This window comes from Anomaloglossus baeobatrachus, chromosome 2 (assembly GCF_048569485.1).
Source record: "Anomaloglossus baeobatrachus isolate aAnoBae1 chromosome 2, aAnoBae1.hap1, whole genome shotgun sequence".
NCBI classification, from domain to species: domain Eukaryota; kingdom Metazoa; phylum Chordata; class Amphibia; order Anura; family Aromobatidae; genus Anomaloglossus; species Anomaloglossus baeobatrachus.
This window is the reverse complement of record NC_134354.1, coordinates 350,322-578,223: the sequence shown is the minus strand read 5'-3', so window position 1 is coordinate 578,223 and position 227,902 is coordinate 350,322. Positions and strand designations below refer to the sequence as shown.

The 227,902-nt window shown below is 46.4% G+C and overlaps 2 protein-coding genes across 4 annotated transcripts in view; both read right to left on the bottom strand.

The window, feature by feature from the left end:
- Nucleotides 1-8,925: 8,925 nt before the first annotated feature.
- On the bottom strand, nt 8,926-156,705 carry SLC37A1 (solute carrier family 37 member 1). The gene is made up of 20 exons (XM_075334805.1): nt 156,674-156,705; nt 129,820-129,912; nt 107,647-107,728; nt 106,827-106,956; nt 106,673-106,751; nt 71,259-71,394; nt 61,826-61,902; nt 28,002-28,168; nt 27,873-27,907; nt 26,578-26,655; nt 26,228-26,362; nt 25,976-26,066; nt 22,582-22,644; nt 15,391-15,476; nt 15,255-15,303; nt 15,094-15,167; nt 14,922-15,000; nt 14,341-14,438; nt 14,099-14,163; nt 8,926-13,678 (listed from the first exon to the last, which is right to left on the bottom strand). The coding sequence occupies exons 2-20, from the start codon at nt 129,873-129,875 to the stop codon at nt 13,663-13,665; spliced, it is 1,596 nt and encodes a 531-aa protein (XP_075190920.1). The 5' UTR covers nt 129,876-129,912; nt 156,674-156,705; the 3' UTR covers nt 8,926-13,662.
- A 48,225-nt stretch (nt 156,706-204,930) lies between these two features.
- The window catches only part of VPS28 (VPS28 subunit of ESCRT-I), a 103,948-nt gene continuing 80,976 nt past the window's right edge, over nt 204,931-227,902 (bottom strand). For all 3 annotated transcript variants that reach the window (XM_075334801.1, XM_075334802.1, XM_075334803.1), the window contains 3 exons: nt 223,169-223,222; nt 205,909-206,000; nt 204,931-205,760 (listed from right to left, as the gene is read on the bottom strand). In XM_075334801.1, the coding sequence (XP_075190916.1) occupies nt 205,643-205,760; nt 205,909-206,000; nt 223,169-223,222 (264 nt within the window). In that variant the 3' untranslated portion in view covers nt 204,931-205,642. The remainder of the gene's footprint in view (nt 205,761-205,908; nt 206,001-223,168; nt 223,223-227,902) is intronic.

Sequence of the window (227,902 nt, the reverse complement as noted above, 5' to 3'; positions counted from 1 at the left end):
AATAAGTCATGTGCCAGTCCTTTATATTGACCACACATGTATTTATACATATAAATGAGATCTCCTCTGAGATGTTTTTTTTTCTAAGCTAAACATATCTAACTTTTTCAACCTGTCATCATACGGGCGGCCTCCATTCCTTGTAATATTCTAGTTGCCCACCTTTGAACTGACTCTAACTTCTGAATGTCCTTTTTAAAATGTGGAGCCCAAAACTGGATCCCGTATTCCAGATGTGGCCTTACAAGTGATTTATAGAGGGGTAACAATACGTTGGGATCACGGGATCTAATCTCTCTTTTTATACACCCTAAAATCTTGTTTGCTTTAGCAGCTGCTGCTTGACATTGAGTGCTGCTGCTCAGCTTATTTGTAATGAGAATACCCAAGTCCTTCTCCTGTTCTGTAGTACCGAGTTTACTTCCATTTAATGTATACGCAGCTATAGGATTACTCCGTCCTAGGTGCATTACTTTACATTTATCAACATTAAATCTCATTTGCCAAGTATCTGCCCATTCTGACATCTTATCCAGATCTTTTTGTAGTATTGTACTATCCAGGTCAGTTTTTAATATCCTACATAGTTTGGTGTCATCGGCAAAGACTGACACTGTACTATCAATCCCATCCACAAGGTCATTAATAAAGAGAGTAAAAAGAATCGGTCCTAGCACAGATCCCTGCGGTCCCCGCTGCTGACTATAGCCCATTTAGAGAATGTACCATTTATGACTACTCTTTGTTTCCTATCTTTTAGCCAATTCCTTACCCAGTTGCATATTGTGTCCCCTAGTCCTTGCTTCTGGAGCTTTAGTATAAGGCTATTATGTGGTACAGTATCAAATGCCTTTGCAAAGTCCAAATAAATCACATCAGCTGCATTACCAATATCCAGGTTTGAACTTACCCCCTCATAGAACCCCAACAGGTTGGTTAGACACGACTTATCTTTCATGAATCCATGCTGTTTGTCAGTTATCATATTATTTTCTGCAATATATTTTTGCATGTCATCCCTTAAAATGCCCTCAAAAACTTTGCATACTACTGATGTCAGGCTTACTGGACGGTAGTTGCCTGGATCTACCCTCTTACCTTTCTTAAATATCGGTACCACATCAGCAATCCTCCAATCCTGAGGCACCAACCCTGTTACAAGTGAGTCTAAAAAGATGAGATACAGCGGTCTGTCGATTACGGAGCTCAATTCCCTCAATTTTCGTGGATGAATGCCATCTGGCCCTGGGGATTTGTCAATGTTTAATTTACTCAGACGTAGGCGTACTTCATCTTGTGTTAAATTAATTATATCGGGTGGTGGACTTTGATTTTTCACTTGTTGAATGATCCCTGGTACAGTCAGTTCCTTGGTGAATACAGATGAGAAATGCCTATTTAATATCTCAGTCTTTTGTTTGTCCTCTATAACTAACTTGTTATTATATTTTAAGGGGCCGATACTATCCTTTGTTTTTTCCTTTTGGCATTAATGTATTTATAAAAGATTTTGGGATTTATTTTAATGTCATTGGCGATTTTTGTTTCAGTAGCTAATTTTGCTTGTTTGATTTCTTTTTTACATTTCCTATTGTTATCTTTATACTCCTGCAATGCTATTTCTGTATTCTCAGCCTTTAAGATTTTAAATGCCCTTTGTTTTTGTTTTATTATACTTTGTACAGTCTTATTTATCCATAGTGGTTTCTTTTTATTCCTGGACATTTTATTACCAGAGGGTATACGTTTTTTACAGGACTCTAGTAGTATATCCTTAAACTTACCCCATTTATGTTCGGTATCCCCAGTTACCATGACTTTGTCCCAATCTACACATTTAAGCTCTTCCCTTAATTTGTTGAAATCAGCTTTCCTAAAATTCCAGGTTTTAGCATTCCCCCTTTGAAATGTTCTATTGAATATTATGTTGAAGCTTACCATATTATGATCGCTGGTGCCCAAGTGCTCCCGGACCTGTAGATCTGAAATTGTATACGGTCTATTTGACAGGACCAGATCTAGCAAATTATCTCCCCTGGTCGGTTCACCTACCATCTGAGAGAGGAAATGGTCTTGAATGGTAGATAAGAACTTATAGCTTTTAGCAGAACCAGAAGATTCTATGTGCCACTGAATGTCTGGATAGTTGAAATCCCCCATAATAAGAACCCGATTATTATTATTATTAGCTGCCTTTTCAATTTGTTTCGCTATCTGCTTCTTCAAAAGGGGCGTCACAAGAGAGCCTAAGAAGATGAGATACAGTGGTCTGTTAATTACTGAGCTCACTTCTCTCAATATCCATGGATGAATGCCATCTGGCCCGGGGGATTTGTCAATGTTTCATTTACTCAGACACAGGTGTACTTCTTCTTGTGTTAGACTAGTTATATCAGTGGGGACTTTGATTTTTGACTTGTTGAATTATCCCTGGAAAAGTCAGTTCCTTAGTGAACACGAATGAGAAGTGCCTGTTTAATATCTCAGCCTTTTCTTTGTCTGCTATATTTATCCTATCTTTTATAGGCCCAATACCATCCTTTGTCTTCCTTTTGGCACTAATGTATTTAGAATTTAACTTTTAATAAATACTACTCAAATATTTTTACCGTCACGGAGGCACACTATTGGAGCGATCTCACCAAGTCCATAGTCAGGCATATAAGTATTTCCACCAGGCAGGGGTCCTCTAGTGTCCATTGAAAAAAAACTGACCCTATCAGGCCCTGTGGAAAATACAATCTTAACTAGCACTCCCGCCCTTACAAGGACAATCCACAGCTGATTCTGCTAAACTGAACCCCTACAATGACCCTTAATGCGTCCCAATGTGTTTCGTCCTGAAGAACTCTTTAGGGGACATATTGTCATCCGGGGAATAAGTTCCTCTGCCAAGGCTACCACACAATTCAATTGAAGAAACTGACTATCAGGCCTTAGCTATTTAACATCAGAGGACCCTTGCCTGGTGAAAATACTTATACGTCCTGACTATGGACTTGGCGAGTTTGCTCCAATTTAACACTAGAACTATTGAGGTAGTCATTTTGACTACTTTGCACTATGTATTTCTATATAGGTGTCACGAGTCCAGTAGTTCTAGTGTTAATGAATATATCACATTATTGACCACGGTCACTGTGAGGTTATTGATTGGAGTATAGTGTGTTTTTTCCTGTTTTCCTTTTTGGGATGACCACTGCCAATCCCCTAAAATAGACATACCACTATTTGTTTACCATTTTGACCGGTTTGTGTTTAGTATGTTTTTTTCATTGTAAGTTGTGTAACTAGTGGCGTCCTAGGTGGTTTCTGTCAAGATCTTTGACATTGCCCAAGGTTGGACGTCTCGGAAACAGTCACTATATGAGAACGTCCATCATCCTCGGAGCTTATGGAGTATGTGTGTACAGTGATGGTAAAAAGAATTCTAGTAGTGTTTAATAACAGTTACATTTCAGTCATTTGCTGATCCCTTTAATCCTGAATGACTATTTTGTTTCCATTATTGGGTTTTGCTTTATCATTAATGTATTTAGAAACATTTTGGGATTTACTTTAATGTCCTTGACGATTTTTGTTTCATTAGCTAATTTTGTAGCTTGATTTCTTTTTTACGTTTCCTGTTGAGACCTTTATACTTCTGAAATGCTATTTCTGTATTCTCAGCCTTCAGGATTTCTCAGCCCTTTGTTTTATTATACTTTGTACAGTCTTATTTATCCATAGTGGTTTCTTTTTATTCCTGGACATTTTATTACCAGAGGATATAAGCTTGTTACAGGACTCTAGGAGTATATCCTTAAACTTCCCCCATTTATGTTCAGTATCCCCAGTTACCATGACTTTGTCCCAATCTACACAATTAAGCTTTTTCCTTAATTTGGTGAAATCTGCTTTCATAGAATTCCAGGTTTTAGCATTGCCCCTGTGAAATGTTTTGTTGAATATTACATTGAAACTTCCAATATTATGCTCACTGCTGCTCAAGTGCTCCGGGACCTGCCGAGCGCTCCGGGACCTGCCGAGCGCTCCGGGACCTGCCGAGCGCTCCGGGACCTGCCGAGCGCTCCGGGACCTGCCGAGCGCTCCTGGACCTGCCGAGCGCTCCTGGACCTGCCGAGCGCTCCTGGACCTGCCGAGCGCTCCTGGACCTGCCGAGCGCTCCTGGACTTGCCGATCTGAGATTGTATCTGGTCTATGGGATAGGACCAGATCCTGCAGATTATCTCCCCTGGTTGGTTAATCTACCATCTGAGAGAGGAAATTGTCTTGAACTGTAGATAAGAACTTACAGCTTTTAGCACAACCAGAAGATTCTATGTCCCACTGAATGTCTGGAGAGTTGAAATCCCCCATAATAAGGATCAGATTATTATTATTAGCTGCCTTTTCCATGTGTTGCAGCATTTCACCCTCTATTTGTTCAGGTATGTTAGGAGGCTTATAGCAAACTCCAATTAGTATTTTCCTATTATTCCCCTCCCCATGTACATTTACCCATACTGACTCTACATTGTACAGTGCCCCCCAATGTCCTCATTGAGCACAGGTCTTAGGGCGGCTTTGCATGTTGCAACATCGCACGTGCGATGTCGGTGAGGTTAAATCGAAAGTGACGCACATCCGGCGTCACTTTCGACATCGTAGTGTGTAAATCCTAGATGATACGATTAACGACGCTTTTGCGCTCGGTAATCGTATCATCGGTGTATTTTCCGACACTTCCATAATGCCGGTGACGCGACAGGTACGTTGTTGTTCCTCGTTCCTGAGGCAGCACACACCGCTGTGTATGAAGCCGCAGGAGCGAGGAACATCTCCTTACCTGCCACCGGTGGCTATACGGAAGGAAGAAGGTGGGCGGGATGTTTACATCCTGCTCATCTCCGCCCCTCCACTTTGGCCGCCTGCCGTGTGACGTCGCTGTGACGTTGTACGACCCGCCCCCTTAGGAAGGAGGCGGGACGCCGGCCACAGCGACGACGCAGGCCAGGTCAGTGCATGTGAAGCTGGCGTAGCGATAATGTTCGCTAAGCCAGGAATCACAAGATATTGCTGCTGCGACGGGGGCGGGGACTATCGCATGCGACATCGCAGCATCGGCTTGCGATGTCGCAACGTGCAAAGCCCGCCTTAAGTTAGGTTTAATAAATCTACACACCCCACCACGTTTTTTGTCTTTCCTTCTGTCCTGAATGTAGTATAACCCTCTACGTTTGTCACCCAGTCATGGCTTTCATCCAGCCAGGTTTCCGTAATGCCCACCACATCATAATCCATGGTGACATAAGAGTCTCCAATACATTCATTTTTTTTGCAAGACTTCTTGCATTTGCCAGTAGACATTTAATATTATTAACGCATTCCTTACTCCTTGCCCCCCTACATTCCTTGCATGTCCCAGCCCCCCTAATCCTTTATTGACCCCTATCGTCTCAGTTTCACAGTTTCACAGTTTTCACAGTTTCACAGTTTTTAAGGTTGAAGGGAGACTCTAAGTCCATCTAGTTCAACCCGTAGCCTAACATGTTGATCCAGAGGAAGGCAAAAAAACCCCAATGTGTCAAATAAGCTCCAATGGGGAAAAAAATTCCTTCCTGACTCCACATACGGCAATCAGACTAGTTCCCTGGATCAACACCCTGTCATAAAATCCAATATACATAACTGGTAATATTATATTTTTCAATTAATGCGATCAGGCTCTGCTTAAATTTTACTTGTGAATCCCTCAATACAACATCATACGGCAGAGAGCTCCATAGTCTCACTGCTCGTACAGTAAAGAGTCCTCATCTGTGATTATGATTAAACATTCTTTCCTCAAGACGTAGCGGATGCCCCCGTGTTCCAGTCGCAGGCCTAGGTGTAAAGAGATCTTTGGAAAGGTCTCTGTACTGTCCCCTCATATATTTATACATTGTGATTAGATCCCCCTAAGCCTTTGTTTTTCCTAACTAACTAACCCCAAGTTTAATAACCTGTCTTGGTATTGCAGCCCACCCATTCCTCTAATAATCTTGGTCGCTCTTCTATCTACCTGTAAGATTATGCTATTTATAACCTTCTATACTTTTGCTAACAAGAAATGCATCCATTCCTCTCTTAAATTCATTCAGTGAGTTGGCCATCACCACTTCCTCAGGAAGAGAGTTCCAGAGCCTCACTGCTCTTACCGTGAAGAACCCTCTTCTATGCTGATGTAGGAATTTTCTTTCCTCCAATCGAAAAGAATGCCCCCTTGTTCTTGTCATAGTCCTTGGTACAAACAGATCATGGGAGAGATCTCTATATGGCCCTCTGATATATTTGTACATATTTATTAGGTCTCCCCTAAGTCTTCTCTTTTCTAGAGTAAATAGACCTAATTTTGATAACCTTTCCGTGTATTGTAATGCACCCATTCCATTTATTATTTTAGTAGCCCGCCTCTGAACCCTTTCAAGTTCAGTAATGTCTTTCTTCAGCACCGGCGCCCAAAATTGCACACAATACTCCAAGTGTGGTCTGACTAGTGATTTGTACAGAGGGAGAATGATGTTTTCATCTCGTGCCCCCAGACCTCTTCTAATGCATCCCATCACCCTATTTGCTTTGGTGGCTGCTGCCTGACACTGGGCACTCCAATTTAGATTCTTATTCACTAAGATGCCTAAGTCTTTTTCCATGTCTGATTTCCCCAGCAGTTTCCCATTTAGTAAGTAATCGTAGCATCTGTTTCTCCTTCCCATGTGCATAACCTTACACTTATCTGTGTTAAACCTCATTTGCCATTTTTCAGCCCAATTCTCCAATTTACTCAAGTCCATCTGTAGTTGCAAACTGTCCTCCTTTGTGTTAACTACCTTACATAGTTTTGTATCATCTGCAAATACTGATATTTTACTCTGTAAACCATCCACCAGATCATTAATAAATATATTAAATAGTAGGGGGCCCAATACAGACCCCTGTGGCACCCCACTAGTAACCCTGGCCCAATCTGAGTATGCACCATTAATAACCACTCTTTGTTTTCTACCACTAAGCCAGCTACCTACCCATCTACACACATTTTCCCCGAGCCCAAGCTTTCTCATTTTACTTAGCAGTCTTTTATGTGGGACAGTGTCAAATGCTTTACCGAAGTCGAGATAAATGACATCCAATGATTCTCCTCGGTCCATGTGAGAGCTTACATCCTCATAGAAGCTGATCAGGTTAGTTTGACAGGAGCGATCCTTCATAAATCCATGTTGATATGGAGTTAAACAGTTATTAACATTGAGACATTCCATAATAGTATCCCTTAAAAACCCTTCAAACATTTTACCCACAACAGATGTTAAGCTTACCGGCCTATAGTTTCCAGGTTCCCTTTTGCACCCTTTTTTGAATATTGGTACCACATTTGCTAGCCGCCAATCCAGTGGAACAGACCCAGTTTCTATAGAGTCTTTAAATAAAAGGAATAGAGGCCTGTCTATCACATTACTTAACTCCCTTAATACCCGAGGGTGAATGCCATCAGGGCCTGGTGATTTGTCAATTTTAATGTTACTAAGTCGGTTCTGCACTTCTTCCTTGGTTAGGCAGGTCATACTTAATGGGGCATTTACATGATCACTCTGCATTTCCCCTGGCATATGCTTTTCCTGTGTGAACACAGTTGAGAAAAAAGTATTTAAAACATTTGCTTTTCCCACATCGCTTTCTATGATTTTACCCTCATTATTCTTTAAAGGGCCAACACCATCAATTTTAATCTTTTTTCTGTTTATATAATTAAAGAATAGTTTGGGATTTGTTTTGCTTTCCTTAGCAATGAGTCTCTCAGTTTCTACTTTTGCTAAATATATTTGTTTTTTACACATTTTATTTTTTTCTCTATATATTTTTAATGCTTCCTCGCTGCCTTCTTGTTTTAGCTTTTTAAATGCCTTTTTCTTATTATTCATTGCCCCTTTTACATCCTTATTAAGCCACATTGGTTTTCTCCTGTTCCTAGCCCTTTTATTTCTGTATGGTATGGCTAGCTCGCAGTGGGTGTTTAATACCGATTTAAAAATTTCCCACTTATTTTCTGTGCTCCCATTTTTGAGGACATTGTCCCAATCAATTTGGCGAAGGTCTTCTCTAAGTTGATCAAACTTTGCTTTCCTGAAATTCACTGTCTCTATCTGCTCTATCTATGCCCTTATTTGCTCCACTACCCTCCCTCCCCCCAGATCCCAGTATAAAGGCTCCTCCATCCGTCTGACCATTTTCTCCCCCAGCACAGCTGCACCTTCCCCCAGTGCAGCCTGTCCCTACCGTAGAGCCTGTAGTGACAGAGAAGTCAGCCCATTTCTCCATTAACCCGAACCCTTCCTTCCTGCACCAATTTCTAAGGCTTGTATTTATCTCCCTAAGCTCCCGCTGTCTTTCTAGTGAGGCTCGTGGTAGTATTTCTGAAAACACCACCTTGGAGGTCCTGGACTTCAGCTTCTCTCCTAGTTCCCTGTTTTTAAGGACCTTCCACCTGCCTCTAACTTTGTCATTAGTACCAATGTGCACCATGACCACTGGGTTTTCCCCAGCCCCATCCAGCAATCTGTCTATCCAATCTGCAATATGCTGAACCTGAGCACACGGCAGACAACACAATGTTCCGCATTCACGGTCTTGGCAACAGATGACCCTGTCTGTCCGCCTAATTATAGAGTCCCCTACCACCACCATCTGTCTGGCCTTTACTGGTCTCCTATTCCCCTCCAGCAGTTGTTTTTCTGGTTGCCAAGAGCAACGTCCTGCTGTAGTGATCCTAATCCTGGAGGCTCTTACAGTACAGAATAAAGTGTGACCGCTCTTACAGAAGAGAATCCACAGTGTGACCACTTTTTGTTAGGTGTGACACCCATTATTTTTGTATTTTCAGTCCCCAGAAATCCAGAGATTTAGGCGAAGGGTCAGTCTGTCTTTATTGGGAACGACATTGGTATACATAGATCTCATGAGATCAACTTACAGGAGATACAATACTTCATATACAACATCCAGGAGTGAGGGCAGTGGTGACACGATCGCCGGCCACCACTGATTGTAACCTACAGAGCAGAATGGTTCTGCACGCACCGGACACAATCTCTGCGGAGGCCACAATTATAGTGCAAATTTTCTAGCCAGGTTTATTAGTGTTTAAACCCAACACAGCGCTCAGCGTTCATCCGGACCAAGGGCGCGGCTCAGTGGTAACGTGCAATTGTCCTGCGTCAGCATTTTAGTGCAAATTGAATAAAAATTAGGGTTAAGGTTACATTTCTGGATGCCGAGTTCCATGGTGTCCAACACTAGGAGGAGTCCGCTGTCTGGCACCAGTGTGACCCATTCTCCCCATACTGGGATGAGACCTGATTCCAGGGAATCCTGCGCTCTGCACACTGGATACAGACGTCCTTCACATCATATATGTCCTTCATGTCAGTAATCAACCACGAGTGTCAGCCATAGCCCCGATACAGTATGTGGTGGCGAATAATGTCCGGCCTGCTCCTGCCGAATACTGGACTTTACATCCACCAGATGCAGGGAGTTCAAAGATCCAGGGGACACAATGTAAATGACTGCAATGTTACAAGCCAGACACCCTCGTATCATCCCAGCCCACTCCACTAGAAGCCATATCTCCAGGACTGGGAGGACACAACAATCAGGTGTGATATTAGTGCCATATTACAGGGCGGGAACCCTCGTATCATCCCAGCCCGCTCCACTAGAAGCCATATCTCCAGGACTGGGAGGACACAACAATCAGGTGAGATATTAGTGCCATATTACAGGCCGGAAACCCTTGTACCATCCCAGCCCACTCCACCAGAAGCCATATGTCCAGGACTAGGAGGACACAACACTTGTTGTCGCGGGATGCACTCGTGTTGATGAGGTCAGAGAATATATATAGTATAATAGTAAAAGTGAGAACACCCCTTATATGTGTGTAAATATTTTATTATACCTTTTCATGGGAAAACACTGAAGTTCTGACACTTTGTTTTCAGAAAAGTGAGTACACCTCTAAATGGAAATGGCCATTTTGTGCCCAAAGTGTTACCTCTCTTGTGTATTTCGTTTGAGGAGGCCCCACAGTTGTTCCCTAGGGTTTAGGTCTGGAGACATTCGGCTGGTCCAGCACAGCCTCTTCAGCAAACTGAGGCTTTCTTGTGCATCATTTTTAGAAGATGCTTCCTTCTGGTACAACAGCCATGCAGATCATTGTGATGCAGTGTGCGGCGTATGGTCTGAGCACTGACAGGCAGACCCCCCATCCCTGTAACCTCTACAGTGTGCGGCGTATGGTCTGAGCACTGACAGGCGGACCCCCCACCCCTGTAACCTCTGCAGTGTGTGGTGTATGGTCTGAGCACTGACAGGCGGACCCCCCCACCCCTGTAACCTCTACAGTGTGCGGCGTATGGTCTGAGCACTGACAGGCGGACCCCCCCACCCCTGTAACCTCTGCAGTGTGTGGTGTATGGTCTGAGCACTGACAGGCGGACCCCCCACCCCTGTAACCTCTACAGTGTGCGGCGTATGGTCTGAGCACTGACAGGCAGACCCCCCATCCCTGTAACCTCTACAGTGTGCGGCGTATGGTCTGAGCACTGACAGGCGGACCCCCCACCCCTGTAACCTCTGCAGTGTGTGGTGTATGGTCTGAGCACTGACAGGCGGACCCCCCCACCCCTGTAACCTCTACAGTGTGCGGCGTATGGTCTGAGCACTGACAGGCGGACCCCCCCACCCCTGTAACCTCTGCAGTGTGTGGTGTATGGTCTGAGCACTGACAGGCGGACCCCCCACCCCTGTAACCTCTACAGTGTGCGGCGTATGGTCTGAGCACTGACAGGCAGACCCCCCACCCCTGTAACCTCTGCAGTGTGCGGCGTATGGTCTGAGCACTGACAGGCAGACCCCCGACCCCTGTAACCTCTGCACTGTGTGGTCTATGGTCTGAGCACTAACAGGCGGACCGCCCACCCCTGTAACCTCTGCAGTATGTGGTGTATTGTCTGAGCACTGACAGGCGGACCCCCGACCCCTGTAACCTCTGCAGTGTGTGGTGTAAGGTCTGAGCACTGACATGCGGACCCCCCCACCCCTGTAACCTCTGCACTGTGTGGTCTATGGTCTGAGCACTGACAGGCGGACCCCCCCACCCCTGTAACCTCTGCAGTGTGTGGCGTATGGTCTGAGCACTGACAGGCGGACTCCCCCACCCCTGTAACCTCTGCACTGTGTGGTCTATGGTCTGAGCACTGACAGGCGGACCCCGCACCCCTGTAACCTCTGCAGTGTGCGGTGTATGGTCGGAGCACTGACAGGCGGACCCCCACCCCTGTAACCTCTGCAGCGTGTGGTGTATGGTGTGAGCACTGACGGGCGGACTCCCCACCCCTGTAACCTCTGCAGTGTGTGGTGTATGGTCAGAGCACTGACAGGTGGACCCCCACCCCTGTAACCTCTGCAGCGTGTGGTGTATGGTGTGAGCACTGACAGGCAGACCCTCCATCCCTGTAACCTCTGCAGTGTGCGGTGTATGGTCTGAGCACTGACAGGCGGACCCCCCACCCCTGTAACCTCTGCAGCAATGCTGGCTGCGCTCACACGTCTATTCTGAATAGATGACCTCTGCATACGACGCTCGTGCACTCAGCTTCTGTGGTCGGCCATGGCGAGGCCTGTTCTCAGTGGATCCTGTCTGGTTATACCTCTGTATGGTCTTGGCCACCGTGCTGCGGCTCAGGTTCAGGGTGCTGGCATTTTCTTATAGCCTTGAACATCTTTAAGTAGAGAAACGATACATTTTTTTCAGATCCTTAGAGAATTCTTTGCCAGGAGGAGCCATGTTGAGCTTCCAGTGACCGGTATAAAGAAGTGTGTGTGAGCGATAACACCGAATGTAACATACCTGCTCCTTCAGTCACACTGGAGACCTTGTAATACTAATGAGTCACATGACATCAAGGAGGGAAAATGGCTAAATGGGCACAATGTGCCCATTTTCACTTAGGGGTGTACTCACTTTTGTTGCCAGCAGTTTAGACCTTAATGGTGGTGATGAGTAATTTACACTGTTATACAACCTGCGCACTGGCACTGCATGTTGTATACGACCTGCGCACTGGCGCACTGCACATTGTATACAAGCTGCGCACTGACACTGCACCTTGTATACTAGCTGTGCACTAACACTCCACAATGTATCACAGGGTCTGATCTGCAGCGCTGTCCCAGGAGAAGATAGAATAAAATATTTACAGAAGTTTTAAGGGTGTACTGACTTTTGTGATCTACTGTACATATCATATAGAAATATAATAAATACACAACATATACAGTCACGGGATACAACACATACACAGTGGGTGACATTGCATCTCCTGGACATACAAGACACATATGTGACGGCAGATACACGAGGGGAGTAGATGAGGAAGGAGGAATATTCCCTGAGGTAATACCATGAACGACACACGCCCACTATATACAGCATGTATGGAAAAGCTCTGCGCTCACGTTATGCGCACGCACACGCACGCACGCACACGATGGACATGAGCAGAAACCACCGCACATCTCCATACATACAGGACAGAGGTGTCCACCAGCGCACGTCTCCATATATACAGGACGGAGGCGCCCACCACCGCACGTCTCCATACATACAGGACGGAGGCGCCCACCACCGCACGTCTCCATACATACAGGACGGAGGCGCCCACCACCGCACGTCTCCATACATACAGGACGGAGGCGCCCACCACCGCACGTCTCCATACATACAGGACGGAGGCGCCCACCAGCGGCCACCACCGCATGTCTCCATACATACAGGACGGAGGCGCCCACCACCGCTCGTCTCCATACATACAGGACGGAGGCGCACGTCTCCATACATACAGGGCGGAGGCGCCCACCAGCGGCCACCACCGCATGTCTCCATACATACAGGACGGAGGCGCCCACCACCGCACGTCTCCATACATACAGGACGGAGGCGCCCACCACCGCAGGTCTCCATATATACAGGATGGAGGCGCCCACCAGCGGCCACCACCGCACGTCTCCATACATATAGGACGGAGGCGTCCATCAGCAGCCACCACCGCACGTCTCCATACATACAGGACAGAGGCGGCCACCAGCAGCCACCACCGCACATCTCCATACATACAGGACGGAGGCGTCCACCAGCGGCCACCACCGCACGTCTCCATACACACACAACATACAGGGGAATATTCCCTGAGGTAATGACATACCTCATCTACTATGTTACTGCTTCCCACAACCTCATAGATATGGTGCACCCTGCGCCCATGACGCCATACAGCTTTTCTCCTATATCTCTATAAGAAGCAGCATGACACAGTCTTCTTGTTATGTAGCTCCATAATGCAGAGCTGTAGTGGTGCAGGCACCAACCTATTGGTCACACCCTGGAACAGGGAACGTTCCACAGTTCTCGTTACGTAATTTCCATGACGGACATAGACAATATATAAGATGCGTATACAGGATCCATTATCAGGTCTGGGTCACCAGTGAGGAGAAGGTGTGGACGCTGGTGCTGGTAGTAACTGGTCCATAGTGCCAGATCTTCATTGAGCCGCATGGACTGTGGGATTCCTCGTCCTCTTCTCAATGTTCCTTCCACCTTCAAAATAAGAGGAAGCTATGAATACAACAAAAGACTGAGATGATCGATGAGGAAACAGACATGAAGAGGAAGGGATGATGGTGAGAAGTGCCTGGGGACAGTAAGGCTTTATTCACACATCAGTATTTCGATCAGTTTTTCAAGAATTTGTTGCTAAAACCATTGAGCATCTCCAAAACGCAAAGCAGGTCCGATCCTTCAGGGATAGTTTTCTCTGGAAGGTGCTCTGCTGGGTTTGATACAAAAACACTGATGTGTGAATAGGTCTTTAGTCACGCTGAGAGTCGCTGCTGGTGGACCCCGTTGAGGGACGCCACTGGTGGACCTCGCTGGTGGATCCCGCTGGTGGACACCGCTGAGGACACCGCTGAGGGACGCCACTGGTGGGGGCCTTTGGCTGGGGGCGATATCACTCACGCTGTCTGTTCCACTATTGGTTGCCGGACACATTTCAATTCTTTCTTGATGAGGCGCAATAAAAACTGAGAATGAAAAAAAAAAAAGACTGAATAAGACAGGAAGATCATAGACTGTATCGGGGCAGCCTGGTCAGACCAGCGATGGCCCAGTTGACCCATTGGCCTCACGCAGGAGACTCATCTGGACTGGCATAGTAACAACATGGAGTCTACGGTGGATCTAATGCCACAACTACTCACCAATAGGGCAAATGCATCACTCATCATGAGCATGAAAAACACATTGTGCCAGCCGTATGGAGACAGGAGGCCAGCCAGCAGAGGACCAAGGGCAGCACCTGCGGACAGACAGAGGGAGGCAGACAACACTAGTCAGGGGTGGATGTGAGGCAAGTCATGGGTAGGGCACAGTATGGAAGAGAAGATTAAGACCAAAGATGGTGGAATGTTTGGATGGCAAAAATGAAAAGAATCAGAGGTGGTGGAGCAGAGTGAGGGTGGTGCTGAGTAGTGCAGGATGATGATGGCGCCAATTAGTGCAGGGTGATGATGGCGCAGAGTAGTGCAGGGTGATGATGGCGCAGAGTAGTGCAGGGTGATGATGGCGCAGAGTAGTGTAGGGTGATGATGGCGCAGAGTAGTGCAGGGTGATGATGGCGCAGAGTATTGCAGGGTGATGATGGCGCAGAGTAGTACAGGGTGATGATGGCGCCGAGTAGTGCAGGGTGATGATGGCGCCGAGTAGTGCTGGGCATAGGTGGTGCAAGGTGAGAGGTAGATTATTATTAGACATGCATAATGCACAATTACTAGAGTCTTACCCACTGAGCCCGTCCCATCTATGATGGCAGTCACTGTGGATAGGGCATGGGCATTTCCTTTTAATGAGTTGTGAGTTCCCTGTGAAATAAGATAAACAATAGAAGAAATTCTGATATAGAAGCAGAAAAACAGCATCACGTTGTGGCTCTGCACCCATTAACCTTTACTCACCAGGTCAGCAGACACGGCGGTTGTGATGAGGGAATATGGGCCATTGACCAGAGCTCCACAGACAAGCAGCATCACTGAGGTAGAGGGGGCACAGTTAGTGGTGGGCAAGGAATAGAGAAGTCACCTCTGGAGCGGTCGGTACAGAGCACTTTCTTACTTACACACTGTAGAAGCTGGGCCGGTTTTACTGACAGCCGAGAAGAAGTAAAGCTGTAACACAACAGGTCTACAAGTGAGAACATCACATTGGAAGCATAGACCACCATAGAAAGTGCTCCAGACCATTCATATCCTCACCGTGGGGGCAGCACAAAGCAGCATCAGACCACAGGTTGTCGCCCGCTTGTGGGATTTATCAGAGACCACTCCTGCAAGAATCCCACCTGATGGAGAAACAATTTTAGCGTCTTCTATTTGGGGTTCATTAAATCTCTAGTGCCTAGGACTGGTATTAGAGGGAAGCAAACAAAGCTGGGGGCCCCGGCGCCATATTGTAAAATGATGTCAGTGGGATACGGCAGTAGTGGTAACATACAGGAGTCACCACAGAGGGTCTGTTCCCAGGAGTCACCACAGAGGGTCTGCTCCCAGGAGTCACCACAGAGGGTCTCTCTCACAGGAGTCACCACAGAGGGTCTCTCTCACAGGAGTCACCACAGAGGGTCTCTCTCACAGGAGTCACCACAGAGGGTCTCTCTCACAGGAGTCACCACAGAGGGTCTCTCTCACAGGAGTCACCACAGAGGGTCTGCTCCCAGGAGTCACCACAGAGGGTCTGCTCCCAGGAGTCACCACAGAGGGTCTGCTCCCAGGAGTCACCACAGAGGGTCTGCTCCCAGGAGTCACCACAGAGGGTCTGCTCCCAGGAGTCACCACAGAGTGTCTCTCTCACAGGAGTCACCACAGAGGGTCTGCTCCCAGGAGTCACCACAGAGGGTCTCTCTCACAGGAGTCACCACAGAGGGTCTGCTCACAGGAGTCACCACAGAGGGTCTGCTCCCAGGAGTCACCAGAGTGTCTCTCTCACAGGAGTCACCACAGAGGGTCTGCTCCCAGGAGTCACCACAGAGGGTCTGCTCCCAGGAGTCACCACAGAGGGTCTCTCTCACAGGAGTCACCACAGAGGGTCTCTCTCACAGGAGTCACCACAGAGGGTCTCTCTCACAGGAGTCACCACAGAGGGTCTCTCTCACAGGAGTCACCACAGAGGGTCTGCTCCCAGGAGTCACCACAGAGGGTCTGCTCCCAGGAGTCACCACAGAGGGTCTGCTCCCAGGAGTCACCACAGAGGGTCTGCTCCCAGGAGTCACCACAGAGTGTCTCTCTCACAGGAGTCACCACAGAGGGTCTGCTCCCAGGAGTCACCACAGAGGGTCTCTCTCACAGGAGTCACCACAGAGGGTCTCTCTCACAGGAGTCACCACAGAGGGTCTCTCTCACAGGAGTCACCACAGAGGGTCTCTCTCACAGGAGTCACCACAGAGGGTCTCTCTCACAGGAGTCACCACAGAGGGTCTCTCTCACAGGAGTCACCACAGAGGGTCTCTCTCACAGGAGTCACCACAGAGGGTCTCTCTCACAGGAGTCACCACAGAGGGTCTCTCTCACAGGAGTCACCACAGAAGGTCTCTCTCACAGGAGTCACCACAGAGGGTCTCTCTTACAGGAGTCACCACAGAGGGTCTCTCTTACAGGAGTCACCACAGAGGGTCTGCTCCCAGGAGTCACCACAGAGGGTCTGCTCCCAGGAGTCACCACAGAGGGTCTCTCTCACAGGAGTCACCACAGAGGGTCTCTCTCACAGGAGTCACCACAGAGGGTCTCTCTCACAGGAGTCACCACAGAGGGTCTGCTCACAGGAGTCACCACAGAGGGTCTCTCTCACAGGAGTCACCACAGAGGGTCTGCTCACAGGAGTCACCACAGAGGGTCTCTCTTACAGGAGTCACCACAGAGGGTCTCTCTTACAGGAGTCACCACAGAGGGTCTCTCTTACAGGAGTCACCACAGAGGGTCTCTCTCACAGGAGTCACCACAGAGGGTCTCTCTCACAGGAGTCACCACAGAGGGTCTCTCTCACAGGAGTCACCACAGAGGGTCTGCTCCCAGGAGTCACCACAGAGGGTCTCTCTCACAGGAGTCACCACAGAGGGTCTCTCTCACAGGAGTCACCACAGAGGGTCTCTCTCACAGGAGTCACCACAGAGGGTCTGCTCACAGGAGTCACCACAGAGGGTCTCTCTCACAGGAGTCACCACAGAGGGTCTGCTCACAGGAGTCACCACAGAGGGTCTCTCTTACAGGAGTCACCACAGAGGGTCTCTCTTACAGGAGTCACCACAGAGGGTCTCTCTTACAGGAGTCACCACAGAGGGTCTCTCTCACAGGAGTCACCACAGAGGGTCTCTCTCACAGGAGTCACCACAGAGGGTCTCTCTCACAGGAGTCACCACAGAGGGTCTGCTCCCAGGAGTCACCACAGAGGGTCTGCTCCCAGGAGTCACCACAGAGGGTCTGCTCCCAGGAGTCACCACAGAGGGTCTGCTCCCAGGAGTCACCACAGAGGGTCTGCTCACAGGAGTCACCACAGAGGGTCTCTCTTACAGGAGTCACCACAGAGGGTCTCTCTCACAGGAGTCACCACATAGGGTCTCTCTCACAGGAGTCACCACAGAGGGTCTGCTCACAGGAGTCACCACAGAGGGTCTGCTCACAGGAGTCACCACAGAGGGTCTGCTCACAGGAGTCACCACAGAGGGTCTGCTCACAGGAGTCACCACAGAGGGTCTGCTCCCAGGAGTCACCACAGAGGGTCTCTCTTACAGGAGTCACCACATAGGGAGTACAATCCACCTTTACAGGCAACACACAGTCCATATAGCATAATATACCACAACAGTGTACCAGCTGTAAAATATCAATAGTAGTGTCCCAAGACAGTGATGATGGTGGGAGGTACATACATATCAAATTAACTAGCCCACAGGGAGAGTTTAGCATAAACAATATATACGCCCCTAATAACGAACAAAAAGCCTTCTTTGACTTTATCACCAACAAATTGGGAGTGGATGTAGACCCAAATAAGATAGTGGGGGGAGATTTTAATGCAGTAGTTTCGAAAGAGGAGGATAGGAGGTATGGCAAGGAACAAGGTAGGCAGAGTAGGAATACAAAGGGTTTGATGGCCAAATTACTGGAAGACACAAATCTGCAGGACAGTTGGAGAACGCAACACCCATATGAACGTGAATTTACACACTACTCACACCCACACGAAGCATGGTCAAGGATTGACTTTATGTTAGTAGACCAAAGACTCTGGCACAGGGTCAAGGATGTAGACATAGAGAACATGGTTATATCCGACCACAGCCCGGTGACCTTAGACTTAAATGACAGAATACAGTGGGGCTCGGATTATATATGGAGATTTCCATCATTCTTACTCAAAGATAAAGATTTTATTAAAACCTTAAAGGAGTGGTGGGAAGAATATTGCGGCACTAACAGCGGGCATGAGGAAGAGGCAATGCTATTCTGGGAAACAGCAAAAGTAGTATTAAGGGGGAGACTGATGGGGCATGTAGCCAAAATCAGGAAACAGACGCAAAAACATTACCAGGAGGCAAGCACTAGTTTGAGAGAGAAATACACAAGGTACCTAGAAAACAAATCCCAAAAAGCAAAAGAAGAGTGGAAGGAAGCAAAACAAGAGTTTGACATGTGGGTAGGAAAACGAGAAGAACTAGTTCGGTCACAACAGGAGGTTGACTTGCACCGATTTGGCAATAAGGCAGGTAAACTGCTGGCTAACCTGGCAAAGGGAAGACGACCGTTGACGTTAATAGCTAGTATGACAAGACAGGATGGGACCAAATCGACGAATCCGCAGGAGATCAACCAGATCTTGGGGGAATACTATGCCAAACTATATAGTAAGGGGGATGAAAATGGAGAAGGAGGGAGGGAGTGGCTAAAGACATTAGGACTTACACAAATAACCGAGGACGAACTGACTCGACTGAACGCGGACATCACAATAGAGGAAGTGCAAACAACAATAGGAGAACTGAGTATACATAAAGCACCGGGGCCTGACGGGTTCAATAGGGAATTCTATAAAGTACTAAAGGAGGAAATTTCACCAACGCTGACACATATGTTTAATAAAATGTTAGGGGGTACAGGAATGTCTAGCCACCTTAACACTGCATATATAAAACTTTTACCCAAGGGAGACAAAAATTTGGACAATCCAACGAATTATAGACCAATCTCACTAATCAACCAAGACCTTAAACTAGTGGCCAAATTGATGGCCAATCGATTGGCAGAGGTATTACCAAGGCTAATTTCTCCCGCCCAATCGGGGTTTGCAAAGGGGAGAGCAGCCGTGACAAACGTAAGAAAGGCCATGATAGTAATGGACGCCATCAGACACAGGGATCTACAAGGAGGGGAGTTGCCAGCCATGATCACGTTGGATGCTGAAAAAGCGTTTGATAATGTGCAGTGGCCATGGCTGGAAACAGTCCTAGATAATATGGGCTTCAGGGGAGCATTCAGAACATTTATAGGTATACTATATGCAAACCCTCAGGCAAGAGTGGCGACACCCGGATTTTTGTCACGACCCTTCTCTTTGACCAAAGGGACGAGACAGGGGTGCCCGCTGTCTCCTCTCGTTCAATCTAGCCATTGAGCCATTATCAAAACTGATCAATGGAGGAGATTGCTTTGAGGGCATTAACATTGGAATGGAAAAAGTACATTCAGCTCTATTCGCGGACGATATCATATTATTCATGAATAGACCACAGAATGACCTTTTAAAAACAATACAACAGATAGAGAGATTTGGGTCTATGGCAGGTTTTAAATTGAACAAGACAAAATGTGAAATACTGTTTCTGAATGAGCGAACCATGTCATCCCTGAAAACCTATGGAATAGGGGATAACATATGTGGGTTACCGATAGCAAAAACCCACCTTAAATACCTGGGGATCCAGATGGGACGCCAGCCTGCCTCCATTTATGAATTAAACTTCAAACCGGTGATACAGAAAATAGAACGAGAGCTAAAGATGTGGGAGGGGCTGCCGCTATCCCTGCTAGGTATAAGATGTGGGAGGGGCTGCCGCTATCCCTGCTAGGTATAAGATGTGGGAGGGGCTGCCGCTATCCCTGCTAGGTATAAGATGTGGGAGGGGCGCCCGCTATCCCTGCTAGGTATAAGATGTGGGAGGGGCTGCCGCTATCTCTGCTAGGTATAAGATGTGGGAGGGGCTGCCGCTATCCCTGCTAGGTATAAGATGTGGGAGGGGCTGCCGCTATCCCTGCTAGGTATAAGATGTGGGAGGGGCTGCCGCTATCCCTGCTAGGTATAAGATGTGGGAGGGGCTGCCGCTATCCCTGCTAGGTATAAGATGTGGGAGGGGCTGCCGCTATCCCTGCTAGGTATAAGATGTGGGAGGGGCTGCCGCTATCCCTGCTAGGTATAAGATGTGGGAGGGGCTGCCGCTATCCCTGCTAGGTATAAGATGTGGGAGGGGCTGCCGCTATCCCTGCTAGGTATAGGATGTGGGAGGGGCTGCCGCTATCCCTGCTAGGTAGAAACCACCTCTTAAAAATGATGAGTTTCTCGAAGCTGCTATACCCAATGCAGACTATCCCTATATTATTAAAGCATGCGGATGTAAATAGACTGAATAAAGCATTTACAAGCTTCCTATGAAAGAGAAAAAGACCAAGAATTAGGGCGGAAAAACTAATGCTACCACTGGAAAAGGGAGGAATCAAGATGCCAAATGTGAGAGGCTACAACCTTGCATGCTTGATGAGGCACGTAATAGACTGGCTGAGGAAGACAAATAGCTATTCTAACATAAAATTGGAAAGTGAGTACTGTAGACCATGGGACTTGGGGGCAATATTACACACGTCATTGGCCAATATTCCGAGGAAAATTAAGCACTCCCTGGTATGTAGGGACACGATAATGGCGTGGAAAGCAGTGAGGAAAAAGTTTAACCTGTCCTGGCGAATCTCCAAATACCTAAATATCTGGAATTTTCCGGAATTCCCAGCAGGGAGGGAAAACAAACTATTTCTAGAATGGAGAAATAAGGGGATCAGTGGGGTGAAGGATCTGCTCCATGAAACGGAACATAGATGGTTGACCCTTGAGGAGATGGTGAACAGGTACGGGCTTTCCCCATTCCAAATCATACAATACAAACAGGTGGAAAAGGCAATAATGGGACTATTGAGGGATGTTAAAAAAGAACAGGTAATGAATGAAATGGACCAATTTATAATGAAGGATAAACAGGAGATTACTATCTCCTCCCTGTACAAAGATCTGAGAACAGCACTGGTACCACTGCACTCGGACCAGGTCTGGGGAGCGTGGGCACGACAACTAAAAGATACAGAGGCAGGGGAAAAGATACAGCAGGGATGGATGAGGATGAGGAAGGAGGTGATTAATGAGGGCTGGAGGGACACACAGTTTAGATTAATGCACAGAGCAATTTATGGTTTTAACATCCCTACCAAGCAGACCATGAATAAAATAGAACATTGCCCCAAATGTAAACAGCCGAAAACAGACTTATACCACGGGATTTGGCAGTGCCCACAAAGTCAGAAATTTTGGGGAAAAATGAAGACACTTATAGAAAAAGTATGGGAAGTGGAAATGGAACTAGACCCATTGTTATGGATTTTCCACCACAGGACTAAAGAAAAGGAAGGAGGAGGAGATACACAGGGGACCACGATTCCAAGACTCTTCCATAATATTGCTATGATAGGGAAAAAGACCCTACTACGCAGATGGCTCGAGGAATCTGTTCCATCAGAGGAGGAGGTGGTCAATCAGATTAAAAAGCTGCTCAATATTGAACAGTTGGAAGCCGAAAGAAATAAGGACGAACTAACGGGAAACTTTTTTAAAAAATGGAAGAGATTTATAGTACAACAGTATGGAGTTGCAGAAATACGGAAAGTGGTATCTCCTTTCACTAATACGGAATGGTATCTACTGGGAGACTTGCAAGGCACATTGGGAAAGCTGAAAATACACACGCAGTAGAGACACGACAGTAGGGCGAGACGAGGGTTTCAGAGAAATAGGGCTTCAAACGGGAATCAGAATATAGAGGAGCTGTGTGTTCTTTCGCGACTTATACCTGGTGTTCTGTGTATTAAAAATGTTGGGGGGGATAAAGTGGGAATAAAAGAGGGTGGGTTAAGACAAGGGTGGGTAAATTGGTAAGGTGAATTTGTTCTTGTTCAAATGTTAGACATATTGTAATGATTCTGAAAACTGCAATAAAATTTGTGTTTAAAAAAAAAAAAAAATCAATATATATCAGTAGACGTCAGGCAGTAGCCCACTTCTTATCACTGCCATATCTTGCCTATATTGTGTGAGCGCTGCTTTGCTGCGAAGCCCCCAATATTCTGTTTAAGACTCACCAATAATTCCACCAACATCAAACAACGTCGATAGATCTCCAGCGTGACGGGCGTCCATGTGACCTGCAAGGAGAGCAACAGTAACTGGAGCTACCTGAGGAGCAGAAAATAACTCCAAGGCACATGGAGAACACTGAGGGGGATGTGTGGATGGAGATGTGGGGAGAGAGGACGTGAAGGAATGGAGAACAAAGGTGTGTGCGGATGGTGATGTGGGGAGAGAGGACGTGAAGGAATGAAGAACATAGAGGACAAGTAGATGTGTGCAGATGGAGGAAATGTGTGGAGAGAGGATGTGAAGGAATGGAGAACAGAGGACAAGTAGATGTGTGCGGATGGAGGAAATGTGTGGAGAGAGTACGTGAAGGAATGGAGAACAGTGGACAAGTAGATGTGTGCGGATGGAGGAAATGTGTGGAGAGAGTACGTGAAGGAATGGAGAACAGTGGACAAGTAGATGTGTGCGGATGGAGGAAAGGTGTGGAGAGAGTACGTGAAGGAATGAAGAACAGTGGACAAGTAGATGTGTGCGGATGGAGGAAATGTGGGGACAGAGGAAGTGAAGGAATGGAGAACAAAGGACAAGTAGATGTGTGCAGATGGAGGAAATGTGGGGAGAGAGGATGTGATGGAATGGAGAACAAAGGACAATTAGATGTGTGTAGATGGAGGAAATGTGTGGAGAGAGGATGTGATGGAATGGAGAACATGAATTTGTATGGAAGGCGGATGTCGCCATAATACAGATATTGTATGGCTCATTGTAACGCTACAACCATGCCACACAAGTTTTCCTCCATACAGAATAAATTGGTGGGTGGTCCCTCCTCCAGGATTGTACAGGTCATGTGAAATGAGCATCAAGAGCAGTCTGGTAAGGGTGGAGGTTCAGCACTAGAAATAATAATTTAGGTAACCCTGATAGTGGACAGAGATGATGGTATCCGGAGCGATCTATGGTGCGTTGGTGGTAGTGAAGCCATATGGAGACACCGTTCTATGGTGCGTTGGTGGTAGTGAAGGGATATGGAGACACCGTTCTATGGTGCGTTGGTGGTAGTGAAGGGATGGAGACACCGTTCTGTGGTATCATAGTATCATAGTTTTTAAGGTTGAAGGGAGACTAAGTCCATCTAGTTGTGCGTTGGTGGTAGTGAAAGGATATGGAGACACCGTTCTGTGGTGCGTTGGTGGTAGTGAAGGGAAATGGAGACACCGTTCTATGGTGTGTTGGTGGTAGTGAAGGGATATGGAGACACCGTTCTGTGGTGCGTTGGTGGTAGTGAAGGGAAATGGAGACACCGTTCTATGGTGTGTTGGTGGTAGTGAAGGGATATGGAGACACCGTTCTATGGGGGATTTGTGGTAGTGAAGGGATATGGAGACACCGTTCTGTGATGCGTTGGTGGTAGTGAAAGGAAATGGAGACACCGTTCTATGGGGGATTGGTGGTAGCGAAGGGATATGCAGACACCGTTCTGTGGTGCGTTGGTGATAGTGAAGGGATATGGAGACACCGTTCTATGGGGGAATTTATGGTAGTGAAGGCATATGGAGACACCGTTCTGTGGTGCGTTGGTGATAGTGAAGGGATATGGAGACACCGTTCTATGGGGGAATTTATGGTAGTGAAGGCATATGGAGACACCGTTCTATGGGGGATTTGTGGTAGTGAAGGCATATAGAGACACCGTTCTGTGGTGTGTTGGTGGTAGTGAAGGGATATGGAGACACCGTTCTATGGTGCGTTGGTGGTAGTGAAGGGATATGGAGACACCGTTCTATGGGGAAATTTATGGTAGTGAAGGCATATGGAGACACCGTTCTATGGGGGATTTGTGGTAGTGAAGGCATATAGAGACACCGTTCTGTGGTGCGTTGGTGGTAGTGAAGGGATATGGAGACACCGTTCTATGGTGCGTTGGTGGTAGTGAAGGGATATGGAGACGCCGTTCTATGGGGGAATTTATGGTAGTGAAGGCATATGGAGACACCGTTCTATGGGGGATTTGTGGTAGTGAAGGCATATGGAGACACCATTCTATGGGGGATTTGTGGTAGTTAAGGCATATAGAGACACCATTCTATGGGGGAATTTATGGTAGTGAAGGCATATGGAGACACTGTTGTATGGGGAATTTATGGTAGTGAAGGCATATGGAGACACCGTTCTGTGGTGCGTTGGCGATAGTGAAGGGATATGGAGACACAATTCTATGGGGGAATTTATGGTAGTGAAGGCATATGGAGACACCGTTCTGTGGTGTGTTGGTGGTAGTGAAGGGATATGGAGACACCGTTCTATGGTGCGTTGGTGGTAGTGAAGGGATATGGAGACGCCGTTCTATGGGGGAATTTATGGTAGTGAAGGCATATGGAGACACCGTTCTGTGGTGCGTTGGCGATAGTGAAGGGATATGGAGACACAATTCTATGGGGGATTTGTGGTAGTGAAGGCATATAGAGACACCGTTCTGTGGTGTGTTGGTGGTAGTGAAGGGATATGGAGACACCGTTCTATGGTGCGTTGGTGGTAGTGAAGGGATATGGAGACACCGTTCTATGGGGGAATTTATGGTAGTGAAGGCATATGGAGACACCGTTCTATGGGGGATTTGTGGTAGTGAAGGCATATAGAGACACCGTTCTGTGGTGCGTTGGTGGTAGTGAAGGGATATGGAGACACCGTTCTATGGGGGAATTTATGGTAGTGAAGGCATATGGAGACACCGTTCTATGGGGGATTTGTGGTAGTGAAGGGATATGGAGACACCATTCTATGGGGGATTTGTGGTAGTGAAGGCATATAGAGACACCATTCTATGGGGGAATTTATGGTAGTGAAGGCATATGGAGACACTGTTGTATGGGGAATTTATGGTAGTGAAGGCATATGGAGACACTGTTGTATGGGGGATTTATGGTAGTGAAGGCATATGGAGACACTGTTGTATGGGGGATTTATGGTAGTGAAGGCATATGGAGACACTGTTGTATGGGGGATTTATGGTAGTGAAGGCATATGGAGACACTGTTGTATGGGGGATTTATGGTAGTGAAGGCATATGGAGACACTGTTGTATGGGGGATTTATGGTAGTGAAGGCATATGGAGACACCGTTCTATAGGAGATTTGTGGTAGTGAAGGCATATGGAGACACCGTTCTATGGGGGAATTTATGGTAGTGAAGGCATATGGAGACACAATTCTATGGGGGAATTTATGGTAGTGAAGCATATGGAGACACCGTTCTATGGGGGACTTGTGGTAGTGAAGGCATATGGAGACACCGTTCTATGGGTAATTTGTGCTAATCACAGGGGAGAGATGGATGGACCTTTCTATAAGATAGTTGGAGGACGCACATTACATAGAAAGGACAGTGACACTCACCGACATTGGCCATGTAGAGCGGCAACCAGAAGAGGAAGGTGTAACTGACCAGCTTGGCAAATAACAGACACATGGAGAACTCTACCACCCCCTGCAGGAAAGAATCACAGTCAGCACATAACCCGCACCGGCCGGAGCTCTGTCCTGCTCATCAGGTCTCATCTTTCTCTCAAGCCATATTCCTACCTCCGCCTTATAGAATTGGCTGACATTATGATCATGGTGGAGATGTGACGTCTCCTCTGCACTTACTGGTATTTGTAGTGCCCCAAAGAAGCTGATGGCAGAAGTCCCACTCTTCCCAGCACTGGGATCCTTCTGCAGAACGACCACATGATGGGTGGGGTACACGGGTGTCGGTCCCAGCATATTCTGGGTCTCCCAGCTCTAAAATAAAAAGATATCCATAATAAAACTCTGTAGTAAGCCTTAAAAATGTGGATATTCCAAAGAGGAAGAGCCCTGACAACCCTTACCCCAGCATTCACATGGGGGGGGGGGCACCTCACCAGAGGTCAACAACCCCAAACAAGTCATCCTGTAAGCCACAACATTCCCCATACAGTCCACATTCCACATATTATAAGCCTTCAGACCTTTACCTTTTCTGGATATGACTCTTCGGCTTTTAGGATCTGATTCTGGATCTTGAGTCCATTACATGACACGTTTAGAGGAGACTGTGGGGGAGAAGCCATTGATTACATTAAAGATGATGAGCAGGAGGTAAGCAAGAAGGCCGAGCGTGTGGCAAATAAGCAAGAAGGCCGAGCGAGCAGCAGGTAGGCAAGAAGGACGAGCGAGCAGCAGGTAAGCAAGAAGGACGAGCGAGCAGCAGGTAAGCAAGAAAACCGAGCGAGCAGCAGGTAAGCAAGAAGGCTAAGTGAGCAGCAGGTAAGCAAACAGGCCGAGCGAACAGCAGGTAAGCAAGAAAACCAAGCGAGCAGCAGGTAAGCAAGAATGCTAAATGAGCAGCAGGTAAGCCAGAAGGCCGAGTGAGCAGCAGGTAAGCAAGAAGGCCGAGTGAGCAGCCAGGAAGCAAGAAGGCCGAGCGAGCAGCTGGTAAGCAAGAAGGCTGAGCGAGCAGCTGGTAAGCAAGAAAGCAGAGTGAGCAGAAGGTAAGCAAGAAGGCTGAGCGAGCAGCAGGTAAGCAAGAAGGCCGAGCGAGCAGCAGGTAAGCAAAAAAATGAGCGGGCATCCGGTAAGCAAGAAAACCGAGCGAGCAGCAGGTAAGCAAGAAGGCTAAGTGAGCAGCAGGTAAGCAAAAAGGCTGAGCGAACAGCAGGTAAGCAAGAAAACCGAGCGAGCAGCAGGTAAGCAAGAAGGCTAAGTGAGCAGCAGGTAAGCCAGAAGGCCGAGTGAGCAGCAGGTAAGCAAGAAGGCCGAGTGAGCAGCCAGGAAGCAAGAAGGCCGAGCGAGCAGCTGGTAAGCAAGAAGGCAGAGCGAGCAGCTGGTAAGCAAGAAGGCTGAGCAAGCAGCATGTAAGCAAGAAAGCCGAGCGAGCAGCAGATAAGCAAGAAGGCTAAGTGAGTAGAAGGTAAGCAAGAAGGCTGAGCGAGCAGCAGGTAAGCAAGAAGGCTGAGCGAGCAGCAGGTAAGCAAGAAGGCCAAGTGAGCAGCAGGTAAGCAAGAAGGCTGAGCGAGCATCAAGTAAACAAGTCTTTAGGAAGGCAAAAAAGCAACAGGTTATTAAAAAGTCGGAGAACACAACAGGTAAGCAAGAAAACGGAAGTAGGCAGCAGGCAAGAAAGAAAGCCCAGCAACTGGCAGGTGAGCAAGAAGGGGTATGTAACAAGTGTGCAGGCATGCTATGGATTAAGAAGTTAGAGCAAGCAGCAGTCTAACATGCACACTCAGGTGGAGGAAAAGTCCTGAAAGGTAGCGGAGGATATAATTACCAGAGGAGCAAGGTCTGACTTAATATCGCGGGGATCTGAACACAACAAACATAATAGCATGTAATGAGAATCAGCGGAAAGAAGAGACGATATTATAATAAGTGCGCACCAAAAACGCATGTGACTTACGCTCTATGAGGAACAGGAAGCAGATGAGGCCCATGACTGTAATTATCACACCGGGGACCACAAATGACATCCCCCAACAGGAGGACACCCAGTATCCAGCAATCAGAGACCCCAAGATGTTACCCACCGATGTGTGTGAGTTCCACACTCCCATGATGAGACCTCTCCTAATACAGAGAAGAGACAGATGGAGAGACCGATCCGGTCACTACAGCAGGGGTGGCAACATTTTGTATTTCTGCGAAGACTCATTTGCAAATTTATACCATCAGTACTGTACAAAATTATCAACCTAAAAATTACCCGGCTACATTTGCTCAAATTTTGAATGACTTCCCCCTAATGTGATGGCTGGAGCTTCTTGGTGAGGCAGCAATGCTAGGTGGTATTAAAAAGGTTAATGCAAAGTTCCAAGAGGAAGAAGAGAGACCGCACTCAATCCGCTGTGCTGGGTATAACTTTATTCACGTGGGTGCAGGGTAAAAAGGCTGGAGACGCGCTGTGAGCCGGCTCCTTAGAACGGACGACGGCCGTTTCGCCTACAAATTAGGCTTCCACGGGTCCACGTGTGGGACTACAACACCACCCCTCTTTTTATAAAGAGAGCTCACAGATTGTGTCACCAACCACATAAAAGGGTAGGCAACGTTGTCCTCTTGACCCGGCAGCAGTATGTGCAGGAATGCTTAAGACAATTGGCGGATAGGAGTACATATATCCTTTACCATCTAACCCCATCCAAGATTTCAAAAAATCTCTGGTGCGACTTCTGGTCAGGTATGTGGGGTCGGGTCTCCTTTCTCGTGCACAGGTTGATAAATTGATCCCCCCATACCCAACGAAGCCCTACTGGTATTGTATACCTAAAATCCATAAGAGCAGGGATAATCCTCCAGGCCGTCCAATAGTAGCTAGGATGGGCTCTCTCACAGAGCCGTTGTCGCACTATTTGGACTGGCTGTTGAGACCGCTGTTACGGCATATCCCCTCTTATGTGAAGGATAGTGGCGATTTTCTGTCACTCCTAAAAGGTATAACATGGCAGGAGGGCTTCGCTTTGACTTCAATTGACGTCGAGAGTTTGTACACCCGCATCCCCCAGGGACTGGGGGTTCAGGCCGTTAGGGAAATGGTGGCGCTAAGTGGCAAGGATGCCGGTTTTTGCAATTTTGTGGAGGAAGCCCTTGAGTTTGTTCTATCCAAGAACGCATTTATGTTTTTGGACCGATGGTACTTACAGTGCGGGGGTACCGCCATGGGTACCCCTGTCTCACGTGCCATGGCCAATATATTTTTGGGCTCCTTCGAATGCAAATATGTGTTTTCAGACTCCAATCCCTTTTTTAGGTACATCCGCCACTACTTGAGGTATGTGGACGACATATTCATTGTGTGGGATGGCACAGAGACTTTGTTCTGCAGTTTTGTGTCACATCTTAACACCTATAACACAATGAATATGTCCTTCACTTCCTCATTTGGTGGCAACACCCTCAATTTTTTGGACGTTGAGATTTCCATCAGGGATGGCAGTTTTCACACTTGTTTATTTAGAAAACCCACGGCATCCAACTCACTTTTGCATTTTCAAAGCGCACACCCTTTCCATACTAAGTCAGCCTTACCCTATAGCCAGTTCCTGAGGGTACGAAGGGTGAATAACTCTGAGGAATCCTTCCTGCGGCAATCACAGGATTTGAAAAGCAGGTTACAACAAAGGGGGTACCCCAACAAACTGATTCATTCGGCCTTTGAGAGGGTTAATTCCGGCACCCCCGGGCCTGTCCAGAGGAAGAGCACTAAGGGAAGAGGGGAAAATTTGGATAGATTCATCTTTAGTTTCCGTTTTGGACCGATGGAACAGGTCATAAGGAGAACACTTTGTAAAAATTGGCATATCTTGGAGAAAGATTCAGATTTGGCTGAAATGACCAAGGCTAACCCCTTGGTCACGTTCAGACGCTGCAGCAACCTGCGGGATAAGTTGGTCAAAAACAAACTCACCAGCCCGTTGACGTGGCTGGATAGATGCTGCCCACCGGGCACTTACCGGTGTGGTAATTGTAGGTTTTGTAACTTGCATATTACTGGCCGTTCATTGCAGGTGGGCTCGCATATACATATGGTGCACCAGTTTATCTCTTGTAAAACCAAGTATGTTGTCTATGTGGTCCTGTGCCCTTGTGGCAGGTTCTACATAGGCAAAACAATCAGGTGTCTATACATCCGGTTTAGGGAACATTACAACTCCATTTTGTCGGGTAAAGGCTCCCCCAGATTGATTACTCATATTCGTGATCACCACGAGGGGAACCCGGACGTCTTGCGTTTTGCCGGTCTCAAGAGGGTCACCCTCCCACCTGGGGGTGGTAACTTACAACAATTTTTGTTACAGGTAGAGGCCAAACTGATAATTAATTATGGAGCACAGGGCGCCTTGGGTTTAAATGACCGTGTTGATTTGACAGTGTTTTTGTAAAAAAAAGTTTTTCCCTCAGACCACCTTTTTTATCCGTGTTTGTGAATATAGTATTTTACTATAATATATGTAAATTCATAGTCATTATTGTATGACATGTTACATGTTTTATGTATTGGCATTCTCCTTTGTATGTTTTATGTGGTTGGTGACGCAATCTGTGAACTCTCCTTATAAAAAATGAGGGGTGGTGTTGTAGTCCCACACGTGGACCCGTGGAAGCCTAATTTGTAGGCGAAACGGCCGTCGTCCCGTTCTAAGGAGCCGGCTCACAGCGCGTCTCCAGCCATTTTACCCTGCACCCACGTGAATAAAGTTATACCCAGCACAGCGTAACTTTGCATGGACTTCTTTGCTGGACGAGCACCCCGCTTGGGATACGGTATTTTGCAGCCCTCCACGTGGACACGTGCGGCACCGCAGATAACGTGCAGTGGTGTAGGACCGCTTTTGTTGTATTACGATTAAAAAAGTTAATGCAACGGTTTCTCCAGGTTTGCATCGGTCTGGAGCACCGTCAACTCTATGTGATGGAAAGGTTTGTAAAAGATTGATCTCAGAAGTAAATGGTTCAGAACACAGATGTATGTTACACGGCAGGTCACCTCACAGTGGGAAATCATCACTGCTTGATTGTATAAATGTTACATGAGCAATGTTAGGTCTGCTGTACACATCACATAGGACACACTGAAGCTGCTGTATATACATCACATAGGAGACACAAAGTGCTGTATACATCACATAGGAGACACCGAGACTGCTGTATATACATCCCATAGGACACAGAGACTGCTGCATATTTACATAAAATAGGAAACACTGAGCCCACTGAATAGAAGTGCATCTGAATAAATTAGAATATCATTGAAAAACTAATTTACTTTAGTAATTCAAAACAAAAAGTGAAACGCATATCTTATATAGAGTCATTACACACAGAAGGATATATTTCTACATAATATATAGGCAATATACACAAAGGAATCAATTTACACTGCACATCACTATAGTAAACTATCGCTCTCCTATCTATTTGACGTACACAGCATTATACCCATAGCTAAGCTCACCTACACTGCACATCCCTATAGTAAACTATCGCTCTATTATCTATGTGAAGTATGCAGCATTATACCCATAGCTAAGCTCACCTACACTGCACATCACTATAGTAAACTATCACTCTCCTATCTATGTGAAGTACACAGCATTATACCCATAGCTAAGCTCACCTACACTGCATATCACTATAGTAAACTATCGCTCTCCTATCTATGTGAAGTACACAGCATTATACCCATAGCTAAGCTCACCTACACTGTACATCCCTATAGTAAACTATCACTCTCCTATATATGTGAAGAACGCAGCATTATACAAATAGCTAAGCTCACCTACACTGCACATCACTATAGTGAACTATCGCTCTCCTATCTATGTGACGTACGCAGCATTATACCCATAGCTAAGCTCACCTACACTGCACATCACTATAGTAAACTAACGCTCTAATATCTATGTGAAGTACACAGCATTATACCCATAGCTAAGCTCACCTACACTGCACATCCCTATAGTAAACTATCGCTCTCCTATATATGTGAAGAACGCAGCATTATACCCATAGCTAAGCTCACCTACACTGCACATCACTATAGTGAACTATCGCTCTCCTATCTATGTGAAGAACGCAGCATTATACCCATAGCTAAGCTCACCTACACTGCACATCACTATAGTAAACTATCGCTCTCCTATCTATGTGAAGAACGCAGCATTATACCCATAGCTAAGCTCACCTACACTGTACATCCCTATAGTAAACTATCGCTCTCCTATATATGTGAAGAACGCAGCATTATACCCATAGCTAAGCTCACCTACACTGCACATCACTATAGTAAACTATCGCTCTCCTATCTATGTGAAGTACACAGCATTATACCCATAGCTAAGCTCACCTACACTGTACATCCCTATAGTAAACTATCGCTCTCCTATATATGTGAAGAACGCAGCATTATACCCATAGCTAAGCTCACCTACACTGTACATCCCTATAGTAAACTATCGCTCTCCTATCTATGTGAAGTACACAGCATTATACCCATAGCTAAGCTCACCTACACTGCACATCACTATAGTAAACTATCGCTCTCGTATCTATGTGAAGTACACAGCATTATACTCATAGCTAAGCTCACCTACACTGCACATCCCTATAGTAAACTATCACTCTCCTATCTATGTGAAGTACACAGCATTATACCCATAGCTAAGCTCACCTACACTGCACATCCTTATAGTAAACTATCACTCTCCTATCTATGTGAAGTACACAGCATTATACCCATAGCTAAGCTCACCTACACTGCACATCACTATAGTAAACTATCACTCTCCTATCTATGTGAAGTACACAGCATTATACCCATAGCTAAGCTCACCTACACTGCACATCACTATAGTAAACTATCGCTCTCCTATCTATGTGAAGTACACAGCATTATACCCATAGCTAAGCTCACCTACACTGCACATCACTATAGTAAACTATCGCTCTATTATCTATGTGAAGTACACAGCATTATACCCATAGCTAAGCTCACCTACACTGCACATCACTATAGTAAACTATCGCTCTCCTATCTATGTGAAGTACACAGCATTATACCCATAGCTAAGCTCACCTACACTGTACATCACTATAGTAAACTATCACTCTCCTATCTATGTGAAGTACGCAGCATTATACCCATAGCTAAGCTCACCTACACTGCACATCACTATAGTAAACTATCGCTCTATTATCTATGTGAGGTACACAGCATTATACCCATAGCTAAGCTCACCTACACTGTACATCACTATAGTAAACTATCGCTCTATTATCTATGTGAAGTACGCAGCATTATACCCATAGCTAAGCTCACCTACACTGCACATCCCTATAGTAAACTATCGCTCTATTATCTATGTGAAGTACACAGCATTATACCCATAGCTAAGCTCACCTACACTGCACATCCCTATAGTAAACTATCGCTCTCCTATCTATGTGAAGTACACAGCATTATACCCATAGCTAAGCTCACCTACACTGCACATCCCTATAGTAAACTATCGCTCTCCTATCTATGTGAAGTACACAGCATTATACCCATAGCTAAGCTCACCTACACTGCATATCACTATAGTAAACTATCGCTCTCCTATCTATGTGAAGTATGCAGCATTATACTCATAGCTAAGCTCACCTACACTGCACATCCCTATAGTAAACTATCGCTCTATTATCTATGTGAAGTACGCAGCATTATACCCATAGCTAAGCTCACCTACACTGCACATCCCTATAGTAAACTATCGCTCTCCTATCTATGTGAAGTACACAGCATTATACCCATAGCTAAGCTCACCTACACTGCATATCACTATAGTAAACTATCGCTCTCCTATCTATGTGAAGTACACAGCATTATACTCATAGCTAAGCTCACCTACACTGCACATCCCTATAGTAAACTATCGCTCTATTATCTATGTGAAGTACACAGCATTATACCCATAGCTAAGCTCACCTACACTGCACATCCCTATAGTAAACTATCGCTCTATTATCTATGTGAAGTACGCAGCATTATACCCATAGCTAAGCTCACCTACACTGCACATCCCTATAGTAAACTATCGCTCTCCTATCTATGTGAAGTACACAGCATTATACCCATAGCTAAGCTCACCTACACTGCACATCCCTATAGTAAACTATCGCTCTCCTATCTATGTGAAGTACACAGCATTATACCCATAGCTAAGCTCACCTACACTGCACATCCCTATAGTAAACTATCGCTCTCCTATCTATGTGAAGTACACAGCATTATACCCATAGCTAAGCTCACCTACACTGCACATCTCTATAGTAAACTATCGCTCTATTATCTATGTGAAGTACACAGCATTATACCCATAGCTAAGCTCACCTACACTGCACATCTCTATAGTAAACTATCGCTCTATTATCTATGTGAAGTACACAGCATTATACCCATAGATAAGCTCACCTACACTGCACATCCCTATAGTAAACTATCGCTCTATTATCCATGTCAAGAACACAGCATTATACCCGTAGCTAAGCTCACCTACACTGCACATCACTATAGTAAACTATCGCTCTCCTATCTATGTGAAGTACACAGCATTATACCCATAGCTAAGCTCACCTACACTGCATATCACTATAGTAAACTATCGCTCTCCTATCTATGTGAAGTACACAGCATTATACTCATAGCTAAGCTCACCTACACTGTACATCCCTATAGTAAACTATCGCTCTCCTATCTATGTGAAGTACACAGCATTATACCCATAGCTAAGCTCACCTACACTGCACATCCCTATAGTAAACTATCGCTCTATTATCTATGTGAAGTACGCAGCATTATACCCATAGCTAAGCTCACCTACACTGCACATCCCTATAGTAAACTATCGCTCTCCTATCTATGTGAAGTACACAGCATTATACCCATAGCTAAGCTCACCTACACTGCACATCCCTATAGTAAACTATCGCTCTCCTATCTATGTGAAGTACACAGCATTATACCCATAGCTAAGCTCACCTACACTGCACATCACTATAGTAAACTATCGCTCTATTATCTATGTGAAGTACACAGCATTATACCCATAGCTAAGCTCACCTACACTGCATATCACTATAGTAAACTATCGCTCTCCTATCTATGTGAAGTATGCAGCATTATACCCATAGCTAAGCTCACCTACACTGCACATCCCTATAGTAAACTATCGCTCTCCTATCTATGTGAAGTACACAGCATTATACCCATAGCTAAGCTCACCTACACTGCACATCCCTATAGTAAACTATCGCTCTATTATCTATGTGAAGTACACAGCATTATACCCATAGCTAAGCTCACCTACACTGCACATCTCTATAGTAAACTATCGCTCTATTATCTATGTGAAGTACGCAGCATTATACCCATAGCTAAGCTCCCCTACACTGCACATCACATAGATAGGAGAGCGATAGTTTACTAAAGGGATGTGCAGTGTAGGTGAGCTTAGCTTTGGGTATAATGCTGTGTACTTCACATAGATAATAGAGTGATAGTTTACTATAGTGATGTGCGGTGTAGGTGAGCTTAGCTATGGGTATAATGCTGCGTACTTCACATAGATAGGAGAGCGATAGTTTACTATAGTGATGTGCAGTGTAGGTGAGCTTAGCTATGGGTATAATGCTGTGTACTTCACATAGATAATACAGCGATAGTTTACTATAGTGATGTGCAGTGTAGGTGAGCTTAGCTATGGGTATAATGCTGCGTACGTCACATAGATAATAGAGCGATAGTTTACTATAGGGATGTGCAGTGTAGGTGAGCTTAGCTATGGGTATAATGCTGCGTACTTCACATAGATAGGCGAGCGATAGTTTACTATAGTGATGTGCAGTGTAGGTGAGCTTAGCTATGGGTATAATGCTGTGTACTTCATATAGATAGGAGAGCGATAGCTTACAATAGTGATGTGCAGAGTAGGTGAGCTTAGCTATGGGTATAATGCTGCATACTTCACATAGATAGGAGAGCGATAGTTTACTATAGGGATGTGCAGTGTAGGTGAGCTTAGCTTTGGGTATAATGCTGTGTACTTCACATAGATAGGAGAGCGATAGTTCACTATAGGGATGTGCAGTGTAGGTGAGCTTAGCTATGGGTATAATGCTGCGTACTTCACATAGATAATAGAGCGATAGTTTACTATAGGGATGTGCAGTGTAGGTGAGCTTAGCTATGGGTATAATGCTGCGTACTTCACATAGATAGGAGAGCGATAGTTTACTATAGTGATGTGCAGTGTAGGTGAGCTTAGCTACCTTGTTGTTAATTATCTATGTGAAGTATGCAGCATTATACCCATAGCTAAGCTCACCTACACTGCACATCACTATAGTAAACTATCGCTCTCGTATCTATGTGAAGTACACAGCATTATACCCATAGCTAAGCTCACCTACACTGCACATCCCTATAGTAAACTATCACTCTATTATCTATGTGAAGTACACAGCATTATACCCATAGCAAAGCTCACCTACACTGCACATCCCTATAGTAAACTATCACTCTCCCATCTATGTGAAGTACACAGCATTATACCCAAAGCTAAGCTCACCTACACTGCACATCACTATAGTAAACTATCACTCTATTATCTATGTGAAGTACACAGCATTATACCCATAGCTAAGCTCACATACACTGCACATCACTATAGTAAGCTATCGCTCTCGTATCTATGTGAAGTACACAGCATTATACCCATAGCTAAGCTCACCTACACTGCACATCACTATAGTAAACTATCGCTCTATTATCTATGTGAAGTACACAGCATTATACCCATAGCAAAGCTCACCTACACCGCACAGCCCTATAGTAAACTATCGCTCTCCTATCTATGTGAAGTACACAGCATTATACCCATAGCTAAGCTCACATACACTGCACATCACTATAGTAAACTATCGCTCTATTATCTATGTGAAGTACACAGCATTATACCCATAGCTAAGCTCACCTACACTGCACATCACTATAGTAAACTATCGCTCTCCTATCTATGTGAAGTACGCAGCATTATACCCATAGCTAAGCTCACCTACACCGCACATCACTATAGTAAACTATCACTCTATTATCTATGTGAAGTACACAGCATTATACCCATAGCTAAGCTCACCTACACCGCACATCCCTATAGTAAACTATCGCTCTCCTATCTATGTGAAGTACACAACATTATACCCATAGCTAAGCTCACCTACACTGCACATCCCTATAGTAAGCTATCGCTCTCCTATCTATGTGAAGTACACAGCATTATACCCATAGCTAAGCTCACCTACACTGCACATCTCTATAGTAAACTATCGCTGTATTATCTATGTGAAGTACGCAGCATTATACCCATAGCTAAGCTCACCTACACTGCACATCACTATAGTAAACTATCGCTCTATTATCTATGTGAAGTACACAGCATTATATCCATAGCTAAGCTCACTTACATTGTACATCACTATAGTAAACTATCGCTCTCCTATCTATGTGAAGTACACAGCATTATACCCATAGCTAAGCTCACCTACACTGCACATCCCTATAGTAAACTATCGCTCTCCTATCTATGTGAAGTACACAGCATTATACCCATAGCTAAGCTCACCTACACTGCACATCCCTATAGTAAACTATCGCTCTCCTATCTATGTGAGGTACACAGCATTATACCCATAGCTAAGCTCACCAACACTGCACATCTCTATAGTAAACTATCGCTCTCCTATCTATGTGAAGTACACAGCATTATACCTATAGCTAAGCTCACCTACACTGCACATCCCTATAGTAAACTATCGCTCTCCTATCTATGTGAAGTACGCAGCATTATACCCATAGCTAAGCTCACCTACACTGCACATCCCTATAGTAAACTATCGCTCTATTATCTATGTGAAGTACACAGCATTATACCCATAGCTAAGCTCACCTACACTGCACATCCCTATAGTAAACTATCGCTCTATTATCTATGTGAAGTACACAGCATTATACCCATAGCTAAGCTCACCTACACTGCACATCACTATAGTAAACTATCGCTCTATTATCTATGTGAAGTACACAGCATTATACCCATAGCTAAGCTCACCAACACTGCACATCTCTATAGTAAACTATCGCTCTATTATCTATGTGAAGTACACAGCATTATACCCATAGCTAAGCTCACCTACACTGCACATCCCTATAGTAAACTATCGCTCTATTATCTATGTGAAGTACACAGCATTAGACCCATAGCTAAGCTCACCTACACCGCACATCACTATAGTAAACTATCGCTCTCCTATCTATGTGAAGTACACAGCATTATACCCATAGCTAAGCTCACCTACACTGTACATCACTATAGTAAACTATCGCTCTCCTATCTATGTGAAGTACGCAGCATTATACCCATAGCTAAGCTCACCTACACTGCACATCACTATAGTAAACTATCGCTGTATTATCTATGTGAAGTACGCAGCATTATACCCATAGCTAAGCTCACCTACACTGCACATCCCTATAGTAAACTATCGCTGTATTATCTATGTGAAGTACGCAGCATTATACCCATAGCTAAGCTCACCTACACTGCACATCCCTATAGTAAACTATCGCTCTATTATCTATGTGAAGTACACAGCATTATACCCATAGCTAAGCTCACCTACACTGCACATCACTATAGTAAACTATCGCTCTCCTATCTATGTGAAGAACGCAGCATTATACCTATAGCTAAGCTCACCTACACTGTACATCACTATAGTAAACTATCACTCTCCCATCTATGTGAAGTACACAGCATTATACCCATAGCTAAGCTCACCTACACTGCACATCACTATAGTAAACTATCGCTCTCCTATCTATGTGAAGTACACAGCATTATACCCATAGCTAAGCTCACCTACACTGCACATCACTATAGTAAACTATCGCTCTATTATCTATGTGACGTACACAGCATTATACCCATAGCTAAGCTCACCTACACTGCACATCACTATAGTAAGCTATCGCTCTCCTATCTATGTGACGTACACAGCATTATACCCATAGCTAAGCTCACCTACACTGCACATCTCTATAGTAAACTATCGCTCTCCTATCTATGTGAAGTACACAGCATTATACCCATAGCTAAGCTCACCTACACTGCACATCCCTATAGTAAACTATCGCTCTATTATCTATGTGAAGTACACAGCATTATACCCATAGCTAAGCTCACCTACACTGTACATCACTATAGTAAACTATCGCTCTCCTATCTATGTGAAGTACACAGCATTATACCCATAGCTAAGCTCACCTACACTGCACATCACTATAGTAAACTATCGCTCTATTATCTATGTGAAGTACACAGCATTATACCCATAGCTAAGCTCACCTACACTGTACATCACTATAGTAAACTATCGCTCTCCTATCTATGTGAAGTACACAGCATTATACCCATAGCTAAGCTCACCTACACTGCACATCACTATAGTAAACTATCGCTCTCCTATCTATGTGAAGTACACAGCATTATACCCATAGCTAAGCTCACCTACACTGCACATCACTATAGTAAACTATCGCTCTATTATCTATGTGAAGTACACAGCATTATACCCATAGCTAAGCTCACCTACACTGTACATCACTATAGTAAACTATCGCTCTCCTATCTATGTGAAGTACACAGCATTATACTCATAGCTAAGCTCACCTACACTGCACATCCCTATAGTAAACTATCGCTCTATTATCTATGTGAAGTACACAGCATTATACCCATAGCTAAGCTCACCTACACTGTACATCACTATAGTAAACTATCGCTCTCCTATCTATGTGAAGTACACAGCATTATACCCATAGCTAAGCTCACCTACACTGCACATCACTATAGTAAACTATCGCTCTCCTATCTATGTGAAGTACGCAGCATTATACCCATAGCTAAGCTCACCTACACTGCACATCACTATAGTAAACTATCGCTCTCCTATCTATGTGAAGTACGCAGCATTATACCCATAGCTAAGCTCACCTACACTGCACATCACTATAGTAAACTATCGCTCTCCTATCTATGTGAAGTACACAGCATTATACCCATAGCTAAGCTCACCTACACTGCACATCCCTATAGTAAACTATCGCTCTATTATCTATGTGAAGTACACAGCATTATACCCATAGCTAAGCTCACCTACACTGTACATCACTATAGTAAACTATCGCTCTCCTATCTATGTGAAGTACACAGCATTATACCCATAGCTAAGCTCACCTACACTGCACATTACTATAGTAAACTATCGCTCTATTATCTATGTGAAGTACACAGCATTATACCCATAGCTAAGCTCACCTACACTGTACATCACTATAGTAAACTATCGCTCTCCTATCTATGTGAAGTGCACAGCATTATACCCATAGCTAAGCTCACCTACACTGCACATCCCTATAGTAAACTATCGCTCTCCTATCTATGTGAAGTACACAGCATTATACTCATCGCTAAGCTCACCTACACTGCACATCACTATAGTACACTATCGCTCTATTATCTATGTGAAGTACACAGCATTATACCCATAGCTAAGCTCACCTACACTGCACATCACTATAGTAAACTATCGCTCTCCTATCTATGTGAAGTACACAGCATTATACTCATCGCTAAGCTCACCTACACTGCACATCACTATAGTACACTATCGCTCTATTATCTATGTGAAGTACACAGCATTATACCCATAGCTAAGCTCACCTACACTGCACATCACTATAGTAAACTATCGCTCTATTATCTATGTGAAGTACGCAGCATTATACCCATAGATAAGCTCACCTACACTGCACATCCCTATAGTAAACTATCGCTCTCCTATCTATGTGAAGTACACAGCATTATACCCATAGCTAAGCTCACCTACACTGCACATCACTATAGTAAACTATCGCTCTCCTATCTATGTGAAGTACACAGCATTATACTCATAGCTAAGCTCACCTACACTGCACATCCCTATAGTAAACTATCGCTCTCCTATCTATGTGAAGTACACAGCATTATACTCATAGCTAAGCTCACCTACACTGCACATCCCTATAGTAAACTATCGCTCTATTATCTATGTGAAGTACACAGCATTATACCCATAGCTAAGCTCACGTACACTGCACATCACTATAGTAAGCTATCGCTCTCGTATCTATGTGAAGTACACAGCATTATACTCATAGCTAAGCTCACCTACACTGCACATCACTATAGTAAACTATCGCTCTCCTATCTATGTGAAGTACACAGCATTATACCCATAGCTAAGCTCACCTACACTGCACATCCCTATAGTAAACTATCGCTCTCCTATCTATGTGAAGTACACAGCATTATACCCATAGCTAAGCTCACCTACACTGCACATCCCTATAGTAAACTATCGCTCTCCTATCTATGTGAAGTACACAGCATTATACCCATAGCTAAGCTCACCTACACTGCACATCCCTATAGTAAACTATCGCTCTCCTATCTATGTGAAGTACACAGCATTATACCCATAGCTAAGCTCACCTACACTGCACATCACTATAGTAAACTATCGCTCTCCTATCTATGTGAAGTACACAGCATTATACCCATAGCTAAGCTCACCTACACTGCACATCACTATAGTAAGCTATCGCTCTCCTATCTATGTGATGTACGCAGCATTATACCCATAGCTAAGCTCACCTACACTGCACATTACTATAGTAAACTATCGCTCTATTATCTATGTGAAGTACACAGCATTATACTCATAGCTAAGCTCACCTACACTGCACATCCCTATAGTAAACTATCGCTCTCCTATCTATGTGAAGTACGTAGCATTATACCCATAGCTAAGCTCACCTACACCGCACATCACTATAGTAAACTATCACTCTATTATCTATGTGAAGTACACAGCATTATACCCATAGCTAAGCTCACCTACACTGCACATCACTATAGTAAACTATCACTCTCCCATCTATGTGAAGTACACAACATTATACCCATAGCTAAGCTCACCTACACTGCACATCACTATAGTAAACTATCGCTCTCCTATCTATGTGAAGTACACAGCATTATACCCAAAGCTAAGCTCACCTACACTGTACATCCCTTTAGTAAACTATCGCTCTATTATCTATGTGAAGTACACAGCATTATACCCATAGCTAAGCTCACCTACACTGCACATCCCTATAGTAAACTATCGCTCTATTATCTATGTGAAGTACACAGCATTATACCCATAACTAAGCTCACCTACACTGCACATCCCTATAGTAAACTATCGCTCTATTATCTATGTGAAGTACACAGCATTATACCCATAGCTAAGCTCACCTACACTGTACATCACTATAGTAAACTATCGCTGTATTATCTATGTGAAGTACACAGCATTATACCCATAGCTAAGCTCACCTACACCGCACAGCCCTATAGTAAACTATCGCTCTCCTATCTATGTGAAGTACACAGCATTATACCCATAGCTAAGCTCACCTACACTGCACATCACTATAGTAAACTATCGCTGTATTATCTATGTGAAGTACGCAGCATTATATCCATAGCTAAGCTCACCTACACTGCACATCCCTATAGTAAACTATCGCTGTATTATCTATGTGAAGTACGCAGCATTATACCCATAGCTAAGCTCACCTACACTGTACATCACTATAGTAAACTATCGCTGTATTATCTATGTGAAGTACGCAGCATTATACCCATAGCTAAGCTCACCTACACCGCACATCCCTATAGTAAACTATTGCTCTCCTATCTATGTGAAGTACACAGCATTATACCCATAGCTAAGCTCACCTACACTGCACATCCCTATAGTAAACTATCGCTCTATTATCTATGTGAAGTACGCAGCATTATACCCATAGCTAAGCTCACCTACACTGCACATCACTATAGTAAACTATCGCTCTCCTATCTATGTGAAGTACGTAGCATTATACCCATAGCTAAGCTCACCTACACCGCACATCACTATAGTAAACTATCACTCTATTATCTATGTGAAGTACACAGCATTATACCCATAGCTAAGCTCACCTACACTGCACATCACTATAGTAAACTATCGCTCTCCTATCTATGTGAAGTACACAGCATTATACCCAAAGCTAAGCTCACCTACACTGCACATCCCTATAGTAAACTATCGCTGTATTATCTATGTGAAGTACGCAGCATTATACCCATAGCTAAGCTCACCTACACTGTACATCACTATAGTAAACTATCGCTGTATTATCTATGTGAAGTACGCAGCATTATACCCATAGCTAAGCTCACCTACACCGCACATCCCTATAGTAAACTATTGCTCTCCTATCTATGTGAAGTACACAGCATTATACCCATAGCTAAGCTCACCTACACTGCACATCCCTATAGTAAACTATCGCTCTATTATCTATGTGAAGTACGCAGCATTATACCCATAGCTAAGCTCACCTACAATGCATATCACTATAGTAAACTATCACTCTCCCATCTATGTGAAGTACACAGCATTATACCCATAGCAAAGCTCACCTACACTGCACATCACTATAGTAAACTATCGCTCTCCTATCTATGTGAAGTACACAGCATTATACCCATAGCTAAGCTCACCTACACTGCACATCACTATAGTAAACTATCGCTCTCCTATCTATGTGAAGTACACAGCATTATACCTATAGCTAAGCTCACCTACACTGCACATCCCTATAGTAAACTATCGCTCTCGTATCTATGTGAAGTACACAGCATTATACCCATAGCTAAGCTCACCTACACTGCACATCACTATAGTAAACTATCGCTCTCCTATCTATGTGAAGTACACAGCATTATACCCATAGCTAAGCTCACCTACACTGCACATCACTATAGTAAACTATCGCTCTATTATATATGTGAAGTACAGAGCATTATACCCATAGCTAAGCTCACCTAAACTGCACATCACTATAGTAAACTATCGCTCTCGTATCTATGTGAAATACACAGCATTATACCCATAGCTAAGCTCACCTACACTGCACATCACTATAGTAAACTATCGCTCGCCTATCTATGTGAAGTACACAGCATTATACCCATAGCTAAGCTCACCTACACTGCACATCCCTATAGTAAACTATCGCTCTCCTATCTATGTGAAGTACACAGCATTATACCCATAGCTAAGCTCACCTACACCGCACATCCCTATAGTAAACTATCGCTCTCCTATCTATGTGAAGTACACAGCATTATACCCATAGCTAAGCTCACCTACACTGCACATCCCTATAGTAAACTATCGCTCTATTATCTATGTGAAGTACACAGCATTATACCCATAACTAAGCTCACCTACACTGCACATCCCTATAGTAAACTATCGCTCTATTATCTATGTGAAGTACACAGCATTATACCCATAGCTAAGCTCACCTACACTGTACATCACTATAGTAAACTATCGCTGTATTATCTATGTGAAGTACACAGCATTATACCCATAGCTAAGCTCACCTACACCGCACAGCCCTATAGTAAACTATCGCTCTCCTATCTATGTGAAGTACACAGCATTATACCCATAGCTAAGCTCACCTACACTGCACATCACTATAGTAAACTATCGCTGTATTATCTATGTGAAGTACGCAGCATTATACCCATAGCTAAGCTCACCTACACTGCACATCCCTATAGTAAACTATCGCTGTATTATCTATGTGAAGTACGCAGCATTATACCCATAGCTAAGCTCACCTACACTGTACATCACTATAGTAAACTATCGCTGTATTATCTATGTGAAGTACGCAGCATTATACCCATAGCTAAGCTCACCTACACTGCACATCCCTATAGTAAACTATCGCTCTATTATCTATGTGAAGTACGCAGCATTATACCCATAGCTAAGCTCACCTACAATGCATATCACTATAGTAAACTATCACTCTCCCATCTATGTGAAGTACACAGCATTATACCCATAGCAAAGCTCACCTACACTGCACATCACTATAGTAAACTATCGCTCTCCTATCTATGTGAAGTACACAGCATTATACCCATAGCTAAGCTCACCTACACTGCACATCCCTATAGTAAACTATCGCTCTCGTATCTATGTGAAGTACACAGCATTATACCCATAGCTAAGCTCACCTACACTGCACATCACTATAGTAAACTATCGCTCTCCTATCTATGTGAAGTACACAGCATTATACCTATAGCTAAGCTCACCTACACTGCACATCCCTATAGTAAACTATCGCTCTCGTATCTATGTGAAGTACACAGCATTATACCCATAGCTAAGCTCACCTACACTGCACATCACTATAGTAAACTATTGCTCTCCTATCTATGTGAAGTACACAGCATTATACCCGTAGCTAAGCTCACCTACACTGCACATCACTATAGTAAACTATCGCTCTCCTATCTATGTGAAGTACACAGCATTATACCCATAGCTAAGCTCACCTACACTGCACATCACTATAGTAAACTATCGCTCTATTATATATGTGAAGTACAGAGCATTATACCCATAGCTAAGCTCACCTAAACTGCACATCACTATAGTAAACTATCGCTCTCGTATCTATGTGAAATACACAGCATTATACCCATAGCTAAGCTCACCTACACTGCACATCACTATAGTAAACTATCGCTCGCCTATCTATGTGAAGTACACAGCATTATACCCATAGCTAAGCTCACCTACACTGCACATCCCTATAGTAAACTATCGCTCTCCTATCTATGTGAAGTACACAGCATTATACCCATAGCTAAGCTCACCTACACCGCACATCCCTATAGTAAACTATCGCTCTCGTATCTATGTGAAGTACACAGCATTATACCCATAGCTAAGCTCACCTACACTGCACATCCCTATAGTAAACTATCGCTCTATTATCTATGTGAAGTACACAGCATTATACCCATAACTAAGCTCACCTACACTGCACATCCCTATAGTAAACTATCGCTCTATTATCTATGTGAAGTACACAGCATTATACCCATAGCTAAGCTCACCTACACTGTACATCACTATAGTAAACTATCGCTGTATTATCTATGTGAAGTACACAGCATTATACCCATAGCTAAGCTCACCTACACCGCACAGCCCTATAGTAAACTATCGCTCTCCTATCTATGTGAAGTACACAGCATTATACCCATAGCTAAGCTCACCTACACTGCACATCACTATAGTAAACTATCGCTGTATTATCTATGTGAAGTACGCAGCATTATACCCATAGCTAAGCTCACCTACACTGCACATCCCTATAGTAAACTATCGCTGTATTATCTATGTGAAGTACGCAGCATTATACCCATAGCTAAGCTCACCTACACTGTACATCACTATAGTAAACTATCGCTGTATTATCTATGTGAAGTACGCAGCATTATACCCATAGCTAAGCTCACCTACACCGCACATCCCTATAGTAAACTATTGCTCTCCTATCTATGTGACGTACGCAGCATTATACCCATAGCTAAGCTCACCTACACTGCACATCACTATAGTAAACTATCGCTCTATTATCTATGTGAAGTACGCAGCATTATACCCATAGCTAAGCTCACCTACACTGCACATCCCTATAGTAAACTATCGCTCTATTATCTATGTGAAGTACACAGCATTATACCCATAGCTAAGCTCACCTACACTGCACATCCCTATAGTAAACTATCGCTCTCCTATCTATGTGAAGTACACAGCATTATACCCGTAGCTAAGCTCATCTACACTGCACATCACTATAGTAAACTATCGCTCTATTATCTATGTGAAGTACACAGCATTATACCCATAGCTAAGCTCACCTACACTGCACATCACTATAGTAAACTATCACTCTCCTATCTATGTGAAGTACAGAGCATTATACCCATAGCTAAGCTCACCTACACCGCACATCCCTATAGTAAACTATCGCTCTATTATCTATGTGAAGTACGCAGCATTATACCCATAGCTAAGCTCACCTACACTGCACATCACTATAGTAAACTATCGCTGTATTATCTATGTGAAGTACAGAGCATTATACCCATAGCTAAGCTCACCTACACTGCACATCCCTATAGTAAACTATCGCTCTATTATCTATGTGAAGTACACAGCATTATACCCATAGGTAAGCTCACCTACACTGCAGATCCCTATAGTAAACTATCGCTCTCCTATCTATGTGAAGTACACAGCATTATACCCATAGCTAAGCTCACCTACACTGTACATCACTATAGTAAGCTATCGCTCTCCTATCTATGTGAAGAACGCAGCATTATACCCATAGCTAAGCTCACCTACACTGCACATCCCTATAGTAAACTATCGCTCTCCTATCTATGTGAAGTACACAGCATTATACCCATAGCTAAGCTCACCTACACTGCACATCACTATAGTAAACTATCGCTCTCCTATCTATGTGAAGTACACAGCATTATACTCATAGCTAAGCTCACCTACACTGCACATCCCTATAGTAAACTATCGCTCTCCTATCTATGTGAAGTACACAGCATTATACTCATAGCTAAGCTCACCTACACTGCACATCCCTATAGTAAACTATCGCTCTATTATCTATGTGAAGTACACAGCATTATACCCATAGCTAAGCTCACGTACACTGCACATCACTATAGTAAGCTATCGCTCTCGTATCTATGTGAAGTACACAGCATTATACTCATAGCTAAGCTCACCTACACTGCACATCACTATAGTAAACTATCGCTCTCCCATCTATGTGAAGTACACAGCATTATACCCATAGCTAAGCTCACCTACACTGCACATCACTATAGTAAACTATCGCTCTCCTATCTATGTGAAGTACACAGCATTATACCCATAGCTAAGCTCACCTACACTGCACATCCCTATAGTAAACTATCGCTCTCCTATCTATGTGAAGTACACAGCATTATACCCATAGCTAAGCTCACCTACACTGCACATCCCTATAGTAAACTATCGCTCTCCTATCTATGTGAAGTACACAGCATTATACCCATAGCTAAGCTCACCTACACTGCACATCCCTATAGTAAACTATCGCTCTCCTATCTATGTGAAGTACACAGCATTATACCCATAGCTAAGCTCACCTACACTGCACATCACTATAGTAAACTATCGCTCTCCTATCTATGTGAAGTACACAGCATTATACCCATAGCTAAGCTCACCTACACTGCACATTACTATAGTAAACTATCGCTCTATTATCTATGTGAAGTACACAGCATTATACTCATAGCTAAGCTCACCTACACTGCACATCCCTATAGTAAACTATCGCTCTCCTATCTATGTGAAGTACGTAGCATTATACCCATAGCTAAGCTCACCTACACCGCACATCACTATAGTAAACTATCACTCTATTATCTATGTGAAGTACACAGCATTATACCCATAGCTAAGCTCACCTACACTGCACATCACTATAGTAAACTATCACTCTCCTATCTATGTGAAGTACACAGCATTATACCCAAAGCTAAGCTCACCTACACTGTACATCCCTTTAGTAAACTATCGCTCTATTATCTATGTGAAGTACACAGCATTATACCCATAGCTAAGCTCACCTACACTGCACATCCCTATAGTAAACTATCGCTCTATTATCTATGTGAAGTACACAGCATTATACCCATAACTAAGCTCACCTACACTGCACATCCCTATAGTAAACTATCGCTCTATTATCTATGTGAAGTACACAGCATTATACCCATAACTAAGCTCACCTACACTGCACATCCCTATAGTAAACTATCGCTCTATTATCTATGTGAAGTACACAGCATTATACCCATAGCTAAGCTCACCTACACTGTACATCACTATAGTAAACTATCGCTGTATTATCTATGTGAAGTACACAGCATTATACCCATAGCTAAGCTCACCTACACCGCACAGCCCTATAGTAAACTATCGCTCTCCTATCTATGTGAAGTACACAGCATTATACCCATAGCTAAGCTCACCTACACTGCACATCACTATAGTAAACTATCGCTGTATTATCTATGTGAAGTACGCAGCATTATACCCATAGCTAAGCTCACCTACACTGCACATCCCTATAGTAAACTATCGCTGTATTATCTATGTGAAGTACGCAGCATTATACCCATAGCTAAGCTCACCTACACTGTACATCACTATAGTAAACTATCGCTGTATTATCTATGTGAAGTACGCAGCATTATACCCATAGCTAAGCTCACCTACACCGCACATCCCTATAGTAAACTATTGCTCTCCTATCTATGTGAAGTACACAGCATTATACCCATAGCTAAGCTCACCTACACTGCACATCCCTATAGTAAACTATCGCTCTATTATCTATGTGAAGTACGCAGCATTATACCCATAGCTAAGCTCACCTACACTGCACATCACTATAGTAAACTATCGCTCTCCTATCTATGTGAAGCACGTAGCATTATACCCATAGCTAAGCTCACCTACACCGCACATCACTATAGTAAACTATCACTCTATTATCTATGTGAAGTACACAGCATTATACCCATAGCTAAGCTCACCTACACTGCACATCACTATAGTAAACTATCGCTCTCCTATCTATGTGAAGTACACAGCATTATACCCAAAGCTAAGCTCACCTACACTGCACATCCCTATAGTAAACTATCGCTGTATTATCTATGTGAAGTACGCAGCATTATACCCATAGCTAAGCTCACCTACACTGTACATCACTATAGTAAACTATCGCTGTATTATCTATGTGAAGTACGCAGCATTATACCCATAGCTAAGCTCACCTACACCGCACATCCCTATAGTAAACTATTGCTCTCCTATCTATGTGAAGTACACAGCATTATACCCATAGCTAAGCTCACCTACACTGCACATCCCTATAGTAAACTATCGCTCTATTATCTATGTGAAGTATGCAGCATTATACCCATAGCTAAGCTCACCTACAATGCATATCACTATAGTAAACTATCACTCTCCCATCTATGTGAAGTACACAGCATTATACCCATAGCAAAGCTCACCTACACTGCACATCACTATAGTAAACTATCGCTCTCCTATCTATGTGAAGTACACAGCATTATACCTATAGCTAAGCTCACCTACACTGCACATCCCTATAGTAAACTATCGCTCTCGTATCTATGTGAAGTACACAGCATTATACCCATAGCTAAGCTCACCTACACTGCACATCACTATAGTAAACTATTGCTCTCCTATCTATGTGAAGTACACAGCATTATACCCGTAGCTAAGCTCACCTACACTGCACATCACTATAGTAAACTATCGCTCTATTATATATGTGAAGTACAGAGCATTATACCCATAGCTAAGCTCACCTACACTGCACATCACTATAGTAAACTATCGCTCTCCTATCTATGTGAAGTACACAGCATTATACCCATAGCTAAGCTCACCTACACTGCACATCACTATAGTAAACTATCGCTCTATTATATATGTGAAGTACAGAGCATTATACCCATAGCTAAGCTCACCTACACTGCACATCACTATAGTAAACTATCGCTCTCGTATCTATGTGAAATACACAGCATTATACCCATAGCTAAGCTCACCTACACTGCACATCCCTATAGTAAACTATCGCTCTCCTATCTATGTGAAATACACAGCATTATACCCATAGCTAAGCTCACCTACACTGCACATCACTATAGTAAACTATCGCTCTATTATATATGTGAAGTACAGAGCATTATACCCATAGCTAAGCTCACCTAAACTGCACATCACTATAGTAAACTATCGCTCTCGTATCTATGTGAAATACACAGCATTATACCCATAGCTAAGCTCACCTACACTGCACATCACTATAGTAAACTATCGCTCGCCTATCTATGTGAAGTACACAGCATTATACCCATAGCTAAGCTCACCTACACTGCACATCCCTATAGTAAACTATCGCTCTCCTATCTATGTGAAGTACACAGCATTATACCCATAGCTAAGCTCACCTACACCGCACATCCCTATAGTAAACTATCGCTCTCGTATCTATGTGAAGTACACAGCATTATACCCATAGCTAAGCTCACCTACACTGCACATCCCTATAGTAAACTATCGCTCTATTATCTATGTGAAGTACACAGCATTATACCCATAACTAAGCTCACCTACACTGCACATCCCTATAGTAAACTATCGCTCTATTATCTATGTGAAGTACACAGCATTATACCCATAGCTAAGCTCACCTACACTGTACATCACTATAGTAAACTATCGCTGTATTATCTATGTGAAGTACACAGCATTATACCCATAGCTAAGCTCACCTACACCGCACATCACTATAGTAAACTATCGCTGTATTATCTATGTGAAGTACGCAGCATTATACCCATAGCTAAGCTCACCTACACTGCACATCCCTATAGTAAACTATCGCTCTCCTATCTATGTGAAGTACACAGCATTATACCCATAGCTAAGCTCACCTACACTGCACATCACTATAGTAAACTATCGCTGTATTATCTATGTGAAGTACGCAGCATTATACCCATAGCTAAGCTCACCTACACTGCACATCCCTATAGTAAACTATCGCTGTATTATCTATGTGAAGTACGCAGCATTATACCCATAGCTAAGCTCACCTACACTGTACATCACTATAGTAAACTATCGCTGTATTATCTATGTGAAGTACGCAGCATTATACCCATAGCTAAGCTCACCTACACCGCACATCCCTATAGTAAACTATTGCTCTCCTATCTATGTGAAGTACACAGCATTATACCCATAGCTAAGCTCACCTACACTGCACATCACTATAGTAAACTATCGCTCTCCTATCTATGTGAAGTACACAGCATTATACCCGTAGCTAAGCTCATCTACACTGCACATCACTATAGTAAACTATCGCTCTATTATCTATGTGAAGTACACAGCATTATACTCATAGCTAAGCTCACCTACACTGCACATCACTATAGTAAACTATCACTCTCCTATCTATGTGAAGTACAGAGCATTATACCCATAGCTAAGCTCACCTACACCGCACATCCCTATAGTAAACTATCGCTCTATTATCTATGTGAAGTACGCAGCATTATACCCATAGCTAAGCTCACCTACACTGCACATCACTATAGTAAACTATCGCTGTATTATCTATGTGAAGTACAGAGCATTATACCCATAGCTAAGCTCACCTACACTGCACATCCCTATAGTAAACTATCGCTCTATTATCTATGTGAAGTACACAGCATTATACCCATAGCTAAGCTCACCTACACTGTACATCACTATAGTAAGCTATCGCTCTCCTATCTATGTGAAGAACGCAGCATTATACCCATAGCTAAGCTCACCTACACTGCACATCACTATAGTAAACTATCGCTCTCCTATCTATGTGAAGTACACAGCATTATACCCGTAGCTAAGCTCACCTACACTGCACATCACTATAGTAAGCTATCGCTCTCCTATCTATGGTAAGTACACAGCATTATACCCATAGCTAAGCTCACCTACACTGCACATCACTATAGTAAACTATCGCTCTATTATCTATGTGAAGTATGCAGCATTATACCCATAGCTAAGCTCACCTACACTGCACATCCCTATAGTAAACTATCGCTCTCCTATCTATGTGAAGTACACAGCATTATACCCATAGCTAAGCTCACCTACACTGCACATCACTATAGTAAACTATCGCTCTCCTATCTATGTGAAGTACACAGCATTATACCCATAGCTAAGCTCACCTACACTGCACATCACTATAGTAAACTATCGCTCTCCTATCTATGTGAAGTACACAGCATTATACCCATAGCTAAGCTCACCTACACTGCACATCACTATAGTAAACTATCGCTCTCGTATCTATGTGAAGTACACAGCATTATACCCATAGCCAAGCTCACCTACACTGCACATCACTATAGTAAACTATCGCTCTCCTATCTATGTGAAGTACACAGCATTATACTCATAGCTAAGCTCACCTACACTGCACATCACTATAGTAAACTATCGCTCTCCTATCTATGTGAAGTACACAGCATTATACCCATAGCTAAGCTCACCTACACTGCATATCACTATAGTAAACTATCGCTCTATTATCTATGTGAAGTACACAGCATTATACCCATAGCTAAGCTCACCTACACTGCACATCACTATAGTAAACTATCGCTCTCGTATCTATGTGAAGTACACAGCATTATACCCATAGCCAAGCTCACCTACACTGCATATCACTATAGTAAACTATCGCTCTATTATCTATGTGAAGTACACAGCATTATACTCATAGCTAAGCTCACCTACACTGCACATCACTATAGTAAACTATCGCTCTCCTATCTATGTGAAGTACACAGCATTATACCCATAGCTAAGCTCACCTACACTGCACATCCCTATAGTAAACTATCGCTCTATTATCTATGTGAAGTACACAGCATTATACCCATAGCTAAGCTCACCTACACTGCACATCACTATAGTAAACTATCGCTCTCCTATCTATGTGAAGTACACAGCATTATACCCATAGCTAAGCTCACCTACACTGCATATCACTATAGTAAGCTATCGCTCTCCTATCTATGTGAAGTACACAGCATTATACCCATAGCTAAGCTCACCTACACTGCACATCCCTATAGTAAACTATCGCTCTCCTATCTATGTGAAGTACACAGCATTATACCCATAGCTAAGCTCACCTACACTGCACATCCCTATAGTAAACTATCGCTCTCCTATCTATGTGAAGTACACAGCATTATACCCATAGCTAAGCTCACTTACATTGCACATCACTATAGTAAACTATCGCTCTCCTATCTATGTGAAGTACACAGCATTATACCCATAGCTAAGCTCACCTACACTGCACATCACTATAGTAAACTATCGCTCTCCTATCTATGTGAGGTACACAGCATTATACCCATAGCTAAGCTCACCTACACTGCACATCACTATAGTAAACTATCGCTCTATTATCTATGTGAAGTACACAGCATTATACCCATAGCTAAGCTCACCTACACTGCACATCCCTATAGTAAACTATCGCTCTCCTATCTATGTGAGGTACACAGCATTATACCCATAGCTAAGCTCACCTACACTGTACATCACTATAGTAAACTATCGCTCTCCTATCTATGTGAAGTACACAGCATTATACCCATAGCTAAGCTCACCTACACTGCACATCACTATAGTAAACTATCACTCTCCTATCTATGTGAAGTACACAGCATTATACCCATAGCTAAGCTCACCTACACTGCACATCCCTATAGTAAACTATCGCTCTCCTATCTATGTGAAGTACACAGCATTATACCCATAGCTAAGCTCACCTACACTGTACATCACTATAGTAAACTATCGCTCTCCTATCTATGTGAAGTACGCAGCATTATACCCCACAGGGTTCACGCTACCATCAGGCGGACAGAAGTGGAGAAACCACAGACCGGGGACCCCCAGTGTTCTATACCGCGGGGACCCACTTACCAGAGACAGGTGCAGGGGAAGAAGGTACCAGTGAAACCAGACTGGCACTGGGAAAAAGGTTACCTGGAGGCGAAACCAGCATGCCTCGGGTCCGCAGTTATTATCTCAAGAAAGTGTGTAAACCAGTTGAACTGAATACCTGTGTGGACTCCCTTCTTCCGACGCCCACCGCACCATACACCCGTATTGCAGGCGGGGGCCGCTGCCACTTCTAAGGCTGCTCGGATTCGGGTTCGCTGCTGCGGCTCGAGTGGTGACCGGACTCGGGCTCGCACAGCCGTCCATCCTCACAACCGTTGTAAGAGGGGACATTTTACAGGGGATTTGTTGTGCCGGTGACGCCACCCGTGGGTTGCGGTGAGGGATGGTAGCACCGCCGCTGCCTGTTGATGGGCGCCTGGGGCTGATGGAGCGGGGGCAGCAAGATGGGATCCCCTCCACGGGTAGGGGAGGTGTAGTCCCTGGGCCCGTGGACGGTAATGGGAGTAATGGCTGCTGGAGGTGGCGTGCCGGGTTGGACCGAGGATCAATGGTGTACTCACAGTTCAGTAATCTCACACAAGTCCAGTGGTAAACCAAGTTGCCAGTGACCAGTCGCCGTTGGGGGGTGTATTCGGGTCCCACACCCGGGTGTAGTAAATAGGTGTCCCTTTCTCCTGCAGTCTGTGTTTGTCTCTTCTGTGGGACAACTCCGCATGGAACGGGGAAGTCCACTCCCGGTACTGTGTGTGTTTGGGAGTTTTTGCCCGCAAAATCTGACCCTTGAGATTTCTGTGGGTTCTGACGGACACCCTATCCCCCGCGTTGGGCTTCCGTTTCGCTCTGGACCTCTGGAGAACAAGGCCTAAAACTTTGTCCTCTGCTGGTTGATTAACAAGGGGTATGCAACCTTCCTTGTTCTAGGGTCCAGGCACCCCGACTGTGCACGGCCTCCGGACCGGATTCCGGCTGTCGGCACCGGCGGGCTACAACCCTGCCCCGGTCCACTTAAGGTCTCCCGCGACCGGATCTCTGTCGCCTGTGGCCCTGTTCACTGTCTGACACCTAGCCGGGTAGTCCAGGGGCCCCTACCCCTGACTACACTGCTGTCAACGGTCTGCACTTGACTACTGTCAAAACGTGTCTCTTCCATTGTCAGAACTCAACTTGAACTGTCTGGTTCCCACCCCTGACACCTCAGAACCCTTAAGCGGGCGTTCTCATCCGCCTGATCCTGCCCACTGGTGTGTGCTTATTATCATGAGGGGGTGACTAGGCATTTATGGCTGTGTGTTGTACCTGGGTGTGGATTTTTGGTGGTAACAAGGAGGGTTGACACTTTTGTGACTACCTGGTTTTGCCAGGGCGTCACACCCGCTGGAGCAATACCCTACTTGCGGAGGGACTACCATACTAGCTGCTAATACCATCAGACCCAGTAGAGACATTCTGCAGCGGTGGCTCCCTACACTTAGCCGCAACACCGCAAGTGGCGTCATGTATAAACTTTATTCACCAATCCCCTGTAAATATCCCCATTACAAAAAGGGCCCAGGGCACGGAACCAGGTAACGGCCAACACCGTGACATTCCCAATAGAGACACTGCCCAGAATCGAGTACCCCATATCCATGGGTGCTACACTTAGCAGATCTCATGTATCGTAGCCATGAGCGCTCTCTTACTACATCTGCAGCTCAATATGCTATACACAGGATCTATCACTCCTAATATTGCACCTGTGGAACGTGCTCTTTTTGTGGTTATGTGACTAATTCAAGAGAGTTTATCAACCCATTGGACAATTGCACATACACTATTAAAGATAAGATCAACCGTAAAACAAAAAGGAGTGATAAATGTGGCAATGTGTCCTTGTAAAAAATTACATGTAGGGAAAAAAAAATACAGGAATATTGGAGGAGAATATCCAAACATATAAGTACAATTAAGGCTATGCTCACATTTCCGATTTTTTTACATCAGTCGCCTGCGCTGCTTGACACATGGGACTGAAGGGTTGTACAACGGGTGACAAGAAATGGAATGGATTCACGTTGGTGAAATTATTTCAGTATAAAAACAGTGGGAGAGAGAAAGAGAGAGAGAGAGAGAGAGATGAGAGAGAAAGAGGTGAGAGAAAGAGGTGAGAGAAAGAGAGAGGTGAGGGAGGAGAGAGACAGAGAGAGAGAGAAAGGTGAGAGGAGAGAGAGAAAGAGAGAGAGAGGGAGAGAGGTGAGAGTAAGCGAGAGGTGAGGGATGAGAGAGAGAGAGAAAGGTGAGAAAGGTGAGGGAGAGGAAAGAGTAGAGAGAGAGAGAAAGTGAGAAAGGTGAGGGAGAGGAAAGAGGAGAGAGAAAGAGAGAGAAAGAGAGAGGTGAGAGGAGAGAGACAGAGAGAGAGAGAAAGGTGAGAGGAGAGAGAGAGGGAGCATGAGAGGTGAGAAGAGGAGGAGAGAGAGAAAGGTGAGAGAGAGGAGAGAGAGTGAGAGTGAGAGAGAGGTCTGAGAGAGGAGAGAGAGAGAGAGAGAGAGAGAGAGAATTTCAGACGATTTCCATCCTATGCCTGTCATGCTGGGCATGCTCAGTAGAATGGGACGGAATCCAGCACCATGGACATACATTATGCCTCCTGACGGAGGACGACGGAAACATGACGGGTGCGTTTTTTTGCCGCTACAAAAAAACGTTGCATTCTGCGTCCCTTCCGTCCGACGGTTAGTCACTAGACGACTGATGCGCCGCACGGTGGGTGCAACGAAAGGTCATCAGTCACAATCCGCCGCTCATATAAGTCTATGGGAAATAACAGAATCCGCAAACGGATTGCGTTGTTTCTCTGAGCGGCGGATTGTGATTGATACAAAATAACGGAAGTGTGAACATAGCCTAATACAGAGACCGATGCACCACTCTCGAGACACATGAGATACCAACACAGGGAAAACACTTTGAAACTCAAATATTGGGGAATCAGACAGATAGCCTTGGGTGCAAGAAAAGGAAACTTGGATGCGATGCTTTTTGAGGAAGCAAGGAGAATCTTCAAATTACATTCCATGAGTCCTAATGGCCTTAATGAGGGCTTTACATATATACATACATTTATACATACATTAATGAGGTCTTTACATATATATCAAAAACGAAGAAACTTCAGCTCTCCCCTCTTCACTCCCAAATCTTACCTCCGGTGCACGGAAACACCCTGACCTGGGTGGGAACACATGAAGAAAGGAAGAAATTCCAGCAACTTCAGGAGAAAGTAGAATTTTCTTAAAAAACAGTTTCTTTATTGGTAATAAAAATATTAATTACCAATAAAGAAACTGTGGAATGATTCCATGATTAAGACCTATTCAGGTTGAAACGCGTAGGAAACAGCGCCTCTGTCTTGCCTCTCCATTTTTTGTCTTGCTTGGATGGAATATTAATATTTTTATTACCAATAAAGAAACTGTTTTTTAAGAAAATTCTACTTTCTCCTGAAGTTGCTGGAATCTCTTCCTTTCTTTACATATATACATACATTTATACAATCTAATCAATGAACTTATGGATGACATTTTACTGCCATGTCCAATATTGGAAATAGAGAAAAATATACATAAAAGTGGTATAAAAAGATCATATCGTATCATAGACACTAGAATCCGGATCTAAAGTATATTAGCATTGATATGAACAATCCTTCAACACACAAGCAGTTTTTTATTTCCCATGAAAGTCTCAGTATTTTCTAAAGTTGTACAGATATTATGGAGGATCCCACGTTAGGTGAGCGCTCACAATTCATGAATCTATAGTATACCATCATACAATATGCTATGCTTCTTATATATTAATCGGATAGGAAATGTAGGGACTAGAAGATACTGGTATAGTTAATGAAGATTAAGTCATTGGTAGAGATTTTATGTCATAATGACGGTGTACTGATTATAAGAGCTAGAAATATACCGTAAAATCATAGAAGAGATAGAGATTATATTATGAGGTTTCATGAAAATCGACTTATTTTAAGTCCTGTAGAGAATTGCGGTCTGCTGGCTACACTTAATATGGGTTATAGGTTATTTCAAAGTAAAGCGCTTGGTATATGGGTAGGACGAAAAGACCTAAATCCTTAAGTATACCTAGTGATAAACGAGAACTTGTAGAGCTGTAGGGGGAAAAAGCGCAATAGGGTCTTACCCGGTATGAGGGTAGAGAGACAGAAAGAGGTACACTCACCTGGTAGGGTTGTGCAAGTCACAACTCCTTATGATCGCATGTGAGTGCCTTTTTGTGGTTTAGCAGCGGCCCCGGAATGCAGTATATAAAATATAGGTCAGGTAAAGAGAAAACCGGTTTAAATGCCGCGCTAAAAACCACTGATGTTGTAGATGAAAAAGATTTCCTTTATTTCATAATTCTACGCGTTTCAGAGACATCTCCGTCTCCTTCCTCAGGAAAAATAAATGAATTGTATTGATGAATATATGCATAGTTAGTCTGTTTGTTAGAGGATATGGAGCACTGGTATAGTGAGACCGATAGAAACAATGACAAAGTCTGGACGCACGCGTGATAATGAACAAGAGAGCAAAAAATGACGAAGTCCCTGCACGTGCACAGTGTACGAGAACACAGTAAGAGAAGCGAAGATTTAACGCATGCGTAACGGGGACTTCATCTGTCTAAACACAGGCGGAGGCGCAGTGATAGCGATCTAGTATACGCATGCGCTATGACGTCATTGGAAGCAACCCGGAAGAGTATGAGAACGCAATGTTAGGGAAGCTCTAACTGGATGAAATATACGGAGATAGATTGGATCACGGAGGACGATAGGGGGACGTATGGGTGGTGAGTCTCCCAATCATTGTGGTTATCGGTGTGAGACCGTCTATGGGACGAATAGGAGCTACATCACCATTAAAGTGATTGGTACCTATCTCCCTGCAGTCTCCTCCGTGAGAATGATATGAAGGATTGGATTGGCCTTTAGACATATGAGGTCAGAACAAAGGCTTTTAAAGGTCCGTTCAGACATTGTAATTCAGTATTAGCCTCTGCCCCCTGATGAAGCCAGTGCGGTGAAACATGTTGGGGAGGCTACTGATAGTATTTTAATAAGCAAATGCGCTGATCGCCAATAATAGCAGTGATAGATATATAGCTTATTGAGCTGCGGATGTAATAATAGAGTCCAGATGGGAGCTCAACAATGATCAGCTGCTAACATGGCTATAACACATGAGATCTGCTAAGGGTCACCACATTTAGTGGTTTTAAAAGTTTGCTGTGTGTCTGATATATAAAAATCTAAAAATATTTTTAGTGATTGAAAATAAAAGTTATATTTTAATTAGTCCTTAATTTAGGTTTCGAGTTGCCTTCTGGCAAATTGTAAATTAATGCTTATTAACTCTATGCTGACTAATAGAACAAGTTCTTCTAAGTCAATTCTGTACTGATGGGGGCTCTAATGAGGCATTTCTGTACTGCTGGTGGTTATGGTGACGTGTATCTGTATGATAAGGGTAGTGATGCTATGTCTTTGTACTGATGGGGGCTCTACTGAGGTATTTCTGTACTGCTGGTGTTTCTGGTGATGTGTTTCTGTACTGATGAGGGTAGTGATGCTGTGTCTCTGTACTGATGGGGGCTCTACTGAGGTATTCCTGTACTGCTGGCGGTTATGGTGAGGTGTTTCTGTACTGACGAGGGTAGTGATGCTATGTCTCTGTACTGATGGGGGCTCTACTGAGGTATTCCTGTACGTCTGGTGTTTCTGTAATGTGTTTCTGTACTGATGAGGGTAGTGATGCTGTGTCTCTGTACTGATGGGGGCTCTACTGAGATATCTCTGTACTGCTGGTGTGTCTGATGATGTATTCTTATGCTCTTATATTTCTGCTCCTGTTCATATATCACAATTCTTAACTTTTAAGATTACGTTATACATAGCTATGTTGTTAAAGTGTTGAACCATCTGACATGTTAAGGGTTACTATGTTTTTATGTTAGGAGCATTTAAGGGGTTGTCCAACGCTGATGAAAATGTACAATAATTATGTGACTGCAGACTTCACTGTAAAGATTCTCTGGTCCTGCCAGTGAGAACGGGATGTCACAGACCCACACCGATGTCATTTACATCCATGCGGTCACATGCTGACTAGACATGCAAGTGAATTGAGTGACGCCAGACACATCTAGGTGGAATGTGTCTGGAAGCATGAAAATTACATGATCACATGATTGTCCACTCTTGCCACTGGTCCAGGAAAATCCAAAAAGTGTGCAGTGCACGCGATGTGAGAATTAGGAAGTCTACAGTCACACAGAATGATTGCAGACTTTTCACAAACCTGGACAAGCCCTTTAAAACATTAGACCTGTAGCCCATTACTAGCAGCGTCTAATATACTCACTGTCAGGATTCAGCTCTGCATTATGGTTTCAGCAGTCGTATGTGGTTTTTATGCTTACGGTCACGTGACATCCAGCTTCTCTTCCTGCTTCTCTCAATGAAGCTGGGGCTGTAGGTCTTCACTGAACATTGAGAAAATTAGGAAGAGCAGCTCATTGGCAAGTGACTAAGTGCAAATCACATGATGACTACTCACACTGCATGAGGGGGGCCCAAATCTGAATTCTTGCCCCGGGTGCTGGAAAAAGCCAGCTCCACCTCTGACATAGGACACACAGAGGAAGGTGTAAATACATGACATAAAATACACTACGGCATTGATTGTAGGAGCGGGACACGAGCGTAGCGTGCGACCTCCACCCACAAACGTGCTGACCTGGCACGGGACACAATCCAGCGCTGCAGCAATCAGTAGTGGCTGCTGCCTGCACGTGTTCACAGTCTATGGAAGAGTTAAGGAGGCATCAAAACTGGGAATCTGCACAGGGACTGGAGGAACCGAAATCTGTTTACATTCCCGGCTCGCGAGTTGTCCACCCATACTACACAGAGAGAAGAGACCGGCTCTGACATTGTTTATTTCTTACCTGCCTTTCCCAAACCAGTTCCCGATGCAGGTGACGACACTGGGCCAACCGGTGGTCTGAACCAAACCGTTCAACACCTGAGAGTAAAAGGACATGGAGGTAAAAAAAAAAAAGAGACCGGCAGAATCTTGCTCAGGAACCCAATCCCCCAGACACTTCATGGTGACACTGCAAGATTGACAGCCCCCTGTTTTCAGACTTCTTATATGCTATGCATATACAGCACCAACACTTTGTGCAGCACTTTACAGACGTGATCATCACGGTCCCCAGTGGGGCTCACAATCTACATTCCCCATCAGTATGTAATGGAGTGTGGGAGGAAACCGGAGACCTCGGAAGAAGCCCACCAACACAGGGAGCACATACAAACTCCCTGCAGATTCTGTCCATGGCGGAATCTAAACCCAAGACGCCAGCACTGCAGACCAAGACTGTTAACCACTGAGTCACCAGCCGTCGCCAAATAATGGCCGCCAGCTGTGACAAAATAACATCCATCAGCCAATAACGGCCACCAACCATTGTCAGATAACGTCCACCAGCTGTCGCCAGATAGACTAAGGCTGATGATGAACACCTCTTCAATTAAGGATCTGTGACCATTTCGCACACCCAGACTAATGACCCCGGGTCCAGGCTCTGCTGCGAGCATGATCCCAGTGTTTGTACATCCCTCCGGGTTCACACTGGTGTACGGCATTGGGTGTAATCCCAGTCTCTGTACATCCCCCAAGGTCACACTGGTGCACGGCATCGGGTGTGATCCCAGTGTCTGTACATGCCCCTGGGGGGTTGTCACACTGGTGTACGGCATTGGGTGCCATCCCAATTTCTGTACATCCGCCCCCAGGGTCACACTGGCGTATGGCATCAGGTGACATCACAGTGTCTGTACATCCCCCTAGGGTCACACTGGTGTATGGCATCAGGTGAGATCACAGTGTCTGTACATCCCCCTAGGGTCACACTGGTGTACGGCATTGGGTGCCGTCCCAATTTCTGTACATCCGCCCCCAGGGTCACACTGGTGTATGGCATCAGGTGAGATCACAGTGTCTGTACATCCCCCTAGGGTCACACTGGTGTATGGCATCAGGTGAGATCACAGTGTCTGTACATCCGCCCCCAGGGTCACACTGGTGTACGGCATTGGGTGTGATCCCAGTGTCTGTACATCCCCCCGGGATCACACTGGTGCACGGCATCGCGTGTGATCCCAGTGTCTGTACATGCCCCTGGGGGGGGGGGTGTCACACTGGTGCACGGCATCGCGTGTGATCCCAGTGTCTGTACATCCCCCTGGGGTCACACTGGTGTATGGCAGCAGCTGAGATCCCAGTTTCTGTACATCCCCCACAAGGTGACACTGGTGCACGGCATCGGGTGTGATCCCAGTGTCTGTACATCCCCCACAAGGTCACACTGGTGCACGGCATCGGGTGAGATCCCAGTGTCTGTACATCCCCCTGGGGTCACACTGGTGAACGGCATCGGGTGTGATCCCAGTGTCTGTACATCCCCCACAAGGTCACACTGGTGCACGGCATCGGGTGTGATCCCAGTGTCTGTACATCCCCCACAAGGTGACACTGGTGCACGGCATCGGGTGTGATCCCAGTGTCTGTACATCCCCCTGGGGTCACACTGGTGCATGGCATCGGGTGTGATCCCAGTGTCTGTACATCCCCCACAAGGTCACACTGGTGCACGGCATCGGGTGTGATCCCAGTGTCTGTACATCCCCCACAAGGTCACACTGGTGCACGGCATCGGGGGAGATCCCAGTGTCTGTACATCCCCCACAAGGTCACACTGGTGCACGGCATCGGGTGAGATCCCAGTGTCTGTACATCCCCCACAAGGTCACACTGGTGCACGGCATCGGGTGAGATCCCAGTGTCTGTACATCCCCCTGGGGTCACACTGGTGAACGGCATTGGGTTGGTATGGACATGGTTATGGACTGTTATGAACAGCATTCAGTATTATATGAAGAAATCCAAAAACAGGACTCAAAATGGTGTTTGAACTGTACTCAGATGCAGGACTTTCTGGTCATAAGTGATTCATGCTGATTTAGCCTAATATAAAATGATGAAACATATACAGTGCTGGCCAAAAGTATTGGCACCCCTGCAATTCTGTCAGATAATACTCAGTTTCTTCCTGAAAATGATTGCAATCACAAATTCTTTGGTATTATTATCTTCATTTAATTTGTCTTCAATAAAAAAAAAAAAAAAAAATTGTCATAAAGCCAAATTAGATATAATTCCACACCAAACATAAAAAGGGAGTGGACAAAAGTATTGGCACGGTTTGAAAAATCCTGTGCTGCTTCTGTAATTTGTGTAATAACAGCCCCTGTAACTTACCTGTGGCACCTAACAGGTGCTGGCAATAACTAAATCACACTTGCAGCCAGTTGACATGGATTAAAGTTGACGCAACCTCTGTCCTGTGTCCTTGTGTGCACCACATTGAGCATGGAGAAAAGAAAGAAGACCAAAGAACTGTCTGAGGACTTGAGAATCCAAATTGTGAGGAAGCATGAGCAATCTCAAGGCAAGAAGTCCATCTCCAAAGACCTGAAAGTTCCTGTGTCTACGGTGCACAGTGTCATCAAGAAGTGTAAAGCCCATGGCACTGTGGTAACCTCCATAGATGTGGAAGGAAAAGAAAAATTGACGAGAGATTTCAACGCAAGATTGTGCGGATGGTGGATAAAGAACCTCGACTAACATCCAAACAAGTTCAGGCTGCCCTGCAGTCCGAGGGTACAACAGTGTCACCCCGTACTATCCGTCAGCGTCTGAATGAAAAGGGACTGTATGGTAGGATACCCAGGAAGACCCCACTTCTTACCCCGAGACATAAAAAAGCCAGGCTGGAGTTTGCCAAAACTTACCTGAGAAAGCCTAAAACGTTTTGGAAGAATGTTCTCTGGTCAGATGAGACAACAGTAGAGCTTTTTGGGAAAAGCCATCAACATAGAGTTTACAGGAAAAAAAAGAGGCATTCAAAGAAAAGAACACGGTCCCTACAGTCAAACGTGGCAGAGGTTCCCTGATGTTTTGGGGTTGCTTTGCTGCCTCTGGCACTGGACCGCTTGACCGTGTGCATGGCTTTATGAAGTCTGAAGACTACCAACAAATTTTGCAGCATAATGTAGGGCCCAGTGTGAGAATGCTGGGTCATCCTCAGAGGTCATGGGTCTTCCAGCAGGACAATGACCCAAAACACACTTCAAAAAGCACTAGAAAATGGTTTGAGAGAAAGCACTGGAGACTACTAAAGTGGCCAGCAATGAGTCCAGACCTGAACCCCATAGAACACCTGTGGAGAGATCTCACAATGGCAGTTTGGAGAAGGCCCCCTTCAAATCTCAGGGACCTGGAGCAGTTTGGAGAAGGCCCCCTTCAAATCTCAGGGACCTGGAGCAGTTTGCCAAAGAAGAATGGTCTAAAATTCCAGCAAAGCATTGTAAGAAACTCATTGATGGTTACCGGAAGCGGTTGTTCGCAGTTATTTTGGATAAAGGTTGTGCAACCAAGTATTAGGCTAAGGGTGCCAATACTTTTGTCTGGCCCATTTTTTGAGTTGTGTGTGAAATGATCAATGATTTGATTTTTGTTTCATTCTCTTTTGTGTTTTTTCATTGCAAGCAAAATAAATGAAGATAACAATACCAAAGAATTTGTGATTGCAATCATTTTCAAGAAGAAACTGAGTATTATCTGACAGAATTGCAGGGGTGCCAATACTTTTGGCCAGCACTGTATACATCTCAAAATAAGCTCTTTTTGCCGTTTACCCAATAGGAGAGGTGTTACGTATTCTTGGTTCCTATCCAACTGATTTCTTTAAATGTATCTGAACTTCCATAAATAAACCAGTCATATTTCCTACCAAGATTTGTGGTCATCTCTTATCTGTGTGGACGAATAGCATGCATGCAACTGACAAATGACTCATGATTTGGAATGCAGACGGGTTTAAGATGTGGATGCATAACTTGAATTGCATCACCCTAAATTATGTCCCCCTATTCAGATGGTGCCAAACGTCTCCTAGGACGAAACATCTGGACGAAAGACAGCCGTGCTGTCACCTTCACTTTCCAAACGGACCACACGAGGGGGGAGATTGCGCAACTCCACAAAAAGGTAAGAAAATTTCTTATCTTACCTTATAAACTCTCGTGTTTCCATTTCGAAGGGGGGGTGTCGGCTGCCCGAGTCCAGGCACCTGTTCACCGATCTCTGTGAGATAAAAGTCCTAGTGCGAATCTTGTCATAATATCTCTTATCTCTTAAAACGTCTGCCTAATGTAACGTTGTAATGTGTGTCTTTATCTATTCCGTGAAAAAGCGGAAATATTAAGCTCCGTTGGTTTTAGAGAAAAAGGGGAACTCTTGATATTAGCTGAATTCTGGTATGAAGCGAGTAATATGAAGAACTATTTTTAACTGTGTAATTGGCGAGTTCAGACACCTGCATTTTATGTCAGTTTGTGTTGGTTCGTCTTTTGTCTGGAAATGGCAGAGTTGCTCGTAGAAAGCGGAGGTGAGTTATGATTACTGCACCCAGCTGTCTTGTGTGAAATGAGGAACTAGAACTTTAGAGAAGTTAACGGTTTACGGCTACATCTACGTGTGACGGTCCAATCAATAATTGATGTAATTGATAAGGTCTGGGGATCCTGGTCTTCCATTGAGAGAAGATTTGAAAAGGGGGGTTTTCAGCAGTTTCCTGCTAAGTACTGGCTGATGGTAAGAGCCCTGGCTGTATTTATTGGATGATAATGTGTTCTTTCATGATGCTAGGAGAAGAATAGCATTAGGGTAAGATGTTGGCTGCCATCTTGCAGGCTTCAGTGAGAGCACATACCTCTTCTTCTTGTGCAGACGGGGATGCGGATAGCAACTGCTCTATCAGCACAGCGTCTTCTGCTACCACCACCATACTCATGGGGAACCGTCCTTCTTGATCTGCATATCTTGATTCATCAGCAAAGGGGTTAAGTTGGGGTCTTCCAAGGGTGTATCCATCACTATCGAATCCAGAGGTTTCCTGCCTCAGGAGAGCAAGGCAATCATGTAGAGCTATGCCAGAATTGACTACCTCTTCCACCAAGGTGTCAGAGGTGGGACACTCCCCCCTTGGAAGAAGGAGAAGTGTAGCAGGATTAAGGACCCCACTTCGGGAGATGGCGACATTGTCAGGGAGCAGTGACGTCATGCAGAGCATTGATCTTCAGCTGGTGATTTAGGTTGGTGTTTCTCAGATGACTAGATCCAATCTGGCTGAGTAGTATCCAAAGGGCCGCTGTCTTCCACCATGGCAACAGGCAGAATGACTTCAGGTAGTCAGGCAGGCCCAGGACTGGAGATAACGTGAGGATACTCTTCAGGTGACTGTGAATGCAGCACATTTGTATGTGGGGTGGTCTTGGAAGCTGCTAGATTCATCTCCACACCTCTTGCCCCTTGAAAGAGTGTCTTGGTCCTTCACTCTGTAATCAGGAGTTACCAGCTGAAGTTGTTTGCATATGGGCTCTCAGAGGCCTAATACAAAAGGTTGCCTTGTCACCGCCTAAGAAACTAGCTAGCCTCAATGAAGAAGAAATCCTAACTTGCCTCAGAGCAGCTCCAAGGAGATCGTTAAAGCCCCCAACATATAAGGACGATGATATAAGAAGTAAATAATACACAGTTGGTTAGGGATAGACTTAAGCAAAGAGAGGCCCTGCTAAGACACTAAAGGATAGAATAGATCACTGGGTGCTGCCAGCAAAAACCCTAATATATGCCAACTCCTGATGATCAACATTCCCTTATGACCACATGATCCTCCACCCTCTACATCAGGAAACTCTTGTGCAGGATACCGCGCAGGATAATGTACAAGAGAGATTATCTCAAAACTAGGCTAAGTACCAACTGCCATAGGCAGAAAAATATTCAATGTCCAATAGAACAAAATAGTGAGCAGTCCATTGAGGTGGTGTAATACATTATATACTAGGTACCGCAAAAACAAACATGCAAAAGTGAAGTAAAAAGGTTTTCACTGGATTATTAGCAATGTCCTCTGTTAAAGTTCATTAGTGGGAACACAATGGGGCACAAACGCATTTATGACCAAAAAAAACGCAGTGTGGATTTCAGGCCTTTATGTCCCTCCTCTGCAGCCTCTGCTGCACCAGCAATAAACAGAGCAGTGGCTTTGGGTCCTAAGATGGCGGCTGAAAAAAGGAAGTATGAGTGACTGAGTTAAAATGGCGAGCTAAAGAGGAACTAGGTGTTGTCTAGGATAAAATGGTGTTTGAAGAGACGGAGAGGGAGGGACATGGGGCATGCCATCTACATTCAGGACAGGAAAAAATGGGGTGAGCTTATGTGGACACAGTGCTTTACAGACAGTACACAAGTCCAACCTATGGGGACAGCTTATAGGGTGGAGGACGTTGCCTTCTAGTGGGCCTGAGAGAAGCCATTTTCACAGACAGGCAATATACATATAGTGTACTAGATTCAGAATTATATTTCTTCAATCCATCTCAATATTTTCACTTCCCTTCATGTTCTATCAATATCACATCCTTTACCTCAATCTCTCCTCATCTAGTCTCCCCCCTGGGGCAGCCATTCCTACCCCCAAGGAGAATTTTCCATTTTTTTCCAACATACTTCTTATCTTCTGTCACAAATTCCTTCATGCTAATTTGCTGGTTTCATTTAACCTCGTTTCACAGATCTTCAAATAGAAAAACTGACACTTCTCTTTTTTGCAATTTCAACACTTCTCAGGTGTTCCCCTATTCCTTATTTACCGGAAACTGCGAACATTCAAAGGATTATACAAAGGTCTAGATTCTATCTCAGTTGACAAAACACCAACACAACAAGATCGTCTACCGCTACTCCAGCGTGAATGTTTCCAGAAAGAATCAGGGTGCATGCCAAAACAAGTATCACGTACAGTAGGTGGCAAAACATTTCATCCACCGTCACTATACACCAGCCATACATTGATATTACAAGTACCAAAGTCTGTTTACACTACATACACCTCATAAGGACGGTCCATCCAAAACTCAGAAACTTGATCAAGACTGAGGTTAAGGATTTTCCCTAATGCTATTTTTCTCCTAGAATCACGAAAAAACACATTAATGTCCACTGAGATACAGCCAGGGCTCTTTACCATCACCTCAGTACTCTGCTGGTAATCACTAAAACCCCACCTTCTGTCTCCTCTATTCCTGGAAGACTAGGGCCCCCAGACTTATCAATTATTTCAATTATTGGACACATCACAGAAAGATGTAGCCGTAAACAGTTAACTTCTTGAAAGTAAAACTTCCTCTTTTTTTTTCTAAAAGCAACGGAGTTCACAACTTCTGCTTTTTCACGGAACAGATAAAGACACACATTACACATTACATTATGCAGACGTTTTAAAAGATATTACAACCGGATTCGCACTAGGACTTTTATCTCATAGAGAACGGGTGTCTGGACTGGGGCAGCCGACACCCCCCCCTTTCAAACGGAAACATATGAGAGGTCAGTCAGGTAAGATAAGAAATTTTCTTACCTTTTTTGCGAAGTTGCGAAATATCCCCTCTCATGCGTTCCGTCTGGAAACGGAGATGACAGCACGGCTGCCTTTCATCCAGACTTTTCCTCTTAGGTGACGTTGGGTGCCATCTGATAAGGGTGTCCCACCTCTGACACCTTGGAGGAAGAAGTAGTCAATTCTGGCATAGCTCTACATGATTGCCTTGCTCTCCTGAGGCAGGAAACCTCTGGATTCGATAAAGTGACAGATACACCCTTGGAAGACCCTGACTTAACCCCTTTGTGGATGGATCGAGATATGCAGATCAAGAAGGACGGTTCCACACGGGTGTGGTGGTGGTTGCAGAAGACGTGGTGCTGATAGAGCAGTTGCTACCTGCATCCCTGTCTGCACAAGAAGCGGAGGTATGTACTCTCACTGAAGCCTGCAAGATGGCAGCCAACATCTACTCTGTATGGAAGACAAGAGACTTGATCACCGCCAATGGAACTGTACGCCATAGAAGAAGCTTTGCTATTGCCTGACAGTTGCGGTGAGCAGGGTTCAGGCCTACATTGTAGGAATCAAGGGAAGCAGTAAGAAATGCCCTCGCGGACAGAACAGCCAAAGAATCAGCAATGCGACCACTTATCACAGAAATAGTCAGCCAATCTGTGCTCCTTAAGTGATCCTGATGTGAAGAAGAAAGGAAAGATGGAAAGTCTTGAGAAAACATTGTCCTGAGCCTACAAAAGCAAGTCTCAGAAGAAGAGGATGGAGATGGTGTGCTGCTGTGGGCTCCCGGAGACCATAGAAAGTAGCCAGAGACCTGCTTTTACTGCCAGCCAAAGAGATATGGCAGGCCTTGGGAACAGAACTGACCCTACACACCCCATACCATCCACAGAATAGTGGGAGGGTTGAGAGGTTGGGGCAGTTTAGGAAACAAGGGCATGAAAGTCTTCCCCTTGCGTTGTTTAGTGTCAGACACACCCCAGCAGGGACCACTAAGTCCAGACCCTATAAAATCCTGTTTAGAAGTACCCCCAGATACTTTAACTAAACTTGTTGTTTAATTAAACATTTGACTAACATACAGTACGTTCTTCAGTTTTCACCTGCACTCCATATTCAAACCAGATCCAGATCAGGAGATGGCTGTCTATAAGCCCATGAACCACTTCCTTTCCCCCCCGAATAACGTGCGCCAACGTGGAACAAAGCCATGAGGACAGTCAAGGGGATACGGACAGGATCTGACTTCCTATGCATAGTTTGTTGGGTGAGGAGGTTCATCCACAAGGGATGGGTTATCTCGTAGGCAAGTGAGGTAACCATCGGCATTAGTACAGATCGATAGACTTGATGCAAGTAGGAAAACATTTTTGACTATCTCCAAAGGGGGGAATGTTATGGATATGGTTATGGACTGTTATAATTCTGAATACTGACCATATGAAGATATCCAAAAACAGGACTCAAAATGGCATTTTAACTGTACTCAGATACAGGACTTTCTGGTCATAAGTGATTCATGCTGACTTATAAACTATAAAATGATGAAACACATTTGCATATATATATCTCAAAAAAAGCTCTTTTTGCAGTTTACCCAATAGGAGACGTGTTACGTATTCATGGCTCCTAGCCAACTGATTTCTATAAATGTATCTGAACTTCCGTAATTAAACCAGTCATATTTTCTATGCAGATCCCTGAATATCTCGCACATCGCTGACCTGTCTGGACGAACAGCGCGCAACTGACAAATGACTCAGGATTTGGAATGCAGACGGGCTTAAGACGTGGATCCATAACTTCAATTGCACCACCCTAAATTATGCCTCCCTTATCAAATACTCACCTGGATGATGATGTAGTAGGTCAGGTTGTGGATGTTGTAGAAATATCCCAATCCAAATAGGACAGTGAAGAAACCACTGGCCACCATGCCAGAAGAAAGGAAATAGCGCAGAGGTAAACGTTCTCCAATCATCCCACTGTATGAGGAAGCAACACTACAGTTACTACATGCTATAAACACTTCATACACCACTGTATGTAAACTACTGTATATACACACACCAGACACTACTGTATATACACACCTCATACACTACTGTATATACACACCTCATACACTACTATATATACACTAGACATACCTCACACTACTGTATATACACACCTCATACACTACTATATATACACTAGACATACCTCACACTACTGTATATACACACTACACCCACCTCACTACTGTATATACACACCTCATACACTACTGTATATACACACCTCATACACTACTGTATATACACACCTCATACACTACTGTACCATGCCAGAAGAAAGGAAATAGCGCAGAGGTAAACGTTGTCCAATCATCCCACTGTATGAGGAAGCAACACTACAGTTACTACATGCTATAAACACTTCATACACCACTGTATATAAACTACTGTATATACACACACCAGACACTACTGTATATACACTAGACATACCTCACACTACTGTATATACACACCTCATACACTACTGTACCATGCCAGAAGAAAGGAAATAGCGCAGAGGTAAACGTTCTCCAATCATCCCACTGTATGGAGAGGAAGCAACACTACAGTTACTACATTCTATAAACACTTCATACACCACTGTATATAAACTACTGTATATACACACACCAGACTACTGTATATACACTAGACATACCTCACACTACTGTATATACACACCTCATACACTACTGTACCATGCCAGAAGAAAGGAAATAGCGCAGAGGTAAACGTTCTCCAATCATCCCACTGTATGGAGAGGAAGCAACACTACAGTTACTACATGCTATAAACACTTCATACACCACTGTATATAAACTACTGTATATACACACCTCATACACTACTATATATACACTAGACATACCTCACACTACTGTATATACACACTACACCCACCTCACTACTGTATATACACACCTCATACACTACTGTATATGCACACCTCATACACTACTGTATATACACACACCTCATACACTACTGTATATACACACCTCATACACTACTGTACCATGCCAGAAGAAAGGAAATAGCGCAGAGGTAAACGTTCTCCAATCATCCCACTGTATGGAGAGGAAGCAACACTACAGTTACTACATGCTATAAACACTTCATACACCACTGTATATAAACTACTGTATATACACACACCAGACACTACTGTATATACACACCTCATACACTACTATATATACACACCTCATACACTACTGTATATACACACCTCATACACTACTGTATATACACACCTCATACACTACTGTATATACACACCTCATACACTACTATATATACACTAGACATACCTCACACTACTATATATACACTAGACATACCTCACACTACTGTATATACACTAGACATACCTCACACTACTGTATATACACACTACACCCACCTCACTACTGTACATACAATACATACACTACTGTATATACACACACCTTATACATTACTGTATATATACACACACCTAGTACACTACTGTGTATACACACTACACCCACCTCACTACTGTACATACAATATACACACACACTACTGTATATACATACCTCATACACCTGTATATACAGACACACACCTCATACACTACTGTATATATACACACCTAGTACACTACTGTAAATATACACACACACACACCACCTCACTATTGTACATACAATACATACACTACTGTATATACACACACCTCATACAATACTGTATATACAATATACACACACCTTGTACACTACTATATACATACCTCGTACATTAATGTATATACACACACTACACCCCCCTCATACACTACTGTATACACACACACCTCACACTACTGTATATATACACACACCTCACACTACTGTATATATACACACACACACACCTCATACACTACTGTATATACACACACACCTCATACAATACTGTATATACAATATACACACACCTTGTACACTATATACATACCTCGTACATTACTGTATATACACACACACTACACCCCCCTCATACACTACTGTATATACACACACACCTCACACTACTGTATATATACACACACTTCGTACATTACTGTATATACACACACCTCATACACTACTGTACATACACCTCATACACTATATACACTACACACAGCTCCAACTACTGTATATACAATATATACAACTCATACACTACTGTATACACACCTCGTACATTACTGTATATACACACACTACACCCCTCATACACTACACCCACCTCACACTATAGTGTATACACACCTCATGCACTGCTGTTTCTACAAATACACCTCCTATATTACTGTGTATATACTACACCCACCTCAAACAAGGTGGAAAGCCATACTAGAGGTCTGGAAAAAAATAAAGTCTCCCAAATATTGGTACTTCACAATGGAACCACACCCTAGTCAAAGAGCACCAAACCCCCAGAAAAGGAAAGTATACTTAGTCATCCTGGTGGTCTTATCCCCACGTGTTCGTCACATAGTGACTTCTTCAAGGGCAATAGAAGGAATGTTTTGTTTTTCCAGACCTCTGGTATGGTTTTCCATTAGGTGTGTGTTATTTTCTTGAGGGTGTTTATCTTCTTTAACAGTCCTCATGAGGGAACAATGTTTGCATTTGAACTATATTAGGACCATTACAAATTCCTATGCATAGTGATTTTAGGTATCTTTTATTGCATGCATAGCATTGTCATCGTTTATCCTCTGATCCCTATCAGGGAATATTGCAGTATCTGAGCTTATACAGTGTCTGTGAACACTCCTATGTGTAATAATCTTTGATGCACTTTACTCAGTCAATATAGTATTGTTGGTATTCATGTTTTGATTTCTATTGGAATCATATCATGTATCCATATTATTTAAAGCATTTTCCTGGTGGTCCAGTGTTATGTGTTTTAATTGTTTTTAAATGTCCTTGTCTTTTGTAAGTGGCTGTTTCCACATTTTTGTATGTATTTTTTCATATATTTAATGTGTTTTGTTTGTGTCATCATTTAATAAAGTTCTGTCACTATTTTTTCCTCCAAGAATTGTCCGGTTGATCCCTCATTTATTGGCAATCTTTTTCTCTTGTATCTTTATAGTTCAGAGCGAAGTTATCTTTTGTCTGTAACACTATATAAACTTGTCACATGTACTAATAAATGATAATTCTTTCACTACACCATACTAAGCATGTGTGCTGCATTGATTTCCCGAGCGCTCATAAAACAAATCTTATTAATTTGTAGTTCAAGGGGCATAGGAGTGTATTTTGCTCACAGAATTTGGTGCCGAAACCTGGGACAGACTGCATTATACGATTCAGATCTCGAGTGAGAATGATCCTTTAGAAGAAGTAATGCTAAAAGCTGCAGCATAAGGTAAGAAGCTTATTCTTACACTTGCCTTACTTTTCTTAATTGGTCTATCTCAAATCTTTTATTTTGAATTAGTCTGGTCCAAGAACTGTGAAAAGTGACCTATGCCTTTATGAACTGTGTGCATGGGATGAGATCAGTGTTTAAGTGTGAAACATAGTGGTGCTTGTACTTGGAGGATTGTTCGAGTTGTTGTGTCTTGCTTGGCTGTTGAGTCTGATCAACACAATGGAGGGGCATCTTGTAGTCTATTTACTGGGTTTTTGTTGGGTTTTAAGTGGCTTTGGTGACTTGGATATCATTTTTTTAAGAATATTATAGAATCTTGGCTGTGGTGCCTACCTACATAGGAAAATGAGTGCTTGCACTGATCTAGTCTTTGAGGGAGCTTGTGGGGCAAGTATGTAAGCTTGCTATAGTAAATAGATACAGAAGCTCAAAGGAAAGACAGCAAAGAGAAAAGTGTTTAGATAATTTGAAGAAATTGATTGCAAAAGAATGTTGAATGCTGAGATTCCCCTAGATGGGGGGTGTCTGGTCTGTTTGTGTTCAGGTAAAATGGCTACTGTTCATTATAACAAGAATGGTGAGAATAACCATGTGGTAGCTGGAGGAGCCAATATACCATCTCCTCACATCTGTAGATTTGTGAGGAGGAGAATATAAAAAAGTAAGATAAGAAGCATGTTCCAGTATCCAGACATATCCAATCTGCAGGTCAGATAACTGAAAACCCTGAGGAATTTACAAATATAAAGTGAAAAAGGTGACTGCATGTATTAATAAACTAATAGTTGGGACAGTCATAAAGAATATCTAATTAATAGATATGGGACTGAGTATTTGCAGATTTGAGACTCAGGGATGAATATTTTAAAGTCCTGCAGCATTGGATCTGACAGCCAAGAGGGAGCAATCTAAAAATCTTAAAAGACGGACCTCAGAGAAAAAAGCCATGATAAAAAAAATATATTTTTTACCATTTGTGGATGAATTGAATAGCTCTGAGACATGCCTGTTATGGCCTCTGCAAAAAAAAAAAAAAGCCTAATAGGGAGGGCCTTGTAGACTTGTGTCTTGAAGAGGGAAAACAAAAAAACAAACCTTTTTTACAATTGGCGACAGGAGGAGCAGGGTTTGATTCAAACTTATAGAAGAAAAGGAGTAAGGGGTACTTTGCACGCTGCGACATCGCTAGCCGATGCTAGCGATGCCGAGCGCAATAGTACCCGCCCCCGTCGCTCATGCGATATCTTGTGATAGCTGCTGTAGGGAACATTATCGCTACGGCAGCTTCACACGCATTCACCTGCCCTGCGACATCGCTCTGGCCGGCGACCCGCCTCCTTCCTAAGGGGGCGGGTTGTGCGGCGTCACAGCGACGTCACACGGCAGGCGGCCAATAGAAGCGAAGGGGCGGAGATGAGCGGGACGTAAACATCCCGCCCACCTCCTTCCTTCCGCATAGCTGCTGGATGCAGGTAAGGAGATGTTCCTCGCTCCTGCGGCTTCATACACAGCGATGTGTGCTGCCGCAGAAACGAGGAACAACATCGTACCTGTCGCTGCAGCGAAATTAAGGAAATGACCGACACTACACAGATCACCGATTTTCGACGCTTTTGCGATCGTTTATCGGTGCATCTAGGCTTTACACATTGCAACATCGTTACTGGCGCCGGATGTGTGTCACTTTCGATTTGACCCTGACGATATCGCAGTAGCGATGTCGCAACGTGCAAAGTATCCCTAAGTGTTACCTTACAGGGAGGGATAGCAAACCCCATAACTAACATGGCCGAAAGCACATGGTCCTTTTGTCTGTTACAACCTAAAGGACTGTAGGAAAAAATATATGTATTATATATGCTTTAATTAACAGTTTTCCCTATATTTAACAATTAATTTTAAATTATTTTTCCTCATTTTAGGATATTGGAAAAAGTAATTTGCTATAGTTTTTTTATTTTACTGATCCTACACCAATGAAGAAATTCACTTTGAACAAGTTTAGATTTCTTAATAGATACTGGAGCATGGAAGTCTATTATGTATGCAAATAATCGTTTTCGTTGGGAAATCAAAGCATTTTATTGTGATTTACTTTGAAAATTAATTTTTATTCCCTGCCTCTGCTCCTAGACTGCCAGTATTTGTTTTTTTTGTAGTTTTTTTTCTCCCTTCATGAACACAAAGAGGTTATAGTATACATGGACAGTGTTATCACAAGGTGCCCACAATTCACCGATAATGCTAATCAATTTTGCAACCATGGACTCATCCATATCTGAAGGTTGTGATGCTTTAGTATGAAGTATGTGAATAATTTACGGCTTTTTGTTTTTAATCACATCTTATGTTAGGAATTATCTACCATATTTTTCATTTTATAAGACGCACCGGATTATAAGAAGCACCCCAAATTTAGAGATAAAAAAAAGGTAAAAAAAAATAAAAATAGGGTCAGTCTTATTCTTCGGTGTTGTCTTACTGGAGGGAGGCAGCAGTGGTGGTGAAGCGGGCTCACAGGAGGCAGAGGTTGTGCTGGCAGTCGCAGTGGGTCAGTGGTGGCAGCGGCGGCGGGTTAGTGGCGGCAGCGGGTCAGTAGTGGCGGCAGCGGGTCAGTGGCGGCTGCGGGTCAGTGGTGACAGCAGTGGCGGCAGGTCAGTGGTGGAGCAGGCCGGTGTGGTGAGTGTCCCAGCCTGTCCATGGTCTCGGTTTAAATGATGGCACCTGGAGCGGCGCCTACGTAGATGGAGCTCTCATCCAAGAGCTCCATCTGCGCAGGCGCTGACTCCCGGCGCCATCACTTGAAACTGGGACGGCGGACACACTGGAACACCTGCTGCACAGCCACCGCAGTCCGCACAGCCACCCGCACAAAGTGGCAGCCAGCAGGCCGCCCGCTTGCCCAGAGAGGCAGCCGGCCTCCAGGACAGAGAGGCAGTCGGCAACGACAGGCACCCGGCTGCCCGCACGCAACCACAGGCACCCGGCCGCCCGAACGCAGCCACAGGCACCCGGCCGCCCGAACGCAGCCACAGGCACCCGGCCGCCCGAACGCAGCCACAGGCACCCGGCTGCCCACATGCAGCCACGGGCACCTGGCCGCCCGCACGCACCCGGTTGCCGCACAGACAACCCACCCCCTGGTAAGCTATATTCGGATTTTAAAACGCACCCCTCATTTTCCTCCCAAATTTTGGGGAGGAAAAGTGTGTTTTATAATCCAAAAAATACGGTATTTTCTTTTTGTATTTCCCAGCAGAGAACAAACTAAAGTTCTGTCAGCATAGCGTAGTCTCACAGAGGAAAGAAAGATTACAGTACAGAAGCCTAAATTGGCCCAAGAACATGACTTACAGCAGAGCCCTGTAGCTTATTATCTAGGTAGTCTGGACCTGTCACCGGGGCTGCAGTTCTTGTATCAGAGCCATTTCTGTGATTCAAGCCATGGTTGAAGAGGCCACAGACATCGTATCCGATTCCAAAGTTACAGAGAACATGATATTAATGGTGTTCTCTGTTAGGTACAATCTTGACATAATGTGACTTTCTAATGCCTCAAATGTAGAACTCAAGTGGCACACAGTTTAGTATCCAGCTATACTGGGACCTACTGTAAGGGATAAGCTCTGGTAGGCAATGGCAGGGACGCAGTAAAGAGGCATACACCCCCCCACCAGGGTTGAAAAAAGGAGGGGGTATGTGATGCAGTAAACTGTATTGTGGTAGATGGGAGTTCTATTCCTCCTAGCGTGTGCCTTTTGCACTGGTGAGTAGCAGGAAAAAGATCAATTCCTGGCCTGGATCTTCTCTGCTAGTTCAGGTTTTTGAGGCAACACCCAATGTGCACGGGTGCAGGATTAGCACAGCATAAATAGGCAGGAAGAACTTCTCAGTGTGTGGGTGATTGGGCTGGAACGCTGAAGAAGACTTTGTGGGGAAACCACATCTGAATGGACTGACATGTCTGGGACTTATGTTCTGCTGCTACCACGCTGGACTTTTCCTTTTGTTTGTGTCCAGTGTGAATAAAACACTGACCTTTTTGGACTGTAAACCTGTGTATGCCTCTTTATTGCGTCCCTGCCATTGCCTGCCAGAGCTGATCCCTTACAGTAGGTCCCAGTATATGACATATGCCTGGACGTGGCTACTGGGCACATGTAGGAATGGACATTTTTGTGCTAAATAACATTTTTCCTAGATTTCCTTATGCAGTAATACATATCTATATTCTTACATTCATGGGTTGTGCTTTAGCATTTCAGAGTGCAGCTGTCACATGTCATGTTCAGTTTTGCACCTGTTCAGCATGTTGGGACTACTGTCAGTTTTATCTACAGTATGGAGTCACACCTCAGACACCACTATATATACACTACACACAATAACACTTGTTTATACATGTCATGCATAAACATTTACCCTATACATTACATGGAGAAAAGTATTCACCTGCAAAAGACTAGCAGAGGGAAGAGAAGACCCCACCGCTCTGCTGACCCCATAACATTATAGAGCGGGGGGGCTGAGTACTGAGAAGCAGAGGGCAGAATAGACCCCACTGCTCTGCTGACCCCATAACATTATAGAGCGGGGGGCTGAGTACTGAGAAGCAGAGGGCAGAATAGACACCACCGCTCTGCTGACCCCATAACATTATAGAGCGGGGGGGCCGAGTACTGAGAAGCAGAGGGCAGAATAGACCCCACTGCTCTGCTGACCCCATAACATTATAGAGCGGGGGGCCGAGTACTGAGAAGCAGAGGGCAGAATATACACCACTGCTCTGCTGACCCCATAACATTATAGAGTGGGGGGGCCGAGTACTGAGAAGCAGAGGGCAGAATAGACACCACTGCTCTGCTGACCCCATAACATTATAGAGCGGGGGGCCGAGTACTGAGAAGCAGAGGGCAGAATAGACCCCACTGCTCTGCTGACCCCATAACATTATATAGCGGGGGGCCGAGTACTGAGAAGCAGAGGGCAGAATAGACCCCACTGCTCTGCTGACCCCATAACATTATAGAGCGGGGGGGCCGAGTACTGAGAAGCAGAGGGCAGAATAGACACCACTGCTCTGCTGACCCCATAACATTATAGAGCGGGGGGCTGAGTACTGAGAAGCAGAGGGCAGAATAGACCCCACTGCTCTGCTGACCCCATAACATTATAGAGCGGGGGGCCGAGTACTGAGAAGCAGAGGGCAGAATAGACACCACTGCTCTGCTGACCCCATAACATTATAGAGCGGGGGGCTGAGTACTGAGAAGCAGAGGGCAGAATAGACCCCACTGCTCTGCTGACCCCATAACATTATAGAGCGGGGGGCTGAGTACTGAGAAGCAGAGGGCAGAATAGACCCCACTGCTCTGCTGACCCCATAACATTATAGAGCGGGGGGCCGAGTACTGAGAAGCAGAGGGCAGAATAGACACCACTGCTCTGCTGACCCATAACATTATAGAGCGGGGGGCTGAGTACTGAGAAGCAGAGGGCAGAATAGACCCCACTGCTCTGCTGACCCCATAAAATTATAGAGCGGGGGGCCGAGTACTGAGAAGCAGAGGGCAGAATAGACACCACTGCTCTGCTGACCCCATAACATTATAGAGTGGGGGGCCGAGTACTGAGAAGCAGAGGGCAGAATATACACCACTGCTCTGCTGACCCCATAACATTATAGAGCGGGGGGCCGAGTACTGAGAAGCAGAGGGCAGAATATACACCACTGCTCTGCTGACCCCATAACATTATAGAGCGGGGGCCGAGTACTGAGAAGCAGAGGGCAGAATATACACCACTGCTCTGCTGACCCCATAACATTATAGAGCGGGGGGGCCGAGTACTGAGAAGCAGAGGGCAGAATAGACCCCACTGCTCTGCTGACCCCATAACATTATAGAGCGGGGGGCTGAGTACTGAGAAGCAGAGGGCAGAATATACACCACTGCTCTGCTGACCCCATAACATTATAGAGCGGGGGGCCGAGTACTGAGAAGCAGAGGGCAGAATAGACACCACTGCTCTGCTGACCCCATAACATTATAGAGTGGGGGGCCGAGTACTGAGAAGCAGAGGGCAGAATAGACACCACTGCTCTGCTGACCCCATAACATTATAGAGCGGGGGGCCGAGTACTGAGAAGCAGAGGGCAGAATAGACCCCACTGCTCTGCTGACCCCATAACATTATATAGCGGGGGGCCGAGTACTGAGAAGCAGAGGGCAGAATAGACCCCACTGCTCTGCTGACCCCATAACATTATAGAGCGGGGGGGCCGAGTACTGAGAAGCAGAGGGCAGAATAGACCCCACCGCTCTGCTGACCCCAGAGCATTACAGAGCGGCAGGCCGAGTGCTGAGGAGCAGAAAAGACCACACTGCTCTGCTGACCCCATAACATTACAGAGCGGGGGGGGGGCCCGAGTACTGAGAAGCAGAGGGCAGAATAGACCCACTACTCTGCTGACCCCATAACATTATATAGCGGGAGGCCAAGTGCTGAGGAGCAGCAAAGACCTCACCGCTTTGCTGACCCAATAACATTACAGAGCATCAAGTGATGAGGAGCAGAAAAACAGTGACTCCCCAGTGCCTGCACATTCTGCCTGCCATCTTTCCCTACATTGTAAAGCAGCACTGACTCCCCAGTGCCTGCACATTCTGCCTGCCATCTTTCCCTACATTGTAAAGCAGCACTGACTGCCCAGTGCCTGCACATTCTGCCTGCCATCTTTCCCTACATTGTAAAGCAGCACTGACTGCCCAGTGCCTGCACATTCTGCCTGCCGTCTCTCCCTGCATTGTGAGGCAGCAATGACTCCCGGCACCTGTGCATTCTGCCTTCTGTCCCTCCCCTGCATTGTGAGGCAGCAGTGACTATCCAATGCCTGCGCATTCTGTCTGCTGTTCCTCCCCTGCATTGTGAAGCAGCAGTGACTCCCCTGCACCTGCGCATTCTACCTGCCACCCCTCCCCTGCATTGTGAAGCAGCAGTGACTCCCCTGCACCTGCGCATTCTACCTGCCACCCCTCCCCTGCATTGTGAAGCAGCAATGACTCCCCTGCACCTGCACATTCTACCTGCCACCCCTCCCCTGCATTGTGAAGCAGCAATGACTCCCCTGCACCTGCGCATTCTACCTGCCACCCCTCCCCTGCATTGTGAAGCAGCAATGACTCCCCTGCACCTGCGCATTCTACCTGCCACCCCTGCCCTGCATTGTGAAGCAGCAGTGACTCCCCTGCACCTGCGCATTCTACCTGCCACCCCTCCCCTGCATTGTGAAGCAGCAATGACTCCCCTGCACCTGCGCATTCTACCTGCCACCCCTCCCCTGCATTGTGAAGCAGCAATGACTCCCCTGCACCTGCGCATTCTACCTGCCACCCCTCCCCTGCATTGTGAAGCAGCAATGACTCCCCTGCACCTGCACATTCTACCTGCCACCCCTGCCCTGCATTGTGAAGCAGCAGTGACTCCCCTGCACCTGCGCATTCTACCTGCCACCCCTCCCCTGCATTGTGAAGCAGCAATGACTCCCCTGCACCTGCACATTCTACCTGCCACCCCTCCCCTGCATTGTGAAGCAGCAGTGACTCCCCTGCACCTGCGCATTCTACCTGCCACCCCTCCCCTGCATTGTGAAGCAGCAGTGACTCCCCTGCACCTGCGCATTCTACCTGCCACCCCTCCCCTGCATTGTGAAGCAGCAATGACTCCCCTGCACCTGCACATTCTACCTGCCACCCCTCCCCTGCATTGTGAAGCAGCAATGACTCCCCTGCACCTGCGCATTCTACCTGCCACCTGTTACGTCACCACCGGAGTCCGCTCCAGCGACTTCTGCTCAGATCGCCAAGCGACGCCGTGTTCCTGCCGTGGATGGTGCTGGTGATGGGAGAGGAATCGATGCCAGCGGCAGTGGTGGGCGCAGGCGCCGATCATCCACTGGGCTGGGTTATCTTTGGATCTGCAGTACCACTGGATGACTGTGGGTGGCGTGTGTCTTCCAGCTGAAGTTGCCAGCATTCAGCTACAGCCAATGGGAAGACACCACACCCTTCTTAGTTCCCCTCCTGTCTGCTGACCACTGCCAGAGATAATTCTGATTTCCTGGCTCCTGAACCGCCCTATTCTGTTTGGTGATTCCTGTGTGCTGACTTCTGTGTGTTTTCTGACTACCCTCCTGCCTGCTGTTTTTGTACCTCACTGCCCAATCCGGATTTGACCTCTGCTATGTTTTCTGATTACGTCCTTGCCTGCCGATTCTGTCCCTGTTCTGCTATTCCTGGTTTGACCCTGCCTGACTACTACTCTCATCGGACTGCAGCCTTCCACAGGTAGTGATCTCCAGGGGCCTGTGTAATTCTAAATCCCTGTATAGGGGTTAAAGGGTTTCAGGGTTCTGGGGGTCCTGCTTGCTGAGTGGCTTCCCTCTAGCCTGTCCATTACAGCCCGTCTGAGTCTGTTGATCTAGGCAGGCGTTACACCACCCCTCCATTGTGAAGCAGAAGTGACTCCCCTGCACCTGCGCATTCTACCTGCCACCCCTCCCCTGCATTGTGAAGCAGCAGTGACTCCCCGACACCTGCGCATTCTGCCTGCAATCCCTCCCCTGCATTGTAAAGCAGCAGTGGCTCCCCAGCACCTGCGCATTATACCGGCCGTCTCTTCCCTGCATTGTGAAGCAACAGTGACTCCCTGGCGCCTGCACATTCTGCCTGCCGTCTCTCCCTGCATTGTGAAGCAGCAATGACTCCCGACACCTGTGCATTCTGCCTGCTGTCCCTCCCCTGCATTGTGAAGCAGCAGTGACTCTCTGATGCCTGCACAATCTGCCTGCCGTTCCTCCCCTGCACTGTGAAGCAGCAGTGACTCCCCTGCACTTGCGCATTATACCTGCCACCCCTCCCCTGCATTGTGAAGCAGCAGTGGCTCCCCTGCACCTGCGCATTGTACCTGCCACCCCTCCCCTGCATTGTGAAGCAGCAGTGGCTCCCCTGCACCTGCGCATTGTACCTGCCACCCCTCCCCTACATTGTGAAGCAGCAGTGACTTCCCTGCACCTGCGCATTGTACCTGCCACCCCTCCCCTGCATTGTGAAGCAGCAGTGACTCCCTGACACCTGTGAAAACTAAACAGGAGAGAAAAGGCGCAATAGGCTCTTACCTGATATACTGGGCAAAAAACATATAGAAGTGGTGCACTCACCTGATCGGGTTGTGCCAGTCACAACTCCTTCAACAGCATAAGTGAGTGCCTGAGCGGTCCAGCAGCAGCCCTGTTGCACAAGTAGATTATCAAAAGGAAACTGGAGGAAAAACAGGTTTTTCGCCGCGCTTGAAGACCACGAACATTAGTGTCAAACAGATGATTCTTTTTATTTCATTCCTACGCGTTTCGGAGACCCCAACTGTCTCCTTCTTCAGGGAAAAGAACTTTACAGAAGCCAAGGAAGGATCTTTTATAAAGCAGTATACAAAAAAAGGGGGAGGGAAGACAGGGGAAGGAAATCCCTGACTATGACGTCAGCTCACCATGTGCTATGGAGCAATGACTCATAGCCACGTGGAGTAGAGGCGCGTCATAGTCACATTTAACAATCGCATATGGTACATATTAGTCTAACTGATTCAAAAAGGGACATCCATCATGTATAACATCATAAGTAAAAGTCGTGAAAACAATCAGAAAATACCAAAGATAAATAAAAATAGGAAAAATATATATAAATAATATATATAGGAGGATACATAGAAACTGATTTATATGTTTAACACGAGCCCAAAAGTAAAGGTCCGTGCAGTTGACAGGCTGTCTCACAGCCATTACAGTATCAGAAAATCTATAGTAGTGTCTTAATGGTGACTCATGGTCAGCTGCAATAAAACCATTAGCACCCTAGTGCAAATGACATACGCTAGAAAATACACTGCGTATAGTGACAGAGCATATATTATATTTGCAAGCAAAATTATTATTATTATTATTATTATTATTTAATCGTTGGACCTTAATGGTCTAACAATTCAAAATGAATTCATATGTGAAAAGTGCATTTAAATGAAAAAAAGTGATGAGGGTATAGTATTATGGACACTATTAAAAACAAATCTTTGGGATCAAATGAAGAAAGACAAGAGGCAAGTACTGTGCGCATGCGTGAGGATAGAAACAGATTCTCTTACTGAGAGAGGTGAAGTGAGTTCAAGCCGTGGGAAAAAAATGCGAAGCGCAGGCGCGCTACACATGGAAGGTAGCAAGATCCTCACATAGCGAGGTCAAACAGGTTCAGAAGCGTGGGAACCAACTGTAGCGCGCGTGCGCAGTTCACAGCAACTGAGGGAAAAAAGGGGGGTTGCATGTAATCATGCCATGGAAAAAAAAGTATACATTATAACGGACATGAGCAGATTACTCAGAAACATCTGGGACGGGACCATGCCCGACCGTGCTTAGAAAGGAAAAGATGATACATTTAAATTCTAACAAAAACTGAAAGAGTCTTCCCTGAGGGCTGGAGTGCCGAAAAAGAGATGATCAGACAAAGAGCTCATCTTTATACTGCAAAGAGACGGAGAAAGGGAAGGAGGGAAAAAAAGGGGGGGGAAAAGGGGCAAAAATATATTATTTGAAACACGTAGTAGTATAGACAATAAAAACATAACCATAAAAACACAGTAATGGAATTTGATAAAAACAAAAATACATGTGTAGTATGCATGGAAATTAAATCAAAACATATTTCCGGTATATTTCCGGTATATAAAGAACTGTAAAATATCATTATAAAATATCATTAATGGGGCGTGGCCTGGCTATGGAGGAGTAGAGACGTGTGTCTGCTAAGCTCCCACCCTGGGCTGACAGAATCCCACAACATCAGACTACCACAGCACCCAAATTACCCCATGGGAGCGAAGAAAAGGAAGGGAGCACATACCAGAACGTCGGGACCAGCAGAAGCCCTCTCCCAGGATATCTCCCGCTTCATGTCGGGAGCGGGCCCTGCAGACCAGCGCAGGCCCGGACCCGTGATGGAGGCACAGGCAGATGGCGGGACGGAGGGACAGCAGCCGCCGACCGCTAAACCTGGAGCAGCAAGAGGCAGCAGAGCAGCGGCGGTACCAGACGGAGAGGGACTGGCAGTGATCCGGGCTCAGGTCAGAGGAGATGGGGGAAGTGCGGGACCCACGCCACGAGGTCAAGATGGCGCCACGGTGGGGGACAGAGACGCACCAGGTACCACAGCACGGGCAGAGGTGGAGGGAGGCCCCCCGACAGGGAACAGTGGGAGAGTTGGTGCTCAGGCTCTGTTGCAGTCAGAGCCTCCAGAGAGGGAGACGCCGCAAGGAGTCACTGCAGCACAAGGAGCAGGCAGGCCAGCACCACAGGAAGATGATGGCAGGGATAGGCAAGATCAGACGCCATCCCCCACAGCAGATCAGAGGGGGGACCCCCAGACTACTGGTCCAGGATACAAAGGAGCAACCCCAGCTCCAGAAACAACACAAACATCCCAGCAGCTAGGGAGGGGACTCCAGGAGCAGGGGAATGAACCCCACCATCACCATATGAACCCCCCCCCAGAGAGATGCTCACTCCCCACAGGGAATTCAAGATCAGATGATGCAACTGGGGGATGAAGGTCTCAGGTCGGTGAGAAAGGCGGCCCTGACAGACCTTCGGGACTTAAGCATTAGAATTAAAAACATGCCATCGCGAGAGGAAATGGAGCAATACATATCCCGACTAGAAAACGCATACAAAGCGGAACTGGTGGCTCTGAAAGATGATGTACAGCATATGAGGGAAAGAGTGAACACCGTGGAGACAACTGCAGCATCTATGTCACAAACACTAAACACCCACTCCTCTGACCTGTCAATCCACTCTTACCAACTGCATTACCTGGCTGATCAAATGAACGATGCAGAAAACAGAGGGCGGTGAAATAATATAAGAATACGGGGCCTCCCAGAGTCTATTGAGCCGGGGGAGCTGGATAAAACAACACGTCATATATTCAACTCACTCCTGCAGGTCCCCCTGGATACCAACCTCGAGCTAGATAGAGTCCATAGGGCCTTAGGACCCAAATCAATTGACCCAGAATACCCCAGAGATGTGATCTGCAGGGTCCATCGCTACCAGCTAAAAGACTATCATGGCACGGGCCCGCGAGGCCGGAATGGTCCGTCACCAAGACAAGCAACTCCAGATCCTCCCAGACATATCCAGATGGACTTTGCAAAAAAGAAAGGCACTGAGACCCCTACTGGATGTTCTCCGGCGGCACAATCTGCCGTACACATGGGGGTTCCTGTTCCGCCTACGGGTCCGACAAGAGAGAAGAGTTCACACCCTCATCCACCCCAGAGGAATCGACGCCTTTACTAATGCTCTCCGATTGCTGCCGGTGGAGATCCGGGACTGGCCCCAGCTTCCCTCGGGTCTTTTGGGGGAGAGACCCCCGTACCCTGCTCCCCCACTACCCCAGAGAGGACGGGACCCCAGGAGAAGGGGAGAGATTGACTGAGCCTGGAGAGATGAGATGAGAAGCCTCCAATACTCAAGAGAACAAAAATTTATGCCACAGAGACACTCCCCAGTTCCCCCCCGGAAATGGACTGTCGAACGACAAGACGGAGGAGGGACTCGACGTAAAGTGGCAAGCGGCGTGACCGAAGAAAAGAAGCCCCTGCAGGGACTATTAAGCTCACCATTGTGAAAACAGTCGATTGCCACTTATGAAAGCCTAAATGGGGGGGGTGGTGGAATAGGGGGGATGTCCATATCTTTATGCAAGGAGCTCGGTTATACAGTGGGGATAATCGCTATTGTTATACCTGAGAATATGATCCTAATGGTTGGGTGTTAATTGTTAACATATTTTACTTTGAGTTACAGATTGTGGTTCTGTCGGTCTGGGGGGAGATCTCCTCGGTAGAAAGCTCGCTGACCAAAGAAAGGGAGTACCATCTAGCGGTACGGTAGGAAAACTTCTTTCCATATTCCCTTTGATTCTAGGGGTACCCCTCGAATTGAGAGTGCCCCATCACTGTCTTTTCTAACACTTTTCTCACTCAGTATCCATAAATACTTCCTGTTTTCTCCCCTCTAATACTTCTTTAACAACCCTTCTTTACCTCTCCCCCTTTTTTGTCCCCCTTCATATCCCTCTCTCTCCCCTACTCCTCCTCCCCCTCCTCAAATTTTTTTTTTTTCTTCTTTCCTCTTCTCTCTCTCTCTTCTCCCCTTTTCCCCACCCGCCCCTCGCCCCCCCCCCCGTACCCCCTGGCCACCACAACACGGTAATAGACACACAGGCTCTACGCCATCCGGTGACAGTGGGATTTGTTGAACATGACATCTCTGAATTTCGGATCCATTAAAATCAGGGGATTTAATACCCCACAGAAGAGATCACAAGTTTTATATGGTATGCACAAGCAAAAGATTCAGGTACTGATACTAGAGGAGACACACTTTAAAACGGGCCACACCCCCAACATCAAGGATAGGTACTACACTGAATGGCACCACAGCTCTAACACGGAATCGCGTTCAAGGGGGGTTTCCATAGGGATCCATAAAAACTTGGGTCACTCTGTGATTGATTCAATCACAGACCCCAACGGTAGATTCATACTGATAAAAATCAGAATCAACTCAACGCTTTATACGATCGCGGGATGGTACTCGCCTAGTCAGAATCAAGCAAAAGCATGCATCTCTTTCCTGAAAACCTTGTTCGGATTCGCTGAGGGGGTGGTGGTGATAGGAGGGGACTTTAATCTGACACTGAACCCAGGGATGGACACCACATCGGGACGGAGTGCGGTCCCGGGAGGGTCACTGAGGGCTTTGAAAAAAGAAATAAATAGACTGCAACTGGTGGACATCTGGAGGATAATGAATCCCCAGGGGAAGGACTACACGTTTTTCTCGAACCCCCACAACTCCTATAGCAGAATTGACCTATTTTTAATAAGTCACCACGCCCTCAGGTGGAAACCTAACACCTCCATAGGCAACTTCTTGTGGTCAGACCAGGCACCGATCTTTTTGACACTGTTCCCCCCGGATAGACCTGAGCAAACTTGGAACTGGAGACTAAATTACACTTTGCTCCGGGACCCTGTGTGCGTGGCAGACATTGGAGACTCAATTGACTCCTTCCTCTCAGTTCACGCATCAGACGATACACCGTACCCCATTAAATGGGAGGCCCTGAAGTGTGTCCTGAGAGGCACTTTTATAAAACAGGGAGCACGTGTCAAAAGAGCAAAAGAAGCAAGGGTGATGGAGCTCTTGGCCCAAATTCAAATACTAGAAACTCAACATAAGAGTCTACCATCTCCAAAACAAACTGATAGAACTCACTAAATGTAGAGATGACCTAAAAGCCATCTTAAACTTAAGTTACCGGAGATTCAAAAATCAATTCAAAAAGACCTTATATCACCACTCGGATAAATGCGGTCGCTCAATGTCACGCCTCCTTCACCCCCATACACAGACTCAATATATCCCCCGGTTAAGGCACCCAAATGGGGCAGAGGAACACAACCCTGAAGAAATCCTAGACATTATGAAAACATTTTATTCCAATTTATACAATATCAAAGGGAAATTCTCGGATATGGATCCTCAGGAGTTTCAGAGACGGGTAGAAGAATACATGTTGGACACAGCCCTCCCGGTAATAGGGGACGAAGTAGCAACTCAGCTGGAAGAACGCTTCACTGAGGCGGAGGTGGAGGCAGCTATCAATAACACACCTAGCGGTAAGAGCCCCGGACCAGACGGGTTTTCCCCACTATTCTTTAAGACCTTCAGAGACCGGCTCACACCCTTCATGACAAAGGTGTTTAACTCAGTCACATATACCAATGGGTTTATCCCCCAATCATTAGAGGCTCACATAGTTGTAATACCCAAACCAGAGAAAGACCCCACAATGGTAACAAATTATCGCCCTTTCTCGTTGATAAATTTAGACATCAAAATCTTCACCAAACTATTAGCCAACAGACTGACACCGATACTCCCAGATATAATACACTCAGATCAGGTGGGATTCGTTCAGGGGCGAGAGGCGAGAGACAATGTATGTAAGACCATATCGCTGATTGCCAGGGCAGGGGCGAGCCCAGGGGGAGTGGGCTTGCTGTCAATTGACGCCGAGAAGGCTTTTGACCGCGTACACTGGGGTTTTATGGAGGCGGCCCTTAAACAGATCGGACTGAGGGGAGGGTTCCTAGCTAAAATAATGGCCCTTTATACAGGCCCTACAGCTCGGATAAAAGCAAATGGCTCGCTATCCACCCCTTTCCAGATCCACAACGGTACTAGACAGGGATGCCCGCTATCCCCACTAATCTATGCCATTGTGATGGAACACTTGGCAGTGGTTATCAGGAAGAACCCCAGTGTGCGAGGTCTGAGCTTGAACGGTAGACAATATAAAACGGCCCTAGACGACCTACTGCTATATTTTACAGAGTCCCATGTCTCCTTCCCCTCGCTCCTGAGGGAGTTTGAACGTTATGGGAACCTTAGTAACTTTCAAGTCAACTATAAGAAAACGGAGGCCCTAAACATTTCACTACCGACGTCAGAAGTACAGAGATCCCAGGAAAACTTCCCATTTAAGTCGCAGGCACACTCAATTAAGTACCTGGGAATCCAGATCCCAGCCGACCTAAATAAACTGTACGCACTAAATTATCAAACCCTACTAGACAAGACCATTAGGGACTTCATCACATATAATAAAAAACCCCTATCCTGGTTTGGGAGGATTAACACTTTTAAAATGGACATTCTCCCAAGATTCTTATACAGTTAGGACCAGAAATATTTGGACAGTGACACAAGTTTTGTTATTTTAGCTGTTTACAAAAACATGTTCAGAAATACAATTAGATATATAATATGGGCTGAAAGTGCACACTCCCAGCTGCAATATGAGAGTTTTCACATCCAAATCGGAGAAAGGGTTTAGGAATCATAGCTCTGTAATGCATAGCCTCCTCTTTTTCAAGGGACCAAAAGTAAATGGACAAGGGACTCTAAGGGCTGCAATTAACTCTGAAGGCGTCTCCCTCGTTAACCTGTAATCAATGAAGTAGTTAAAAGGTCTGGGGTTGATTACAGGTGTGTGGTTTTGCATTTGGAAGCTGTTGCTGTGACCAGACAACATGCGGTCTAAGGAACTCTCAATTGAGGTGAAGCAGAACATCCTGAGGCTGAAAAAAAAAGAAAAAATCCATCAGAGAGATAGCAGACATGCTTGGAGTAGCAAAATCAACAGTCGGGTACATTCTGAGAAAAAAGGAATTGACTGGTGAGCTTGGTAACTCAAAAAGGCCTGGGCGTCCACGGATGACAACAGTGGTGGATGATCGCCGCATACTTTCTTTGGTGAAGAAGAACCCGTTCACAACATCAACTGAAGTCCAGAACACTCTCAGTGAAGTAGGTGTATCTGTCTCTAAGTCAACAGTAAAGAGAAGACTCCATGAAAGTAAATACAAAGGGTTTACATCTAGATGCAAACCATTCATCAATTCCAAAAATAGACAGGCCAGAGTTAAATTTGCTGAAAAACACCTCATGAAGCCAGCTCAGTTCTGGAAAAGTATTCTATGGACAGATGAGACAAAGATCAACCTGTACCAGAATGATGGGAAGAAAAAGGTTTGGAGAAGAAAGGGAACGGCACATGATCCAAGGCACACCACATCCTCTGTAAAACATGGTGGAGGCAACGTGATGGCATGGGCATGCATGGCTTTCAATGGCACTGGGTCACTTGTGTTTATTGATGACATAACAGCAGACAAGAGTAGCCGGATGAATTCTGAAGTGTACCGGGATATACTTTCAGCCCAGATTCAGCCAAATGCCGCAAAGTTGATCGGACGGCGCTTCATAGTACAGATGGACAATGACCCCAAGCATACAGCCAAAGCTACCCAGGAGTTCATGAGTGCAAAAAAGTGGAACATTCTGCAATGGCCAAGTCAATCACCAGATCTTAACCCAATTGAACATGCATTTCACTTGCTCAAATCCAGACTTAAGACGGAAAGACCCACAAACAAGCAAGACCTGAAGGCTGCGTCTGTAAAGGCCTGGCAAAGCATTAAGAAGGAGGAAACCCAGTGTTTGGTGATGTCCATGGGTTCCAGACTTAAGGCAGTGATTGCCTCCAAAGGATTCGCAACAAAATATTGAAAATAAAAATATTTTGTTTGGGTTTGGTTTATTTGTCCAATTACTTTTGACCTCCTAAAATGTGGAGTGTTTGTAAAGAAATGTGTACAATTCCTACAATTTCTATCAGATATTTTTGTTCAAACCTTCAAATTAAACGTTACAATCTGCACTTGAATTCTGTTGTAGAGGTTTCATTTCAAATCCAATGTGGTGGCATGCAGAGCCCAACTCGCGAAAATTGTGTCACTGTCCAAATATTTCTGGACCTAACTGTACGTATTCCAAGGTGTTCCCATAAACCCTCCAACAAGTTTCTTCAAATCCATGAAGACCGCCCTTACAAAATTCATATGGAAACAAGCAAAACCCAGAATAAAGTTCTTGACACTCACCAGACACAAGCAAGAGGGGGGGCGGGATTACCAAATCTACAAATCTATCACCAAGCATCGGTACTGGTCAGGTTGTTTGACTGGCACTTCCATGCAGACACCAAACAATGGGTATAGCTGGAGCAAGGTTGCACCCAGACACCTTTAAAAAACCTTCCGTGGATAGGACAGAGGGACAAGATACATATTGACCCGGAAGGGGTATTGGTGAAGGCAACAATGACGGTGTGGGATAGACTGAGAGTAAACAGTGGACTGACTAAGACCCCTAGCTCATTAACTCCCATATTCAATAACCCAGAGTTCCCCCCAGCGATGGGAGTGGAGAAATTTCTACGATGGCACCAGAAATCGGATCTTCGGGTGGTTCACTTACTGCAGGACACGAGTATCCCTACCCGGGAACAGTTGGAGGCAAGAGATCCTCCCATGAAACTCTCTTGGTTGCAGTATGGACAGCTGCGGTTCTTTTTGGGGGGATGGCGAGCAGAGGAGCAACATCCTCACCCGGCGACGCCTACGCCGTTTGAGGGCCTGTTTCTGGGGAAATCACCACCCCCCATCTGATATCAGTGATATATAAACATCTTAACGGACGGTCCAATCACCCGAGCCCGGACTTTGTCCGCGCATGGGAGGAGGAACTGGGCATCACGATCTCGAAGGGGGATAAGCAAAAAGCCTTTCTCTTTACACACAAAATGTCGGTGGCAGGGTTTGCTCAGAAAAAAAATTACAAGATTCTGGCTAGGTGGTACCTATGCCCAACCAAAATTCATAAACTATTCTCTTCGGCCTCAGACAGGTGCTGGCGCTGTGGCACTGAAAAAGGGACAATGTCCCACATATGGTGGGAATGCGATAAAATCAAACCCTTCTGGAACGCAGTATTCGGTGCCTATACCAAGATCACAGGAACTCAGATTGGGCCTACCCCCCAGGTGGCGATCTTTTCCATTCTACCAGGCACCATAGGGGCACAAAAAAGAGATACTCAGGTTTTGCTTGATAGCAGCTAGATCAGTAATCCCCAGGTACTGGCGGAGGACGGAGACGTCACCTATTGGGGAGTGGTTTACGGAATTTTCACACATAGACCTAATGGAAGAACTATCCGCAATAGCAACTGACACTACGGATACTCACACCCGGACCTGGCAGTCCTGGATCATATTTAAGGAAACTCAGGATTTCTCGAGGATACTGGCTCAGTGAGGAGAGGCCTTGGGTAATGGTGTGTCATAAATACCCCTGGCCCTACCACTCCCCTCCTCTGTCCCCACACCTTTCCCATCCCTTAATTACACATCCATCTCATAATCCCCAAACCCCTCCCACCCTCTACCCCCCCCTTTTTTTTTTCTCTCCTCTTCTCTCTTCTTCCCCTCTTCCTTCTCTCCTTCCTATCGTCTCTTCTCTCCCCAGTACATTCTTCCCCCCCCCACGCACTATCTACCCAGTTTCTTTTCTGACATCTCTTTCCTCTTTACCTAACGTCTTCATACGATCTCTCTAAGTACACTAAAACATTTCCCTCCTCTCGCAACCCTCATATATTCCACCTACAAACAATAATTGGATGGAGTCCCAGTGAACCGTACTGAGGGGCATTGCTTAAACCCTACTCAGACGTATAACAATGGGTGGGGGGCATTTTGGCACTATCCGGAGGCAAGACATTCTGACATTAAGGGGGTTACATTGAAGATCCTCCCCCCCAGACCGAAAAATAGGAAAATAGCATAGTTCCAATTATACGTTCGATAGAAAATGGAGTTAATACGAAGCAAGATATAGAACTTGAAACACGTCCGTAAGTGTAAGGAAACGAGAGTGGAAATAGATAGTAACTAGCCAACTGAGAAGGAATGCTAATATAACGTAAAGGAACAGTTTATTTTTCGATTCTCAAATGGTATATGTTCCAGATTTATAGAAAGGTTGGACATGGAGAGGGACTGTTCTAACGAACTCGTTATCTAATCTTGCTTTGCTTTTGTTTTTTCTTTCTATACTTCATTCTTGTATATGTATGAAAATTAATAAAAACAGATTGATCATAAAATATCATTAATGTCTGCATCTGTAAAAAAATGTAGCAATAAAATTTAAAAATATATTTTAAAAATCTAATATATATATATGGTCCCATCCCAGATGTTTCTGAGTAATCTGCTCATGTCTGTTATAATGTATACTTTTTTTTCCATGGCATCATTACATGCAACCCCCCTTTTTTCCCTCAGTTGCTGTGAACTGCACACGCGCACGCGCGCTACAGTTGGTTCCCACGCTTCTGAGCCTGTTTGACCTCGCTATGTGAGGATCTTGCTACCTTCCATGTGTAGCGCGCCTGCGCTTCGCATTTTTTCCCCACGGCTTGAACTCACTTCACCTCTCTCAGTAAGAGAATCTGTTTCTATCCTCACGCATGCGCACAGTACTTTCCTCTTGTCTTTCTTCATTTGATCCCAAAGATTCGTTTTTAATAGTGGCCATAATACTATACCCTCATCACTTTTTTCATTTAAATGCACTTTTCACATATGAATTCATTTTGAATTGTTAGACCATTAAGGTCCAACGATTAAATAATAATAATAATTTTGCTTGCAAATATAATATATGCTCTGTCACTATACGCAGTGTGTTTTCTAGCGTATGTCATTTGCAGTAGGGTGCTAATGGTTTTATTGCAGCTGACCATGAGTCACCATTAAGACACTACTATAGATTTTCTGATACTGTAATGGCTGTGAGACAGCCTGTCAACTGCACGGACCTTTACTTTTGGGCTCGTGTTAAACATATAAATCAGTTTCTATGTATCCTCATATATATATATATATATATATATATATATATATATATATATATATATATATATATATATATATTTATTTTTTTTTTCCTTATTTTTATTTATCTTTGGTATTTCCTGATTGCTTTCACGACTTTTACTTATGATGTTATACATGATGGATGTCCCTTTTTGAATCAGTTAGACTAATATGTACCATATGCGATTGTTAAATGTGACTATGACGCGGCTCTACTCCACGTGGCTATGAGTCATTGCTCCGTAGCACATAGTGAGCTGACGTCATAGTCAGGGATTTCCTTCCCTGACACCTGCGCATTCTACCTGCTGTCCCTTCCCTGTATTGTGAAACAACAGTGACTCCCTAGCGCCTGCGCATGAATATAGCATCATAATGCATGCAATAATGATGCCATTTTTTGCCAGGTGGTGTAAATTGGTTGCAGGAATATTGAGTAAAACTTTCAGCACTAAATCTGCATTTCTTGGCAAAAAAGCAGTTTTCTGCCAGGAGATGAAGGTTTGAGTTCATTGAGGTATCCTGAGGTCAGGTTAATTGCGGTCATAGGTGGGGGGTCATGTTTTGTGGCTGCTAGGTGTAACGTCAGATGTAGCAGAGCTGGAATCGTCGTGGAACCTTGTGTGGATTATGTCGGATCTGCGTGGGTGTTTTGGGGGTTAATAAAGTGGTGAATTAGGGTGTTTTTTTGTATTTTATTTCACATAAAGGATTTTTTTGTTGTTTGTGTTTATTTACTTTCACTTACAGATTAGTCTCAAGCACCCTCCCCCATTACTAATCTAGGGCTTAGTAGCAGCTGTGAGCTGACATTAATGCACCGGGGTAATCGGGAAAAGCCGGGTAACGTGCCGAGCTTGTCGCATCTAATGGATGCGTCAATCCTGGGTGGCTGCAGGCTGTTATTTTGAGGCTGGGGGGCCCAATAATCATGGGTCTCTCCAGCCTGAGAATACCAGTTCTCAGCTGTCGGGCTTTATCATGGCTGGGTATCATGGCTTGGTATCTAATTTGTGTGGGACAGCACTTTTTAAAATGATTTCTTTAAATCATTTAAAAAAAAAAAAAAAAAAAAGCGCTGTATACGGTTCCTATTTTGATACACAACCTGCTGAGGAGAGCCATTGGATCAAATACTAAACTAACCTCAAGAAATAGGGCATTGTGGAAAAAATGTCCAATGAAATCGATTCTCCTTACATAAGTCAGTTCAGATATATCACCATGTGAAATACATTTGAGGTGACTGCTGCTTCCTGTTCTCTACACCCTGCCCTGGTATGCAAGGAATGTCCAGATGGGAGAAGAAGGCCAAACAACTGATGACCTCAATGACCAACCCACTGATGACCTCACAGACCAACCCACTGATGACCTCACGGAGCAACCCACTGATGACCTCATTGACTAATCCACTGAACACCAATGGACACATCCGAGCATGCCCACTGTAGAGCCGCCGACTCCCCTTTTCCTAGTTTATATTAATTCATGCGCTTAATAAACGCTCTTGGAGCTGCGCCATGCTCTGATCAAGGAGAGATTCCCATCTGACCCTTTGTCTGGCGTCAATTCTTTCACAAATGCACTTGATCCATATCCATTAGGCCAGGAAGCAGGCAACTAGTGAACATTTCAAAGTGTTCACCTTAACAAGCCAAGATAAGCGCACAGCTGGTGGCTAAAGCCTGTATCCATGGGCTTAATCTGTGCTGGTATCAATAGAGGAGTTACCCAACGCCAATTGTATTTATTTATTTTATACCACAAAAGAGACCTGCACACAGCATGTGTGATTCCAACCAATCACAGCCGCTGTCTGGGGACTTGGTCTGACAGCAGCCAATCAGAAATGCCAATGGCCAGAGAAAGCAGGATAATCATTGACCCCGGAAGTACAGCTGTGGGAGCAGTTACAGCCACAAATAGACTCGAGAAGTATGTCCTGCTTTTTTTTTTTTTACAGCCCCCCTAAGCCATTTCAAAACACAAGTTTGGCCTCCCATTGAATTCAATGGGCTCGGTATGTTTGACAAACAGGTTCGCTGATCACCAGGAGGCTCAGCAAAAATCGTCGAACCGAACTTTGAAAGGTTCGCTCATTTCTAGTGAGGAGTAATATATAAGGAGGAGATGTCTGTATGTGAGGAGTGATATGTGAGAAGGAGGAGATGTCTGTATGTGAGAAGAGGAAATGTCTGTATGTGAGGAGGAGGAAATGTCTGAATGTGAGGAGGAGATGTCTGAATGTGATGAGGAGGAGATGTCTGGATGTGAGGAGAAGGAGATGTCTGGATATGAGAAGGAGATGTCTGTATGTGAGGAGAAGGAGATGTCTGTATGTGACAAGGAGGAGATGTCTGTATGTGAGGAGTGATATGTGAGGAGGAGATGTCTGTATGTGAGGAGTGATATGTGAGAAGGAGGAGAAGTCTGTATGTGAGGAGGAGGAGGAGATGTCTGTATATGAGGAGGAGATGTCTGTATGTGAGGAGAAGGAGATGTCTGTATGTGACAAGGAGGAGATGTCTGTATGTGATGAGGAAATGTCTGTATGTGAGGAGTGATATGTGAGGATCAGGAGGAGATGTCTGTATGTGAGGAGGAGGAAGAGATGTCTGTATGTGAGGAGTGATATGTGAGAAGGAGGAGAAGTCTGTATGTGAGGAGGAGAAGTCTGTATGTGAGGTGGAGGAGGAGAAGTCTGTATGTGAGAAGGAGGAGAAGTCTGTATGTGAGGAGGAGGAGGAGAATGTGTAAGGCATGACTTTTTTTTAACATCAATTTTTTTTTTTTAGATTTAACCAAAGAATGTGCACATTTGTTATAATAAACAAGTGAAAAATGTTGAAAATAATTTACATAGTTACATAGTTACTTAGGTTGAAAAAAGACCTAGGTTCATCTAGTTCAACCTTCCTCCACCAGTTCTACATTTAGTCACTAAGTCATTTATAACCAACAATGTTGTGTGTACTGAGGAAATCATCCAGCCCTTTTTTAAGAGCTGTTATAGTATCTGCCATTACTACCTCTTGTGGTAGGACATTCCACAGTCTGACCGCTCTAACTGTAAAGAACCCTTTCCTATTTAGGTGTCGGAATCGCTTTTCTTCCACTCGCAGTGAGTGCCCCCTGGTCCTTAGTACTGTCTTTGGAAGAAATAAGTCATGTGCCAGTCCTTTATATTGACCACACATGTATTTATACATATAAATGAGATCTCCTCTGAGACGTCTTTTTCCTAAGCTAAACATATCTAACTTTTTCAACCTGTCATCATATGGGAGGCCTCCATTACTCATCATACGGGCGGCCTCCATTCCTTGTAATAGTCTAGTTGCCCGCCTTTGAACTGACTCTAACTTCTGAATGTCCTTTTTAAAATGTGGAGCCCAAAACTGGATCCCGTATTCCAGATGTGGCCTTACAAGTGATTTATAGAGGGGTAACAATACGTTGGGATCACGGGATCTAATCTCTCTTTTTATACACCCTAAAATCTTGTTTGCTTTAGCAGCTGCTGCCTGACATTGAGTGCTGCTGCTCAGCTTATTTGTAATGAGAATACCCAAGTCCTTCTCCTGTTCTGTAGTCCCGAGTTTACTTCCATTTAATGTATACGCAGCTATAGGATTACTCCGTCCTAGGTGCATTACTTTACATTTATCAACATTAAATCTCATTTGCCAAGTATCTGCCCATTCTGACATCTTATCCAGATATTTTTGTAATATTGTACTATCCAGGTCAGTTTTTAATATCCTACATAGTTTGGTGTCATCGGCAAAGACTGACACTGTACTATCAATCCCATCCACAAGGTCATTAATAAAGAGAGTAAAAAGAATCGGTCCAAGCACAGATCCCTGCGGCACCCCACTGCTGACTATAGCCCATTTAGAGAATGTACCATTTATGACTACTCTTTGTTTCCTATCTTTTAGCCAATTCCTTACCCAGTTGCATATTGTGTCCCCTAGTCCTTGCTTCTGGAGCTTTAGTATAAGGCTATTATGTGGTACAGTATCAAATGCCTTTGCAAAGTCCAAATAAATCACATCAGCTGCATTACCAATATCCAGGTTTGAACTTACCCCCTCATAGAACCCCAACAGGTTGGTTAGACACGACTTATCTTTCATGAATCCATGCTGTTTGTCAGTTATCATATTATTTTCTGCAATATATTTTTGCATGTCATCCCTTAAAATGCCCTCAAAAACTTTGCATACTACTGATGTCAGGCTTACTGGACGGTAGTTGCCTGGATCTACCCTCTTACCTTTCTTAAATATCGGTACCACATCAGCAATCCTCCAATCCTGAGGCACCAACCCTGTTACAAGTGAGTCTAAAAAGATGAGATACAGCGGTCTGTCGATTACGGAGCTCAATTCCCTCAATATTCGTGGATGAATGCCATCTGGCCCTGGGGATTTGTCAATGTTTAATTTACTCAGACGTAGGCGTACTTCATCTTGTGTTAAATTAACTATATCGGCTGGTGGACTTTGATTTTTCACTTGTTGAATGATCCCTGGTACAGTCAGTTCCTTGGTGAATACAGATGAGAAATGCCTATTTAATATCTCAGTCTTTTGTTTGTCCTCTATAACTAACTTGTTATTATATTTTAAGGGGCCGATACTATCCTTTGTTTTCCTTTTGGCATTAATGTATTTATAAAAGATTTTGGGATTTATTTTAATGTCATTGGCGATTTTTGTTTCAGTAGCTAATTTTGCTTGTTTAATTTCTTTTTTACATTTCCTACTGATATCTTTATACTCCTGCAATGCTATTTCTGTATTCTCAGCCTTTAAGATTTTAAATGCCCTTTGTTTTTGTTTTATTATACTTTGTACAGTCTTATTTATCCATAGTGGTTTCTTTTTATTCCTGGACATTTTATTACCAGAGGGTAGACGTTTTTTACAGGACTCTAGTAGTATATCCTTAAACTTACCCCATTTATGTTCGGTATCCCCAGTTACCATGACTTTGTCCCAATCTACACATTTAAGCTCTTCCCTTAATTTGTTGAAATCAGCTTTCCTAAAATTCCAGGTTTTAGCATTCCCCCTTTGAAATGTTCTATTGAATATTATGTTGAAGCTTACCATATTATGATCGCTGGTGCCCAAGTGCTCCCGGACCTGAAGATCTGAAATTGTATCCGGTCTATTTGACAGGACCAGATCTAGCAAATTATCTCCCCTGGTCGGTTCATCTACCATCTGAGAGAGGAAATGGTCTTGAATGGTAGATAAGAACTTATAGCTTTTAGCAGAACCAGAAGATTCTATGTCCCATTGAATGTCTGGATAGTTGAAATCCCCCATAATAAGAACCCGATTATTATTATTATTAGCTGCCTTTTCAATTTGTTCCAGCATTTCACCCTCTATTTGTTCAGGTATGTTAGGAGGCTTATAGCAAACTCCAATTAGCATTTTTCCATTATTCCCCTCCCCATGTACATTTACCCATACTGACTCTACATTGTTGCTGTTCCCCTCAATGTCATCATACAACACAGGTTTTAGGTTAGATTTAATAAATATACACACCCCACCACCTTTTTTGTTTTTCCTGTCCTTCCTAAATGTACTATAACCCTGTATGTTTGTCACCCAGTCATGGCTTTCATCCAGCCAGGTTTCCGTAATGCCCACCACATCATAATCCATGGTTGACATAAGTGTCTCCAATTCATTCATTTTGTTTGCAAGACTTCTTGCATTTGCCAGTAGACATTTAATCCTATTAACACCTTTATTACTCCTAGCCTCCCTACGTTCCTTGTATGTCCCATCCCCCCCTAATCCTTCATTGACCCCTACCGTCTCCCTGTCTCTATCTGCTCTATCTATCCCCTTATTTGCTCCACTACCCTCCCTCCCCCCCCGATCCTAGTTTAAAAGCTCCTCCATCCGTCTGACCATTTTCTCCCCCAGCACAGCTGCACCTTCCCCATTGAGGTGCAGCCCGTCCCTACCGTAGAGCCTGTAGCCGACTGAGAAGTCGGCCCAGTTCTCCATGAACCCGAACCCTTCCTTCCTGCACCAATTTCTAAGCCACATATTTATCTCCCTAAGCTCCCGCTGTCTTTCTAGTGACGCTCGTGGCACCGGTAGTATTTCTGAAAACACCACCTTGGAGGTCCTGGACTTCAGCTTCTCTCCTAGTTCCCTGTAATCATTTTTAAGGACCTTCCACCTGCCTCTAACTTTGTCATTAGTACCAATGTGCACCATGACCGCTGGGTTTTCCCCAGCCCCACCCAGCAATCTGTCTATCCGATCCACCCTAAGTGATCCAAAGGTGTGTAAAAAAAAATATATACGGTACCAATAAAAATGTCACTTTGTCCTGCAAAGAATGCAGGCCCCCCAAATTATTTTTTTCCTCGGTGCGGCCATACACCCAGCCGAGTTTGAGACCCCTGTTCTAGAGGGTATAGAACTAGGAGAGTTACTGGTAGAGAAGGACCTGGGTGTAATCATCTGCATGTGCCATACCTTCTAGAGGGTACAGAACTAGGAGAGTAGAGAAGGACCTGATTCTTCTTCTACAGTCATGACCAAACGTTTTGAGAATGACACCACAATGCTATTGTCACATGATCTGTTGCCCTCTGGTTTTTAATTGTGTTTGTCTGATGTTTACATCACATACAGAAATATAATTGCAATCATATTATGAGACCAGAAGGTTCTATTGACAGTTAGAATGGGTTAATGCAGCAAGTCAGTATTTGCAGTGTTGCCCGTTCTTCTTCAGGACCTCTGCAATTCTCCCTGGCATGCTCTCAATCATCTTCTGGAGCAAATCCTGACTGATAGCTGTCCATTCTTGCATAAGCAATGCTTGCATTTTGCCAGAATTTGTTGGTTTTTGTTTGTCCATCCGTCTCTTGATGATTGCCCGCGAGTTCTCAATTGGATTAAGATCTGGGGAGTTTCCAGGCCATGGACCCAAAATCTCTATGTTTTGTTCCATGAGCCATTTAGTGATCCCCTTTGCTTTATGGCAAGGTGCTCCATCATGCTGGACAAGGCATTGTTGGGCGCCAAACTGCTCTTGGACGGTTGGGAGAAGTTGCTCTTGGAGGACATTCTGGTACCATTCTTTATTCATGGCTGTGTTTTTAGGCAAGACTGTGAGTGGTGCGATTCCCTTGGCTGAGAAGCAACCCCACACATGAATGGTTTCAGGATGCTTAACAGTTGGCATGAGACAAGACTGGTGCTAGCCTTCACCTCTTCTTCTCCTAATAAGCTGTTTTCCAGATGTCCCAAACAATCGAAAAGGGGATTCATCTGAGAAAATGACTTTCCCCCAGTCCTCAGCAGTCCACTCCCTGTACCTTTTGCAGAATATCAGTCGGTCCCTGATGTTTTTTCTGGAGAGAAGTGGCTTCTTTGCTGCCCTCCTTGAAACCAGGCCTTGCTCAAGCAGTCTCCGCCTCACAGTGCATGCAGAAGCACTCACACCAGCCTGCTGCCATTGCTGAGCTAGCTCGCCACTGCTGGTAGTCCGATCCCGCAGCTGAAACAGTTTTAAGATACGGTCCTGGCGTTTGCTGGTCCTTCTTGGGCGCCCTGGAGCCTTTTTGGCAACAATGGAAGCTCTCTCCTTGAAGTTCTTGATGATGTGATAGATTGTTGACTGAGGTGCAATCTTTGTAGCTGCGATACTCTTCCCTGTTAGGCCATTTTTGTGCAGAGCAATGATGGCTGCACGTGTTTCTTTACTGATAACCATGGTTAACTGAAGAGAAACAATGATACCAAGCACCAGCCTCCTTTTAAAGTGTCCAGTGGTGACATTCTTACTTAATCATGACTGATTGATCGCCAGCCCTGTCCTCATCAACACCCACACCTGTGTTAATGGAACAATCACTAAAACAATGTTAGCTGCTCCGTTTAAGGCAGGAATGCAATGCTGTTGAAATGTGTTTTGGGGGTTAAAGTTCATTTTCTTAGCCAATATTGACTTTGCAAGTAATTGCTGTTAAGCTGATCACTCTTTATGACATTCTGGAGTATGTGCAAATTGCCATTAGAAAAACTGAAGCAGTAGACTTTGTAAAAATTAATATTTGTAGCATTCTCAAAACTTTTGGCCATGACTGTAGATCACGGTCTACACTACGTATCAGCACAATATCAATCAGTGGCTTCTCAGGCCATCAGGATATTGTCATGTTTTATTAAAAGCGTTAACTAGCGGGACATGTAGGCAATAAGCCCTTTACAAAACGTTAAGGGCGCGTTACACGCTAAGATATATATAACAATATGTCGTCGGGGTCATGTCGTAAGTGACGCATATCCGGCATCATTTGACATATCGTAGCGTGTGACAGCTACGAGCATCTGTGATCGAGCAAAAATACTCACCTTATCGTTGCTCGTTGACACGTCGCTCATTTTCTAAAAATCGAACGTCCTTCTGTGCACCAGTTGTTCATTGTTCCCGAGGCAGCATACATCGCTCTGTGTGACACCCCGGGAACGACGAACTGCAGCTTACCTGCGTCCGCCGGCAATGCGGAAGGAAGGAGGTGGGCGGGATGTTTACGCCCCATTCATCTCCGCCCCTCCGCTTCTATTGGGCGGCCGCTGTGTGACGTCGCTGTGACGCCGAACATCCCACCCCCTTCAGGAAGAGGATGTTCGCCGCCCACAGAGAGTTCGTTTGTAAGGCAAGTACGTGTGACGGGGGTTAACGACTTTGTGCGACACGGGCAACAAATTGCCCGTGCCGCACAAACGATGGGGGCGGGTAAATGCGCTCGCACGACATATCGACATGTGTAAAGCAGGCTTTAGCGCCATCTCATCTGGAATATGCAGTTCATGGAAATTATGTCCTGGACCAAGAAAAAAAAAACAAAACAGAGAAACGCCAGAAAACCGATGAGGGGGATGGAGGTTCGTATGGAGAAAGAGGAGACAAGACATCAAAGGGAAGACAAAAGTAACTTCTACAGGTACAGAAAAGGCCCCCACAAAAGACGAGGGGGCGCCTCCTCCACCGGGAGGATGGGAGTAACTTCTACAGGTACAGAAAAGGCCCCCACAAAAGAAGAGGGGGCTCCTCCTCCCCCGGCAGCATCATTCTGCAGACAAGACCAGGACACTTGTCTGTTTTTCCACTGTATAAATTCTGCAACCTTACACACCACACATAAATATAAGTATATGCACAAACACAAATATATACACACACACACCCACAAATATATATTGCACACACACAAATATACACAGACACCGCACATACATCCATATGGTGCACATACAAATTATATATATATATATATATATATATATATATATATATATATATATATACATACACACCCTGCACATACACACCCCCACAAATACATATACACACTGCACATATATATTCACACACACACAAATATACACACACATGCTGCACATATATACAAACAAACAGTACATATACACACACACACACAAATATACACACACACGTCACACATTTACACCATTTACACGCAAATATATACACACGCACTGCACATACAAATATATGCACACATATATATACACACACACAAACAAGCTGCACATACATAGATTATATATACATACAAACACTGCACACATACATGCACACACATATATATTATATATACACACACACACAGACGCACAAATATACACATAGAAATATAGACACACAAGATTATATGTTATAAATAGACACATACACTGTGTGCAGAATTATTAGGCAAGTTGTATTTTAGAGGATTTTTTTGTTCTCAATCAACCCAAAAGACTCATAAATATCAAAGCTTAATATTTTTGGCAGTTGGAGAGGGGTTTTTTAGATTTGGCTATCTTAGGAGGATATCTGTTTGTGCAGGTAACTATTACTGTGCAGAATTATTAGGCAACTTAATAAACAAATCTATTCCCATCTCACTTGTTTATTTTCACCAGGTAAACCAATATAACGGCACAAAATTTAGAAATAAACATTTCTGACATGTAAAAACAAAACCCAAAAACATTAGTGAGCAATATAGCCCCCTTTCTTTCTGATGACACTCAGCAGCCGACCATCCATAGATTCTGTCATTGCTTGATCTGTTTACGATCAACATTGCGTGCAGCAGCCACCACAGCCTCCAGACACTGTTCCAAGAGGTGGACTGTTTTCCCTCCCTGTAGATCTCACATTTTATGAGGGACCACAGGTTCTCTATGGGGTTCAGATCAGGTGAACAACGGGGCCATGCCATTATTTTTTCATCTTTTAGACCTTTACTGGCCAGCCACGCTGTGGAGTAGTTGGATGCATGTGATGGAGCATTGTCCTGCATGAATATCATGTTTTTCTTGAATGATACCGACTTCTTCCAGTACCACTGCTTGAAGAAGTTGTCTTCCAGAAACTGGCAGTAGGTCTGGGAGTTGAGCTTCACTCCATACTCAACCCGAAAAGGTCCCACAAGTTCATCTTTGATGATACCAGCCCATACCAGTACCCCACCTCCACCTTGCTGGCGTCTGAGTCGGAGTGGAGCTCTCTGCCCTTTACTGATCCAGCCTCTGGCCCATCCATCTGGCCCATCAAGAGTCACTCTCATTTCATCAGTCCATAAAACCTGAGAAAAATCAGTCTTAAGATATTTCTTGGCCCAGTCTTGACGTTTTATCTTCTGTTTCTTGTTCAAAGGTGGTGGTTTTTCAGCCTTCCTTACCTTGGCCATGTCCCTGAGTACAGCACACCTTGTGCTTTTTGATACTCCAGTAACGTTGCAGCTCTGAAATATAGACAAACTGGTGGCAAATGGCATCTTGGCAGCTTCACGCTTGATTTTCCTCAATTCATAGGCAGTTATTTTGCGCCTTTTTGGCCCAACACGCTTCTTGCGACCCTGTTGGCTATTTGCCATGAAACGCTTGATTGTACAGTGATCACGCTTCAAAAGTTTGGCAATTTCAAGACTGCTGCATCCCTCTGCAAGACATCTCACAATTTTGTACTGTTCAGAGCCCGTCAAATCTCTCTTCTGACCCATTTTGCCACAGGCAAGGAAGTTGCCTAATAATTAAGCACACCTTATATAGGGTGTTGATGTTATTACACCGCACCCTTCCTCATTACAGAGATGCACATCACCTGATTTACTTAATTGGTAGTTGGCTCTCAGCCCATACAGCTTGGAGTAGGACAACATGTATAAAAAGTATCATGGGAGCACAATACTAATTTGCCTAATAATTTTGCACACAGTGTATACACACACACTTGCTGGTATACACCTGCACATACACATCACACAGTAAAGTGTGCCGTATTCTGTACACAAGGTCAGTTACCTGAGGAACATCCCCACAGCGTATGCACATAGGAAGGAATAGTCCAAGGCCCCGAGCAGCTGCTTATAATTCTTCTTATCTGGGAAGTGATGATACTTCACTTTAGATGCGGCTGGAGAATTCATGACTTGGGCAAATAAGAACCATCACTTACCAAACGGGGCCCAGCCGCAGCGGGAGGCATTGTGTACCGTGGATGGCGGCAGCGGCTTCAAGATGACAAACTCCTTATAGCTATGAGGCTCCACTTCATTGGGCTCTGAGCAGTGCTTATGTAACTCTCCCTGTAGAGAGGAATCAACAGGATGTATATACCCATGAACTAACACGAGCTTGTCTCACATAATCAGCTGCTGACTGACCCCCCCTACCCACGCAACCGGCTGCCGACCGACTCCAGGCCCATGTCACCGGCTGCCGACCGACTCCAGGCCCATGTCACCGGCTGCCGACCGACTCCAGGCCCATGTCACCGGCTGCCGACCGACTCCAGGCCCATGTCACCGGCTGCCGACCGACTCCAGGCCCATGTCACCAGATGCCGACCGACCTCAGGCCCATGTCACCGGCATGCTGACCGACCATACCCACCCCAAAACAGACTGTCGACCAATCCCAGATCCACAAAACTACTGACCTCAGACCCTTCTATCCAGCTACAAAGCAATCTCCAACACATCACATTATAGTGAATATTCCTCACTTCTAACCAGGCAGGTTTCAGTACTAGAAACCTAGAACTAGTGTTCTTCATCTCCTGGCCAAACCAAATGTCATCTACCCGGACTTCTGTCCTATTCTAACCCACTACCTGCTGGTCCTTGAACTTTAGAATTGTCCCATATAACAGATGAAAACAGGCACTTTCAATGATCCTTCTTAGCAGCTGGATAGTCCCGATCCTTTATGACAGAGACCTAACATGTCCATCTTTCCCCCAATACCCCATCTCCATATGATCCCTCCCCACCTACCTTCACTATGGTAATTGGTTTCCTGGACAGATGGAAGCTGCAGTAGAGCAGATAGGTCAGAAACAAAACCAGAGCGCGAAACCTAAGAGAAAAACGTAATGTTAGAAAGTTCTAGATAAAATCATATGCCATGAATAACAGACGATCAAGTGAAAGAAAATAAATAACGAAAACATAATAATCCACCTGAAATACCTAGAGGCCCCGTGATGAAAGACAGCTGCCGGTGGCCATGTCCAGATGTCACTCTAGCCCCGCAGACGTGGTCGGGTAGAAGTGACAGACATGAATTAATATATTCCAAACCTGTGAGGTGATGGCTGCTAAACATCTGACGTGTGACATATCAGAGGTTCATAGCACCAGGCTGCACTACTACATATGAGCCTCAACCGCTGACCCACGCCCCCCCAAAGATGGCAGAACCCCCTCACCTGTGCCCCTCAGAGATGCAGAACCCCCTCACCTGTACCCCTCACACATGGTGGAAGCAGAAGCGGATTATAATGATGGCAATCTGGGCTACCGCCTGGGGCCCGAGGCTCCAGGAGACCCATGCTCTGAAAAGTAAATTGCCCCCATTAAAATTTGCATGAAACATTTAAAAGATGCTGGGTTGTCTACTCGCCCTGCAGCATGTCAGCAGGAGTCATACTAGCAACATACAACAGGGTGCGGCGCGGCTGGTGGAGTCCGGCCCACCTGTCTGCTGAAGAGGAGCGTCCTCTGTAAAGGCCCCGTCACACACAGAGATAAATCTTTGGCAGATCTGTGGTTACAGTGAAATCATGGACATATTGTTCTATTTGTACACAGCCACAAACCTGGCACTGATTGTCCACAATTTCACTGCAACCACAGATCTGCCGCAGATTTATCTCTGTGTGTGACAGGTCCTTAATCCTGCGTGACAACAATCAGTGTTTGCAGCATTTTGGATTTAGCGTGTTTTCACTGCGTCCAAAATGCTGCGTTGTACAGTACAAGCACAATGGATGGGCTTTCTAGAAATCCAGTGCCCACTATGCTCCTTTTTTGCGCAGCAAACACTAACCTGCAGTGCAGCTTTCCAGGCCGCTGCATGTCAATTGTTTGCTGTGGATTTGCATGCGTCCTCCGTAGGGAGAACACAAGCGAGAGACCGCAGCACACTGAACCCTGATCGTGGGTACGAGCAGCTGCGGTCTACTGCATTCTCCTGCGGAGGAGACTCGCGGCCCCACAGGTCAGGACCCGCTGCATCCAGGACACAGTGAGTCCTAATCGTGGGCACATACCCTAATGGTGACGGCAGACGGCTTTGTTGCAGACCACGCTGGAGTCCAGCAGCCTGAAGAGTGGAAACGGAACGGTGACCTTTTCTTGGGAGGTGCCTGCCGACCTGTTCACTAGCAGCAGGCAACGGCAGCACACTATGTGAAAAGGGGGGCAACGGCGTTACACTATGTGAAAGGAGGGGGGATTGTAATATTCTATAAAGGTGGGGATGAGGGTGTCTTCTATCAAAGTGTTCTGGGGCATCTGATCTATGTAGTTTGCATCCTCCATTCCCAATGTTGAGGAGAGCCATAAAATGAAATACTTAATTAACCTCTGGACATAGAGCATTGTGGGAAATATGTCGATTTGCCTTACATAATTTAGGGTTCAGATCATACACATGACACAGATATAAAGATGGCTGACATTTCCTGTTCACCACACCTTGCTTGGAATGCAAGGAATGTCCAGATGAAAGAAGATACCATATAAGGGAAGACCCCTGGTCAAGCTAGAAGACCAACCCAAAGATCAGATGACATTACAGACCAAACCATCCAGCATGGATCCACTAAATGACGTCCCTCCCATCATTATGGTTTCATCCACTGGAGTAAGACCCGCCCATCAACAGCAACACGGATCTCCCCATTGGCTAGCTCATGAACTGTCCCACTAAATGGGCATATCTGAACTTGTGTACGCCCCTAGCCTATATCAAGAGGACGCATGTTCCTTCTCTGTCTGTTTTGGTGCCATTTTCTACTGTGACCAAGAAGAGACTTCATATCCGACTGTGTCTGGTGTGAATTCTTTTATGCACGCACTTGGCCCATATCAATTCGGCCAGGCAGTAGGCAACTAGTGATCTCTGGTTAAGAGTTCACCTTAACATTATTGGTGCCCAACGTGGAGCCAATAGACGGAGACACCTGAAATCCTGATGAACCGGCAACTGGAATGGCATGACGTGCTGGACACCCCAGGAAATTGATCACTTCCGAACGAGAGTACGGTAGGTCTGCTGATTTTTCATAATCTGTAGTCTTCCCGTGGTCTCGGTGGGGTGTGTGGCACTGATTGCCTGACTGTGTCCGGTTTGTTGGGGTATCTGTTGACGGGCAGACGGGTCTCACGGCTATTGGCCATATTAATCTCGGAAGAACCGTCACGTATTCAGTTGGCTGCTGCCTGTTGTGTATTTGTGAAGAGAGCATGTGGGTTTGTGAGTGGGCTCTGTAAAACGTGTAAAGTATATGGTTTGTGGTTGCCTGTGATACGGTTTGTTGTTTTTGAAGTGCCAAGCTCAGATGAGTGCAGAGCCAGATGTAAGTGCCAAGCTCAGATGAGTGCAGAGCCAGATGTAAGTGCCAAGCTCAGATGAGTGCAGAGCCAGATGTAAGTGCCAAGATCAGCTAGACTTAAGTGCAGAGCCATATGTAAGGGCCCAGCTTTGGCTAGACTGAGTGCAGAGCCTTACGTTATACATAAATCTAACCTTTTTAAAGTATTTTCCTGGAGTGAATCGGCCGGTATAGACTCCTTGTAGTCAGGGGTGATACTAGGTGTTTTTTTTATTAGGCTAGTTATAAGTCCTCCAAGAGAGGCGAATCGGCCGGTATAGACACCTTGTAGTCAGGGGTGATACTAGGTATTTTTTTTTGTATATTACGGAACGCAGAAATCAGACAGGGACCACGTGGCAGTATAAGGAAGGATTTGGAAGTGTGTGCTGCAAACTGCAGGTTTTCTTTAGTGTTTCAATTATTTGTCATCTCCCCCGTCTTTTTGTTTGTCTGTTTTTTATCTGGTATGCATAGAGAAAGATTGCTTGTTTGGTGTTGTTTATCTTGAGAGAAAGATGGAAAAATTGATGAAGCGGTGTCTAGTTGTGCCGGAAAGATCCGGATGAAAGTGGACTTTGTTGGGATGTGGGGACTCTAGGCCGCAATCCTGTGATAAACCATGTGCTAGTCATGGAGGCAGACATTTTAGGTAAGATTTTAAAATGGTGGACGAAGCACATGGCTACAGCATGATTGAGACAAAGAAAACAAAGTGAGTCAGGGGTTTGTGTGAAGAAGACCATGTGATCTGTAAATGTTTGAGCAATGGATTGGATGGAGTACTATATACTTAGACAGAAACATGAGTGTTTTTAACTGTAGTTGGACCAGGACTGTAGATATCTGAATGTGTGTATATGATATATATATAAATGTATGTGTGGTGTGTATGAATAAAATCCAGACTATGGAATATAGGGGGAAATAGTTGAGAAAAAAAAAAGTTTACCTTCTCCTCCCCCCAGATGATGCTGCAACCCCAACAAAGAGAAGGAAGTCACGTGCTGTGGGGCCATTTTCTATAGGCCTCAGTGGAGCTGACAAAACTGCAGCCACTGACTAACATGAAGTGTTAGTAAATGTTTATAGCACTAAAAGATGGAATATTGAATGATTGGGTGGTTGTGGAAAACACTTAATATAGATCCAGTGTGCAGGTTGGATTGAGTCAGGACAGTCACAAGGAGCAATATCTTATTAATTAGTAAGCAATAAAAGAATAAGAGAAAAACCTTAAAATAAACGTACCTTAAAACAGATCTGATGAAAATAAATAAATATTCCAGTTATGGATCTGATAGATTGATCCTGAGAGTTGGATGTTTTAAAAATAAATAAATATATAAAAAGATTAAATATATCCATGCGAAGAGAGGTCGCAATGTTGACTTGTCTTGCAGAAGGAAAAAAAAAAAAAAAAGAAACCCTGTTTTTGGCTACAGGGGGAGGAGGAAAAATACAGGCTTTTCCACTAGAGTATCAGGTTACAGGGGGGGGTAGTTCTATCTATTTAAGTTTACACATTAAAGAGCAGCCCAAGGAAATAAATTAAAAAAAAAAAAGAGCTTTCTGCATTTAATTAATTGCAAATTATACTGGAAAAGGGTATAATTTATTTTACTAATTTTATCCTAAAGGAATAAAACTTAATTGTGTAAATGTTTTGATTTATTGGTAGATACAAGAGCATGGGAAGCTGTTTAATCAGATGGATTTCTATGGTAAATCAGCATTTTATAAAAAAAAGTAATAGTATTTATGGACAGATTCCTGATAATTTCCTCAATTTTGCAAATATGAACGCCTCTATAGCCAGAGGTTGTGTTACGTTATTAATATTATTGTTGTTAATAATAATGATAAAAAATAATAATTATTAATAATTTATTCATAATTACAATTTGGTTTAAAAGTATGTGGATGATTTATGGCATTCTGTGTTTTATATATAATGTATTGAATCATCTGTTTCCTTTTTATAGAAAGAAAGATTGTAATGCAGATTTCTGTGGTTCAAGCGAAGGTTCAAAAGCCATTGAAATAGTTTTCTATTATAAGGTTACACATAACATAATATTTGTTTTGTTCCCGATTAGGTACAATCTATACAATGTGACTTTCATGCCTAAATGTAGAGCTCCGGGGCCACACATTTTTTGAATCTAATTATGTTTTGGATAATAGATTCAAAAAGGGGGGAAAGATGATGTGGAAAATCACACGTATTATTTAAGGCTTTAATTTGTTCATCGATTGGGTTTTTCTATTAAGTGTTCTTTATATTTTTATCTGTAAGGAGGATACAGCAGTCACACATATATCTCATGATTGCTCTGATGTAACAAGAATTGTCAGGTTTTGAACATGTCTCAGATGAGGCCATTGCTAATGCAGATTTTGAGTTTTTCCGTAGATGGATCCAGATACCAAGATGCTGGTTGATTCTGCACTGGATATGCTGAGGTTACGCAACACGAGGTATTAAAAATCAAACCACTCCTCTCCTATCGGAATAGGAGAATGAGATGAAGATTTGCGATCACTGTGGTTCGTAGAGCGGAGGGGGGTATAACAGAAAAATGTGGATATAGGCAGCAGCCGGAGGAGATGCTCGCACAGGTGCACAACAAAGAAGAATGGGCCTAGAGTTGAGCGTCCTTATACAAAGCAGACCAGTACCTCGGTGGCTCCTGTCACATCGTCCGTGACATTGGTCACTCCTTGTGTTCTTAAATCCTTACAGGAACAAGCGATTCAGCAAGGAACGGAGTGTGAGACGCAGGGAGCCAGTGACTGAGGAAGGTCTGTGGATAAAGGGCGGTAAGCTTTCTCTGCCGTGAGCGCTCTACTCAATAATGGCCCAGGTAACCCATGTGACAAAGGTGTTGGGATGGACAAGATATGGGCGGCACCACTGCTCAGTACCCAGGTGGCCAGACACCTCCAGTCTTGTAAGACGTGTGTCTATTAAGGTAGAAAAACTGTAAAGACCTCGTAGAAACACCCCCCTCATCCGCTCTACTGCTCCGGTGATTGCAGATTAGTCATATACATCTACCATGAGTAGGTTTATATGAGTTTTGTGCGTGTTGAGTGAATTTCTTTTCAGGCCTGCTCTGAAACATATCCAGTGTGGAAAACGTTACTGCTGAAAAACTCATGGTGCTGGTGGTATGTAAAGATGGAGTTCCTAAAAAGCGGAAAAAAAGGGAATTTTGTTTACTTACCGTAAATTCCTTTTCTTCTAGCTCCTAGCGACAAAGAAAGAACATATTCTATAGCAGAGGTTATTATAGAGATCTTACAGTACCTGGCGATGCCCCTGATGAACCCATCTGCCATTGTGAAGAAGGGAGAAACGCGTTGGGCTTCTTTCAAGTTAAATGTCTGACAAATATGCGTTTATTTTATTAGCCTGAGTGTGAATTGGACAGTGGAGAGCCTGTGATTGGACGAGATCTCCTCATGACTTTACCTGGCCTTATTATTATTATATTTATGCAGTGGGTACATGTTATACATGTGAGATATTTAATTTATTTTAGGGTTTGGTCCTTCAATTTTGCTGTATCATATTGATTTAAGCTACCAAACAGCTATGTAAAATACAGAGTGTGAATATTTAATCTTTGGGAATGAATTGGATATACCGTATATGCCGGCGTATAAGACGACTGGGCGTATAAGACGACCCCCAACTTCTGCCCTAAAAATATAGAATTTGGGATATACTCACTGTATAAGACTACCCCGCTCCCAAATGAAAAAAAGTCTGCTTTGATTGCAACATGTTAATTTTAATTCCGCGAGAGCCGTACAATATGTTTTTAAAGGGCCATTGACAGATCAATCGCTCCAATGTTCACTTAGTACAGCAAGGAATGCTCCTCCCTGCTGTATAAAGCCACAACTGGACTGAAACAATGGTACTACACTCTGCTACAAACAGACACACACAACTCTGCTACAAACAGACAAACACACACAACTCTGCTACAAACAGACAAACACACACAACTCTGCTACAAACAGACAAACACACACAACTCTGCTACATGCAGACAAACACACACAACTCTGCTACATACAGACAAACACATACAACTCTGCTACATACAGACAAACACATACAACTCTGCTACATACAAACACATACAACTCTGCTACATACAGACAAACACATACAACTCTGCTACATACAGACAAACACGTACAACTCTGCTACATACAGACAAACACATACAACTCTGCTACATACAGACAAACACATACAACTCTGCTACATACAGACAAACACATACAACTCTGCTATATACAGACAAACACATACAACTCTGCTACATACAGACAAACACATACAACTCTGCTATATACATACAAACACATACAACTCTGCTACATACAGACAAACACATACAACTCTGCTACATACAGACAAACACATACAACTCTGCTACATACAGACAAACACATACAACTCTGCTACATACAGACAAACACATACAACTCTGCTACATACAGACAAACACGTACAACTCTGCTACATACAGACAAACACATACAACTCTGCTACATACAGACAAACACATACAACTCTGCTATATACAGACAAACACATACAACTCTGCTATATACAGACAAACACGTACAACTCTGCTACATACAGACAAACACATACAACTCTGCTACATACAGACAAACACATACAACTCTGCTACATACAGACAAACACGTACAACTCTGCTACATACAGACAAACACATACAACTCTGCTACATACAGACAAACACATACAACTCTGCTATATACAGACAAACACATACAACTCTGCTACATACAGACAAACACATACAACTCTGCTACATACAGACAAACATACAACTCTGCTACATACAGACAAACATACAACTCTGCTACATACAGACAAACACACACAACTCTGCTACATACAGACAAACACATACAACTCTGCTACATACAGACAAACACATACAACTCTGCTACATACAGACAAACACGTACAACTCTGCTACATACAGACAAACATACAACTCTGCTACATACAGACAAACACATACAACTCTGCTATATACAGACAAACACGTACAACTCTGCTACATACAGACAAACACATACAACTCTGCTACATACAGACAAACACATACAACTTTGCTACATACAGACAAACACATACAACTCTGCTATATACAGACAAACACGTACAACTCTGCTACATACAGACAAATACACACAACTCTGCTACATACAGACAAACACATACAACTCTGCTACATACAGACAAACACATACAACTCTGCTACATACAGACAAACACATACAACTCTGCTACATACAGACAAACACGTACAACTCTGCTACATACAGACAAACACATACAACTCTGCTATATACAGACAAACACGTACAACTCTGCTACATACAGACAAACACATACAACTCTGCTACATACAGACAAACACATACAACTCTGCTACATACAAACACATACAACTCTGCTACATACAGACAAATACACACAACTCTGCTACATACAGACAAACACATACAACTCTGCTACATACAGACAAACACATACAACTCTGCTACATACAGACAAACACATACAACTCTGCTACATACAGACAAACACATACAACTCTGCTACATACAAACACATACAACTCTGCTACATACAGACAAATACACACAACTCTGCTACATACAGACAAACACATACAACTCTGCTACATACAGACAAACACATACAACTCTGCTACATACAGACAAACACGTACAACTCTGCTACATACAGACAAACACATACAACTCTGCTATATACAGACAAACACGTACAACTCTGCTACATACAGACAAACACATACAACTCTGCTACATACAGACAAACACATACAACTCTGCTACATACAAACACATACAACTCTGCTACATACAGACAAATACACACAACTCTGCTACATACAGACAAACACATACAACTCTGCTACATACAGACAAACACATACAACTCTGCTACATACAGACAAACACATACAACTCTGCTACATACAGACAAATACACACAACTCTGCTGCTCTGTGGGGCCTGCACCCGCGGCTCGGCGGGTACAGCACCCGCGGCATCGGCGGGGGGGGGGGGATTGGCAGGGCATACATCTGGGGGGTTAGAAGCAGCTCACTGGGGCCCATAATGGGCACAAGTCCGCCTGTGTTAGATATCTCCCCCATAGTGCTGCCCATGGCCCCTATATAGATCGCACAAGTCCCCCTGTGTCAGATATCGCCCCCATAGTGCTGCCCATGGCCCCTATAGATCGCACAAGTCCCCCTGTGTCAGATATGGCCCCTAGGCTGCTGCCCAAAGTAAAATAAAACCCTCTTTCCTTATCTCCTGTCTGCTCCGTGCCTCTGTTCTTCCACTTCCTGGTTGTCAGTGCGGTCATGTGATCGGCACGGCAGAGTGAGATCTCTGCCTGATCACAGTGGAAGCAGGGACACTGGGAGAAACGCTGCAGGGGTAAGTAAAGCTTTTTTATTTTAGAATGAGCAGCAGCCTGGGGGCCAAATCTAACACATGGGGGACATGTGCGATCACAGTGGGACGCAGGCTCATAGAATATGCACCGCTGCTCCAGCCCCTCACTGCGTGCGATTTCAGCACCATTGGAGATGGACAGCGGCTGTGCATATTATATGAGCGGGTGCAGGAGATCAAAGGATGCAGGCCGCAGCGTTCCCCTGTGCTCCAGAGCTGCTTCCACCACCTCCCCTGGACGCTGCAGTGTACATACACCCCCCCCCCCGTATATCCGGCGTATAAGACGACCCCCCACTGTAGCCATTATTTTAAGGGGGTAAAAAGTCGTCTTATACGCCAGTATATACGGTATATACTTGCATATTAACGCCTCTTTATCCCCTGTATCTCACGGTTTCTATATTCCCTCACTGACATTAGCAGCACGTATTAGCTTAGCAGTGTAGGGATAGGGAGGGTGAGCCGTCGGTGAGCGGGGGCGCCAATTCACCTTATAGGGTGCCGACCTCCGCTGCGAGGTAGGGAGAGTTTAGGGCTATTGCCCCAATCCCTGCCCCCTCCTTTATTGGAATATTTAATTGTGTCTATACTCACATGGGTGTATGTTGTTTAAAATTTTAATGATTATAACATAAAAATGTAACGATCCCCAAGATAATGGTGGACGCTGTAAATCATGTAACAAATTTTCCTTTTTCTTAATAATTAGATCTTTATATAAGATATTTTTGGTTTAGCACCTAGAACATGATTATATTTCTTAGATACTTTAGATACAGTGTGATGTCCTGACCAGTGATGTATGAGCCGTATACAACTGCCTGTATAGTGTGTTAAATATGTGTATCCTCCAGTTACAGATCCTAAATTAGTGTCAGGAGCATGTGGTCTCCAGCCAGGAGACTGGGTGACCCTAAAAAGACAAGTCAGAATGATCCCTGAGTCAGAATCAGATGGGCCGATCCAGCTTTTCCCAACCACAGCGACTTCCATGAGGCTTGAGGGAAAACCCATCTGGAGACAGTAGCCGCTGTAAAGAGTCCATCGTACCAGCAGAATGGGGGTCACAACACACATAGTGCTGGATTATCTCACATAGAACCTTATGGAGAATTTCTAGATTGGGAATGATAGAAGGGAAATAACCATAAGGGAACAATGGGTACAGGAACATTACACAAATAAGGGCTCATGGTGGAAAAAACATTATCTGACCTGAACCAGTCAATTATTTTAACGGTTTAAGTGACTTTTTAAGGATAACATACACTTGTAGGTAACTGGTATTGTTATATTTGTTGGTATTTGAAGCCGTAAAAGTGCTACTCTGTGTTACTGAAGGTAATCGGATCCATGTGTAAGGGAAATCTTGTTAAAGGCCTCCTGGTGGTAGATTATAGACCCGAGACAAGAAGAGATCCATTCGTGTTGTGATACAATCAGGTGTATTCGGGTAGAAAAGTCTCGAAGACGTGGACAGCACTCGGATATTGACTGAGAATCAGTCTTTCAGAAACAGTAATGCTAAAAGCTGCAGCATAACAGTAAGAAGCTTATTCTTACAATTGCCTTACTCTTTCTAATCGATTAATCTCAAATTCTGAGTAAGCGCTTCGGCATTAAATAGTCTGTTCTAGTTACCTATACCTCTGTGAACTGTGTGTGCGGGATGTGATCAACTCTCTGATCAGCAGTCTGTACCAGCGGGGGCAAAAGCTTAGTATTGCTTGTATAGCAGATAGAAAAATGAAAAAAGGTTGCAGTTAAAGCATTAGAGCTGATGTGTTAGAGGACCACGGTAGGGTCAGAAGGTTAATAAAGTATTTAGGGGGGACTGTTGAGGAGAGCCATAAGATGAAATACTTAATTAACCTCTGGACATAGAGCATTGTGGGAAATATGTCGATTTGCCTTACATAATTCAGGGTTCAGATCATACACATGACACAGATATAAAGATGGCTGACATTTCCTGTTCACCACACCTTGCTTGGAATGCAAGGAATGTCCAGATGAAAGAAGATACCATATAAGGGAAGACCCCTGGTCAAGCTAGAAGACCAACCCAAAGATCAGATTACATTACAGACCAAACCATCCAGCATGGATCCACTAAATGACGTCCCTCCCATCATTATGGTTTCATCCACTGGAGTCAGACCCGCCCATCAACAGCAACACGGATCTCCCCATTGGCTAGCTCATGAACTGTTCCACTAAATGGGCATATCTGAACTTGTGTACGCCCCTAGCCTATATCAAGAGGACGCATGTTCCTTCTCTGTCTGTTTTGGTGCCATTTTCTACTGTGACCAAGAAGAGACTTCATATCCGACTGTGTCTGGTGTGAATTCTTTTATGCATGCACTTGGCCCATATCAATTCGGCCAGGCAGTAGGCAACTAGTGATCTCTGGTTAAGAGTTTACCTTAACACCAATCCATACACTGTTTGTATAGATGGGTGAATCGCTCCAGCACACTGTGCCCCACTGGCCCTCCCTCCATCTTGGATATTTCCAATGTCTGACTCCACACACTGTGTGTGCCCCTCCATCAGGATATCCTGCATGTATCGTGATGTATGTAGTGGATATAATAGAGGGGCACATATAGTGTGCAGGCCAGGGACATCTGCCCACACCAATCCCATACCCCATATATATTTTCACTACTACAATAAAGGGGGCTGTACACGCAACGATATCGCTAACGATATGTCGTCGGGGTCATGGAATTCGTGACGCACATCCGGTGTCGTTAGCGACGTCGTTGCGTGTGACACCTATGAGCGAGTGATAACGATCAGAGATACTCACCTAATTGTTGATCGCTGACACGTCGTTCATTTCCCAAAAATCGTTGCTGGACGCAGGTTGTTCGTCGTTCCTGAGGCAGCACACATCGCTACGTGTGACACCCTGGGAATGACGAACAACAACGTACCTGCGTCCTGCTGGCAACGAGGTGGGCGTGTCGTTAATGCAGCTGGTCTCCGCCCCTCCTCTTCTATTGGCGGGCTGCTGTGTAACGTCGCTGTGATGGCGCACGAACCTCCCCCTTAAAAAAAGAGGATGTTCGCCGCCCACAGCGACGTCGCTAGGAAGGTAAGTATGTGTGACGGGTCCTTGCGATATTGTGCGCCATGGGCAGCGGTTTGCCAGTGACGCACAAACGACAGGGGCGGGTGCTTTCGGTAGCGACATCGCTAGCGATGTCGCTGCATGTAAAGCGCCCTTAAGGCCTCGTGCACACATTCAGTATTTGAGGTTTTTTAACCTCAGTATTTTTTTACAAATACTGAGGTAAAAACTCACCAATACTGAACATGTGCACGAGGCCTTACAAATACTGAGGTAAAAACTCACCAAATACTCAATGTCTGCACATGCCCCAAGGCCTTGTGCACATGTTTAGTGTTAGAGTTTTTGTTATCTTAGTATTTGTTACGCTATGTTCACATAGGGCGGTTTTTTTTCATTGTTTTTTTTTTTTAAATTGGATTAATGCAAATACATGATAACAACAAGCTGCAGCTCTCTCCTGCACTCCGCAGCTCACAGCTGTTGTCCCGACTCTTCCCCTCAGTGCAGTGAATAAATTAAATTCTCATCTGCTCAGGGTTTCCAGCTGGGACTCAAACCCGTGACCTCTTTGTCAATAGGCAGCAGCTCTACCACTGAGCCACTGCCTCTAATGAAAGACATAGGAAGATTTGGTAATCTTGACCTCTGTATTGCAGTAAAAAAACAAGAAGATTATGCAGCTGGATGGATTGATGGATAATTGATATAGATAGATAATTGATATAGATAGATACATGGATGGATAGATAATGGATAGAAAGATACATAAGATTCATAGAGGGATATATATGTGACGCATGTCAGATGCAGGATTCTCTCCTCCTTGGCCCTCCAACACAACCACACACAGGTACAAACACCAGCCACAAAAGCCTAGTCACCCTCCCAGGAAAATAGGGACACACTAGTGGGCGGGGCTAGGTAGATAGTGACGCCCACCTAGGGATCCTGATGTCTCGAGGGGAGGGAACAAACAGAACAGACTCAGAGGAGAGAGTGGAAGTGAGAGGAGTGAAGTGGTGGTCGGGGGTTGTAGCTCCCGGACTACCGGACTACTTGAGCTGACTATGTGGCAGACGGCAAAGCAGGGCCACAGGCGACGGAGATCCGGTCACGGGAGACATTAAGTGGACCGGGGCAGGGTTGTAGCCCACCGGTGCCGATAGCGGGAATCCGCTCCGGAGGCCGTGCACAGTCGGGGTACCTGGACCCTAAGGCGAGGACAGCTGCAAGCACCTTTCCAATTAACCAGTAGGGGTTGTCCCACTAACAGCCCAGATAGAGCGAGATGGAAGCCCAACGAGGGGGATAGGGCGTCTGCAAGTGCCTACTAAAATCCCACTGGTCAGTTCTCGCGGAAAAGTCACCTAGAGCGGACTTACCCAGTTTCATGCAGACTAGTCAACACACAAGACACCAACCTGAAGTGCAGGAGGAAGGGCCCCTGTTCTGTCCACCGGTGTGTGGGACCCGAGCACACCCCTCTGGAGGCTACCGGTTACCGGCAGTTGGTTTACTATCTGGACTCTGTGTGACTTTATTTAAAATAGTGAGTACACCATTATCATCCGGTCAATCCCCGCAGACTGCGCCTCATCACTCTCTCTCACTGCCACCTGGGCCCTCGGGACAACACCTCCCCTACCTGTGGAGGGGATACCATCCTGCTGCCCGTTCCATCAGCCCCGGGCACCCCATACCAAGGTAGCGGCAGTGTCACCAACAATCACCACAACCCACAGGTGGCGTTACTGACACAAACTCCCCCATATAAACTTGCCCCTTTTTCACTTGTGGGCGATGGACGGCTGCACGAGCCCGGGTCCGGCTGCCAATCAAGCCACAAAAACCGCCCGGATCCGAGCGTCTCGAGCAGCCCCCCTGCCGTGGTCTGTCCCCTGCCCGCAACATATAGATAGATAGATAGATAGATAGGGAGATACATGGATGTATAGACATATAAATACATGATAGATAGATACATGATAGATAGATACAAGCGACACAGTGGCTTTGTGGTTAACACTGCAGCCTTGCAGCACTAACATCCTCGGTTCAAATTCCACCAAGGACAACATCTGCAAGGAGTTTGTATGATCTCCCCGTGTTTACGTGGGTTTCCTCCGGGTACTCCGGTTTCCTCCCACACTCCAAAGACATACAGTTAGGGACTCTAGCTTGTGAGCCCCAATGGGGACAGTGTTGCCAATGTATGTAGAGTGCTGTGGAATTAAACAGGATAGATAGATATATGATAGAGGATATATAGATACATAATAGATATATAATAGACAGAGGGGTAAATATATAGGGATTTCTTGTGCTCACTATGAAGTTCTAAACGCTGCATTGAATTTGCATATTTTTGGGCAAAAACTACAGTTAGGTCCAGAAATATTTGGACAGTGACACAATTTTCGCGAGTTGGGCTCTGCATGCCACGACATTGGATTTGAAATGAAACCTCTACAACAGAATTCAAGTGCAGATTGTAACGTTTAATTTGAAGGTTTGAACAAAAATATCTGACAGAAATTGTAGGAATTGTACACATTTCTTTACAAACACTCCACATTTTAGGAGGTCAAAAGTAATTGGACAAATAAACCAAACCCAAACAAAATATTTTTATTTTCAATATTTTGTTGCGAATCCTTTGGAGGCAATCACTGCCTTAAGTCTGGAACCCATGGACATCACCAAACGCTGGGTTTCCTCCTTCTTAATGCTTTGCCAGGCCTTTACAGCCGCAGCCTTCAGGTCTTGCTTGTTTGTGGGTCTTTCCATCTTAAGTCTGGATTTGAGCAAGTGAAATGCATGCTCAATTGGGTTAAGATCTGGTGATTGACTTGGCCATTGCAGAATGTTCCACTTTTTTGCACTCATGAACTCCTGGGTAGCTTTGGCTGTATGCTTGGGGTCATTGTCCATCTGTACTATGAAGCGCCGTCTGATCAACTTTGCGGCATTTGGCTGAATCTGGGCTGAAAGTATATCCCGGTACACTTCAAAATTCATCCGGCTACTCTTGTCTGCTGTTATGTCATCAATAAACACAAGTGACCCAGTGCCATTGAAAGCCATGCATGCCCATGCCATCACGTTGCCTCCACCATGTTTTACAGAGGATGTGGTGTGCCTTGGATCATGTGCCGTTCCCTTTCTTCTCCAAACTTCTCTCTTCCCATCATTCTGGTACAGGTTGATCTTTGTCTCATCTGTCCATAGAATACTTTTCCAGAACTGAGCTGGCTTCATGAGGTGTTTTTCAGCAAATTTAACTCTGGCCTGTCTATTTTTGGAATTGATGAATGGTTTGCATCTAGATGTGAACCCTTTGTATTTACTTTCATGGAGTCTACTCTTTACTGTTGACTTAGAGACAGATACACCTACTTCACTGAGAGTGTTCTGGACTTCAGTTGATGTTGTGAACGGGTTCTTCTTCACCAAAGAAAGTATGCGGCGATCATCCACCACTGTTGTCATCCGTGGACGCCCAGGCCTTTTTGAGTTCCCAAGCTCACCAGTCAATTCCTTTTTTCTCAGAATGTACCCGACTGTTGATTTTGCTACTCCAAGCATGTCTGCTATCTCTCTGATGGATTTTTTCTTTTTTCTCAGAATCAGGATGTTCTGCTTCACCTCAATTGAGAGTTCCTTAGACCGCATGTTGTCTGGTCACAGCAACAGCTTCCAAATGCAAAACCACACACCTGTAATCAACCCCAGACCTTTTAACTACTTCATTGATTACAGGTTAACGAGGGAGACGACTTCAGAGTTAATTGCAGCCCTTAGAGTCCCTTGTCCAATTACTTTTGGTCCCTTGAAAAAGAGGAGGCTATGCATTACAGAGCTATGATTCCTAAACCCTTTCTCCGATTTGGATGTGAAAACTCTCATATTGCAGCTGGGAGTGTGCACTTTCAGCCCATATTATATATATAATTGTATTTCTGAACATGTTTTTGTAAACAGCTAAAATAACAAAACTTCTGTCACTGTCCAAATATTTCTGGACCTAACTGTATGCGTTTACTGAAGCAACATGTCAATTGTTTTTGCCATTTGAGGTGCGTTTGGTTAACATTGAAGTCCATGAGAAGTTGCAAAAAGCAAGCAACATCAAAATTCCAGCGTTTTACATGCTTTTTAGCTGCTGAAAACATGCGTTTTGGAGTACATAAACGCATGCGTTTAGTTCATCAAAATAATGAAATTATATGTCCCTTTACACACACACAGTCCGACAATTAAATTAATGAAAAATATTAATTTATAGATAATTTAGCCATAAAAAGTATATTTCCGCTATAATTTTATTAAAAGTACAGACGTTCAGTATTGGTGAGTATTTACCTCAGTATTTGTAAGGCCTCGTGCACATTTTTAGTATTGGTGAGTTTTTACCTCAGTATCTGTAAGGCTATGTGCACACAGTGCGTTTTTCGCGGCGTTCTTGCGCGTTTTTTGGGTGCATTTTTGTCCTCAAACTGCATGACTTTGCTTCCCCAGCAAAGTCTGTGAGTTTTCATTTTTGCTGTTCACACACAACTTATGTTTTAAGCTGCGTTTGAGCTTAAAAAAAAATGAACATGTCAATTCTTTCCTGCGTTTTTCTGCGTTTTTCCCTCATGCAATGCATTGGAAAAACGCAGCAAAACGCAGCCAAAAACGCACCAAATTGCGGTAAAAACGCATGCGTTTTTTGCCGCGGATACGTTTTAGTGGCCAAAAACGCACAAAAACGCAGCGTCAAAAAAACGCAGTGTGTGCACATGTTCAGTATTGGTGAGTTTTTACCACAGTATTTGTAAGGCCTCGTGCACATGTTCAGTATTGGTGAGTTTTTACCTCAGTATTTGTAAGGCCTCGTGCACATGTTCAGTATTGGTGGGTTTTTACCTCAGTATGTGTAAGGCCTCGTGCACATGTTCAGTATTGGTATTTACCTCAGTATGTGTAAGGCCTTGTGCACATGTTCAGTATTGGTGGGTTTTTACCTCAGTATGTGTAAGGCCTCGTGCACACGCTCAGTATTGGTGAGTTTTTACCTCAGTATGTGTAAGGCCTCGTGCACACGCTCAGTATTGGTGAGTTTTTACCTCAGTATGTGTAAGGCCTCGTGCACGGGCTCAGTATTGGTGAGTATTTACCTCAGTATGTGTAAGGCCTCGTGCACACGCTCAGTATTGGTGAGTATTTACCTCAGTATGTGTAAGGTCTCGTGCACACGCTCAGTATTGGTGAGTTTTTACCTCAGTATGTGTAAGGCCTCGTGCACGGGCTCAGTATTGGTGAGTTTTTACCTCAGTATGTGTAAGGCCTCGTGCACATGGTCAGTATTGGTGAGTATTTACCTCAGTATGTGTAAGGCCTCGTGCACATGGTCAGTATTGGTGAGTATTTACCTCAGTATGTGTAAGGCCTCGTGCACATGGTCAGTATTGGTGAGTGTTTACCTCAGTATGTGTAAGGCCTCGTGCACATGGTCAGTATTGGTGAGTATTTACCTCAGTATGTGTAAGGCCTCGTGCACATGGTCAGTATTGGTGAGTATTTACCTCAGTATGTGTAAGGCCTCGTGCACATGGTCAGTATTGGTGAGTATTTACCTCAGTATGTGTAAGGCCTCGTGCACATGTTCAGTATTGGTGGGTTTTTACCTCAGTATGTGTAAGGTCTCGTGCACACGCTCAGTATTGGTGAGTTTTTACCTCAGTATGTGTAAGGCCTCGTGCACGGGCTCAGTATTGGTGAGTTTTTACCTCAGTATGTGTAAGGCCTCGTGCACATGTTCAGTATTGGTGAGTTATTACCTCAGTATGTGTAAGGCCTCGTGCACATGTTCAGTATTGGTGAGTATTTACCTCAGTATGTGTAATGCCTCGCGCACATGTTCAGTATTGGTGAGTTATTACCTCAGTATGTGTAAGGCCTCGCGCACATGTTCAGTATTGGGGAGTTATTACCTCAGTATGTGTAAGGCCTCGTGCACATGTTCAGTATTGGTGAGTATTTACCTCAGTATGTGTAAGGCCTCGTGCACATGTTCAGTATTGGTGAGTTATTACCTTAGTATGTGTAATGCCTCATGCACATGTTCAGTATTGGTGAGTATTTACCTCAGTATGTGTAATGCCTCATGCACATGTTCAGTATTGGTGAGTTATTACCTCAGTATGTGTAATGCCTCGTGCACATGTTCAGTATTGGTGAGTTATTACCTTAGTATGTGTAATGCCTCGTGCACATGTTCAGTATTGGTGAGTATTTACCTCAGTATGTGTAAGGCCTCGTGCACATGTTCAGTATTGGTGAGTATTTACCTCAGTATGTGTAATGCCTCATGCACATGTTCAGTATTGGTGAGTATTTACCTCAGTATGTGTAAGGCCTCGTGCACATGTTCAGTATTGGTGAGTATTTACCTCAGTATGTGTAAGGCCTCGTGCACATGGTCAGTATTGGTGAGTATTTACCTCAGTATGTGTAATGCCTCATGCACATGTTCAGTATTGGTGAGTATTTACCTCAGTATGTGTAAGGCCTCGTGCACATGTTCAGTATTGGTGAGTTATTACCTCAGTATGTGTAAGGCCTCGTGCACATGGTCAGTATTGGGGAGTATTTACCTCAGTATGTGTAAGGCCTCGTGCACATGGTCAGTATTGGTGAGTATTTACCTCAGTATGTGTAATGCCTCATGCACATGTTCAGTATTGGTGAGTATTTACCTCAGTATGTGTAAGGCCTCGTGCACATGTTCAGTATTGGGGAGTTATTACCTCAGTATGTGTAAGGCCTCGTGCACATGGTCAGTATTGGTGAGTATTTACCTCAGTATGTGTAAGGCCTCGTGCACATGTTCAGTATTGGTGAGTTATTACCTCAGTATGTGTAAGGCCTCGTGCACATGGTCAGTATTGGGGAGTATTTACCTCAGTATGTGTAAGGCCTCGTGCACATGGTCAGTATTGGTGAGTATTTACCTCAGTATGTGTAATGCCTCATGCACATGTTCAGTATTGGTGAGTATTTACCTCAGTATGTGTAATGCCTCGTGCACATGTTCAGTATTGGTGAGTATTTACCTCAGTATGTGTAAGGCCTCGTGCACATGGTCAGTATTGGTGAGTATTTACCTCAGTATGTGTAATGCCTCATGCACATGTTCAGTATTGGTGAGTATTTACCTCAGTATGTGTAAGGCCCCGTGCACATGTTCAGTATTGGGGAGTATTTACCTCAGTATGTGTAAGGCCTCGTGCACATGTTCAGTATTGGTGAGTATTTACCTCAGTATGTGTAAGGCCTCGTGCACATGATCAGTATTGGTGAGTTATTACCTCAGTATGTGTAAGGCCTCGTGCACATGGTCAGTATTGGTGAGTATTTACCTCAGTATGTGTAAGGCCTCGTGCACATGGTCAGTATTGGGGAGTATTTACCTCAGTATGTGTAAGGCCTCGTGCACATGGTCAGTATTGGTGAGTATTTACCTCAGTATGTGTAATGCCTCATGCACATGTTCAGGATTGGTGAGTATTTACCTCAGTATGTGTAAGGCCTCGTGCAAATGTTCAGTATTGGTGAGTTATTACCTCAGTATGTGTAAGGCCTCGTGCACATGTTCAGTATTGGTGAGTTATTACCTCAGTATGTGTAATGCCTCGTGCACATGTTCAGTATTGGTGAGTATTTACCTCAGTATGTGTAAGGCCTCGTGCACATGTTCAGTATTGGTGAGTTATTACCTCAGTATGTGTAAGGCCTCGTGCACATGTTCAGTATTGGTGAGTATTTACCTCAGTATGTGTAAGGCTATGTGCGCACTTTCAGTTTTCACCTGCGTTTCAGGTGCGTTTAGGATCAGTTTTGAACTGCAGCGTTTTTGTGCCCAAATGCATGCGTTTTGGTTTTCCATTAAAGACAATGAGAATTCATGATTTCTTGTCCGCACTTTGCGTTTCCAAACGCATCTCAAAATTTGCATAAGTTTGGTCAAAAAACATGCGTTCAGAAAAGGACCCTGTCAATTGTTTTTGCCATTTGTGGTGCGTTTTGTTAACATTGAAGTCAATGAGAAGTAGCAAAAAGCAAGAAATATCAAAATTCCTGCGTTTTACCTGCTTTTTCATTGCAGAAAACATGCGTTTTGGACTACCAAAACGCATGCTTTTTGAACTTCAAAATAATGATTTGATATGTCCCTTTACACACACACATAATCCGACAATTAAATTTAAGAATAATATGCATCTATTGTTATTTTACCGATAAAATGTATATTAACGCTATAATTTTATTAAATATATCTTTTTCCATTATTTTTCCCATTAATATAGATTTGTCCCTTTTTTTTCTATTTTTTTCATTCTGTTTGACTATTTAATCTTTATTTAGCAGTGTTTTGATGGTCAAAACGCATCTGTGGAAACGCATGGAAAAAGCGCTAAAAACGCATCTAAAACGCGGTAAATACGCATGCATTTTCTGCGCTAAATTTCTGAAAAAGGCAACTTTGGCTAAATCAATTAAGGCTAAAACGTGCGTTTACAACTGCATGTAGGACGACGGAAAGTGCGCACATAGCCTTAGGCCTCGTGCACATGTTCAGTATTTATAAGGCCTCGTGCACACGCTGAGAATTTGATGAGTATTGGACTTCAGGATTTGTTACACAATGTTCACACAGATTGTTTTTGCTCAGGTTTTTCTTTTGACAATAGTCTTGTTTACAGATTAAAGTCGGACTCTCCAGTACCATAATATTCTGCCTTAGGGGCCATAGTGGTTTTTAAACTGAGGGGTATATTTATTAGATTACTGCATGTTTGTTCGGTTATAGTTTCGGCAACTATTTTTCAGAAATTAACTGTTTTAGGTGTCTGATGATGGACCCGTCACATGAAACATCACATGACATGACCCATGTGTAGGGATGGGGGGCACACAGATCCTGAAGAGCCCGGAGCCCCAGTTACCCTTAACCTTTTCCTATTCAATACAATTTCTTGTTTCGCCCATTGAAAAGCTATTATAGGTCGTCATCCGTTTATTCCAGCGTTTGTTAGTGAAAACGGAATCTGCTCAAACACATTGGCAGAAGACGACATTTGTTGCCACCCATCGGCATGATGTCCCCTGCCAGGGGACAAAGGAGCTTAACAGATTATTTTGAATGCCCCCCTCCCGGGGGACTATGGGTAGGAAAAGGTTAATCCGCCCCTGGGTGGAAGCCCCTCACAGATGGCAGAACCACCCCTCACCTGCGCTGCTCACAGATTCTAGAATCCTTCACCTGCACCCCTCATAGATGGTGGAATTCCCTCACCATCACCCCTCACATGATGGATCCCATCACCTCCACCCCTCATAGATGGTGGAATCCCCTCACCTGCACCCCTCACATGATGGATCCCCTCACATGATAGATCCCCTCACCTGCACCCCTCACATGATGGATCCCCTCACCTGCAGCCCTCACATGATGGATCCCCTCTCCCCTCATAGATGGTGGAATCCCCTCACTGGCTTCTCTCACATGATGGATCCCTTCACCTGCACCCCTCATAGATGGTGGAATCCCTTCACCTGCACCCCTCAAACAAGGCAACACTGCTTATTCTGCAACCATCATAGTCATGGTGGAATCTCCTCACAGATGGCGTAAACCCCTCACATGATGGAATTCCCTCACCTGTAATCCTAACAGACAGCAGAAGCCCCTCACCTGGACCCCTCTTATATGGTGGAACCTCTTCACATGGGCCCCATGCAGATGGCAAAACCTCCCAATGCCCCTCACAAATATGAAGCCCGTTTGTTTTATGCGCAGGAGCGGTGCCCTTACTGCCGTACACTACACAACATGCAATGTCCATTAATAACAGCAGGAGAAAACAATTTAGGAAAACCCACCACTGGTCCTTAGAAAATGAGAGGAAGAAGCGAATTCCAGGAGGCAAAGACGCCATTTACACTGCGAGGAGTTGTGAAGGAGAAGAATTCCACCTGTAAGAGAGAAACAAGATCCATAGTATATCATTAATGCAAATCATCACCAGATACCCAATACTGGGAAATGGTACTGTGCATGTATACAGTATATACAGATACTGAGAACTACTGCCAGTGTACAGGACAAGTGGTACAGTGCCTTGCGAAAGTGTTCAGCCCCCTTGAATTTTTCAACCTTTTCCTCAATTTCAGGCTTCAAACATAAAGATAAAAATTTTAATGTTCTGGTGAAGAATCAACAACAAGTTGGACACAATTGTGAAGGTGAACGATATTTATTGCTTATTTTAAATTTAAAAAAAAAAAAAAAAAACTGAAAATTGGGGCGTGCAATATTATTCATCCTCTTTACTTTTAGTGCAGCAAACTCCCTCCAGAAGTTTATTGAGGATCTCTGAATGATCCAATGTTGTCCTAAATGACTGATGATAATAATATAACCCCCATGTGTAATTAAGTCTCCGTATAAATGCACCTGCTCTGTGAGGCTATGTGCCCACGTGTGCGTATTGCATGCAGTTACGCTGCGATCTGCACCGCAGCGTAACTGCATGCGTCCTGCGTCCCCTGCACAATCTATGGAGATTGTGCAGGGGTCGTTGCCCACGTGGCGTCTTAGAGTGCAGCGCTTCGGCTGCTGCCCGAAGCGCGCGTTCTAAGAAGCGACATAAGAAAAAGGTTTTGGTACCGTGTTAGCCAGTTGAAAAATGATTGATTGCTCTCAGTGAGAGAAACAAAAATAAAATTTTGTAGTTCTGATACCTTTTAATGTCTGTTTTTGAGTGGTCCAATGTAAAGTTTATAGTTGTCTGTTTTTGAGTGGTCCATTAAAAGGTATCAGAACTACAAAATTTTATTTTTGTTTCTCTCACTGAGAGCAATCAATCAAGAAGTGACATGTCACTTCTTCCGTGCGGTTTGCATGCTGTCTATAGGGAGAGGCAGCATGCAGAGCGCACGTTCTCTGCAGGCACCATGTGCTTCAGAACGCAGCTGTTCAGCTGCGCTCTGAAGCGCACCTTTTAGCTGCGGTGCAGAGCGCACACGTGGGCACATAGCCTGATAGTCTTAGTGTTCTGTGTAAAGCGCAGAGAGCATCATGAAGACCAAGGAACACAACAGTCAGGTCCGTGATACTGTTGTGGAGAAGTTTAAAGCCGGATTTGGTTACAAAAAGATTCCCAAAACTTTAAACATCCCAAGGAGCACTGTGCAAGCGATCATATGGAAATGGAAGGAGAATCATACCACTGCAAATCTACCAAGACCCGGCCGTCCATCCAAACTGTCATCTCAAACAAGAATAAGGCTATGTTCAGTTACTTGCCGTCGTAAATGCCTCCTCTGGCAGAATTTGTCAATGTCTATTTTGTTTTCAACCACAAAAACGCTAAAAATATGCATGCGTTTTTGCCGCATTTTTGCTGCGTTTAGACCGAGTTTTACATGCATTTTCAGCGCTTAAAGACAGCTGCGTTTTCAATACAAATACACTACTAAATAAAGTTTAAACATTCAAACACTATGAAAAAAAAGGGAAAAAAAAAGGATAAATATTATGCTTTAAATCATGCACAAACTAGCTAATTTTAATAAAAAGAGTAATGTGATCTAATATTTATGTATTAAATAACGTTAAAATAGTGAAAAACAATAAATTAATTGTCGGACTATATGTGTGTGAAAAGGGACACATCGTGACCTCACTATAATGTTAAAAACGCATGCCTTTATTTTGTCAAAAAAGCATGCGTTTTGCATCAATAAAGCATGTAAAACGCTAGAATTTTCATTTAGAATGCGTTTCGAACGTTCTGATTGACTTTAATGTTAGCAAAACGCTGCCAAAATGGCAATAAACAATTGACATGTTGCTTCTTCAAATGCAGAGATTTTGACATTTTCAGCAACTAAAACGCTGCGTTTTTAAAAGCATTGTGCGCACAAGAAAGCCGTATTTCCCATAGACTTTGCTTGGAAATCAAAACGCATGCATTTTGCATTAAAACGCTGCAGTTCAAAACGCTGCGGAAACGCAGGAAAAAACGCAACGTGCGCACACAGCCTAAGACTGATCAGAGATGCAGCCAAGAGGCCCATGATCCCTCTGGATGATCTGCAGAGATCTACAGCTGAGGTGGGAGAGTCTGTCCATAGCACAACAATCAGTCTACACTGCACAAATCTGGCCTTTATGGAAGAGTGGCAAGAAGAAAGCCGTTTCTCAAAGATATCCATAAAAAGTGTTGTTTAAAGATTGCCACAAGCCACCGGAGACCCCAAACATGTGGAAGAAGGTGCTCTGGTCAGATGAAACCAAAATCGAACTTTTTGGGCACAATGCCAAACAATATGTGTGGTGTAAAAGCAACACAGCTCATCACCCTGAACACACCATCCCCACTGTCAAACATGGTGGTGGCAGCATCATGGTTTGGGCCTGCTTTTCATCAGCAGGGACAAGAAAGATGGTTAAAATTGATAGGAAGATGGATGGAGCCAAATACAGGACCATTCTTGAAGAAAACCTGTTGGAGTCTGCAAAAGCCCTGAGACTGGGATAGAGATTTGTCTTCCAACAAGACAATGATCCCAAACATAAAGCAAAATCTACAATGGAATGGTTCACAAATAAACGTATCCAGGTGTTAGAATGGCCAAGTCACAGTCCAGACCTGAACCCAATCGAGAATCTGTGGAAAGAGCTGAAAACTGCTGTTCACAAACGCCTCCATCCAACCTCGCTCAGCTCCAGCTGTTTACACAGGAAGAATGGGCGAGAATTTCACCTCTCCATGTGCAAAACTGATAGACACATCCCTCAAGAGACTTGTGCTGTAATCGGAGCAAAAGGGGGCGCTACAAAGGATTCACTTACAGGGGATGAATAATATTGCACGCCACGATTTACAGTTATTTTTTATAAAAGTTTAAAATCAGCAATAAATTTCCTTCATCTTCACACTTGTGTCACTTGTTGTAGATTCTTCACCAGAACATTAACATTTTATCTTTATGTTTGACGCCTGAAATGTGTGAAAATGTTGAAAAATTCAAGGGGGCTGAATACTTTCACAAGGCACTGTATATACCGAATAATACAGATACTGAGAATTACACCCAGTATACAGGACAGGAGAAGTGGTACTGTGCAGTGTATATATACAGAATAATACAGACACTGAGGATTACACCCAGTATACAGGACAGGAGAAGTGGTACTGTGCAGTGTATATATACAGAATAATACAGACACTGAGGATTACACCCAGTATACAGGACAGGAGAAGTGGTACTGTGCAGTGTATATATACAGAATAATACAGATACTGAGGATTACACCCAGTATACAGGACAGGAGAAGTGGTACTGTGCAGTGTATATATACAGAATAATACAGACACTGAGGATTACACCCAGTATACAGGACAGGAGAAGTGGTACTGTGCAGTGTATATATACAGAATAATACAGACACTGAGGATTACACCCAGTATACAGGACAGGAGAAGTGGTACTGTGCAGTGTATATATACAGAATAATACAGACACTGAGGATTACACCCAGTATACAGGACAGGAGGAGTGGTACTGTGCAGTGTATATATATACAGAATAATACAGACACTGAGGATTACACCCAGTATACAGGACAGGAGAAGTGGTACTGTGCGGTGTATATATACAGAATAATACAGATACTGAGGATTACACCCAGTATACAGGACAGGAGAAGTGGTACTGTGCGGTGTATATATACAGAATAATACAGATACTGAGGATTACACCCAGTATACAGGACAGGAGAAGTGGTACTGTGTGGTGTATATATACAGAATAATACAGATACTGAGGATTACACCCAGTATACAGGACAGGAGAAGTGGTACTGTGCAGTGTGTATATACAGAATAATACAGATACTGAGGATTACACCCAGTATACAGGACAGGAGAAGTGGTACTGTGCGGTGTATATATACAGAATAATACAGATACTGAGGATTACACCCAGTATACAGGACAGGAGAAGTGGTACTGTGCAGTGTATATATACAGAATAATACAGATACTGAGGATTACACCCAGTATACAGGACAGGAGAAGTGGTACTGTGCAGTGTATATATACAGAATAATACAGATACTGAGGATTACACCCAGTATACAGGGCAGGAGAAGTGGTACTGTGCAGTGTATATATACAGAATAATACAGATACTGAGGATTACACCCAGTATACAGGACAGGAGAAGTGGTACTGTGCAGTGTATATATACAGAATAATACAGATACTGAGGATTACACCCAGTATACAGGACAGGAGAAGTGGTACTGTGCAGTGTATATGTACAGAATAATACAGATACTGAGGATTACACCCAGTATACAGGACAGGAGAAGTGGTACTGTGCAGTGTATATATACAGAATAATACAGATACTGAGGATTACACCCAGTATACAGGGCAGGAGAAGTGGTACTGTGCAGTGTATATATACAGAATAATACAGATACTGAGGATTACACCCAGTATACAGGGCAGGAGAAGTGGTACTGTGCAGTATATATATACACAATAATACAGATACTGAGGATTACACCCAGTATACAGGACAGGAGAAGTGGTACTGTGCAGTGTATATATACAGAATAATACAGATACTGAGGATTACACCCAGTATACAGGACAGGAGAAGTGGTACTGTGCAGTGTATATGTACAGAATAATACAGATACTGAGGATTACACCCAGTATACAGGACAGGAGAAGTGGTACTGTGCAGTGTATATATACAGAATAATACAGATACAGAGGATTACACCCAGTATACAGGGCAGGAAAAGTGGTACTGTGCAGTGTATATATACAGAATAATACAGATACTGAGGATTACACCCAGTATACAGGGCAGGAGAAGTGGTACTGTGCAGTGTATATATACAGAATAATACAGGTACTGAGGATTGCACCCAGTATACAGGACAGGAGAAGTGGTACTGTGCAGTGTATATATACAGAATAATACAGATACTGAGGATTGCACCCAGTATACAGGGCAGGAGAAGTGGTACTGTGCAGTGTATATATACAGAATAATACAGATACTGAGGATTACACCCAGTATACAGGACAGGAGAAGTGGTACTGTGCAGTGTATATATACAGAATAATACAGATACTGAGGATTACACCCAGTATACAGGACAGGAGGAGTGGTACTGTGCAGTGTATATATACAGAATAATACAGATACTGAGGATTACACCCAGTATACAGGACAGGAGGAGTGGTACTGTGCAGTGTATATATACAGAATAATACAGATACTGAGGATTGCACCCAGTATACAGGGCAGGAGAAGTGGTACTGTGCAGTGTATATATACAGAATAATACAGGTACTGAGGATTACACCCAGTATACAGGACAGGAGAAGTGGTACTGTGCAGTGTATATATACAGAATAATACAGGTACTGAGGATTACACCCAGTATACAGGACAGGAGAAGTGGCACTGTGCAGTGTATATATACAGAATAATACAGATACTGAGGATTACACCCAGTATACAGGACAGGAGGAGTGGTACTGTGCAGTGTATATATACAGAATAATACACATACTGAGGATTACACCCAGTATACAGGACAGGAGAAGTGGTACTGTGCAGTGTATATATACAGAATAATACAGATACTGAGGATTACACCCAGTATACAGGACAGGAGAAGTGGTACTGTGCAGTGTATATATACAGAATAATACAGATACTGAGGATTACACCCAGTATACAGGACAGGAGAAGTGGTACTGTGCAGTGTATATATACAGAATAATACAGGTACTGAGGATTACACCCAGTATACAGGACAGGAGAAGTGGTACTGTGCAGTGTATATATACAGAATAATACAGGTACTGAGGATTACACCCAGTATACAGGACAGGAGGAGTGGTACTGTGCAGTGAATATATACAGAATAATACAGATACTGAGGATTACACCCAGTATACAGGACAGGAGAAGTGGTACTGTGCAGTGTATATCTACAGAATAATACAGATACTGAGGATTACACCCAGTATACAGGACAGGAGAAGTGGTACTGTGCAGTGTATATATACAGAATAATACAGGTACTGAGGATTACACCCAGTATACAGGACAGGAGAAGTGGTACTGTGCAGTGTATATATACAGAATAATACAGGTACTGAGGATTACACCCAGTATACAGGACAGGAGGAGTGGTACTGTGCAGTGTATATATACAGAATAATACAGATACTGAGGATTACACCCAGTATACAGGACAGGAGAAGTGGTACTGTGCAGTGTATATCTACAGAATAATACAGATACTGAGGATTACACCCAGTATACAGGGCAGGAGAAGTGGTACTGTGCAGTGTATATATACAGAATAATACAGATACTGAGGATTGCACCCAGTATACAGGACAGGAGAAGTGGTACTGTGCAGTGTATATATACACAATAATACAGACACTGAGGATTACACCCAGTATACAGGACAGGAGAAGTGGTACTGTGCAGTGTATATATACAGAATAATACAGATACTGAGGATTACACACAGTATACAGGACAGGAGAAGTGGTACTGTGCAGTGTATATATACAGAATAATACAGATACTGAGGATTACACCCAGTATACAGGACAGGAGAAGTGGTACTGTGCAGTGTATATATACAGAATAATACAGATACTGAGGATTACACACAGTATACAGGGCAGGATAAGTGGTACTGTGCAGTGTATATATACAGAATAATACAGATACTGAGGATTACACCCAGTATACAGGACAGGAGAAGTGGTACTGTGCAGTGTATATCTACAGAATAATACAGATACTGAGGATTACACCCAGTATACAGGGCAGGAGAAGTGGTACTGTGCAGTGTATATATACAGAATAATACAGATACTGAGGATTACACCCAGTATACAGGACAGGAGAAGTGGTACTGTGCAGTGTATATATACAGAATAATACAGATACTGAGGATTACACCCAGTATACAGGACAGGAGAAGTGGTACTGTGCAGTGTATATATACAGAATAATACAGATACTGAGGATTACACCCAGTATACAGGACAGGAGAAGTGGTACTGTGCAGTGTATATATACTGTGCCTTTTCCGCTGGTGATGTGATGCAGTCGGTTGCATTTTGGTGTCAGGAGGCGGTAGGGTAACGTCAGCCGGACCCGTTCCAGGATGTGGTACAGGGCGTGGCTGCAGACAAGTGTCAGGGTGACACACTTTACTTGTGGTGACGGAGAGGATTAACCCTGTGTCTTCCACGTGTGGGGATCATTATAGGAAGTGGAGTTGTGTCCGGCTCTAGGCAGAAGTTTCCATTACTTTAATCACTGCCACCATTTTAATAAGAGTTTTATCTGTGTTCTGATGTTGGTGCAGCAGCATTCTGTCGGCCATAGCTTCCCACAGTAGTTAAGGTCATTCCATGGTAACTTACGTTACATTCACAAGCCAAAAACTGAGTTAATAATGGCTACAGACTGTTCTCTGAAGGCAGGCATAAAAATGAGTGAATGTATATTGTACATTGAACTATTCTCAATAGATTTCAACACAGTTTAATTTTTCAACAATACAAATTAAATGCAAAATACAATGTTATTACTTGGTAATTTACGCTACTTTTTGTGTAATGTAAGTTACCCCGTAATAACATTGTAATTTGCACTTAATTTGTATTGTTGAACAATCAAACTGTGTTGAAATCTATTGAGAATAGTTCAATGTACAATATACATTCACTCATTATTGTGCCTGCCTTCAGAGAGCAGTCTGTAGCCATTATTAACTCAGTTCTTGGCTTGTGAATGTAACATAAGTTACCATGGAAAGACCAGTTACACACACACACACACACACACACACACACACACACTTGTGCTCAAAAGTTTACACACCCCGGCAGATTTTTTGCTTTCTTGGTCTTTTTTCAGAGAATATGAATGATAACACACAATCTTATTTCCACTCAAGGTTAGTGGACGGGTGAAGCCATTTATTGTCATCTTCTGTGTTTTCTCTTTGTAAAGCATAATGATATCTAAAATCATCCACATGACCCTGATGAAAAGTTCTCACACCCTGGTGATTTTTGCCTGATAACATGCACAGAAGTTGACACAAATGGGTTTGAATGGCTAATAAAGGTGACATCCTCACCTGTGACCTGTCTGCTTGTAATCAGTGTGTGCATAAAAGCTGATTGAGTTTCTGAGATCCAGACACTCTTTCATCTTTCATCCAGCCACTGAGATTTCTGGATTGTGAGTCATGGGGAAAGCAAAAAAAATTGTCAACTATTCTGCGGGAAAAGATAGCTGAACTGTATAAAACAGGAAAGGGATACAAAAAAGATATCCAAGGAATGGATAATGCCAGTCAGCAGTGTTCAAACAATTAACAAATGGAAAATCAGGGGATCTGTAAAAACCAAACCACGATCAGGTAGACCAACAAAAACTTCGGCCACAACTACCTGGAAAATTGTTCAGGATACAAAGAAGAACCCAGAACTATAGGACTCACTAAACACTAGCGGTGTGGCTGTTTCAAGAAGGACAATAAAGAGGCACTGGAAGAAAAATTTGCTGCATGGTCGAGTCGCCAGAAGAAAGCCATTACTGTGCAAATGCCACAAAATATCTCACCTACAATATACCAAACAGCACAGAGACAAGCCACCAAACTTCTGGCACAAGGAAATTTGGAGTGATGAGACCAAAGTCGAACTTTTTGGCCACAACCATAAACGTTACATTTGGAGAGGTGTCAACAAGGCCTATAATGAAAGGAACACCATTCCTACTGTAAAGCATGGAGGTGGATCGTTGATGTGGGGATATGTGAGCTACAAAAGGCACAGGAAACTTGGTCAGAAGGAAAGATGAATGCAGCACGTTATGAGCAAATACTGGAGACAAATTTACACTCATCATCACGGAAGCTCCGCATGGGACGTATTTGGACGTTCCAACACGACAATGATCCGAAACACAAGGCCAAGTCGACCTGTCATTGGCTACAGCAGAACAAACTGAAGGTTCTGGAGTGGCCATCTCAGTCTCCTGACCTCAATATCATTGAGCCACTCGGGAGAAATCAAGCAAAGTGCAGTTCATGCAAGAAAGCCCAGGAATTTTCAGGAACTGGAGGTGCCAAGAAGAATGGGCAGCTTTACCATCTGGGAAAATAAAGAGCCTCATCCACAACTACCACAAAAGACTTCAAGCTGTCATTGATGTTAGAGGGGGCAATACACGGTATTGAGAACTGGGGGATGGGTCATTTGGATGTTATTGGTTGTCATTATGATATATAAAGAGAAAACACAGTAGATGACAATAAATGGCTTCACCCAACCATTGACCATGAGCGGGGAAAAAGATTGTGTTATCATTCATATTCTCTGAAAAAAGCCCAAGAAAGCAAAAAAAATCTGCCGGGGGAGGGAACTTTTTGAGCACAACTGTATATACGGGTCCTGGTGAGATAGTGATTAGCCACTTCTCTGTCTAGTAAAATACAGTTATTCAGGCAAGTCCTGAACGAAGAGGCGGAAATGGCCGCATAGCACAGGAACCGCAGCATTATAAAGATGGCGGAGACATAATACGGTTCTTCTCTGCACACACGGCAGTAATAACACACTCGCTTATTTCCTTTTTGTCCAAACACCAAAAAATACCACAGGAAAAATGAAAACTATTTCCTAAAAACTAGCCAAATTAGAAAAAGTCCCAAGAAATTAAATCTTCCCATACGATCCCTGACATATTCTACAACTCAGAAGAAACATCCATTCCTACAGGCGATTAATGTGATGAAAGGATCCGGGCAGTTATAATAAATCATTACACAAATAACATGAAGGGACCAAATTAATGGCCGATAGTGGTAAAAGGATACAAAAACCATAGACAATAAGAAGCTAATAACACCCCAAAAAAGCAGCAGCCCTCAGCTTCCATTACACCCAGCTTCATAATCTAAGGTACAAACACTCCACAGCCCAACCAAGAAAATCAACCACCAAACCTAAACAGCTCCTCTCTAGAAGAGGAGGTCCGCACCATCGTTAGGACACTAAACAAGGGAAGAGTCCAGGCCCTGAGGGGTCTTCTAACTAATACCTAAAAACATTTCAAGAACTTCGAATTTCTCCATGAATGGACATCCTAAATAAAGCAGCAATAAATGGATGTTTTAGCCAAGAGAAGCCCATTAATGGTGAGCTTGCATGCTCGGCAGGGCGCGATACTCAGGGCGACCGGCAGCACGCGGTACTCAGGGCGGCCGGCAGCGCGCGGTACTCAATCATAAGGGTGCTCGGCAGTGCTTGATGCTCCGGGTGCTTGGGACACTCTTTACTCAATCATCAGGGTGCTCGGCAGTGCTGAATACTGTACTCGATCATCAGGATGCTCAGCAGTGCTCGATGCCCAGGATGCGCGATACTCGATCATCAGGGTGCTCGGGACGCTTGATACTTTATCATCAGGGTGCTCCATGCTCAGGATGCTTGATACTCGATCATCAGTGTTTTGGCAGTGCACAATACTCAGGGTGCTCGATACTTGATAATCAGAGTGCTTGGCAGTGATGAATGCTCAGGACACTCAATACTCAATCATCAGGGTGCTCATCATTGCTTGATGCTCAGGACGCTCAATACTTGATCATCAGGGTGCTCGGAACACTCGATACTTGATACTCAGGGTGCTCAGCATTGCTCGATACTCATGATGCTTGGGATGCTCAGTTCTTGATCATCAAAGTGCTCGGCAGTGCTTGATCCCCAGGGTGCTTAGGACGCTCGATACGCGATCATCAAAGTGCTCAGCAGTGCTTGATGCTAGATTATCAGGGTGCTCGGCATTGCTGAATATTCGAAAATCAGAGTTCTTGGCAGTGCCCAGGGTGCTCTGAACACTCGATCATCAGAGTGCTCAGAAGAGCCAAATGCTCAGGACGCTCGATACTTGATCATCAGGGTGCTCGATACTCGATGCTCAGTGTCTCTCTCCTAAACAGATGTAAAAAGGTATACACTAACTTTTTAGCCCAAAGAACGGCAAAAGTTATCCCATGAGGTTCACTCTAACCAAGTTGGCTTTGTCAGTGAAAACTCAAGCCTCTGACAGCACAAGAAGAATTAACCTGGTCTCCCTTATAGAAGGACACAGACCACCTTCGGCTCCTACACTGGGGACATGTGATGTCAACTTTGGATTTAATAGACAAAATATTGAAAACCACCAATGCCTTGTACTCAGTCCCCTCAGCTAATGTACAAACTAACTACTTGTCATCAAACTTCCCTATCGACAATGGCACGAGGTAGGGGGCCCCCTCTCACCCCTTCTCTTTGGTCCAATAATGGAGCCATTTGCGGAATATATAAAAACAATCATAAAATCAAACGGTATATCTACTAGAGTAAGCCGGGCTGTGGAGTCAGTAAGCCGGGCTATAGTCGGTGAGCCCGGCTGTGGAGTCGGTGAGCCAAACCTCGACTCCGAAACTTCCTTGATTCCGACTCCCTCGTACATGACTCATGTTTGTGATAAATTTGCTGTGGTAAAATGGTGACATCAGGCTAATAATCACTATTATGATGGAATAATCGTGCTGTTTAGTTAAAACATAAAATATATTTATTGGAAACAAGTTTAGAACACAAAAATGACTTTAATAACTTGTAAATCTAAAATACAGGGTGCAGAAAGTGGGGGGAAAAAAAAAAGTTTTCAACAAAAATCTATGGAATAATATATGTGCAATTTATGAATTTGTTCTGAGAAATAGTATGGCCTCCATCAGATTCTCCTTCATGAACAGCCTCTCTTGGGTTGGTGGCAAAGCGGTGACCACATGGGCAACATCTCTAACAATCTTGGGGTATAAAGGAATTTCCTCCTGCAGTCAGTTTTGATGAGCGGTTGAACTCTTCTACTTCCTTGAGAGCAAATGAAAAATGTTGCATCTGTTTGCTATGGGAGTAGAATATTTTTCCCTGTGGCAACGCTTTGCTTCTTCATGTCGTCCAAGTACTTTTGAAAATTAAACTCCTCATCTGATGAGGCTGAAGACACAGCATCAGTAGGCCTGGATGATACAATTCATGTGAGGAGGATGAAGATAGGGCAGCAGTAGCACTAGCAGGATCCCAGTCCTCTTGCTCTTGGACGTCCTGTAGCCAATCATCCTAACTGCTACCTCAGTCAGAGCTTCTTTTCCTTTAGTAAGCTGGTGATCATCCAGCAAAATACGATGATTTGGCTCAGCGTACTCAGCTGCCAGAAGAATTGTATTTTCTAATAATAGTGTCTCTCCATTTCATTGAAGCAGAAATGCCATCTATAATTAAACCTGCTAAACAGCAAGTTTTTCCACTCCTTTATGAAAATGCCAGGCGTTAAATCCTCAGAATGTAATTTTTTAGTCACTGTAATTGGGTGATGAAGCAATTCATTGACCTTCATTTAGCGTTACCTGAGGGTTGGACATGTCTACAAGAAAGGGCTTCAGCTCAAGCAATCGCTCCATCATTAAAAACGTGCTGCCCCACCAAGTGGCCTGATCGACAATTGCCCCTTTTCCAGCACGTCTCATCAAGATGGAATAAATTTTAGGGATTCTGGCAGCAATAACCAATGTCCTCACTTTTCCAGAGTTCCAGCAGGTCCCTCCTGCAGACGATCTCTTAAGGCCCCGTCACACTAAGCAACATCGCTAGCAACATCGCTGCTAACGAACAACTTTTGTGACGTTGCTAGCGATGTTGCTGTGTGTGACATCCAGCAACAACCTGGCCCCTGCTGTGAGGTCGTTGGTTGTTGCTGAATGTCCTGGGCCATTTTTTAGTTGTTGCTGTCCCGCTGTGAAGCACAGATCGCTGTGTGTGACAGCGAGACAGCAACAACTAAATGTGCAGGCAGCAGGAGCCGGCTTCTGCGGAGGCTGGTAACCAATGTAAACATCGGGTAACCAAGAAGCCCTGTCCTTGGTTACCCGATATTTACCTTTGTTACCAGCCTCCACCGCTCTCACTGTCAGTGCCGGCTCCTGCTCTGTGCACATGTAGCTGCAGCACACATCGGGTTAATTAACCCGATGTGTACTGTAACTAGGAGAGCAAGGAGCCAGCGCTAAGCATTGTGCGCTGCTCCCTGCTCTGTGCACATTTAGCTGCAGCACACATCGGGTTAATTAACCCGATGTGTGCTGTAACTAGGAGAGCAAGGAGCCAGCGCTAAGCATTGTGCGCTGCTCCCTGCTCTGTGTACATTTAGCTGCAGCACACATCGGGTAATTAACCCGATGTGTGCTGTAACTAGGAGAGCAGGGAGCAGCGCTCAGTGTGCGCTGCTCCCTGCTCTCTGCACGTGTAGCTCCGTGCAGTGGTAACCAAGGTAAATATCGGGTTGGTTACCCGATATTTACCTTAGTTACCAAGCGCAGCATCTTCCACGCGGCGCTGGGGGCTGGTCACTGGTTGCTGGTGAGCTCACCAGCAACTTGTGTAGCGACGCTCCAGCGATCCCTGCCAGGTCAGGTTGCTGGTGGGATCGCTGGAGCGTCGCAGTGTGACATCTCACCAGCAACCTCCTAGCAACTTACCAGCGATCCCTATCGTTGTTGGGATCGCTGGTAAGTTGCTTAGTGTGACTGGACCTTTATTGCCGGCTGCAGCGTGTGCACAACATACCGCATGTGATAAATAAGCTTCAACAAGATCATCTCTTTGTAAAGGATCATTCTGCTTTTTGTGGAGAGTTTAGACTTGCTGTAAGAAGTCCTTACCTTAATCCTACTTTCCTGCTCACTCTGGAGTCTCCAGCCGTTCTGAGATGATTGCAGGCTTCCTTGTGCCTTTGTTTTACCCTTATCTGTAGAGGAGGAATGTCACTGCTTATATCATGTAGCTGATGTGTAGCACAGATTCATCTCCACTAAAACCTGAGATCCTCACATCAGGAATAGAACAGGCATTTATAGGACATTTCTGAACTTTCCCAAATTCCAATGAAAAAATATTCATCACATCCTGCACTGAACACTGGACACAATTTATTATATATTTTAGGAGTCGGTGTCACTCCATTTTATATCGACTCTGACTCCCGACTACACCAAAAATGGACTTAGACTCCACAGCCCTGACCGGGTAAGACAGCAGAAAATTACATTATTTGCATGAGACACAATCCATTGTCTAGATCAGGGGTCTCAAACTCGTCAGAGTAAGTGGGCCGCACATAAAAAAAATTTAAGGCAGAGGGCCGCATTCCTTTCAAATTTAATACAATACAATATAATTGTTAATTAATTATTTCAACTGTTATAACAATGCTACATTAGTATGCGCTGAGAATCAAAAATACCGTGAAGCAAAACGTCATTTTTTTATATTATTTATTTGTCAAAGAGAGTGGGCATCTGTGATTGGCATCAGCATCAAAATGTATAAGCAGATTCCAGGTTATTCCAACAGCCAAGCAAAGACACTCATTCTCTGTCACAGCATTCAAAAAATTACATAGAGCTGCGCAGTATTTTTGATTCTCAGAGCAGATAAAGCGGACAGCTACGGGCTGCCACCCCCAGCTGCCTGGCTTTTACTTAGCTGGCAATCAAAATATAGGGAAACCCAATTTTTTTTAATTAAATAATGAAAAAAAAAATGCGTGGGCTCCCGCCATATTTTGATCACCAGCCAGGTAAAACCAGACAGCTGAGGGCTGGGATTCTCAGCGTGGTAAGGCCCAAGCATTTTGGGCCCCCCCGCAGCCCACAACCGCCCCTGGAAATGGCGCATTCATCACAGCGCCATTTCCAGGTGCTTTACCTGGCTCTTCCAGCATCCCTGGTGGCAGTGGCACGCTGGGTAATAATGGGGTTAATACCAGCTTTGTATTCTCAGCTGCTAGTAAACCCGAAATTCATGGTGTCATGTCAAATTAGATGTGACCACCATGAATTTTTAGTAAATAGTAAAAAAACACAACACAGAGAAAAATATTTTTATTAGAAATTATACAAAAAAACACATTTAGGGACTCCCATCTTTTTTAGAAAAAAAAAGCTTCCCTCTGATGTAGTCCAAAGTCAATGTCAGCTCAGCTTCATCGCTCTGAACAGATGAGCATCTGTCCAGACCGACAAGAAGGCTGAGACTGAAAGTAACATTTTCCGGTCTTCCAGTCACCATCATCATCAAAATCATTTTTATTATCATCATGCACACACAGCCACCATCATCATCATACAAACACACATGGCAATCATCATCATCATTATACACACACACACACACACACAGCCAACATCATCATCATACACAGCCATCGTCATCATCATCATCGTCACTCACAAACAGCCACCACCACGATCATCATCAGTCACACACAGCCACCACCGCCATTATCATCAGTTGCACACAGTCACCACCACCATCAGTCACACACAGCCACTACCGCCATCATCATCATCAGTCACAAACAGCCACCAGCGCCATCATCAGTCACACACAGCCACCACTGCCATCATCATCAGTCGCACACAGCCACCATCACCATCATCATTAGTCACAAACAGCCACTACCGCCATCATCATCATCAGTCACACACAGCCACCACCGCCATCATCATCATCAGTCACACACAGCCACCACCGCCATCATCATCATCAGTCACACACAGCCACCACCACCATCATCATCATCAGTCGCACACAGCCACCACCTCCGTCATCATCATCAGTCACACACAGCCACCACCGCCATCATCATCATCATCAGTCACACACAGCCACTACCGCCATCATCATCATCAGTCACACACAGCCACCACCGCCATCATCATCATCATCAGTCACACACAGCCACCACCTCCATTATCATCATCAGCCGCACACAGCCACCACCGCCATCATCATCATCATCAGTCACACACAGCCACCACCGACATCATCATCATCAGTCACACACAGCCACCATCATCATCAGTCACACACAGCCACCACCGCCATCATCATCATCATCAGTCACACACAGCCACCACCTCCATTATCATCATCATCAGTCACACACAGCCACCACCGCCATCATCATCATCATCAGTCACACACAGCCACCATCATCATCAGTCACACACAGCCACCACTGCTATCAGAATCATCAGTCGCACACAGCCACCACTGCCGTCATCATGATCAGTCGCACACAGCCACCACCATCATCAGTCACACACAGCCACCACCTCCATTATCATCATCAGCCGCACACAGCCACCACCGCCATCATCATCATCATCAGTCACACACAGCCACCACCGACATCATCATCATCAGTCGCACACAGCCACCATCATCATCAGTCACACACAGCCACCACTGCTATCAGAATCATCAGTCGCACACAGCCACCACTGCCGTCATCATGATCAGTCGCACACAGCCACCACCATCATCAGTCACACACAGCCACCACCGTTATCATCATCATCAGTCGCACACAGCCACCACCACCATCATCAGTCGTACACAGCCACCACCACCATCATCAGTCGCACACAGCCACCACCGCCGTCATCATCATCAGTCCCACACAGCCACCACCGACATCATCATCATCAGTCGCACACAGCCACCATCGGTCACACACAGCCACCACCGCTATCATCATCCTCATCATCAACACAGCCATCATCATCATCATCCACACACACATACAGCCATCATCATCATCATCCACACACACAGCTATCATCATCCACACACACATACAGCCATCATCACCATCAACACACACAGCCATCATCATCATCATCATCATCATCCACACACAGCCATCATCATCATACACACACAGCCATCATCATCACACACACACACACACACACACACACACACATACAGCCATCATCACCATCAACACACACAGCCATCATCATCATCATCATCCACACACAGCCATCATCATCATACACACACAGCCATCATTACACACACACACACACACACACACACACACAGCCATCATCACACACACACAGCCATCATCACACACACACACACACAGACACACACAGCCATCATCATCATCATACACACACACACACAGCCATCATCATCATCATCCACACACACACACACACAGCCATCATCATCATCATCATACACACACACACACACACAGCCATCATCATCATCATCCACACACACACACACACACACAGCCATCATCATCATCATCCACACACACACACACACACACACACACACAGCCATCATCATCATCATCCACACACACACACACACACACACACACAGCCATCATCATCATCATCCACACACACACACACAGACACAGACACCACAAACGTTCTAACGTGCCCTATGCTCTTGTTCCTTCCGCTGCACCCGCCGGCAAAGCAGCTGACGTCAGCGCTGCTCGGGTCGCTCTGCTGAGCTCGAGTTGAACCCCGCGGTCGATTGCTTTACCCTGACATCTGATTGAACTCCGCATTTTATTGCTTCTCCCTGCTTCTCCAATGCGGAAGTGCGGCCGGCCGCGGCTGCAATGTGAAAGTGCGGCTGGCGACAATGACTGGAGGCAGTGGAGGGCAAATATCAAGTGCTCTGCACTGTGTCTGCGGGCCACATAAATCAGACTGGCGGGCCGCATGCGGCCCGGGGGCCGCGTGTTTGAGACCCCTGGTCTAGATGATATCTCCAAAACCATAGAAACATTCCCAAAAACCTCATATCAAATCAACTCAGAGAAATCTAAAAAAATAAAGTCTTTTCTTCAATAAGAAACAAGAAATACAAACAAGAAATATAATTTTAAATGGGGAAGAAGAAACAACATTCTATACTTGGGCTGACAGATCACAAACCCAGGTTCTGCACAGATCAGAATATAGAAGATCATCCAAGATGAGGGAATTAGTCACCAGATTTTCCATTATGAGCTGCTGCCACCACCAGTGAGCCCCCATATACAGCTCTCTAGAATACTGTATATGAGAGCCCAGGCCGCTCTGTAGACACCTGGGGATGGTTGGGTCCTATGGACATCCCTGCTCTTGGGTCCGGCGCCTCCTCCATCTTATGCCGTCGCCATCCTCCTGCCCTACTCCACGTGGATGACATGTCCTTGGTCATCCACACACAGGCCACAGTGGAAGGAAAAAAATGTTACTTTAACCCCAAATTTTATATTTTCACAAGGGTAACAGGAGATAGAACAACAAACTGGACAGTGCACTATTTCTCCAGTGTATGCAGATACCCCATGTGTGGGGGAAAAACTATTGTTTGGGTTCACGGCAGGACAAAGAAAGGAATGAGCAACATTACATTTTTTATTTTTTTTAAGCAAAATTGGCTGGAATCATTGGCGGACGCCATGTCGCGTTTGGAGACCCCCTGAGGTGCCTAGATAGTGGAAAACCCCAACCAAGAGTGACCCCACTTTGGAAACTAAACCTCAAGGAATTTATCTAGATGGTTGGTGAGCACCTTGAACCCCCGGGGGCTTCACAGAATTTTTAAACACTGTGCCATGAAAAAAAAAACATTTTTAACCACATAAATGTTACTTTAAGCTCAAATGTTTCCTTTTCACAAGGGTAACAGAAGATAATGGACCTTACACTTTATTGTGCAATTTCTCCTGAATACACCGATACCCCATATGTGGTGGAAATCTACTTTTGAGGCACAGTACAAAGTGAAGAAGGGATAGAGCTAAATATTGGGGTGCAGATTTAGTTGGAATGGTTTGTGGGTGCCATGTCAGATTGGCAGAGCCCCTGAGGTGCCAGAACGGCAGAGACTCCCCACAAGTGACCCCATTTTACAAGCCTCACCTCTCAATGCGTTCATCCAGGGGTGCATTGAGCAGATTGACACTGCAGGGGTCACAAAATGTTATACTATTGGGCGATGAACAAAAAATAATGACATTTTTACCACTAAAATGTTGTTTTAACCCAACATTTCCAATTTTCACAAGGGGAATAAGTAAAAAAAAGGCCCCATAATTTGTCAGACAATTTGTTCTGAATGTGGCAATACCCCACATGTGACTGTACAGTAGTGTTTGGCAGCACCGCAGGGCTCGAGAGGGAAGGAGCGACATTTGATTTTTGGAGCACAGACTTTCCTAGAATAGTTGGCGAACTTCAATTGCAGAGAGCCTATGTGCTAAAACAGCAGAAACACCCCACAAGAGACCCCATTTTGGAAATTACACCCCTCTGGGAATTCATCTATGGGTGTAGTAATGATTTAGTCTGTGGAAAAACACCCATGGTTTCAAACACAGTGAATGTTGCAGAATTAAAAATTGCAAATAAGCCCTTGTAGTGCCCGTAAATTGTGCCCAGCTCATGCTTCTATAAACACACACGCGCGCACACACACACACACACACACACAAAAATAGGCGGGCTCTCCTCACTACGACAATGCCAAACATGTGGATACTAACTGTGGTTAAGGCACATTGTGGGGCTCAAAAGGAAGGGGGCATTTGAAGCACAGATTTTGCTAAATTTCTTTTTTAAGGGGGAGAGAGTCATAGTGTTTTTTCAGAGACTTTGTGCTACCAGTAATGTGCAATCCCCCTATATTTCCGTTAACCGATGACGGACCTGCGTGGGATCTTGTGCGGCTATGGGTTGAGTTGAATGCTATTTGGTGGTGATTTTGACACAGAACATTTTGGATCAGTTCACATTTATCCTGTGCTCTATGCTGAGCGCTTATATGGGAGTTTCCATCTACATCTGCAAAATAAGCGATTCAGGTGAAACCCACAATGGATCCATTCACTAATGAGGCAGCAGAGTTAATCCGGACTCTGATCATCCTCTGCTCCGTGGTCTCCGTCTTTTCAAAGGTGAATAAAACTGTCGAGGACTGCACTTTTGTGCACATCTAAAAAGACGCATAATCAGATGGACACCGCCGCACCACAGGTCATTCCCTCTGCCGCATTACAGTTAATTTCAGTTGAGAATGTGGCCTTAATTACAATTTTCTGAGATTTACACATAGCCCCAAGTGTATGCACTCAGTGTAGAGCGCAGGATAAATGTGGGCTGCATCGTGCTGCCATCTGTGGGAGGCAGAATGAACAAATCAACAGCAGTTGAAGAATTGGCTTTATTACTACTTTTACACCATTCAATGTACGGTATAACTGATACGGCGGCTTTATTCTTCGGGTCTGCACAATTACAGCGATACCACGTTTATATTTTTTTTATGCTTTGCAGCTTTTACACCATAAAAACAATTTTATAGAAAAAAAAAATTTTGCATTGCTGAATTCTGAGAGCTTCAGCTTTTTCCATTTTTTGCTGTCTGGGACTTTTTTTTTGCGGGACAAGATGACATTTTCAGGGTACCATTTTTATTCACCTGACTTTTTGATCGCGTTTAATTCTACTTTTTTGTCACCTCAAGAATGTAAAGACATATTTTTTGCTATTTTTTTTTTTTTACAGTGTTCACTGAAGGGGTTAACTAGTGTGAGAGATATACATATCGGGTTGTTCCGGACTTGGCGATACCAAATGTGTGAGGTTTTCTTTATTTTTATTTTTTTTTTTTCACATAAGTATACATAGTTGTTTTATTTATTTTGTGCATTTTTTTAGGTCTTTATTTTTTTTTTACAATTGTTTTCATTTTTTTTCTCAACTTTTGTCACTAAAGGTACCGTCACACTAAGCGACGCTCCAGCAATCCCACCAGCAACCTGACCTGGCAGGGATCGCTGGAGCGTCGCTACATGGGTTGCTGGTGAGCTGTCACACAGGCAGATCTCACCAGCAACCAGTGACCAGCCCCCAGCCAGCAGCGACGCGAGGAAGGTAACCAACCCGATATTTACCTTGGTTACCAGCGCACACCGCTTAGGGCTGGCTCCCTGCACTCCTAGCCAGAGTACACATCGGGTTAATTACCCGATGTGTAGTCTGGCTATGTGTGCAGAGAGCAGGGAGCCAGCACTGACAGCGTGAGAGCGGTGGACGCTGGTAACGAAGGTAAATATCGGGTAACCAAGGAAAGGGCATCTTTGTTACCCGATATTTACCTTGGTTACCAGCGTCCGCAGAAGCTGGCTCCCTGCTCATTCAGTTGTTGCTCTCTCGCTGTCACACACAGCGACGTGTGCTTCGCAGCGGGAGAGCAACAACTAAAAAATGGTCCAGGACATTCAGCAACAACCGGCGACCTCACAGCAGGGGCCAGGGTGTTGCTGGATGTCACACACAGCAACATCGCTAGCAACATCGCTGTTGCGTTACAAAAGTCGTGCCTCAGCAGCGATGTTGCTAGCGATGTTGCTTAGTGTGACGTGGCCTTTAGTCCCTAAATGGGACATTACCTTTTATAGCTCTGATGGCTGGTATCATGTATTGCAATACATAAGCCTCTCAGATCATGCTCCTTGCATGATCCCAGACACTTTCCATAGCTGCGTGATCCGAAAATCGTCATGACAATCTTGGACCACCATGGGAGTGATTGGGCCCTCGCGATGACATTGTGGGGATACCAATCGGACAGAAGAGGGAGCGCATTCTCTCTTCCATTCCCCTAAATGTTGTGATCGATATTGATTGTGGCAAATATAAGGTTAAACAGTCAGGGATGGCATGGCTGTAACTGGCTAGGACGCGGTTGTCATGTAAGCCGAGCTCCCAGCGGTGATCACACATGCCCAGCTCCTGTGCCCGCACGATTGCGTGGATGTACCGGTCCACCCACGGTCGGGAAGGAGTTAAAGACAAAAAAATAGGTGGTGTGGGACCACCCAACATCACAGGATACTACTTCACTTAATCAACCTGACACACACATTCTTGATACAAAACTTAAACCACCAAGCTTCTTCACACTTAAAGCCTCAGTACATGCGAGGAACAATGACATCTTACCAGGACAAAGTATCTAAGATGAATCCTCGTGGTAGTCCAAACATATTCTTAAAAATGGCTAACCTGAAAATCTCCAAAAACCAACGGGCATCATCTGCAAATCGCGCCCCTCATACATCCTACAAGGTCCGGACTCCAGACAATTACAACGCGGTAAGTCCAAAAAATGACTTCAATGTCCCGAATCAAATCTATAGGAATATAAAATATAGAGGAACATATACACAACCAAGACTCCACGTACTAACCCCGGAAGAATCTCAGGCCTAATAGAGAATGCACAAATACAACATACAGAGAACGAGATCAACGAGGAGAACAGAAATAGACTTCAATGTCCCGAATCAAATCTATAGGAATATAAAATATAGAGGAACATATACACAACCAAGACTCCACGTACTAACCCCGGAAGAATCTCAGGCCTAATAGAGAATGCACAAATACAACATACAGAGAACGAGATCAACGAGGAGAACAGAAATAGACTTCAATGTCCCGAATCAAATCTATAGGAATATAAAATATAGAGGAACATATACACAACCAAGACTCCCCGTACTAACCCCGAAGAATCTCAGGCCTAATAGAGAATGCACAAATACAACATACAGAGAACGAGATCAACGAGGAGAACAGAAATAGACTTCAATGTCCCGAATCAAATCTATAGGAATATAAAATATAGAGGAACATATACACAACCAAGACTCCCCGTACTATCCCCGGAAGAATCTCAGGCCTAATAGAGAATGCACAAATACAACATACAGAGAACGAGATCAACAAGGAGAACAGAAATACACTTCAATGTCCCGAATCAAATCTATAGGAATATAAAATATAGAGGAACATATACACAACCAAGACTCCACGTACTAACCCCGGAAGAATCTCAGGCCTAATAGAGAATGCACAAATACAACATACAGAGAACGAGATCAACGAGGAGAACAGAAATAGACGTCAATGTCCCGAATCAAATCTATAGGAATATAAAATATAGAGGAACATATACACAACCAAGACTCCACGTACTATCCCCGGAAGAATCTCAGGCCTAATAGAGAATGCACAAATACAACATACAGAGAACGAGATCAACGAGGAGAACAGAAATAGACGTCAATGTCCCGAATCAAATCTATAGGAATATAAAATATAGAGGAACATATACACAACCAAGACTCCACGTACTAACCCCGGAAGAATCTCAGGCCTAATAGAGAATGCACAAATACAACATACAGAGAACGAGATCAACAAGGAGAATAGAAATACACTTCAATGTCCCGAATCAAATCTATAGGAATATAAAATATAGAGGAACATATACACAACCAAGACTCCCCGTACTATCCCCGGAAGAATCTCAGGCCTAATAGAGAATGCACAAATACAACATACAGAGAACGAGATCAACGAGGAGAACAGAAATAGACGTCAATGTCACGAATCAGATCTATAGGAATATAAAATATAGAGGAACATATACACAACCAAGACTCCACGTACTAACCCCGGAAGAATCTCAGGCCTAATAGAGAATGCACAAATACAACATACAGAGAACGAGATCAACGAGGAGAACAGAAATAGACGTCAATGTCACGAATCAAATCTATAGGAATATAAAATATAGAGGAACATATACACAACCAAGACTCCCCGTACTATCCCCGGAAGAATCTCAGGCCTAATAGAGAATGCACAAATACAACATACAGAGAACGAGATCAACGAGGAGAACAGAAATAGACGTCAATGTCCCGAATCAAATCTATAGGAATATAAAATATAGAGGAACATATACACAACCAAGACTCCCCGTACTATCCCCGGAAGAATCTCAGGCCTAATAGAGAATGCACAAATACAACATACAGAGAACGAGATCAACGAGGAGAACAGAAATAGACGTCAATGTCACGAATCAGATCTATAGGAATATAAAATATAGAGGAACATATACACAACCAAGACTCCCCGTACTGTCCTGTACTGAGAACATAAATAGATTTCAATGGTCTCAAGCCCCTAAATATTCAGCTCGTGCCTCCTCCAAGAAGCCCGAATATTGGCCGGATTCCTCTGCACTCCAGTGAGACATACAAAATATCACAAATATTCCAAAAAGAGAAATTGCAACCAAACAAGTGATTCCCCCGTCTTCTGGAATTGTGCAGACATGAAAGAGTTACGGAAAGAAGGAAATGAAATCAGAAAACAACAGAGTAGGAACGCACCCCATCCCCAACTAGGTCTTCTATGTCTGAACACTGACGGAAGCCGAAAATATGATCCCATCACTACAATATGGGGGATTCAGTATATATAATAAGGCGGATAGTCTATATATTTATTATGGGAGATATAATATATGTGACTACAGTATATATAATAAGGGGGATACAGTATATATAACAAGGGCGGATATAGTGAATATATTATAGGGGATATCATAAATGGGGATACAGTATATATAATATGTGGGATGCAGTATAAAGTGGATATAGTGTATATATTTATTATGGGAGATATAATATATGTGAATACAGTATATATATATATGGGGGATACAGTATATATAAGGGTGGATAGTGTATATATTTATTATGGGGGATATAATATATGGAGGATACAGTATATCATGGGCAGCACAGTGGCTTAGTGGATAGCACTGCAGTTTTGTGGTGGCTCAGTGGTTAGCACTGCAGTCTTGCAGCGCTGGGGTCCTGGGTTCAAATCCCACTTAGGACACCATCTGCAAGGAGTTTGTATGTTCTCCTCGTGTTTGCGTGGGTTTCCTCCCGGGTTCTCCAGTTTTCTCCCACACTCCAAAGACACACACACATGAAACCTAGATTGTGAGCCCCAATGGGGACAGTGTGTCCATTGTATGTAAAGCGCTGTGGAATTAATAGCGCTATATAAATTAATAAATATTATTATTATATATAATATGGGTGGATACAGTATATATAACAAGGACGGATATAAAGAATATATTTATTATAGGGGAATATAATATATGGGGATACAGTATATATATAATAAGGGCGGATATAGTGTTTAATTGTATTATGGGGGACATAATGTGTGGGGATATAATATATATAGGGATACAGAAATATATATATTATATATATATAAAAATATGGGGTATATAATAAATACCATAAGTGGATATATATAATATGGGTGATGTAATATATACCATGAGTGGATATATTGTATATAATATGGGGGGTGCACGTCTTTATCAGTGCCCCTCACCTGAGTCTCATGTGATAATGTTATCTAGAATGGAGCAATGAACAAAAGTGTAAGACAAAAGCCCAGAGATAACCCGAAGACATGGTGTGTGGAGGGGTCAGCAGCCCTGACACCCCCCAAACCTCCCCCTCCTCATTGTGTCACCATCAGGACTGACACAGGGGGTCACAGGGATCAGAGATAATCTCTGCTGATCCCTCAGGATCAGGGCTACACATATATATATATACATACTGTATATACTCCTTGTCTGACATAGGTAAACCAAAATTAAGCAATGTGCAAATAATGGACGAGACATCCAAAGATCAGAAACAGCCACAAAAGCAACCATCACCGAGAGGATACCACCAGCCGAGAGACACAACGTCATGCGCGTGCCAAAGCCAAGAGACACAACATCACGCGCGCCACAGCCGACAAACACATCATCCGTGCGCCACAGCAGACACAACGTCACGTACGTGCCACAGCCGACAGACAACGTCACGCGCACGACACAGCTGACTGACGTCAAGCGCGCGCCACAGTCGAGAGACACAACGTCACGCGTGAGACATAGCCGAGAGACACAACGTCAAGCGCGCGCCACAGCCGAGAGACACAACGTCACGCGTGCGACACAGCCGAGAGACACAACGTCACGCGTGCGACACAGCCGAGAGACACAACGTCACGCGTGCGACACAGCCGAGAGACACAACGTCAAGCGCGCGCCACAGTCGAGAGACACAACGTCACGCGTGCGACACAGCCGAGAGAAACAACGTCACGCGTGCGACACAGCCGAGAGACACAACGTCACGCGTGCGACACAGCCGAGAGACACAACGTCAAGCGCGCGCCACAGTCGAGAGACACAACGTCAAGCGCGCGCCACAGTCGAGAGACACAACGTCACGCGTGCGACACAGCCGAGAGACACAACGTCACGCGTGCGACACAGCCGAGAGACACAACGTCACGCGTGCGACACAGCCGAGAGACACAACGTCAAGCGCGCGCCACAGTCGAGAGACACAACGACACGCGTGCGACACAGCCGAGAGACACAACGTCACGCGTGCGACACAGCCGAGAGACACAACGTCACGCGTGCGACACAGCCGAGAGACACAAGGTCACGCGCGCGCCACAGCAGCTGTGATACGTCATATACACGAGACCCAGTTGTGATACATTTCACACAAATATATTGTAGTACGGTATATGTATACATACACCACAGTATATTTATATGTAAATATCTGTGCGTTCTGTTATGGGAAAATATATATTATATATATACACACACTATGGCTTAGATACGTTACACATTACAGCTGAGATACAAGAATGCATGTAAACACATTTATATACACTGCTCAAGACCCAACACTAAGAAGACACATGAGATGGGGAGGACAGAAGTGTAGAAAGTTATGTCCGGCTCCTCTCACATACCCGCTCCGGCTCCTTCCTCGCTCTGTTTCCTGCTTCTTGTGAGACGTTCGATGACTTCCTTATCTGCAGCTCATCCCCAGCCCGGCCCTTCATACCTGCCGCCCCCGCCCTCCTCACCTGCCCTGTGCTCCAGGTGCCCAGACAGGTTATACCAGTCCCCAGTGTACAGTAATGGCTGCAGCAGAGTAGCCCCAGTGTATAGTAATGGCTGGAGCAGAGTAGCCCCAGTGTACAGTAATGGCTGGAGCAGAGTAGCCCCAGTGTACAGTAATGGCTGGAGCAGAGTAACCCCAGTGTATAGTAATGGCTGGAGCAGAGTAACCCCAGTGTACAGTAATGGCTGGAGCAGAGTAGCTCCAGTGTACAGTAATGGCTGGAGCAGAGTAGCCCCAGTGTACAGTAATGGCTGGAGCAGAGTAGCCCCAGTGTACAGTAATGGCTGGAGCAGAGTAGCCCCAGTGTACAGTAATGGCTGGAGCAGAGTAACCCCAGTGTATAGTAATGGCTGGAGCAGAGTAGCCCCAGTGTACAGTAATGGCTGCAGCAGAGTAGCCCCAGTGTACAGTAATGGCTGCAGCAGAGTAACCCCAGTGTATAGTAATGGCTGGAGCAGAGTAGCCCCAGTGTATAGTAATGGCTGGAGCAGAGTAGCTCCAGTGTATAGTAATGGCTGGAGCAGAGTAGCCCCAGTGTACAGTAATGGCTGCAGAAGAGTAGCCCCAGTGTACAGTAATGGCTGCAGCAGAGTAGCCCCAGTGTATAGTAATGGCTGCAGCAGAGTAGCCCCAGTGTATAGTAATGGCTGGAGCAGAGTAGCTCCAGTGTATAGTAATGGCTGGAGCAGAGTAGCCCCAGTGTACAGTAATGGCTGCAGAAGAGTAGCCCCAGTGTACAGTAATGGCTGCAGCAGAGTAGCCCCAGTGTATAGTAATGGCTGCAGCAGAGTAGCCCCAGTGTACAGTAATGGCTGGAGCAGAGTATCCCCAGTGTATAGTAATGGCTGGAGCAGAGTAGCCCCAGTGTACAGTAATGGCTGGAGCAGAGTAACCCCAGTGTACAGTAATGGCTGCAGCAGAGTAGCCCCAGTGTACAGTAATGGCTGGAGCAGAGTAGCCCCAGTGTATAGTAATGGCTGGAGCAGAGTAGCCCCAGTGTATAGTAATGGCTGGAGCAGAGTAACCCCAGTGTATAGTAATGGCTGGAGCAGAGTAGCCCCAGTGTAGAGTAATGGCTGCAGCAGAGTAGCCCCAGTGTACAGTAATAGCTGGAGCAGAGTAGCCCCAGTGTACAGTAATGGCTGGAGCAGAGTAGCCCCAGTGTAGAGTAATGGCTGCAGCAGAGTAGCCCCAGTGTATAGTAATGGCTGCAGCAGAGTAGCCCCAGTGTATAGTAATGGCTGGAGCAGAGTAGCCCCAGTGTATAGTAATGGCTGCAGCAGAGTAGCTCCAGTGTATAGTAATGGCTGCAGCAGAGTAGCCCCAGTGTATAGTAATGGCTGCAGCAGAGTAGCCCCAGTGTATAGTAATGGCTGGAGCAGAGTAGCCCCAGTGTATAGTAATGGCTGCAGCAGAGTAGCCCCAGTGTATAGTAATGGCTGGAGCAGAGTAGCCCCAGTGTATAGTAATGGCTGGAGCAGAGTAACCCCAGTGTATAGTAATGGCTGCAGCAGAGTAGCCCCAGTGTATAGTAATGGCTGCAGCAGAGCAGCCCCAGTGTATAGTAATGGCTGGAGCAGAGTAGCCCCAGTGTACAGTAATGGCTGCAGCAGAGCAGCCCCAGTGTATAGTAATGGCTGGAGCAGAGTAGCCCCAGTGTACAGTAATGGCTGGAGCAGAGTAGCCCCAGTGTATAGTAATGGCTGGAGCAGAGTAGCCCCAGTGTACAGTAATGGCTGGAGCAGAGTAGCCCCAGTGTACAGTAATGGCTGGAGCAGAGTAGCCCCAGTGTATAGTAATGGCTGGAGCAGAGTAGCCCCAGTGTACAGTAATGGCTGGAGCAGAGTAACCCCAGTGTACAGTAATGGCTGGAGCAGAGTAACCCCAGTGTACAGTAATGGCTGGAGCAGAGTAGCCCCAGTGTACAGTAATGGCTGGAGCAGAGTAACCCCAGTGTACAGTAATGGCTGGAGCAGAGTAACCCCAGTGTATAGTAATGGCTGGAGCAGAGTAGCCCCAGTGTACAGTAATGGCTGGAGCAGAGTAACCCCAGTGTATAGTAATGGCTGCAGCAGAGTAGCCCCAGTGTACAGTAATGGCTGGAGCAGAGTAGCCCCAGTGTATAGTAATGGCTGCAGCAGAGCAGCCCCAGTGTATAGTAATGGCTGGAGCAGAGTAGCCCCAGTGTACAGTAATGGCTGCAGCAGAGCAGCCCCAGTGTATAGTAATGGCTGGAGCAGAGTAGCCCCAGTGTACAGTAATGGCTGGAGCAGAGTAGCCCCAGTCTATAGTAATGGCTGGAGCAGAGTAGCCCCAGTGTACAGTAATGGCTGCAGCAGAGTAGCCCCAGTGTATAGTAATGGCTGCAGCAGAGTAGCCCCAGTGTATAGTAATGGCTGCAGCAGAGCAGCCCCAGTGTACAGTAATGGCTGGAGCAGAGTAGCCCCAGTGTACAGTAATGGCTGCAGCAGAGCAGCCCCAGTGTATAGTAATGGCTGGAGCAGAGTAGCCCCAGTGTACAGTAATGGCTGGAGCAGAGTAGCCCCAGTGTATAGTAATGGCTGGAGCAGAGTAGCCCCAGTGTACAGTAATGGCTGCAGCAGAGTAGCCCCAGTGTATAGTAATGGCTGCAGCAGAGTAGCCCCAGTGTATAGTAATGGCTGCAGCAGAGCAGCCCCAGTGTACAGTAATGGCTGGAGCAGAGTAGCCCCAGTGTACAGTAATGGCTGGAGCAGAGTAGCCCCAGTGTATAGTAATGGCTGCAGCAGAGTAGCTCCAGTGTATAGTAATGGCTGCAGCAGAGTAGCCCCAGTGTATAGTAATGGCTGCAGCAGAGTAGCCCCAGTGTATAGTAATGGCTGGAGCAGAGTAGCCCCAGTGTATAGTAATGGCTGCAGCAGAGTAGCCCCAGTGTATAGTAATGGCTGGAGCAGAGTAGCCCCAGTGTATAGTAATGGCTGGAGCAGAGTAACCCCAGTGTATAGTAATGGCTGCAGCAGAGTAGCCCCAGTGTATAGTAATGGCTGCAGCAGAGCAGCCCCAGTGTATAGTAATGGCTGGAGCAGAGTAGCCCCAGTGTACAGTAATGGCTGCAGCAGAGCAGCCCCAGTGTATAGTAATGGCTGGAGCAGAGTAGCCCCAGTGTACAGTAATGGCTGGAGCAGAGTAGCCCCAGTGTATAGTAATGGCTGGAGCAGAGTAGCCCCAGTGTACAGTAATGGCTGGAGCAGAGTAGCCCCAGTGTATAGTAATGGCTGGAGCAGAGTAGCCCCAGTGTACAGTAATGGCTGGAGCAGAGTAACCCCAGTGTACAGTAATGGCTGGAGCAGAGTAACCCCAGTGTATAGTAATGGCTGGAGCAGAGTAGCCCCAGTGTACAGTAATGGCTGGAGCAGAGTAGCCCCAGTGTATAGTAATGGCTGCAGCAGAGTAGCCCCAGTGTATAGTAATAGCTGGAGCAGAGTAGCCCCAGTATACAGTAATGGCTTGAGCAGAGTAACCCCAGTGTATAGTAATGGCTGCAGCAGAGTAGCCCCAGTGTACAGTAATGGCTGGAGCAGAGTAGCCCCAGTGTATAGTAATGGCTGCAGCAGAGCAGCCCCAGTGTATAGTAATGGCTGGAGCAGAGTAGCCCCAGTGTACAGTAATGGCTGCAGCAGAGCAGCCCCAGTGTATAGTAATGGCTGGAGCAGAGTAGCCCCAGTGTACAGTAATGGCTGGAGCAGAGTAGCCCCAGTCTATAGTAATGGCTGGAGCAGAGTAGCCCCAGTGTACAGTAATGGCTGCAGCAGAGTAGCCCCAGTGTATAGTAATGGCTGCAGCAGAGTAGCCCCAGTGTATAGTAATGGCTGCAGCAGAGCAGCCCCAGTGTACAGTAATGGCTGGAGCAGAGTAGCCCCAGTGTACAGTAATGGCTGGAGCAGAGTAGCCCCAGTGTATAGTGATGGCTGCAGCAGAGTAGCCCCAGTGTATAGTAATGGCTGGAGCAGAGTAGCCCCAGTGTATAGTAATGGCTGCAGCAGAGTAGCTCCAGTGTATAGTAATGGCTGCAGCAGAGTAGCCCCAGTATATAGTAATGGCTGGAGCAGAGTAGCCCCAGTGTATAGTAATGGCTGGAGCAGAGTAGCCCCAGTGTACAGTAATGGCTGCAGCAGAGTAGCCCCAGTGTATAGTAATGGCTGGAGCAGAGTAGCCCCAGTGTACAGTAATGGCTGCAGCAGAGTAGCCCCAGTGTACAGTAATGGCTGCAGCAGAGTAGCCCCAGTGTATAGTAATGGCTGCAGCAGAGTAGCCCCAGTGTATAGTAATGGATGGAGCAGAGTAGCCCCAGTGTATAGTAATGGCTGCAGCAGAGTAGCCCCAGTGTACAGTAATGGCTGGAGCAGAGCAGCCCCAGTGTATAGTAATGGCTGCAGCAGAGTAGCCCCAGTGTATAGTAATGGCTGGAGCAGAGTAGCCCCAGTGTACAGTAGTGGCTGGAGCAGAGTAGCCCCAGTGTATAGTAATGGCTGCAGCAGAGCAGCCCCAGTGTATAGTAATGGCTGGAGCAGAGTAGCCCCAGTGTACAGTAATGGCTGGAGCAGAGTAACCCCAGTGTATAGTAATGGCTGCAGCAGAGTAGCCCCAGTGTATAGTAATGGCTGCAGCAGAGCAGCCCCAGTGTATAGTAATGGCTGGAGCAGAGTAGCCCCAGTGTACAGTAATGGCTGCAGCAGAGCAGCCCCAGTGTATAGTAATGGCTGGAGCAGAGTAGCCCCAGTGTACAGTAATGGCTGGAGCAGAGTAGCCCCAGTGTATAGTAATGGCTGGAGCAGAGTAGCCCCAGTGTACAGTAATGGCTGGAGCAGAGTAGCCCCAGTGTACAGTAATGGCTGGAGCAGAGTAACCCCAGTGTACAGTAATGGCTGGAGCAGAGTAACCCCAGTGTATAGTAATGGCTGGAGCAGAGTAACCCCAGTGTACAGTAATGGCTGGAGCAGAGTAGCCCCAGTGTATAGTAATGGCTGCAGCAGAGTAGCCCCAGTGTACAGTAATGGCTGGAGCAGAGTAGCCCCAGTGTATAGTAATGGCTGCAGCAGAGTAGCCCCAGTGTATAGTAATAGCTGGAGCAGAGTAGCCCCAGTATACAGTAATGGCTGGAGCAGAGTAACCCCAGTGTATAGTAATGGCTGCAGCAGAGCAGCCCCAGTGTATAGTAATGGCTGGAGCAGAGTAGCCCCAGTGTATAGTAATGGCTGCAGCAGAGCAGCCCCAGTGTATAGTAATGGCTGGAGCAGAGTAGCCCCAGTGTACAGTAATGGCTGCAGCAGAGCAGCCCCAGTGTATAGTAATGGCTGGAGCAGAGTAGCCCCAGTGTATAGTAATGGCTGGAGCAGAGTAGCCCCAGTGTACAGTAATGGCTGGAGCAGAGTAGCCCCAGTGTATAGTAATGGCTGGAGCAGAGTAGCCCCAGTGTACAGTAATGGCTGCAGCAGAGTAGCCCCAGTGTATAGTAATGGCTGCAGCAGAGTAGCCCCAGTGTATAGTAATGGCTGCAGCAGAGCAGCCCCAGTGTACAGTAATGGCTGGAGCAGAGTAGCCCCAGTGTACAGTAATGGCTGCAGCAGAGTAGCTCCAGTGTATAGTAATGGCTGCAGCAGAGTAGCCCCAGTATATAGTAATGGCTGGAGCAGAGTAGCCCCAGTGTATAGTAATGGCTGGAGCAGAGTAGCCCCAGTGTACAGTAATGGCTGCAGCAGAGTAGCCCCAGTGTATAGTAATGGCTGGAGCAGAGTAGCCCCAGTGTACAGTAATGGCTGCAGCAGAGTAGCCCCAGTGTACAGTAATGGCTGCAGCAGAGTAGCCCCAGTGTATAGTAATGGCTGCAGCAGAGTAGCCCCAGTGTATAGTAATGGATGGAGCAGAGTAGCCCCAGTGTATAGTAATGGCTGCAGCAGAGTAGCCCCAGTGTACAGTAATGGCTGGAGCAGAGCAGCCCCAGTGTATAGTAATGGCTGCAGCAGAGTAGCCCCAGTGTATAGTAATGGCTGGAGCAGAGTAGCCCCAGTGTACAGTAGTGGCTGGAGCAGAGTAGCCCCAGTGTATAGTAATGGCTGCAGCAGAGCAGCCCCAGTGTATAGTAATGGCTGGAGCAGAGTAGCCCCAGTGTACAGTAATGGCTGGAGCAGAGTAGCCCCAGTGTATAGTAATGGCTGGAGCAGAGTAGCCCCAGTGTACAGTAATGGCTGGCGCAGAGTAGCCCCAGTGTACAGTAATGGCTGGAGCAGAGTAGCCCCAGTGTACAGTAATGGCTGCAGCAGAGCAGCCCCAGTGTATAGTAATGGCTGGAGCAGAGTAGCCCCAGTGTACAGTAATGGCTGGAGCAGAGTAGCCCCAGTGTATAGTAATGGCTGGAGCAGAGTAGCCCCAGTGTACAGTAATGGCTGGAGCAGAGTAGCCCCAGTGTACAGTAATGGCTGGAGCAGAGTAGCCCCAGTGTATAGTAATGGCTGGAGCAGAGTAGCCCCAGTGTACAGTAATGGCTGGAGCAGAGTAACCCCAGTGTACAGTAATGGCTGGAGCAGAGTAACCCCAGTGTATAGTAATGGCTGGAGCAGAGTAGCCCCAGTGTACAGTAATGGCTGGAGCAGAGTAGCCCCAGTGTATAGTAATGGCTGCAGCAGAGTAGCCCCAGTGTATAGTAATGGCTGGAGCAGAGTAGCCCCAGTGTATAGTAATGGCTGCAGCAGAGTAGCCCCAGTGTATAGTAATAGCTGGAGCAGAGTAGCCCCAGTATACAGTAATGGCTGGAGCAGAGTAACCCCAGTGTATAGTAATGGCTGCAGCAGAGCAGCCCCAGTGTATAGTAATGGCTGGAGCAGAGTAGCCCCAGTGTACAGTAATGGCTGCAGCAGAGCAGCCCCAGTGTATAGTAATGGCTGGAGCAGAGTAGCCCCAGTGTACAGTAATGGCTGGAGCAGAGTAGCCCCAGTGTACAGTAATGGCTGCAGCAGAGCAGCCCCAGTGTATAGTAATGGCTGGAGCAGAGTAGCCCCAGTGTACAGTAATGGCTGGAGCAGAGTAGCCCCAGTGTATAGTAATGGCTGGAGCAGAGTAGCCCCAGTGTACAGTAATGGCTGCAGCAGAGTAGCCCCAGTGTATAGTAATGGCTGCAGCAGAGTAGCCCCAGTGTATAGTAATGGCTGCAGCAGAGCAGCCCCAGTGTACAGTAATGGCTGGAGCAGAGTAGCCCCAGTGTACAGTAATGGCTGGAGCAGAGTAGCCCCAGTGTATAGTGATGGCTGCAGCAGAGTAGCCCCAGTGTATAGTAATGGCTGGAGCAGAGTAGCCCCAGTGTATAGTAATGGCTGCAGAAGAGTAGCTCCAGTGTATAGTAATGGCTGCAGCAGAGTAGCCCCAGTATATAGTAATGGCTGGAGCAGAGTAGCCCCAGTGTATAGTAATAGCTGGAGCAGAGTAGCCCCAGTGTACAGTAATGGCTGCAGCAGAGTAGCCCCAGTGTATAGTAATGGCTGGAGCAGAGTAGCCCCAGTGTACAGTAATGGCTGCAGCAGAGTAGCCCCAGTGTATAGTAATGGCTGCAGCAGAGTAGCCCCAGTGTATAGTAATGGATGGAGCAGAGTAGCCCCAGTGTATAGTAATGGCTGCAGCAGAGTAGCCCCAGTGTACAGTAATGGCTGGAGCAGAGCAGCCCCAGTGTATAGTAATGGCTGCAGCAGAGTAGCCCCAGTGTATAGTAATGGCTGGAGCAGAGTAGCCCCAGTGTACAGTAGTGGCTGGAGCAGAGTAGCCCCAGTGTATAGTAATGGCTGGAGCAGAGTAGCCCCAGTGTATAGTAATGGCTGCAGCAGAGTAGCCCCAGTGTATAGTAATGGATGGAGCAGAGTAGCCCCAGTGTACAGTAATGGCTGGAGCAGAGCAGCCCCAGTGTATAGTAATGGCTGGAGCAGAGTAGCCCCAGTGTACAGTAATGGCTGCAGCAGAGTAGCCCCAGTGTACAGTAATGGCTGGAGCAGAGTAGCCCCAGTGTACAGCAATGGCTGGAGCAGAGTAGCCCCAGTGTACAGTAATGGCTGGAGCAGAGCAGCCCCAGTGTATAGTAATGGCTGCAGCAGAGTAGCCCCAGTGTATAGTAATGGCTGGAGCAGAGTAGCCCCAGTGTACAGTAGTGGCTGGAGCAGAGTAGCCCCAGTGTATAGTAATGGCTGGAGCAGAGTAGCCCCAGTGTATAGTAATGGCTGCAGCAGAGTAGCCCCAGTGTATAGCAATGGATGGAGCAGATTAGCCCCAGTGTACAGTAATGGCTGGAGCAGAGCAGCCCCAGTGTATAGTAATGGCTGGAGCAGAGTAGCCCCAGTGTATAGTAATGGCTGGAGCAGAGTAGCCCCAGTGTATAGTAATGGCTGGAGCAGAGTAGCCCCAGTGTACAGTAATGGCTGCAGCAGAGTAGCCCCAGTGTATAGTAATGGCTGGAGCAGAGTAGCCCCAGTGTACAGTAATGGCTGGAGCAGAGTAGCCCCAGTGTACAGTAATGGCTGGAGCAGAGTAGTCCCAGTGTATAGTAATGGCTGCAGCAGAGTAGCCCCAGTGTATAGTAATGGCTGCAGCAGAGTAGTCCCAGTGTACAGTAATGGCTGGAGCAGAGCAGCCCCAGTGTATAGTAATGGCTGGAGCAGAGTAGCCCCAGTGTATAGTAATGGCTGGAGCAGAGTAGCCCCAGTGTACAGTAATGGCTGCAGCAGAGTAGCCCCAGTGTATAGTAATGGCTGGAGCAGAGTAGCCCCAGTGTACAGTAATGGCTGGAGCAGAGTAGCCCCAGTGTATAGTAATGGCTGCAGCAGAGTAGCCCCAGTGTACAGTAATGGCTGCAGCAGAGTAGCCCCAGTGTATAGTAATGGCTGGAGCAGAGTAACCCCAGTGTACAGTAATGGCTGGAGCAGAGTAACCCCAGTGTACAGTAATGGCTGGAGCAGAGTAACCCCAGTGTATAGTAATGGATGCAGCAGAGTAGCCCCAGTGTACAGTAATGGCTGGAGCAGAGTAACCCCAGTGTATAGTAATGGCTGGAGCAGAGTAGCCCCAGTGTACAGTAATGGCTGGAGCAGAGTAGCCCCAGTATACAGTAATGGCTGGAGCAGAGTAGCCCCAGTGTACAGTAATGGCTGGAGCAGAGTAGCCCCAGTGTACAGTAATGGCTGGAGCAGAGTAGCCCCAGTATACAGTAATGGCTGGAGCAGAGTAGCCCCAGTATATAGTAATGGCTGGAGCAGAGTAGCCCCAGTGTATAGTAATGGCTGGAGCAGAGTAGCCCCAGTGTATAGTAATGGCTGGAGCAGAGTAGCCCCAGTGTATAGTAATGGCTGGAGCAGAGTAGCCCCAGTGTATAGTAATGGCTGGAGCAGAGAAACCCCAGTGTACAGTAATGGCTGGAGCAGAGTAGCCCCAATGTACAGTAGTGGCTGGAGCAGAGTAGCCCCAGTGTACAGTAATGGCTGGAGCAGAGTAGCCCCAGTGTATAGTAATGGCTGGAGCAGAGTAGCCCCAGTGTACAGTAATGGCTGGAGCAGAGTAGCCCCAGTGTACAGTAATGGCTGGAGCAGAGTAGCCCCAGTGTACAGTAATGGCTGGAGCAGAGTAGCCCCAGTGTATAGTAATGGCTGCAGCAGAGTAGCCCCAGTGTATAGTAATGGCTGCAGCAGAGCAGCTCCAGTGTATAGTAATGGCTGGAGCAGAGTAGCCCCAGTGTACAGTAATGGCTGGAGCAGAGTAGCCCCAGTGTACAGTAATGGCTGGAGCAGAGTAGCCCCAGTATATAGTAATGGCTGGAGCAGAGTAGCCCCAGTGTATAGTAATGGCTGCAGCAGAGCAGCTCCAGTGTATAGTAATGGCTGCAGCAGAGTAGCCCCAGTATATAGTAATGGCTGGAGCAGAGTAGCCCCAGTGTATAGTAATGGCTGGAGCAGAGTAGCCCCAGTGTACAGTAATGGCTGCAGCAGAGTAGCCCCAGTGTATAGTAATGGCTGGAGCAGAGTAGCCCCAGTGTACAGTAATGGCTGGAGCAGAGCAGCCCCAGTGTATAGTAATGGCTGCAGCAGAGTAGCCCCAGTGTATAGTAATGGATGGAGCAGAGTAGCCCCAGTGTACAGTAATGGCTGGAGCAGAGTAACCCCAGTGTACAGTAATGGCTGGAGCAGAGTAACCCCAGTGTATAGTAATGGCTGCAGCAGAGTAGCCCCAGTGTACAGTAATGGCTGGAGCAGAGTAACCCCAGTGTATAGTAATGGCTGGAGCAGAGTAGCCCCAGTGTACAGTAATGGCTGGAGCAGAGTAGCCCCAGTATACAGTAATGGCTGGAGCAGAGTAGCCCCAGTGTACAGTAATGGCTGGAGCAGAGTAGCCCCAGTATACAGTAATGGCTGGAGCAGAGTAGCCCCAGTGTATAGTAATGGCTGGAGCAGAGTAGCCCCAGTGTATAGTAATGGCTGGAGCAGAGTAGCCCCAGTGTATAGTAATGGCTGGAGCAGAGAAACCCCAGTGTACAGTAATGGCTGGAGCAGAGTAGCCCCAATGTACAGTAGTGGCTGGAGCAGAGTAGCCCCAGTGTACAGTAATGGCTGGAGCAGAGTAACCCCAGTGTATAGTAATGGCTGGAGCAGAGTAGCCCCACTGTATAGTAATGGCTAGAGCAGAGCAGCCCCAGTGTACAGTAATGGCTGGAGCAGAGTAGCCCCAGTGTATAGTAATGGCTGGAGCAGAGTAGCCCCAGTGTACAGTAATGGCTGCAGCAGAGTAGCCCCAGTGTATAGTAATGGCTGGAGCAGAGTAGCCCCAGTGTATAGTAATGGCTGGAGCAGAGTAGCCTCAGTGTATAGTAATGGCTGGAGCAGAGTAACCCCAGTGTACAGTAATGGCTGCAGCAGAGTAGCTCCAGTGTATAGTAATGGCTGGAGCAGAGTAACCCCAGTGTACAGTAATGGCTGGAGCAGAGTAACCCCAGTGTATAGTAATGGCTGGAGCAGAGTAACCCCAGTGTATAGTAATGGCTGGAGCAGAGTAACCCCAGTGTATAGTAATGGCTGGAGCAGAGTAACCCCAGTGTATAGTAATGGCTGGAGCAGAGTAACCCCAGTGTATAGTAATGGCTGGAGCAGAGTAACCCCAGTGTATAGTAATGGCTGGAGCAGAGTAACCCCAGTGTATAGTAATGGCTGGAGCAGAGTAGCCCCAGTGTATAGTAATGGCTGGAGCAGAGTAGCCCCAGTGTACAGTAATGGCTGCAGCAGAGTAGCCCCAGTGTACAGTAATGGCTGGAGCAGAGTAGCCCCAGTGTACAGTAATGGCTGCAGCAGAGTAGCCCCAATGTACAGTAATGGCTGGAGCAGAGTAGCCCCAGTGTACAGTAATGGCTGGAGCAGAGAAGCCCCAGTGTATAGTAATGGCTGGAGCAGAGCAGCCCCAGTGTACAGTAATGGCTGGAGCAGAGTAGCCCCAATGTATAGTAATGGCTGGAGCAGAGTAGCCCCAGTGTACAGTAATGGCTGCAGCAGAGTAGCCCCAGTGTATAGTAATGGCTGGAGCAGAGTAGCCCCAGTGTATAGTAATGGCTGGAGCAGAGTAGCCTCAGTGTATAGTAATGGCTGGAGCAGAGTAACCCCAGTGTACAGTAATGGCTGCAGCAGAGTAGCTCCAGTGTATAGTAATGGCTGGAGCAGAGTAACCCCAGTGTACAGTAATGGCTGGAGCAGAGTAACCCCAGTGTATAGTAATGGCTGGAGCAGAGTAACCCCAGTGTATAGTAATGGCTGGAGCAGAGTAACCCCAGTGTATAGTAATGGCTGGAGCAGAGTAGCCCCAGTGTATAGTAATGGCTGGAGCAGAGTAGCCCCAGTGTACAGTAATGGCTGCAGCAGAGTAGCCCCAGTGTATAGTAATGGCTGGAGCAGAGTAGCCCCAGTGTACAGTAATGGCTGCAGCAGAGTAGCCCCAGTGTACAGTAATGGCTGGAGCAGAGTAGCCCCAGTGTACAGTAATGGCTGGAGCAGAGAAGCCCCAGTGTATAGTAATGGCTGCAGCAGAGTAGCCCCAGTGTACAGTAATGGCTGGAGCAGAGTAGCCCCAGTGTATAGTAATGGCTGCAGCAGAGCAGCCCCAGTGTATAGTAATGGCTGCAGCAGAGTAGCCCCAGTGTATAGTAATGGCTGCAGCAGAGCAGCCCCAGTGTATAGTAATGGTTGCAGCAGAGTAGCCCCAGTGTATAGTAATGGCTGGAGCAGAGTAGCCCCAGTGTACAGTAATGGCTGCAGCAAAGTAGGCCCAGTGTACAGTAATGGCTGGAGCAGAGTAGCCCCAGTGTACAGTAATGGCTGGAGCAGAGTAGCCCCAGTGTATAGTAATGGCTGCAGCAGAGTAGCCCCAGTGTACAGTAATGGCTGGAGCAGAGTAGCCCCAGTGTATAGTAATGGCTGGAGCAGAGTAACCCCAGTGTAAAGTAATGGCTGGAGCAGAGTAGCTCCAGTGTATAGTAATGGCTGGAGCAGAGTAGCCCCAGTGTACAGTAATGGCTGCAGCAGAGTAGCCCCAGTGTACAGTAATGGCTGGAGCAGAGTAGCCCCAGTGTACAGTAATGGCTGGAGCAGAGTAGCCCCAGTGTACAGTAATGGCTGGAGCAGAGTAACCCCAGTGTACAGTAATGGCTGCAGCAGAGTAGCCCCAGTGTACAGTAATGGCTGGAGCAGAGTAGCCCCAGTGTATAGTAATGGCTGGAGCAGAGTAACCCCAGTGTAAAGTAATGGCTGGAGCAGAGTAGCTCCAGTGTATAGTAATGGCTGGAGCAGAGTAGCCCCAGTGTATAGTAATGGCTGGAGCAGAGTAACCCCAGTGTATAGTAATGGCTGCAGCAGAGTAGCCCCAGTGTACAGTAATGGCTGGAGCAGAGTAACCCCAGTGTATAGTAATGCCTGCAGCAGAGTAGCCCCAGTGTACAGTAATGGCTGGAGCAGAGTAACCCCAGTGTATAGTAATGGCTGCAGCAGAGTAGCCCCAGTGTACAGTAATGGCTGGAGCAGAGTAGCCCCAGTGTACAGTAATGGCTGCAGCAGAGTAGCCCCAGTGTACAGTAATGGCTGGAGCAGAGTAGCCCCAGTGTACAGTAATGGCTGGAGAAAAGTAGCCCCAGTGTATAGTAATGGCTGCAGCAGAGCAGCCCCAGTGTATAGTAATGGCTGCAGCAGAGTAGCCCCAGTGTATAGTAATGGCTGCAGCAGAGCAGCCCCAGTGTATAGTAATGGTTGCAGCAGAGTAGCCCCAGTGTATAGTAATGGCTGGAGCAGAGTAGCCCCAGTGTACAGTAATGGCTGCAGCAAAGTAGGCCCAGTGTACAGTAATGGCTGGAGCAGAGTAGCCCCAGTGTACAGTAATGGCTGGAGCAGAGTAGCCCCAGTTGTCACAAACCACCGGGGGGGTCACTCAGAAATCCCCCGCGCTGGCTACCAGTACGTCACAATCGGGGGGTAACAAGTGGGGGTCACCCCTCCTTTATACCTCCCGACCGACAGACAGAGCACGTGACGCGCTCTCTAGCGCCCCTCTTATAGTCAGGCCAATTATGGAATTGCCCGACAATAAGCAAGGAGGCCGCTATACTACTTATGCCGATTATTGAAGGGTCCCCGGTGAGAGTAGGGTATATATTCCCCCGACCTCCGCGGGCGGAATATATAAAATCTCCCCGAATCTCACTGGCCTCCCCACAATAATCCTTGGCACAACTCGCTGCCACCAACCGCTTTACGGTAACTATTAGCCGAACACACAGACGTGGGATTCAAGATCGAGATAACAGAACAGCCCAAGATTAATTATATAATTTAATCAGCCTAAAGCACACTAGAACTACAATATATACAATAGGGAATCTACAGAATATACATATGTCAGAGTACAGTTACAGATAAAGCATGGTTTACAAACAGGCATACACAATTCCAGCAGTTACCTTGTGCGTCTGGCCACAGGGGGGCGCTGTAGACCAGGTTTCCAGGAACTCCCACAGATGTTTCCTACACGTGACCCCCAGCGAAAGAACACTGGAAAATGGCCGAAGTAGGGTTATCAACCTGGGCAAATCCAGGTCCCCTCCTATCTTCGTGACCTCAGAGGGAGCACTGCTCCACCCCTGGCTGGAGTTATGGACAAAATCCACAACATGGAATATGGCCATAACTTGGCCTGGGAGCGTCGTAGGCGGACGCCAATGCTCTCATTGTGACAGTTATGAATTTAGCTACAGAATGAGAGGTTTCATGACTTGTCTACTAGTTCCACATTGGCTGATATCACGCCTGGGGTATTTCCCAAGCTCCCGCTCCCATAAAAAAAGGTGTGCCAGCATCGTCCGCATGCGAAAACACCATTTTTATGGTTGCCGCATTTATCGGAAATATGGCTTGCGAGATATGAACCATTTTTTACTGGAGTCGTTCTGTCTGGCTAGTTCCAGAGCCTTATAATGAGATACAACTCTTGTTACAGGGTGACGGCAGGGAGTCATCCTGTGTCCTTTGTTCCCACATCACCTAATTTCCATATCACAGGAGATGGCCATGGGATGGGTTGCTAAACAAGTTGTGTGAAGGAAAGGGGGGGTGACACCAGGAGAGGGCTTCCTGACATAACTTGAATATCATGATTTATCGTCATATCTCCGGATTTACCTCACACCTCCCCCCTTTTGAGGGCGCTAGGGGGCAGCACACTCCGGTGTTCCCCCGTGCGCCCGTCCGCGACCTCTCCTTGTCGGGACAGCCCGTCTGCGTTACCGTGGTCACGGCCCCTTTTGTGGCGAATGGTGAAGTTGTATTGCTGGAGCGCAAGGCTCCATCGCAACAGTCGCCCATTCGTCCCAGAGACGGTGTGCAACCAGCTGAGGGGGTTGTGGTCCGTCTCCACGATGAAGTGGCGCCCGTATAGATAGGGTTGCAGACGCTGCAGGGCCCACACTATGGCCAGGCACTCCTTCTCCATTGTGGAATAGGCCACTTCCCTCGGTAACAGCTTCCTGCTCAGGTACAAGACTGGGTGCTCTTGGCTCGCAGAGTCCACCTGGCTGAGCACCGCACCGAGGCCGAAGTCACTGGCGTCGGTCTGTACTACAAACGGCCGCGTGAAGTCGGCTGCCTGTAGCACGGGCGGGCTGGACAGGGCGTCCTTTAGGGCCCGGAAGGCTGTCTCGCAGTCCATTGTCCAATCGACTGCGGAGGGCAGCTTCTTCTTGGTGAGGTCCGTCAGGGGCTTTGCCAGGCTACTATAGCATGGAACAAACCTCCTATAGTACCCAGCGGTCCCCAAGAAGGACATCACCTGCTTCTTGGTCCTGGGGGTGGGCCAGGATGCGATGGCCTCCACTTTCTCAGGCTCGGGCTTCAGTGTTCCCCCGCCTACCCGGTGACCGAGGTACTGGACCTCGCTCATGGCCAGCTGACACTTGCCCGGCTTGATGGTCAAACCTGCCCGGTGGACCCGCCTGAGCACCTGTGCTAGATGCTCTAGGTGATCTTCCCAGGTGGGACTGAAGACGGCAATGTCATCCAGGTACGCGGCCGCGTACCCTTCAAGTCCCTTGAGCAGGGTGTTGACCATCCGCTGGAAAGTGGCAGGGGCATTCCTCATCCCGAATGGCATCACCGTGGACTCGTACAGTCCAAATGGGGTAATAAAGGCAGAGCGTTCCCTGGCCTTGCGAGTCAGGGGGATCTGCCAATATCCCCGGCTCAGGTCCATGATGGTCAGGTACTGAGCCCCGGCCAACTGATCGAGCAGGTCATCGATGCGTGGCATTGGGTACGCATCGGCGACCGTGACAGCATTGAGCCCCCTGTAGTCCACGCAGAACCGAGTGGTTCGGTCCTTCTTAGGGACGAGGACTACAGGCGAGGCCCAAGCGCTGTTGGATGCCTGGATCACCCCCAGCTTCAGCATCTCGTCAATCTCCTGGCGCATGTGTTGCTGCACCTCCAGGGAGACCCGATATGCTGAACGCCGGATCGGGGGATGATCCCCAGTGTCCACGTGATGGACAGCCAAGTCAGTCCTTCCGGGCTGGTTGGTAAACAACCCCCGGAAGGGGTGTAGGGTGGCCCACAGCTGGGACCGTTGGTCCTCCAAGAGCTGGTGGCCAACCTCCACATCCTCAATGGATCCGCCTGCCCTAACCTGGGCTAGCATATCCAAGAGGGTTTCCGCTTCTCCCTCCTCGGGCAGGTTGCACACGGGGAGCGCACATGCCTCCCGCTCATGAAGTGCCTTCATCATGTTCACATGGAAGGGCTTCCGCCTTCCACGGGCAGGGTCCAGGGTGACCAGGTACGTCACAGGGTTGAGCTGCTGGTACACGAGGTATGGGCCTTCCCAGGCTGCCTGAAGCTTGTCCTGTGGTACGGGGACCAGTACCCACACCTTTTGACCCACTTGGTAGGTCCTCTCACAAGCGTTCTGGTCGTACCAACGCTTCTGATCGGCCTGGGCTTGAGCCATATTGTCGTGTACCAGTTGCGTCAAGGCCTGCATTTTGTCCCGGAAGCGCATGACATACTCGATAACCGACACTCCAGGGGTGGCCAAATCCCCTTCCCAAGCCTCTTTCACCAGAGCCAGGGGGCCCCGCACATGTCGCCCGTACAGGAGCTCAAACGGTGAGAATCCTGTTGAGGCCTGTGGAACCTCCCGGTAAGCAAATAACAGGTGTGGGAGATACCGCTCCCAGTCACGCCCATGGGAGTCGACCAACATCTTAAGCATCTGCTTTAAGGTGCCATTGAACCGCTCGCACAGGCCATTAGTCTGTGGATGGTACGGGCTGGCCACCAGATGTCGCACCTGGACCTGCTTACAGAGGGCCTCCATCAGCTGGGACATGAATTGGGTCCCCCGGTCAGTGAGCATTTCCTGGGGAAAACCCACTCGGGAGAAAATCTCCAGCAATGCGGTGGCCACCTTGTCAGCCCGAATGGACGACAAGGCCACTGCTTCTGGGTACCGGGTGGCATAGTCCACTACCGTCAGTATGAAGCGTTTCCCGGAGCTGCTGGGGATGGCCAGCGGGCCGACCAGATCCACAGCCACCCTCCTGAAAGGCTCATCGATGATTGGCAGAGATACTAGTGGGGCTTTGGGGTGTGGCCCCGCCTTCCCCACTCTCTGACAGGTTTCACACGAACGGCAGTAGGCAGCCACATCGGCCCCCATTTTTGGCCAGTAGAAATGCTGGTTTAACCTGGCCTTGGTCTTAGCGATCCCTAGGTGTCCGGCCATCGGAATCTCATGTGCGATCCGCAACAACTCCGTCCGGAACGGATAGGGTACCACCAACTGTCGGTCCCTGGGCCACGCCTCCGGTGAACCCTGCTGGACCGTGGCCCGGTACAGCCATCCTTGGTCCCAGACCACTCGCTCCGGGTCCGAGTCCGAGGGAGGCTGGGCCGCCTGCTCCTTAAGAGCTTTCAGGCTGTCGTCAGCTTCTAACGCTGCCTGAAACCCCTGACTAGATGTGGCCAGAATCGACGAGACTGTCACATCTTCGGTCAGTACCCCGGGACCTGTGTCCTGGCCTCCACCTGACTCGGCTGCCACTTGGTCAGAAGGGGAAGAGCTATCGGACCTCCGGGAGGCCCCTTGGCTTCCAGCACTCCCACTGCGGGTGACAGCGGCCACAGCCGCTGCGACCGTGGGTCGTGCCTGCTCCTCCTCCGTTCCTGACCAAGTCGCCGGTTCAGGCAGACCTACCTGGCTTCCTGACACCCCGGTTGTGGGGGAACCATGCACCGAGATCTTACCTGGGAGCACTTCCGCTCCTGGACCGGCCCCAATCTCACCTGCCTGTTCCCCTCCTGCAGCAACAGAACCCCGCTGTGAAATCTCTGGGGACCCCACATTTGCTGTGGTAGCCCCCACCCCACACACTGGTCCTCCCCCTGCAGCACCCTGCTCTCTGCTTATCCCTGCAGAGGGCAACAGATCCCAGCTCACAGGCTGATTACTTGTAGAGGCATTGTCACACCTTTCTCTGACCCCCTCCCCTGTCACAGCTGCAGCTGTGTGTGTGTCTATGGTGTCTATGCAAGCAGAAATATCAGAGTTCACTCCCTCCTCCCTTACATCATTCATAGATAACACATTAACATTGTCCGGAGGCATGTCAGTACTGGCTGAAGGTTCAGCCCTTGGTTGGGGCCCAAACTGGGAGGTTATCTGCCCCAAATCTGTCCCAAGTAGCACGTTTGCGGGGATCCGATCAGTTACCCCCACCTCCCTCACCCCTCGCCCTGCGCCCCAGTCCACATAAATGTCAGCAACAGGCAGCGCCGGGTCAATGCCTCCAATCCCGGAGACAGCGAGGGTTTTTCCAGGGATCAAGTCTTGGGGGGACACCATCTCAGGCCGCACCAGAGTCACCTCCGAGGCGCTGTCTCGCAGTCCTATGGTCACAGACCGGCCGACGGTGACAGGTTGGAAGCTGTCCAGGGACCTACCACCACCCCCACCCACACAATACACCTTGGGCGGCCCTTGGGACGGGGACGGAGCCGGGGCCTTGGGACGCTGAGGGCACATGGCCTTGAAGTGTCCAGGTAGGTTGCACTGGTGGCACCGTCTTGGTTCTGCCACGGGCCTGGAGAGGGGAGTTGAGGGGGACACCCCCTGCAGTCTAGGGGCAGGTGGGGCAGTCGCAGAATTCATCTTTCCCCCTCTCCAGGTGCTGCTGGTGGCTGCTCTCCTGGCTTCAGGAGCCCGATTGTTGGTGTAGTCATCGGCCAGGGCAGCTGTAGCCGTGGACCCCTTTGGCTTCTGGTCTCGGATGAACTGGCGGAGATCCTCAGGGCAGTTCCACAAGAGTTGCTCCGTGATGAACAAGTCCAGGATCTCCGGTCCGGTGGAAAGCTGCAGGCCTTGGGTCCAGTGGTCGGCAGCTCGGGCAAGTGCCCGCCTGTGGTCAGCCCAGGAGTCCTTTGGTCCCTTCTGTAGGCTCCGGAACTTCTTGCGGTAGGACTCTGGGGTGAGGTTGTACTGTTGGATCAGGGCCCGCTTGATGGTGTCGTAGCCCTGATCTGCCTCAGCAGGCAAGTCCCCAAGGATATCCAGGGCCTTACCCCTTAAACGGGGGGTCAGGTATTTGGCCCACTGCTCCTTGTCCAGATGGTGCTGCAAGCAAGTCCGTTCAAAAGCAGTCAAGAAAGAGTCCAAGTCTCCATCCTTCTCCAGCACTGGGAAGTCCTCAACACGGACCTTTGGAAGTTTGGTGTCTTGAAGGTCACGTGTGGCTGATGAGGGCCGGAGCTGAGCTAGCTGCAGCTGGTGGTCACGGTCTGCCTGTTGCCGTCGCTCCGCAGCCTCACGCTCTGCCTGGCGCTCTTCACGCGCTGCCTGCCGCTCTGCCCTGCGCTCTGCCAGGAGTTCCTTGTAGCCCTCCTGGTCTCCAGCCTGGAGAAGGGCCATAGCCATTTGAAGAAGGCTATCCGAGCCTCCCAGGCTCGGTGGAATGGCACAAGGTGATCTGCGGCCCGCTGCGGAGCCTGGTGATTCACTGTCCATTGCAGAGCGGAGGGCTGGCATCTGGCTCGTTGAGGACCCTTGGGCGAGCTCCTCCTCATTTTGTCCAGCAGTGCCAGGTTGTGCGATGTCCTCTGCAGAGCTGTTCTCTGGCGTCGGGCTCTTGGAGGGCTCGTGGACAACCTCCTCATCGTCTCTGGCCTGAGCATCGGCCATTCCTTTGGCTTTGCTCCTGGTGCTCTCAGCCATTCTTGCAGACTTTGGTCACTGACACAGAACTGACACCTGATGCCTCCACACACCTTACAGTATCTGCACTCTGACACTCTAGTGTTGAGCTAGTCTGAAGACCCCAGCAGCCACAGCTCACAGCTGCTGCAGGCAGTCTTTAGTGTCTGGGAGTATGGGTCTCACACTCACACACACTATTATCTCGATCCCACCGCTTGCCACCAATATGTCACAAACCACCGGGGGGGGTCACTCAGAAATCCCCCGCGCTGGCTACCAGTACGTCACAATCGGGGGGTAACAAGTGGGGGTCACCCCTCCTTTATACCTCCCGACCGACAGACAGAGCACGTGACGCGCTCTCTAGCGCCCCTCTTATAATCAGGCCAATTATGGAATTGCCCGACAATAAGCAAGGAGGCCGCTATACTACTTATGCCGATTATTGAAGGGTCCCCGGTGAGAGTAGGGTATATATTCCCCCGACCTCCGCGGGCGGAATATATAAAATCTCCCCGAATCTCACTGGCCTCCCCACAATAATCCTTGGCACAACTCGCTGCCACCAACCGCTTTACGGTAACTATTAGCCGAACACACAGACGTGGGATTCAAGATCGAGATAACAGAACAGCCCAAGATTAATTATATAATTTAATCAGCCTAAAGCACACTAGAACTACAATATATACAATAGGGAATCTACAGAATATACATATGTCAGAGTACAGTTACAGATAAAGCATGGTTTACAAACAGGCATACACAATTCCAGCAGTTACCTTGTGCGTCTGGCCACAGGGGGGCGCTGTAGACCAGGTTTCCAGGAACTCCCACAGATGTTTCCTACACGTGACCCCCAGCGAAAGAACACTGGAAAATGGCCGAAGTAGGGTTATCAACCTGGGCAAATCCAGGTCCCCTCCTACCTTCGTGACCTCAGAGGGAGCACTGCTCCACCCCTGGCTGGAGTTATGGACAAAATCCACAACATGGAATATGGCCATAACTTGGCCTGGGAGCGTCGTAGGCGGACGCCAATGCTCTCATTGTGACAGTTATGAATTTAGCTACAGAATGAGAGGTTTCATGACTTGTCTACTAGTTCCACATTGGCTGATATCACGCCTGGGGTATTTCCCAAGCTCCCGCTCCCATAAAAAAGGTGTGCCAGCATCGTCCGCATGCGAAAACACCATTTTTATGGTTGCCGCATTTATCGGAAATATGGCTTGCGAGATATGAACCATTTTTTACTGGAGTCGTTCTGTCTGGCTAGTTCCAGAGCCTTATAATGAGATACAACTCTTGTTACAGGGTGACGGCAGGGAGTCATCCTGTGTCCTTTGTTCCCACATCACCTAATTTCCATATCACAGGAGATGGCCATGGGATGGGTTGCTAAACAAGTTGTGTGAAGGAAAGGGGGGGTGACACCAGGAGAGGGCTTCCTGACATAACTTGAATATCATGATTTATCGTCATATCTCCGGATTTACCTCACACCAGTGTATAGTAATGGCTGCAGCAGAGCAGCCCCAGTGTATAGTAATGGTTGCAGCAGAGTAGCCTTATAGTATAGTAATGGCTGGAGCAGAGTAGCCCCAGTGTACAGTAATGGCTGCAGCAGAGTAGCCCCAGTGTACAGTAATGGCTGGAGCAGAGTAGCCCCAGTGTACAGTAATGGCTGGAGCAGAGTAACCCCAGTGTACAGTAATGGCTGGAGCAGAGCAGCCCCAGTGTACAGTAATGGCTGGAGCAGAGTAGCCCCAGTGTATAGTAATGGCTGGAGCAGAGTAACCCCAGTGTACAGTAATGGCTGGAGCAGAGTAACCCCAGTGTACAGTAATGGCTGGAGCAGAGTAACCCCAGTGTATAGTAATGGCTGGAGCAGAGTAGCCCCAGTGTATAGTAATGGCTGGAGCAGAGTAACCCCAGTGTATAGTAATGGCTGGAGCAGAGTAACCCCAGTGTACAGTAATGGCTGGAGCAGAGTAACCCCAGTGTATAGTAATGGCTGGAGCAGAGTAACCCCAGTGTATAGTAATGGCTGCAGCAGAGTAGCCCCAGTGTACAGTAATGGCTGGAGCAGAGTAGCCCCAGTGTACAGTAATGGCTGCAGCAGAGTAGCCCCAGTGTACAGTAATGGCTGCAGCAGAGTAACCCCAGTGTATAGTAATGGCTGGAGCAGAGTAACCCCAGTGTATAGTAATGGCTGCAGCAGAGTAGCCCCAGTGTACAGTAATGGCTGGAGCAGAGTAGCCCCAGTGTATAGTAATGGCTGGAGCAGAGTAACCCCAGTGTACAGTAATGGCTGGAGCAGAGTAACCCCAGTGTACAGTAATGGCTGGAGCAGAGTAGCCCCAGTGTATAGTAATGGCTGGAGCAGAGTAACCCCAGTGTATAGTAATGGCTGGAGCAGAGTAACCCCAGTGTACAGTAATGGCTGGAGCAGAGTAGCCCCAGTGTACAGTAATGGCTGGAGCAGAGTAACCCCAGTGTACAGTAATGGCTGGAGCAGAGTAGCCCCAGTGTACAGTAATGGCTGGAGCAGAGTAGCCCCAGTGTATAGTAATGGCTGGAGCAGAGTAACCCCAGTGTATAGTAATGGCTGGAGCAGAGTAACCCCAGTGTATAGTAATGGCTGGAGCAGAGTAACCCCAGTGTATAGTAATGGCTGGAGCAGAGTAACCCCAGTGTACAGTAATGGCTGGAGCAGAGTAACCCCAGTGTACAGTAATGGCTGGAGCAGAGTAGCCCCAGTGTATAGTAATGGCTGGAGCAGAGTAACCCCAGTGTATAGTAATGGCTGGAGCAGAGTAACCCCAGTGTACAGTAATGGCTGGAGCAGAGTAACCCCAGTGTACAGTAATGGCTGGAGCAGAGTAGCCCCAGTGTACAGTAATGGCTGGAGCAGAGTAGCCCCAGTGTATAGTAATGGCTGGAGCAGAGTAACCCCAGTGTATAGTAATGGCTGGAGCAGAGTAACCCCAGTGTATAGTAATGGCTGGAGCAGAGTAACCCCAGTGTATAGTAATGGCTGCAGCAGAGTAGTCCCAGTGTACAGTAATGGCTGGAGCAGAGTAGCCCCAGTGTACAGTAATGGCTGCAGCAGAGTAGCCCCAGTGTACAGTAATGGCTGGAGCAGAGTAGCCCCAGTGTACAGTAATGGCTGCAGCAGAGTAGCCCCAGTATATAGTAATGGCTGGAGCAGAGTAACCCCAGTGTATAGTAATGGCTGCAGCAGAGTAGCCCCAGTGTATAGTAATGGCTGGAGCAGAGTAACCCCAGTGTATAGTAATGGCTGCAGCAGAGGAACCCCAGTGTATAGTAATGGCTGGAGCAGAGCAGCCCCAGTGTACAGTAATGGCTGGAGCAGAGTAGCCCCAGTGTATAGTAATGGCTGGAGCAGAGTAACCCCAGTGTATAGTAATGGCTGGAGCAGAGTAACCCCAGTGTACAGTAATGGCTGGAGCAGAGTAGCCCCAGTGTACAGTAATGGCTGGAGCAGAGTAACCCCAGTGTACAGTAATGGCTGGAGCAGAGTAGCCCCAGTGTACAGTAATGGCTGCAGCAGAGTAGCCCCAGTGTACAGTAATGGCTGGAGCAGAGTAGCCCCAGTGTACAGTAATGGTTGCAGCAGAGTAGCCCCATAGTATAGTAATGGCTGGAGCAGAGTAGCCCCAGTGTACAGTAATGGCTGCAGCAGAGTAGCCCCAGTGTACAGTAATGGCTGGAGCAGAGTAGCCCCAGTGTACAGTAATGGCTGGAGCAGAGTAGCCCCAGTGTACAGTAATGGCTGGAGCAGAGTAGCCCCAGTGTACAGTAATGGCTGGAGCAGAGTAGCCCCAGTGTATAGTAATGGCTGGAGCAGAGTAGCCCCAGTGTATAGTAATGGCTGGAGCAGAGTAGCCCCAGTGTACAGTAATGGCTGGAGCAGAGTAGCCCCAGTGTACAGTAATGGCTGGAGCAGAGTAGCCCCAGTGTATAGTAATGGCTGGAGCAGAGTAACCCCAGTGTATAGTAATGGCTGGAGCAGAGTAACCCCAGTGTACAGTAATGGCTGGAGCAGAGTAGCCCCAGTGTATAGTAATGGCTGGAGCAGAGTAACCCCAGTGTATAGTAATGGCTGGAGCAGAGTAACCCCAGTGTACAGTAATGGCTGGAGCAGAGTAGCCCCAGTGTACAGTAATGGCTGGAGCAGAGTAACCCCAGTGTACAGTAATGGCTGGAGCAGAGTAGCCCCAGTGTACAGTAATGGCAGGAGCAGAGTAGCCCCAGTGTATAGTAATGGCTGGAGCAGAGTAACCCCAGTGTATAGTAATGGCTGCAGCAGAGTAGCCCCAGTGTACAGTAATGGCTGGAGCAGAGTAACCCCAGTGTATAGTAATGGCTGGAGCAGAGTAACCCCAGTGTATAGTAATGGCTGCAGCAGAGTAGCCCCAGTGTACAGTAATGGCTGGAGCAGAGTAGCCCCAGTGTAAAGTAATGGCTGCAGCAGAGTAGCCCCAGTGTACAGTAATGGCTGGAGCAGAGTAACCCCAGTGTACAGTAATGGCTAGAGCAGAGTAGCCCCAGTGTACAGTAGTGGCTGCAGCAGAGTAGCCCCAGTGTACAGTAATGGCTGGAGCAGAGTAACCCCAGTGTATAGTAATGGCTGCAGCAGAGTAGCCCCAGTGTATAGTAATGGCTGGAGCAGAGTAACCCCAGTGTATAGTAATGGCTGCAGCAGAGTAACCCCAGTGTATAGTAATGGCTGGAGCAGAGCAGCCCCAGTGTACAGTAATGGCTGGAGCAGAGTAGCCCCAGTGTATAGTAATGGCTGGAGCAGAGTAACCCCAGTGTATAGTAATGGCTAGAGCAGAGTAACCCCAGTGTATAGTAATGGCTGGAGCAGAGTAACCCCAGTGTACAGTAATGGCTGGAACAGAGTAGCCCCAGTGTACAGTAATGGCTGGAGCAGAGTAACCCCAGTGTACAGTAATGGCTGGAGCAGAGTAGCCCCAGTGTACAGTAATGGCTGGAGCAGAGTAGCCACAGTGTATAGTAATGGCTGGAGCAGAGTAACCCCAGTGTATAGTAATGGCTGGAGCAGAGTAACCCCAGTGTATAGTAATGGCTGGAGCAGAGTAACCCCAGTGTATAGTAATGGCTGCAGCAGAGTAGCCCCAGTGTACAGTAATGGCTGGAGCAGAGTAGCCCCAGTGTACAGTAATGGCTGCAGCAGAGTAGCCCCAGTGTACAGTAATGGCTGGAGCAGAGTAACCCCAGTGTACAGTAATGGCTGGAGCAGAGTAGCCCCAGTGTACAGTAATGGCTGCAGCAGAGTAGCCCCAGTGTATAGTAATGGCTGGAGCAGAGTAACCCCAGTGTATAGTAATGGCTGCAGCAGAGTAGCCCCAGTGTATAGTAATGGCTGGAGCAGAGTAACCCCAGTGTATAGTAATGGCTGCAGCAGAGGAACCCCAGTGTATAGTAATGGCTGGAGCAGAGCAGCCCCAGTGTACAGTAATGGCTGGAGCAGAGTAGCCCCAGTGTACAGTAATGGCTGGAGCAGAGTAACCCCAGTGTACAGTAATGGCTGGAGCAGAGTAGCCCCAGTGTACAGTAATGGCTGGAGCAGAGTAGCCCCAGTGTATAGTAATGGCTGGAGCAGAGTAGCCCCAGTGTACAGTAATGGCTGGAGCAGAGTAGCCCCAGTGTACAGTAATGGCTGAAGCAGAGTAGCCCCAGTGTACAGTAATGGCTGGAGCAGAGTAGCCCCAGTGTACAGTAATGGCTGCAGCAGAGTAGCCCCATAGTATAGTAATGGCTGGAGCAGAGTAGCCCCAGTGTACAGTAATGGCTGGAGCAGAGTAGCCCCAGTGTACAGTAATGGCTGGAGCAGAGTAGCCCCAGTGTACAGTAATGGTTGCAGCAGAGTAGCCCCATAGTATAGTAATGGCTGGAGCAGAGTAGCTCCAGTGTACAGTAATGGCTGCAGCAGAGTAGCCCCAGTGTACAGTAATGGCTGGAGCAGAGTAGCCCCAGTGTACAGTAATGGCTGGAGCAGAGTAGCCCCAGTGTATAGTAATGGCTGGAGCAGAGTAGCCCCAGTGTACAGTAATGGCTGGAGCAGAGTAGCCCCAGTGTACAGTAATGGCTGGAGCAGAGTAGCCCCAGTGTACAGTAATGGCTGGAGCAGAGTAGCCCCAGTGTACAGTAATGGCTGCAGCAGAGTAGCCCCATAGTATAGTAATGGCTGGAGCAGAGTAGCCCCAGTGTACAGTAATGGCTGCAGCAGAGTAGCCCCAGTGTACAGTAATGGCTGGAGCAGAGTAGCCCCAGTGTACAGTAATGGTTGCAGCAGAGTAGCCCCATAGTATAGTAATGGCTGGAGCAGAGTAGCCCCAGTGTACAGTAATGGCTGCAGCAGAGTAGCCCCAGTGTACAGTAATGGCTGGAGCAGGGTAGCCCCAGTGTACAGTAATGGCTGGAGCAGAGTAGCCCCAGTGTACAGTAATGGCTGGAGCAGAGTAGCCCCAGTGTACAGTAATGGCTGGAGCAGAGTAGCCCCAGTGTATAGTAATGGCTGGAGCAGAGTAGCCCCAGTGTACAGTAATGGCTGGAGCAGAGTAGCCCCAGTGTACAGTAATGGCTGGAGCAGAGTAGCCCCAGTATACAGTAATGGCTGGAGCAGAGTAACCCCAGTGTATAGTAATGGCTGGAGCAGAGTAACCCCAGTGTACAGTAATGGCTGGAGCAGAGTAGCCCCAGTGTATAGTAATGGCTGGAGCAGAGTAACCCCAGTGTATAGTAATGGCTGGAGCAGAGTAACCCCAGTGTACAGTAATGGCTGGAGCAGAGTAGCCCCAGTGTACAGTAATGGCTGGAGCAGAGTAACCCCAGTGTACAGTAATGGCTGGAGCAGAGTAGCCCCAGTGTACAGTAATGGCAGGAGCAGAGTAGCCCCAGTGTATAGTAATGGCTGGAGCAGAGTAACCCCAGTGTATAGTAATGGCTGGAGCAGAGTAACCCCAGTGTATAGTAATGGCTGGAGCAGAGTAACCCCAGTGTATAGTAATGGCTGCAGCAGAGTAGCCCCAGTGTACAGTAATGGCTGGAGCAGAGTAGCCCCAGTGTACAGTAATGGCTGCAGCAGAGTAGCCCCAGTGTACAGTAATGGCTGGAGCAGAGTAACCCCAGTGTACAGTAATGGCTGGAGCAGAGTAGCCCCAGTGTACAGTAATGGCTGCAGCAGAGTAACCCCAGTGTATAGTAATGGCTGGAGCAGAGTAACCCCAGTGTATAGTAATGGCTGCAGCAGAGTAACCCCAGTGTATAGTAATGGCTGGAGCAGAGCAGCCCCAGTGTACAGTAATGGCTGGAGCAGAGTAGCCCCAGTGTATAGTAATGGCTGGAGCAGAGTAACCCCAGTGTATAGTAATGGCTGCAGCAGAGTAACCCCAGTGTATAGTAATGGCTGGAGCAGAGCAGCCCCAGTGTACAGTAATGGCTGGAGCAGAGTAGCCCCAGTGTATAGTAATGGCTGGAGCAGAGTAACCCCAGTGTATAGTAATGGCTGGAGCAGAGTAACCCCAGTGTACAGTAATGGCTGGAGCAGAGTAGCCCCAGTGTACAGTAATGGCTGGAGCAGAGTAACCCCAGTGTACAGTAATGGCTGGAGCAGAGTAGCCCCAGTGTACAGTAATGGCTGGAGCAGAGTAGCCCCAGTGTATAGTAATGGCTGGAGCAGAGTAACCCCAGTGTATAGTAATGGCTGGAGCAGAGTAACCCCAGTGTATAGTAATGGCTGCAGCAGAGTAGCCCCAGTGAACAGTAATGGCTGGAGCAGAGTAGCCCCAGTGTACAGTAATGGCTGCAGCAGAGTAGCCCCAGTGTACAGTAATGGCTGGAGCAGATTAACCCCAGTGTACAGTAATGGCTGCAGCAGAGTAGTCCCAGTGTACAGTAATGGCTGGAGCAGAGTAGCCCCAGTGTATAGTAATGGCTGGAGCAGAGTAACCCCAGTGTATAGTAATGGCTGGAGCAGAGTAGCCCCAGTGTATAGTAATGGCTGGAGCAGAGCAGCCCCAGTGTATAGTAATGGCTGGAGCAGAGTAACCCCATTGTATAGTAATGGCTGGAGCAGAGTAGCTCCAGTGTACAGTAATGGCTGGAGCAGAGTAGTCCCAGTGTACAGTAATGGCTGCAGCAGAGTAGCTCCAGTGTACAGTAATCATATACTTACCACACTACTCCCACCATGTTCACCTATGCCCTCACAGTCTTTGCCCCTCTCCTCCTCACTCTCCTTCGCTATCCCCACACCCCAGCACCCTCTAAGCAAATATTCATCTCCCCGTCCCTCCTGCCTTCTCATCTGTCCTCATCTGCTGACCTATTCCTGAACCTCAGATCGCTCCTAATATCGCGCAGACCATGCCGTCCACTCTCCTTCTCCCACCTGCTCTCCCTTTCTCTACTCCTTCTCACTGCTGGTGACATAGCCCCCAATCCTGGCCCCCCATGGATGGTACACCCCTCTTTATCACCCACCCACCACTCTCCACATAATAGTAACTACCGCAATCTATCCAACATAAAAACTATTCCCCTCTCACCGACTCCGCCGCCCCCTCTCTCAGGAGCGCTCTGGAATGCCCGTTCAGTGTGTAATAAACTGCACATCATTCATGATCTCTTTACCTCCAGCAATCTATCCTTTCTGGGCATCACCGAAACATGGCTGACACCATCCAACTCTGCCTCCCCAGCTGCACTATGCTACGGTGGCCTGCACTTCTCCCACACTCCTCGCCCTGGCAATAGACAAGGTGGAGGAGTGGGCCTCCTTCTTTCTAACAACTACAACTTCACCACAATCCCACCTCTACCCTCCCTCGACCTGCCTTCCTTTGAAGTGCACTCTGTCCGAATCTATTCTCCCTCCAACCTCCAAGTGGCTGTCATATACAGACCGCCGGGCGCCACCACTGCCTTCCTCGACCACTTCTCTGCCTGGCTTCTACACTTTCTCTCTGCTGACATTCCCACCATCATCATGGGTGACTTCAACATCCCCACTGACACTCGCCAACAAGCTGCTTCCAAACTCCTCTCCCTTGCTTCGTCTTTTGGCTTAACTCAGTGGTCCACCTCTGCCACCCACAAAGATGGACACACACTAGACCTCATCTTCACCCGCCTCTGTCCCCTTTCTGACTTCACAACTTCCCCCCTCCCCCTATCTGACCACCATCTTCTGACCTTTTCAGCCCTGTCCTCCTCACCTACCCCCCCTGTCCAGCACCTAGCACATCCCCGCAGAAACCTTGCACACCTCAACATGCACACCCTCGCCGACTCTATCCTCCCACTGTCCTCCATATCGTCCCTCCACGACACAGACAGCGCCACCACTTTCTACAACACCACCCTCACATCAGCTATTGATTCAGTCGCTCCCCTTGTGCATGGCAGAGTGAGACGAATCAATAGACAGCCCTGGCACAACAGCCTCACTAAAAAACTTAGGCAAAGGTCTAGGGCTGCAGAGCGGCGGTGGAAGAAAACGCACTCCCAGGAAGACTTCACCACATTCAAAAATGCAATTCACACATTTCGTTCAGCCCTCACCTCCGCTAAACACGATTACTTCAGAAACCTCATATCCTCTCTAACACACAACCCCAAACAGTTATTCAACACTTTCAACTCCCTCCTTCGCCCACCACTGCCCCCTCCAACCTCCCTCATTTCTGCAGAAGACTTTGCCACCTACTTCCAAGAAAAAATCGACCTAATAAGGCAAGTCTTCTCTGCTCAGCCACCACAACCCCTTCATGTAGCTGACCACTGCCCCTCCCCCATAAACTTCCTCCCCACCATCACCGAAGGAGAGCTTGCACGTCTGCTCTCAAAAGCGCACCTCACCACCTGCGCACTTGACCCCATGCCATCCCACCTCCTTCCCAACCTCACCACCATCCTTATTCCAGCCTTAACCCATCTCTTCAACCTATCTTTAACGACCGGAACCTTCCCCTCTGCCTTTAAACATGCAACAGTCACACCTATCCTAAAGAAACCTTCCCTCGACCCAACCTCTACTACCAGCTACCGCCCCATATCACTACTCCCACTTGCCTCAAAACTCCTGGAACAGCACGTCCACGCTGAACTTTCCTCCCACCTCTCCTCTAACTCTCTCTTTGACAACCTACAGTCCGGCTTCCGTCCACATCACTCCACCGAAACTGCCCTGACTAAAATCACAAATGACTTGCTTACTGCCAAAGCGAACAAGCACTTCTCTATACTCCTACTCCTAGACCTGTCCTCAGCCTTCGATACCGTTGACCACTCCCTCCTATTACAGACCCTCTCTTCCCTTGGTATCAGAGATCTTGCCCTCTCTTGGATCTCTTCATACCTCTCAAATCGCACTTTTAGTGTCTCCCACTCCCACACAACCTCTTCATCCCACCATCTCTCTGTTGGCGTCCCTCAAGGCTCTGTCCTAGGACCCCTACTTTTCTCTATCTACACATTTGGCCTGGGACAACTCATAAAGTCCCATGGCTTTCAGTACCACCTATATGCCGACGACACCCAGATCTACCTCTCTGGCCCAGATGCCACATCTCTGCTGTCCAAAATCCCGAAATGTCTATCTGCTATATCCTCCTTCTTCTCCTCTCGCTTCCTAAAGCTCAATGTGGCCAAAACTGAACTAATCATCTTTCCTCCGTCTCACCTACACTCTCCACCTGATCTATCTATTACAATAAATAACACCACGCTCTCGCCAGTACCCAAAGTTCGCTGCCTCGGAGTGACCTTTGACTCTGCCTTATCCTTCATACCACACATCCAATCCCTCACCACCTCCTGCCGTCTTCAACTCAAAAATATTTCCAGAATCCGCCCTTTCCTCAATCTGCAATCTACTAAAATGCTAGTGCATGCCCTCATAATCTCCCGCCTCGACTACTGTAACATCCTCCTCTGTGGCCTCCCTGCCAACACGCTTGCCCCTCTCCAGTCCATCCTTAACTCTGCTGCCCGACTTATCCACCTCTCTCCTCAATACCACCCCGCTTCTCCTCTCTGCATGTCCCTCCACTGGCTTCCAATCTTCCACCGTATCCAATTCAAACTTCTAACACTGACCTACAAAGCTGTGCATAATCTTTCCCCTCCGTACATCTCCGAACTAATCCCCCACTACACTCCAACACGTCACCTCCGGTCCTCCCAAGATCTCCTCCTCTCCTCCTCTCTCATTCGCTCCTCACACACCCGACTCCAAGACTTCTCCCGAGCATCCCCAGTCTTCTGGAACTCGCTGCCTCAACACGTCAGACTATCCCCTACCCTTGCAAACTTCAAAAGGAACCTGAAAACTCATCTGTTCAGAAATGCCTACAATCTACAATGAACTCGCTGCCGCCCGACCACCGTGCGGAGCTGCCGCCCGACCACCGTGCGGAGCTGCCGCCCGACCACCGTGCGGAGCTGCCGCCCGACCACCGTGCGGAGCTGCCGCCCGACCACCGTGCGGAGCTGCCGCCCGACCACCGTGCGGAGCTGCCGCCCGACCACCGTGCGGAGCTGCCGCCCGACCACCGTGCGGAGCTGCCGCCCGACCACCGTGCGGAGCTGCCGCCTGACCTACACCCCACCTATTGTCTCCTCCCCATAATCCTATAGAATGTAAGCCCGCAAGGGTAGGGCCCTCTTCCCTCTGTACTAGTCTGTCTACTGTAACTTGTATACGTATTTTGTATGTAACCCCCTTATGTACAGCACCATGGAATTAATGGTGCTCTATAAATAAATAATAATAATAATAATAATAATAATAATGGCTGGAGCAGAGTAGTCCCAGTGTACAGTAATGGCTGGAGCAGAGTAGCCCCAGTGTATAGTAATGGCTGGAGCAGAGTAGCCCCAGTGTATAGTAATGGCTGGAGCAGAGTAGCCCCAGTGTATAGTAATGGCTGGAGCAGAGTAACCCCAGTGTATAGTAATGGCTGGAGCACATTAGCCTCAGTGTATAGTAATGGCTGCAGCAGAGTAGCCCCAGTGTATAGTAATGGCTGGAGCAGAGTAACCCGTGTATAGTAATGGCTGGAGCAGAGTAACCCCAGTGTATAGTAATGGCTGGAGCAGAGTAGCCCCAGTGTACAGTAATGGCTGGAGCAGAGTAACCCCAGTGTACAGTAATGGCTGCAGCAGAGTAGCCCCAGTGTACAGTAATGGCTGCAGCAGAGTAGCCCCAGTGTACAGTAATGGCTGCAGCAGAGTAACCCCAGTGTACAGTAATGGCTGGAGCAGAGTGGCCCCAGTGTACAGTAATGGCTGGAGCAGAGTAGCCCCAGTGTATAGTAATGGCTGCAGCAGAGTAGCCCCAGTGTATAGTAATGGCTGCAGCAGAGTAGCTCCAGTGTATAGTAATGGCTGCAGCAGAGTAGCCCCAGTGTATAGTAATGGCTGGAGCAGAGTAACCCGTGTATAGTAATGGCTGGAGCAGAGTAACCCCAGTGTATAGTAATGGCTGGAGCAGAGTAGCCCCAGTGTACAGTAATGGCTGGAGCAGAGTAACCCCAGTGTACAGTAATGGCTGCAGCAGAGTAGCCCCAGTGTACAGTAATGGCTGCAGCAGAGTAGCCCCAGTGTACAGTAATGGCTGGAGCAGAGTAGCCCCAGTGTATAGTAATGGCTGCAGCAGAGTAGCCCCAGTGTATAGTAATGGCTGCAGCAGAGTAGCTCCAGTGTACAGTAATGGCTGGAGCAGAGCAGCCCCAGTGTACAGTAATGGCTGGAGCAGAGCAGCCCCAGTGTACAGTAATGGCTGGAGCAGAGTAGCCCCAGTGTACAGTAATGGCTGGAGCAGAGTAGCCCCAGTGTACAGTAATGGCTGGAGCAGAGTAGCCCCAGTGTACAGTAATGGCTGGAGCAGAGTAGCCCCAGTGTACAGTAATGGCTGGAGCACAGTAGCCCCAGTGTACAGTAATGGCTGGAGCACAGTAGCCCCAGTGTATAGTAATGGCTGCAGCAGAGTAGCCCCAGTGTATAGTAATGGCTGGAGCAGAGCAGCCCCAGTGTATAGTAATGGCTGGAGCAGAGTAACCCCAGTGTATAGTAATGGCTGGAGCAGAGTAACCCCAGTGTATAGTAATGGCTGCAGCAGAGTAGCCCCAGTGTATAGTAATGGCTGGAGCAGAGTAGCCCCAGTGTATAGTAATGGCTGGAGCAGAGTAGCCCCAGTGTATAGTAATGGCTGGAGCAGAGCAGCCCCAGTGTATAGTAATGGCTGCAGCAGAGTAGCCCCAGTGTACAGTAATGGCTGCAGCAGAGCAGCCCCAGTGTACAGTAATGGCTGCAGCAGAGTAGCCCCAGTGTACAGTAATGGCTGGAGCAGAGTAGTCCCAGTGTACAGTAATGGCTGCAGCAGAGTAGCCCCAGTGTACAGTAATGGCTGGAGCAGAGTAGCCCCAGTGTACAGTAATGGCTGGAGCAGAGTAGCCCCAGTGTATAGTAATGGCTGGAGCAGAGCAGCCCCAGTGTATAGTAATGGCTGGAGCAGAGTAACCCCAGTGTATAGTAATGGCTGGAGCAGAGTAGCCCCAGTGTACAGTAATGGCTGGAGCAGAGTAACCCGTGTATAGTAATGGCTGGAGCAGAGTAACCCCAGTGTATAGTAATGGCTGGAGCAGAGTAACCCCAGTGTATAGTAATGGCTGGAGCAGAGTAACCCCAGTGTATAGTAATGGCTGGAGCAGAGTAACCCCAGTGTATAGTAATGGCTGGAGCAGAGTAACCCCAGTGTATAGTAATGGCTGGAGCAGAGTAACCCCAGTGTATAGTAATGGCTGGAGCAGAGTAACCCCAGTGTACAGTAATGGCTGCAGCAGAGTAGCCCCAGTGTACAGTAATGGCTGGAGCAGAGTAGCCCCAGTGTACAGTAATGGCTGGAGCAGAGTAGCCCCAGTGTATAGTAATGGCTGGAGCAGAGTAGCCCCAGTGTACAGTAATGGCGGGAGCAGAGTAGCCCCAGTGTACAGTAATGGCTGGAGCAGAGTAGCCCCAGTGTACAGTAATGGCGGGAGCAGAGTAGCCCCAGTGTATAGTAATGGCTGGAGCAGAGTAACCCCAGTGTACAGTAATGGCTGGAGCAGAGTAGCCCCAGTGTACAGTAATGGCTGGAGCAGAGTAGCCCCAGTGTACAGTAATGGCGGGAGCAGAGTAGCCCCAGTGTACAGTAATGGCTGCAGCAGAGTAGCTCCAGTGTACAGTAATGGCTGGAGCAGAGTAGTCCCAGTGTACAGTAATGGCTGGAGCAGAGTAGCCCCAGTGTATAGTAATGGCTGGAGCAGAGTAACCCCAGTGTATAGTAATGGCTGGAGCAGAGTAGCCCCAGTGTATAGTAATGGCTGGAGCAGAGCAGCCCCAGTGTATAGTAATGGCTGGAGCAGAGTAACCCCATTGTATAGTAATGGCTGGAGCAGAGTAGCCCCAGTGTACAGTAATGGCTGGAGCAGAGTAACCCCAGTGTATAGTAATGGCTGGAGCAGAGTAACCCGTGTATAGTAATGGCTGGAGCAGAGTAACCCCAGTGTATAGTAATGGCTGGAGCAGAGTAGCCCCAGTGTACAGTAATGGCTGGAGCAGAGTAACCCCAGTGTACAGTAATGGCTGCAGCAGAGTAGCCCCAGTGTATAGTAATGGCTGCAGCAGAGTAGCCCCAGTGTACAGTAATGGCTGCAGCAGAGTAACCCCAGTGTACAGTAATGGCTGGAGCAGAGTAGCCCCAGTGTACAGTAATGGCTGGAGCAGAGTAGCCCCAGTGTATAGTAATGGCTGCAGCAGAGTAGCCCCAGTGTATAGTAATGGCTGCAGCAGAGTAGCTCCAGTGTATAGTAATGGCTGCAGTAGAGTAGCCCCAGTGTATAGTAATGGCTGGAGCAGAGTAACCCGTGTATAGTAATGGCTGGAGCAGAGTAACCCCAGTGTATAGTAATGGCTGGAGCAGAGTAGCCCCAGTGTACAGTAATGGCTGGAGCAGAGTAACCCCAGTGTACAGTAATGGCTGCAGCAGAGTAGCCCCAGTGTACAGTAATGGCTGGAGCAGAGTAACCCCAGTGTACAGTAATGGCTGCAGCAGAGTAGCCCCAGTGTATAGTAATGGCTGCAGCAGAGTAGCCCCAGTGTATAGTAATGGCTGCAGCAGAGTAGCCCCAGTGTATAGTAATGGCTGCAGCAGAGTAGCTCCAGTGTATAGTAATGGCTGCAGCAGAGTAGCCCCAGTGTATAGTAATGGCTGGAGCAGAGCAGCCCCAGTGTATAGTAATGGCTGGAGCAGAGTAGCCCCAGTGTACAGTAATGGCTGGAGCAGAGTAGCCCCAGTGTACAGTAATGGCTGGAGCAGAGTAGCCCCAGTGTACAGTAATGGCTGGAGCAGAGTAACCCCAGTGTACAGTAATGGCTGGAGCAGAGTAGCCCCAGTGTACAGTAATGGCTGGAGCACAGTAGCCCCAGTGTATAGTAATGGCTGCAGCAGAGTAACCCCAGTGTATAGTAATGGCTGGAGCAGAGCAGCCCCAGTGTACAGTAATGGCTGGAGCAGAGTAGCCCCAGTGTATAGTAATGGCTGGAGCAGAGTAACCCCAGTGTATAGTAATGGCTGCAGCAGAGTAACCCCAGTGTATAGTAATGGCTGGAGCAGAGCAGCCCCAGTGTACAGTAATGGCTGGAGCAGAGTAGCCCCAGTGTATAGTAATGGCTGGAGCAGAGTAACCCCAGTGTATAGTAATGGCTGGAGCAGAGTAACCCCAGTGTACAGTAATGGCTGGAGCAGAGTAGCCCCAGTGTACAGTAATGGCTGGAGCAGAGTAACCCCAGTGTACAGTAATGGCTGGAGCAGAGTAGCCCCAGTGTACAGTAATGGCTGGAGCAGAGTAGCCCCAGTGTATAGTAATGGCTGGAGCAGAGTAACCCCAGTGTATAGTAATGGCTGGAGCAGAGTAACCCCAGTGTATAGTAATGGCTGCAGCAGAGTAGCCCCAGTGAACAGTAATGGCTGGAGCAGAGTAGCCCCAGTGTACAGTAATGGCTGCAGCAGAGTAGCCCCAGTGTACAGTAATGGCTGGAGCAGATTAACCCCAGTGTACAGTAATGGCTGCAGCAGAGTAGTCCCAGTGTACAGTAATGGCTGGAGCAGAGTAGCCCCAGTGTATAGTAATGGCTGGAGCAGAGTAACCCCAGTGTATAGTAATGGCTGGAGCAGAGTAGCCCCAGTGTATAGTAATGGCTGGAGCAGAGCAGCCCCAGTGTATAGTAATGGCTGGAGCAGAGTAACCCCATTGTATAGTAATAGCTGGAGCAGAGTAGCTCCAGTGTACAGTAATGGCTGGAGCAGAGTAGTCCCAGTGTACAGTAATGGCTGCAGCAGAGTAGCTCCAGTGTACAGTAATGGCTGGAGCAGAGTAGTCCCAGTGTACAGTAATGGCTGGAGCAGAGTAGCCCCAGTGTATAGTAATGGCTGGAGCAGAGTAGCCCCAGTGTATAGTAATGGCTGGAGCAGAGTAGCCCCAGTGTATAGTAATGGCTGGAGCAGAGTAACCCCAGTGTATAGTAATGGCTGGAGCACATTAGCCTCAGTGTATAGTAATGGCTGCAGCAGAGTAGCCCCAGTGTATAGTAATGGCTGGAGCAGAGTAACCCGTGTATAGTAATGGCTGGAGCAGAGTAACCCCAGTGTATAGTAATGGCTGGAGCAGAGTAGCCCCAGTGTACAGTAATGGCTGGAGCAGAGTAACCCCAGTGTACAGTAATGGCTGCAGCAGAGTAGCCCCAGTGTACAGTAATGGCTGCAGCAGAGTAGCCCCAGTGTACAGTAATGGCTGCAGCAGAGTAACCCCAGTGTACAGTAATGGCTGGAGCAGAGTGGCCCCAGTGTACAGTAATGGCTGGAGCAGAGTAGCCCCAGTGTATAGTAATGGCTGCAGCAGAGTAGCCCCAGTGTATAGTAATGGCTGCAGCAGAGTAGCTCCAGTGTATAGTAATGGCTGCAGCAGAGTAGCCCCAGTGTATAGTAATGGCTGGAGCAGAGTAACCCCAGTGTATAGTAATGGCTGCAGCAGAGTAGCCCCAGTGAACAGTAATGGCTGGAGCAGAGTAGCCCCAGTGTACAGTAATGGCTGCAGCAGAGTAGCCCCAGTGTACAGTAATGGCTGGAGCAGATTAACCCCAGTGTACAGTAATGGCTGCAGCAGAGTAGTCCCAGTGTACAGTAATGGCTGGAGCAGAGTAGCCCCAGTGTATAGTAATGGCTGGAGCAGAGTAACCCCAGTGTATAGTAATGGCTGGAGCAGAGTAGCCCCAGTGTATAGTAATGGCTGGAGCAGAGCAGCCCCAGTGTATAGTAATGGCTGGAGCAGAGTAACCCCATTGTATAGTAATGGCTGGAGCAGAGTAGCTCCAGTGTACAGTAATGGCTGGAGCAGAGTAGTCCCAGTGTACAGTAATGGCTGCAGCAGAGTAGCTCCAGTGTACAGTAATGGCTGGAGCAGAGTAGTCCCAGTGTACAGTAATGGCTGGAGCAGAGTAGCCCCAGTGTATAGTAATGGCTGGAGCAGAGTAGCCCCAGTGTATAGTAATGGCTGGAGCAGAGTAGCCCCAGTGTATAGTAATGGCTGGAGCAGAGTAACCCCAGTGTATAGTAATGGCTGGAGCACATTAGCCTCAGTGTATAGTAATGGCTGCAGCAGAGTAGCCCCAGTGTATAGTAATGGCTGGAGCAGAGTAACCCGTGTATAGTAATGGCTGGAGCAGAGTAACCCCAGTGTATAGTAATGGCTGGAGCAGAGTAGCCCCAGTGTACAGTAATGGCTGGAGCAGAGTAACCCCAGTGTACAGTAATGGCTGCAGCAGAGTAGCCCCAGTGTACAGTAATGGCTGCAGCAGAGTAGCCCCAGTGTACAGTAATGGCTGCAGCAGAGTAACCCCAGTGTACAGTAATGGCTGGAGCAGAGTGGCCCCAGTGTACAGTAATGGCTGGAGCAGAGTAGCCCCAGTGTATAGTAATGGCTGCAGCAGAGTAGCCCCAGTGTATAGTAATGGCTGCAGCAGAGTAGCTCCAGTGTATAGTAATGGCTGCAGCAGAGTAGCCCCAGTGTATAGTAATGGCTGGAGCAGAGTAACCCGTGTATAGTAATGGCTGGAGCAGAGTAACCCCAGTGTATAGTAATGGCTGGAGCAGAGTAGCCCCAGTGTACAGTAATGGCTGGAGCAGAGTAACCCCAGTGTACAGTAATGGCTGCAGCAGAGTAGCCCCAGTGTACAGTAATGGCTGCAGCAGAGTAGCCCCAGTGTACAGTAATGGCTGGAGCAGAGTAGCCCCAGTGTATAGTAATGGCTGCAGCAGAGTAGCCCCAGTGTATAGTAATGGCTGCAGCAGAGTAGCTCCAGTGTACAGTAATGGCTGGAGCAGAGCAGCCCCAGTGTACAGTAATGGCTGGAGCAGAGCAGCCCCAGTGTACAGTAATGGCTGGAGCAGAGTAGCCCCAGTGTACAGTAATGGCTGGAGCAGAGTAGCCCCAGTGTACAGTAATGGCTGGAGCAGAGTAGCCCCAGTGTACAGTAATGGCTGGAGCAGAGTAGCCCCAGTGTACAGTAATGGCTGGAGCACAGTAGCCCCAGTGTACAGTAATGGCTGGAGCACAGTAGCCCCAGTGTATAGTAATGGCTGCAGCAGAGTAGCCCCAGTGTATAGTAATGGCTGGAGCAGAGCAGCCCCAGTGTATAGTAATGGCTGGAGCAGAGTAACCCCAGTGTATAGTAATGGCTGGAGCAGAGTAACCCCAGTGTATAGTAATGGCTGCAGCAGAGTAGCCCCAGTGTATAGTAATGGCTGGAGCAGAGTAGCCCCAGTGTATAGTAATGGCTGGAGCAGAGTAGCCCCAGTGTATAGTAATGGCTGGAGCAGAGCAGCCCCAGTGTATAGTAATGGCTGCAGCAGAGTAGCCCCAGTGTACAGTAATGGCTGCAGCAGAGCAGCCCCAGTGTACAGTAATGGCTGCAGCAGAGTAGCCCCAGTGTATAGTAATGGCTGGAGCAGAGTAGTCCCAGTGTACAGTAATGGCTGCAGCAGAGTAGCCCCAGTGTACAGTAATGGCTGGAGCAGAGTAGCCCCAGTGTACAGTAATGGCTGGAGCAGAGTAACCCCAGTGTATAGTAATGGCTGCAGCAGAGTAGCCCCAGTGTATAGTAATGGCTGGAGCAGAGCAGCCCCAGTGTATAGTAATGGCTGGAGCAGAGTAACCCCAGTGTATAGTAATGGCTGGAGCAGAGTAGCCCCAGTGTACAGTAATGGCTGGAGCAGAGTAACCCGTGTATAGTAATGGCTGGAGCAGAGTAACCCCAGTGTATAGTAATGGCTGGAGCAGAGTAACCCCAGTGTATAGTAATGGCTGGAGCAGAGTAACCCCAGTGTATAGTAATGGCTGGAGCAGAGTAACCCCAGTGTATAGTAATGGCTGGAGCAGAGTAACCCCAGTGTATAGTAATGGCTGGAGCAGAGTAACCCCAGTGTATAGTAATGGCTGGAGCAGAGTAACCCCAGTGTATAGTAATGGCTGGAGCAGAGTAACCCCAGTGTACAGTAATGGCTGCAGCAGAGTAGCCCCAGTGTACAGTAATGGCTGGAGCAGAGTAGCCCCAGTGTACAGTAATGGCTGGAGCAGAGTAGCCCCAGTGTATAGTAATGGCTGGAGCAGAGTAGCCCCAGTGTACAGTAATGGCGGGAGCAGAGTAGCCCCAGTGTACAGTAATGGCTGGAGCAGAGTAGCCCCAGTGTACAGTAATGGCGGGAGCAGAGTAGCCCCAGTGTATAGTAATGGCTGGAGCAGAGTAACCCCAGTGTACAGTAATGGCTGGAGCAGAGTAGCCCCAGTGTACAGTAATGGCGGGAGCAGAGTAGCCCCAGTGTACAGTAATGGCGGGAGCAGAGTAGCCCCAGTGTACAGTAATGGCTGCAGCAGAGTAGCTCCAGTGTACAGTAATGGCTGGAGCAGAGTAGTCCCAGTGTACAGTAATGGCTGGAGCAGAGTAGCCCCAGTGTATAGTAATGGCTGGAGCAGAGTAACCCCAGTGTATAGTAATGGCTGGAGCAGAGTAGCCCCAGTGTATAGTAATGGCTGGAGCAGAGCAGCCCCAGTGTATAGTAATGGCTGGAGCAGAGTAACCCCATTGTATAGTAATGGCTGGAGCAGAGTAGCCCCAGTGTACAGTAATGGCTGGAGCAGAGTAACCCCAGTGTATAGTAATGGCTGGAGCAGAGTAACCCGTGTATAGTAATGGCCGGAGCAGAGTAACCCCAGTGTATAGTAATGGCTGGAGCAGAGTAGCCCCAGTGTACAGTAATGGCTGGAGCAGAGTAACCCCAGTGTACAGTAATGGCTGCAGCAGAGTAGCCCCAGTGTATAGTAATGGCTGCAGCAGAGTAGCCCCAGTGTACAGTAATGGCTGCAGCAGAGTAACCCCAGTGTACAGTAATGGCTGGAGCAGAGTAGCCCCAGTGTACAGTAATGGCTGGAGCAGAGTAGCCCCAGTGTATAGTAATGGCTGCAGCAGAGTAGCCCCAGTGTATAGTAATGGCTGCAGCAGAGTAGCTCCAGTGTATAGTAATGGCTGCAGTAGAGTAGCCCCAGTGTATAGTAATGGCTGGAGCAGAGTAACCCGTGTATAGTAATGGCTGGAGCAGAGTAACCCCAGTGTATAGTAATGGCTGGAGCAGAGTAGCCCCAGTGTACAGTAATGGCTGGAGCAGAGTAACCCCAGTGTACAGTAATGGCTGCAGCAGAGTAGCCCCAGTGTACAGTAATGGCTGGAGCAGAGTAACCCCAGTGTACAGTAATGGCTGCAGCAGAGTAGCCCCAGTGTATAGTAATGGCTGGAGCAGAGTAGCCCCAGTGTATAGTAATGGCTGCAGCAGAGTAGCCCCAGTGTATAGTAATGGCTGCAGCAGAGTAGCTCCAGTGTATAGTAATGGCTGCAGCAGAGTAGCCCCAGTGTATAGTAATGGCTGGAGCAGAGCAGCCCCAGTGTATAGTAATGGCTGGAGCAGAGTAGCCCCAGTGTACAGTAATGGCTGGAGCAGAGTAGCCCCAGTGTACAGTAATGGCTGGAGCAGAGTAGCCCCAGTGTACAGTAATGGCTGGAGCAGAGTAACCCCAGTGTACAGTAATGGCTGGAGCAGAGTAGCCCCAGTGTACAGTAATGGCTGGAGCACAGTAGCCCCAGTGTATAGTAATGGCTGCAGCAGAGTAGCCCCAGTGTATAGTAATGGCTGGAGCAGAGCAGCCCCAGTGTATAGTAATGGCTGGAGCAGAGTAGCCCCAGTGTATAGTAATGGCTGGAGCAGAGTAACCCCAGTGTATAGTAATGGCTGCAGCAGAGTAGCCCCAGTGTATAGTAATGGCTGGAGCAGAGTAGCCCCAGTGTATAGTAATGGCTGGAGCAGAGTAGCCCCAGTGTATAGTAATGGCTGGAGCAGAGTAGCCCCAGTGTACAGTAATGGCTGCAGCAGAGCAGCCCCAGTGTATAGTAATGGCTGCAGCAGAGTAGCCCCAGTGTATAGTAATGGCTGGAGCAGAGTAGCCCCAGTGTACAGTAATGGCTGCAGCAGAGTAGCCCCAGTGTATAGTAATGGCTGGAGCAGAGTAGCCCCAGTGTATAGTAATTGCTGGAGCAGAGTAGCCCCAGTGTACAGTAATGGCTGCAGCAGAGTAGCCCCAGTGTACAGTAATGGCTGGAGCAGAGTAACCCCAGTGTACAGTAATGGCTGGAGCAGAGTAGCCCCAGTGTACAGTAATGGCTGCAGCAGAGTAGCCCCAGTGTACAGTAATGGCTGGAGCAGAGTAACCCCAGTGTACAGTAATGGCTGCAGCAGAGTAACCCCAGTGTACAGTAGTGGCTGCAGCAGAGCAGCCCCAGTGTATAGTAATGGCTGGAGCAGAGTAACCCCAGTGTACAGTAATGGCTGGAGCAGAGTAGCCCCAGTATACAGTAATGGCTGGAGCTTAGTATTCCCAGTGCAGGGCCGGACTGACCATAGGGCAATTTTGGCAAATGCCAGAAGGGCTGGTCCTTGTAGTGGGCTGGTCCTTGTAGTGGGCTGGTCCCTGTAGTGGGCCGCTCACTCTACAGTCACCGCCACTCTCCTCAGCAGTCTGCACGCCGGGCAACATTAATTTGCTTTGCACGCAGTAGTATCACTGAAAGCAGCAGGAGGCAGCGCGCTGTGCTGTGCTGCCCCAGCCCTGCTGTTTAGTGAGATTTTGTGCCCAGTGTACTGCTGAGGAAAGCGCCAGTGCCTGCAGCTCCTTCCTTCCTGTTCAAATGAGATTGCGTCTCTCAGACGTAAATAAATTTGATCAGTGACAGTGCCGGCAGCGTGCAACAACGCGATGAGATCAGCTCCTTGCTGACATCACACTGCTGTGGGCGCTGCTGAGACACGTCGGACAGAGGTAAGAGCTCCGTGGAGGAGCCGAAGATGGAATGTGTACTCACTATGGGTGAGTGAGGAGGGGGCTAGGGCACATAACGGGGGAACATTTGTGAAAGGGACACAGCTTTGCGAGAGGCAGGGGGAGTACTTTATCCAGAGGGGCAGTGTGTGTAAGGGGTGGTATTTTACATAACGGCAGTGTGTGTGTGTGTGTGTGTGGGGGGGTATATTATTTTGGAAAGAGGGGCAGTGTGTGTGTGTAGGAGGGTATAATATTTTGGAGAGGGACAGTGTTGTGTGTGTGTGTGTAGGGGGTAAAATATTTGGAGAGGGGCAGTGTGTGTGTATAATATTTTGGAGAGGGGCAGTGTGTGTGTGTGTAGGGGGGTTATAATATTTGGAGTGGGGCAGTGTGTATGGGGGTTATAATATTTTGGAGGGTGGCAGTGTGTGTGAGGGCATAATATTTTGGAGAGGGGCATTGTGTGTGTGGGGGGTATAATATTTTGGAGAGGGGCAGTGTGTGTGTAGGGGGGGTAAAATATTTGGAGAGGGGCAGTGTGTGTGGGGGTATAATATTTTGGAGAGTAGCAGTGTGTGTGGGGGTATAATATTTCAGAGAGGGGCAGTGTGTGTGTGGGAGATATTTTTGTGAAGGAAGCACAGCAAGTTTTTATTTAGTAGCGCAGCATGGGAGATATTTATATTTTTGGGGCAGTATACAAATACTTTTATTTTTAAAGGCACTGTGTCAGGAAGTGTGTGGCACCCCAGGGTTCAGTTGCCACAAATATACCTGTACCTGGGGCAGGGAAGGATCTCCACATCAGGTAATCCCACATACAACATTTCCACTCCAGGCCTGGAGGGGGAGCTCTACAAGCTGAGTTCAGGTGAGGTCCCCTTTGAAATCCAGGTTTGGAGGCGGAGTCAGACAGTTGACAGTTGGAGAAAAGGAGACTGTGCGAGCAGAGAGTGAGGGAAGACATCAAAATGGAGAGGGCTGTGCTTAGCCCGTACGAGTAACTGTGACCGCCTGAGGGATCAGGAGTGAGGCAAAAGAGGATTACTGGACACCGGCGTCTGAGATTGTGAGGGATCTAATCTACCCAGCAATAAAGACCGGAGGCCAGGCAGACTCCAGATCTCCTGGCCGCAGCAGCACCTGAAGGCAAAGCCGCTACACAGAGCTTAGGGACCACAGTGAGTACAGCAGTGCCCCTTAGAGAATCTCCCGCAGGCTGCCATACACGTGAAGACAGTGAGTACAGCAGTGCCCCTTAGAGAATCTCCCGCAGGCTGCCATACAGGTGAAGACAGTGAGTACAGCAGTGCCCCTTAGAGAAGCTCCCGCCGCCTGCCATACAGGTGAAGACAGTGAGTACAGCAGTGCCTCTTAGAGAAGCTCCCGCCGCCTGCCATACAGGTGAAGACAGTGAGTACAGCAGTGCCCCTTAGAGAATCTCCCGCCGCCTGCCATACAGGTGAAGACAGTGAGTACAGCAGTGCCCCTTAGAGAAGCTCCCGCCGCCTGTCATACAGGTGAAGACAGGGAGTACAGCAGTGCCCCTTAGAGAAGCTCCCGCCGCCTGCCATACAGGTGAAGACAGTGAGTGCAGCAGTGCCCCTTAGAGAAGCTCCCGCCGCCTGCCATACAGGTGAAGACAGTGAGTACAGCAGTGCCCCTTAGAGAAGCTCCCGCCGCCTGTCATACAGGTGAAGACAGTGAGTACAGCAGTGCCTCTCAAAGAAGCTCCCACCGCCTGCCATACAGGTGAAGACCGTGAGAGAGGGACAAGGTATAGCTACAGGCAGTATGGAGGCCACACAACTAACCTGGTGCAGAGATCCTGAACTGTTCCCAATTACCCAAAAACTGTCACATCAGAAACTGAACCCCTTTTTAATAACACCTGCAAGTAAAACCTGGTCAGAGTTAATGAATTGGTGTGACGCACTTTATTTCTTCATCTGAGGAGCCATAGGCTGCTGCACTAAAATGACAGTTGAAAAGGCTGTGAAGAAAAACTGCCGCCATATCTGTGTACTACTAAAACTGCCCTGGGGACCCCGCTTCACCTACAGGAAGCGTAAACAACTGGCTGCCTAACCATCACCCCAGAGGTCTGACCTGCAGCCCTAGTAACCATACTGGAACCGTAGGTGGAGTCACGAAATACTTTTATATTTTTTTTAATTTTTATTATTTTTTTTAATTTTATTTTTTATTATTTACTGACTTTCAGCGACCACCAGGGCCACGGAACCGGGCACAGGCCCCCGTGACATAATCCCATTAACCAACACCCGGAACAGAGTACCCCACGTCCCTGGGGCGGGTCAAGTGCTGCTGAAGAACAAAGAGGGAGATCTTCAGAGACGAGCTGTGGGCATGAAATCTCATCATGTTGTCTGTACTACGTGGAGACAAAAGAGACGGGAACAATTAATTCATGTTCTGTTGGTGACTCTGGTGCTGCATTCATGTGCTGAAGGTGATTCTAGCACTGCACTCACGTTCTGGTGGTGGTTCTGGTGCTGCATTCATGTGCTGATGATGGTTCTGGTGTGGCATTCATATACAGATTGTGGCACTGGCACTGTATTCATGTGCTGATGGTGGCTCTGATGTGGCATACATGTACTGATGGTGGTTCTGAACATGACAATCCATCCAAGTTTCATGGCTATGTTAAAAAAACCCCTTAAAAATAATCAAAACTTTGTTTTGAGATTATGAGAATTTGGCAAGATTCTGCTCAGTTTCTGCTCCAAAAACAGTGTAAATTAACATGTTTACACATTTTTTTAAGCAGAATGTCTCCAAATCCTCCTCAAATATTTGGTTCTAGTGATGTATTCATGTAAGTAGCTCTTACATGACCCGGACTGCTCACATTCTGATGCGTCCTTTTTGTTATAAAAAATGCAAACTGCTGTTGCGCCTGGAGTCTATAAAGGCCCATTTACACGCAATGACATCACTATGTCGTTGGGGTCACGGAATTTGTGACGCACATCCGGCCTAGTTAGTGTCGTCGTTGCGTGTAACACCTCCGAGCGAATGTTAACGATCAAAAATACTCACCTAATCGTTGACACAGCATTCATTTTCATAATATCATTGGTCGTTGTGGACGCAGGTTGTTCGTCGTTCCTGAGGCAGCACACATCGCTATGTGTGACACCCCAGGAACGACGAACAACACCGTACCTGCGTCCTCCGGTAACGAGGTGGGTGTGTCTTTTCTTCGGCTGCTCTCCGTCCCTCCGCTTCTATTGGCCGCCTGCCGTGTGACGTCACTGTGATGCCGCACAAACCGCCCCCATATAAAAGAGGCAGTTCGCCGGCCACAGCGCCGTCGCTAGGCAGGTAAGTATGTTTGACGGGGACTAACAATATTGTGCACCACGGGCAGTGATTTGCCCATGACAAATGACGGGGGCAGGTGCGATCGGCAGCGACATCGCTAGCGATGTCACTATGTAAATGGGCCTTTAGTGTCAGCATTTTTGACATCACATCAGCAGTGCTGTAGCCAGTTACTTACTGAGCTCCGTGATTGGTTGCAGCGCTGTCATTGTGATGTGACACCAGCGCTGCAGACAATAGCAGACCTGGAGAGAATGAATAAAACAAATAAACAATGCAGGGAGTGGGTTTCCAAAAACTGAAAAACCTAAGGGTATGTGCACGCAAGGTGTTTTAAACTCAAGCAACACCGGCAAGTTTTTGCAGTAGATGTTGAAATCCGTGGCGTTTTTTTCCTGACCCATCTTCTGTGCAGTTTTACAGTCATTTACTAGGTATTTTTTCTATGGTCTTGACCATCTTTGGCTTTTTTAGTATTTTCCTATTGTTTTTGTCACATTGTTTTTACTGTGCTTTTAAGAAAAAGTGAAGGTAAAATGCAATAAAAGACATCCGGGCATCTCCCGAACCTTTCCATTGATCTGCATTGTAAAGCACAGAGCGTCTGCTGAGTGGCAAACACCTGAAGAATGGACCGGTCACTTCTTTTAACCACTTGTTGGTTTTAGAAACCTGAAGTGGTTGAAAGATGCTGAAAAGCCTGAACCTGCGCACAGCAATAGATGCAGATAGTCACTCATTGTGAGGATTTTTCATAGTAGTTTCCATGGTGGGATCTGCCCCCAAAAAAGTGGCATGCACCCAAAATTAGCGTCAGTGACAACAACAGCTTCCCTGATCACCTCTCTGTACAATAGGGCATCAATATTAGCTGACGGGGATCTGATTTTGCATTCCTGCCCATCAGTTATATCATGAGGCCTTAGCATTACATGTAGAGCTCAGCATCCTCTTCTTTAACTATGGGACCCAGTTCTATAGGGAAAATAGCGGCTTCACCAGGTCCAGCAACTTAAGAGCAATAAATAGGTCTGAGCAGTAATACTGGACGCAGCCGTGACCGCATGTTATATGGTCGTGTTACACAACCTACAAGTGCACAAAGATACTACACATTCAACACGCGAACAGTGGGCCTGTGTACCCCCAAATGCCAGGGCTGAATGCAAGGCCCAGTCCGGCCCTGATTACTGGCATATATCCAGTCCATCATCACTGTCCCCATTAGGGCTCACAATATGAATCCAACATTAGTCTGTCTTTGGGAGGAATCCACTTTCCTTTCTAGGATTTGAACCCAGGACCCAACGCTGCAAGCCTACAGTGAGCCACTGTGTTTCCAATGCCATGTAGGTGTCTGCTGCCTCCTCTCCAATTTCTACAGGTGTGGTCATAACCAGAGAATTTGGTGATTTCTAAAGCCGTGGAGTCACCCGCAGGTCTGTCCTCTCAACCCTGATAAAGAATGCATATTAAAAAAGCTGATAACATGACTGCGGGGACAAGTCAGATAAACAGGAGCAAGACTACATATAGGACTTAGGGGTGCTTCACACACAGCGAGCTCGCTGCCGAGATCGCTGCTGAGTCACGCTTTTTGTGACGCAGCAGTGACCTCATTAGCGATCTCGCTGTGTGTGACAATGAGCAGCGATCTGGCCCCTGCTGCGAGATCGCTGCTCGTTACACACAGCCCTGGTTCGTTTTCTTCAAAGCCGCTCTCCTGCTGTGACACACAGATCGCTGTGTGTGACAGCAAGAGAGCGACAAATGAAGCGAGCAAGGGAGCAGGAGCCGGCGTCTGACAGCTGAGGTAAGCTGTATCCAAGATAAACATCGGGTAACCAAGGTGGTTACCCGATATTTACCTTAGTTACCAGCCTCTGCAGCTCTCACTCTGCCTGTGCTGCCGGCTCCGGCTCTCTGCACATGTAGCTGCTGTACACATCGGGTTAATTAACCCGATGTGTACAGCAGCTAGGAGAGCAAGGAGCCAGCGCTAAGCAGTGTGCGCGGCTCCCTGCTCTCTGCACATGTAGCTGCATTACACATCGGGTTAATTAACCCGATGTGTACTGTAGCTAGGAGAGCAAGGAGCCAGCGCTCAGTGTGCGCGGCTCCCTGCTCCCTGCTCACACTGGTAACTAATGTAAACATCGGGTAACCATACCCGATGTTTACCTTAGTTACCAGTCTCCGCAGCTTCCAGACGGCGGCTCCGTGCAAGCGCAGCGTCGCTTGCACGTCGCTGCTGGCTGGGGGCTGTTCACTGGTCGCTGGTGAGATCTGCCTGTTTGACAGCTCACCAGCGACCATGTAGCGATGCAGCAGCGATCCTGACCAGGTCAGATCGCTGGTCGGATCGCTGCTGCATCGCTAAGTGTGAAGGTACCCTTAGGCGAACCTCGCTGATTACTTTGTGGCTCTGCCTCGAGTGTTAGTACAATCAGAGTGTGACTACAATGAGCGGACATCTTTATTATATAAACACAGAAGCCAGGAGAGGTTGTGGGATGTCCGGTGAGGACACAGGGAAAGAGGGCACATCAGGGAGGACAGGTGGCCAGCAATGGGTTAAAGAGGTCTAGTACGGATTTCCTGACCACTATGGCCTATCATCAGAAGAGAGGTTGTGTGATGGCCAAATGAACCAGATGTTACATAAATGGGGGAAGTAGGACAGCTGACGAACTCAAGGACACAAGAGGGGACAATGACTGATGACAGATCGGGGGGGGTGGGGGAGGATGACTGGTGATGCACTCGAGGTCACATGGGGGGACTCACTGGTGATGCACTCGAGGTCACATGGGGGGAGGAGGGAAGAAAAATGACTTGTGACAGACTCCAGGTAACATGGTGGGTGGAGATGACTGAAGATGCACTCAAGCTCATATATGGGGGGGGTGTGACTGAATATGTTCTCAAGGGTACATGGGGAGAATGACTGGTGATGCACTTGAGGTCACATGGGGGTGATGGGGGGAACAGGTGACGCACTTGAGGTCATATGGGGAGGGATGACTGAAGATTCACTCGAGGTCACATGGCGATAGGAACTACGTACTCGTAGTCACATAGTTTACTCCATATTTAGTGTGCTGACTGGCAGTCTCTGTAATACAACTGAGGAACAGTAGGTGTGGGAAGATCCGAGGTCACACAAGGGCTTAGGAGTGCAGAAAGCGGTTGAACGCATTATATGCAGATTCCAGGTCAAACAACATCTGTCTGACTTGGGAATCATCGAGCTCATCCGATGCCGACATGCTGCTCAACTTCTGTAACCTGTGGATGAGAACATGACAGAGATGAAACCCTCTGGAGCACTTGGTGAGCTTCCTCTTCCCCAGCATTACATCTGATACTGAGGTACGCAGGATTCACTGTCTCTTTGGAGATTTACAAGAAAATAAATGGCATTTGCCTGCCTCACCATTGGCTGACTTTTTCTCTGCCCTCAAAGTCTGGCGGCAAGTGGCTCATCCTGTTCATGGTCTCCATCAGCTCCCGGAGGTCAGGTTGGATCTGTAAGCACAAAGAAACGTGAAGTCAGCAGATTAGTAGTGCCGTCAGCAGATTAGTAGTGCCGTCAGCAGATTAGTAGTGCCGTCACAACTGGCTGTAGATCACCATTACCATCACCACCTATAAAGTATGGTCACTTGAGCTGTGGGGCACCTCCAATAGGAGTGGAACGCAGTGTATTGGTGCAGACAAGGGTGGATAAAAATCAATGTTTTTTTTAAAAAAAAAATATCGGATTTTTTTTTATTTAAATCGGATTTTTTTGATTTAAAATCGGATTTTTTTTTATTTAAATCGGATTTTTTTGATTTAAAATCGAATTTTTTTTTATTTAAATCGGATTTTTTTGATTTAAAATCGAATTTTTTTTTATTTAAATCGGATTTTTTTGATTTAAAATCGGATTTTTTTCAATAAACGGCTTTTTGAGGAAAATATTTTACCATCCAAAAGGTTCTTCCATCATGAGATAAAGCCGAGTTGTTTAACTCAGTAGAATAAAGGCTGTATATGTGTAACATTCACAATGCCATGCTCTTCCAGAGGTTTCTGTAGGATTAGTGGGCAGTTTCTCTCCTATATTATCACAGACGCTCGCTTTACTTACGCAGTTCTCAAAACTGAATTTGACTCCGCAGAGGTCCCAGCCTCTTCTTCACGGCAAAAATATTACAACATGAACAGAGTTGAGAAAAAGACCTTAATCCTATTCTACAAACCTATGAATACAGAATCAACCCCTTCAGTGCCAAGTCCAAGAAGTTAGACAATATGTTTCTGATTGTTTGGAGTGGAATAGATCTGCACAACACAAGAAGAATGTGAATCTAAGTGTGAGGAGGAGGAGGAGGAAGGGCAAGCAGACAAGAAAATGAAAGTGAAACTTTGAGCACAATACTGCAGCATTGCCACAGACAGACAAGTCTGGATCTGTTTGTGTGTACGATCTGAGGTTCATTACATTCTTTCCTTATAATGGCAGCAGGCCGTAAAAGAGACCCAGTTTGGGAATATTTTAATGAAGCTCCTTCACCTATCGGTAAGGCAGGCATGCGTGCAAAATGCAAACGATGTAACAAAGAGATGCAAGGCCTGGTGGCGCGAATGAGGCAACATCATGAGAAGTGCGGTGATGAAGATGACCAAAGAAACGCTTCTGAACAGGCAGGATCTTCAGGTTGGTAAACATTTTTATTGAATCCTATTTCTAAAGACTGAACTGTCATGTGTGAGAAAAATTATATTTCTTCTTATTACTGCATGTTACTGTCATTTGGTACAGTTATGAAGAAAAACAAATATTCCTTTTGGGGCAGGGGCAGTGATGTGCTGTGTACAATAAGCAGAAATTGTATAATAAACAATAAAATAACAGCATTGACTTTTTTTGTTTAGGGGAATTCATGGATTCTGGAAACTATCCACCTCCAAGATCACCATCATCCTGTTCTACAGTTTCAGAGTTATCCATCCAGGATAGTGCTTCATTAGCAGCAGCATCATCATCAGACACCCACAGCCACATATCACCATCACCTAAAAGGAAGAAAAAACCTTTACCTCCTGGAACCACCATAGATAGGTTTGTGATAAGAACTAGCAGATTAGAAAAAGAGTTGATTGATGAAAAAATTGCCCAGTTTATTTATGCAACAAACTCTTCTTTCCGTCTGACTGAGAACCCACATTTCATTAATATGGTTCAGTCACTGAGACCAGGATACAGTCCACCCAGCAGAGCTGATGTTGCAGGGAAACTGCTGGATCAAGTGTATGACAGAGAAATGGAGCAATGTGCAACAGCTCTGGAGGGTAAAATTGTTAACCTAAGTATTGATGGGTGGAGTAATATCCACAATGATCCTATTGTATGTGCTTGTATAACAACAGAAGAAGGTAAAGTCTTCCTTGCACAAACAACTGATATGTCAGGAAATGCACACACAGCAGAATACTTACAAGAAGTGGCAGTAAAAGCTATAACGACATGTGAACAAAAATTCAAATGTCTAGTACGCAGTTTGGTCACTGACAATGCTGCAAACGTATCCAAGATGAGAAGAGATTTAGAAGAGCAGGGAGGGAATACAAAGCTGCTAATAACATATGGTTGCAGTCCTCATTTGCTGCACCTCTTAGCCAAAGACTTAAGTGTTCCAGAAATAAAGGCTAATGTTGTTGAAATTGCTAAATACTTCCGTAATAATCATTTTGCTGCAGCAGCTCTGAAAAGGATGGGTGGAACCTAGCTAACGCTCCCACAAGATGTTAGATGGAACTCTGTGGTGGACTGTTTTGAGCAGTATATCAAAAACTGGCCTATTCTGATGACACTTTGTGAAGAAAATCGAGATAAAATAGATGGCACTGTCACGGCCAAAATCCTCAACATTGGGCTTAAGAGAAATGTTGAACATATGCTGAGCTTCCTGAAACCCATCTCTCAAGCTTTAAACAAAATACAGAAAAATAGCTGTTTTATTGGGATGCTGTTGAAATTTGGAAGGAACTGAGTGAACACTTAAAAACAGAACTACACATGGACAGAATTAAATTACAAGCAGTAAACAAATGAATGGGACAAGCACTGACTCCGGCTCATTTTTTGGTAAATATTGTCAATATCCAATATCAGGGTCAAAACCTAAGTGCTGAGGAAGAGGAGTTAGCTATGACATGGGTATCCAGCAATCAGCCATCTTTAATGCCAACTATAATAAACTTCAGAGCTAAGGGGGAACCATTCAAGAAATATATGTTTGCTGAAGATATTTTAAGGAAGGTCACACCAGTAAACTGGTGGAAGTCACTTAAGCGCTTGGATTTAGAGACTGTTCAAGTAATGATTTCACTTTTAACAGCAGTAGTTTCTTCTGCAGGCGTTGAAAGAATATTCTCTTCCTTTGGACTCATTCATTCTAAATTGAGAAATCGGTTGGGACCCAATAAAGCAGGAAAGCTTGTTTTTCTTTTCCAGATTATGAATAGGAACAAAGAAGAAGATGATGATGAAGATGACGACAAGTGAGCTACAGAGGACAGCAGGGACAGTAGTATTTAAGTTTTTCATGTGTCGGCTGGGCTGACAGTCTAAGATTATATATATATATATATTGTTTAGCCAAATTAGTTAACAAACATGGATGTTTGTTTAAGCAAATAACTTATGCTGTAATGTTGTTTATTGTTTCAGTTGAATAAATCTATTTAAATTGTTATTAAGGTCAGGATTATTTTTCTCCTTCCTAAGTACAACAGAACAGTGGTGTCCAAATATGAATGATTAATCCATTAAACTGGGGAGAAAAAAAGTAATATAAAAAGTGATTCTAAAAAAAAAAAAATCTTCATCTACTTGCATGTTAAAGTAGCAAGAACTAGTTTAGGTAGAAACTTTGATTTAAATCACTGATTTAAATCAAGCCTTACTGACTAGTGATTTAAATCGTGATTTAAATCAAATCCACCCTGGTGCAGACCCTCCATAAACCACTTAAAACAGCATCAGAGTCGTTAGATATTCTTGGATACAATGGAGGAGCAGGGAGCCACCAATTCCCTGCACCACCATTTACCCTGTGATGTTGCCAGTGTGGTGCAGTGACATAATGGCACTTTCCAGCTCTGCACTGCCAGCTATACAAGCCAGAAACAGCAAGTCATCATCGGAACAGGGCTAGGTGTGCACAGTATTAATATATTTTTTTTTTTTAATTAAAGAGCTGTTCCCAAAATAAGTAACCACTACTCACGGGAAATCTCTGGGGGCTGTGACTACTGAGCGCCAGAGAACAAGGCTCAAACCTCAGGACCACTTCTGAGAGTCTCAACCTCAACAGCATTCATTGTGTACGGGGTGCAGGAGAGAGGTGTATACAGCGCTCCTCTGTAGCCTGCAATGTGGTCCGGGGGTGGGGGCTGTGACGCATCATGCGTAGTGAAGTCATTACTGTGAGTGTGGAGGCACCACTGTCTGCCACACCAGGCCACTATCACCGGTGTGGGCTTAATCACAGTGTACTGCACTAATGGTGATGGTGTTCTGTTTGCCTGTGATTTATAAATGTGATCTGCCTGTGTAAAGAGGAACAAAATGAAAAATTCAGTATTGTAACGCCGGTGTCCTCGCAGGGACGCCGACATACCACCTCACCTGACTGTGCGCTCCTCTGCCTCCCCATGGTCGTTAATGTGTGCCCCTGCTGCCACCTGCGCATGATGCACAGGTCCACCAGGAGCGTGGTTAGGGTGCGCACACAAGGATCTTCCCTGCTCTTAAAAAGGCCAGCACACTATAACCCAGAAGTGCCTCTCAGCCTGTGTCACACGGTGTATTGCTCTAATGTCTCCGATGGTCATGGCGGCATCAGACGCTGTTCAGACAACAGACTCTCACACTGCGCAATACAGAAGCACCAGAGGAAATAGACAGGTTCGGGCTTGAATCAGCTGCGTGCTCATTAGTGATCAGACTAGCTGGAGTTAATTACTTCTGGCCAGCTGGTTACCTATTGGATTACATGTAGCAGGAGACCTATCAGAGGTACTACCCTACCTTTTTAAGATGGAGGAAGTTGTCTTCCTACACGGACTATAGTTTTCTGCGACACCGGTCTGTGTGCTGTTGTAGCCCAGTCTGGTGATTTCCTGTGTGTTGCTTGGTGTGCAGTGGAATTCCTCTTGCCGTCTGGTTATTTCTTCCCTGCTGTAGCTCTCCTAATCACTTGTTTGCTTACTATGAGTGAGCCTGCTGTGTGATAGTTTTGGTTTCCCTTTTGTTCATCATTGTTGGTGTTTACACACTCCTGTCCTGGTCCTCCCCCGCTGGGGTAGGGAGGGGTACTAGACTCCGGCTGGTGAGGAGCAGAGGTATGAAGGCAGCCCAGACATAGTCAGCTTCAGATGGATCTCTGGACTCAGACAGCTAGGGACCCCCTAGCCCGAGGGTCAGTTTAGATGCCGGGGTCCCCTGTTATCCCCTTCCACCCTGTGACACTATGGCTTAGAGGCATCTTCCTCCTAGGGGAGGTGCTTGATCAACATGGTTAGTTTAGATCTTGCTTGTTAGCTAGTTGTCAGGTCCAGTGTCTCCTGTGCCAGTTACTTGTATCCACTGCCCGTACTTGTTTCCCAGTTCCTACAGTTCACTCTACCAGCTGTTCTGGTGCTTAAGGCTAGTTTCACGCTTGCGTTGGACGGCTTCCGTAGCATTGCGTTGTGTGACGGATGCAACGGATGCGTTGCATATAGTGGCACAACGCAATGCTACGGATCGTACAAAATAACGGAAAGCGTTATTTTTTTCTTCTTTACAGTACCGGCAGCCGACTATTGTGAACGATCAGCTGATCGCTCTTAATAGCCGGCGGCCGAGCGCTCTCACATGCCGGCGGCCGAGCGCTCAGCTGAGTGCCCTGACATGCCGGCGGCCAAGCGCTCAGCTGAATGTTCGCCCACCGAGAAATAAAATAAAGTTGTTTTTTTTTTAAAATCACAAAGGGAATTTTGTTTACTTACCGTAAATTCCTTTTCTTCTAGCTCCTATTGGGAGACCCAGACAATTGGGTGTATAGCTTCTGCCTCCGGAGGCCACACAAAGTATTACACTTTAAAAAGTGTAACCCCTCCCCTCTGCCTATACACCCTCCCGTGGATCACGGGCTCCTCAGTTTTGGTGCAAAAGCAGGAAGGAGAAAACATAAATTGGTCTAGGGTAAATTCAATCCGAAGGATGTTCGGAGAACTGAAGACCATGAACCAAAGGAACAATTCAACATGAACAACATGTGTACACAAAAGAACAACCAGCCCGAAGGGAACAGGGGCGGGTGCTGGGTCTCCCAATAGGAGCTAGAAGAAAAGGAATTTACGGCAAGTAAACAAAATTCCCTTCTTCTTTGTCGCTCCATTGGGAGACCCAGACAATTGGGACGTCCAAAAGCAGTCCCTGGGTGGGTAAAAGAATACCTCAATAAAAAGAGCCGCAACGGCCCCCTCTTACAGGTGGGCAACCGCCGCCTGAAGGACTCGCCTACCTAAACTGGCGTCTGCCGAAGCATAGGTATGCACTTGATAGTGTTTCGTGAAAGTGTGCAGACTAGACCACGTAGCTGCCTGACACACCTGCTGAGCCGTAGCCTGGTGCCGCAATGCCCAGGACGCACCCACGGCTCTGGTAGAATGGGCCTTCAGCCCTGAAGGAAGCGGAAGCCCAGAAGAACGGTAGGCTTCGAGAATCGGTTCCTTGATCCACCGAGCCAAGGTTGACTTGGAAGCCTACGAACCCTTACGCTGGCCAGCGACAAGGACAAAGAGCGCATCTGAACGACGCAGGGGCGCCGTGCGAGACACGTAGAACCGGAGTGCTCTCACTAGATCCAAAGAGTGCAAATCCATTTCACATTGGTGAATTGGATTAGGGCAAAATGAAGGCAAGGAGATATCTTGAGTGAGATGAAAAGGAGATACCACCTTAGGGAGAAAATCCGGGACCGGACGCAGAACCACCTTATCCTGGTGAAACACCAGGAAGGGAGCTTTGCATGACAGCGCTGCAAGCTCAGACACTCTCCGGAGTGATGTAACTGCCACTAGAAAGGCCACCTTCTGAGAAAGACATGATAAAGAGACATCCCGCAGCGGCTCGAAAGGTAGTTTCTGAAGAGCCGTTAGCACCCTGTTAAGATCCCAGGGTTCTAGTGGATGTTTGTAAGGTGGGACTATGTGGCAAATTCCCTGCAGGAACGTGCGGACCTGCGGAAGCCTGGCTAGGCACTTTTGAAAAAATAGGGAGAGCGCCGATACTTGGCCCTTGAGAGAGCCGAGTGACAAACCCTTGTCCATTCCGGATTGAAGGAATGAAAGAAAAGTGGGTAAGGCAAACGGCCATGGAAGAAAACCGTTATCAGAGCACCAGGATAAGAAGATTTGCCAAGACCTGTAATAGATCTTGGCGGACGTTGGCTTCCTGGCCTGTCTCATGGTGGCAATGACATCCTGAGATAACCCTGAAGACGCTAGGAGCCAGGACTCAATGGCCACACAGTCAGGTTGAGGGCCACAGAATTCAGATGGAAAAACGGGCCTTGTGACAGCAAGTCTGGGCGGTCTGGAAGCGCCCACGGTTGTCCCACCGTGAGATGCCACAGATCCGGGTACCACAACCGCCTCGGCCAATCTGGAGCGACGAGAATGGCGCGACGGCAGTCGGATCTGATCTTGCGTAACACTCTGGGCAGCATCGCCAGAGGAGGAAACACGTAAGGCAGTCGAAACTGCGACCAATCCTGAACTAACGCATCCGCCGCCAGAGCTCTGTGATCCAGAGACCGAGCCATGAATGCCGGGACTTTGTTGTTGTGCCGTGACGCCATGAGATCGACGTCCGGCGTTCCCCAGCGGCGACAGATCTCTCGAAACACTTCTGGGTGCAGAGACCATTCCCCCGCATCCATGCCCTGACAACTGAGAAAATCTGCTTCCCAGTTTTCTACGCCCGGGATGTGAACTGCGGAGATGGTGGAGGCTGTGGCTTCCACCCACTGCAGAATCTGCCGGACTTCCTGGAAGGCTTGACGACTGCGAGTGCCGCCTTGGTGGTTGATGTATGCGACGGCAGTGGCGTTGTCCGACTGGATACGGATCTGCCTGCCCTCCAGCCACCGATGGAAAGCCAATAGGGCTAGATACACTGCCCTTATCTCCAGAACATTGATCTGAAGGGATGACTATCGGAGTCCAGGTTCCCTGAGCCCTGTGGTGGAGAAAAACCGCTCCCCAACCTGACAGGCTCGCGTCCGTGGTGACCACAGCCCAGGTTGGGGGTAGGAAGGATTTTCCCTGCGATAGAGAATTGGGAAGGAGCCACCACTGAAGAGACGTCTTGGTTGCAAGGGAAAGAGAGACTTTCCTGTCGAGGGAAGCCGACCTCCTGTCCCATTTGCGGAGAATGTCCCATTGGAGTGGCCGCAGATGGAATTGCGCGAACGGCACTGCCTCCATCGCTGCCACCATCTTCCCCAGGAAGTGCATGAGGCGCCTCAAGGGGTGTGACTGACCCCGAAGAAGAGATTGCACCCCTGCCTGCAGAGAAAGCTGTTTGTCCAGCGGTAGCTTGACTACCGCTGACTGTGTATGAAACTCCATCCCGAGGCAAGTCAGTGATTGGGTCGGTGTCAACTTGGATTTCGGAAAGTTGATGATCCACCCGAACTGCTGGAGAGTCGCCAGAGCGACGGTAAGGCTGTGTTGACACGCCACCCGAGAAGGTGCCCTGACTAGGAGATCGTCTAAGTAAGGGATCACCGAGTGGCCCTGAGAGTGTAGGACCGCCACAACGGATGCCATGACTTTGGTGAAAACCCGTGGGGCTGTCGCCAGGCCGAAAGGCAATGCCACGAACTGAAGGTGTTCGTCCCCGATGGCGAAACGCAAGAAGCGTTGATGTTCGGGTGCGATCGGCACGTGGAGATAAGCATCCTTGATGTCGATCGATGCTAGGAAGTCTCCTTGTGACATCGAGGCGATGACCGAGCGGAGAGATTCCATCCGAAACCGTCTGGTGCTCACATGTCTGTTGAGTAGTTTGAGGTCCAGAACGGGACGGAATGATCCGTCCTTTTTTGGCACCACGAACAAGTTGGAGTAAAAGCCGCGACCACGTTCCTGAGGGGGAACTGGGATCACAACTCCTGTCTTCAGAGCGTCCACTGCCTGAAAAAGTGCGTCGGCCCGAGCGGGGGGCGGAGAGGTTCTGAAGAAACGAGTCGGAGGACGAGAGCTGAACTCTATCCTGTAACCGTGAGACAGAATGTCTCTCACCCATCGGTCTTGAACATGTGGCCACCAGGCGTCGCAAAAGCGGGAGAGCCTGCCACCGACCGAGGATGCGGCTCGGGGATGCCGAGAGTCATGAGGAGGCCGCCTTGGAGGCAGTGCCTCCGGCGGCCTTTTGGGGGCGTGACTTGGACCGCCACGCATAGGAGTTCCTCTGGCCTTTCTCCGGCCTGCTGGACGAAGAGGATTGGGGCTTGGCGGAGGGACGAAAGGACCGAAACCTTGATTGTATTTTTCGTTGCTGAGGTCTCTTAGGTTTGGACTGGGGTAAGGAGGAGTCCTTTCCCTTGGATTCCTTAATAATCTCATCCAATCGTTCGCCAAACAAGCGGTCGCCAGAAAACAGCAAACCGGTTAAGAGCCTCTTGGAGGCCGAGTCTGCCTTCCATTCGCGCAGCCACATGGCCCTGCGGACAGCCACAGAGTTAGCGGATGCCACCGCTGTACGGCTAGCAGAGTCTAGGACTGCGTTCATGGTGTAGGAAGAAAAAGCTGACGCTTGAGAAGTCAAAGACGCAACCTGCGGAGCAGAATTACATGTGACCGCATTAATCTCAGCCAGACAAGCTGAGATAGCTTGGAGTGCCCACACGGCTGCAAAGGCCGGGGCAAAAGACGCGCCCGTGGCTTCATAGATGGATTTCACCAGGAGCTCTATCTGCCTGTCAGTGGCATCCTTTAGCGATGAGCCATCTGCAACCGATACCACAGATCTAGCCGCCAGCCTAGAGACTAGAGGATCCAGCTTGGGACATTGAGCCCAACCCTTAACTACTTCAGAGGGGAAGGGGTAACGTGTGTCAGTAAGGCGCTTAGTAAAGCGCTTGTCCGGAACCGCTCTGGGCTTCTGGACAGCATCTCTGAAGTTAGAGTGATCGAAAAACGCACTCCGTGTACGTTTGGGGAACCGAAACTGGTGTTTCTCCTGCTGAGAAGCCGACTCCTCTACAGGTGGAGGCGGGGGAGAGAGATCTAACACCTGGTTGATGGACGAGATGAGATCATTTACTAAGGCGTCCCCTTCAGGTGTATCAAGGTTGAGGGCGACGTTAGGGTCAGAGCCCTGAGCTGCGACGTCCGCCTCGTCCTCCAGCGAGTCCTCAAGCTGGGAACCCGAGCAGCGTGAAGAAGTCGGGGAAGATTCCCAGCGAGCCCGCTTAGCCTGTCTAGGACTGTGGTCCGGGCAGGAGTCCTCCACGTGAGACCTAGGGCCCAACCTGGGAGCACGCTGCGGTGCGGACCGAGAGGGGCCTGGAGGCGACGATCCAACAGGGGCCGGGGCCTGTGTAAGGACCGGTCTGGACTGCAAAGCTTCAAGCAGCTTGGCAGACCATTTGTCCATAGACTGAGCCATGGATTGTGAAAGTGACTCAGAGTCTCTCAGCAAAAGAGGCGAACTCTGTCCCTGCCGCCTGGACAGGGGGAGCAGGGGGGTCTACATGAGCCGAGGGGCCCACTAGTGACCGAGGCTCCGGCTGAGCAAGCGAAACAGGGGTCGAGCATTGCTCACAGTGAGGGTAGGTGGAACCCGCAGGTAACATAGCCCCACAAGAGGTACAGGCCGCAAAAAAACCCTGTGCCTTAGCACCTTTGCTCCTTGTGGACGACATGCTGTTGTCTCCTAGGAGAGTGATCACTGAGGGTATATGGGAAAGAGTATACAGCCCGACCGAATAGAAATATATATATATAAATACGTATCTATTCCGGCACCCTAGGGGGACCAGCACCGGGTGACCGGTGTGGCTTACCGACCGCTAAAAAGCGGAGTGTGTGTCCTCCAGATTCCCTGCCTTAGGTCTCCCAGAGCTGCAGAGCTCTTCCCTGAGAATCCTCCACCGGCAGAATGCCAAAAAATGGCTGCCGGAGCTCTCAGGGGAGGAGTGGAGCCGTGGGCGGCGCCAGGAAAGTGCGGGAATCTGGGGTCCCCACAGTGATCAGTGAGGGGGGAGGAAACATACAGGATGCTCCGGCCCTCACAGCCGACGTCAGGTCGGCCGTCCCGCCCTTACCCCTGACAGGCAGGCCCGGGGGCGGGATTTTTGCTACTAGGCCGCGATGAAGCCGGGGACTAAATTTAAGACCGTGCCCGACAAGCAGGCGCGGAAGTCCGCCGGCCTTCTCAATTCAGCAGCTGCTGCAGCGTCCGGGAAGAAGGCGCTCCCTGCACAGTCCCCATGGGGACACAGAGTACCTTATAGTTGCAGGGCCCGGTCCCTGAGGAAGAATAGACTCCGATCCGGCAGACTCCCACAGGGGCTGCGGAGGGAGCACGGTCCCAGTAAATGGATGACCGGTCAGGATCCCACTTCTCCCAGAGCCGCTAAGGGATGGTGAAGGAGACGGCATGAGGCTTCGGCCTTTGTACCCGCAATGGGTACCTCAACCTTAACAACACCGCCGTAGTGGGGTGAGAAGGGAACATGCCGGGGGCCGCGTGGGGGCCCTCTTTTCTTCCAACCGATATAAGCAATATGAGAATGCATGAGTGGATGTGTGCCTCCTTCCACACAAAGCATAAAACTGAGGAGCCCGTGGATCCACGGGAGGGTGTATAGGCAGAGGGGAGGGGTTACACTTTAAGTGTAATACTTTGTGTGGCCTCCGGAGGCAGAAGCTATACACCCAATTGTCTGGGTCTCCCAATGGAGCGACAAAGAAAAAAAAAAAAAAAAAAAAGCGCATGCGCAGTGAAAAATAAAGGTTTCCACTGCTCAAAAAAAGTTACATGCAGCGTTCCATCCGCCCGGCGCAGCGTCAAAATAACGACGCTGTGTCGTCCAGCGGATGCAACGCTGACACTTGCGTTACAGTGCGTCGTCCATACAAGTCTATGGAGAATTGCGCAGTGCGTTAACGGACTGCGCTATTCTCCATAGTGACGGACCGCGCTGAAGGCAAGTGTGAAAGTAACCTCAGCCGTCATGTCCGCACCTGTCCATACCTGAGCCTGTCCCCACTCTAGGGGTAAGCTGTTACAGTCCTGAACACTGCCCTGGGAGTAGTACCTAGTGTCCACCGGCAGCCAAACTCATCATTACCATCAGAGGCTCTTGTGATTACTGGATAGGTACTTATTTAAGCCCCTCCCACATAAGGGTAAGTCCCTGTGATCGAGTGGGTCCACTCCTGCTCACAACAACCTCGGCGAGTGTAACAAGTATGAGGCTCAGCCTCTTCTACAACCCCTGGCAAAAATTCGGGCCTCCCCCGACTGAGGATGTTTATTCAGTTATTTACTTTTGTATAATAAAATCCGATCACACACGTCACAAAGCTAAACTCATTTCAAATAGCAACTTTCTGGCTTTAAGAAACAAAAAAACCCAAAATCATGAAAACAATGTACAGCCAGTAACGGTTACTTTTCAAGACCAAACAGGGGGGGGGGGAATTCTGGAATCATGAAAGAAAAAAACAAAACAAAAAAAAAACCAAAAACAAAAGAACCCTCCAATACATCACTAGTATTTTGTGGCACCACCTCTGGATTTTATAACAGCTTGCAGTCTCTGAGGCATGGACTTAATGAGTGACCAACAGTATCTTCATCAATGTGTCTCCAGCTTCCTCTTATTGCTGTTGCAGATCAGCTTTGCAGGTTGGATCTTGTCATGGACCATTTTCTTTAACTTCCACCAAAGATTTTCTTTTGTATTGAGATCCGGACTATTTGGAGGCCATGACATTGACCTTATGTGTCTTTTGTCAAGGAATGCTTTCCCAGTTTTTGCTCTATGGCAGGATCATAGTTTTTAAGGTTGAAGGGAGACTCTAAGTCCATCTAGTTCAACCCGTAGCCTAACATGTTGATCCAGAGGAAGGCAAAAAAACCCCAATGTGGCAAATAAGTTCCAATGGGGAAAAAATTTCCTTCCTGACTCCACATCCGGCAATCAGACTAGTTCCCTGGATCAATACCCTATCATAAAATCTAATATACATAACTGGTAATATTAAATTTTTCAAGAAAGGCATCCAGGCTCTGCTTAAATGTTAGTAGTGAATCACTCATTACAACATCATGCGGCTGAGAGTTCCATAGTCTCACTGCTTGTACAGTAAAGAATCCTCGTCTGTGATTATGATTAAACCTTCTTTCCTCAAGACGTAGCGGATGCCCCCATGTTCCAGTCGCAGGCCTAGGTGTAAAAAGATCTTTGGAAAGGTCTCTGTACTGTCCCCTCATATATTTATACATTGTGATTAGATCCCCCCTAAGCCTTCGTTTTTCCTGTCTTGGTATTGCAGCCCCCCATTCCTCTAATAATCTTGGTGGTCTTCTCTGCACCCTCTCCAGTTCAGCTATGTCCTTCTTATATATCGGTGGCCAGAATTGTACACAGTATATAAGTGCGGTCGCACTAGTGACTTGTACAGAGGTAGAACTATATTTTTTTCATGAACACTTATACCTCTTTTAATACATCCCATTATTTTATTAGCCCTGGCAGCAGCTGCCTGACACTGGCCACTAAAGTGAAGTTTACCATCCACCCATACACCCAAGTCTTTTCTGTGTCTGTTTTACCCAGTGTTCTACAATTAAGTACATAATCATAAATGTTATTTCCTCTACCCAAGTGCATGACCTTACATTTATCTACATTAAACTTCAATTGCCCCTTCTCAGCCCAATCCTCCAATTTACATAAATCTCCCTGTAATATAAAATTATCCTCCTCTGTATTGATTACCCTGCAGAGTTTAGTATCATCTGCAAATATTGAAATTCTACTCCGCATGCCCCCAACAAGGTCATTTATAAATATGTTGAAAAGAAGCGGGCCCAATACTGACCCCTGTGATACCCCACTATGAACTATGACCCAGTCCGAACCATTAATAACCACCCTTTGTTTCCTATCACTGAGCCAGTTTTTAACCCAGTTACACATATTTTCCCCTATCCCCATTATTCTCATTTTATGTACCAACCTTTTGTGTGGCACCGTATCAAAAGCTTTTGAAAAGTCCATATACACAACATCCACTGCATTTCCCTGGTCCAGGCTTGAACTTACCTCTTCATAGAAGCTGATCAAATCGGTTTGACAGGATCGATCCCTCATAAACCCATGTTGATACTTTGTCATAAGGTTATTTTTCTTGAGATACTCCAGTATAGCATCTCTCAAGAAACCCTCAAGGATTTTACCAACCGTAGAGGTTAAACTTGCCGGCCTATAATTTCCCGGCTCAGTTTTTGTCCCCTTTTTGAATATTGGCACCACATTTGCTATGCGCCAGTCCTGCGGTACCGACCCTGTTATTAAGGAATCTGAGAAGATTAAATATAATGGTCTATCTATCACAGAACTCAATTCCTGTAGTACTCTGGGGTGTAGCCATCCGGGCCCGGAGATTTGTCACCCTTAGTGATTTCGAGGCGGCGGCGTACTTCCTGCTGGGTTAAGCAGGTAATATTCAAGGGTGAATTTATGGTATCACTGGTCATGTCATCTGCCATGGCATTTTCTTGTATAAAAACCGTAGAAAAAAAGGCATTCAGCAGGTTGGCTTTACCCTCATCCCCTTCCACCATTTCACAAAGACTATTTTTAAGGGGGCCAACACTATCGCTTTTCAGTTTTTTACTGTTTATGTAGTTAAAGAATATTTTAGGATTATTTTTACTTTCTCTCGCAATGAGTCTCTCTGTCTCAAACTTAGCTAACTTAATTTGCTTTTTACATATTTTAATTTAATTTTCTATAATTAGATAATGCCTCATCACTACCTACCCTCTTTAATTCTTTTAAGGCTTTCTGTTTTTCTTTTATTGCTTCCCTTACAGCTCTATTTAGCCATAGGGGTTTCCTCCTATTTCTAGCATGTTTGTTCCCATAGGGTATATTTTCTGCACAAGCCCTATTCAGGATGCTCATAAAAGTCTCCCATTTGCTTTGTGTACTTTTATTCCTTAGTACATAATCCCAGTTTATTGCACTAAGATCATCTCTCAACCGTTTAAAATTTGCTTTCCTGAAGTTTAGTGTCCTTGTAGCCCCTCTACTAGACATCTTACTAAAGAATACATGAAAACTTATTATTTTGTGATCACTATTCCCCAAGTAACCCCCAACTTGTATATTTGATATGCGGTCTGGCCTATTGGTTAGTACAAGGTCTAGTAGTGCTCCCCCTCTTGTGGGGTCCTGTACCATTTGTGAAAGGTAATTATCTTTCATTGTTATCAAAAATCTATTTCCTTTGCTGGAACTGCAAGTTTCTGTTCCCCAATTTATATCAGGATAGTTAAAGTCCCCCATAATAATTACCTCTCCGAGACTCGCTGCTTTATCAATTTGCTTTATGAGGAGATTCTCTACCTCTTCCATAATATTCGGCGTCTTATAACACACCCCTATCAGTATTTTATTATTCATTCTCCCCCCCTTATCTCCACCCATAGGGACTCTACATTCTCAGTACCCTCACATATGTTGTCACGCAGGATGGGTTTTGCATTATCATCTTGATAAATGATATCCCATCAATTGAAAGTATATGTTTCGGGAATGGGAATGATAAGAAAAGTGTCCAAATATTCAATGTAACCTTGGGCATTTATTGAAGATATAATGACAGCCATCTCCCCAGTGCCTTTACCTGCCATGCAGCCCCATATCATCAATGGCTGTGGAAACTTACATGTTCTCTTCAGGCAGTCATCTTTTTAAAGTTTGCAATATCATGTCTGCTCTCTATCTGAAACTTAACCTTTCCAAAACTGAACTTCTTTTTCCTCCGTCCTCCAACCTTCCGAAACCTGAAATCTGCCTCTCTGTGTGTGGCACCACAATAACTCCTAGGCCGCAGGCCCGCTGTCTGGGGGTTATACTTGACACTGATCTCTCCTTCACCTCCCACATACAATCTCTTGCCCGCTCCTGCCACTTGCACCTCAAGAATATCTCTAGAATCCGTCCCTTTCTCACAATGGAAACTACAAAAACCCTCACCGTGGCCCTGATCCACTCTCGCCTTGACTACTACATCTCTATTAATTGGTCTCCCCCTAACTAGACTCTCTCCTCTACAGTCCATCCTTAATGCAGCAGCCAGGGTCACCTATCTGGCTAACCGCTACTCGGATGCCTCTGCTCTGTGCCAGTCATTGCACTGGCTGCACATATATCATAGGATCCAATTCAAATTGCTTGTTCTTATCCACAAAGCTCTCCACAGTGCAGCACCCCCTACATCTCCACCCTCCTCTCTGTCTATCACCACACACGTTCTCTACACTCTGCAAACGACTTTCGACTAACATCCACACTAATTCGAACCTCCCACTCACGGATCCAAGACTTCTTCCGAGCTGCACCAACCCTCTGGAACGCTCTACCACAAGAAGACAAATCACAACTTACTCAGCTTCAGACGCACCCTAAAGACGTATCTTTTTAGGGCGGCCTATCACACTCCCTAATCAGATTCGATTCACATAGTCCCTCTACAACTTCTCACAACATAACTCCACATCAAACTCCAAGGCACCCAAATGCATCTTAAGGCTCTGGCCCACTGGTCCAGGAAGCCATTATCTATCCCCCATTTCCGTGAGATGGCTGGATTGTCATTGTAAATAAGCAATTGTTTTGTTGTGCATTTCCAATTTTGGAGACATATTGCTTTAAGCTTCCTGTCTTGACGCTTTGATGTCTTCCTTGTACAACCTTCCCATGTTTGTATTTGGTCCAGATTTTAGACACAACTGACTGAACAACCAACATCATTTGCAACATTGCGTGATGATTTAACCTCTTTTAAGAGTTTGATAATCCTCTCCTTTGTTTCAATTGACATCTCTCGTGTTGGAGCCATGATTCATGTCAGTCCACCTGGTGCAACAGCTCTCCAAGGTGTGATCACTCCTTTTTTGATGCAGACTAATGAGCAGATCTTATTTGATGCAGGTGTTAGTTTTGGGATTGAAATTTTACAGGGTGATTCCAGAATTTGTCCCCGTTTGGTCTTGCAAAGTAACCGTTACTGGCTAGCACATTATGTTTCCATGATTTTTTTTTTTTTTAGTGTTTCTTAAAGCCAGAAAGTTGCCATGTGAAATGACTTTAGTTTGGTGCCATGTCTGATATGCTTTTTTTTAAACAAAAGTAAACAACTGAATGAAGATCCTCAGAGCCAGGCGAGTCCACAATTTTTGCCAGGGGTTGTAGTTCCACCCCTGTGTGTGACTCTCTCTCCAAACTGCAGTGCCCGATCTCAGCAGAACAGCGAATGAATGTCCACATCTAGCAATCACGAGGGGCAGGGAAGTGTGAGCCCTACACCTGGTGCAGGAGGGGTGGAGGGTACTGGAAACATACCTCATCCATGGCTCGGATCTCTAAACGAAGCTTGTCCATCACAGTAATGAAGAGCTGGAAGAGAAGAGGACAACATTACCACCCTGGACCACAACACCTCCTTATACCACACATACAGGGCCTTGAAAAGAAAAAAAAAAAAAAAAAAAGTGTTCATACCCAGTGACCTTTTCCACATTATTTGCACATTAGATCCACAAACTTAAATGGATGATTTTATGCTACACCAACACTGTGTAAAGGAAGTGATACCTGGTTTTCTAAATATTTTCCACTTCCGAATCAAATTATGATGTGCATTTGTATTCAGTCCCCTGTAGTTTAATCCCCTAAATATAATCCTGAGTGACCAGTCGCCCTCAGAAGTTATATAATTAGCACATCACCCCTCCTGGGTGATCTCTTCTCAGTATAACTACAGCTGTTCTGTGAAGACCTCAGGCGGTTTGTGTGAGAAGATCAGGGATCAAATATCAGGAAAACCAAGGAACCCACCAGACCGGTCAGGGATAAAGAGGAGGAAAGCAGGGTTAGGTTATAGAGAATAGCCCGAGCTCTGAACATCTCAGAGCGCTGATCAATCCTTTATTCAAAAATGGAAGGAATAAGACTAGTTGTGCAGACAAAAAGGCACATGTAAAAATCAGATATAGTGTGAGTGTGCCATGGACAACATGAAATTAGCGAAGTACAGAAAAATATGCTAGCCTACAGAAGAAGGGAATTTTGTTTACTTACCGTAAATTCCTTTTCTTCTAGCTCCTATTGGGAGACCCAGACAATTGGGTGTATAGCTTCTGCCTCCGGAGGCCACACAAAGTATTACACTTTAAAAAGTGTAACCCCTCCCCTCTGCCTATACACCCTCCCGTGCATCACGGGCCCATCAGTTTTGGTGCCAAAGCAGGAAGGAGGAAACTTATAAATTGGTCTAAGGTAAATTCAATCCGAAGGATGTTCGGAGAACTGAAACCATGAACCAAAAGAACAATTCAACATGAACAACATGTGTACACAAAAGAACAACAGCCCGAAGGGAACAGGGGCGGGTGCTGGGTCTCCCAATAGGAGCTAGAAGAAAAGGAATTTACGGTAAGTAAACAAAGAAGGGAATTTTGTTACTTACCGTAAATTCCTTTTCTTCTAGCTCTTATTGGGAGACCCAGACGATTGGGTATAGCTACTGCCCTCTGGAGGCCACACAAAGCACTACATCAAAAGTGCAAGGCCCCTCCCCCTCTGGCTATACCCCCCCCGTGGTATCACGGGTTCTCCAGTTTTAGTGCCAAAGCAAGAAGGAGGAAGCCAATAACTGGTTTAAACAAATTAACTCCGAATAACATCGGAGAACTGAAAAACCGTTCAACATGAACAACATGTGTACCCGCAAACAACAAAAAAACATCCCGAAGGACAACAGGGCGGGTGCTGGGTCTCCCAATAAGAGCTAGAAGAAAAGGAATTTACGGTAAGTAACAAAATTCCCTTCTTCTTCAGCGCTCTATTGGGAGACCCAGACGATTGGGACGTCCAAAAGCTGTCCCTGGGTGGGTAAAGAAATACCTCATGTTAGAGCTGCAAAACAGCCCTCCCCTACGGGGGTGTCACTGCCGCCTGCAGGACTCTTCTACCTAAGCTGGCATCCGCCGAAGCATAGGTATGCACCTGATAATGCTTGGTGAAAGTGTGCAGACTGGACCAGGTAGCTGCCTGGCACACCTGTTGAGCCGAAGCCCGGTGACGAAATGCCCAGGACGCACCCACGGCTCTGGTTGAGTGGGCTTTTAGCCCTGAAGGAACCGGAAGCCCCGCAGAACGGTAGGCCTCTAGAATTGGTTCTTTGATCCATCGAGCCAGGGTGGCTTTAGAAGCCTGCAACCCCTTGCGCGGACCAGCGACAAGGACAAAAAGTGCATCGGCACGGCGCATGGGCACCGTGCGGGAAATGTAGATTCTGAGTGCTCTCACCAGATCTAGCAAACGTAAGTCCTTTTCATACCGGTGAACCGGATGAGGACAAAAAGAAGGCAAGGATATATCCTGATTAAGATGAAAAGAGGATACGACCTTAGGGAGAAACTCCGGAATAGGGCGCAGCACTACCTTGTCCTGGTGGAATACCAGGAAGGGAGCCTTGGATGACAGAGCTGCCAGCTCAGACACTCGCCGAAGCGATGTGATCGCAACAAGAAACGCCACTTTCTGTGACAGCCGAGAAAAGGAAACTTCCTTCAGAGGCTCGAAGGGCGGCTTCTGGAGAGCAACTAGTACCCTGTTCAGATCCCATGGATCTAACGGCCGCTTGTACGGGGGCACAATATGACAGACCCCCTGCAGGAACGTGCGCACCTTAGAAAGACGTGCTAGACGCTTCTGAAAAAACACGGATAGTGCCGAAACTTGACCTTTAAGGGAGCTGAGCGACAAGCCCTTTTCTAACCCCGATTGCAGGAAGGAAAGAAACTTGGGCAATGCAAATGGCCAGGGAGACACTCCCTGAGCCGAGCACCAGGATAAGAAAATCTTCCACGTTCTGTGGTAGATCTTAGCCGAATTCGACTTTCTAGCTTGTCTCATTGTGGCAACGACTCCTTGAGATAATCCTGCAGATGCTAGGATCCAGGACTCAATGGCCACACAGTCAGGTTCAGGGCCGCAGAATTCTGATGGAAAAACGGCCCTTGGGACAGTAAGTCTGATCGGTCTGGCAGTGACCACGGTCGACCGATCGTGAGATGCCACAGATCCGGATACCACGACCTCCTCGGCCAGTCTGGAGCGACGAGTATGATGCGGCTGCACTCGGATCTGATCTTGCGTAGCACTCTGGGCAAGAGCGCCAGAGGCGGAAACACGTATGGGAGCTGAAACTGCGACCAATCTTGAACCAAGGCGTCTGCCGCCAGAGCTCTTTGATCGCGCGACCTCGCCATGAATGCCGGGACCTTGTTGTTGTGCCGGGATGCCATTAGGTCGACGTCCGGCACTCCCCAGCGGCGACAGATTTCCTGAAACACGTCCGGGTGAAGGGACCATTCCCCTGCGTCCATGCCCTGGCGACTGAGGAAGTCTGCTTCCCAGTTTTCTACGCCTGGGATGTGAACCGCGGATATGGTGGATGTTCTGTCCTCCACCCACATTGGAATGCGCCGGACTTCTTGGAAGGCTTGCCGACTGCGCGTCCCTCCTTGGTGGTTGATGTATGCCACCGCTGTGGAGTTGTCCGATTGGATTCGGATCTGCTTTCCTTCCAGCCACTGTTGGAAGGCCAGTAGAGCAAGATACACTGCCCTGATCTCCAGAACATTGATCTGAAGGGTGGACTCCTGCGGAGTCCACGTCCCCTGAACCCTGTGGTGGAGAAATACTGCTCCCCACCCTGACAGACTCGCATCTGTCGTGACTACTGCCCAGGATGGGGGCAGGAAGGATCTTCCCTGAGACAATGAGGTGGGAAGGAGCCACCATTGTAGGGAGTCCTTGGCCGTCTGGGAAAGCGAGACTTTCCTGTCCAGGGACGTTGACTTCCCGTCCCATTGGCGGAGAATGTCCCATTGAAGTGGGCGCAGATGAAACTGCGCAAAGGGAACTGCTTCCATGGCTGCCACCATCTTCCCTAGGAAATGCATGAGGCGCCGCAAGGGATGCAACTGGCCCTGCAGGAGAGATTGCACCCCTGTCTGTAGTGACCGCTGCTTGTTCAGCGGAAGCTTCACTATCGCTGCTAGAGTATGAAACTCCATGCCAAGATACGTTAGTGATTGAGTCGGTGATAGGATCGACTTTGGAAAGTTGATGATCCATCCGAAAGACTGTAGGGTCTCCAGCGTAGCATTCAGGCTGTGCTGACATGCCTCTTGAGAGGGAGCTTTGACCAATAAATCGTCTAGGTAAGGGATCACCGAGTGTCCCTGAGAGTGCAAGACTGCTACCACCGCCGCCATGACCTTGGTGAAGACCCGTGGGGCTGTCGCCAGACCAAATGGCAGAGCTACGAACTGAAAATGGTCGTCTCCTATCACAAAACGTAGAAAACGTTGATGTTCTATAGCAATTGGCACGTGGAGATAAGCATCCTTGATGTCTATTGAGGCAAGGAAGTCTCCTCTGGACATTGAGGCAATGACAGAACGCAGGGTTTCCATCCGGAACTTCCTGGCGTGCACATGTTTGTTGAGCCGTTTTAGGTCCAGAACAGGACGGAACGAGCCGTCCTTTTTTGGAACCACAAAGAGATTGGAGTAAAACCCTTGCCCTTGTTCCTGAGGAGGGACTGGGATCACCACTCCTTCCGCTCTTAGGGAGTCCACCGCCTGCAGCAGAGCATCTGCTCGGTCTGTATGTGGGGAGGTTCTGAAGAACCGAGCTGGAGGACGAGAATTGAACTCGATTCTGTACCCGCGAGACAAAATGTCCGTCACCCACCGGTCTTTGACCTGTGACATCCAAATGCCGGAAAAGCGGGAGAGCCTGCCCCCGACCGGCGATGCGGAGGGAGGGGGCTGGAAGTCATGAGGTAGCCGCTTTGGAAGCGGTACCTCCATTTGCTTTCTTGGGGCGCGTGTGAGCCCGCCACGAATCTGAGTTTCTTTGCGTCCTCTGAGTCCCTTTGGACGAGGTAAATGGTGTCTTGCCCGAACCTCGAAAGGACTGAAACCTCTGCTGCCACTTTTTCTGCTGAGGTTTGGTTGTTCTGGGTTGTGGTAAAGAGGAGTCTTTACCCTTGGACTGCTT

Excerpts from the sequence above, each read along its gene's own strand:
- SLC37A1 (XM_075334805.1), bottom strand. The coding sequence starts at position 129,875 with ATGGCGTCTTTGCCTCCTGGAATTCGCTTCTTCCTCTCATTTTCTAAG. Across the intron at positions 107,729-129,819 it reads TCATTTTCTAAGGACCAGTG|GTTTCGCGCTCTGGTTTTGT; the intron begins GTGGGTTTTCCT and ends TTTTTCTCTTAG. Across the intron at positions 28,169-61,825 it reads AACTGGTTTGGGAAAGGCAG|GAGAGGTCTCATCATGGGAG; the intron begins GTAAGAAATAAA and ends TCTCTGTATTAG.